At 43.3% G+C, this 219,652-nt stretch overlaps 4 protein-coding genes across 13 annotated transcripts; 2 read left to right on the top strand and 2 right to left on the bottom strand.

Moving 5' to 3' along the window:
* Window positions 1-2,952: 2,952 nt before the first annotated feature.
* On the bottom strand, window positions 2,953-61,949 carry FZD3 (frizzled class receptor 3). Of its 4 annotated transcripts, XM_072857707.1 has the most exons (8): window positions 61,833-61,949; window positions 56,210-56,730; window positions 31,991-32,187; window positions 30,245-30,401; window positions 29,384-29,458; window positions 6,595-6,743; window positions 4,450-4,683; window positions 2,953-3,750 (listed from the first exon to the last, which is right to left on the bottom strand). In XM_072857707.1, exons 2-8 carry the CDS (start codon window positions 56,396-56,398, stop codon window positions 3,537-3,539), a joined length of 1,215 nt encoding a protein of 404 aa, XP_072713808.1. In that variant the 5' UTR covers window positions 56,399-56,730; window positions 61,833-61,949; the 3' UTR covers window positions 2,953-3,536. The 4 variants fall into 4 exon arrangements, with proteins under 4 accessions (XP_072713808.1, XP_072713807.1, XP_072713809.1 ...); XM_072857706.1 differs by having other exon boundaries at window positions 29,384-30,401; XM_072857708.1 differs by lacking the exons at window positions 30,245-30,401; window positions 31,991-32,187 and having other exon boundaries at window positions 56,710-56,730; window positions 61,833-61,881.
* Window positions 61,950-62,165: 216 nt separating this feature from the next.
* FBXO16 (F-box protein 16) lies at window positions 62,166-101,666 on the top strand. 2 transcript variants are annotated; one of them, XM_072857703.1, is made up of 9 exons: window positions 62,166-62,220; window positions 68,601-68,743; window positions 74,485-74,520; window positions 82,178-82,384; window positions 83,726-83,890; window positions 84,790-84,995; window positions 91,547-91,652; window positions 96,784-97,009; window positions 99,251-101,666. In XM_072857703.1, the coding sequence occupies exons 2-9, from the start codon at window positions 68,648-68,650 to the stop codon at window positions 99,316-99,318; spliced, it is 1,110 nt and encodes a 369-aa protein (XP_072713804.1). In that variant the 5' UTR covers window positions 62,166-62,220; window positions 68,601-68,647; the 3' UTR covers window positions 99,319-101,666. The 2 variants fall into 2 exon arrangements, with proteins under 2 accessions (XP_072713804.1, XP_072713805.1); XM_072857704.1 differs by lacking the exon at window positions 62,166-62,220 and adding an exon at window positions 67,796-67,807.
* Window positions 101,667-105,151: 3,485 nt separating this feature from the next.
* On the top strand, window positions 105,152-198,322 carry ELP3 (elongator acetyltransferase complex subunit 3). Its single transcript, XM_072858219.1, has 15 exons — window positions 105,152-105,253; window positions 106,753-106,852; window positions 107,778-107,916; window positions 109,443-109,513; window positions 111,876-111,939; window positions 113,812-113,880; window positions 115,737-115,891; window positions 137,804-137,965; window positions 141,316-141,442; window positions 157,614-157,807; window positions 163,270-163,360; window positions 166,757-166,822; window positions 171,986-172,213; window positions 174,741-174,822; window positions 196,255-198,322. Exons 1-15 carry the CDS (start codon window positions 105,235-105,237, stop codon window positions 196,329-196,331), a joined length of 1,644 nt encoding a protein of 547 aa, XP_072714320.1. The 5' UTR covers window positions 105,152-105,234; the 3' UTR covers window positions 196,332-198,322.
* A 9,292-nt stretch (window positions 198,323-207,614) lies between these two features.
* Window positions 207,615-218,979, bottom strand: LOC140650203 (serine/threonine-protein kinase PDIK1L-like). 6 transcript variants are annotated; one of them, XM_072858212.1, is made up of 5 exons: window positions 218,933-218,979; window positions 216,145-216,770; window positions 214,853-215,069; window positions 212,629-212,881; window positions 207,615-209,773 (listed from the first exon to the last, which is right to left on the bottom strand). In XM_072858212.1, exons 2-4 carry the CDS (start codon window positions 216,688-216,690, stop codon window positions 212,646-212,648), a joined length of 999 nt encoding a protein of 332 aa, XP_072714313.1. In that variant the 5' UTR covers window positions 216,691-216,770; window positions 218,933-218,979; the 3' UTR covers window positions 207,615-209,773; window positions 212,629-212,645. The 6 variants fall into 6 exon arrangements, with proteins under 6 accessions (XP_072714313.1, XP_072714315.1, XP_072714319.1 ...); XM_072858214.1 differs by having other exon boundaries at window positions 218,848-218,960; XM_072858218.1 differs by having other exon boundaries at window positions 216,145-216,758; window positions 218,933-218,960.
* Between the last annotated feature and the right edge of the window lie 673 nt (window positions 218,980-219,652).

The raw sequence follows: 219,652 nt of genomic DNA, 5'->3' as shown, positions 1-219,652 counted from the left end.
CAAACTCGGGGGAATCTGTTGTCAGCGGCAATTGGGCCAACGTCTGTATTCGCCAGCTGCAGCCAAGCACTCGCCTGCCCCAGACATCTCCTGCTTTGCCTGGCCAGGACAGCAAAGGTCTCAGAGCAAAGCCCGCTGTGCCAGCCTGCAGGGATGACCAGGGGTGAACCACCGCCACCGCCACTTCTCAAGGACGTCCAGCTGCCAGGGGAGTGATGCGTTGGCAAATAAAATGGAGATTCAGTTCCCCGGGAATACTGGGAATAAGAAGCCGTGGATTTGACGGGAAGCTTTGATACCGCGATCTTGCAAAGCAGTATTTTGGGGCTTCAGTCATCGTATGCGTAGGATGGAGATACGTTAACCTGCCGTTGGGACGAGCTGGAGAAACTGGGCTACGTACAGCTTCTCTGCCTGCTTCAAAGGAGAGAGGGTCGGGCTTTTGCTATGAGAGCTGTGGCGCGCGTCTGCTAGAGAGGCACAAAGCGCTGCTGTTAAATCCCGAGGAACACGGGTTCAGCTACAGGTACGTTAGGTCAGCCAAGCCCAAAGCAGCCGGAGTGTTTCAGCAAGTGCAGAACTGCTGTCCCGGGCGGGGGTTTAAGCTCCAGGGGAATTTAAAGATTGGCACTGGTCCCAGAAACCAGGCGCAGGGGCTGGAGCTCTCGCCGGTTAGCAGGGGGTGCCAGATAGGAAAGGACCCCCAAAACCATGCCTAGGTACCCCTGCCAGAGATGGCGGCTGGGCTGCACTCAAACTCAGACATGCCTCAGAGCCCCCAGGTGCGATGATTTGGGAGCTGAAGCCCTGCGAGTGCCCCGGCCGGCCGGGGAATCTTACACGTGAAAGCTGAAACAGTCACCGGTGAAGGACTTTGAAATCCCAGGAAGGAATGCTTTACAGAAATAGAGAGTGGCATGCTAATTCAGGTGTTGAAGAGAAAAGGGAGGGTTTGGGATTACAGGGGTGAGGGGGGCATAAAACCCAGCCAGAGCTCGAGTTTTACATTTTAATCGCCTCTCTGGGGCGATAGGAGTCTGTCCCTCATGTACAGGCTACATGAGCAAGGAACAGCTTAGATATTCCCATCTGGAAACAATACGGGGACTAAACCTCACGAATTAACAACATTTCAAGCAGGATCTATTTCAAACCTCCATCGTCATACCTCTCCCTGACTCTAAACAAGTCAAAGCATTGCTACAATTAAAAAAACAAACAAAAAAAAGGACTGGAAATTGAGCCAAGAAGATCAACATAAACACTTGAGCTTATTTAGTTCAGTTACAGTGTTTAGGAAACTCAGCTACTGGCTCCTTTTGCAGATCCAAATTCCTAAAACTATCATCCCTTTGAAGCAGCAAGTTATTTAGTAGAAGCTGAATTTGGAAATAAAAAAAGGGTTCCACCTTTGTGGCTTACAGGGAATTGTCGTTTTGCCAGTTTAAGTCACTCAAAAGATTTTTCATACCCATCTGCTTTGAGAGAGGTGATCTAGCGTATCTGGATAGTCATCCCTGCAGATGTCCCCTGGGGCTGTTTGCTGAGCAAAGAGTCTGCTCTGCCCCGGGGCGGTCGGCGCAGCAACCTCCCTCCCTGGATTTACAGTCAAGAGGGCACGGAGTTGTTGCTAAGCTTTGTTATTCCGCGTTGGGTTTGGTTTGTGCTTCTCCTTTGGAGCAAAAGCCTGGTGGAAGCAAGAAAGACAATTTACGGTAAATATATTCCTAAAAGACACGGTGACTCCCAGGGCAACCTTTGATTTCGGAGCGCACGGTGATGTGCTTTGCTGTTGTGTCATCAGCTACAATTAAAATGAGTAACCGTAGCACAGCGCTGTTTCTGCTGTTCGCGCCAGCCTCTGAAGTACGCGCCACGGGTTGCTGCCCTGTTCCTGCCCTTGAGGTTGCACCGTCGAAGCGTGTACCAGGGCTTTTCAACACGCCTCAAACAGGTCAAAAAGGGAATTATGTAAGGACAATGAAAAAATAAGGATTCATTTCCCAGCAGTGATCTGGAGTAATGACTGAGGTAGGTTTAAATGCAATCCGTGTTTCCTCACGCCGAATGACTCTTACAGCAGATGCTTCGGAAGACCTACTGCACCATCCGAGACATGCCTTGACGTTTGCCTGCAGTGCCGATGAAGACTTGCTGTACCCCAACAGATTATTTACACACAAAAAAGCCCAAAATGAGAATTCTCTACCATGAATCTGTAGTAAGGAAAGAAAAGAAAATAACCTACAGTAGAGGTCGATCAGCAATGCAAGCTCCCCGGCTGGGAAGGAGCCAGCAATTTACAGTGGATACCTGTCTCCTCCTCCTCCGACAGCAATGCAGCGGGTTTCTGGCTGCTGCATCCCGCTCCTTCCCCACCTGCGGGCAGCTCCTGCCTCGATTTCTCCCACCCACGTCTAAATTCCTGCTCCCCGCTTGCTCAGCGCAAAGAGAACCCTCCTAAAAAATAGCTGGGGTGTCGCGAGGAAGGCGGGCCATCCCTGATTAAACTCCTCCCGTCTCTTTTGGCCTCAGCCTTCCTCACCCAAGCTATGGGGTTTGTAAACAGGATGTGTTCCGTTTGTAAGGAAAAGGCTGTACATTCCCGTTTGGGCGACAAATTCAGCTTTTCTGTTATTATTATTTTTTAAATAGATCAGGAACAGGCAATCTCAGCTTTTGTACGTTAATCTAAAAAATAAGTGGCTGAATATTATCTAGATAACTGGTTTTAAAATTGATCTCTTCCTACGTAAATTGTAAACAAGTAGAAAATTTAAATAGCATTTTGTAAAAAAGCAAGGACAATACAAGTCATACAAAAATCACTCTTCCCTGCCTCTCTCTTCCCCCCACCCTCCCGCCCCATCCCAGCAACTGAGCCTGAACAGCTCTGGTCAGAGCTGGTGATCATCAGCGGAGTTTCCTTTCCTTTCCTTCTCCAGACCGCTCATTCCTGTGTTGCGTTTCCAGTGTAATCATGAAAAATGCCTGCCGAGTCGCGCCGATGTCCTTTACACAGCATTAATATGCGCCCCCTCCCCCTGTGCTTGATGAAAACGAGTATCAGTTCGTTATCTCATCAGAGAGGTGCACGGAGGAATTCCTTCAATATTCAAGAGTTCCCTTACGCCTTACAAGCAAAAATCTCAGCGTGACCCTGACAGCGAGTTTTCAAGGGTAACACCTACCGCCACGCCGAGCCATCAGAGGGAGGGGGAGATTTTTTTCAACAAAGAATAAGGAATTCAGCAATGATGTCTGATGAGTAACAGTTATTGAATAAATAATTACCTACAGATAGGTTCAAATGAGGCAACCAGCTTTTTACTCAATAATTCAAGATTGCTGAACACTCTAGCTGTGACGCAAGTACAAGAACGCTGGCTTCAACACGAAGAAGCCAGTTTTGGCTTCCTGATGCACAAAATCAGCACCCGATGAGAGGCATGATAATACTGAGCATCATCACGTCACTGAGGAAGGGACCACGAGCTGTGCAACCACACCAACTACTCCTTTCCGATACAAGCGGCTCAAGCGCTGGTGCCATCCTCTTCGATAACGCGGTTCATGCTGGTCCCGTGCGTGATGTGTGTCATGGGGTTGCCGCTGAGATCCCTGATGCTGCTGTGACGTGACTGTTCGTTAAGCCGATGAGAACTGCTATGCCTGGAATGATCAGTCAGTCGTGACATGCTGCCGTGAGGTAGTCTTTCTTCTACGCCTCTGTAGCTGCAGGGAGTGTACCTAATTTATAAAAATAGAGGACAATTACTACGATTGTTACCACCGCAGTCACGAAAGAATGTAAATAAATCTCGGTGCCTGTGCACGTGCACACACACAAACCCTCTGCTTTTGTGAAGAAAGTAAAGTCGTTCTCTGTGTAGCTCAGTCATTTAGCTCACACAGCCCCCAGGCAAATTGTTTCAACTCCTTATGAAGCATGGTTCTTACTACAGCGCTATGTATAGTATTGATAATTAGGTGAGTAAAATACCTGATGATAAAGTAGGTTATAAACCTTAACTACACCTCAAGTTAGAGTGGGTAACTTTTGTTGTTGTTTACTTCAGCAGGGCTAGGACTATTTACAGAAACAAAATCAATTTACACACAGACAAAAGCAGCCACAAAAATACTAAGCTGCCTTTAGGACAGATCTGATTTCCCATGCACTTAGATGATGTAACACAGATCACCGCCTTGGCAGGAAAACCAGCGCTGAACACGTTCATGCCGTGTAATTCACGACGACTAGCGCAGACTCTAAAAAATACCGTGGTATTTTTTCCCTTCCCAATCCAGACACTAACAGGGAGAGGAGATGCAATCCGAGAAAGTAAATATTAGCAGAGCTTCCAGTTTTAGCAACACGATGGCTGAACATTCGGCTAGCAGAGGCTTGTCCAATTTTCTGCAAGATTTTAAGGAGAAGAAACCTACCGGCCGTCACGCGATCGGTGCAGGCTGCCGTGGTAGCTGCTCACTTTGCTGTGGACACTGCCTGCCTTGCTCCTTTGGTCGTCCATCATCGCCAGCTGGGTAGAGGAGGCGTGAGTCGAGGTGCCCTGGGTTGAAGTGCCTCTTGACTTTCGGATGATGGGGGTATTGGGATCTCTCAGAAGAGACTGAGCAAAGTCTGGCTCTTGCAGCACTTGCCGACTCTCATTTACAACTCTGAACAAGACATGCAATTTGAACAGTGAATGTTGATGACTGCAATATAAAAGTGATCGCAGTAACAGCGCTATAACTATTGTACAAATGGAACAGGAAAATATCACAGCTTGTCAAATAAGACCATTTACTTACACTATAATAGCTCTATTTGCCTAATTTTGAAGCACCTCTACATTTGGATATTTTAGCAAAGTTCATATTCTTGAATCCTTCCCACTCCCTGTGTCTGACCCTCTAGCCTAGACACATGGAATAATGGCAGTGTATTTGCTTATGGCCTTAGTTTATGAATATTGCCACAAGAAAGTCCTTGGGATAGCGCTGTGACTCGGCGAGCTCAGATTACCCAGGGAAATGCCTCTCAGGGAACATGGGAAGCCGCTTCCTCACTCAAATGAGCATTTAAAATCTGGATTAAAACTGGCAGCAGGAGGAGAACACCAGATGAAATACAACATCTCTAATAATGCATAAGCAACTGGCCTGTAGCCGTTAGATCAGTGGTTGCAGTCCCACAGCTTCTCTGTTTGCTGAAATCCCTTGCTGGGAAGGGCTGGCAGAGGGGCACACACTTGGCCGCTCTACCATAGCACGATGAAAGGAGGTGCTATCACATCCTTGACATTCCTTTTTTCTTTTGTTTTTACTCTCTTTTTTGTGGGGAGGCCTTTTCCTCCCCTCCCATTCTCTATAGTATTCTTTCATGTTCTGTGTCCTCTGCCTGGCTCGCTCCTCCTCTCAATTTTTGCACTCACAGAGGATCACGGGCGACCTAAGGAGGGAGGTTTGCATCGGCTCTGCCCCTCACTGCTCAATGAATGGGGCCGGCAAAGGAATCTGGCTCCAGCCAGACGCTGCTGTGCGTGGGAGCTGCTCTGCTGCCTGGCTGCACCAGGAGAGAGGATGGCACTTCCAGGAGCCACCCAGCTCTCCCTGAGATATCATGTCCAAGATAAGACAGCCCTGTAAAACAGCTTCCTCCGCCGTCATTAACTCTATTCCCATCCTCTACCCACCAAACTAGCATGTCACCTCTATGTAAATCCCATCTAAATGTATGTACATGTATTAAAATCGTATTAAGTTGTTGTTAACCCCGTGTGTATCTTAGTAGGTTCTCTGTCGAATAAAGAAAAATTTACTCCAACTCTGCAGAAGGTAATTTTACTTTAACCTCAGCAGAAGGCCAGTTCTGTTAAGGATGTACAAGTCAAAGTCACGGAGCAGTCACTTAAAGGCTTGCTATACTTGCGTATCTATTTTGAAACATCTACTTACAAGACAATATTTATGATTTTGAAAATAGCTATTCATAGCTATTACATGATCATATAGGTTGTCTCTAAATTTATGCCATACCTTAGTCTAAATTAATTTCAATCTCACAGAAGCTGTAAGACTGTCATTTTATCAAACTGTGCCTTGGCACTAATGCATCAGGGAAGATTAAAAGCAGAGACAATTGCCCTTAACTGCAATCATGGTGAAAAGAACTTACGTTTAATTTCAATTTAAAGGCCTGATTCAGTTGACCAGATAAGCACATTTATAAATAAAGACTTTCAATACCACCTCTCAGTCAATGGCAGAGAAGTAATATTCAGCTGAAACATAATTCTTGTTAAAAAATACTTTGGAAACAGACAGAGCAATGTAGATTTGATTCTGGGACCAAAGAATAATTATGGAAAAATAAGCAACAATTCTTCAGGGGTTTTTTGAGCTGTTACTCATCTTGTCCTTCCTTGCTCCATTTTGGATAGCGAGAGATTTCTAAGAAAGCTGCTCTTATCTGCTCCTCTCTTTGCCTCCATGAAAAACTAACCAAGTACTCTTCCAGGACTACAAGGGAAGAGGAAATGATCTGCCCATACTCAACCAGTTTATCTATGAGATATCAATACACACTCTTTTTTCCTGCGTCCGTGGAAAAAGCTAGCCCACTCAAAACAGGTCTTTTTGCTTCCAACCCAGAAGACAGAGGGTATCCCAACGACCAAAGCCATGAGATATTTCATGAGAAACAGAATCAAATCCGGACGACTCATCTGAGTGACCTAGAGAGAGAAAAAAAGAGAAAAGAAGATTATACAAACCAGCATAGTTCACTACTCCATTTATTAACTAATTTAAAATCACTCTCTCTGCCTTGAGCCAAAGTAAACATCAACAGGGTTCCTTTGTTTCGTGGCTCTAGAGAGCATGACCGAGTGTGTTGTACAGCCCACTGTCGAGTAAAACAAAAGATTCAGCTGCTGTGAGGTCTTGGCCTTTATTTGTATTTCTGGTCTTTTGTCTGTGCCCTGAATAATTGTGAAATATTTTCTAGTCTACAAATTATAAAGACTCGTTTCTTGGATGGAATTAACCTATATAAAACCAGGTGCTACATTTGCTGTTGGGAAAAATCCCAGTGAAATGCTTCATGGAATGTTCAACGCTGATCCTTTATTCCTTACTCTTCAGTGGAGGGTTATACCCGTAGTTTCCCTCCCTCAAGAACTCAAGGCATTGGCAAGGTACGACTGCTTGATTCTTACTGACCTGGCAAAACTCCTACCTCTCCACAATTATTCAACCAGATCAACTGAATTTGAAAAAGCTCAGCATGTCTATTTTTGCAAACATTTTGATATGCAAAGGGTTTGTATGGAAACGGTGCAGAGACGATGCAAAGATATTATTTCCAGGGAGGTCTGTAAGGTAGCTTTAAACCAAATAGGCATTCAAGGACTCTCTTGAATCGATAAGTCAACTACAACACTGAAGAACTCAAGGACAGAGAACTTCAAGTGCAAGCCTGAAAGATACCACCGTCCTCATACAAGAAGGCTGTAGAGGAAAGGAACTAACTTGGTGTAGTTAAGTTAGTGTAACTACCTCTGGTGTAATGAAGTCCCCAGTAAGCATTTGTGTGACACTGTCACTTACACCATGACCACGGAAGGCACTCTAGATCGCAAACGTCCACTGGCCATTAAATGACTTGGGGTATAGGCAGAGGTTCCCTGCTTTTCATCACAGCTGAGGGAGAGTTGGTCAGAAAACCTAAATGAGGGATCAGTCAAAAGACTCAACATAGTCAGCAACCAGGGAAGACAATAAAACTGCCCACAACAAGGCTGAGTCTGAAGGAATGGGTCTGCAAAACACCTTGAAAAATTTTATTGTAACAGGGGATGAGGACTATGAACAGACATGGCACAAAAAAGGAGAAGAACGGGTAGTCCTGTAAGCAGAGAAAGAAAATGAAGGCAGCCAGGGACCAAGAGAGAATGCGAATGATAAGCCGATGATGTGAAAGGACGGGAGACGTAAAGGCAAGAGCAGAAGGCAGACCAGAAGGGAGGGAAGGAGATCCCATAGCTGGGGACTCCTTGGTAAGGACTGACAGGCCTTGAACCAGAGGAGATGCAGAGCAGAAGGGTCTTCTGCCCGAGAAGAGCACAGCTACAAGCAGCAGACGTGAGGCAGAAAAGGAACTTGACAGGCGAGGGGAAGACATCACCGACTGTCTCATATAGTGACAGAAGACAGTACAAGGTTACCACTAGAATGCCTTTAGGATGTGTAATGCTAAGGCTGGGAAAGATGTTTAAACAAGTGGAAATTCGACTGATCTCCTGTTAAATTCTCCAGATCCCAACAGAAATAACATTATAATAGGATAACAAAGATCCACAGATGGCTCAAGGATGAGTACGGCAGGAAGCTTTGGGGCTGTTTAATCATGGGGAGATGCTCATGAAATTAGGTCTCTTTCCAACAAGGAGTACCTGCAGCAACAGCTTTGAGACTGATGGTGATGCAGCTGACAAAAACCGTTATTCTTAAGAAAGCAATCTGGATATCTACTGGCCTGTTTAAAACAGAAGAAAATATCAAACAAGCCGTTTCAAGCCAGGGGAACATTGCTCTGTAAGGTAAGAGTGAGACTGAAATACTTTGTACAGTTCTGGGAATTCAGTTTGAATCCACCTTCCTGGAAAGCAGAGGGATATAGAGAAGGGCTAGTAGGATAAGAGGGAACACACACCCTATCTTGCAAGAAGCTTGTCTGGCCTATAAAGACTCCAAGGTGAGAGAAAAATAATTGCTACAGAATATGAAATATCTAAACACCGAAATGGCAAAAAAACCCACCTAGCAGTATTTAAGCTAAGCAATAGGAAAAAAAATATGGCTGCATCAGCCACGAAGAAATGCCATCCTTACAAGAGCAAGATTTTGGAATAGCTTTCCAACAGGAATGGTGGGGACGAGCATCTTTTAAGGTTGAGCGTTATCTTTTAAGGTTATCAGTTTACGAAAGATGATGTTGTTGACAGTGATAGTCAGAGCTTCCCTCTGACCCTACCAGCCTATATTAATGTAGAAACACGTAGACAATCTCCTAAAACAACATGAAGAACCATTTTTTTCCCCAAACTGAAAATCTGAGTTCAGTGTAGTCACTGTGTCAAGATGATTTGCCAGAAGTAGGCTCACGCCCCATGACTTTCCAACCACATAATGCTGACGGGCAGCACAGCTTCTATACAGGCCAGTGAAAATACAGCAATCATTGTTTTAATACTTTGTACTATTACACATTTTTTAATAATATCACCGTTGTAGATGGAAAACAAGGAGAATTTAAGTGTCTCGCCCAAAATCAAGTCTCGCCAAAATCTCGCCCAAAATCTAGTCTGCACAACTGTGGCAGACTAGAACATGACCAGAATTCAGGACCATTGATTTTTGTCTTTGGTAACTACGTGCCCATCTTTCAATTACATGCAGAAACATAATGAGCATTATTATAAGATGTTTCTTAGAGTTCATCTTCACGTCATCTCCCCATGTCAGTTCTTTCCTCAGCGCTGCTTAGCACGCTTTCCATCCATCTATGCCCCAGGAAAAACACTGACGTTGAAGGTCTTTGACGACACTACGGACCTTCCTACGCTTGCATCCATTTAACCATGCGAAAGGAGTCTGAAGGCTTTCTAGGTGGTTTTGTAGTCAACCTGTGAGATTCCACTCAAGAAAAAAAAACGTTAACAATTACCCAATAAAAAATTATCCAACAAAATTAAGCTCTCAAAAATTAACCTTATTATCTCATTTCATAATGTGCAAATGTGGCATTAAGTGGAATAAATGGTGAAATTCATTGTTTCTTAATGAAGGTAATATTCAGGTAAATTTTTATGTTTACATATAATGCTTGTCCGCTGGGCCAAGTCTCCCCTGGCATAACTACCAGCCTGAAGGGAATTTAATTTTGATTCTTGCATTAAGAATAAAACAACAGTTCTAGCACTAAAGCTCTCAGTTGCTCACTGTACTACAGGACATCTTTATTTTATTGACTGACTCATACTGCTTTATGTCAGAGCCAACAGAAATCAGGTGCTGTGATGTGTACTATTGCCCATACTGAATATATTACAAATCCCTATTGCACTAAGTAAATTATATTACTTCCATGAAGATCTTCTAGTAAATCACTTGATATCAAAACCTCTGGCTCAACATATTCATGCTGGGTGCTATAAATAATTCCAAGCAAAAGTTAAAATAAATATATACAACAAATACTTTCAGGTGAAAAGAAGAACATCCTACTCTTCGGCAAAGCAAGTTATTAGAGATCATTGCATACATTTCTTGAAAATAAGCCTCTTCGCACAAAGCAAGCAATTCATGTAGTAACACATATTAGACTCACTGATCATTAATACTAAAGTGACTGCACCTGTTTTAAACAACATATATCCTCAGATTATGAGACATTTATAATCATTAACACAGGAAAAATAAAACTTGAAATTACTACTCCAGGCTTATAAAACTGAAAATACCAGGTGTTTAAACCCAAAGCCTCCGAGCCCATTTCCCAGAAGCATGGCACTTGTGTAACTTCAAGCCCGAAATGCTGCCATTTTCTTTCGTTAGGACAGAGAACAGGTTGCACAGTTTTTAAAAGCAGTAAAACTACGCAAAAGCTCACTCGTGTTCACCCTCAGAACTTAAATCCAGGAGATTTTCACTTTTGCTATAGTGCCCGGCTATTTAGGAAGAGTAAAAAATACAACTTAGAATAGCGAAGCATTGAAGACTTTAACGTGGTTAGATGTATTCACAATACAGGAAATTATAATTTGGCCTGGAATAGCCAAACTTCACACACGGCTTTACTGAAATGCAAAACATTTTCCAAAAGCATCTGCTAATGAGATCTGCTTTGCTATGCAACCACAACATTGATAGTTCTAGAAATAAGGGTCCTTATTTATAGTAAATCCCCACTGGCAGCGAGTAGAATGTTGAAACTGTTTCAGTAGCACTTCTATTTTAAAACCATTTTTTATATATTCTCAGCTTCCAAAGCTCAGCTCGCCTATTACTATTTATGCCTCCTGCTGAGAAAATCCAGGTAACTGGGACTACCGAGGCAAGTATGGATCGGCTGAAGCATCAATGCCAGCAATTCCAGCACTACAAAAACATTTGCTCTTCCTTTTCTCAACACATTCATTGTGCAGGACCCAAACGCTTCCAGAAGCATCCAACTCCAACACATGAAACCTCAACAATTTTCTGGGGGAGTACTTAGACAAAAAGCTGCTGCTGTAACACTTCTAAAATAATCAGCATCTTAATTTTTACAACTTGTCTCAGTTGAATGACTAAAAGAGGAGACAACGCTTCACTAAATTCCAAATTCTTTAAAACATGACATCTGCATGTGTAACCACCTTTGAAGATGACAGTGAAAACTGGACAAGATTCCCAGTTTCTAGTTATCTTCTTGGAGACAGAAGATGGTGCAGAGAATATATAATGCGGTCCTAGATGCTGTAGAAGACCATCCTCCCATGCCTGCAGAGATTATAATTTTCTCCTCTTCTCCAGCCCGTTAGCTCAGCTTTGTTCGATCCTTTGCAGGAGGCCTTTTGCAAATTTGAGGCAAGAGAGAAGTCACCCAAATTTTGGGTATAACAGAAATGAAGAAAAATGGGCAGACTGATTAATCAACAAATGAGACACTCGGGTCCCTGATGCCGTCCATGCTTATGTAATAAGGTCACTTGATGCACTTTCCATCTGTGTTTTTAAGAATTCAGAATATAAGCAAATATGTTTGAGCTTAAACAAATGCAAACTTCTTTAAGCACTAATTGAGTCTACATACCTCCTCAAAAGTGACGATGTAGGGAAACATCTAAAGAAACAGTATGTATTTATGGCTCTTTCTAACAGAAATATTTCAACTTTGAGTGAAAAATGGTTGCAATTTTAAAACTACTAAAATTGAAGTGTGGTAGAATATACAATTTGGAAATTGAGAGATGGCAAGAATGGGAATACAAGTTTTTCTTTTAAAATTGTATTCTCGGATAAAATCTCTCTCCAGTAAGAAGTTCTGAATGAAAATGTTGCAGTCCTTTTACGAGAACAACAAAATGGGTAAACTTACATCACTGAGACTGTTTGCTACAAATATCAAAAAGTTTATTTAAGGAACACCCCTGAAAGCTAAACTATTGATATAACTGAAAGGAGGAAAAGAAACGGAAATGCAGTTACTAAGAATTTTAAATTTATTTTCATCTCCTATTTTTCTACAAAACCCTTCACAGCTGCTGACTTATGCTGAGCTCCATACAACTACACATAACAAATGCTGTAATAACAAGGAGTAAAAATCACTAATGTGAACTCTCTATGCAGAATGTCCTCTTCTTTTATAGACTTACAGTGCAAGCAAAGCACTGCTAATAGTTATTATGTTGTAATTTACTCAGGAGATAGACTGTTAATTATCATAAAAAGCACACTCTCAGTGGCACATGAAAAAAAGAGCCTAAGAAATACAATCTGCTGTTGTTTGTGCTTTGATTTTAAGTGCATGGTATGTAGCTTCTCAAGATACAATTAAAGATTTAAGAGTATTTTAGCAAGGTATGTTGAAGGCATTCTTTGTTACATTTTTGTGTTACAACGCATTATTGATGTGCTGCAATAACTTTCATATAGTAACACGCTACATCCCTCTACCCTTCCAGTAGAGATGTGGACATCCTCATGCCACCCCCAATGGTTTAAACACTGATGGAGTTTTAGATATTCAGCTTTCAAAGTAGGGATCTAAAGCAGTACTTGATCACAAAATACCCTCTGCAACTGCAGCACCATCCAGCTCACCTTAGCTGTCTAGTTTAGGACTTCAGTATTAACCGCAGATTATATATTACAGTAATTTCCCTTGCAATTAGCTCTGTATGAGCATTAACTTCAACTTTCAGTTTTGTTCTGCAAGTAATCCAAGTTGTGAAATGCTAATAAAAAGTCCCAACGTGCATCTAAAAATAGAGGGTGAACACTGTTTCAGCTATAAAATAACAGCTCTCAAATACTATTACTTTTTTGGCACAGATGGAGAAGCATGAAACCCATTATAAAAGCAATCCCTTTAATATTAGAGATTGAATTCCACTGCAGATGCAGCCAATGAGGAAAAAAACCTCTTAAAACTAATACTACAGTTTAGGCCTGCTACACTTGCGTTATCAGCTGAAACAATAACTGTGAACATCTACTAAGTAATTTAATTCAGTCATTTCTTCTGTTTCCCACTAGGCACCGTTGCCAGACCCTTCTTTACGTCTGTTAACCTCAGCGCTCTCCTCATTATCATGTATCAAAGGCTTTCAAAATACCTCTTATATATTGGTGAGCCACTGACTCAGATCTAGATGCTGCAGATCTCCTCTGGGCCTTAAAAAACTGTGACAATACCTTTCTTTCTAGATAAAAGCCTGTCTTACAAGCACGCTGGTCTGCTCTGAACATCAGGAGCTGCCTTTCCATGAGGGCAGACAGTGTCAAGGAAACAGAGACCAGAAGGCGGCCAGTGGCAACATCCTTCAAGATGAGAACCTCTCCTAGAGGAAAGGTAATACTGGTGGTGATTCTCCATTGTCCTTCGTACCCGATCGCTTTCCCGGAGATGCAGGAGGGGCTCGTACACTCTAGCAACATGAGAACTTGGCAATTTAGCAAAGCCGGCACAAATCAGTTAGCATCGTTCTTGAGTGACAGCTTGTTCATTGCACATTGAGTTGGACCTGCTGCAAAGGCAGCCACATATGAAGATGTGATTGGAAAGCCTTGACGGGCTTCATGCCGACACCGATGTGAACGCTAGATTGTACGGATCTAAGCCCCTGAACTGAATTTGTCTTGCTGTGCAGCTCTAGGCCTTCAGAGGCATTCAGCTAACAAGAAAAAATAAGCAACAAGATGTAGACGCAGGGGTTTGGATCATGAGCTCTACACTCCGCTCTATTCTGTTCAGACACGTCTCGCAAGCAGCACAGGCACCGATGTTTCACCTAGTGAAGACCAACAAACAAGTTCTGTCAGATACCAAGATTGCATATGCGATAGCGAGATTTCTGTAACCCATTTTTTTCCTCCCATCTGCTGGGTTGGCGTAGCAGCTGGGTTGGTACAGACCATCAAAGAGAAATGTCCTTTCCTTAGTGAATACAAGAAGACATTCGTTTGAATGCATTGTTCCCCTACTGAAACACACAGTGGCAGGTGTTCAGAAAGGAGGTTAAAAACATCAATTTCAGCATTCCTCCAGGGAAAACCCAACGCTTCTTTGTAGGCACATTGTTAATTTAAGATGCTTATATAACTAATTTCTGAATCTTTTCCCCTTCTGCCCCTGAACGATCAATCACGGTTGCTTTTTAGTGACAGAGACCAGTGGCCTCTTCCCACTAAAATGTATGAAATCGCAAATTAATGAGCTTGCTGCATATGTGAAGTGAAAGCACAAACACAACACCTGTCCCCCTCCTTTGGGGCACGGTTCCACAATAACACTGATCATTTGATATTTCCCTAAGGATAAAAAGCAATGAAATTCAAATTAACCCATCCTTTTGTTGAAAATGGGAGAAGTGGGAGAAAGACCAAAGGGAATCTGATCCAACAGTCTCACTTTCATAACCATTTCCATCGCTGTCATTGCTTTGACACTTAGAATATTATACTCACACTGCTCATTTCCCAGTAAAATGTAGTAGCATTTGTTACTGTAAAATAAAATTATTTTTCCAGGTTATTAAATTCTTGCAACTTGCCTGTTTTACTCTTATCCAACAAGCAAATCCACGCCACCATTCTGGCTACTAGGCTGCACAAGCTGAAGACTTGAGGAACTAAAAGCACCTGAAAAAAAGGTAATGGCTAACCTGATTTAGCCCTCATTTAAGAGCTAGTGACAAAGCCAATACCTACTTCAGGAGCTTCAGAATAGCTCAAGTCTGTGTGAAACAGTCTCAACAGGATCAGGAGACTTCCCTGCATCCACAAGAAACAAAAGGAAACTCTTCTGGTTCTAAATACCAAAAGCCACATGGCTCATGAGATATCCAGACTATTCCAAGCAGAATAAATCCGATCATTCGGACTGCAGGATTTCTGAAGGCGCAGCACTGCACTATCACGTGAGAACACGGATGTTCTTTGTTTCTTGCTCTCAGTCGCGCTCTCCTCAGCCGCAGGAGCATGAAAGCACCATGCATTAACTTTAGCCATTGGCTCACATTAAAACAATTACATTGTTAGAACAATTATGAAAAAGCATTACTAACTGTTCTCCAGACTTACTTAATAACTACTGAGTTGCTATATACCCAGAGTGGAAATTAAAGCAAAGTGATGAGCCTATGCAAGACTTGGGCCAGTAACAGAGAGCTTTGAAACCTAACCCAAGCTAAAAATAAATAAATAAGACACTGTAATAAAAGCTTATAAAATTACCATCTTAATGGGATACAGGCTATTCTGGAGGAAACTTATTCACCACAGAAGTTAAGTGTTAGCCCAGGCACTGCAGATCCATCTCACCATGCCAAACTCATCTGCAATACATTTTTGTCAAGAATTTAATCCTGTGTAAGTGCCTAAAAAATACATCCTTAGGAAAACTGCCCCTACAGAACATTTAAAAGGCAATGAATTATATTTTAGAAGAATTTCTCTTGAGTTTCTCTGGCATGTTATGGGAAAGAAATATATGGGAAAGAAATCATTCAGTTCATAGAAGAACTGCACTGGTTTTCACCAGAAGTCATCCCTTGTCTGCGTTATGCCAGGGGAACATGCTGCAGTCTAATAATCTACTGGAAAAATAGCTTGAATAAAGAATAACACAGCAGAGAGAGTGGCCTCTCACAAGGTAATGCTGCAGGGTTTTCCTCATCTATCTCCTTCTTGAAAAGGGATCCCAGAGGACAACTAAAAAGGTCCTGACTCATGACTAGAGTCTAATAACTCGCCTCCAACGCTTCTGCCCTTCGGGCCCTGCAGTTAGTCACAATGTCAGGAACCAGAAATCATCAAGAAGTTTGATGCTGACTGCTCTTGCGTTCATGGGCTGGGAATGCAGAAGACTACAGCTTCAGTGATCATCTTACAGGTATCTCACAACAATCTTGGGACAGGTTGATTCTGCAGCTTCAGGAGACTACTTCTGGGGGAACGCCCTGTTTATCAAGGGAAAGCTGAATCTCAATGAAGCTGTCAGGATGTCTGGTAGTTTGTGGCTTTATCTTGAAACGGAAGACAGCATTCAATCACGGCAACTAATTTTTTAAGTGCTAGCCATGGGTTGTAATTAGAGAGATTGCCCAAGCACCTGCTTTCTGTTCTACCATTATGAGGAACTGGTATCACAAGTCTCTTCGCACTAACGCCGGGCGTTAAGCATGGGAAAAGCAAGTCTGCTTGAGCGTACTACCCATGAGAGACTTGGACGTCTCTTTCCTTTTCCTGCGGACATGTACAAGCTGAAGTGGGGTGTCCTCTGCAGAGAGAAAAAAGCAAACAAGTCCCCGCCCGCCACACAGTTGTTTTCCCCAGCATGGCTTATCTTCCCTCTCGTCGCTGGAATAAAAGAATCACGTCACAATTCTTGAACATATTCCTCACTTTGGACCATTTCAGCCCCACTCCTGAATAACCCCTTTTGGATGAGCTGTAGCTGGCTGACCTAACAGGTCCAAGGACCCATAAACTCTTTTTTCCCTCACAGACCTGTGACTAACGCACAGATTAAAATGACAAAGTATCACTTGAAGTCAAGGCATGACTCACCCAAAGGTGTTGAACACAAAGGATGAAACAAGCCTGATCTATTATGATTTCTCTTACTTAAATCCCAATGATCACCAAAAAACAAGTCAAGCAGTTGTCCTTACCCCTGCTGCGGAACCAGATGGCGTTACTGTAGTATTCTGTCTTTGTCCACACAGGGATTGTGGTTGGCATGGGCTAAAAAAGGGTCAGTAAACTTACAGCTGAAACCAAGTTTTATCAGCAAACACTTCTTGCTGATAAAACACCGCAACACACTGCTTGATACACCTATCTTTCACAGAGATTAAGACGAGATTAACGAGATGCCTACCTAAATTACTGGCAAATCTGTCAAATCAGGGATACTGAGGGGTCGCTGCAGTAGGTTGCATTTGGCAGATTCGTCCCATGGCCAGAGAGGTTGGAAGCTCCCTGTTGCCATTCAGAAAAAATAGCATTTTTTTTCTTCAGATATTAGCACTTCATTGGGAATTAAACATTAAGTCAGGAAAAAACCCCCCACTAACAAATCAGAAAATCTGATTTCTGTCAACCCTGCTGCTAAAAATATACTTGGACTAAAATCTTTGCAGCCTTAATATCTATTTTGGCAGTAGATATTCTTTCTTGAATTTATTAAATTCTTGCAAGACAAAATTTAGCAAGCTTACTACGACCCAGGCTTGGAATATATCCCCATTAATAAACTCCCACGACTTGAATGAAGACACTTGGCATTAAGAACACAGAACAAAAGGAACATCCTTGGTCAAGTCAAGTCTTCCACTGCTGCAGCCAGCAATGGCACACAAGCCTATTCAGTTATCCAGCTTTATCTCGAAATCATGAGCTCCCCCCTCAATTCATCACGTAATTCTCTAATTTTCAATTGAAGTTTATTCATGACCACGTTATCATTCTGCCAGCACTGCCATTTGACTTTAACAGCTCTTTTTAAGTGTCCCTTATGGATTTCTAAAACTGCTACTGCGTCCCTTCTTACTCTTCTTTGGCAAGGCTACGTACACCCTTACACCCTCCTCCAAGGACAAGCTCTGACAGAACCTTATTCCTGGCACCCTTTAATTACTTTTCATTTATTTTTGTTTTCTTCTTACAGTCTTTTTTGATCCAACACAATGCAGTCAGTCACATAATGCCATACAGAAAAAACTAGTTGCACATGAGATTATAGTTGTTCCAATAATGGCTCAGAATGAGTAATTGCCACACTGTGAAATTGCTGGAGATGAAGTCACAAGAAACAGATTAGTATAATTTTGTAAAGATGCAAATAATAGCCAAGCCATAGCTTAAAGCAAAAGTACAGAAGTCCAGAGGAGAAGCAGCAAATAGCTATTTTAGCAAACATGGTATTTATAAAATATTTCTTATGCTCCACAGACAGAAACACTATAGTCATTAGTCTAAAGGCCTTCTTTTTCAAGTTATAGCGTGAACAGAATAATGTTAATGATCATTTACATTATTTGATTTTAAAAATTCAGTTCAGCTGAATCTTTGAAAAATAATTTGCAGGCGGGGTTATTGCATCAATGGAGAAAATTTTACCATGTAATACTGAATACTGTAAGGGTGATTGAACAGTGGAACAGGTTGCCAAGAGGGGTTGTAGGGTCTACATCCATGGAGATATTCAAAATTCAGCTGGACACAGCTGTGAGCCATCTGCTCTAGGTGACCCCACTTTGAGCAGCAGCTTGACTAGACCATCTCCACAGGTCCCTTCCACCCTCAGCTATCCTCAAATAAATACATGCAAGACGAAGAGTTATCAATGCCATATTTCTACTTAAAACTCCTCTTAGTCCTCTCTCAAAATAACTGCTGCAGGACTAGAGATGAAAGTTTTTTCACATATTCCAATTCAGCTGTTAAACCTGTACAATAATGCATTTTTGGAAAGACAAGTCCCAAATTTCAAACGCGAGGAGTAACACAGTCTGGTCAAAGCCTAACTCTGATCTGTGAATGTTCTACATCCTGGAAGATGACACAGCTCATCAGTTTTGATATTGCTTATCAAATGAGTTTTGATACTCATCAGTTTATGATACTGCTTATCAGTTTTGTGTTCATACTTTGACTCTTTCACGGTGAAAATGAGAAATAGGCACTGGTCTTAGTTTTTTTGAGCATAACAGATATTTTAAAATAATTCAGCATGAAAGATTATATATAATGACTTCAGAAACTCTATTAATAAGAAAAAATATATAAACAAACCACAAGTAAATACACATCCATATTACTGAGAATATAAACTGTTAATGAAAAACATGTTAATAACCCAGCTCTTTAGATAACTCAAATATAGTATCTTTTGTATAAAAAGATTCTTATTTATTAAAAAAAAAAAGTATTTCATGTTTCTCAATTGAATTTTGAAGCTGCACCTGATTCTTGAGTGGGTGCAGCTCATGGGGAAAGCAAACCTTCATACATGTTGGGAAGAGATACTGTACTCTTTGTCTACATTTACTCTTCTAGGAAACCGAATAATTTTCTGTTAAGAAAAAATAACTGATAGAAGGATGACGCTGGGGAGCACTGTTTGTTCATACAAATAATGTAAAAGAAAAATCAAACTTGAAACGTGCAAGTATTTGTTACATTTTCATGCTATATAGCCCAGGCATGTCTAAGCTAAGCAGACGTTTACCAACATCAAGGCACATACAGAACACGTCCAAGAGATCTGCACCAGTCTTATAGATGAACTTAGTTCATATATCTCATTATATTCCATCACTAGAATAGATCTATTATTTTTAAGTATAGTCTTTACTTAATAATACTGATTTGAGGTCTGGAAACAAATTGTTTTAACGGAGAGTGTAAACATCTGTCTGTATTTGTGTATTTACAGACTGTATTCTGAACAGCTTTATGTTACACCACTAAGCAAACCTCTCAAAACACTCACCGCGGGAGTGGGTTGCCCACGGTATGCCCCATGGCATTATAGATACGGTGACTGCAATCACAATTTCCTGAAAAGCTGAAGCTTTCAGAAGAAAATCTATTGTCAGCAGTATAACTGTCAGAGCTGCTTAGTCCTGAGACCAATGATATTCAAATGTAAGTACCCTTCCAGGACTGAAGTTTTAAAAATTTGTTGAAAATAATAATAATAATACTCTGGAATTACTAGGAATAAATGCACAGAAGTGCAGTATCTCCAAAATTTATTGTACCTTGTGTTTCTGTGCTGATGGGACAAGTCATTCAATAGTCAAGGAACGCTAGAGAGCACAACAAAAGCCATCTCACTGAAATTCACTTGGATGCAGAGTATTTGGACTTAAAAACATCGAGGTTCAGCATCCGCTGAGATTTTGGCAGAGATCTACAGTTAACGCCCCATTACAGATTTTCTCTTTGCAAGCTGGTCCACAGCTGTTTTGACATGACTGTCCAACATCTCAAAGCAACTCTGAAACCCAGCGAAAGAGTAATAATCATTAATGAATGCATTGCCATTCAGAATTTTCAAATGCAAATTATAGGCAATTTCCTTTAATTTATTAAAAGTTAAATCTTTTTTTTAGGTGACTGATTTCCTAACACATGTACTGCAACATTCAATTCTGACAATTAAGAGTGACTGGTGCTTCAAAACCAGAGAAATCAGACCTCCTAACTTAGTTTTTGTTGCCATTTTAATAGCAATTAAGAGAGTCAGTGGAAAAAGAGAGCTTCCTTAATAATCAGAATTAAAGGCTGCTCTAAATATAAAGCATGCTTATTAAAAAGAGAATGGAATGAAACTGAGAACTCAGAAATACCAAGATCTGACCTCCTTTGGCAAGTCACCCTCAGCAAAACACTGAATAAAAAGAAAGAAAAAAAAGGAACAGATGACCTTGAGGAGTCATACTTGGGTACAAGTACAAATCAACCTGTCGGAAGATAATGGTTGAGAAATCAACATTTCCCTTTGTCTCTAGCTCAGTCAATCCAATTAAAAAAACAGCCAGAAATGATTGCTTTCACTCAGTATGTTAATTGAGTGGAAATTGCATACATGCCAAGGTGAGATAAGAGAATACATTGCATCCTACGCAGGATTTCTCAAAGTCCTGGATGTGCAAGGAGGAGACCGGACTGATATTACTAATGGTGAGAAGGAGAATTTGGAGAAAGTCATTTGGGTATATTCTTCTCCTTGAATATAGTCTTTTTCCTAAGCATCTAAACCAGGAGAAATTAACTGAATCACTGCTGGGGAACAGTGTAATACTGTGATTGATGTTGTTGTTCTGAGCTGACATTACTTTTGGTTTTGAAAGAAGCCTAACTCATAATTCAGATTTGCTCAGTCTCTTCTGAGTAAACAGCACTATGGAAAATACGGGTTTATCTCAACCTCTTTTTTTTTTTTTTAGGACAGAATAATTACATTTGACAAGAAGCAATTCCTTAGGGCAGATTTAAGCAAATCCATTACCTCTTCTAAGAGGAATTCTAAACAATAACGAATGAAAAAGAGGGGGGAGGTGAAATCTAGGTTTATAGACATCTCTAAATGTATTCTCTGTATGCCTGTGCCACACACAAACGGTACTAAGCCATTTCTTAACAAAGCCTCTTTTCTGTATCCAGCTTAGTGCACTCCCCCGCATGTTTCTGAAGACCCACTGTAACACAGATGGTAAAACAGCTGAGACATTTTGTGTTAAAAAAGATAGTGGCAACACCCCTGACTAGTGGAGAAAATGCCAAAAACTGGAAAATGCCATATACTGCAGCCAATAAAAATGGGGAAACTCCATCCCAACTTAATCAGCACCCCACAAACGCAGACTCTACATCTCAACAATTACTTCTTGCCACTGTTTTCAGCAAGATGTTTGCAAGCCCCATCTTTTCTTCTCTTTGGGCCGCGTGTGCAATTGTTCTAAAGCACTTGTGCATGAAAATAAAGCCTGTGTCAACAGGGCTTACACTTCACCCACAACGCAGCCATGGGAAAAGACAGTCTGCTACAAGAGCATTTCTTAAGTGCATGCGAGTCAACTTTGCCATCACAAAATTTAAAATCTCCACAGTAAATTCAAATGTCTATCAAGAATTTGGGGAGGGGGAAGTACAATAAAAATGGAATACAAATACAATTTATAAAGTAAGGTTTCTTTCTTTGTTTTTCTTCTCTTTTTGGGGGGATGAGGGAGAAATGAAGAGACGTAGCTGCAAAACCTGAGCTGGAACTTACAGCAGCTTGTCTCAGTGCTTCTTTTGCTTCTGCCCAATTTTATTTAAAAGCAGGCACGATGAGATATAATACTCAGCAGAGTGAAGTAACAGCAGAGCAGATGACTAAACACTCCCATACTTTTGGCTCTCAGCCTACCATTACTTTACCACCATAGTCTCTTTGCAGTTGGCACCTGTTCGTAAGAAAGCTTCCCTGTGTTGAAGCGGTTCTGCAGGACGGCTACGCGTAGTCTCCGCTTTCAGTAACGTTCCTGCGATGTTTGTTCAGGACACCAGGCATAAAGTAAGGGAATGACAAAGCCACGCCAAGTGGGAATGAAACACACTTGGAAATGCTACCCCTCCCCCTGTTACGTGGGCAACCTTTAAAAAGGATGCAAACCAAACAAAGCGATGTATAGCTGTTAGTGATCCAAACCTAACATGGTTTGGAAATGAAGAGATTTTTATCGCAACAGTGTTAATTTTGAGACATCTAAAATGACCTTGAAAACTTCAGAGTAAAAAAAATTAGCTGTGGTTAGATCAAAAAGTACGTTTGTGAAAATGGGAAACAAGAAAACTCACAAATTCTTGAGCCAAAATTATCAGCAGGTGACAGAGATTAATCCTAATATTAAAATCAATTTCTCCAATGTTAGTTGTCAAATAATGCATTAAAATAATCTGTAATGTGATATAATTTAAATATTAACAGAAATATATCAGCAAGCTTGTACTTTGTTTTTCTTTGTGCCTGTCCTAGATACGCATAACTGCCATTGACAGACAAGAGGTACTATTAACAAAACATTCTTTCCATTTACGCTTTTGGTATCTTAGGCAACCACAATTAATCCTCTCCTCTCTATCCGACACCAGCAATGAACAGAAGTGAGTGGGTGAGAACTCCCATCTTCAGTAAAAACCCATTTGACATTATTACACAGCAAGACTGGGGCCTCGCCTTGGAATGAAATAGGTAGAGCGGAGAGGAAAAAAATTTGGCTGGATTGACTGTCTATTTTTGTTGCTGATAGAAACAACATTTGGTATTACACCACCTTACAGCATCGCTCTTAATAGTTAAGTCTTTAAAAATACCAAGGTGGTTTTAATTTTTTAAAGTGAAGATCAGAAGGAAAATAGAAAAGATTTCAAGAGATAGGCAGAGTAACTGCTTCAAGAACCCCGTTAAAATGGCACTTGCAAAAATAGTTGTCGTGCTTATTGTTCTTGCAGAAAAACTCTTCTCCGTCAGTAGCTGAAGCATGCTTATACGATGCTTAGCAAAGCAACATTATCTGCCCATGGGATTCCCAAATGCAAGCCTATGTCCTTCCAGGTACTGCAGTCTTCGGTGCTTATTTATGTCCTTTCTTCGAAAATGAGCAAAAAACATGTTACCAAATTTTCTTTCTGGAACGACCGTTACTCACATCAAGACTGGTCAGGATATAGAAAGCATGCTTAAAGGGTCTTGAGGGATATCCTGATTTTGGAGGGAAGAGACTGCAAAAAAACCCCCAAACTCTTCTCCCTCTTCCCTTCCAAAAACTTCCCCAGAATTTTGCAGCAAAAATCCTAACATAAATATATCCAATAAGAGCAAATGTGACCCCTTCAAACAGACAATAAATTAAGTCAGGGTACAATTCATCTGAATGTCCAATGAATCACTATAAAAATGCTCATTTTTCTGCTTCAGCTAGAAAAGGAGGTTAGGATGCCTGGCGCAGATGGAGACATCCGAAATTAGATAAATGAATGCTGCTCTCAGTAGCTGTTCTTGATTTTCATATTGTTTTCATTCTAATATATGCCCATTATTTTATCTCTGAAATTCCACTGATTCATATGAGGTCAAGCCCCAAAGCTAAAGAAATAGATGATACAGAGGAGTAGACACTGCACAGGCCCAGTGCCATGCGTTGGTTAAGTGGGTTGTACACAGACTCCGTAGCTGGATCTATACATTTCAATGCCTTCCATGTCTAAATGTGCTCATTGCTATTTTTACTTCTGCTTCTGGGCCTAGGAATCTACCTGGAGTACATTACAACAATGACTGAGCCAGACTGGACGGATATTCAGCGTCCAGCACAAACCCAAGTTCCTAGTGAAAAAATAAAAGAGAAAGAGAGTTTCCAATACATAACCAGAGTTTGCAATTTGTTCTAAGCTCACCCCGCTGTCAAGTCTTCCCCATCAACAGGAAATCAAACATGCTGTCCACATCTGCTTCCATTCCTCTAAATAATATCGAAAAGACAAGCAGGCAGCACCACCTTCACTCTTAGCAAGTGAGCACTAAGGTTTTTTAATCTGGTGAAGCCACATGAGTGGGGAAATGATGAATATCAGATCACAAGCAAAGATAATTCATACTGCTAGGATCATTTCTCAAGGACTCCCACTAGGGTAGCAAATGTCTTTGAAATAGATTATTTTTCTTTTTTTCCTCTTTAATATCTAAATTACATGTCTCTCCCATCAGCACAGTGCCTAGCCTAGCCCTGAGGCATTTGTGAAAACTGCGGAGAGTCTATTTACGCTTGGATTTAAGAGAAATTAATCTTAACTCAGGGACCTTCTTTACTTCGCAAGAAAACTGACTTTGTGGTTCAGCCCAATAAACCTTTCCAGGCCTAAACTACCTTACACAGTTCAATTATGGGACTAAAAAAAGAGGTAAAAGCTTTTAACACCATACTCTGCCATCCCAAGAAAGCAGACACATTTCCTTATCTTGGGAAGACGACAATTACCACTTTCTTCCACCTTTGAATGCTTCTGGCTTGATGCAGCCCTTTCCTTTTCTCTGGGCCAGAAAAGCTGTATTGACCATTTGAACTCCTACTTTTCCTAAGAGAAACGTACATTACAACCAGCTTTGGAGACAGACTTTGCTGAGTATCTATTTCACTTTGTAGTCAAATTCATCCCAGTTTTGAGACATATTTTCATAGACTGGGGCAGGTCACTGTGTTCCAGTTTGATTGCCTTTGTAATTTCCAAGAGGAACAAAACTCTGGCACTCTCCTTGTAAAGAACAAAACACCATGGTGCCTCGAGGACAAGAATATGTAACAGCAGCTAAATGCACTTCAAACTTTTTTTTTCCCCTTTTACCCTACTTTTTACCTTCCTCAGATATATCTGAGGTTAGATGTGCGATAGAAAGGAATTTAGACCTTCTATGGCAATGGGAATTCAAAACCTGACTGGACACGGTCCTGGGCTGACCCTGCTTGAGCAGGGAGGTTAGACTAGATGATTTCCAGAGGTCTCTTCAACCTGAGCGATTCTGTGCTTCTGTAAAGTGACTGGCCAAAATTTTATCCCAGTCCACCACTTCATCTGAATTAGTTCCCATAGCATGACATGCTCCATCAACGTACGAGGTAGAAATTGCAAAGTAAGAGAGGAAAGAGACAAACTTTGAAAGCTAACCATTGGGTCAGGACTGCAGGCTAAAAAGCCAAGCCAGTACCAAGGACTTGTTAAGAATGGTAACATTATTAGAGAGATGATGATGATTATGATGATAGCCACGCTGAACAGCAATAGGAGCATGCAGAATCTTACTTCCCCAAATGCCTATCCTTGACCCCAACATTACAAAAATCCAACTCTCTTTTCCAAGGCTCTGCCCTCTGAATGACGATATGATATTGGCAGAACCACCACTGTTAGAAACAGAAGGAGAAGGAGGAGCAGCAAAGCATCTTATTTTCAACCGTAGCAAAAGATATGACTAGATGTGATGATTTTATGATTGGATTATGTCACGCTTCCCTGCTTTTTTCCCTTCATTTCTGCATTTTGCCTTGATGTAAAATCACGTTATACTCTTATAAAAAAGATTATATATGAGATAAAAGTCTGACCTGAAGAACATGTAACGCACATAGCCCAGTTAAAATGCTGTGTTTATGATGGGGGTACCATGTTCTATAGCTAGTGAAAATTAATTTCATTTTCTGCTGCATGAACTCCTCTTGTACAAAAACATTGATCCATTTTCTGAGGCCAAGCATGAATGCATTTTTTAAGGCAATGAGTGAAAAGTGGGATACCAACATAAAATTCAGCTCCTCATTTGAATATTACTGTGCTGAAAGTAGATTACAAAGACACTGTTCCCCCCTCCAGAAAGAGAAAAGTGTCCCGACCTCGGTGAAAATGGAGGTGGATGGGTTAAGACATTTTTAGGCCGCTGTGAGCAGATATTTCAGAGAAGTAATACTGACTGGAAAGATTACATCACTGCAATTACTGTGAATAGTCCTAGCATCAGAAACTTATAAGTAAAAATACTTATTTGTGGTAATGCCTTAGTCAATTTGCCGTTAATCATATTGAAAGAAAGATGCTCTAATATAGCACCCTTGATATTTTTAAGTAAATTAAGAGATTTGTCTAGATTGATACAAAACGCAACTCCCTGAGTTGCCTGTTTAAGCTGACATCCACAAAACCAAAGCATTTCCCCTATAGTGGGGAAAGCACAACTGAATTTCTTAATGATAGTATATACATTGTATATACTGTAAATAAACCTCACCTCTCAATGTAGTAGTTGTTTTCTCCTTACTAAAAGACACTCAAGGAAACAATATTCACTCCACTCAACTTCTGACGGCTCATCTCAGAGCTCATCTGAGCCCTCACAGCCATGGTATGAGAGGGGCGACTGCTGCCCGTTTTACCTGCTGTTGCTGCCTGGGCAACAGATTAAAGCTACTGCCTGAACGGCAGCAGCCCATGATGCTACAGAAAACCGAGGACCGGGATGTGCTCATGGGGAGAGAGCCACTGCCAGCTTTTACAAACCCTTCCCCTCCTTCCTAGTCTCTCCCAGAAACTCTGAGCGCCGAGGACACTGAGGGCAAGGTAAGGTAACACGAGCTCCTTTTTGCCATGCACTTACTCCTCAAAGAGAGGGAATACCAGGATATTGATTTCCTGTCTTTGTGGCAAAAAAGTTTTTATTTCACAAGGAAAGCAACAGATGCCTCCCAGATCTGACAAATAACCATAATAATACATAGCCAGGTCAACCCAGGAAACATCCAGGTAGCCAGAGATGAAGATTGAAGCATAAAGGTATCTTTGTTGCTTCCTCCATTTTAGGAGTATTTAGCCCTTTAGGTAGTCAAAGAAACATGATGTCTATTTTTCATTTGAATACCAGCTGCCAAAGCCTCTTCGGTTTAGCAGCAGCCAGGAGAATCTGCAGCAAATTATTAACCCTGCGGTATCTCCTGCATGAAGCAGTCACACAGGAGGGAGGCTGGGAGGCATGCCTGTAGCAGCTGCATACTCCATCTCCCCATTAGCAATTTTCCAGAATGAATTACTGTGGCACCATCCTCTGATGGCAAAGATGATGTCACGGTTGAACGGACTAATACATTTTTAACCTCAGATTTGCTGGTGTTGGAAAAAGTTTGTCTATGCAAGCAGCAAATTCCAACTCCCACAACCCTGTGTAAGTTTGGCACATAAAACCTACGTCCACTGTGGAATCAACTACAGCTTGCAATTTAGGACAGTCTAACCTCAGATGCTGATATTCCAATATTTGAAGTTAAGTTAAATAACATCAAGGCTTAGAAAAAATATGGTCTTATTTTGCAAGTGAGTGATATTCTCCACAAAGCTTTACATTTTCCCATAATTTAATAATAGATTTTACTAGCATGATCTAAGGATAAAATTATTTTTCCCCCCAGTTTTGGAAATCTGTTTCAGTTATAAGTCTGAATAGTTTAATTAGGGAAGCATGTTTAGTTTAAGAAAAAAAATTGGATGGGTTAGAAGAAAAACCCTTCTAATGCTCCCTAGGGTCTACGGGTCCTTCAACCCAATTTGATGTGAATGAAACCATTATTGTTCTTTTGACTCCTGCTGAGCCATTACGTTAACGGTTTTCTAGAGATTTGAGTAGCATTTTACTACATGTTTTCCTTATTCCACTAGCCAGGATTTTGGTCCTCAGACATCAGAAGTTTCAAACTTTAAAACAGTTTTTGTTCAACATTGTGAGAAAGCAATATCCTTTTAATTTTATAGATTATTATACACATTTTAGATCGGCATATGGTGGGTATTTGAAATTAACTGAGAGAAAACTGCATGTCCCTCTCTTTCTCTCTTTTTAAGCATCAATCAGTTTAATGTATTAAAACCTACAGCAATGAAGACTCAATCAAGCAAATGAAACTGAACACGCCCACTGACAGATATTTCCTGCCATAAAAATGCTCACACATTGGATGGGAGGGAAGAGTCACACCCTAATAAAATCTAACAGAGAAAACAATAAAAAGGGTTAAAAGGTAATAAAAGGATTATTATCAAGCTATATAGACAAAGCCAAACCTTTAAGTGATATTTTATTGCATTAAAATGTGAGCTTTGATGATCCAGCTGGTGTTTTAACTGCTTTAGAGCCAAAATACTAACTTTTTTTTATACCCCTGGGTGTGCAGCTATATAATAGATGCTTGCTGTATAACCTTCTTGAAATAAAGCTGCTTTCAAATCTGTTGCAGAAAATAGCTATGCAATATCATTCCAAAACCAATTTGCCACTTGGGCTCAAAAAGGCAAGTAGGCTCCAAGTAATTAATACTTACAATACTTTCTTTGCAACTGCACCAGTGTAATACTGAAGTAAACAGTGGACAGTTTGATATCTAGGGCTCTTAGAGGCTTCTCTTTCCGTGATAACTCAATTAAACAAATTGAGCAGGTAAGCGTAACTTCCTTGAAATAACAAAACCGATGAGCTGTAAGCTCTGTTTTTCTTCAGAAGACACTCCAAGTAAGATTTTATACAGACGTTTCTGACACATGCATAGACTGCTCTAAAATGAGCACAGAACCTCTACGCTAATCAAGGCAACAAAACTGTTACAGATGAACAACAAAAACTAGAAAAAGCAGTAATCAGGCTGATGACAACTCAGCTTAAATGCCAAAATTCCTTCAGAGCAAAACTTCTAACACATCTATAATGACCAAAAATAAACTCATTAAGTCCTGTTCTTGAAGTTGGTTTAAAAGAGCATCTTTATATCCTGTATGAGTCCCATACAACCCAGAAACTCCACAAAAAACCATCAAGCAGCTGATGCAAGCCTCCAATTTTCCAATAATACCTAGTCTTCCAGAAGGCCTAATGCATTCTCCAAATAATTTGAGTATGGCAAGAACCTTCCCTTTTAGGAACAGCAGCACTTTCAGTTTGGGATGACAAGTAAGTCTTAACATATTCCCTCATTATCCATTTTCTGCACTCCTGAATATGTCATATTGGTTTCCTCACCTGATAGGGACACGGGATGTGATATTCTCTGCAGCGTTCTTGGATCCACGTTGTCTCCCACACACCTCGATAAGCCTGCTCATAGAAATAGCAGCCAATTACAACCAACAGTGGCACGAGGTACAGAACACTGAACACGCCAATCCGGATCATGAACTTCACTAGTTTGTCCTGGTTCTCTTTTTCTAATGGGATTTCAATGCGAACCCGATTGAGAGAGATAATGCCAGCTAGCAGAAGGGAAACTCCGACAACAACATACAGGCAGAGAGGTGCAAGTACAAAGTATCTTAATGCATCCACATCATAGAGGCCAACAAAACATACGCCGCTAATATTGTCACCTTCAATTTTATTCATTGCTAAGAGGATGATGGTTAGAGTTCCTGGAATGCCCCAGGCACTGGCATGGAAGAGCAATGCTTTCTTCTCGATTGCTTCACTGCCCCATTTTGGCACAGCTGCTAAGAACCACGTGATGGTAAGAATGACCCACCAAACACTGCCAGCCATGGTAAAGAAATAGAGCACCATGAAAAGCATGGTGCAAGCTTTGTTGTGAGAGCCCTGTGTCACTGTGGAAGCCTTGTACTGGGCAGGGCTGGATGCGTTACACGCTACTCGGTCTTCAAGCAGAAAGCCAATGAAGAAAATCAATGACACCATCATGTAACAGACAGCATAAAATATTATCGGTCTTTCTGGATAGCGAAATCTTGTGACATCGATCAGAAAAGTTAAAAAAGTAAACAAGGTAGCAGAAAGGCAGACGATGGAGATCACTCCAATGAAGTAGCGAGCAAAGGAGAGCTCTTCACGCCGAAAATACATATTTGGGCAAGGAGGGGAACAGTCCCGTACACTCAGGAAAGAGTAACCCAGATCAGGGTCTATTTTCAACTCCCGAGGACACCAAAAACCATAATCCCTCTGTACTGCCATTGGGGCCTCTTCTGTGGGCTCCCCAGCTAAATTGAGGTCAACAAGACGAGGATATGGCTCATCACAATCTGGGAATCTAAAAAGTAAGAAAATAATTATTTACAAGAAATATACACATACTCTGCAAAGACTAGTAATCTTATTTATATGTCTGACTTTAGGCACACTAACCGGAGCAAAAACAAAGACAATCCAAATTATGGGTAATCCACGAAATACTACACTATATTTAAACAAACTCTAGAACTCATTGTCCCAGAATGTAGTGGATGTTGAAACTATAAAATACGTTTAAAACTAAACCAGAGAAATAAATGGAGAAGGGGCCCGTTGGGGCTTTAAGCATAAAGGTGAGGATACAAAATCCATCTCAGGAAGTCTATAAATTTAGGCTTATTGTAAACTGAGACTATGTGCCCCAGGAAGCATGACTTTATAGAACATTTAAAAACCTTTCCCTAAGCAACTGTACCAGCTGCTATCAGACAGGACGGTGAGCTAGTTAGACCAAAAATCCAACCTAGCACTGCTACTAGCATTAATAAATTGCAATTATGATGAAGATATTTCTGTAATTAAGTAAAGCTCTGACTGGAGGCTAAAGGCTGCTAGAGATGCAGTCTGAAGTTTTGAAGGAGAGACTGGAGGCATTCCATACATAGCTGTCCGGTTCTTCCCTCTGCTAGATGTTATCGCCTCAGCAAGCACAGCATAAGCTAAGTATGCGGGTTCCTCTGCCACAGTTCATGTTCTGGCACAATGGCACTAACACAGCACCAGCAACATTTGAGTAGTTTTAGCTCTGGTTTTGAAATGTCGCTACCTGGGCCTTACTGCGGAGATGGGAGGACCTAAAGGGCCAGGCATCTGTTTGGAGTATGGAGTTGGAGTGATCTTTGATCCAGATTATCAGGACCTAGAAGCATCCTCTGACTTATTCTTTTGCTAAAATAAGTTTTAATTGTTTTTCATTCTCTCCAGTCCAGCTGTAAGAGAGACTATTTCTTCCTGTTTGTGCTCCTGTATTTTATTAGCTGTTGGAGTCACTTATAAAAAAATAAAGCATAAAGATATTGTTTTAAATTTCATGTATATTCTGTTTCAAATAGATTGAAACATCATCGAATACTTTTCTGTAAAGTTATTTGTGTAATGTAAAGCTGAAAACATCTGTTTGCACACAAGCTCAACAAGAGGTAGATGCTCTGAAAACAGACCTTTGAGATTTTATACACTCATCAAAACCAGCCAGCTCCCCCTTCAGAAAAATACATTTTTTATTAATCTCTAGCATATGTAATTTTGCCTAACTCTCAGAGAAATTTATAGCAGTATCACCTGTTAAATTTCCGTACAGCGGACAAAACCAGGTCAGCATAAATGGCAAAGAAGAAGAAAAACAGACGGGTATATTCATTCATTTAAGAATATGCATGTGCAGTTTACAGTAATTGCCCACAGAAATTGTCAATTTATCTCTTGGGCAGATGATAGAAATATGAACTCAGTTTCCACCCCAGGAAACAGGCTGTTACACAAATGGAAGGGAAAATAAGGGCACTTGTAACGGAACACATTTAAAACGTCTGTTTCAGATCACAAAACATCCTAGATCATATTAAAATTTTATCCTGGGATTCTGAAAAAAAAAACAGATTTGCTCACCTGGTGCACTCCATATCCTCAGGCCAAGAGACCCCAAACATCTCCATGAGTTTGGAGCACTCGCTGTATGCTCTTTGACAGAGTCTGCGACAAGGGAGAGTGACACGGCCGTACTCCATGCACACAGGAGCGTAGAGGGCACACAGAAATGGTCGGAAATCTCTTGAGCATTCCAAATTCACCATTGGATGAAACGGCTAGAAAAAAAAAGGAGAATTCAATAGCTACAAACAGCAGTTTTGTAGAACACTTCAGCAGTAAGTTATAATTTGTCTCGTGAGATGTTAGGGCTTTCACAACCATAACCACGACCTTCTTTTTCTGAACTTTGTTGGAAGAAGTGATCATCATAATACAGCACTTATGTATTTTAGGAAGACAGGCAATCAAGAAGCCTGGGGACAATGACAAAGATTCACAAGGGACATTTATGTACTCGATTTGCATTAAAATCAATGGGAATTAGACAGCTAAACACCTTTGAGGATTCAGGCTTAGCTTCACACTCTCCAATAACAGCCATATAAACTTGATTCCTTTTAGTGCTTGTCTAACTGACAGACACATCATGAATTGCTAGCTGCTTATTTAGTAGGAGAATATGAAAAACTTGCATTTGGTTGATGAGATTACAATCTGAGGAATGGTAGTAATGCAAGATTCCTTGACAGTATAGAAATATAGCATACTGTGATCTTTCAAATATTATTTTCAGATCACAACATAATATTTGTAAATAATCTCTCTATTACTTGAATTTCTTCAGCAGGGCAGTGTTCTTCACATCTTTCTACAAAATGCAAACATAGGTCATTTTCCATGGCGTTCCTCCCACAGCATCTTGTCCAACTGAAGAGAATCCATCTGTTAAAAACCCAGTTCTATCATCAGAGTATATATGTGGACAGAAAACAGTCCCACCGTGCATGCCATCATTGTTATATACATTCTCATCCACACATAGAACTTTCTAGCCTCCAGAACAGGGCTGTAATCACAGTGAAGTCACATTAAGTATGTCATTTCTTGACTAACCATCAGAAAGCACTGTGCAATCAAAGCCTGAAAAAAATTAGTCAGAAAAAATAACTGGTGTACAGGTTTAAGGAACGGTGATAACAACACTCCTTGGAAGTGCCGAGAGAAAATCTATCACAATTAGCCTCTATATAGCTGTTCTCAAGTATTTCTGAAGATGAACAAGAAGGAAAAAAAAGCAGGACAGGGATTTATGTCTTAATAAAAACTGGTGCACATTGATAATCCATGTTATCTTCTTACTATCCACTGTGGGCTCATTTTGCTCTTGCTTGTACAGCTTGTCTTTAAAAGTCTCCAGGGATCAATCTATATCTTGTTTTGAGTTTGTGTGGCACCTACCACCATACAAAGCCTCACTGTATCTTCGGATATTAATATAAGATCAACTATATTCTCTTAGGACTGGAACTACAGAATATCGAAATACATTAGGACTTACAACTCTAGAATAAAACAAAACAGCATGTGAATGTTGAATTACTCTGCTACCTCCAGACTGGAGAAACAGCAGTGACATTTTAGTAAGCCACTCCTTTTCCTTGACTTATATTTCAAATCATAGCTTGATGGGAAAAGGTGACAGTTGCTTGATCAATGGCAATGCTAACGTGAGCTCTCTTCTGGATAGATTTTTATAAAAAGTCCATTATCTTGATACCAGAGTTTCCTCTTCTCCACAGCCTGGCAGGATTATAGAGCAAGAAGTCTAATCTTCAGAATTTGTGGTGCAATAGTAGAAGCACAAATGAACCTGCTATATATAGATATATATATATAAAACCTAAATCTTATTATAACTGAAGCCGAAGAGTAGGCTGCAGAAAGATTATATTTTCAAACAGCAATTTCCTGAGAAGTATTTTAAACCAGTTCAACATTTTCTTTTTCCAAACTATAGAACAGAACAGACCCAACAACAAAAAATAGGTCATCCTCTGTGGCAATACAAATTACTAGAAACGACAAGGAAAAGTTCCACATTTCAGTTCTTCCTTATCGCCTCCTTACTCTTCCAATTCTTCCTATACGCCTCCGCTCTGCAAAAGGTTAATTTTTGGAATACAGGACACAACTATGCTGTGATTTTACTGATATATATTTTTTTTAACATAATTATTATTTACCAAGCTGATTAAATTCTCTTCAGTGCTACCCATTTCTGAAAATGTTGTCATGTGACAACAGAGCCATGCAATTTGGCAACAGCTTGTATGAAGAGCAGTCTAAGCCATCAGAGCTATTGACAAGGAAAAAGGCAGCAGCAGTTGGAAAGTATTTACATTTACAAGCTCATTGTTACTCAAGGAACACTTTCCATTTGGCTGGACATTTACTTCAGATGCATATATGTTTTTATTTTTAACTAGTTATTGCCTATAACACAGTTAAAGTTCTTGTTTGACAACAAGGATCCAAGAAATAGATTCTAGGTAGTTATGACACCTGACATGACTGGAAAAGCTTAAGATAATAGTCTTCCTTTATTTGATGGAAAGGGAAAATAAAAGGAAAACTCCACTTTTATTTTGGGAAGTGTTTAACTTTCCTTCTTTTCAAAGAACCTTGAAAATAAGAAAATGAAGTTACATCTTTATGAAAAAGAGCTTAATGCCTGCCCCCCATAAAGTCTTGCCTCCTGCCACTGCAGTTTTGCATGTACCCATACCTAAATTTCAAGTTCTCCTGGCAAATGCTCTACTACTCTCCTCTGATACGCCTTCCATTAAGAAAAGATGTTTCAGGAATTTCTCTTTTCCTGCTACTTCACCTTCATTAAAAGACCTGTTTGGTTTTGGTTGATTTGCAGAAAGCTGTACCATTTAGGAAGATCCCAGACTATCTCAAGCTGCGCACGTTAAGAAAACTGTGCAAACAGAGCTCCATGGCTATTGCAAAGCGAAGGAAAAGTAGTAAAGCAAGTTCAAGGGAACAGAAAGGTACCAGTATTTTCTTGTATCCTGTTGATCCTACTACGGGCAGGTGGCAGTTGTAATGGCTTTCAGCCAACTCCAAAGGACACTGGGCAATGGTGTCCAAGGGAATATTGGAACGGAGACAGGAAACGTCCAAAAATGGGGATGCAGATGGTGCTCTTTGGCAATGGCTCCAGGGTCTGAAAGAGCACTCTCAGTAAGAGCAGAGCGTTCCCTGGCTGTCCCCTTCAGCAGCCCGAGGGCTGAGTTACAGGGTGCTCAAACACGCAGGCTGCCAGACAGCTGCCTAAACACCGGCTTCTCCTGCCATCTAAGATGCCGTTTATTTTCCAAGACATCCACATGGGCCTGGATGATCAGGCACAAGATCTGTCCTCTCTTGGGCCTGACAGATACGACGCAGGGTCTATGTAGAGACTCACTCCCTTCTGGCATGGCAGCTGGAGGCTGGGTTGAAGACACTGAAACATCTGAAGTAACACTAGTGTAACTGAATCTTCCCTGACAAAAGTCTCCCAGAGGGCACATTAGCTGCACTTTGGGTTCTTTACAGCTGCAGAAAACAAGTCTGGTTTTGAGCATGGCATCAGCATACTCTTCAAGACACAGTACAGATATACTCAACCCCAACAACACTGCAGGATACACTGAAGTAGGAGTAATTTAATAGGACTGTTCCCCTAGTGCTGGCTGTTCTGTTTCTCAGCAACTCCAGACCTCTCTCACATCATTCTGTCTCTCAAAATAGCAACTGCAGGCAGACAAAAACTCTCTTATGAATTACATGAAATCAGTTTATTTTAAAACCATGAAGAGGCTAAGCTAGACAACAGAAGAAGAAAAAACCCTACATCCACTCCTCATAATGCAGAAAAAGAGAGTTACTTGCTTTCAACCAGTAACAGCAGCATTTGTGCCTGTAAGCAGCTCAGTCTGTGAGCACCCTATCTCTAAAATTATCTCACCCTGTTGCAGCTCCTAAGATGAAAAGTCACTTCCACCTACTGATTATGTTGTTCACTATTAAAAATAAAGCCAGGGAGATTAAGAGACTTTTTGTATGCTCTTACCCAAGGACGCAGTAAAAGTTATGACATTTAGCCCTATTCCACTTCAGTGCCTAACAAAAGGCCCTCTGTTTAAATGGGACGTGCTTTTGAAGAATGCCTGTTGAACAACTCAACATACAGAGGAAAAAGGAAGAGGACAAAGACAAGAGAAGACGTGATAGCCAAACTGATATTTCAATAATTCAGGCCAAGTCCTGGGAAATCCAAGAAAGGGAAGAGATAAATGTTTAAGAAGAGATAAACACTTCTTCGCTCCTGAAGGTACTTAAGTATTTAAAATATGCCAGATCACGTAACTGTATAATATATCTACCGTTGTACACCCACTGGTCCTTCCACCTCTGAGAACAATCTTTATGACCATGCAAATTCCTTCAAACCCAGTGATAACAGCAGCGTTAGGAACTCAACCTTTTTCAGGCTGAGTCAGAACGCTCTCATCCCTCCTTTGCTTTGCCACACAGGTGTTGTGTATCAAATAACATGCCACAATCATCTATCACTGCTTTCCTCAGAGCAGTCCAACTTGCAGTACAACCTTACACAGCTCTTCTTCCGCTCTTCCCCAGAATTTTCTTTGCTGCAAATTTTCTTTGCAGCTTTGGTAGCAAAGTTGTTCTAAGAAATTTCCCGACTCCCAGCAGTGTGGCCCCAGCTCCTTCCCTCCCTACAATTCCTATCTGCTGAAAATGTTTTAATGGCCATGACCCAGCAGAGAGTAGAAATTTCCTGCTTGCTTTTGGTTTTCTTTTGTTTTGGGTTTGTTTGTTTGTTTGTTTTTTCAGGAGGGAATGAAAGACAGAGGAGAGCGGGAATGATATGCTCTCCCTCTGTAGATCCCCCCCACCCCAATAATTTTCTAAACAAATTCTCACCTTTCGTTACAAAGCAAGAGCAATAACTCTAACTATAAACACACTGTGGAACTGTGTTACAGTTTCAGACTCCTCATATTACTGAGAGATAATAAACCAAATTCGACCTTTTATCTTACACAGCGGTAGCCATTTAGCTGGCTGTTATTTGGGAAGTGACATTATTGCAAGATTTAAACAAAACAATTTGGGTAATCTTTCACTATTCTGTTTGTTTACATATTCCTCTCCTTTAACAGAAAACTGAAGAGGAAGCATTCTCAGAAACTCGTAGAGGGAAGGAGGGAAGTTTTCTTCCCTCAGGCTCATGGGAAAAGAGTGATGCTATGACTATCCATTACTGTTGCAATTCTCTGGTGGAAGCAACTGCCTCAGGGCATATCCTGTCTCAGGCCAGCCACATGATCTGCTCCTTCTGTCCTGTGTTGCCCTATCTTTGAATTTAGCTTGCTATTCATTAGGAAAAAATATTGAATCATATCTCAAAGTCCATGGGCAATAATGCTTTCCAGGCTACCTCCCACGGAGAATCACAGAAGCTGCAGCTAGATTTAAATCTTCAGACAACTGCTAGTTAGACTGAAAGTGTTACTGCCTCCTGCTTTTGATAACTACGTCTTCTCCGATTGAACTGCTCTCGCAGCTGTGACAGTTCATGTGAATGATCTCCACAGACCGTTACAAGCAGAACTGGTTTTCCTGAGACAGTGGAAATTTGTTTTCCAATGGCTCTGACCTGCATGCTTCTCTGAATTTTGCTAGGTTTGCTGGAGCCTATAGCCCACAGTCATGCTGGTACACAAACTTAACCTGAAAATATTTGCTGTAAGTTAATACCCTGAGCTGAACAACTGCTGTAGTACTTAAACTGCTGATGCTGACTTCAAATGAGGCTGTATTTGAGAGTCCTGCCTTAACCTAGCTGGTCTTTCCTAAAGAAGATTAGGGAGTGCGCCCACAGGCACAGCAGAGCTGGTGATTTGCAAAGAAAGAGCAGTGATCTGGGGCACTAACTTCTTCAAAAAAACACAGCCGGATCTAATAGAAAGCTCATTTTTTTCCACTCTGGCCTTGAGCTAGATAGTGCCACATGGCCACGTAAGTAATGGCCGCAGAAAGGGCCAGAAACACACAGTCAGGTGTGTAAGAGTAAGTCCCTTTCTTTTGGAACCAATCCACACTTGCTCAACTTAATGTGACTATGGAAGTGCAGCTTTATTGCACAGATACTTTATTCTGTTTTCAAAGGGCAATAGGCTAATTTGCCCAAGCCTGCTTTTAATGCACAGTGCCAAGACAAATTTAGTGCAGAATACTTAGCATAATGTACATTCAAAGCTTACCTCACCATTAACTTCCTTGTCTGGAGAAACTTAGGTATACTTTTTTTTTTGTAATTATTTTTAGCTTTGCACAGTGATGCATGTATGAAAAGCCAAATGGGGTCACATTCTGGCCGCCTGTTAAGCTTTCCTCTTCAGCATGGAAAAAAGCTATTCTCACATTATCTGTATGAACCCTTATGAACCACCTAACCCACTGCCTTCCGATATCCCACGTCTCATAATTTGATGTTATCTGGAAAAATTATGGTTGCAATGAAGATTAGATTGACACTGTACTACTTTAGGGACTGAGAAGTAAAAGATTTCAGATTGTTTTACCTTAGTACTAAAAATATATGTCCACATATTTAAAAATAGCTATTAAGTCATTCCAACAATAAAAATGTCAAGTAATTAGTGTGGTTTTAAATGATATTTTTCTCATGCTATAGGTTGAACCAGACAATCACCTTGTTATTCACTTTAAAAACTGAAACCAATTATTTTACCTGCCTCAGTTGTGAAAGGGCAGCAATCATGCAAACCATCCCAAGCTTTCTGGTCTGTAAACAGACAGCTGAGGTTAATTTCTCAACCGCAGGAAAAAAAAGTAGGATAAAGATGAAAGCAGTTAAAAGACAGCAAATGACATTAATCTCTGTCTATATGACTAAAAAGCAGAGCCATCTGCTCTTGTTCTTTAAAAGAGGTCTCCTGCTCCATTTTAAATTCTGAAGTTCTTTTGGAAGACACTGAAAAGATGGCATCCATCTGTCAATTTGCACTTTTCCTAAATGTGATCTTTATGTTTTAGGAACCGATGAATGCAGATGGGTGGTCCTGGTAACAATTTCCATTTGCAAGAAATGTTAGTTTTTATAAGACAGCTGAGACTGCTCGGACTTCCTCCTTCCTCTCCATATGCCTGCTGGGATGGGCTTGGGAGAATTCCAAAGTACCACAGAGAAATAAATATACAGCCCTCTGGACCATATTTTAGATACTATTAAGTTAAGAAACTATAAAGCACACTTGCCTGGACAAGCAAGAGACTATCGGACAGGAGCTGGAAGTCTTGACAAAATAGTATTTTTCATTTAAATGACACATTTCTACCTCCTGCAGTTGCAAAGACAACCTTCCAAGTACAAACTGCATGTGATCACTGCTTTGATGCCTGCCGAAAAAGTGCTCCAGTGCTGTTGTCACTGTGGGAAGGAGAAAAGATATCCATTACGAGAAGTGGAGTGTTAGCGATAACAGCCTTTTCTTTCCCTCAACTCTGCCACCGCAGACTGATCTGCATGTCAGGGACTCATGGACTATTTCTGCCAACTCAAGGGAGGTCTGTCTCCTTGAAGAATAACAGGAGTGAAGAGTATAAACAATTCACTGTTGGTGTGGTACTCCAAAATTTATCTTGCTGAGTGAAGGAGGAAAAGCATTTGGTATGAAGATTTGTTAGAAGGCTTGACACTAACTTGAGAGCACACAATGGAATCAGTAGCCAGATCAAGTTCTTCAGAGCTCATAAAAAGGGAATTTCTAAAAATCGGAAGCATGAGGGAAGATACAGATAAGGACACAGCCAAGCTTCAAAGTCACTAATCAGATTCGCTTCACCTTTTCATTTTTACTGCCATCAACATACAGAATGACTGTGTCTGCCACATAATGAACAACATTAATAACCTGCAGAATCAAATTAGACAAGTTGGATTTCTCAAATACAATGAAAGCAACACTGAATACTCCTGCTGAAGAGAATTTACTTTTATTTCTCAAAGGCTTGATGACTTCTACTATTTCATGTGTGATTTCACTAACTGTGTTTTTTTACACAGCTGACATAGCAGAATATCTAAGAGAGCTTAATATTACAAGCCAATGCAGACTACCTGAAGCTCCATGTTTTCCACTGGGATGATGGAAGAAGGCTTCTGTTTTCTGAATTCTGACATTCAAGCCAAAGTGCTTCTTGACAGACTAACCAAGGGATCTACAGTATGCCGACTCCCTTAAAAGTCAATGTGAACTGTACAGTTGTCATCATCATCCTCCTGTATGGCTGTGAAATGAGGACAAATTACCATTCTCATCTAACGCACTTCAGGGTGCAGTTTCACAATGGGCCTAAGTTTATCGACACCTGCCCTCTCCCCTGCCACCAGCCTCCTTCGCACTGACTTGGGTTTAAGATTGATTTAAACTGTTCATGAAACTGACCTCAAAGCCACACATGCTGTATTTGGACCATTAGTAGTGTAAAGTCAGGATAAGATCCTGAACACTGAGACCTCTAAGTGTTAGCATCTCAAGATCTTTCCTGTATGATACACCTGGGTTGATCAATTCCCCTTTTTCTAAGCTTAGTTTTTTACTGGTTTAGCTCCTTAATGACCTTACAATAGGTTTGGGCAAACTCTGGTGCCAGTGCAAGAGGTGCAAAAGGGACATGTTACTGGAGGACGAAGAACGGGGCACAGCTAAGTTGACCTTCCAGCTAGTTAACATTGAACCCTAAGCTGTGCTGCTCAGGACATCTGGTGTGTTCATAACCATCTAAAACAGAGTTCAACTGCCCTGGACCCAGCCAGACCCAGAAAACATTACGAGGATATATTTAAGGTAAACCCTCAAGTTTTATAGCATTAGCTCCACAAGACAAAGACTTCTTGCTATGGCAGAGAACAGGCGTTGATGCTGTTAAAACCCAGGAGCATAACCTTTTACAGACAGAAGGCTGCAAGAGAAAAAACGCACTGAATGAATTCAGGAAGCTCTATTTGCTACTCCCTTGGCAGCCAGTCTGCTGTCAAAATCCTCTCACAAAATTCTCTTACTAGCCAAAACACTTGGTTTCATAGATGAGAATTCAGTGGCATATTCAGTCATCATCATTAATAAATTCACTCTTTGAGCTTTGAACATCAGACAGTGTTCTCAAAGCAGGAGTTATCATTCAAAAATTCTCATTTCTTTCCTGGTTACATTAGGATCCACATCTCCTTGGGCACAAGTTAAATGACTTAATTTTGCTCCTGTGAAAGCCCATAAAGAATCTAACCTAAATACTTCAGGGCATGATCTTGCAATATCCACTAGGACTGTTTCTTTGTCAAAAAACCAAAACGGTTGTGCCAAATGAATTTACAGATGTGTTTGGCTACATATTGAAACTTTTCTTGACTCCACCCAATATTTATTGTCCGAATTGAACATCAAAAGGAACACTCGGGTAACACAGTAATGCGTCTCTAACAATGGAAAAGTCGGAGGGTTGGTATATACGCCTTGGAAAGAAATGGAGCATGACACTGATCCAATACAACTATGTACATAAACAATACGATGCAAACTGAAGAAAAAACATAATCTGTTAGATCCATACTGTAAAAATTATTCTGACTAGCAAACAAAACCTATCTGCAAAATGAATGCTAATATTTTAACAGCTGTGTCTTAGTCTAACATTACAAACCATCTGTTACATCTACATACCCGCAAAAACATATACACAGACAGAGACATACACACACACAGACATACACACACACGTGTCAACAGTTGGACAGGAGGGGAGATTTGCATCTTTGGGCCTCAAAATTACGGATATTTCACAGGACGATATTTAAAACATATTGTCTGCTGGCTTGACAACTGTTTATCTTCTTTCCCTCACGCTTAATTTCCAGGAAGGCTACACTACCAGTCTAGTATACCAAGCTGTTTTTTGGTATAGTTAATTCTAAAAATTAGCAGGTTGTTCCACATGCATAAATAATGCAGGATGGTTTTCCTGGATGCGTGGTCTACACTCTACAAAGTCTGCAGCCCTGCTGTCCCCTATATGCATTTACTAGAGTAGGATCCAATCCAAATCAAGCTGCACCGTCTCCAAATCTCAATTCAACAGCACCTTCCACTTCATTTTACAGAGTTACTCTACTACAGCTGTTACTGTTTCTCCTCTCGCTCATATATCAATTACAGTTTTCAGACTATATTGATTGTGAGGATTCTCAGCAGATTATATCTGGTTTTGCTATTATTTTAGCCAATTTCTAAGACAAGAAAAGTAAAGCTCCAGTACTTTGTACTCTTCACATGCATTAATTGGGTAGATGTACGCAAATGATTATATAATCCAGATTTTATTCACGAAAACTTGTATATTTAACTGGAAGTTTGAGTAAAAAACCAACAGTGTATCTCTCAGCGTTAGCAGGGGCTCCGTGCAGAATCATCCTGTACTGATGCTGTTACTGCGAGCAAGTACAATAAAGCCATTACAAAAATAAAAGGTGACCTGGCTAGTTGAATCTCAGGATCAGTTTTCTATATTTTGGTATTACGCATGAAATTCTTCCCACGTGCTATCTGTATGTACAGCTAGACACAAACAATGGGAAAATGAGGTGGCTTTGGGAAGTTTTCAGTCTTTGGAAAGAGATTTTTCTTTCATAATTCTAATTCTACAGTGAGTCTATACATTCTGACCAAATGTTGACTCCATCTACTAGGATGGCTTTTTTAACTTTTGAGATTCTCCATCCCAATATATATTATTTCTTTTACCTAGTTACAGAATTACAAGGGGGTCACTAACTGGGCCTCTCTACTTCATCAGACAGTAATAGAGAACAGAAAAGACTGAGAAAAATCTCAATTTACTCCAACATATTAAATGAAAATTAATTTCTGCTCAAAATAGAAACTTTAAGATAATTAGCTGGTGACTTCAATTTTAATAATTAACCATTTTTAAAAAACATGTCCAAACACAGCAGCTGTAGATTAAAATTGAAGGTTCATCAGGGGATACTATCCCTCCCATTCAGTGCTAAGTTAATGAGGTCACAGATGAACTCTACAGGGGAGGAAAGGGAAAGAGAATTTAAAAAATAATTGCAATTGTACAAGACTTTTCCACTGGACAGAAAGCTGTCAGCAGCCTCACAAGCGTCTGAATGACCAATTCTGAAAGCCTCACCAAAACTATCAAATTAAGAATAAAACCAAGCTCCTGAAGTTGATTTTTCTTCCCTACAGTTAATAATTTACCAGATAAATATTTGACAGGAATTCCCATAGTGCCTCTGCTTATTTGTTTCTGCGGCACCCTAAAGGCGTGCTTGCTTCTCTCAAAATAGATTAAATAATATTTTGCCCTCAAAGGTCCAGAAGTTTCACCCTGTTGAGGACAGAAGTTTCTGCCTAGCTCTCTTCTGTATCACTAACGTAGTTTTGGGAAAAACTGCTCCCACAGTGTATCCTGCATGTCTTTGAAACACTCTAGACAAGTAGGACAAGACCTAACACAGTAACGACATTAACAAGACAGTGGGAGGAGAGAGGGGACACGGATGGAAGGAAACAAGAGACGACAAAAAGATTATGCAACTACTCTGTGAGGCTGCTACACAGGATGATAGACCCAAATTCTTTTCCAGTTTAATAGAATAAAGAGAAGCAAGTATCTATGGGAGCTGTGGAAGAAGTACCTCTTCAAAACATATCTCAAACAGTAAGTGACACTCACAAGCACTGTAACCGTACTCCGTGTGTCAGGTTCTGTACGGAATACACTGCAGGGGTGTCTGCAATGGGGGAATCGACACAGAATGGAATCAGTGGGATCAAACTATAAAAGAGCAGGTCAGATAAATAGGAAAGACTGCATTAAATTGCTTGGAGATGTAAGCATTTGAGGGTGACGCGAGAGACAAGAGGGGGTACGTGTGTTTTCCCCTTGATTGCCCCTTTGAATAATTGCTCAATGCTGCAAAATCCCTTTTATATTTATCTGTGTCTAAAAGGATGGAAAATGCAATTGAGCAAAGACCAGGTGTGGGGCTATAAGGTAGGGAAGGCGAAAAGAGCTGCAAGCCTGCTGGGATAAGCCCCATTTGGTTAGCCACAGCAGGGCTCACCTGGCAGACCACAGAAGACCAGTCAGTGGGCATTTCTGCTTTGAAGAACCACAGGAAGTTCATACAGCAGCTTTCCAGCTCCCTTTGTCTCTTAAACCTCAAAAGCAGCAGGATGGTGATGGGACAGTGGATAGGAATGTACATACATGCACTTGTTAATGTTTCATGATGAGTTCTGCTCTGTAGCTCTTTGCTGATTTCACTCATACTTGCCTCCCACCGCCTCCCACCTCATGGATGAGGACTAACGTCCAGAGATCAAAACAGTGTCCTTTAATCTGTCACACTGGCTCCCCTCTGATGGGTACAACAGGTTATGTCAGAGGAATTGGCTACCACTGGAGGAGAACTGCAAGCTGTAGAACTTTTACAGTCCTGGCTTCAATTCAACGCCCCTTTCTTGAGTCCCCTCCGTGACCCTGGATACTAATAGCAACTAGTACAAAGTGGGAGGGGAACCAAAGCCTAAATTTTAAAAGCCTGGAAGCTTACTATTTCCAGACAAAAGCAACTGCCTCCCGTTGTGTCAGAAAAAAGTAACTGATGGATCTGAAGAATTATGTTGCCTTTTTGTGATGCCACTTAATTAAAGTTATTCTGAATAACAGGAATAATTTGCCCGTAGTTGCAAAGTAAGACTAAGGAAAATGTCTGTCTACTCCTCAGGGTCTGAGATTTTTCCAGTATTTTAGCCACAAGATTTTGTAAAAGTGCAGCTGGAGGACAAATTTTCAAATCAAACAATTTAAATGATATTTCTTCTACATAAGGTAAAGACTATTTTTCTGTAAGAACCAGACAGACCATTCGTCATTCAAAAAGCTGCTGTGGAAAATCTGAAGACAAAGTAACTTCATTGTTCTTCAAGACATTCATATCAAACTTTAATTATTTAACACATTTGTAAAATATGCAGATAAAGTGTCTGAAAGGCACTTGCAATCACGTGACACACATTTCTCTTTTCTTGAAATGTTTTCTTTATTATTGACAGTAAGCATCAAACCTGAAATCCAAGACCAAACTTTGTTACCACATTCTTCCCTGCAGTTACATTTTCATATTGCACCTGCCCAGATCAGGCGACAACGCTAAAAATGCACAACAAGAAACCAGAAGGAATACTCATGAGCAGGGATTCAGCTAACAGGTTTGCTGATTCTGAATGGCATATATTTGTCCACTCCTCCGCAAAAAAGGATGCACAGATGTTAGATAATTGACGGTATGACTGAATCATTACAAAGGGAAAAAATGTAACACATGCAAGTTCTCAGAGAAAAATATTAAAAACATGAATGATGCTTTTGGACCTGTGAGGGGAAAAAAGCTAAATGTGTGGCTGACCAGAATTCTCTCACTGAATTTAAAAAGAAAGATGTTTCTCCTTGCTCAGTGCCACAAACATGACAACTTTTGTTCTATAAATCAAGAAACAGGGAATATAAACAAGTTTACAAATTGAAAGCAACTTTTAAAAGATAAATTTCAGGTTTCTACAACACACAAAGATGAACTACAAGGAGCTTTCCTTCCTTGTTCAAATTCAAATTAACCAGCCCTTTGTGTTTCTGTTCTCTCCTCTTCTCTTTTCAAATTTCCTTCCTCGTTTCCATGGGAACCCCTCGCTGACAAGCCTCCGAGCAGAGCAAGAGGCCAAGCTTAGCAAGGGGTGTGAAAAGGGGAGAGAGTCAAAGGGCAGAATTTGGCTCGGGAGAATCAAGATGCCAACCTTTGTCACCCCACAAAGGGGGGGTAACCATAGGGACTAACTCTGCGGGACAGCGGCAGGGTGGAGGAGTATCGTGGCCAAATTCACAAGGTGGGAACCGAAACGGGAAAGGCGTCATTAAAAACGCAACAGTAGAACCTACAGTGGGGGAAAAAAAAAAAGTCTTACAAATGAAAAAATGAAAATATAACTTTAAGGACCAAGTATCCAACTTGGTGCTAGTTTTAAGTCCGCATAATAGCATCACATTAATTTATATGAGACCACAGAGAAACTGGGCAGATCTGATTCTCAAATTCTACACAAATACTTAAGGTTCTCCTGAAAAGATGCAGAGTACTCCCCTTTGACTTTGATGGTCTCTGAAGATGTTTTCTAAATGCCTCACAGATAACTGGAAACAACACAGCTTCAGGAAGATTGCTATTGAGCTATGGCTTCAGACATGCAGAGACAGCTTACACTAACAGTTCTGCAAAATATGGAAGATAGTCTACTCGTTATTGTTACTGCAAGAGCAATCTGACAGAGCAGATTTACATACGGTATATTAACATGGCATTGCATTCATATACTACAGAAAAATATTGATGTGGCATACTTTTATTCTTGTACCTTGTAAAAGAGACAGCAGGAGGATGAGCCATGAAACAGCTCTATAAAATCGCAAATGATACATAAAGGAAAAATATGGTCCAATTGTTCACTGTAGCTTCAGCACAAAAAGTAGGGAACATAAAAACAGCAGGTGGTTCGTTTGAAGAGAAAAAAACCCCAACAACAGCAAATTCTTCGCACAACACCTTTAACTCATGTAACTCTTTGCCACTGATTTGCGTGGATGCTAAAAGAATGTATGAGTTCAGGAAGAAAACTGATAAATTTGTAGAAAAATACGTCAAAGGTTACTAATGCAAGACATCATTTCCAAGCCACAAATGGCTGAACATGGAAGAACAGCCTGGGCAGATGTACGTTACGTCCCTGACCTGCTCTGTACAGCACCCACTGTGGGCCACCATCGGGTGACACAGTACCGGGCTAAACAGATCTCTGGTCTGACTTTGTATCGCTGTTCTAAGGCTCTTACGTTTATCCATCTCCTCCCCAATTTCATGTCTAGTAGCCTGTGCTCACACCAAATATATTCTTTAGAAGTGTATTTTATTAAAATGTTATTGTTTTGCAGGTCCCAGGTGTTGCAAGATTGAATAATGAAGTCAGGTCAAGAACACTGGGTTCCTCAACCATTTTTGCAGCCCACAGACTACTTACCTTCAGTATCAGTTTGGTGCTAGATGTAGGACAAACACTGGCTCAGTTTTCTTCAGAAAGTCACAAAACCCTCATGCATCTGCATCTCTTAATGACCAAGATACAAAACGGGGAGTAAGGCAGCAGTGCACAAATGAGTCACAGGTGAATTTAAGATTTGTCCTTTGAATGTTAAAAACATGCTTTGGTGAATTCTTCTTGTTTTCATACCACAGAACACAATAGCTTCACAGCCACACAGGAACATCCCATTGATACAAAAATGACTCAAATCCATAAAAGCCATCCTAACTTTCTTTAAAATCACCACAAATGCCTCCCAAAACAAAGAAGAAAACTGCAGCCATACCAGCAAGACAAATGCTAACATTTATGACAACTGCTCCTAGGGGCTTAAACTGTTATTTCATACTTATTCTCTCATCTTGTCAGTCTGTTGTGGCTTTCTTTTTGAATCCGACTACGCTATAATTGGAACCGTCATCACACACTAGAGAAAGCAAGGAAAAAACACCACTTCCAAGTGACCAGCAAAATTGAAAGTACATCCTAGCCAAGCCACACAACTTTTAAGTAGTCCACCGTTATTTACATCACTGCCAACTTTTTGTGCAAAAAACATGTTCTGAAAAATGGCAAGTCAAAACTAAAGAGCTTCCAACCTATTATGTCAGCTCACAAGTTATAACTGAGATAGCTAAATAATCTTCCTATCAGAAGAGTGTAAAGGGGGAAGAGAAAGGTCTTGCTAGTAACTTAGATTAAACAGAAGTGGTGACTTGATTCTATAGCAGACACACTGGATCTCTGCCTTATGAGGGACAGAATTTAATGTGTGTACGCGCAGAATACAAGGTAGCTATTTCAGTACTAATATAGCAGAACTATATCCTCTAAGTCACACATACTACTAGATATAAGGCTAAGTCTAGTCACATCAACAAATGCTAACCTGTACTACTACAGCATACAATATACAATATATAAACATGGTTTTTGTCCCACAGCAGCTGCATCTAAGAGAATCAACTGGTTGATTTTGATTAAGGTAGAGAAAAAACACACAAAGATAGGAACTAATGTCTGTACTCTTGTGGTAGGTAAGAGGAATGGTCAATGACCAAGAGAGAGACCAATATTCCCTTAATGCTCTGGCACAGCATTCTTTTGCTTCTGAGTTTATGCTTGCAGATATAAAGCTACAACTGACTATACAGTACATTGCCATTTAACTATTCAAAATAAATTCATGTGTGTTCCACCTTTCCTAATAATTCCTCTTTAAGCCTCCACCAGATGCTACAGAATTAGCCACAATGCAGAGCCATCTGCCTTCATGACCCTGAAAACAAGCCCACTGTGAATAGATGTTGATTAAGATGTAGATAATTCACTTTAAACTGAATCATTACATAAAACTAATGTTTTTTTCATATGCTTGCACTAAACTACTAAGGCTAAACTTCGTTTCCATATTTCCACTTGAATCGTCATTCAGAATTAATCTTTTATTCAAGAAAATATGAACATGGTGACAGAGTTCATCTTCAATGTGCAAGCAGTAGTTTATCGATTTAACAAAAAACCCCTCCAAATGCTACTTCTCTTCATTTTCTCTCTCACTACTAGTCTGCGTTTTGAAAATATTCACGTGGCATCTTGTTCTCATTAACAAACATAAATGACTAGAAAACAGTATTTCTGAAATTATTCTCTGAAGAACATCTGTTAGCCAGGCAAAAGAAAGTAAGGGTTTCTAACACCTGCTATCTGGCTCTGCTATTTGAGCACTGATGATCTACATGCAGAAGTTTTAACCCTTGCATTCTTTGTATTCGTTTTAGAAAGAAGCATCTCTTTCGTACTCTATTCTTTCATGCTGCTCCGTACAGCGTAGCACCAGAATACCTCTATCCAGGTTCTTGAAGTGCGATGATAAGGCTCTTTCCCTTTCTTCCTCATTTAAGCCTCTAACAACTTCAAAGTAGGTACATACACATAGCTCTATGCTTTATCTGAACACAAATGATTATTTCACATTGCTGGTCTTCCTGTCCGAAGAGTCTAAATGCTTCAGTATTCATTGAATATTGTTCATTCAGATCATCTTGGAGTTCACTGGACCTTAACGTGCAAGGGATGGGATTGATGGTCCTAATCCAAGACCACCTAAGGCTATGTTCAAGAAACAGCTTCCTCAGAAGCCTCATCTTACAAAATTGTCAGATCGTACTAATTTTTGTATGGATCTACCTGGGGATGTAACAGCTATAGTTCTTCCCAAATTGTTCTTACCCGCTTGGGATGTCACCTTGGCACAACACTCGTGGCCTTTACACGTCAAGATTGAAACCGCAAGCTGATGCGTTTCAAACGGACAAGCCTCAGGTATTCCTAAAGCAAGAATTTCTAAGCAATACATTACTAGAAACTCCTTTGCTCTGCCTGTACCCTGCAGAATCATCTCTGCAATTCTAGCTTTGCAACTTTCTGGTTTAACAATAAAACAATCTATATCTTTACATGGCTATTTCTAAGGTAAAAATTCAGAGTCAGAATAAGAGAATATAAAGTTAATGAAAGAGTAGGCTTTAATCAGCTGGTGCACAGCTTGCATTCTTGATCATGTGCAGTTCCATTGTTCTGCAGGCTTCATAATCCTACACACTAAAGAGAAAATTAATCCTTACTGCAAATTAGTGTCAAAGATTAGGGTGCTTACAAACCACCAGCTGATTAAAACCTACTTTTCCATTAGCTTTATATTCTTATACTTCTACAAGTTTTGGATGCAGAACTGAAGAATACAGAAAGCCAAGGAAACGTGCCGAGATTTAGGAGGGTATAGCACACGAGCAAGGCAAAAGAATATGGGGGAGGGAAAGGAATAAAGATGGAATTAAGGAGGGAAGAAGTTAAGGATCTTCCACTCTACATTCTCCCCATCCTTGCTGATCAGTGGGAAAGAAAGAAAGATGCTTCCCACTTGTATCCCCAAAAAATCACTCGGAAACAGGTGGAGGAATGGGGCAGCACTATCTCCCAGCTCCAGGGAAGGTAGGAATCACAATCACATAAACCAAGATCAGTGAATTTTGCACACTTCTCCCTGACCCTTATGCAAATCAAGAATTAAGAGACAATATTCCATGTTGAGTCCAAACCCTGATTATCTGAAATCAGTAGTAATATATGCCTGATAGAAAAGCTATTTGAGAAACACCATTAAAATGAGCCACTTAATACTTGACCTACCTATACTGGAAAAATACCTAACTCCTATCCCACATGCTAAGACCAGGATGGGAATAAATATAGCTATCTCTTCTGTTGATGTCATTTTTAAGCATACTCCAGTTCTTTTCCACTTAAAAAAGACAAACAAATGAACTAGACTGCAAAGATCACTGCTGGGAGGAGAAAAAGAAAAAAAAAATATTGCCACAAAAAAGAAACGGTGCTATACACACAGAAATATAGTTAGCAAGGATATGCAAATCTTGCAGCACACACTCTGCGGCAGGTCAATGGAATTATCTTCTGCAAGAATTAGTACAAGGAAGAAGCCATTAAATTTGAAATAGGGTATGAAAAATCAGGTGTCTTCACATCTGTAGTTGCATATTCTGTGACAAAGTCCATTAACTATTCACTAGCTCTGCTTCTAAATATTCAAAACTTCATGACTGGATAGTTAGTTTACATCAATCCAATGATTCCCAGCTGGTGAACTCTGCCATGCTGATGGAGTAGGAGCATAGGAGTCAACATTACTCCTCTCCCCTTCCAGCTACCTCCCTCACACTGCAAGAACCAAATCAACTGTGGGATAACATTATTTCTCTATTTCTCCCTTTGCATCTCCTACCTACACACTAGCCAACCTAGCTACGGTGCATCCTGAAGTCCCTACTGCTGCTCTTTTTTGATATGCAAAATGGGAATGGAAGTTGTGAGAGTGCAAAGGAAGAGCATGTTATCTCCTCTGCCCATATGGTGACTGTGTCATCTCATTTCTGGAGCATTTGACCTCTGGTATAATCCCAAAAGACAACGCTTCTGCATTCACCCAGAGGGACCCATTTAGCCCTCAACTATGTCTGGTTCCTGTCCTTTAAATCCTCTTTGACCCCTAGCATCATTTGCGAGGCCCCATAAAACCAGGGTAAGGAGAAGGAAGTGCTGGCAGTATATTTAACTGCAACGAGTCTGGCAATCATCATATTAAACCACTTCTCTTCATCAGTGACAAAAGCTTTAATAGCATGCTCCCAGGCTCCAACAGGCTACCAAGTTACATGTTCTCTGATAAAAACGTTTGTCTACAAAAATTGCATTAAGGCAGATAAAAAACACTGCTTGCTAGTCTTACACATAAGCAAATCCTTCAGGGCCAAAGGAATATTAAGTGAAAAAGGGACACAAGATAGTTCCTTGTAGCAATAATAATCCAAGAGATGGGTAAGCAAGGTCAGATCCCTCAGGGGGACAGGGGTAATTTAACTTCTCCATTGTCACTGCCTCATTCAGCACACGACCTAGGTAATGCAGCAGAATTGTGGCAGCAGCGCAGTGCAACATCATCTCACTGTCACACTATCATCGTGAACATATTGAGAGGGAAGTTTTAACAGCATAGCTGAGACAGACTATGCGATAAAACAACCCATTAGCAGATTATAGAAAATTGTAAAAATACCTTACAATACGTTTTACATGACAGCACAGAGCAGATGAAAGAATGACCCCACCGAGCCAGGAAAGGCGAGGCCCCCAATGTGCGCAGCGGCTGCCACGGTGCAGGACTGCAGGGAGGACAGCTCCCAGCCCCGTCTGCCTGGACAGCGCAGCCTGGCCACAGGGCCTGTGGAGCAGGCTCCAAAAATACGCGTCCTTTACACCTCTCATCTCCTATCTCCATACTCTATGGTGACTAGTGCCTTAGTCCACATTAACCGGTATTACCCCTTTGAGAAAGAAGCAGATGTAAAATGCCTCTCCTTTTAAGTCTCCGCTAGAGCCAAGCAGATGTTAACAGAGGTTGGACTAGTGCAACTGGTGTTTGTCCTCTATCAAATGGAGTAAGCCCCTTCAGAGAGACTTGGGGATAAAATAATGCTCCAGGCCCTTGAGTGCAGAAAGCCCTCCCTTCGATCAGCCCGGATTAAAGCAGGCTTTGCTGATGTAGCATAGCAGAAAGCTTAAGGCGTTATCTTTCCTAGGAGTAAATAAAGGCATAGGAACTGATTACAGTAGGGGCCAGTATACATGAAAAGGGACTCCTGATGTAATTTTTCTTTGTTTAATCAAGTTGGATATTATCAATATTGCTGCAACATAACAAGACAACACTGATGACATAGCTTATTAGCCTTTATTATAATTATGAAGGAATCATATTAGCGGAAAGTCTCAAAAAGGCAACTTACTGATTTTTTGAGTTTTCAAGAAATAACAATAAATAAGTTTTTAAACAGTTCCTTCAATGAAGCAATCAATGGTATGGGAAGAGAAGTATGCTGAATTTATTGATGGTAAGACAACAGCTGCAGTTGTTCTCTTTTTTGCTTCACATTTACTTTCTTGTATTGTACTCTTTCAGTACAAACAAGCTGAATTTTTCTTACGGGTTTTATGAAGAACTGTTGTGAAAAAGTGGTACTGAAAAACTATAAGAATTACAAGGCCGGCCCCCCCCAATAGACAAGACAAATCACACGGATTCTGCTGCTATGCTATTTTATGCTCACAGCAATTAGGGAGGGCCTGGAGATGAGAGATGTTTACCAGAAAAAGTCACAATGCAAGTTTTAACCAACTTCATTCAGTTCAACATTTGAGTGCTCCATCCATTTGACTGCAACATTAAATAATGTCTTAAAAGCCAAATAATAAAAACTTCCGTCTTGCTAAGTACCGATTTAAGGGACAATCTAGGCTAATACAAGGAGTGGAAATATACTTATGAAAACCTGCGGCTTTTCATTCTTTTTTTCCAGTTCAAACCCCTAAAAACCTCTGCAACGGAGGCGCAGGCCCCTGCATAGTGAATTTAAGCTTGATAATAGCCTTGTTTCCTTGCACAGCCTTCCCCATTTTTCATGAAGCATTCAGAAGTAGCCCATAGCCCATGCCCAGACTCAAACCACTGGCCTATATGCTAATTGTATTGGCAGGAGGGAGTACTATACACAGCCACAACACCAATGCACCCATGCTAAGTTTAAGAATGGCTTTGGCATCGAGCTAGTATATGAATTGCAGCGACACCGTGTTTCATGCAAGCTAATTTATGCTATTAAGTTGAGCTTTATACCACAGAGTGCAGAGGAGTAACATTTGCTTCTCGATTGTTTCTCTCTCTGTAGCAGAAAGCTATTTTATGAAGATAAGAACAATTAGACTAGTTTTTCTGGCTTAGGCTGAGGGTCCATATAATTACTGCTCTACTTCCAACAGTGGCCATAAATAGACTGTTAGTGAAAGTGATATTTTTGACAGTTCTCTGAAATCATTGGTTTAATGTGTAACAAAAGTCAGAAAAATGAACATAATGTTGGCCATTACTAGGAAGCCATTAGCAGCAAAAAGCGTGATTTTATATATAAATAAATCCCTAATGCGCCCACATCCAGAGTGGAGTGCCATTCTCATCTCCACACCTCGGAAAGGCCAAGGCTAGAAAAAGGGACAGAGAAAGATAACTAAAATTATTACAGGAATGAAGCAGCTGAATTGCAAGAAAGCCCAAACAGCTGGAACACTTCAATTTGGAGAGGAAAAGCCCGGGGGATAAAACTGAGGTTTCCAAAATCACAAGTGTAACAGAGGATTTAAGTGCAGCACAATATTGCACAATACTGGAACAAAAGGGTATTAAATGAAACTAGCAGGAAACAGGTTTAAAACAGGTTAGAGAATAAGTACTTCTTCACATGGTGGCTAATGAACTGGTTGACAGTATTGTATTCATAAAATAATTTAGAGGAATTCATTGATAATAGATCCATTAAATGATACTAAAGGGAACAGGCAGGGAGGTACCCTCTAACATCCATAATTCAGGGGCTGAGGATACTGGGGAAGCACCAGAGAAACAGCCCACAGACAAGAGGCGTGCATCCCTTCCCTAAATAGTAGGGGAAGGGATGCAGGCCTCTTGTCTGTGGGCTGTAGAACTACTACACCCCTCCTCTTGTCATTAGCAGACAGAACGCTTGGCAAAATGGACCATTAGCAGGACGTTTCTTACATTCCCTAAATGCTCTCCCAGCCTGTGACAATTTTCTGCCAAGGGAAAGAGCCTGAAGTGTTTTTTTCTCTACCTAGTCACCCTCACTGGCATTATCTTCCAAGTTCTGGTCCAGCCTCCTCAAACTTTTTGCAGTCACAGTACTGTCTAAGAGTTTCACAGCTCTACTGCCCACTATTTGAAGAACTACTTCTTCCTCTTTGTTCTGACTTGGCTTCTAGCAACTTCATCCAATGGAACCTAGTTCCTGTGCTGGAAGAGACAGTGTACAGTCAATGCTTATAACCCTTTGCATGCTACTTATGATGGTAGTTGTTGTTTTTGGTTGTTGTTTTTTTTTCTATTTTAAAAGTAGGCTGAAGCACCCTGCCATAGTCTAACACTCTTCATATGGGATATGTTCCATAAGCCTGTAGTCATACTTCCTGTTCTTCTCTGGACCTCTTTCAGTTCAAACACATTTTTTGAGATAGCTCAGAACTTCACACAACACTCCAGCTATTTGTGAGCCGCAGGATTATATAACACCACTTAATTTCAATGAGCCCTTGAAATGCAAGTCCATAGTTCTTTCAAACAAAGCAAATTTAAGGGTAAGAATCTCTGTTTTCTTCTTACAGTAAAACACTTGTCAAGTCTGGTTCACAACTCTTCCATAGAAAGACTATATAAAGCCTTGGCTTTACATTATTTAACAAAAAAAATTAAATTTAGTTTCTATATTGTCAGGAAGAGCATTCAGAGGTGAAAACATATGATTACTCTTTCTGTTCTCAGTATCCAGCACAGCATACCTACCAGCAAGGATTCCCAAGCACTTAAAAAATACAAATAAACCTAATCTGCACAAATCTCTCATGAAAATTTCAATAGGCTTACAGTGAGACTTGCCTAATATTCTGAATTTCCATCAATTTTAGTCATATCACGGAATACCAAGTAAGGAAACTCCTTAGGCAGGGTGGCAGGATAGAGAACAGACTAAAGTGAACTTAAAAGTCTTGTATGAACTAGACTATAGATAAAAAGAGACCAAGTGTGTGGTTGAAGCTCCATCAGGAAAGTTCTCCAAAGAAAGCTTAGACAAATATCAGTGGAAATGCGTTGGGTTTTTTTAAAGGGAGAAAATTATTATACGTAAAGTCCAAGGAAGGTTTTGGGGATAAGGGCAACAGTAATAAGGTACCATTATAACACAGAAAGTGCAAGTCTTTGTTGGATATAGAACAGGAGGAGGTTAACTAAATTGTCTGCAAGACAAGACTTTCTTGCAGCTGAGGAAAGCAGTAATAATAAATAAGCAAGTTCCATTATTTTCATAGTGTGTCTTATTCTTCTCATTTTCTTCACACCAAATTTTAGGTGAGTAAGAAAAGGCCAAATATTACAAAGCCACCAAAGAACATAGTCTGCAGAACTAAAAATCTTCTATTCATTGTTCAGTATGCTGTTTTTCTGGCATTTAGTTAAGTGACAGACCATTCAAAATATGCATTCTTGATCTGTCTAAATATTTCAAGTAACAGACTAACATACAAACACATCCAGAGTATTTCACACTCAGTTATACTAAATTAGGCAAATTTTGTAGTCATAGAATATCTTAGTATATATTACAATACATCTTATGCAAGTGGTATTTGTGTTTATTATTTAAATTACTAATTATCTTGATTTTTTCATTTTTATTTCTAATATAAATATCTTCCTGGATTCTGTTACCAATTATTTGTCAACTAAAGGCCAAAAACATACATATTGCTGAAAAAAAAATCGTCTTACCTCCATCGCTAATGCTGCTGTTTGCTGGTCATAATGATTCAGAAGATTAGGCATAAAGGTGGTATTGTAAGGCAGATCCTGGCACATCCGCAAGATGATGGGCTCACAAGAAAATAAACTATGCCCTCTTGTATGCCCCACCAAAACATCCAAAAGCCAAAGGTAACAGAACATCCAGCTAGTAGCCATCCTTCCACGCTGGGAATGGGGCCAGTTACTGAGCCCAGTCAGAAAGCTCTTTCAACTCCTCATGTACCCTCAGATGTCACTTCAGTGGCAATATTTTCAGTCCTTGTTTCAGGTTCTTCAAAACCAGAATACCCTTTGTATACAACATTCTTAGCTCAGTCCAGAAGACGATGTGTTTGAGACAGACACGTGAGAAATCTTGCCTTTTCTTTTCTCAGTATTATATAGCATGTATTAGGTTAAGGTATTAAAATGGTTAACCACATTCCCACACAATTGACCCCATCGTGACAGAACAGCAGTCGAGTTACCTTCTTCTTTTCTTAGGTAACCTAGAATAAAAAACACAACAAACAGAATACAGTAAAAAGCCTTGTAATTGATTAAAATATTCTCGCTCTAAATAGCCTGGCAGACAAATTGCTTGAAGTTCTCACGTGCAAGACTAGAGGTTCCCTTGCCAAGTTTTAATCCTGGTTTCAGACTATTTCTGATGGAAAAAAAGCTGCTATGCTGTAAAACTCTACCCCAAAAGGATGGTGAAAATTAGGAATGTATTTACTGTGAAGACAATATTTTTAGAAAACCCCACACTTTAAATTTAACCATGTGAGCATTACAGTTGTTGACCACACTGAAACCAAGCTATTCATGACTCAGCATCTCCACTGGTACATTCGCAGTGATAGCATCTCTTTAGTTGCATGGCCTCGTAACTTCTGCTGAATAATTATAAAACAAAAACAAAACAGTCACCACCACCAAGACACAAGCCCCAACTTGCAATACCTACGACGACTGTTCTGCCCAACAAGCTACAGTCATGGTTTGGCTACCTGTGTTCAAATATGTAATTTTAGTCCAGTTGTAAACAGCTTTTTTGTTGTCTCTAACCCATTTTACTTGCACACATCTCATATCTTGCTCTCCGGAAACCATCATAACAGCTAAGGATAAGCCAGAAGACAGCGTTCTTTGACCACCCCTTTCTCCACACGCTCTCAAAGATGGAAATGGCAAAGGTAGCTATGTATGGTTGTTCTGCCAGTTCCACTCTACCTACAGAGCCAATTTAAACAGCAGTCATTCCCCAGGGCTGGATCTGCATTTTCTCAGCACTAAGGGGCTGGAGTGGAACATGCAGAACAGGGACTCCGTGTATCGTGCTCATCGACTGGAGAAACAAACCATGAAATTGGAGGCTAAAGCATAGAAAAAGTTGACAGAGCTGTGAAAGTACAAACAGGCCCTTTTCTCATAACAATTTTGTCTTATAGCAATGAAATTTGCAAAATTCAGTCTCTAACCAACTGTTTTAAAAAAAATTATGGTTAAAAAAAGTCTGTTTGAACCAGAAAACCCCAAGTACTCCATCAGTATTCCCAAGAGTAGGTAATCACAAATTTGTAAACAGACTTCCAATCTTGAGAGAATGTTTTCTTTAGTTATTCAGGAAGGGAAATAAATTCTACGCGTCAGAGAGGGAAAAAGTTTTTCCTTTCTCCCTAATGCAAACTTAGTGGGAGATACGAAAGAGTTAATTACCAGACTTCTGCTGGTATCAGCCGATCAAAAAAGTTACGTATGCACACTTTTGTTTACATAGGCCCATCTTATGGTCAGAAAAATTAAATACCATATACCTCTTTAAACCCTCATATACTTTGCGGGTTGGACTAGATAATCTTGAGAGGTTCCTCCCAACCTAAACAATTCTGTGCTTCTCTTTAAGATCATGTGAGGCAATGCTTTTGGCTGTAGCCGTGAAGACAGGCTGGTAAAAACAAACATGCAAATAAGAAAAAGACCAACATGCTAAACATAACCATGTTAAATTAAGTGAAGTTCATTGCTTTCACAGGCTGCTTACTCTCTCACAGTTATCGACGGGGAATCCATGTTTGAAGCAACACTGAAGTACATAAAGAATATAAATAGTAAAACTGTTTCAAACCTAGGAAAAATAAAACGTGACCAAAAAGAAGCAGAAAAGAGAACTATCTACACCTTAAGTTAGGTGGTAGAACCAACCAACACAGCTCAAATCACAGCGTCTTGCTTATATTCTGAAGCAAGCATTGCTGTGAAGAGCAATCAACACACTGAATTTAAAAGATCAAAATTAGCCACAATATTTAAGACATGCTACATCTAACCACACCTGATTTTAGTCCAATTTCAAGTTCATGCGGCCTTGAAAAGCTATGTCCTTCCGAGCTAAGGAAGCCATTTCTCAGACTTATTTTTTAAGTATTTAGCGCCTCTCAAAAAAAAAAAAAAAAAAAAAGAAAAAAGACCTGAACTATCCCATCCTCCAGGCCAGCATTACTTAACCCAAAAGGTTTCTGCATATTCTCACATCCTGACCACAGGACTACAAGTTATAGACAGACAAAATCAATTCCTACTTAGTTTTGTACTAATCCCCTTTGAATCTACCCTTTTGATTCTGACATTTTAATAATAGTTCCCCAAACTCAGGAAAAGAAGCCTTTTCAGATTGTTGTCATCTCCAAAACACTGGCTTCAAGCATATTTTTTTTTTCCCCAAACACTTTGCCCACCAAGTCCAAAAGACTGTATTCAACAACTTCAGTGAAGTCAACCTGTAACATGGATTAGCAATTGATTTTTTAGCATGCTCCCTGTAATTCAAGTGCCATTCCAGCAGTGATCAGTAGGGAATGCTTCATACGAGCGGTTCAGAAGCAACATAAGATGAACTGTAGTCACACCAGGTATTGTGTGAAAGGTGGAAGTACAAACGTTGGGCAAATCCAGGTCAGGATCTAGAGACCTGGGAAAAACTCCAAGAACACTTCATACAAAGCATCACATTAATGACATTCAAAGTAGAGACTCCAAACAAATCCACCCATCTTCTGACTTCCCCACAACCTCAAACTGAAAAAAAAACATGCAAAAACCTAGACTCAATAAGCCACGAAAAATTTTAACTGTGCAAAAAGCAGAAAAAAATTCATCATGTCCTTTCAGGCCTCTTCCATTTTATGCTCAAGATCTTATTACTATATAGTATCATAAAGGAAATTAAAAATATATTTAGTAGAGCCAGAAAAGAACACCAAATTATACAGCCTAGTCATCCAGTGCCTTTTCATAAGGAAAAAAAAATATCTAGGTGAAATTAAGAAAAAAGACAACCATATCATTGCGAAAGGAGACGAAAGTTTTGCAAACGAGCATATAGATGACCTATTAATTGGTGTGGACAGATGAATGCTGTAATAAGCAATCTTTACTATCAAGATAGTTTCTTACCACAGATCCAGTTCTGTATACTCTTTGCTAAGCCTCTACATATGAAATGTTGTGGTTATTTTCATATGTATATACAAACAAAACAAAACACTTTCAATGACACTGGGGGTAAAAGAGGAGGAGGGGATACCCACCCATCTACCCCAAGGCACTGCAAAAAAAACTGCGGACAAAAGGGGTAGGAAACAGATAGTTTGTTAGTGTGGTTACGGATTTATACATTATTTATAATCATAAGAAGCCCATCCAATTCCTGCTGTAAAGGATAAATTAAGACATACATAGATGACTATTATAGAGAGTGAAAATCATGAAATGAAAAGGTTGACTCCCAAATTTTTTTTCAAATAAACTTCAAAGTTACTAGGGGGACAATATGAGGGGAGCAATGAGAAAAAAGTCATCAGACTTCAGAAAGAAAGTATGTAGGTGGATTAATTCATGGTTATCTGTCCCAGAGAAATGAGGTGATAAAACAAACTAGACTCCTCCTGTACAAGCGAGGAGACAAGATGAGAATGTCACCTTAGTCATTCCCCACCCAATTCTGATCACGGAGAAAGGAAAGGAACTCATTCATTGCACACAAGCACTGGCAGCGTTTCCCCAACCCATTCCCACCCACATGAAGGCACAAAAGGACAATACATTATTCTCCCAACTCTGTTTTAATTAGTCAGTGGGAAAGAAACTCCAGTGCTGTACTCTCCTGTTCCACTTCTGTTACGTATTAAGGGAGAACCACACTATAATCCCCCACATCCTCTATTTCAATTAGGAGACCATGGAGGAAAGAGGGCACACGCTATGCTTTCCCACTCTTCCATGCTCCTCCTCACTGTACTACAGGGCAGAATGAAGAAAGACGCAAAGTATCTCCTCTTCCCCTCTCCCTCTGCGCAGTAGACACCACGACAGTCCCTGCTGAACTCCCAGCAGGGACGATGGAAAGGCAGAAACCCTTTCTGGTTAGATTCTCCATGTATATGGAGGGACAGGTCTAGCATCTCTCTCCATTTGAGTTCATATTGCATGGCAAGCTAAAGGAACTGCGGAGGGAGCTAGCTACCATCCCCTAGATTGGAAAAGGAAGTAGGGTGCAGACTGAGCTAGCATCCCCTTCCCCTTGAATCTTCACTGTGCTTTAAAGGCAAAAGGAACAAGTGCACACACGGGACTAGCATCCTCTTGGATTCCTGCTGCATTGCAAAGGCAAAGGCACGATATATATGGACATAAGACTAGCACCCCTTGCCCCTGGGTCCCCACTGCATTGCAAAAGGAAAAGGAGAGCACGTGGATAGAGCTAGCATCCCCTTGGGTCCCTGCTGCACTGCAAAGGGAAAAGGGCGAGGGAAGTGCGCATGGGACTAGCATCCTTTTCCTCTCCTGGGTCACTGCTACCGCACTGCAAAGAGAAAGGAAGGAAGCATGGGACTAGCAACCTCCTGGGTCCCCAACGCACTGCAGAAGAAAAGGTGTGTGTATGTGGAGGGAGGAATGGCATCCCCTCCTCCTCGGGTCCCCAGTGCACTGCTGGGGGAAAGAGAGGCAGTGCGTCCCCTTTCCTTTGGATCCAACACTGCAAGGGGAAAAGGAGGGAGAGCGCACATGGACTAGCACCCCTCTCCTCCGGGCTCCCAGGGCACTGCGAGGGGAAGGGGGAAGAAAGAGTACCTGGGACTCGCATCCACCTCCCCTTGGGTCCCCGCTGCGCTGCTAAGGGAGAAGGAGGGGAAAAGCATGGGACGAGCATCCCCTTCTGCTGGCTCCCCAGCGCACTGGTAGGGACAGGGGGAGCGGGAATACACGGGACCAGCATCTCCCGGCCCCGAGGCGCTGCTGAGGGAGAGGGGGTGGATCCAGCACCTCCATGTCGTTCAGCGGAGGACAGGACTAGCATCCCCTGTCCTCTGGGCGCCCGCCGCATCGGAGCAGGGGACTTAACCTTCCGCTCCGCTCACTCCCCCGCCCAGAGGAGGCTTCATGGCCGCCCCCCACAGCGCTGTCTCCGGGAGCGGGCGTCTCTGCCCCTGGCGAGCAAGGCGGCCGCTCTGCGGGTGAAAGAACGACATCCCTGAGGGAAATCCCCTGCCCATCTTTACATCCCGCCGCCCTCCGCGCCGCCCGGGGCCCAGGTCCCCACCGTTACCTCAGCGCGGGGTCCCGCCGCTGTGGCCCCGCTTCTTCCCTCAGGTGGCGGTGGCGGCGGCGGCGGCGGAGGCAACGGCCGCGCCTCCTCGCGCCCGACCCCGCCGCAGCGCCCGCCCCGCCCCGCGCCTCCGCCCCGCCCCCTCGCGCCGTCACGCCCTGCCGCGCCCCGCCCCTCTCCCTGCCGAAGCGAAGGAGCCAATCAGAAGGGGCCGAGCAGGTTGCTAGGTAGATCGGAACCTCTGGCCGTTCTGCCTTCCCGCCCCCCGCTGGCAGGATTTGATTGGCTGGCGCCATCTTGGGGGGGCGCGGGAAGTGGTTGCCATAGCGACGGGAAGCGGCCTTGCGGGAGGAGGAGGCCGCGCCGCCCGCGGGCGGGGAGGAGGCAGGTGAGGGGCGGCCCGGCCCGGCCCGGCCCGGCGCTGCGGGCCGCGGGGGCCCCGAGCTCGGGGGTGACGGAGGCCTGAGGGGCCACGGGGTCGGCGGATCCTCTGGGAGAGCATGGGGCACACGGGGGTGGGCAGGGGGTGCGTGGGGATGGGGTAGAACTGCAGTGGGGCAGGAGGGGACAAATGCTGTGGGACACTGAGGGGACGAACGCAGCGTGGCATGGGGAGGGGGATACAAATGCAGTGGGACACAGAGGGGCAGTGGAAAGAGAGGGGAGTACAAACTCCATAGGGTATGTGGAGGGGGCAGCAGGTTCAATAGGATGCGGGGAGGCAGTCTGACGGGAAGATGGAGGACCCCGGTGTGCACCAAGCACGGCCCATGCTGTGAGGAAGGGGGTCTCCAGTGCACCCAATGGAGAAGGTCTAAACGCTACGGTGGGGGACACTGAGGCACAAAGGGCCTGGGGGCTGCCCATCTGCCAACACTGTCAGGCCTGGGGCCCGAGGGGATTGTTGTTGCCTTTGGGTCCTGGGAGAGATTCGAGTGTGTGAGTGGAAGGAGTACTTAGAAATATTAATGCTCAAAGGGACAGGGCATAAAGACATCATGCGAAGAGCATAAACTTGGTAAATGGGTGGAAAAAGCACTAGTATCTATGAAGACAAGTCCTGAGGAGCTAGGGTTTGCTACCAACTTTTAAAGTGGGGTGGGGAAAGCTGTCGGGGCATCACAGGGCATGGGGATGCTGGGCAGTGTAACCAAGTGCTGCAGGACTAGGGAAGTTCTGGTAGACTTTGAGGTAAGAACATGATGGATCATCCAACTCTCTAATAGAATATAAATCCAGCAAGGTTTGGGGTAGAAAGGGAAATGCTTTATTCTCTAGGGATAAATGGGACCTTGCTGTTGCCTTATTTAGGGGAGAAATGGTATTAGGGATCAATACTGATCAGTTCCCCTGATGTAATTGTCATTGGGACTATGCAGTGCTGTGACAGCTCCTGGGAGGACATTGGCCCTGCAGGACACAAGGAGACTGATGCAGAGCAGGAGTGGGCATCAGTGCTTCTAGGCTCTGAGCAGATCCTGGAGAACATCTGTAACAAGGACACAGAGGAGAGCAGTCAGGTATTGACACTGCCAGGGAGGGGAGATTGCTGGGTTTATTGGAGACCAAAGAGGATACCAGTCCTTTGGAGCTGAGTGACGCTGTGGGGTAAAAGGGATAGGATAGGATAGGATAGGGTAGGATAGGGTAGGATAGGATAGGATAGGATAGGATAGGATAGGATAGGATAGGATATTTCAGTTGGAAGGGACCTACAATGATCACCTTGTCCAACTGCCTGACTACTTCAGGGCTAACCAAAAGTTAAAGCATATTAAGTCCAAATGCCTCTTAAACACTGACAGGCTAGAGGCATCAACCACCTCTCTAGGAAGACTGTTCCAGGGTTTGACCACCCTCTCGGTAAATAAATGCTTCCTCATGTCCCGTCTAAACCTCCTCTGATGCAGCTTTGAGCCATGGTTATGAAGAGAACGGGTATGGAAGTTAAAGCAGCACAGCAAGGGCATTGGTAGGGGGCAATGGTATGGAGGAGCACAAGGGATTTTGCAGCTGTGGGTCAGTGGAGAGTATCGCCTCTGGGATGGAGGTACTGATGCCTTGGTGGGCATCATGCACCAGGAAGGAACACAGAATTAGTTATTCACTGCCTGGATTAAGGGGGTCGTAGGGGTACGCAAATCTCGGGTTCTTATGCACAGGGATATTTCTAGCACACCCTGGCAGGGGTAAGGCTGTTGGTCTCGTGCAGTACAGGGTGCACAGAGGTGATGGTGCTGGGGAGAGGCAGAAATAGCAGTGGCACGAGGTGCTGCAGGTGTTCAGGTTTATCAGTACTGTGGCGATGCCATGCTCTGGGGTTTATTGATGTTGTAGCATTGGTACCACAGAGATCCTCGAAGCTAGCTGGGCAAACATCAGTGCCTTGGTCACAGAGCCTTCCACGGAACTGGGGACAGCCATGAGAAGACTGCGGCGGTACTGGGGAATACTGGCAATATCATGCAGTCAGAGCGGACGTGTTAACTGAGGACAGGGCGTCACTGTGCAAAGTGCAGGTGACAAATGTAGAAGGCTGGATGATATCAGTGCTTTGCAGCTTGTGGGTTAAGGGCTAGCTAGAGGAAAAGGAGGAGCACAATATTGGCCTCCTTGTTGTAAATCATTGCAAATGTGCACTTAGTCTCTTGCCCTTCTCCTCTTGCCATCTTTCTAGGTGTCCCCTACATATGAGGATCTGTTTCACATTATCTTTTCCACCCAGAGCTATCCTCTTGAGTTTTTCCATTTTAAATGCCCTATAGTTTGGCCTACATTCTAGATTGCTTTTCTGTTACTACTGTTTAAAGCATTTCTTCCATAGCATCAATCATCGCACTGTTTATTGTCGATATAATAATGTACCATAAAAATTACTTTCCCGACTGAGCTTGAGATGGATTCAGTTAAATTCTGTTTATTCGCAACTGAACTCCTCGACCGTGCCATTGTCGTCACATGGATTAGGCTTATTCTCTGCAAAATGCATCCTTAAACCTCTGAGCGCACCAGGCTCTCTTGAACCACAAAGGCTTACTGCTATAGAGATGTGGTCAAAAACATTAATAAAGTGGGTCTGCTTCTGAAGGACTTGTTTTGAGTATGGTTTGCACAAACCTCTGGAATGCCATTCCAGAAGGTTAAGCAGAGATTAACCCAGCTAAAGGAAATTATTCCAATGCCCTTAGTTAATATGATAGGATCATTATGTATTGTTAATCTTTCTTAAATGCAATCACGTTTTTTTAAACCTAGGGCTTGACCCAACTTGTACTGAAATCAGTGAAAATATTTCCTTTGGCTTCAGAAGAGTTTTGATCAGTCTTGAAATTGTCTTGCTGTTAGACAATGCCGTTCGTCTTTCCTGCCCTGTGAAATTAATTTATTTTTTCTTCGTACATCTCAAAAAGCAAAAATCTCTTGGCTCCCCACTCAGTATATCCTGTCATTTGAACTGTCAACCATTCCTAGGTACTCTCTGGATGTAGTAACCCAGGCAGTTTTGCTCTTTTTTAACATTTGCGCTCTGCCAGGCTCACCTGCTCTCTGCAAACTGTGTAAGATAACTGCTTTGAAACAGCTGGAGGTCTCTGACCAACTCGGTGTGAAGTTAATCAAACACAACCAGCTTGAAAACACTGTATATATTCACAAAACTTGGTCTTTCCTCAGTCTTTCCGCCAAATCTCTTTGCACTGGTAGTTACTATGCCTGCCACCTGCTCCTACATTGCCTTTTTATTTTTCCTAGAAGAAGGATAATAGATAATATTTTTAGCATCATGTGTCAGTAGCTTTTCCTCTTTGGGTAGTGAACCAACATTTTCCTTATATATATATTTAAAGCTTGATTTCTTATTAACCTCATCTCACGTCTCTTGCTGGTTGAATGTTTGCAGATCAGCTGAGCTTGATGAATTTCATCCCGGGATACGTGAAGAAAAAGCTGGAGCAATCTCTGGAATGTTATTTTGGGCAACCAGTCCAAAGATAACGAGTATTGCAGAAGAAAAGTGAGGCCCTGGCTAAACAGCTTGAAAATCGCTGGTTTGCGCAGTACACCAGCTGCTTTTTAAAGTGTACTGAGCAAGCTGCTGCAGCCACCTCAGTATCATGTCATAGATAACTCTGATCAGAGTTACTCTAGGCTCTTGAAGAAGCCAGATTAGCTGTTAATCCTGCTAGGGATAGGGAGTTCAGGGTGAAGACAAGAAGCGCAGGTTTTCCTTTGGGGAACAGGCAGCTAAACTGTAGTTGGTAAACCAAGTCTCTTCTTAGAAGGCCTGTAAAGAACTTGCAGTCCAATTTTTAGGCTAGCTGCATATTCCAAGTAAGGTACTTCTAGATTTTCTAATGCTGCTGACTCCTCTGATGCATCCCATGAAATTCAAGGCCACCTAATAAGTAAGCGCACTGAGTCCCAGTGTGTACAGCATGCCTTTGAGGAACCCCAGTAAAACACGTGCTCTAAAGTGACACTGTACAGTCCTGACTTCACCAAAGAATTCATCCTGTAAACACATGCCGCTGAGGTTGGACTTGGGGTTGCCTCCCTCCCCTCATCACGATTTTGAGTGTAGCTGGAGAGATAAGGAGCAGAGCGGATGGTGGTTGTGTGACTGTGCTAGCAAAGCGGTAGCAAGAGAGGGATGGCAGGCTGGCACATCATGTACAAAGTTAAAATGTTTGGCTACGCTCACCTTTTTGCCTGATGGTACCTGCCTTTGCAGCCCTGTTTACATATCGTGCTCGAACATCAAGTGCAATTCAGGCAGTTTTATGGCATGTGCAGCTGGGAACATGACTTCTGCCAGGTGTGTTCCGAGCCATGTTTTTGGCACAGAAGGAGCACAAGAGGTGGTCCAGAGGCATGACTGTCTCTTTGGGCTACGAGCTGCTAACACACCAGTTTGCGGAGGTGCTTTGTGAACGCAGCTGCTCCAGCACCGAGAAAGCACGTCTGCGTAAGGAAACTGGAACGTGAATCCAGAGTTGGGAGTGTGCTGCAGTGACAACTGATGTTTTTGTGACTAATGTAGGAGATTGTCCCTGAAAAACAGGACATGGTTGCCTGAACCTGTTTTTTTGGCAGTGGAACTGTTTCTCTAGCTTGTAATGTTGTATTTCTGTGCATTGAAAAGGGCAGGGGCCTTGCAGAAAAACAAAACAAACCCAAACCAACCCAGTAAGTGATCCCATCGTAATGCGTATCCCAAATGCACCTACTCAGTTGCACAAGAAACCTCTAACATTGGCCAACTACAGAATGTGAGGCTTTGAAACCTTAGTAAGTCTTTTAGCTTTCAGTGGCTTCTCTGTGGGAAGTTAAAATTGCAGGGTGCAGACAATAAGTTATTTAAGGATCTCTAGCAAAAAAAAAAAAAAAAGAGAGAGAGAACTCAGATTCTTGTAATGAACTTATTTCCTAACCACGGACCATATTACATCACCAGATGCAGAGAGAAAGACAGAACAGATTTTTCATTTTTTTTCTTTATATTTCTTTGATTCCGTAATAACTTAGGGAAGAAAGGGAGGAAAAACTAATCAAGAAGGTGATGTGCCCAGACAGATCCTGCAGTGGGTTTTGAAGATTAATCTTCCATTGATATGGACAGGAATTTTGTCTGGGTAAGGAATGGGGGACTGGGCTTTCACGTAGATGTGTCTTGTGAGCCTCAGAGCTGTATTAGCTAGAAAGGCCCTTTTGCTGCGTGGGTTTTGAGGTGCTTGGATTCAGGGTAGGCTGGCAACACAATAAGAGAGTTACTTAGTGGATCTGCCTTTTCTTTTGTTCCCAAAGTCCTATTATTCACCTTGCCACCATGAAGCTTTAAAGCGATCTGAAGTGTTTACAAAAAAATTGCCTAATAACTAAATGCAGGGAACAGAGATATTTTTAAATGCGGTAAAGAAATGTCTTGGTTTTCAGGCTGCTGCAGCTCAAGCCTCCAGTCTGGAAATTGGATGCCTGAGGTGAGCAATGACATTATCCTGCTGAATCCAGCTGCAGGAGAGAAGATGAAGGAAAAAAAGCTTTTCCTATGTTTGGGCAAGAATTTATGAAGAAATTACTTTGTCTGAATGAAGTCCAGTTACTTGGTGTCACAAAAGGGAAGGGAAAATTTTGTTAAATGTCTGATTTACTTCACGTAGAAATTTTTGTTTAAAAGAGCAGCATAGTCAGCCCAAATTGTCAAAACCAATCTGCCTGAACACAGGACCCTGAGAGATTTCAGTCAATTCTGAACCATTCTGGATTTCATTCTTTCATTTAAGTGTTACAGAAACAAATTGGCCCTTTGAGACTTGGCATTTTATGCCCATCGAAATCAGTAAAAACCTAGCTACTGTCACTTAAGTAGCTGCACAAGTTATCTCCAATTTTCAGTGCCAACAACTGGAAAGAGAAATTTCGTGTACTTTCTAGCTCGCTCCAAATACCCTGTTTTATGATCATTCATGCAGCAAAATTCAAAGGTGTATTCAATAACATTTGTGATGGGGAAGACCTGCTTAATTATTAATTATTTGTATGACATTAGTGCACAGAGGTTCCATCAGGAAATCTGGCCTTTACTGTCATGGTTACTGTGGGTACATAAAATAAAAGGACTTACCCTAACTGACTTTCAAATAATTTTATTTGTATCGTTGCTATGCTGTGAAATAGTTGGATTCCTTCTTAAAATTATTTGCATTTCAGTAACATACTCTCATGGAGTAGCACAGAGATAATGTTGGTCTTTGTTCTGTTCAATTGTTGTAGCCATTGGTGCTGACAAGACGTCAGAGGACCCACCATCTCCTGTATCTATGGCATTTGCACCTCCTCGAAACGTGGATGGCCCCAAGCTACAGACCAAGATGAGCACATGGACTCCACTGAACCATCAACTCATGAATGACAAGGCAAGTTCTGTGCAAATGGGTGAAATTCATAGAATCACAGAATTGTTGAGGTTGGAAGGGACTTCTGGAGATCATCGAGTCCAACCCTTCAAGGCAGTCAGTTAGAGCATTTGTTCAGGACCTTGTCCAGTTGGTTTTGAATATTCTCAAATCCCAAGACAAATTCTCAGGTTCACTTCACAAATTGTCAAGTCCTAGAAAAATTTAACTTATGTTTTTGCCTGTGTAGGTCATGAGTAATGGAATAAGAACTTTAAAATTTTGTTTACTATTAGAAGTATGTATATATCAAGCAGACATACAGTCTTTATTATGTATACATATATATAAAAACTAGTAAGTTATGTAAAAAGGGAAAGTTATAATGTGCATTGTTTAAAGCATACAAGTATTTAGTTCAAGTATTGTTGTTTTGCCAAATCAGTTGTTTTTAAACAAAAAAAAAAGTGTATTCAATTGTTAGTGAAAGTTGCCAAATCATTCTTTTTTCTGCTCCAGAAGACTTTAGTTTAACTCTAGAGCAAACTGAGTGTCAGTGTAGGTTTCCAAGTGGCCGATGTCCTCCATCTCAGCTCATAGGAGAGACCTTAGTACCCGTGCTCTGGCTTCTCTGCTAAGCCTGGCAGTGATGAGGCTAGCTTGATATTTTGGAAACTGAAGTGATGCACTCGATTTATAAATAACGAGATGCATTTCCTAACCTCCCACTCTGTATACTATATCTGGGATCTGCTAACATAACTGAGGGGTTTTTGGCTCATGTATCACCAGGAGCATATTCCTCCTTCAGAATTCAGTTTAAATTTCTGTTGATGATTCATAGAATTTAATCCAGAGTGGGCCATTACATCATGCAGTCTGGCTTTCTGGATTTCTTGGGCCCTCTTGTTTCGCACAGTTCTCCCAGTCTTGGATCTCAGTAACTAGGATTTGGCTAAAATATATCTTCCATGAAGGTATCCAGGCTTCCTTTGGGGTTATCAAGAAATGAAATTTCATCACTTCCCTAATAATTTTCTTATGATTAATCCCCTATACCACGAAAAGATGAAACTTGTCTCCTGTCTGAATACCTCTAGCATTAGCTTCCATCATTTAAATCTTCCCCTGCTAGCTTATTAAACTCTTCTGTAACCAGTATTTTTTCCTTGTGGAAGGTCTTTTTACCCTGCTTCAAGCCAACACTTGAACTTTTTTTGATAAACTAAACAGATTGAGTGCTTTGAAGTCTTTTCAATCTGGCATATTCTCCAGCCTTTGAATCATTTTAATGTCTGTTTCCTACACCCTTTAAAACATATTTTTACAGACGCACATCACTGTGCAATAAAATATGATCTAACTAGAAATAAGTACGTGGGTAAAACCACCCTTTCCCACCTTCTTACTCTTCTGCTCCTTAGGCAGTCTAATGTTGCATTGGGCTGCAGCAAAACTTTTACGAGCTCATACTGGATTCTTGTATACTCCAATGCTTAATGATGTTCCAGGTAAGAAAGAACCTACCATAATCTCCCAGACCTGTGCTCAGTGATGAAGTTCATGATAAAAAGTGTTTGCTTGTTTATGATCCAGGTTTTAAAGCATTGACCTGCCTGAAACTCCTTTTAGTATATCACTGTACTGCTCTGCAGTGTTAGCAGAAAAAAAAATAGCTGCAACAAAAATATTGCTGACAGCTGAAATCAGGAGATAATCCAATTGATACATAGAGGGAGCTTGTGAGTGAGAAGGCACCATTTTCATACAATCATATCTCTGTTCATTCCTGCACTCTTGAGTTAAGAGAAAGCATGAAGAGAGAAAAGAATCTATAGATAGAAGGTGTGTGAAAAACAGTGAGAAGATGAAAGCATAGAGAGAAGAGATGTGTAGGAAATGTACTTGTTAGTAGAATAGGCAATGGGGGGCAGGAGTGGTGGGAATTCAGAGCTGATTCAAGGCAGAAGCATTTAAGGTCCATCTAAACCATTGTTAGGAGCAGACCCAAGAACAGTTGGTAGCATAGATTTGCTACCTGTCTAATTTTGGCTAATCCTGGGGGTAATCCATTAGTAGTTCCTGTAGATTTCCCTGGATTTTCAAACATGCTCAAGAGTACACTTGTCTGTATTGTTGGTAGGACCCAGCTCTCTCCTGCCTATTGTACATCCCAAGTCCTGCTGCCTCCATCTATGGTTTCCTGCCCTTACAGCAGCTGTTAGAACAGAAAAGACTATCCAGGGTGTTACTACTGGGACATGAGCAGTCATGATTATTTTAAAGCCAGGATCACCATCAGGGACAGACCAAAGTCAAGAAGCCAGAATTAGGAAACCTCGAATTATGCAGCATTCATGGTCAGAAAACCAGAGGTGGAGTCTTAGATATGCCAAGGTAGTGCTACAGGTAAGGGTGAAGTAAAGGTAGGAGACGGGGCAGCCTGCTCACCCACAGCAAAACTGGACAGACTTCAGCATCAGTCTGGACAGACAGTCAGCATGACTGCAGGGCTGTGCTGCCTTTAAGGAAGGACTGGAACTCAGGAGATGATTTGCCTTCTGCTGGGCAGTGATTCAGTCGTGGGGTAGAAGAGCCCCCAGCAGCATTTGCAGTAAGGGCTGGAGGGATTTGTCAGGCAGCCTAGAACTTGAGCTTATTTAAAACCACCGGAAGACATGGATGTGAGATGGCAGGTCTCAGGAGCAACCGAGGCCTCGGGGTGCATCCAAAGCCAGCCAGCTTAGGCACACTATAGGTATAACTCCAAGGCCTTGGAGGAGAGGACAGTAAACATGGGCTTGATTAAGGCAGTGGATGATTATACCAATTTTGGGCCATTCTGTTGCTAATTAATGCTTCCAAGTGCCTGGAGTAGGCAGAACTTTCTGACAAAGTTGGCTCAGATGTATCTCCAAGAATGCTGAAAGCAAATATGTGTCTGTCTTTGATCAAAGACCATTAACATTGCTTTCAGTTATATAAATAGCTCCCTGCTTCGCTTGAATTATCCAACCCAAAACTTAGATCTTTGACTACTCATCACTTGCTTGTGGCAAATCCTTTTCCAAGTTAATCTTGTTAATTTTTTTTTTTTTTTACTTTGCCAAGTGTCCCACATGCAAATAAAGCAAATAATAACTGTCAACATACAAATAAAAGAAATGTCATTTTCCACCCTTCACAAGAGACACTCCTGCTGAGAGAGACAGAGCTAACGCTGTCAACTGCTGTACCAGACACCAGCACTGATAATGTCTTTCTCTGCAGGAACCTTTTTTGCAGGCTGTCATAGCAATAACATGTTTGGAGTTTATAATGAGCAAGCATGTTTTCCTAGTTGTGGTTAATAGCTGGTTTTATGTGCAGTTATAAGCTGGGCTTTCTCCTCTTTGATCTGTCTTCTGGAAAAATCATCTACAGCATTTCCTTCCTTCCTAAGTCACAATCCTGTGTATAGAAGGCAGTTTTGTGGTAGTGGGAAGCCACGTGCTTGTGCTTTCAGGTGTAGCTCCCTATGGATAAAGGTCAACATCATAAATCCTCCGCTGTCTTTTGATACTGATCATCCTTCTTGTTAGTTGTCACTGTAAAGTGGCCAGGGAATAAAGACTGGTCTTACTATCTTACTCCTAACAGTCTTGCTGCGTTAAGATTGAAGCCATCGCCAGGGCTGTGTGATAGCTACCCATGTTGTATCCATTCTAGGAGATTTCAGGCACCCAATGTCTCCAACTCAGGAGAACTGAAATTTCTAAAATAAAGAGGTGGGAAGCCCAGCTTCTGGTCTCACCAAAGCACGTGAGATACCACACATCACTGTATGCCCAGGAGAGCAGAGCGCTGTGTTGGCACACCGTGTGTGCAGCAGCTGCCAAGAAGGGAGCTGGAGATGGGAGGCAGCACAGTGCAGCCAGTCTGCAGAGCTGTACTTCACAGTCGTGCACACATAGCCCTTGAACTTTAGGGAGGCTTCTTCAGTGAAAGGAACCTTCCACAGGAACCAGCCTGTAGAGCTGAAGAAGATCAGGAAGAAGTAGATGAGGCTGTCCTCAGACAACTGCAAGAAGCCTCATGTTCACAGGCCTTGGTCCTCATGGGGAACTTTAACCACCCTGATATCTGCTGGAGGGACAACACAGCAGGGCACATGCAATCCAGGAGGTTCCAGGAGTGCATCGTTGATAACTTCCTGACACAGGTCATCAAGGAACCAACAGGGGAAGTTGCTCTGCTGGACCTCATACTTACAAAGAAGAGAGGACTGGTTGGGGATGTGAAGGTCAGGGACAATGTTGGCGGCAATGACCAGGAGATGAGGGACTTCAGGATATCTAGAGGAAAGAGCAAGACAAATAGCAGGATCACAACCCTGGGCTTCAGGAGAGCAGACTTTGACCTCTTCAGGGATCTATGCGGAAGAATCACATGGGATGTGGTCCTGGAGAGAAGAGAGGTCCAGGAAAACTGATTTCTTGACTTTTCAGACTTTAGTAAGGCTTTCAATACTGTCTACCATAACATCCTCATAGGCAAGCTGATGAAGTATGAATGGAGAGTGAGGTGAACTGAAAACTGACTGACTTACTGGCCTCAAAGGATTGTGATCAGCAGCACGAAGTTCAGCTGGAGGCCAGTCAGTAGTGGAGTATGCCAGGGGTCGACACTGGGGCCAGGATCATTTAAAATCTTCATTAACAACTTGGATGATGGGGCAGAGTGCACCCTCAGCAAGTTTGTAGACGATACAGAATTGGGAGGAGTAGTTGATAGACCAGATGTTTGTGCTCTCGTAAATCACAGAATCATAGAACAGCCCAGGTTGGAAGGGACCTGAAAGGATCATCTGGTCCAACCTTTCGTGGGAAAGGGAGCCTAGATGAGATTATCTAGCCTCTTGTCCAGTTGTGTCTTGAAAACCTCCAGTGATGGGGACTGAGGTTGTTCCAGTGATTAAGAGGTACCTTGACAGGCTGGAGAAATGGACTGACTGTCTGGAAAGCAGCTTGGGAGAGAATGACCTGGGGGTCCTGGTGAATACCAAGTTGACCACGAGCCAGCAATGAAGGCCACCATCATCCTGGGCTACATTAGGAAGAGTGTAGGTGGCAGGTCAAGGGAGCTGATCCTTCCCCTCTACTCAGCACTGGTGAGGACAGATCTGGAATGCTGTGTCCATTTCTGGGCTCCCCAGAACAAGACAGGCATGGACTTACTGGAGCAAAGCCATTGTAGGGCTGCAAAAATGATTAAGGAATTGGGGAACCTGATGTATAGGGAAGGGTTGAGAGATCTGAGGTTGTTCAGCCTAGAGAAGAGAGGCTCATGGAGGACCTTATTGATGTGTGTAGATATCTGATGGGAAGGGGTAAAGAAGACAGAGCCAGATTCTTCTTGGTGGCATCCAGTGAAAAGACAAGAGGTGATAGCCACAAATTGAAATACAGAAAATTCCATTTAAACATAAGCAAAAATGTTCTTACTGTGAGAGTGGTCACACACTGTAACAAGTTGCCACAGAAGTTGTGGAGTCTCCATCCAAGAAGACAGTCAAAACCTATCTGGACGTGGCCCTGAGCAGCCCGCTTCAGTTGACCCTAGCAGGGAGTTTGGACTAAAGGATCTCCACAGGTTTCTTCCAAACTCTTCCGTTCAGTGATTCTGTTTATATTTTGTAGATTGCATTTCAAGCTGTATTTTTCTTAGGACATATTGTATCCCCTTTAAATATTCAATTTTATTTGTCTGTGTGTATTTTATAGGTATTCGAAGAAAGAAGAGCCCTACTTGGAAAATGGGTAAACTTTTCTCTTTAAATATATATTTAAATACAGCTAGATTTCTGAACTGATCAAGAGATTACGATAATAGGAATGTAAAACCTATCCTATTTTGAAAAAGGGGTTCATTTTCCTGATGTGAAAGTGAGGTGTAACTGCTCTACTTTTGAGGAAGGTAAAGGTGTAAATTCCCTCAGTGCCCACGGTCTGTAAGTTCTGAACTTGGGAAATCATATTCCATCATCAGAATGATCTGAAATGGGATAAGAAACCCTGGGAAAAGTCTGTGAAGTCTTCAAAAAAGATACTGGATGTTTAGGTATTGCCATTGCCTGCTAGCAGGTCTTTGAAACCTGTGGTAAATGACATGTTATCTACCAAGTGCACACATATGGCTCCTAATATGGTAATCATTGAGCACCTCACAATTTACTGTCGTTATCTTCACAGCTCCAACATGAGACAGGAAAGTGCTGTCACCCTGTTTTGCAGATGAAAAAATGAGGCACAGAAAGATATGAGAGAGGATTTGTCTGCCCCAAACACAAATGACTGCAAGTTAGGCATTCGGGATGGGGTGTTTCTCTGGCCGGGTGTGTATGTCTGAAACATAATATTTAAGCCTGGCTGGTCTGGTCATCACAGGCTCCTTGTAGAGTGAACAGAGAGAAAGTGGTACTTCCAGAGGGCGATTCATCTCACTTAATGTAGGATGAAAGATCAGCCCTCTAGAGATGCCTATGTTTTCCGTAGCCTATGAAGGGAGTCATAGCTGGCTGCTTGAAAGGAATACCACTCTAATTCACCTACCCCGGAAGCTGGTAGCAGAGCATGCAATGGCACGAGATTTGCCCTAGTCCTAAGCTCACTCCTTAAATATTGCATTGTGCTTTCTCTTTTATATGGCAAAATCCATTTACGGGCCATTATGGGAAAGCAGCCGTAATCTGCTCAGTCTCCTATGCAAACAGGAACACAGACTCAGGGACTTTATTGCAATAAATGAGTGAATTCAGCTGAATGTATTTATGTGGCTCGGTAGTAACTGTATGGTTGAGCCCTGTGCACATCTTTATAAATGGAATCAAAGAACCAGTTACGTGGTCACATATGATACACAAGCAATACAAAACAGAAATACAGAAATGAGGCTCCTTATCAGCACTCTTCAATAAAGCGTATGTGCACAGTAACTTTATTTGAACTGTGATGCTTATTCTTTATGCCTAATAGGTCACTTGTGGAAATTTTTTGCATATGAACTGGTCTTTACAGACAAGTATTTTGATTCTAAGCTCATAAGGATTATTCATCTTTATAGGAAATGTGCTTTCCATAACTTGTTGAGATGCATGCATTTTGATAATAAGGAATTTAATGGACACCAAGAAAACAAAATAATTGAATGATTATTGTTCAAAAAAACACCTTTTAGCATGATAGTCAGTAACTGACAGACCTAAAATCTGTCTCCTGAAAATTGCTGGATGTTTTAAAATGCCCATGGGATATACCGGCAAAAGGGCAAAAATGTTTTCATTAGAACCCCCACTGAAGGAGCCAAAATCTGGAAACAACCTTCCTCCAAACACACACAAGAGTGCTGAATCATATTCTGAAAGGTTAAATTTCTGACCCTTTATATGACACTAGATCAGTAGGTCTCATCGTGCCCCTTCAGAGCTAATTCTCCTTGCGCTTCTGTCATCCATCATACCAATGAAAAGGGTGCAGAAAGCACAAAAGCTGCTCTTAACTCCCTTCAAAGCCCGTGGCATTATAATACCTGGTATGCAAAGCCTAGAGTGCTCTGGGTTTGAGAGAAACTGTGTCAAAAAATCACAGTGCTCTGGGCAGGAGTTCTTACATTGATTCACAGGACCTTCTCAAAGTGCTCTCAGGAAGTATGGATTAGATGAAACTGCTGAAGGCGGGGTTTGTATGGCTGGGAACCCATATTCAGTGTAGTTGTAAATGCTTTATTGTGAAACTGGAAGGCTGAAGTCTGTCCTAAGTCCAGAACTGTTAAGCATTTTCAGTAATATCTGGATGATGGAATGGAAAGTACTCACCTGCAGATGATACCAGGCTTGGAGGGGCTTAATGAACTTTGGCGATTAGAAATCAGAATGAAATGATCTGCAGTTTGATAAGGACAAGTGAAAAGTGCTGCGTGTAAAAATGACATTTACAAAAACTGCAGATCTGAGAAAACTTAAGTATGCAGCAGTTCTGCATAAAAAATTGCTGGGAATTATGGTGGATCACAAACTGCATATAAGCTGACAGTGTCTTGTAATCGTAATAAAGGGAAATATCCCAAGGGGCTGTCTGAAGGGCAGAGCCATCCCCAGTTCTGGTCCCTGCATTTTGAGAAAGCTGAGGACCAACTGGAGATACTTCTGAGAACAAGTCATATCTGAGAACAGTCTCAGGTCCAGAAAATAGGAAAACAATCCCTTTACTGGAGGGAAGATGGAGAAAAGATGTAATAACATCTTTCCAATGACACACAAAAGATGTCCGAAAAAAGGAGAGGAATGATCCGATCTCTGTGTTCACATTGGATAGGAGAAGAAATCATGGGCTTGAATTGCAGCGATGGAGACACAATTTAGACACCAGCAAAATCCAATGCTACAGATAATTTGCTGCTGGAGTAGCTTGCCTAGGGGTTAGGGGTGGAATCTCCATCGCTGAAGTCTTTTGAGAACAGGTTAGACAAACACTTGTCAGGAATGGTTTAGGTAGAGTGGATCCTGCCTTGCGGCAGGAGATGAACTAGCTCAGTGTTCCTCGACCTTTTTACACTGAAGGACCATCCAACCTTCTGGGAAAGCAGAACAGGTTGCCTTCTGCGGGTTTGCCACAGTGGTTTTCCTTTACAGCCAAAAAAAGATTAGATTAAACTTTGGATGCTCATTGTTTATTTTATTCTTCCTGATTTTACTTGCATGCATTCAGGGACTACGTATGTGCATTTTCTTTTAGTTATTTTATTCCAATTGTGCCGCAGAACATCTTTGATGTCTCCCAGGCTGTTGTGGTCCATAAAACACAGGTTGAGAAACAATGAACTAGCTGTCCTGAAGGGATTTCATTTCTCTGTTTCTGCACTGCTGGGCAGCCCCAAAGGGCATGGCACTGGCTGTGCTGTCACCTGCAGTACCCAAAACGCACGATGGGACCCTCTACAATTTTTTGGCTGTCTCAGGTTGCGCTCAGCTCCACAAAGTATTATTGCTGCACAGAGTGGAAGCAGCGGTGGTGTGTAGTGGCAGCAGACTGCCTGTCTGACATGGCTGTTCCCGTGCATGAGTATTTGCAGGCTTTGATCCTGCTGGAGGCATTTGCGATGAATTTCCTTCACACCAACTCCTTTACCCAAATACTATCCAGATACATATAAAAGAGAAATTGTGCTGCTGTCTCTCAGTTGAAACCCTTTTGATGGTTGAACTGTGAAAGGGTTAACATCTCTCTGTTAATTTTTCTGTTTTATTCTAGTTGCTTTTATTCTGTATTGCACTCAGGGCAGATGCCTTGACGTGCTGCCTCTCAGCCTCCCTTTCTGCTGTGTTCTGCAAGCCAAAAATTCCTCCCATTAATTTAAAAAACATAAAAGCATTTTGCTCTACCTTAATGCTCAGTGCTATCGTGCTGACACCCAGGTTAATAAGTTGACAATGAAGCTGGGGTTGAACTTGAAGATTAAGACACCTAAGCTTCAGTGTGATCTGAGCGTCTCAGCTTCCATTATAGCCAAATAAGATGTAAACAAGTCAGGGGAGCGCAGACAGTGATTCAGCTCAACCTGTGGGCTACATCTTCTGCTAGTAATTTATACAGCACATCTGAGTGTTCCCAGGTACTGGAACTTGCTCATCCACATATGAAATTGTTAGCACGCTCCGTGGCACGATTTTGGCCTGGGCCAGTAGCGCTCTTCCAGGCATTGTTCAGACACAATTTGGACATTAGCCTGGGCCAGGAACCATGCCAAATACACGGTTTGGATCCAGCCACCTTGTTTTGAAGGGTAAGAGGATCATAGTGTGGACATATGCATTATCTCCCTCTTGGTCTCATTATCTACCTCTCGTATCACAGCAGATATGATGCAGGACTTGCAGACAACTGTCACCCTTGGAGTGGCAGCTCTAGGCTTTGCAGGATACCCCACAAGACAGGGCACTGGTGTTTGGGCGGCTGAACCCCATCCCTAGTCACTGCAGACCCCCACCTATAGACACCTCTTTACCCAGGAGCTGACCCCATGCTAGGTGCCAAGGTGCAGGAGCAATGGCTCCTGCTCAGGGATGCTTCTTGTCGCCAGGCTGCCGGCTTGCCTTCCTCAGCAGTCTGCCCAGGATTCTCCTCTTGCAAAATTTCAGGTTTAATTTTTTAACTACAGTGGTGAAAGCAAAAAGGAACAAATCCTAGGCGCTAGCTGCTAATTACTGACAAGGAGCAGCTTGGCAGCAGAGGTGTTTAGGATTTTGTGGGGTGGATTAGTATATCTTATGGATACCAGGGGCCTGTCTGCTTCATCCCTTCTCTTCTCACCCAAGTCCTGGGTCTCCAGCAAATCCCTTCATCAGGACCGGGAGAAGATGGCTGGGGAGGTAAGGAAAAATTGCTTCTCCCTAGGTGAATCATCTCCATCTACTTGAAAGCCGTGCTGCAAAAGAGCCTCGTTGACTAGCGAATTCGATCCTACATTTGCAGAGCACAGGGATGCCTGCGTGTGATTGTAACCCTGTGAACTCCTGTCGATATGCTGGTTTGGAGATGAGGATTATGTCCCATTTCAGTGGCTAGTTCGAGTCAGTAAAACAACCTGTCTCTTACAGCAGAGAGGGGCCTCTTTAGGTTAAGCAGCAGAGCCTCTGTACTTCGGCGCTGAGGTCCTGGGCTCTCCCCTTAGTGTCAGGCTGCGTTATTTGTGTGTGTGCACTCATGGATTAATTGTAAACTGATCGCAGAAGCAGAGACTGAGCACTCTGCATTGCTAGCATAGCCTTATGTCATACGGTCCCTGGGGAGACATTGTTTGCCAGGGCTCCGGGAAAGGCACAGAAAAGGGAAAAAATGTTCCTAGCTGCAGATAGAGAAGGTGCAGCACCTTGAAAAGGGGAATCTGGTCCAACTGGTTGGGTTGCTGTAATCAGATGCAAGGGGAGGAACTGTGGAGAAAGGCAGCCAAATGTAGGATGGGGACATGCTTGTTAATACTGGAAAAGAGACAAATTATGCCTACTTAACTACTTGGCTGCTGCTGAATGCAGTGGAGAAGAAGCTGTGTGTTCCCATGCTCTCGACCGTGTGGCGCTGATTTAAATGGAGTTTCCCTTGCAGAGTAAGCACAGGCCAAGGATGCTGGAAGGAATTAATTGCTTTGTTGCAAAACTCGTGGCAGAATGGGAAGAGTTAAATAGGAGCAAATATTCCATCTCTTCTAAAAAGCAGCTAGATTTCCTTTGAATAGTTCACTTAATCTCTTGGTGTGGAAGAGAGTAAGCCAGTTACCCCCTTGTCTCTGGAACTTATGTGGGAGAAATTTATCTTTGCAAATGGGTGATTGCGGATTGTTTTAATAAGAAGGGGATGCAGCTGTAATCATGAATGGGGAGCTGTGCAGCAGAAGCTTTCCCCCTTCCCTTTCATATTGAGCTGAGGGTGGGAAGGGGACAGGCAGAACCTCCTCTGTCCCCCTCTGGAACACCTTTGTCTGATTTTATTCTTGTTTCGAAGCCCCAAATCCAAAGGTCCTGCTTCAGTTTTTCCTTAGTACTCTGCTAAACATCATCAGAGGTGAAAGTTATATGCAAAACAGGGATGGGAGGGAAAGGGTGTATTCCTTAATTCACTGTCTGTGTCTGAAAAGGCATGGACATTTGGGAGCTTTCTTCTATTTGCCTTTTCATCTCTAGGGTCTCAGGAATGCCAATTCCACCCTTCTTGCTGACCTTCTTGAAGGTCTTGCAGAGGTGTTTGCAAGAAGGAGAAGAGCTATTTACTTCTTAGAGTTCATTCTCCAGTACTGGAATTAAATACAGCCAAGGAAAAATAAAGAAAGAAACAAAGAGTTCTTTAAAATTATCTGGAAATAAATTACTTCTCAATTACCTTTGATCTGCACAGTATATTTTAAACTATTATTCTGCCAGTCCTCCACTTGACCATAGATTTTGGGAGGGGAAGCAGAGAAAAAAAATAATCTGAATTTCTAGTCTGTTTTGTTCTGAAAGGGAAAGGAAGGGACATTGGACATTAAACCATTTACCCACAATAATAAAAAAATATGGGAAGAAATGCATGTTTTTTCTTATTATTTTTAATTTTTGGAGGTCACATTTAAATAAGGACTTCAAATGCCCCTGAGGTGAAATGCAAAAATGAATGTGCTGTGATTTGACCTGTGGAGAGCAAGTCGTCAGCTGTGGAAAGCTGGCTTCAGGAAACAGTCCTGTGAAAGCAGGGTGCATGTTTTGGGGAGGGCCAACGGGTGAGAAAGAAACAAACGGGAAGAGCAGCATTCCCCAAACAGGGGAATTCCCCAAACAGTTCAGTTTTTCCTTTGAAAAGAAGGTGAGTTTGGGTCGAGGCTGCTCTTGCTGTGCTAGGAAGGAGGATGAAGCGAGACTTCTCCAAAATCCGTATTTCACCTCCGGAAAGCCATCTTTAACTGCGCCGTTCTGCTGCCTGCAGTTCCCACCGGGGATTCCTGCCGATCCTACCTGCAGCCGCCGTGGTCCTCTGACATTTCCTCCCTCCTGGCACTCTGCGCTGCCCTCGCAGCCAGGACTGCTCTTGCAGGTTTTGAGACAGATTGCACAGATTGTGGCGATGAGGTCAGTCTCCTCCCAGGAGATTCCTGCTGACAGGGCCCTTTCCATCCTCTGCTATCAACACAAGTTAAACACCAGCTACCGCCACCGTTGCTCCCACCCTGTTTACACAGCTCTGCCCCACTCCGCTCAATGCAGCGTTGTTGTTGCCATCGTAGCAAAACGATACGTGCTCGCGTGGTTACCTAAGCGCTCATTTCTTCCCACAACTGTTTTAATGCTCTTTAGATACCTGTCATAAGCATAGAAATGCTGTGAAAAATCTTTGTTACTGTGCTGCCGGATCTGTGCCGCAGATTTTCCTTGTGAGACATGGGCAGCTGATTTAGTTTCTCTTTGCTCCACTTCTCTGTAGTGGGGATTTCTCTCCTATGCAGTGGGATTGTGACAATAAATACTTTATAAATTGTGAGGCACTCAAATACGGCAGTAGTGGGGGCCTTATAAGTGTCAGAATAGACAAGGAAGCAGCAGTGAACTCACTGTAGTTTGGGACCTGATCCTGTAAACACACATCTGAGTCTTCTCCTTTCCATGAGTGAAGCCAAGTCTCAGAACTGGTCCCGGGAGCAGAGAGTCTTGTGAGCATGAGTGTGTCCTGGACTAGGCCATCCTGGGTCCTTTGAGGATTATAAATCATATGTTACGTGGCTTCAGAGTTTCTTTTAATGTAGCCTCTCCACTTGTTCCCAGTTCCTACGTGCTTTGCTCTTGAATGAGTCACCAGAAGCTGCTGCTTATGCACTTTCCCTTGCCTTAAATGTGTGCTTTATTTTAAGAAGCTGAATCTCCGGTTTCTCAGAACCTGAAACTCCTTTTTTCAGTTTGACAAGTGGACAGATGGTCAGAGGCGGAGGATCCTGGTGGACCTGTTGGAACGCTGCTCCCCGTCACAGCAGAAATTCTGTGCCAAGCAGCTACAGGATCGAGTTCCCATCGAGGCTCTAGATTTTACCACAAGGCTTCCTAGAGTCCTGTCTTTATACATCTTTTCCTTCCTGGACCCACGGAGCCTCTGTCGATGTGCACAGGTAAAAAAGCCAACACTAAGGTTCAGAAAGTCAGGTCAAGCTAGTTAAAAAAAAGAAAACAGCACTAGTTTTCAGCAAAGACATCCCAGTGCTGTTCTTCATAATGCAAGGATGTCTTCTGACTTGGCAGCCTGGTTCCAAATGCTATGAGACCGAATGCAACACTTCCACGGATCCTAAATTAAGCCAGATTGGCCAAGATTTACAAAAGTGAAGAGTAATTTTAGATGCTCAGCTCTAAGGCATTTAAAATTTGGCACTTTACAAGACTGATTCTTCCCAAGAAGGAGGCCTGGTACTTTCTGAAAATCATGTTCTTTTAAAGTACCTTGCACTGTGTGCAGAATCATTAATTGCTTTGAAAAGCATTGGCTTGTGCTAGCTGCAAAGAGCTGCACACAATGCTTTAAGAAAACCAGATCCTTTAAAATGCTTGAGGGTAAAGTGTTGGATGTGGAGAAGCAGAGAAGTTACAGCTGTGCTTTTGAGCACAGTGGCTAGGGCTTCAGTCTTTTGAGCACAGTGGCTAAGACTCCAAATATATGTTTCCATGAGATAAAGTGCTGCGAGGTGATGCCCAAAGTAGTTCCGAATGAGTAAGTTCAGATATTGGTGACATTATTACTGCACTAACATAGTACTCCATATAATACTACGGATATATCAACATCTCAGCTTGTTTAAAGCTTGCTCTAGGATATTTCTCCAGCATTTCATGTTTTCTGTGGATGCAACTCACACTGCATTCACAGGCAGGGAGAAGACAGGTTAGGAAATTACTTACTTAGAAAGAAAGGCCTTTACAGTGCTACTTGTGTCATATCATGGATAGCTGCTATTATAAGCATGGCAGTGCCAATAGATGATGTTTGTCCTTAAGCTGGAAGAAGCATTGCCCGCAAGGTGACTGTGTGATGGAGTGTAACAGCAGAACATGAGTAGAAAGAAAATGTTCAGAACAGGTCTATCAGACTTGGGGAGTTTATTGATGCTGTTTTTCTCAGTGGAAACTAATAAAGGGTTTATTCCAACTACTGTATGATTATTAAGTAGAAGTGCAGGAAGTTGCCTCAAACAAGCTGAAATTTTTTCTCTTGGCCCATGAATTTTGGAGTATTTCACCATGTGCTGGAGATCAGCTAACACCTAGACACTGAGCATGTCATGAAGACCTTGAATGGTTTAAATGGTTTAATGAAAGGTTTAAATGGAGCATAAACAGTGCTGAAGAATTTTACTAGTTTAAGGACATAGGGGAATTACATCCACAGCACAGAAGTCTCTAGCTGCAATCTTGGATGCTTGAAACCCCAAGGTTTTCAACTTACTGGGCATTCACAGGTGAGCTGGTACTGGAAGTACCTGTCTGAACTGGATCAGCTCTGGATGCTGAAATGCCTACGATTTGGCTGGTACATCAACTTCTCTCCAACCCCCTTTGAGCAAGGAATCTGGAAGAAACATTACATTGAGATGGTGAAAGAGCTGCATGTCACGAGACCAAAGGTACATACCTACCACCTCTAGAGATGTTTGGGGCCAGTGGGAAAACTGGGCTGGCCGGGTGCCTAACCCCTTTGCCTCTTTATCTTTCTGTAATCTCCCACTACTAAAATGGAAGGTACATAATTTTAAATTAGAATCTAAACTTGTGTGTTGCTATGCGCTCTACTTTCCCATCATCCATCCCTGGTAGGGGAGGAAGTGAAAATCTCACTGGTTAGGAGAAGCAATCACCAAGGTCTCACTCTGCTATCCTTTCAGGGTGTTCTGGAGTAATCCTCTAAATCTCCCTCTCCAGCACTCAAAGCTGTTCTCCTCTCTTTTTGCCCAGTTTATAGAGCATATGATAGCTTGCCTCCATCTGATAAGCAGAGGTGGGGTACCCAGCATCACCCCTGCTGACATTTCAGAGTCAGTTTACCTGGTGGAAAGGAGAAAAGCACCCATTATGCCTGTTATAGCCCTTGGTTTTGTCTCTTTCTCTCCTCTTCAAAGGTGGCAGGGCCATTTTGGGGAGGTGGAGCATTACTCAGTAGCCATTGCTTTCTCCTCAGATTCATTGATGCCATGCCTGGTTTGTGGCGCTGTGACGGTGGGATTCTTCTACCCTGAATTCAAAACTCAGCCCTCTAATTTTAACCAAACTCCCCCATAGGCTCTCTCTGTAGTCAATGGAGAGAAGCCAAAGCATCTCAAAAGCAGTTCAGCTCAACTTAATAGAGATTTTGGGACGTGGGCAATGACACGCACTGTCAGGGTGCCTATTTCTGTCCACTGACCATAATGGAGCCTGGAGAGACTAATTTTAATACCCAATTCTCAGAAGTCTAAAGTTAGGCAAAATAAACCTCACTTCCATTATCAGCTAAAATTTATTTTCTTCTTTTCTTCTCTCTTACTAGACTCCTTCAAAGGATGAATTTGTAGTTATTGATGTGCAACCAGTAAAAAGCAACGTCCCAGAGGCAAAACTTTCTGTGCTAGGAAGGAGGACAAACAAGGAGAAAAAAGAGCTCCCACCATGGCGTTCATCAGACAGGCATCCTACAGACACCATCCGATTCAACTACCTCGACAACTACGATCCCATCGAGCAGGCTAGGCAGGCGTAAGAGCTTGATCTCTTCCCTTTTGCTTTTTCTGCGACGTAGGGTATGTCTGTGTCCTTTGTGAGCTCACTCTGCCTGTGCTCCAAGCTGCCTGGAAGCCTTAAAGTTCAGCAACCTGGTTGCAAACCCATTTTGCTGCTCTTTTGGCTTTTCTTGGATTGATCTTGGTCCTGTTGTAGTTGCAGCTGCACTACTTTGTGCCCTTTCAGTGCAGAGCATGGGCACAGCTTGTTAGTGTCTGCCTACAAAATAGGCTGTAGCTCCTGAGGATGTTACACAGCTGTAATGGGAAGAATCAGCACAAGAGTTTGTTCAAGAGTTTTTAAATAAAGCTGCAAGGTTGAGAGGAATCTGCGGTTTTTGCACAGAAGAGGAAGAATGAATTAATTGTGATGAAATAGAATTCTATCACTTCAAGGATCTTCTGGCTGAAAAGAGATTGAATGGAGGTGCAGGTGTAAGAGTATGTATGTACTATAGAATATTTAAGTAACGAATAGTATTTGTATCTACGCTGCCTGGGATAGAATGCCTAGATCCGTCCGTTTTTGGGCTCCCAGGATTATCTGGTCAGCAACTGGTGAAAGAAAGACATTTCCACCTTGAAGTATAGTTTTGCACATTGACTTGTGTTAGGACTGCCCCGTGTTTTCCTTTGACACATCCGTCATCAGATATTTTCAGAATCTTAGATCTGTGGTCACATTTCTGTGCATTAACAAGCATCAGTAGAAGCAATAGCAAGGAGGCTGCGGTAGTCACCTGTGTGCAGTGCTTGGCCCATTTCTCGTTTAAGTCTCTGTTAATACCACCTCTCATTTTTCGTGGGCTCACAGCAGTTCCCTCAATTCAGCTGATGTGCAGTAACTTGTGAAACTGGTAATACTATCATTAATCTGAGCCTGGCGAACAGGTAATGGATTAGCTTGACCGTTGCCTAGTTCCTGTGCGAGTCCCTGTGAAAAGGACGGCACAGACTCTCACCCAACCGAACGTGCAGAGAGGAGGAGATTCCTCTGCACTGTGCCAACAAAAACCTTGGGAACCGATTGAGCCACAGTGAAAGTATCCAGATTGTACTTTAAGTAAATAACTGATAAAGCTGAGATTAGCCCTGTGCACAGGAACAGTCAACCCATGAATTACCCCAGCCGAGTGATTCTTTGGCTAAGCAGTCGTGCACTCGCGTAGCCTCTTTCTCAATGTGATTAACTTTGCCGGACCCACCACTCCTCCGGGGTGTTCCACAAAGTTCCCAGTGTCTGAGCAAAAGCCTTTTATGAATCATTTTTTAATCCGCGTCCCCTAGTCCTAGGATTCTGCAGTACTTCAAAGAGCTTTCCAGTTTCCACCTCACCCTCTCTCTGTGGTATGTTACCAAACTCTAGCACCATTTTGGGTAGAGCTCTTTGAGCTTTTAATGAAATATTTTGACAAAATGCCTCTTGTTGCAAACGGTTGTCCTGATACTATTTTTCAGCTGTGCTAAATGTTTCTATGTAGCAGCTGCCGAAGGTTTCTGTGAGGTTTAGTGTTCCCTTGTGCTGGCCATGACCCAGTGTCAAAAGTGGGACAAGCCTTGTCTGAAGAGTTTAAAAGTCGCTTTTTCCAGCATTGAGCTGTAGATGCCCCTGACAACCAGATGCAAATGATTCTGAGTTGCTAATGATACAGTATGCGCACTGACTGTTTTCTTCTCCTAAGTGAGATTTGAGCCTGTATCCATTTGTGCAATGGAGAATATTTTAATGCCTAGTGTTCTAGCAAATCTGGCATTTATCCGTAATTATAGAGGATTATTGCAAGGAGAGAAATGAATTGTATGAGATTTGCTTGTTTACCAAGGATCTCCCTTTAATATCACTTAAGCTGAAAGTAATTGCGAGTGTGTAGTCTCCTCTGTAATGATTATTCAGCAATGCAGGTGTGCCGTTTCAGGTGCTGACCCAGCTTCCCACTCATATGATGATATTCTGGTGCTTCTTTTCTGTGGACATATTGCCAACAGAGTCCCCTCTGCAGCTCCTTCCCAGAAGTCCTCCTGCTAAGGGTCTATATGGAATAGAATAGAATAGAATAGAATAGAATAGAATAGAATAGAATAGAATAGAATAGAATAGAATAGAATAGAATAGAATAGACTATTTCAGTTGGAAGGGACCTACAACAATCATCTAGTCCAACTGCCTAACCAATTCAGGGCTGACCAAAAGTTAAAGCATGTTACTAAGGGCATTGTCCAAATGCCTCTTAAGCACTGACAGGCTTGGGGCACCGACCACCTCTCCAGGAAGCCTGTTCCAGGGTTTGACCACCCTCTCGGTAAAGAAATGCTTCCTCATGTCCCGTCTAAATGTTGCATCCTCCATCCTTTGCTTCTGGACAGCTCCCTGGGGATTGGGTCTTCAGCACTTCACCCAGCTCCCTGTCTGCAGTAGGAACAGCAGGACCACCTTTCATGCTTGAGTGTTCCTCAAGTGTAGGCTTTCGGTGGAGGTGGCAGCGGCAGCTAATGGGTGGCTTGGGCAGGCGTAGGGTGCCTATCAACAGTAGCACAATGGCAAAGTGGTCAGAGTGCCCCACTATGATGCCAAGCTTTGTTTTGGATGGCTGATGAAGGCCATGCTCAGCCAACTGTGAGTGTCTAGTTGGTTGAGCTAGGAGTCTCATGTGAATGCTATGCAAGCCGATCTACCTCACTGCAGCTTACAGGCTCAGGCAGACCCTGCCTGACCAGTGTACAGGGTTGTAAAGTAGAACAGAGAACCAAGATAAAAATCTCTGACCCCCCAGGCTGCGTTAGGTATAGTTATTATTCAGATTAGATGAATTCTCGGAGCTCAAGGGCATAACAACCGCTCTTCATGTAAAATGAATGTCAGAAGTAATGAAATCTATGTAAAATGAGATTCCTAAAACAATAGGAGTGATTTCCCAAAATACAGGCTTTTGCAAAGGTAGTCTGGGAAAGGAAATGAGTTTTGCTGCATTCTGAATGCATATAGAGAGGAACGAGTATTTTCTTGAGGTCACGAGCCTGTGTGAAAAGACACAGCAGAACCCGCAGAAAAGCAGCAGAAAGCCAAAGCGAAGGCTGAGAGAGAAGGACTAGAGAGAGCACTTGTAGGCCAGCAGGTTGACTGGAAAGCTGTGAGCCAACAAACCATTCTTTCCATTTGAGTCCTGCTGTGCTGAGAAAAACCGGACTTGAAGAAAATTCTCTGTGAATAAACAAGATGACATCAAAGGAATACCTGACGCCATCATCAAAGCAATGTGTGAGACTAGTCACTGGCTACTTGTTTGAATCAAAGTTAATCTGCCTAATGTCAGGTTAAATTTTGCAGAATTTAAGAGGTAATGAAAAAATAAAGTTTTTCCTAGCTCTTGGACCTGGTTAAGATCTCCTCTGAGCTGTACCTCACTCTACTCTTGCTTTCTGGTCCACAGAGAGGTGAGAACTATCCTGTTCATCATAACAAGATGTCCATGCTGCAGCTGAAATATTGTCATTTAAATGGCAGAGTTGTCATCTGTTTCTTTGTTGGCCTTTTGAGAGGAGTCATTAGCTACATGCTCCCTTCCACAGCAGTATCAAAACTACACTGCTGTGAATTCATAGCAGAGAACGTATCCTTGCTTAGCCAAAAAAAGTGAAACATGGGAAGCGTAACAAGCTACAGTCAATTCTCAATTACGCAGGGGAGCGGAGACGAAGGGAGTCCTAAAAGAGATGACACAAAACATATACTTTGGGCTATAAGACCTCAATTGGGTATTTACCTTTGAAAAACAAATAAATAGATTTTTCTAGAGCAATTGAGTGAGGGTTTGGCCTGGGCAGTGCTGGTGCTTCGTGTCACTGGGGAGAAGAACCATAACACTGTGCCACAGCTGGGTAGTGCCCCCAAAATGGCAGAACGGTGCTAATTTGCAATCTGGATGATAATTGAGACTTGACTGGGTTTTTTTTCTGATGGATTTTTTTGCTGCTTGCTCAGAAAGGCATGAGCTTGTACTATAAAAACTTAATGGCACCCAAAAGCCTCAGTGACAAACATCACTGCAGCATGAAGGAGATGGGACAGAGATCCCTGAGTGTGTTCACTGAGAGGTTATTTGGTTTAGATGGGATAGTGTGGGAAAAGCTTCATAGTCACTGAGCAGTGAAATTAAGAATAGCAATGATCAGATGCACAGTCGAGGGAGTGGTGAGGCGATATAGAAGAGAAGAGATACAGACAGGGGTTGAATTACAAATTGCCTGGAAGGGGTTATCAAAATCCCTCGGTAGAATTATAGCTGTGACTTTTGGTGTTGCTGCATGTATGTCTGCTATTTATCATAAGGATGATTTCTAGTAGGTCTGGTTTGTTTTCTGCCTGAATTGTCCAGGTAGCTTTTTGTTGATATACAAACAAAACAGAGACCAGCAAGGATGGATTTGTCTCTTTGGGTGCAAAGCAATATTGCAAAGGTGAAGTGAAACATTTTTATCTATCTACACTGTGGAACCAAGTTAGCAAATTTTCTCTGGGACTCTGCTCTGCCTAAAAAAGGACCAGGAGGGGCGTTTCTTTCAGTCCATGCATATACAGTTCTGCTGGAAGGCATCTGGTGTTTGTGCTGCTTGTTGCCAATAAATCAAAAGATTTGCCTCCCCCTTTATCATGAATAATGAATTCTGATTCTAGCCTAGCACTGGACCCCAGCCAAGATTGTCTGCTTGTGCCTCAAGAAAGAGCCCTGCTACTTCTCATGACAACAGCTCAGCCAAAATGCAAGCTCCTTCCCCGCCCCTAAGCAGCTCGGGCTTCTGGAAGCCAGCACTAATTCAGTTAGATAATTTATGGACATAGGCTGGCTCTAAAAACAGTTGCATATTGTACTGGATTGTTTACCCAACGAGAAAATAATTACTTTCAGTAATTGTCTGTCAGCAGCCTGCGCCCAGTTTCTGACAAAAAAGGGGCTCGCTTGCGTGAGAAGGGCATGGTGTTTCGCTGTCCTTCCGAATCCGAACGCTTGTCTCCTGCTTTTCATGTTTCTGAATAGCGAGCCCAGTACTCTCTGCCTGTTAGGCTTGTGGGAATTAAAAACATTCCTTAAGGGAGGAAAGCAGAGTGAGAAACACCGAGTTCAGCACTGGGAGTGAGAGACTTGCCATCCTCATCTTGGCTCTGATGCCCTTTTCCTTTGCAGCCTTGAGAAACTCATCCTCACTGCGTACATTTTCCTGACCTTGAAGTGAGATCACGGTGGTGACCTGCTGCAGGCGGTTGCTCTGACACCATGAGCATGGACACTAGAATACAGCAGTAGAGGTTAATATCTTAATTTACGACCACAAGGCCAGGTCTGTGTCCTATCTAAAGATCAGAGAATCATTTAGGTTGGAAAAGACCTTTAAGATCATCGAGTCCAACCATAAACCTAACACTGCCAAGTCCACCAAGATGACCAGTTCATTCCCCATAATAATATTTTGGATTGCATTTCTCTCTTGACTGTTAGTGAAGTGTTTATAAACAGATTACAGTTTTCCTCAATTTGCTATTTGAAATAATGTCAGATTTGTCTTTGCGGTTCTTGATCTGCAGCTGGTCTGGGATGAGTAAATACCAGATAGGTGTTGGTGTTGGCTGCTTTTGAGGATGTGTGTGTTATGTGGTGTGGCTCTGTTTCTTTATAGGATAAATGTTGCTTTTAGAGTCTGTTTCCACCCTTTATATTCATGATTTTGTATTCATACTGTGCTTTTTACGTGCCTTCCAGGAGCCCAGAGACGCGGGTGATAGAGCTGGGAGATACACTCAGAGAGCGCACAGAGCTGCTGCTTTAAATTCACTAATTCTGTATTGCAGAATTTGAATGTGGAAGGGGAATGAACACCTTCAGAGCAAATGTGTTTATGAACCTGCCCAAGTTCTTAAAAAAGCTTCCTCATAGTATGGATTTTACTCCTGATATTGGAAAAATGTGACCATTGGCCATATTCCAGTGTACTCCGCTTAATTTTTACACTCTGGAATATTCCTGTTCTGCCAGTTGATTGTATTGACTTTAATAATAGCTGCATATAAATTTATAAATTTATATACATATACATATACATGAAGAAGTATTTGGCTATAAAAACAATGAATAAATAACTTGTTGGAGGGGCAGTCCTCTAGTCTTATTTATGTTACAAGTTACATGGGCTTCACTGAAAACTCTCAAATTGATTTAGCTAAACTTGCCTTTCTGTGAATTCCCCTAAGCTGATGTAACATGTTATGTGGATTTAGCTTAAATCAGTAAGTCTCGAGCTAAGGGCACATGTTTGAGTGCTATAAAGTTATCATAACTTAAAAAATAGCAAATTACCACACTCCTCTGAGCCACGGTATCTGATTATGCGCTCTTGGTCTGCCCCAGGTGCAAGATAAAATGTGTTATCTTAAACCATGTCTGTTTGGGTGGCAATATCATAAGAGATTGTCTTTTTCTCAACCCCAGGGAACCAACTCCAGAGCACTTATTAATACTATTCTGTTCTGCTCTGCAGGAGAAAGAAAGGAGGAGGGGAGACCCCAGACCTTAGCCGGCAGGCAGCTGAGAAAAAAAAGAGAGCAGGTCGTGGATCTAATAAGCTCCAGAAGGCAAAATCACTGGCAAGTATCACCAGCTTGTAATTATATCACCTGGGGCCCAGTGTCCGGTACACCCAGGAACATTTTAGCTCGGAGCTTTTACTTAACTTGGGTAACTATGAAGCTTTGCTCCTGCTGTAGGTGGGCTGCCAGGCACGTTTGCTGCCTGTCCCTGAGGGAGATACCTGGGCAGAAGGAGGACACAAAGCACGCCGTGCCTGGCTGCTCTGGGGGCAACCTCTCATGGCAGCCTAGACAGAGTCCATCTGCCTTCGGTGGGAAAAGGACAGCAACTGTCTGTATGTAGACAGTGACCTTGTTATCTGCTCCTCACCGTGGCTCACCGTGCAGTTATCCCAACAGTCTGTTTCCATGCTTTACAAAGCACTGGATCAATTCCCCCATGACACTTGCATCTCTTCCCAAAGCTTCTCTTCTGTGCTCGCAACTTTTGATCATTGCAGTTTGATGTTAGTTTATTCTCTGTTCATTGCACTGAGCCTGAGCAAGAAGCCCCAAGGTCTTAACACTGAGGATTCATTGTGCTCATCGCTGGTAAAGTAGGGCATCCTCACATGAAAAGAATCTAGGGAAGTCAGGCTTCCAGAAAGCATCATGGGTCTAAGCTTTTGTAGATACGGCAACAAATAACTGCCAGAAGGACGTGCTCACAAGCGTATCGGGGGTTTTTGCAGACCTGGAAGCGTGTTTCCTAAGCGATGAAAGCCAGGGAACGCATGTGAGTTGAGCCAAAGAAGGTTTACATAAAAGAGGGGCATTGTCTCCGGAGATTGGGAGGCACTCTCCTGACCCAAATACAGCCTCTTTGCAAGGAAGTAGATTCAGTCACTGTTAAAGAACAGAAAATATAATTAAAGTTATTCAGTCTGTGTCTTAAAATTTCCATTCTCCAATGGCTTCCCCTGTAGCTCTTAGATCAGAGCGCCCTTACACGGTTCATTCCACCACGGCTTCCCGTTTCAAATGTAAAGCTGTTTTATTGTCAGTCCAGAAGTGAAAGAATCTTAGTTCTGGGTAAAAAGAGGTGAATTTGATTTTCTTTCCCCAGATTTTAGGAAAATTATGTGTTCTTCAAAGTTACTTAACCTGCAACCCACAATCAGCAAGGCACAAGCATCTAGTCTGCCTCCCACCCTGACGTCCAAACCCTCCTGCACAACGTCAGTGGGAGTTTTGGCTATAAATTGCAGCAGTACAGGGTTGAACAGTATGTATGTATGTCACCTTCTGTGGCTGCTCACAGTTTAAAAGGGACATTATTATTCCTGTAGCAAATAGTCACCAGAAAGCATTTAGCTGACACAAAATACTCATAGGCAGACATCTGGGGGAGCATGCCGAGTTAGTGGGTACTGAATTCTCACCCCACAAAAAGCCCTGGGAAGAGTCTTAAAGCCACTGCCTGCTGTCAAGGCCTGACAGGTCCACCATCCTCCCTTGGTCCCTCCTAGGCAGTTAGGACAGCCCTAACCCAAGGGTAAGTGTCCTAAAACCTAGGGGGTTACACCTTGGTGATAACAGCTCAGAACACAGCTCCATGCCTTTGTGCTGTGCAATCTTGGTAGCACTGGCTTCTATTTGTGTTAAAAATCTGGGGTAGCCTGTGTTGCTGTGTCACTCTTTCCTAGGCCTTTACGTTGAAAATAGGGTTGTATTTCTCTTGAGTTTAGAGTTGTCCAAATTTCAGTAGAAGAGCTGTGTTTGTTTCTTACCCTCTGATGTATAAGCCTGCTGTTACACTGGCCATTAATGACTACAACACTACACGACAATAAAGGTTAGGTTACGGTAGGCTGATGCATAGAAAAAGAATATATATAAAACTCACTAGGAATAATCCAAAATTAATTTCCATTTATTATTAAGGTAGCATTGAGAAACCTTGTTGAAATGAAGACCTGTGAAAAGACTCTTATTTAATCAAGTCCAAATAAAGAGGCTTAATGCTCAAATCTTTTAGTAAATCCTTAGAAGAATAATAGACCGTGATGAAAGAATAAGTGCCCCAAGAAAGCAAACATCAAGTCAAATTAAAATGAAGTTCTTAAATAGATCAATGATCCAAGTGCAGAAAGTAGGTGAGAATAAAGTATATTACAGCCAACAATGAAGATGTGAAAAGGGCTATTATATGGAGCTCCAAGCTCAGGAGGCTGAACAACAGCACACCAAAATAGAATAAACACATAATTAAGGTGATGACCTGAGTCCTGGAATTACATCCACTGGCTCTACGTTTGCATGCGGTGAATCAGTTCTCCTCCTAGTAAAGCTGTGAGGTTTTGGAGTTTATTACTAATCGTGGAAACATAGCATAAAATGTGACCAGGCTCACACTTAATTTAGAATAAATTAAAGTAAATTAGCTAAATTACAATAAATAGTAAATTACAATAAATGAAGTTAATTAGGTCTCTGAGTGAAGGGCCACATTCTTTCTTATGAAGGCACATGCAACCCCCATGTCTCTACAGTGGGGAGGGAATACCTGCTCTGTCTTTATCCAGGGAAATGCCTTACTTTAAGGATATGTATAGTTTCAGCATTAACCATCTCTTTAAGCACTTTGCTGGATTAAGGCTTTATGGCTTGTCTATACCACCTTGATGCTCACATTGCCTTCAGCAGCTAGTGTCCCAGTATTATATAAAGAAAAGTGAAGAATGCAACGGATTCGGTGACTTCTCCAAGCTTTTACCAGGCTGGGCATGGAAAACAGATCTCTGTTTTGGGCACTATATCATCCCTCCTCTTCACTCTGACCGCGAGCTGTGTTGCCCTGCTGTGACTTCTGAGCTCTGGCCCTACAAGTCCCTTTGCAGGCGTCACTGCTGCCACATCAGTGTCCCTCACACAAGTCCTTGAGGACTTCCGATGAGGAGTCTTCTGCAGCTTCTCAGCAAAGCACGCAGCCTCCTGCCCAAATGTCAAAATTCCTAGACACTTTATTAGGAAAGTAAAATTTGATTGATGCTTTTGACAGCTTTGCAAATGACTGCAATGTCAGCAATTAGGGGCTGGTTTTGCCTTTCAGGCTGTCTGCTTCTTTCTGTTCAAGAGACTGCTCCACCCTCCCAGCTGTTCCTGAATTACTGACTTATTTTTAGTACTTACTAAATAACATCTTTTTGACAGGATCAGTCATTCTTGCCTCACTGCCTATATCCTAAGGTAATACGATTGCAGCATTTGAAGTCAGGAATAAATTTTCCTATGACATATTGACAGGGAATGCGTGTTTTGAGTATGAATCGCATTTAGGTACTGTGTGGGCATAGCTCACATGAAGATCCAGGGCTCTCAGCACTGAGACACGGTCCTGTCCAGTGTATATATATTTATATTCTACAAACCTTATTTTGAATTGTATTTATTCAGGCAAGAAACCCTGTTGAACTTCATGGGACTCATGGGACTTCATGGGAACTTCATTCCTAAGAGTGAAAATAACTCAATAGAATGTTTGCAGATTCAAACTCAGCTTATATATGTCACCCTAATTTTAAAAGTATAGCCTGGCTTTAATAGTCTATGCCTATCTGTCCCCGTGAGCTCTAAAATTGAACCACCAACAACACAGGAGATGAAAAACAAGGAATAGTCAGATCTGTGCGGCAACGACTACTGCTTCTATGGTATTGTGCTTTTCTCGCTAGGACAAAAAAACTGCAGCTGCTTTTATCACACCATCTCTCTCACACGTCGAGTACTGCTCAGAACCTGGAGCACTTTGGGCAGTTGTATAATCACTGGCCTTTCTTTAGGTTGATATTCAGCAGTTGCTGGATTGCTTATTTATAACTAGACAATTAGGCATGAAGCACCATATATCTTCCGCTGCTGCCAATTCAAATAATGGAAAGGGCAAAGAGGCGGGCAGGACTGGCTTTTCTGCACAACCATTTCTTGTGGTTTAGCCCCAGTCGGCAACTAAGCACCACCCAGCCGCTCGCTCACCCCCCTCCCCGGTGGGATGGGGGAGAGAATATTCCGGAAGAGCAAAAGTAAGAAAACTCGTGGGCTGAGATAAGAACAGTTTAATCATTGAAATAAAATAATAAAAATAATAAATGGTAATTAAAAGGAAAACAAGAGAGAGAAAGAGGAACAAAATCCAAGGAAAAAAACCCAAGTGATGCAGCTGCTCACCACCCACCGACCGATGCCCAGCCCGTCCCTGAGCAGTGATCACTGCCCCCGGCCAACTCCCCCCAGTTTCTATACGGAGCATGATGTCGTGTGGTCTGGAATAGCCCTTAGGCCAGTCTGGGTCAGCTGTCCTGGCTGTGCCCCCTCCCAGCTTCTTGTGCGCCCGGCAGAGCATGGGGAGCTGAAAAGTCCTTGACTAGTGTAAGCACTGCTCAGCAACAGCCAAAACATCGGTGTGTTATCAACATTATTCTCATGCTAAATCCGAAACACAGCACTATACCAGCTACTAGGAAGAGAATTAACTCTATCCCAGCCGAAACCAGGACACCATTTTACTACGGACACCAGTTTCACATAAGACTATCTGCCCACATTGCTTTTTAATGCGTTGCTATGTAAATGTTTGGTTTTGTTAATGTTTGTTCACTATTCTTACTAAATAATTTGTATCAGTCAAAAAAAAGCCAAAGCTGTTGGTCTGCAGAACCTGTGCGTTTTGAATATTTGGGATCTTTCTCAAGCAATAAGCAATCACTGTGTTGCTAAGATTTTTTTTTGCTTAATTTTTATCCTGTTTAGTAAAATGTTCATTGAATGGTATGTTAAAATAAACTCCATCCTTTACACTGCGAGACTTCAAACAGCAAGCAAGACTGGGATCAGTCGCAGCCATATGCACGGGGGAGAATTTGTGCATTAACATATGAATTGATGTGGAGAATCAATTAATGTGGGTTTGGCTTTACTAGCATCAATTCCCAACTGGGTCCTTTTGTCCTTAAGGTAAACCTATACCAGAGCACAAGTCACTCCAAATAATGCAGATTATGCTTGTATCATTTAGGAATATAATTTATAGAATGTATATAGAATGCACATAGAATGTACAGAATTTATAGAAGTTCTCAATGGACTCCAACGTTTTCAGTCCCTCTGAAGCTGTTGGGATGATATGATACTTACTGCCTTCTCTTCCTAGCTATCACTTTCTGCAGATCTTGAGTCTGTTCCAAAAACACCAGTTCGTCCCAGCTGGGCCACTCACCAGCCAACTGGGAGCCTGCCCTCCAAAGCAGCAGCAAAGACCCTAGCCCAGAGCTCCCAGTGGAACGCCGGGATACGACCAGCACCTGTTCGAGCTCCAGTGCCAAAGCCACGTGAAAGAGGAAAGAAAGACTTCACAAGGACGAACACCAGGTCTCCATGTTAGTATGCTGCCTTGTCCCATGTGGAGGCTATTGTAGAGATTGCCAATATCCAAATTTATTGCGCAGAGGGAAGGAGATGGTGCTGGCAGTATATTTCTGTAGGCGAAGGAGAAGGCAGTCATTGTGGATGGTGGGAACCCAGATGACAGTGATTTGCTGCATCAAAAGAGAACATATGGCCAAAGACGTCACATCTAGCACTTGCTAGATCCGCCTGTCTGTCACGACTGTCATCTTGGTATTAAACACTGGCATAGGCTTCCCATGGATTTAACTCACTGATACTCAACGGCAGAGCAGGAGAGCTTAGATCAGAAGTGACAGCGGGCTCAGTCTAAAGACCATGGACTCTGCCAGGTCCTGGACACATGCCAGGAGGAGCTGGTATGGTTGGGTTGGAATCAGAGCATTCAGCAAATCACAGGAGAAAGCAATCAACTCCAGGGAGACAATGGCTGAGAAAGCAGCTGATCTGTGAACACCTTCCAAAAATAAGGAGGCAGAGCGACATGATCAAAAACAATTTTATGCCATTTCAGTCTAGGGTTGCCTCGGGCAGCTATTCACGAAGATCTCACCTCTTGATATACCCAGCACCTCCTGAAGGTCCTCAGTGTCTGCAGCTGGCTGGGAAAGTATTGGATATCTTTCAGAAGCACACGTTTGTGCAGACTTTGGTGAAAGTCCGATTAGTTCACAAGCGGGCTGTCCACATAAGGATTGCAATTTGTGACCCCTGATGATTTTTAATAGTCCAAGAAAGGTAGTGGGTAAAGAACCTGGAATGAACAAAGGAAAAGAGGCTTCTGCTGTGATACTGTTAGGATTTTCAAAGAGAACACAGGGGTAGAGTGAGGGGAGCTCCTACAGGGCAGTGATGATCCAGTAATTATTGATAATCCCATCTAGAAGGGAGATAATGGAGCACGTGGAGACCTCCAGCATCCCTTTGGATCTCCCTAGCATCTAGCATTTTTAGCAGGTGCATAGGCTAACCCCCATGAGGAGGACCCACAGTGCAAATGAGTGATCACAAATGCTTCTGTGGGAGATGAAAGAAAGAATCCAAACACAGATGAAGGATGATACATAGGGGAAAGCACTGGAATTAGTAAGGTGGAAAAGACATGAAGACTGCTTCATAAACGCATCCTGGTCATAAAAGCCCAGGGAGGAAAGCATTAAGATTAGGCTAGAGGGTTACAGTAACGCGTATTTCTAAAGCAATACAAGGTTTCTATGAAATAGGACCTTCATCCTGAAGTCACATTGCCTGGACAGAGCCTTAGGAAAGTTGTTCACTGGACTGGGGCCAAGTCATGAAGAGTTAAGCGTAGGCTCTGGGCCTTGGCTGCATTATTGGTTGTTCCAGTCAATCACGGCAATTCCGCTGGTCTGGCAGCAGCGTTGTGGCGTCCCAGGAATGTGGCACTCAGCTCCGACTGCTGCTGTCCGGGAGGCACCGGGAATGGGAAGAAGGTGTTTCTTAAGTCTCTTAACTTCTGTGAACCAATCCGCAACTGCTGTCGAGGTGCGGTTTAGTGTTGTCAAAGAGGATGTGGGAGGCAGAGTAAGGGGAGCTCCTGCAGGGAAGTGGCCACCCAGTGATTATTAATGTTTCTGTATGGGGGGAGGATAATGGTGCATGCAGGAACATGCAGCATCCTGTCTGAGCTCTGCTGCAGTCACTGTCTTCTACATGATAAGAAATTTAAAAACTGCACGAGGAAAGTGCTAGGGAGAGCCTGGAAGCAAGCTACCTACAAACACCGCTGCTGTAGTATAAAAACTACCAAGGTAAATTGTCCCTGAGGGATTGCATTTGGATTAGGGGCAATTTGCAAGGCAAAACTATATTTTTTTTTTGTAACAGAGAGAGACAAATCCTATCGTAATTCCTTCAGTGACCTCTCCTGGACCTTTGTGATCTCTGCCAGGCTTTTCTCAAGGTAAACTTACCAACTTCAGATAGTGCTGTAGCTGGGCTTTATCAGGGCACGTTTGCAGACTGTCGGAAAGGTGGGCAGGAAAAGTAAAGATGTTTTGACTGATGATTATTTGCTCTCTAATGAGATGATAAATGGAAACCATCTTTCCATTCAATCCAGATTTGTAAAGGTATTTGAGGTATTAAATGCCACCGAAATCCCCAGGATTGGCTGAGTACCTAAATATGTTTAGAATCTGAATTCTCTAAATTAATCTGTCTGATTCTTACATTATTTCTCTTTCATCTAGCATCTCCACTGTTTGAGGCTCAGCCCTGGCTCATTCCTCCATCTGACCAAGGATCTGACACAGAGTAAGGCAGGATCCAGAGTATCTTTTATCCCAGCAGAACAGAAACTTATCTGCCTGGCACTGGGAAACAACAGCAATGTTACCCGAGTCACAGGCTGTGCTCGGTGAAGAACAGCTGCTTTTGAGTCCTTCATAAGGACCCAGCTTAATTTTTTTTCAACTGTTGCTAGAAAAGACTTTCTTCATTGACCTCACCACACAATGCAAAGAAATGGGCATGGAGGTCCAGCGTCTATTCTCACTTAGGCTGTCCAAAAGAAATCTTAACTGCCTTGCAGCCAGTTTAGCGAGAAAGGTGTTGGAGCAATGGCTTGATACTTTTTTTTGGAAGTACCGTACTTGGTGCAATGACTCCTGCCGGCCTTTGGGATCTCCAGGTGGGATCTCCCATTTCCCAACCGGAGTACAGTCTAAGTCTGTTTTCCTGTTGTGCTTCTCAGCCTCGTTTCCTGTCGCTGCTGCTCTCAAGCTGGCGCTATATGCTCTTTTTCCTCTGGGTATGTCGTCTCTGCGGAGTTCACCTAGGCTTTTGACCATGGAGACACTTGCATAGATCCTTGCTAGAGCTGCTGGACCTCATGTGAGCTTGCCCGTATGTCAGTCGGACATCTTGGGGCATATCCCACAGCCTGAGCTGCTCTGTGATGCTTTGCCAGTGAATTACAGAAGTTGTCTGTCTCTGTGGGCACCGAGGGGATTGTGGAAGACAAGGGAGGACTACCAGCCACCTGAGTGATGGAAACTGTACCCTCCCTTACAAAGTGAGTGCTTTACCACCAATGTTAATGTGATCCCTCAGCTGTAACCTGCAGCCCCTGCCAAATCAGCTAGACTGTGAAGAAAGCACCGCAGCGTTCAAGGGAAAAGCCTTTAATATATGGGAGAGAGGAGGCTCAGGGAAAAAGCTTCAAGAAAAACCTAGTTAGGGCTGTACTGAAGACAGAATTTCTTTCTCATGTTAAGCAAGGCAACTCCATCTTTTCGATCATGTTAGTGAGAAGGAAATCAAATCCCACACTCTGGATTACGGCATTGCATGTGGCTCTGTGTGGGGAGCTGGGACTAGTCTAATTCTTTAAGAGAATGTAAATCATGTGCTCTTATTTGTCTTTTCTGCAATTAAGGAAAGATCCAGTAAATGTAACGAATAGCAGTTTTTAAGGATAAGGGGACTGAATGCACAGCAACTGTAACTCATTGCCTTATCATATCCCAGAGTGAGAGAGCTGGGATAAAACCGAACGTTTCCACATGTTAGGAAGAGTCACAGTACGCCCATGAATTCTCAACATTTATAGACTAGAAATCATGTTTCAGAGAAAATGCCAACTACTGATCGACAAGGATTAGGAGAAGATTTCTGCTCTGTGAGCAGATTATTCTGCACTGTGTCACTTGAGGGTTTCAAGTTTTTTGGCACGAGAGACATTGACCATTGTCAAGACCAGGCACCGGGCACGATGCACCATGGATCTTACCTGAAGGGAGAGCATCCAGCAGGAGGCTCTGCCCATTGGGGTACTTGGTCGAGTGCCACATGAATTCCAGCTCCAAACCAATGATTAGGTAACTCAGTGCATCTCCTGCTCCCAGACTTTGTTCTTTCATTTTTCTAGTTGCCCTGGATGCTTGGTACGGGGAGTTCATCTCAACGAACACGATGGCCTAAGAGCCAGTTAAGTCTAAGCTGGTCACCTCTCAAGCAATCAGCTGAAATAGGAACTTGCAGATGGCAACTATCTCATATATCTTAGGATCTGTTGATTACGCAAGAGACCAGACTGACTAATTTTGATTAAGAAAGCTAACTTTTAAGCATTTAAAGTGAGGTGGGGTAAATCCCATCCAAAACATTCATCGGCATCATTCCCTGGTATTGCAAATCTCTCCTCACAAGCCTTTTCCCCCTGGACACCAAGTTAAACTGATTGCTTCATGGGTGTTTCCTTGGCTTCTTAAGGCCAAACTGTTGTTCCGGCTTTTTTTTTGGTCTCTGTTAGGCAGCGTGTAGCTTCTCGTGGCAGCAGTTCAGCGCTAGGTCCGTGTTACAAACAGCAAATGGCTATGCAAGGAAATGCTGTAACCCTGCAGCAATGGTTTTACGTTTCTCATCAGTGAGCATACTCGCCAGAAACGTAAAGTTCCCAGGAGCTGACTGGTCTTGGAGCTGAGTTCTCAGGCGTTACGGCAGACACCGTGCCTTTGCTGCAGCAGATCATACGTCTTCAGCGCTCACTATACATTTTAAGGCTTAGGCCTTCTCTGATTTATGAAGTTTTTTGTATTTATAATGCTGTAAAATAACTAACAGTAATGTTCAGGAACGTACCAAGCCAAGTAGTCTACCCTTGAAGTAACAGCAGACCTACATAACGCCTTGATGTAACTCCTACCAATTACGTTATTAGAATAAAAATGTATGTACTTACAACATACTTTACAATCATTCCCGAGGTCACAAAATGGGTCAGAATCTGAAATGGAGAAAAAAGATACAGTCTCCATCACCTGCCTCTGTCACTGAGCTGCTGGCTGGCCTCCGGCAAGCCATACCACCGCCTGTGCCCCGGGCTGCTGATCTGCAGAGGCAGATGGTTATTTACCCACCTTTATAGCGCGCTTCCAGATATGCTGATAAGAAATTGCTAAACAAGTACGGAGGAAGGTTGTTATGCCTGTGCCCTTCCTTGTAGATGCACATTTCCCTGCACTGCTTGGCATTTCCAGATCCTGCACAACTCTGATTAGCCGCAGCCTTTGATTAAAGAACTGAAAGTACCTTTTAAACCCCAGAGGCCAATGAATCAGCATTGCTGCATCTGAATTCCACCAGTACAAGCAAGATCAGAATGTGAGCCCTAGGCTACAGCCCTGCTCAGATGTGGGGAACAAACCCAAACATGCCAGCCGCCCTCTAACCCAAGCTTTACTATCCGTTTCTGCCCAAAACTCCACCTGCATTTACCCGGTGTTCCTTGCCGGGAGCAATGGCAGAGTTTGGTACTATAGTTTGGCTTTGTAGCCAAAATGAAGTTTTCCTAATTATTGCTCTTCTGAGCTAAAGAAACAAAAACTTGGAAAAAGGAATATGTGTAACTGAAGTTGATGGGAGTTGCAGGTGGGAGCACAGCTGGATTAAAACTGAGGATTTTTGGAAACATCCAACATGTGTGGCGAGATGGAAGATGAGAGAACGTGAGCTGTTGCCAGGGAAGTAAAAGCATTCAGAGAGCAAAGCCTCAGCAGCGGCGTTAGGGTTATAACAGGTTAAAGGATGGTTACCGAAGAGCGTGGAGACCTTGCGGCAAAGGGAAAGCAGGTAATGATAGTAGCTAAGCGCAAGATAAAAAGTTGCTGAAATAGGTGGATGAAGCTGATAAAGACTGGAGAGCACAGCTCAGCTCACGTAACGAAGGGCTGAGGACATGAGGAGGCAGTGACATGGTGCGTAGGGCTGTGTTTAGGGGGTGCGGATTAAGGGGAGGGAGTGGGGTATGAGAATTGGTTTGAAACCAGTTGCCTTGTTCCTGCTGGCATACTCTTAGGCCTTACCGTCCGCCTAGCACGGGCATCCGACCTGTCCTGTGCTCTGTGCCATCCCCAACAACGTACAAAAACATCCTCCAGATGGATGCTGTGTAGCGGGCACAGCACCAAATAATTCTGGGGAAGGAATTGCTTTCATACCCCAGCCAGCCGAAAGCAGGACATGGCTAGACACGCAAACAACGCCTGACTGCATGGTCGCATCTGAAATGTCCCTTGCTGCACAGCAGCTGCTGCAGTAGGTTTGAGAAAGGTGATGGCAGGAGATGCATGCCCGGATAGATGCTTTGTTGCTGTTTGCGCAGCCCGTATCCTGATCACAGCCACTCTCCAAACCACTGATAAATTGCTGGTTGGCACAGGATGCTTGGGAGACCCCCGGGGAGGTAAAATCACGGGTATAGACAGGTCCAGACATTGCAGGACACTCCCAGAACATTGTGTAGGAAGGAAACTGCATTCAGCTCTCTAAAAAGCCCTGAAGGCAGGAGAGAGGTAGCAACGGGCATAGATCATCTAAACCGTGTTTTCAACCTGTTCTATCCTGGGATCTTGCTTTGTATAGGCAGGATGCTGCCAAACCCACCCAGCAAGGTGGGGAAGACAGGATGGTCTCACGACACGTGCACACAGACATACACCCTCGTACGAGCTGCCTGCCAGGCCGCGCGTGCTGACCTCAGGCACCAGAGCAGGCTCCGGTTGCTTTACAAACCAACCCACGCAGTAGGAACAGCCAACCTGCGGCTCCTTCCACGTGCCCTCTTCCCTTCCTGCAAACCCTGCTGACCCTTCAGTCCCCAGGTGCACACCCGTCGTGAGTGTGATGCCAAAATTTTCAGGTCCGTCCCCAGATCAGGAGGTTTTCCAAGAAAGGTTTTTACCAGCTCCCAAACCAAAAAAGCAGGTCACTTGGCCATAGCCAGCATGTCTCTTAATTTTTTTCTGTCATATGGTGGTTTTTTTTTTCCTTTTTGTGGCGTGGTTTTGCTTGCTGCCTGTTCTCTCCTCCTCTGCAGTCCGGTTTTCTCGTCCAGGCAGCGTCTCCCCTCTGCTCACTGCTAGGTTCATGTTACTCCCAAAGAGATCCACCAGAATCTAGCAGTTGACCAGGATGCCACCGGCAGAGAGAGGCAGGAGCTGGCAGCACCGGCGAGGCTCTTGCTAACAGTAACCAACAAACAAAAGCAGGTAGTTCCCCACGCAAGATATAATTCAGCTGTGGAACTCCCTGCCTGGAGAAGCTGTAGACGTTGAAGCTCATGTGGGCTCTAGAAGTCACTGGAGATTCACAGAAGGATCTTGAGCTCATTTCATAGGACTGTAGGAGAATTCGGGCTGGAAGGGACCCTGGGAGGTCTCTGGTCCAACCTTCTGCTCTAAGCAGAGTCAGCTCTGGGAGCAGCCCAGGTTGCTGAGGGCTTTACCCACTTGGGTCTTCAAATCCTCGGAAGAAGGAGATGACACAACCGCTATGGGCAACCCACTCCAACACTTGGCTGGCCTGCCGATAAAAAAGTTTCTCCTTACACCCAGTTTGGACCTCTCTCCTTAAAACTTACACCCGTTACCTCCCGTCCTCTCACCACGCAACCACTGTGAAGACTTTACCTCCTTGGAGGTACCAGGGGCTGCTGTCAGGGCCCCCCAAAGCCCGCCCTTTCCCTCAGCCTCTCCTCACAGGGTGAAGCCCCTGTTCCCCTTCCTGCTCCCTCCCACCACCCCGGCCCCCACCTCCCCTCCTTCTGCTCCCCAGGAGCCCGCAGCTCTCCAGCCGCCTCTCGGGGAAGGACTTTTAGCCTTTTGCCAGGAAAACCCAGCTGTTTTTCCCCTCCTTATGTCGATACTTTGCTACCATCTAGCGCTGAAGGGGTGCAGGGCCCGAAGGCGGCCGCCGGCGGGGGGCGAGGGGGACCCTCAAGGTGACTCGGGCCTCCCCGCAATACCGATAAATATGGGTAAACGCGGGGTATTTCAACGAGGGACACGATAAGGAGCGGCCGGCAGGGAGGCAGCCCCGCGGGGCCCCAGCACACGCGCATGGGCTCCCCCTCAGGCAGCGTTGCCGCTCCCGCTCCCGCTCCCGCCGCGGCCCCGCCCGCTCCGGCTCTCTCCACGGCGCCCCCCAGCGGCTGGCGGCGGCACTGCCCCGCCGCGTCCGCGGTGTGCGCATGCGCAGTACGGCGACACCACTCCACACACACACACACACACACACACACACTTTTCGCCCTCCCTGTCCTCCTGTCGCTTTCCGGCAGCGCGGCTGGGGGTGCGACGTTTTCACGACGGCGCGTGTCGAGGGGCGGTGTCGCTTCACGGCAGGAGGCGCTGGCCTGGCCTGTGAGAGGAGCGGCTGAGGGGGTGCCGCCAGCATGAAGCAGAAGAGGAAAGGTACTGGGGTGTGGGGGCATCGCAGTGCCCGGGGGCTGGCGGAAGGGTGGCCCCTGCCCCTCTCCCAGGAGCTGAGGGCAGTGGGGCAGGGCTTTGCCGCCTTCCCCCGCCGTGTGTGTGTGTAAGGGGGGGGACTGAGGAGCAACACTTTACCCTGTGTTTGAGCATGGCGGGGGGTCTGTGGGCGGGGCTCCTCATGCTTCCCCCGGCCCTGTGGGGGTGGGAGCTGTGGGGTGGCAGGGCTTTACCACCTCCCCTAACGCTGCGCGCGTGTGTGGAGTGGGAAAACGAGGCAAGACTTCTCGCTTCCCCTCTCCATGTTCTTTTGAGGGCGGGTGAAGGGGCAGCCCCCACCTTGCTTGAGGGTTGGAGGGACTTGGCACCCCTCTGTGAGCCACCCCCTTTCTCTCCCTACTGTTGAACTGGGAGCTGTCACTGGGAGGCAGAGTCATTTACATCCATGTGGTTGCTCAGGAGTTTGCTTTGCTCCTGACCGGTGCCCTGACTGGCAGATGCAGAATGGGGTGCTGGGGGTAGGGGAGCCCGGGTATCGACGGGTTTTTCCCTCATGGCAAAGAGGAAAAAAAAAACCAAACCAAAACAGGGGAAAAGATATGGGGCAGCAAAGATGATGCAGGCCAGCGTGGGACTAGCAGTGGTATGGTCTGTCCCACAAAACTGCCTGCAGAGAGAGACCGGATGGGAGCATTGCTGCGGTGCTTCTCCCGGGTGGGTGTAAATGCTGCCGGATTTCAGAACAGCTGGCACGAACAAAAATGTGTTGGAGCAGTTGTGCACCCAACTGTGTCCCTGCTGGTGGGTTTTCTGACAAGTTTGGTGTGTATATTTTACTGTCCCAACACCTGCTGGCATAGACGGAGCCCCACAAGGTGAAATAAATGCATGCTGTTGTTAGGAAGGGTGGGCAGATCTCTTAATAGCAATGCCCTTCTTCTCCCAAAGCTGGTATAGAAGAAATATAAGCAATGTATACAGTGCAGACCCTTGTTGCTGCATGGGGTGTGTCTGTGAGGCTCAGCAGGGAAGCTTTAAAGCACAGATAGCGCTGCCTGATGCAGCGTACCCTCTCTGTGGTGGAGGGGAGTTCACAGAGCTGGCCTCTGTGTTTGGCTTGCCCCACCATTCTTTTCAGAACACGTTCTGTCCCTTGCCACGTGTAGTGGTAGCATCAGACTAGTCTACTAATTGTCTTTAACTTCCAATGATGTTTTATTTCTAGCTGTTGTGCTGATTCCTCGGACATAGGAAGGTGGAGTTTGTCCTAGAAGTAAAAGAAAACCAGTGATATGAGGTGGTGACTGTTATTTGTTCAAGGAATACTGCAAATCAAGAGTGATACGCAGTGGCAAAATTCCCTCTGTAGGCACCAATTGTAGGAAATATTAAAAATAAACTACAGAGCAGAGGCACCTTGGTTGCCACAAGCAGTTAGAAAGCATTGGCTATACACATGGTTTGCTGTTTTGTTCTCGTTTCAGGAGACCTCAGCCATGCAGAGCTGATGGTGATGACGATAGCTGACATCATAAAACAATTAATTGAGGCTCACGAGCAGGGAAAAGATGTGAATCTGAACAAGTAAGTCACTCTGGAATGACACTGAAGAGCTGGTCCACCACTGATGAACGTGTCCTGTACAGTCTCTTATGTTCAGGCTTTATTTTAAAATGTTTTATTTTCACAGGCTACTGTAATTTCTCTTACTGTTATCGGATTAAAAAAAATACCACCAAGATTTGTGAATTCTGTGATGATCTGCTACTTCATTGGCAACGCTCAGAGTACAAAATGGGTTGTATTGGTGAAAAACCTTTAAGAAACTTGTCGTTGCCTTTTTGCATTTCCACCTGTGTTCATCCTTCAGTAGTCCCAAAGTCAGTTCCGTCAGGGAAAGGAGAGATTAATTTAGGTATAAAATTTAAATCATTTTCTTAGCAACGTCTTATAAACGAAGGTGTTGTTTACAGAAAGTTCTTCCTTCTTGGCATATGTGGAATAATAAACCCTGAATTTCTCCCACTCTTTCTATTTCACTTACATGATATAACTGCCAACTTTTTGCTGATGCTGGAAATAACTGACATGAATGTCTTAGAAGTTAAGCCAACTAGAGTCTGTGTACATAGGGGTTAATCGCATGGAAGTCTTATGAAAATAATTAAATCGCTAAAAACGGGTAAGCCGGAGTCTGTGGGCTTCACAATGTTTTGATAAAATGATACTCGGAAGTGAAATATGCAGAAACTCAGAACATTGGCAATTGTCGCATATCGACTTTATTTGGAGTTTATTTTCAGTATCTTAATACGCAATGCAGCTGTTGCAAGGAATTAGGAATTACTGTATGCTTTTTAAATAAGTTACTTGGAAAGGCAAATTGGGAGAACCTCCCTAGATCTCCGTGTAACTGAACAGTAATGCACAGTAATTCCACAGCACTGCTGTGGAATATGGGTATGCAAATCAGAATGGAGTTGTTAATTCGAGGTATTTCTGCTTTCAGGCTGAAAACCAAGACGTCGGCAAAGTATGGACTTTCAGCGCAGCCACGTTTGGTTGACATCATCGCTGCTGTTCCACCACAGTACCGCAAGGTGCTGGTACCAAAGCTGAAGGCCAAGCCTATAAGAACTGCTAGTGGCGTAAGCATGTACATCATTCTCTCCATCCACCACCATCCTCCCCAGCTCTCAGCGATAAATTGTATTTAATTGTTTTCAAAGACCTGGATATTGTCTGTCCAGAAGCTTTAATGAAGATGCACTGGCTGCATTGCCAGCTTCCAGGTTGCCTTTTCTGTGATGTTGTGCCCGCAGGGCTCTATTGCTTTCAAAGCACTTGGGAGAAGAGAAAGAGGAGGTCTGGAGATTTTGTTTCAGAGCAGCAGGTCTTGCTTTTTAGTTGCTGTAGAAACAGGGCGGCTTAATCTGCAGACCCTCTTGGTGAATAAAAGTAAAATGTTAGTATTTAACCTGTTTCTTTGAAAGGTAGTTCAGGCTTAAAGCAGGAATACAGGTATAGCTAACATTCAGCTGTGTGTTTTTAAGCTGCCCTACTGTATGTATAGCATGCCTAAATTCAAGTTAACAAAAAAAACCCCCAAGCCAGAAACCAAAATCCCAGGAACTGTTCCCTTTTTGTAACTTAAAAAAAACCAAACAAACCCCACCCAAACAAAACCACAAAAAAACCCCACCCCCAAAAAAACCCTTAATTTCTTTAATTTCTTCTTTCTGGCTATAGAATATTTCATTAAACTCTGACTCCAACCAGGATTTCTGAAAACTGGAAATGAGGCATTCCAAGTTGGGTGCCCCAAATTAGTGGACACTGGAAAATCTTAGTGTTCTGTCTCTTCTTCCCTCTGGTCCTTTTTAAAAAAGAAGATAGCATCTTACATTATGCTTGCATTTCACATGTGAAAAGCTGGCTGAGATCAGCCTGGGAAAAAAAGGCTTCGCTCAGTTAGGTGGAAGGAGGAAGCTACTTTTATTATCTTTGGTTTATATCTTTTTGTTTCTCTTCATCTCTTCCCCATTTTCATCTTCCAGGTGGTGTTTGGTGTGCTTGGTGGGAAGCTCTCACCCTTGCACTGTTTTAGATGCATGTTAGATGGTCCTAGTGAATACCTGAATGTCAGTCTGCATCTTTTCAGCAAGGTGGTTAATCAGATTTGGTATAAGACAGCTGGTCTTTATTCTGAATATTCACAATTCTGCCAGTTTATTCTGAATTGAGAAAATATTAAATAATAGGGTTCCTATTTCTTCATATATTTGTTGTCATAGAATCATAGAAGCACAGAATGGTTTGGGCTGGAAGGGACCTTTAAAGATCATCCAGTCCAACCCCCTGCCATGAGCAGGGACATCTTCAACTCGAGCAGGTTGCTCAGAGCCCCGTCCAACCTGACCTTGAACGTTTCCAGAGATGAGGCATCTACCACCTCTCTGGGCAACCTGGGCCAGCGTCCTTATCTGTTTATCCAGTGTTATCTCCTTTGAGAGTTAATGCACAGATATTCTAGGTGGCAGACTAAGCGGAAAACATCTTTAAATAGTCTCTCGCAGATGCACATTTATACATAGCCTTCCAAGATGCACTTTATTTTAGTAACTTCAGAAGCAATTACTATAATTTCTCTCCTCTGTAACTCTGCTTTTTACAGATTGCTGTCGTGGCTGTGATGTGTAAACCACACAGGTGTCCGCACATTAACTTTACAGGCAACATATGTGTGTAAGTATGACAGTTTAGATGACCTAAGAGGACTGTTTTCCAGTATTTCTGTGTAAATCTGGTATTGCAGTAGCATTGTATTGGGGACAGGCTTCCTTTCTGCACAAGTGCAAAGTTGCAGATTGCTGATACCTGCACATAACACTAAGAAGTCTACTTGTTTTCTGTTTTTCTTCAAGGAGGAAACTTTTTTTCTTTCATGGGCCAAACCCTACTTACCTTAGTAGATAGAGACTTTCAAGAATATAGTAACCAGGAGAATATATTAATGATCAAATGTAAGTTGTGTGACTGTGGCAGGGTGCGCAGGTGTGTTGTGCATATGAGTGGGTACGTAAGCAGATTGGAGAAGGCTATTACAGGAAAGAAAGAGGGTTCAATCATCTGAAAAGTTTGAAAACTGCTGAACTGAGACCCACCTGAGGAGCTGCAGGTGTTGTCTGCAAAGACTTGCTCGGTGCAACAGTCTGGCTCTGCCTGACGCTGGAATGAAACGAGAGCACAGATGGAAGGCCTCCGGCTGCCAAGAGCTTGTGGAGTTAGGGGAATAGCTTCTGAGTTTTATTCGAATTGAGAAACGCAAGCTGGGTTTACCTTGAACTATATTACCTCTGTTTGTCTTAAGAGTCTGTGGACCTGAAATCTCATCTAGTTTTTTTCTAACCGTATCGGTTCATCTATTTCAAAATGTTGCTTCTCTTTCCCTCCTTGTCACTCCCAAAACATCAGTGTATTTCACTAGCAGCTGCCTAACACGGAGTGAGCTGGCTCCATTCTTGTTTTTGCATGAGCAGCTATTCTGTTTGAGATGTTCCAGGTAATTACTTATATGAAATGTCTTCAATTGGATTGCGCAACTTTTGCCAGCAAATTAATTTGGCCATGGTAATTTGGTAATTAATTTTATAATGGTGACAGATGACTTGGGTTGAGTTTGCAGGGCAGGCGGTGAGGAAACTAATCAATTATACTGTGCACCGAATGTGTCTGATTTGATAGAGATGGCATTATCTTAGCCTGTGCATTTGAGATCTGCTCCCTGTAAGTAACAATACGCTGACCGCTCTGTTACCTTGTCGGTTGGAGGTGCTCAGCGCCTGCAGCTAACGGTGAAGGGGCTGTCAACCCTCCTGTCTCAGGTCATCTTTGAGCACAGAATGACTGTAGATTGATCATTAATCCCACAGCCCTCAAAAGAAAGCTAAGGACCCTTCAGAATAAACTTATATTCCTTTCAATTACTATCTGCCGTGTACTGTTCCTCTCCTGGCTAGCAGTCATGCTATGGTAGCCGCAAGTCTGTCTTGCTGTGTCACAGAATAAGAGTTTCAAACAAGCCTCTAGATGCAGGAACTGTAGTTTAATACCAAACTGCCATACAGTTATCCAGGGTAGATGGACTGTATTCTCTTGAAGTAGTCTTAGAATGCTGTATTCATTAAATAGCATGTTCCTAAGTTCGGAAAACAAATGTAAATGAGCTTTCTCACCATCAAGATATTTAAATTCTGTACATTTCTGGAAAAGAAATGCAGATTGTGTAACAGGATGATGCGTCTATCTTATGTCTTTCCATGCCAAACAAAAATCATATTTTACATCAAATGAGACTATGTTTTTGATAGAATGGTGGAAAATATTTGAATTGTTTATGATTGTAAAATTACTTTTTAAAATATAATAATCTGCGTGTAACTGTTACTCCAAAATTGTATGGCAGCTCCCTAAAATAATGCCATGTTCCAGAAATATGTTCACAGTACATTTTCCTTCTAGTAAGTCTTGTCAAGTTGTTTTATGTGGATGTAGTCATTTGACAGGTCTGAACTCTTTTTTTTGACATCCCATTCTCATGAAAATTAAATGAAACAACTGTTTTGCACTGTATACTTAGCATTTGTAAATGTACATAGGCTCAGTTCCTCTCAGTGTGACTGGATATCACAGAACTTCTGTCTTCAGCACGTGCGTTTGGGTCTGTACCTATATTTACATTGGGTGATGCAGAAACACAGGGATTCATTCATTCATCCTGTGCTCTCAGCTGACCAATCGTGAGCCAGCTTTAGTCTAGAAGCTGTATTGCAGCATTAAGGTGCCGTAGTGCTTGAGATAATAAGGCCTTCCTTTTGTGGATTTGGTTTTGCCTAGAGGAGAGCTCCCGAATGCCAGGAGAGAGGTTGGCATGTTGCTGTGGTCAGGCTGTCTCGAATTTGTGTTCCCCTGCGTTTCTGATGAGGGATGGTGTAGTTAGAGCAGTGTCTGCTCAGCCTGCGCCCTGTGTGTACCCATACCTCAGACAGATTAAGTCTTTACAATTGTATGAGTTTGATGCCTGTTTTCTGTCTTTTAATATTTGCAGATACTGCCCAGGTGGACCTGATTCTGATTTTGAATATTCAACACAGTCTTACACTGGATATGAGGTATTTGGTCTGCCGTAATGCATTGCCTACACTCTCTATGAACTTAGGTTAGGCTGCTCTTTATTTCTACATATTCACCCATGTTGCAAGAATAAAAAAACAAAAGCAAACTTCATAAACTTCAAGAGCTAAAGCAGCTCAACTACAAGCCTGGAAATTCTTCTCAAGTATTGTAGCAGTTGTTTCTTTCTCCTCACCTTGCTGCTCTTTATACTGTTACACATGTAATAAGCTGTAGAGCAGGAGCGAGCAGCCTGTGATTCTGAGCAGGGCAAGTGCAGCGTCGTGGCTGTATCCCGTGACTTGCTGGTGTGGGAACAGCTGTTAATCTGAATCTCCAGCTGTGGAAAGCGATGAGTGAGTAAGAGCAGTTGAAGGTGACATTGCTGTTTCCCATGGGACGCTGCTGCACGCGGTTTGTTGAAATGAACGCTAGCTGTGATTCCTACAGCAGTTATCAATCTGCGTCAAGATTTTCCTAATGGAACAGTCCCGCAGAAACATACAGTTTAACTTGTGGCTCAGTATGGGTTTAAGGGAACGGTACAGAAAAGGCAGAACCAGACTCCTCCTCAGAGCTGCCCCGCGGAAGGATGAGAAGCAACAAACATGAGTTGGAGTGTGGAAAATTGTGCCTTAATATAAGAAAAGAATGTTTTAACATGACAGTTGTCAAATACTTGGGTAGGGATCTAGAGAGGTTTTGGGAACTCCATTCTTAAAGATAGTCACTGACTGGACACAGCCGTGAGCATCCTGCCCTAACTGGACCTGCTTTCAGTCCTGTCCAACCTACAGGACCCTGTGGATTAATAAAGGTCAAGCTCTGGAAAAAAGCCCATTATTTAGCTGTTGGTGCCTCTGAAATTACATCTATGCCCTTATACGTCTGTATCTGCAGTGATATCTCGCTAAATAGCAAAATAGCACTTTCCTGTTGTATGCCAGAAGTTCAATAGCAAAAGATCTTGTTGTGACTAAATTATTGTGACTGGTTTTCACAAAACGACTCATTGCTATTGTACAGATACAAAGTAGTAAAATGAGGTAAAATACAAACTGGACTAATTTGGTAAACAGTGATGCAGTGTCCTCTAGTATGGATTTTGTCTGTTAGTCTTTTATCAGTGGCTTGAAACTTGTCCCATTAGTGCAAAGTAGGAAAATCCTGTGCATATTTATATTACTTTATAATTCACGTTGTTTTGGATATGCTGTGTTCGTTTGTTTAATACTAACAGCATGTGGGAGTTATGCATGATTTAAAGAGTCCTCATCCTTTAGAGCTTTTATTATAACAGATATGAAATACCAAACAAATCCAGGATACACAAGATACTTGAAAACCTTATCTTAGAGTGTTATTAATAGGCTTACATCAGCTAGTAATATAAGAAGTAAGTTATTAGGGATTCCAGTTGAAAGAATATGTTTAGATGAAAGAATATTTGAAGTTGAGACTGAGTCCTACAGGATACTCCTTGGATAACTGTTGTGCAAGTGAAGAAAAACTGAAACGAACAGGATGGAAAAACTCGTATTTTGAAAAACATTTTGTTTGTGATTTTTTTGCAATATTTTTTCAGACTCTCTACAGATAGTCTTTATCCATCCTGCCATAGTGCACTAAAAATTTGAAAAATTGTGTCATTCTGTGTCATATTACTATCCAAGGATAAAAAAAAGTGTTAAGGAGCCAAATTCCAATTTACAATTGGACGGATTCTCTGGTTGTGAGTCTGAAGACTATAGGGTCCATTAGGATTAGAAGACTTTAGCATTTCAGTGCTAAAAGTTGTCTTTTGTTCTTTTTCACTGTGTTTTGGGTTTTTTTTTTAAAGTTTGCAAAATCGATCTCCTTGTTTCTTTTAGCCAACGTCCATGAGGGCCATTCGGGCTAGATATGACCCCTATCTCCAGACAAGACACAGAGTGGAACAGGTACATTTTTACAGTGAAAGGGGAATGCGTTGTGATTGTGATGAAAATAATGATAATGCTTTTAATTGCCTGAACTGCTGGGCTGAAAGGGTTGTGGTCAGCAGCACTAAGTCTGGCCAGAGGCCAGTCTCTAGTGATACAACCCAGCTGTCAATATTGGGGGCCAATAGTGTTTAACTTCTCTGTTAATGACCTGGGTGTTGGGACAGAGCACACTGTCAGCGAGTTTGTAGATGATACAGAATTGGGAGGAGTGGATGATAGACCAGAGGATTGTGCTGCCATTCAGAGAGACCTGGACAAGGCTGGAGAAATGGGCTGGCAGGAACCTCTTGAAGTTCAACAAAGGGAAATGCCAAGTCCTGCCTCTGGGGAGGAACAACCCCAGGCACTAGTACATGCTGGGGGTTGACCAGCTGGAAAGCAGCTTGGCAGAAAAAGACCTGGGGGTCCTTGGTGGACACCAAGTTGACCACATGAGCAGCATTGTGGCCTTGAGGCAAAGAAGGCCAGCAGCTTCCTCGGCTGCATTAGGACGAGTGTTGCCAGCAGGTCAAGGGAGGGGATCCTTCCTCTGGCCTCAGCAGTGGTTGAGCACCCATCTGTAGAGCTGTGTCCAATTCTGTGCTCCCCAGAAGAAGACAGGCATGATCATACTGGAGCAAGTCTAGCAAAGGGCCACCAAGATGATGAAGGGACTGGAGCATCTGAGGAGATGCTGAGAGAGCCAAGACTATTTAGGCCAGGGAAGAGAAGGCTTGGGAGAATCTTACCAATGTGTATAAATAACTGGTAGGAGACACTAAGAGATGGAGCCAGGCTCTTCTCAGTGGTGCCCAGTGACAGAACGGCACAGGACACAACAGGCACAAATTGAAACATGAGAAGTTCCATTTGAACATCAGGAAACAGTTTTTAATTGTAAGGGTGACCAAGCACTGGACCAGGTTGCCCAGAGAGGTTGTGCAGTCTCCATCCTGTGAGATACTCAAAGCCTGTCTGGACACAGTGCCGAACAAACTGCGGTAGCTGATGCTGCTTTGAGAAGTGAGATTGGACTAGGAGATCTCCAGAGGTTCCTTCCAACCTCAACATTTCATGATTCTATAATTCTATGTTAGCCTGACTTGAACCCCATGGAAGAATTATTTTTAGACCTTTTAATTGTCTAAGTCATTTCCATTAGATGAATGACAAGTTTTGAACCTCTTATAAGATGTCATCTGTTCTGAACAATACCTGATTACTGATAGGAGACCATATTACAACAAAATTGTACTGAACTTTTGTGGCAGTTGCTAGTTCTTGATAATTACTTACATGGAAAATTTAGTACTGAGATAATGGCTTTCCTACCAAAATGATTTTTTGGGGTCTCCGCTGGAGAATTAGAAGATCTGAAGGGTTTCTCAATCCTGTTCTGCTTTGATGGGTTTCCTGTTTATCTCCAAATCCATTGGAAAATTCTCTATTCCAGGATTCAGCGTAGTCCTTTTCTCCCACAAGTTTTTAAGGAAAGTTAGTTCTACGTGGATTGAAGCAGATGTGAGGAAACTTTTCCTACTGGCCATATCTAAGCTAGCTTCAAACTGGAACCAGCGTAACTCCCATCAGCAAGATGCTAGGCTCAAATAATTCTGCTGTGTCAAGGAAACCTGTTATGCTGGGCTCAATATCTGCACTGTGTTCTTGCAGTAGAAAAATAATTTTTGAGTTTTTTTCAGGAAGTTTTGTCATTCATAAAAGATATAACAGCTAAAGAAGGAAATGCAGTGTATGAATGTCAGGGCTTTCAAAGAAGTCTTTTAGATAAGTCCCTGATCAGTAATTTTTCCCTGGTACTTTTAACTTTACAGCTGAAGCAGTTGGGCCACAGCGTGGATAAGGTAGAGTTCATTGTGATGGGTGGAACATTCATGGCCCTGCCTGAAGAGTACAGAGATTACTTCATCAGAAACCTTCACGATGCCTTATCAGGTCACACTTCCAATAATGTAGCAGAGGCCGTCAGGTAAACATCTTGGTTTTCTTTAATGTAATTATTTAAAAGTGTTCTTTAACTGATGTAAGAACAGAAAACACTGAAGACAAAAATTAAGGCCTTTTTTTTTTGAAAGGCAGTGTTTATCCAAATACGTGTTTAGGCACAGAATATTTATAGCTCAACTTGCAGCATTGCTCTGTGTACTGCATAGCACCAGCAGAAGATAGGGCCATGGTTTATCTATTTTCTCATGTAGGAAATGCTAAGCTGCTTCTAATTTCTTGGCATTCCATCTGGACTCCTACCTTTTATGCCTCATCACCTTGATTTGGAGTTGTGACGAATCACATTGCCATGGGATTTATTTCCTTTAGCTGGGAAGGGGAACTGATCCTGGCTTGGAGGGAGGCCAGACGTCAGCTCCTGTAAGGGATGACTCACCCCCAAGAGCGTCAGTGCTCAGGAGCTCCGAGCCCCTTGCAGTCTCAAACGCAGTTACCCTTGCAGTATTTCGGTGTGACAGGGAGATGCGGCTCTTCTCGTTTTACAGTCGATGAACAGAAAATCAGAGGCTGATTTATTTGTGTGTGCTTTGGGTCATTAAATACATAACTTTCCAGTGCATTTTGCAGTATAAAACTGAGAAGAAAAATGAGAAAAATTTGACGTTTTGGAGCTGTTGAAACTAGGTGAGCATCCCTACTGACAGCTCTAGTTTGCTACCTGGTCGTTGTTCAGTGTGGTGGATTTTCCTTGATATCATTGTCATCTACTAAAGAAAGCGGTTTTAAAACTGAGTAGGACTAGCCCTTGTCTAGCTTCATGTCTACCTTGGTATTTTAAAGCTGTAATTTCGTTTGGTTTTCCTCTGGAGGGCAGCAAACACTTCTGCTGGTTTTCTTTGTTTTTTTTTTCTTGTAATTCAAACACCAGACAAAAAGTGCTGTGCTGCTCTTTCCAAGTGGATTTTATCAAGATAAAATCACAAACAAGTTAGGAAAAGAATTGCTTTTCTTTTGCTCTAGTGCCCTGGTTGTGAGCACAGAAGGACACAGCTCATTATGGAAGAAGGGTGGAGTTTGCAGGTTGTCTATTCAAATTAGTGCTGTGCTTATACATACATCAGGTGGTTCAGGATGTGGTTATTCCATATTTTTTCTGCTGGAGGTGTCTAGCTAATTTTACTGGACCCAAAATTGCTTTTGGAGTAGCCTGTCCTTTGCTCTGCAGATTATTGAGGAAACTATTTATGACACAGACCGTGTGACCAAGTAATTTGAAGTGCATGCAAAAATGAAGTGACTCTGAAGTCAGTGTACTGCCTTGCAAGCACGCAGATCGAGCGCTGTGAGAAAACCTGCACTAACAATTTGTGGGTTTTTTCCCAGCAGATAAATAAAGGTTTATATTTTTAACATAAAATTCATGTTAAATGCTTAGTAAATGGAGGTATGTGGGAGTTACTCAAGTTGCACTTCCTAAATATTCTAGAGGCGAGAAAATTGGGTTCAAGATGAATCAGACCTTTTACATTTTGTGCTTCTTGTGTTTAGTTGTACTGTGTCACTGCAGTACTGTTTTGAGATGGTCAATGACACTTGGAATAAACAGTCAAGGTTGAATTTATTTCTCTTTGTATATGAGGATTCAGCCCTTCTCCCTCAATACTTCCATCAACAGAGGCAATACTACATGGGGAATACTGACAATATTTTACTTGTTTTATATTGTGGCCACTGTGTTAGGCAGTAAGTGGAGATCTGGTCTCCCTCACCCCTTACTTTGAATACAATTATGGTAGCCTTGAAATTTTTCCTCCTTGTGCAAATCATTAGTTAATTTTAGATTTTGTACAGTGATTCCCCAATGGGGAAAAAGACCTTCAGCTAGGATTCTTAAAAAGTCTTTCTGAGCATGACCTTTGATTAAACCAGTGCAGCATCTATCTATACAGGCTTCAGTCCACCTAACTGTGAACACGTTTTTTCCCCTTTAGTCCAGTAATTTCTTTATTTTGTCCTAAACTTGAGCTCTGCTTCTACATCCAATGCTGTTTTTCCAGTGTTAGTGATATGCTGACCTATACGGTCTGAATTGGGCAGCACTGAAGGGCTCATCAATCTGGCATCCTCCTCTTGATGTAATTTGGAATTTTCCTCATATAATACTTTGTCTTGATCAGCCCACTGCAGCTTCTGGTCCCAGTTAATCTGATAAAAAGGATGTGACTGTGCAGTTTCAACCAGTACAGCATGACCATAGCCTGCCATGGAGAGACATACTGTTCCTCACCAGGAACCAGCACTGCAAGTCTGACTAAAGAAATAAGCCCTCAAACTGTGTTGGCCCTTGGTCTCCAGCTGGTGTTCTGAGTTGGCTTCTGGCTTTCTTAGAGATTCAGAGTCTTATGGTGAATCCGGCCCTGTGGTAAATCACAAAGCTGCAAACCCAGCAGCGCCTATAATGACAGAAATTATGTGGGACTGGGAGTGATCTGTCTCGGGGAAGTGGGGCACTGCTCTAGCCAGCAGCTGCCAGATAAATCAGTCTGAAACTGTGGCTTTGTAGTCAGTGGAGAGAGCAGGATCTTCATGGGATGGCTGAGAGCATCTAAGCTAGGTTGCTGCTTTAAACTGTTTCCAGGTAAACTGGGCAGCTAACTTGGAGGGTGTGAAGAACTCCCTTTATACCTCTGTTCATAAAGCGGCAGGAGATCCTTTTTGCATGAGTGGACCTGAAGCAAGTTAAGATTTTGGTTTTTATGGATGCATGAAAAGAACATGAGCGTAGAAGTGACCGTATTCACATACGTGAACTTGCCAACCAAAAGTGTGATTTAAAAAAAATATAAACAGAGAAACTGCTAGGCTTTCGTAGCAACTCTGTTGCAAGTGGAGGAAGGAAATTAATTCCATAAGAAAGTGTTGCTGGTGTTTGATATTTCTGTAGCACCTCCCTATTGAGGTAATAAGCACTTTTTAGACTCTTCACACAGAAGTCTTTGCCTGAGGTGTTTTGGTATGCTTGAGAAATAAGTTGGCCAAGGAATGAGTAAAGAATTGCAGAGCCAGAGGGGATCTTTGTTTTGTAGAGAGTGTGCAACAAGACTGAGAAGTTTTAATTTTTATCTGCTGAGAACACCACTTAGGGAGACTTCAGTGCACTTTTGGATGCCTATCAAGCAAGGTTGTGGACTTGGCGATAAGCTTCCCTTCTTTAGGAGGAGATTTGTAACTACTGCTAAAGAATCACTATAAGACAGATTTTCCTTTTTGTACACCAGAGAAATAAATCTTCCTCTGGGAGTCGTTCCCATCGAGCTGAAGTGTTGACTTGATCGCTGATTGCGGCTGCCTTTGCTCTTTCGTGAGGACAGTGAACCAAGAAGGTGTGAAATACACATGCAAATGAGAATTGCTGCTCCCCATCATTTTGCTCCTCTCACCTCACCCATGAGTCATTAGAGGTGCTGGGCATATTTAACTGCCACTGTGACTCACCACTTAACTCCAAGGGCTGAGCACCTCTTCTCTGAGCCAGGATCTGACTTTTACTTAGTGAATGAGGCCAAAGGAGAACTTGCCTGTGTTGAGAAAGGTGGGTGTCAGAAAGGTCCCCCTAGGCTACGTGCCTGTGCAGCTCCTTGGACTGCAACATCAAGCCTGGCTTCTCTTAATGTATTTAAAAATGCACAGAAATTATTTTTTTAAATTTTATTTGAACAGCATCATGTGTTGTCTGATGTTCAATCTGGTTGTAAATCACGTTGTTAACGGCAAAATAAGAAGGCGAGAAAACTGCTGGAACTTCATGTTCTGCAATTCAAGCATCTTGTGTACCTGATATTTATGTGACAATATTCAGGTGCACAGCAGACATAATAACTATTTCCATAATAGGTCTGTAATCCAAGACTGGTTCGAGTTTACATCCACTCATCAGTCAGTAGTCTCTTAAAAGGCTCATTTTCCACTTGCATTATGCGTTGAAGCCCAGAACTTGCAGAAGTGAGTACTGACGGGTGCGTTTGATTCCTCGTGGAGAAAGTGCAGCTCCTAATACCGGACGACACCGTGAGACGGCCTTTTTCTTAGGCTTGTCATCAATTGCTTTTGCCAAGTGTCCTTTTGTGTTTCCACCATTAGCTGTGTCTTCCGCTGGGCCGGTGAGCAGGCAGCAATGCTTCCCGCTGCCACAAATGTTTTCATTATGCACAAGGAAATTTCCTTTAGGTATCCCAAAAGCCGTATTGAGCTTTTGGCAAGCGGTAAGCAGATAGATCCAGCTACGCTGAAAGAGAAGGCACAGGTTTTAAATAACCACTACTTAGGGCTGGATTATTGTGTGTCCAGTTTAAAACCTCTTAGTCCATCCGAGGAAGAAAAAAAAACCCCAAGCACTGGCAGTTTCAGCAGCAGCTGGTTTGATATGTGGAGCTCCTGATGCATTTTAATACCCAGCTGGAAATCACTGTTCTTGAACATGCCAGATCAGAGCAACCCATGAAAAATGTGTTTTGTGTGGTTATCAGATGATGTGTTTTCTGGAAAGATCGTTATATTCTTGTCTCAAATACCCACATTAGGTCTCGTGTATCAGTAATTCTTCTATTAGAAGCCGCAGTTTCTCCACAAGAAATATGGTGATCGTGAAGGTTGATGACTAAGCAACTCCTTATTTTGGTTGTCAATAGTGAGGAATAAACCTACTTTCAAAAGGTCGTTCTTTAATTTCCAAGTAAGTCTGTTTTAAATTTCCCAAGTAAGACTTTAGGAGTTTTGTTAGAAGATGAAGGTTTCTGCCCATAAATCTAGTCTTGCTGCTGCCGCTGCTGTAATTTTACCAAGATTTAACCCAGCTGCTTGACTTCAGGGCACAGATATGCAATGAAGTTACATGGGGTAACAAGTGGGCATATTATGGCTGTGCTGTTGCAGCTGGCTTTCTGTACGTATTTTGCTGGTCCCGCGTGTGAGAAATTCTAGTGTACTGTGAATCTCAAGGAAAGAGATTTAAGCAAACGTGTTTGCGGTGGGTTGACCCTGGCTGGACGCCAGGTGCCCACCAAAGCCGCTCTGTCACTCCCCTCCTCAGCTGGACAGGGGAGAGAAAATATGATGAAAGGCTTGTGGGTCAAGATAAGGACAGGGAGAGATCACTCACCAACTACTGTCATGGGCAAAACAGACTTGACTTGGGGAAATTAGTTTAATTTATTACCAAGCAAATCAGAGTAGGATAAAACAAAACCAAATCTTAAAACACCTTCCCCCCACCCTGCCCTTCTTCCCAGGCTCAACTTCACTCCCGATTTCTCTACCTCCTCCCCCTCAGCGGTGCAGGGGGACGGGGAATATGGGTTGCGGTCAGTTCATCACATGTTGTCTCTGCCGCTCCTTTCTCCTAAGGGGAGGACTCCTCACACTCCTCCCCTGCTCCAGCGTGGGGTCCCTCCCATGGAGACAGTCCTCCACGAACTTCTCCAACGTGAGTCCTTCCCACAGGCTGCAGTTCTTCATGAACTGCTCCAGCGTGGGTCCCTTCCACGGGGTGCAGTCCTTCAGGAGCAGACTGCTCCAGCGTGGGTCCCCCGCGGGGTCACAAGTCCTGCCAGCAAACCTGCTCCGGCGTGGGTTCCTCTCTCCACGGGTCCACAGGTCCTGCCAGGAGCCGGCTCCAGGGCAGGCTTCCCACGGGGTCACAGCCTCCTTCAGGCATCCACTTGCTCCAGCGTGGGGTCCTCCACGGGCTGCAGTGGGTATCTGCTCCACCGTGGACCTCCATGGGCTGCAGGGGCACAGCCTGCCTCACCATGGTCTTCATCACAGGCTGCAGGGGAATCTCTGCTCCGGCGCCTGGAGCACCTCCTCCCCCTCCTTCTTCACTGCCCTTGGTGTCTGCAGAGTTGTTCCTCTCACATATTCTCACTCCTCTCTCCAGCTGCAATTGCACAGGGGTTTCCCCCCCCCCCCCTTCTTAAATATGTTATCCTAGAGGCACTACCACCGTCACTGATGGGCTTGGCCTTGGCCAGCGGCAGGTCCGCTGGCATTGGGTCTGTTGGAAACAGGGGGAGCTTCTAGCAGCTTCTCACAGAAGCCACCCCTGTATCCCCCCTGCTACCAAAACCTTGCCATGCAAACCCAATACAATGCTTTACCTTGCATTTAGTATAGGCGAAGAAGTTACTGTCCTGTAATTCAGATGGCTCAATTGACATACGGCTGCTTGTTACACTAATGTATCTTAATTGTGCTTTCTGAGTACTAATTGTGACTCTAGCAAAAACAACCAAGAGCTTTGACTCACTAGCTCCAGTGATTCATGCTGGGGCGATTTAAGAGGTTACTGTTCTCTTTTTATCTCCTTTGACCCTCTGCTTGAGGTTGCCACTTCCAAAACAGGCAGCTAAATGTAGTCGTCCACCCTTCAGCTGCCAGAATTCACCCTGTGGCAAATTAACGTAATCTGGAACGGATGGCGATTCAAGAAGATATGCTACTGCTTTGGCTGTGGGGAGCCCAGCCTGTTAAATTGCCCCGCTACAAATTGCCAGAATTTGATAGTCAGATCTCACCTCTTGACCTGCTGTAATGAGTAGGTACTGTGACAGGTAGGCTCTTGAAGCTCTAGCAGCTCCAGCACAAACCGCTGTAATTGTCGGCTTAAGCTCCTATTCTAGCAGTAATTTGGGCAGCCGAGGTGTGTGGGTACTTACCCGGTTCTGCGTCTCCTCCTGTGCAGGCAGCAGCTTCTGGCAGAGAAGGAAGTGAATAGCAGGAGGCAGCAACATTGCAAATTGCTGTGGCTGTATCCATCAGAGCTTGTCTTGTCAAATCCCTCAGGACATCTGACTGGGCAGTGATTTTTCTGTGCCTCTGTGCCAGGCAGGAGATAACTGGCTATTGTTTTAGTGCCAGATCGTTTACAACACAGATTCTGCCTAAATTTCCTTTTATTCCCAGAGATCTGGGGACTAGTTCCTAACGTTCTGGAGAAGCAGGTGGATTTTCTTTGTTTTCTACCTTTGGATGTGACTCTTCCATGGCCACGTTTGCCATTAAAACCTGTTTGTTGCTGAGTGTTTACCCCTAAATGCCTTCAGTATGGATAATGTCTTTCCAGCTTGCAGAATTTGAGGAAATTTACCCCAAAGCTGGCTGGCCTTTGTTGGCATCCTGTTACTTATGCATTGCTTATTTTCTACTGCAAGACCCAACTTTTAGCTGCTGAACTGTGTGTTATTTGGAAGATATATAAGTGAAAGTCATTTTATCAGATCCTAATCTTATTATGGGTAGCTGTTCATCTTTTTCCCTCCTGCAGCTATGGAAAGTGATTACCTATCCAGTTATCTGTCCTGTTCAGTATTTCTGCAGCATTTTCTCCTGCATGTAAAATATTCAGGTTTGTGACTGAACATAGACAGCTAGGGAAGGTAGATATGAGGAAGCCGTACCCACATATTTCTGGGCGTGTGCAACAGCCCATCTGATATTATGCGACTTTAGGTTTTCTAAGGTGGATGCTGGAACCAAATATATCTTTGTCAAAAGTTTACCAGGTGGTAGTGTTTATTCATAACAGAAATTTGAGCTACACCAAATTTAGCAATATTTGTAAATGCTGTTGATCTGTATTTTTATCCTACGCTCGTGAAAGGGATGATGGCCCTAGCGGTCATGACATTGTCAAAGCTAAATAATGAATTTCAATGCCTTTTTTTTGTACATTTTCAGCAAATTACTGCTGAACACCTGCCAAAGGGAATACTTTTCTCATTTTTGCTGCTTCACTGCTGTGCGCGTGTAATTTGGCAAGCATAACAAGTTCTCCGGTGACCTGCACTAAAATGTTAATGCTAGGATGGGATCTGAGTACTCAGCTGGGATTGGGAACTGGAGATGGAGCTTTATTCATGGCTTGGTCACTTGTATGAATATGAACCTGGCTTGATTATTATTCGGTTCTAGCTCAAATGGTGCTGGTGATCCAAAGGTAATGTCATGCAGAGACGGTGTGGCATGTACTAAATAAGCTTTCTGGGTTAATTTCCTCCCTGACAAAAAGTATTACACCATCCTGTGTATTACAGAAGTACTGCCTTAATTGCTGTTGTATTCTGGTTTTCCAAGTGTGCAGAAGATCAAACATTAGCCATTGCTTTGAGCTCCATAAGGATGTAAGTGATCCTAGACTGATGCTCCCATGCCCTGGAGAGCTAACGTGGGACCTGCGCTACCTTTTTCCCTTCTTTCAGCAGAGATTGCTTTCCAGCCCAAATTAAAATGGGCTGGTAAAATAGTGAGATGCAGTTTCCAGTTCCCTCAGCTGTGCTGCCCTTGCCTCATTGATATTGTAAATTGAGATCCGCTGCCTTTCAACAGTGCTAAATTAATTTGAAAGAAAAGTCATTTTCTAGTAACAAGATGGGTGCAGTAGGCATGCCAAAAAAAAGGCAGGTTTAATTTTTGTACTTTTGCGGAAGGATGTCAAGAAGTGTTTTTCCTGTGACTGTTTTGTGAACACTGTACTAAGCAGAGCAGAGGCTGTTTGCTTTTGAGAGATGTCTTTCTGCAATGTGTTGCAGCTAATGCGCTCTGGGACTCTGTGCCTCCTCGTGGCCCATCAGTTTGCGAAGTCAAGTACTCAAAAGCTGGGAACTGGCAGAGCTGGGGGTGTTTGTGCAGCCTTAATTTGGTCACTCCCTGTCTGGGCCTTGGATTATATGATTACCTACTTTTTCCTCGTTCTGCAAGACCTTTGTCTGATTCGGTTCCAGAGATAGATTGTGTGCTGCTCTAAAAATTAAAAAATTAGTGGGAAGGCTCTTTGTTCCTTCAATATAAATAAGATTCACCTTTTCTCTAACAGCTCTGAGGCGAGATGTGGGTTAAGACAGCTCAATTCAGATGTTTCTGTGTGAACTGGGTGCCTGATCTCCCCTTACAGCCAGCAGAGATGTAGTCAGCGGAGCCCAGAGAGGGATTCAGCTCACGCTGAAGCAGGCGCTGAAGCTGGGTCTGCATCGCTCTTTGGGCTCTGTTGACCGGGCACTGCTGACTGCCACGGGAGATGAGAGCCCCAGCTCAGTGCAGGTGTTTGCATTCGTGAGCTGGATCCCGCAGCTCCAAAGCAGGCTCGGGCAGGAGGTGTTTTCTTCTTCATCTCTAACTTTCTGACTCCTTGAGCTTGTGCTGGTTTTCGATGCAGTGTTGCTTTTTGCAAGATACTCCTGTTTCTTCCTCTTCCAGCCGTGGTTCTTGGTCCCATTCTCCTTTCTAGGTCTTTGCTTTTCCCCACCTCTAGGAAAACACAAGTGGTCACTCACCTTTGTTGTGCTCTCTTCTTCTGTTCTGTCTCCTCTCTGGTGTATTTGTCTCATTGTAAGTCAGGTTGTGGCATTCGCAGCGGGTTGTAGCCATGATAGGAAATGTTTGACTTCACTCCTTAGCACGAACTTGCTCTTTGGGACCAACACATCTTCACTGGAGTTGCGAGGGATATCTGTGCCTAGGGAGGATGCAACTTTAAGCTACTGTAGCAGCTAAAAGCCGAAATACTTTTCCAAAGCAATGAGCTCAATCACCATTAAAAATTGAGTAGCTGTTGGCACCTTAGTTGGAGCTATGACGGATGGCAAATGGAGCCGGGGAAATGGCACCGTCAGTTCTTGTAGTCTACTGCAGCAAGCCTCTTCCCCTACGTGTGGTTTTACAAGCATGGAGAAAACAAGCGGGTGTATGTTTTTGTAGCACTTTTTTTGAGAGATCGTATTGCAGCTTTATAGGTGAGGGAGTTGCTTTGGCAAGAGAACAAGATGAGCTAAACCATAGCTTTTCGCTGGCAGTTTTGGCTGATGACTGCTTTTTATTAGCTCTGTTTATAATTTTATTGATACAATTTCTTTGTTTCCTCAAAGCAGCAATCAAGCTGTTTTCCTTCCTCAAGCTAAATGTTTATATCGGAGTGTCAGATGGGGGCGAGATGAATTTTCTTTAGTAGGTAGATGCAGCAACTACGAAGCAAGGTCTTTACTGGACACTGTCTTTATGTAACAATAGCTTTTAGGGCATTTAATTGTCGGAACTATAAGCAGCACCGCAGCGGCAGAAGTGGTTATTTTCCTCAATAACAGCTAGGAAGTGGTTGTTACTAAGAATATGCAACTTTCCCTAGGCCACAGTGAGTCAATATCAGAACTGAAATTGGAACTAGATTTTTTTCTAATACATGTAAGTCTCACCTAGTGCTGTCTGTCTCATCAACTGTAGCAAGAAAACCTTCAACTTCAGTTTAGATTTAATAAAAGAGACTGTCGTGTTGTTTCTTTCATAATTTTAGATATAAGGATTTTTTTTCTCCCAAATCCCTTTTTAGCCTGTGTCTATAACTATATATTGACTATTCTGTGGTAAACTGTCTATATAATTATGACCTAATCGTTGATCATATTGATTTGGCAACAGACATTTAAATTGTTGCTCTCTCAAGTTTCCCTGAACTAAATTGCACAGCAAAGATGTGAGAAATGAAGGGCAAATCTTGGGCATCTCCTCTTGCAAGTTTTATAACAGTCTCTGTCTCACTGTATGTAGCAGGCTGACGAGCTGCTTGCACTTCGCTGTCACTGTGGTGACACGGTTTGTTGTTCATGGGATGCGTTATCTGCTTCTGTACACTTGGATAAAAAGAGAAAGGGACGTAGAGTAAAACCTGTCCTGTGGGAACAGCTGATATCGATTGCCTGGTAGAGGTGGAATTTAACTAGAGGTCAAATAAAATTGTACTGGAATCCACATAAGGGACAGCTGAAATGGGAGTAAGAGCTACTTCTTTTTAGATTTTATATTGCTTGGTGAAGATACCAGGAAGGCAGAATTGACCAAAATGAAATATTAACCAAACGCAGCCTACAGCCTTCTGCTGTTCTCCCCTTGAAATACTGTGTGGGTTAAAGCCACTGCGCTGCACGGAACTGATGCTTAAAGTAGAGAGTGGGACTCTGTATTTAGTGTTTATCCTGGATTACTGGACAGAAATTCCCAAACTGTTACTGAGAAATGCATTTGATTCTTTCTAAAACTTCATAGCTTAAAGTGTCTCCAATTTTCTCTCATTGTGTTGAGCATATTTTTTTCCAAGCTTTTCTTCTGCATCATAAACTGACAAATGGTTTTGAAAATAATACTGTTTGGGGTTGATAACGCTCATGCGTGGGCTTTTTTCTCACTTCACAAGTGATTTTGGTGGTTTGGGTAGCCTGGGAGGGCATGTAATTACTTGTAAACTATTTTAGTTTCTTAAATAGGAGAGGAGCTGCTGTTTGGCAGAGGAGATCTTGTCCCCTTTTGTAGTGAGCCCTGAGCTTTATAGCGCCTTCAGGCTTCTGGTCATCTGAACCACTTCTTCCTTTTTGCAGTTTTATCAAGACTTTCAGGATGACATTCATGGCTTCTTTTCTTTAGTTGTCATTTTCAAATGCTATTAGTGGTAATCAGAGGAGATGAAAAGTCTGTACAAGCGTCCTGGGAGCAAGGACGGGAGTTTTGGAATGACTGGTTGAGCGCACGGGCAACCAACCTATCATTTCATCCACGTGTGGCTCATTGATCTGCTTGTCATGGCTGCTGAAAACCCAAGCTGGAATGATCAGCATGGTGTGTTGGACTAGCTGCATCTTCCACATATAAGATGGATGGTTGTTTTTTTTACTGGCATTCATATATTAGTCTGAAATGTAAAGTGTCTGGCTCGTGGGGAAGGCAAGTGTGTATACTCCTCATCTAATAGATTGAATATGGGCTTAGGAAGTGGACATTTTACAAGCACTTTATGTATTTTCTTCTTTCAGACATCTTGGAAAGGTGTTTTGCTGAGGTGTTGGACCTCAATTGTCTTTTTTAGGATAACAGTTTTTGTTTTCTTTAGCTGCTAAAAAACCAAGCCAGCTCCCTCTTTATGTAGAATGAGTATAGAGAGGTTCTTGTTTCCATAGTACACGTTTTCATCTGCTGGCAGATGAACTCTTTTCCTCTGGCTACTTGAAATGGGCATATTTCAATGAAACTTCTAGGTTATAGTTGTTGTCTTTGAAGCATTTGACAAATATGTGTAACTTTACCTGGATTTCCAAAAATGAGGTCCCTCACCAAAACCTATTTAAAGATTGTGGGAATAAGAGTGAAGGCCTCGCATGCATAAATAATTGAAAGATATTGGGAAAGGAAATAAATGCTCAATGTACACAACAGAGGAAGGTTATCAGTGGTGTCCCAGAGGAATCTGTGCTGGAATAGGTGGCCTTGACCATGCTGGGTGGGTGGTGAAGGGGCAGGTGAAAATTAATGTAGATATAGAGCGATGTGTATAAGAAAAAGATTTTTTCCTTATTTTACTAGAGTACAATGAGCTCCAAGTTGGCTAATGCCACGCAGGAACAAGATTTTAAATTTATAGTAGATAACTGTGAGAAACACAGGCTTGATGCTCGGTATTAGTTAAAAGACAAACTCAGTGTGAGGAATTATAATGAAGGGAATAGAGAGCAAACTGGGAAATATTGTTATGCTCCTGCATGCTTCAGCAATGCCTTCACAGCTTGAACCTATGTTCAATTCTTCCTTTTTAAAAATAAGGGAGGGGAGAAGGAAAATGGTACTGTGGAACTGGGGAAAAATACTTGAGAGCGATATGATGGAGATCTATGAAATCCTGAGTGGCATGGAGAAGACAAAAAAAGGATAAACGTTGATTATCTCCTACAGCACAAGAACTAGGGCTATCAGATGAAATGGAAATGAAATACGAAGGAAGCACTTCTTTGTGTAGTACGTAGTTAGGCTGAGGGGTGACCAAACACATTTACAGGAGAAATATCCATTGAGAGCTGCTAAACCCTGAAGACACCTACTGCTACTGAAGACATCACCTCTGGATCAGGGAGTCCCTGAAGAGGAAATAATTTGCAACTGTGAGAGTATTCAAGGAAAATACCACTGCAGCTTGCCCTGCTCCTACTGTAGAGCATCTAAGCATCTGCAACAGCCATGAGCGGGTGGGATATTGGGCTAAATAGACCTTTGGACTTGCCCCAGGCACTGTTTGTGTTTTTCTGGAGCATGCAGGTCCCTCGTTCCACCTCCAGACCAGGTCAGTTTGTTAGTAGCACCCCAGTTGCCATCTGGAGGCAGTTCAGAGACTCAGGTCTCTCTAAGCCTCGATGCGAGGAAGCTGGTAGCTCGTGTCACTGCTTCTGTTCGGGGAGAAATGTGAAGACTTGGGTCTCCAAGACTATATTTTGGCATTGCTCACTGGGACAGGTTTGAGCTAGCATAAGGGAGGAGGAGATAAGCACTCTCTTGCCCATATTAGCCTTGTTTCAGCTTTTTTCCCTTAAACCTTTCATTTTGACAGAGATAGGTAAAAAAGAGGCTGCTACTCGGCTCCTGTTAGACCCACGCATATGCGATTTTTCTTGTTTGAAATATTTCACTCTAGCATATGGTTATTCATCGTGGTGTTTTCAGTTACGGCTTGCTCATAATTTGTTGCTGAAAAAAAACATTATCTGTATTGCTCTTGCCTTGAACTTGATGGATGGGAGCTTAGAAAATAAGCCTGCGGTGTTAGAAGGTCCTGTCGGGGTTTTCTGTTCAGTGCCCTTTTTTTGCCTCCTGAGTGAAGACAGACCTTTTGGGGCCTGCTCAGATGTCCTCTGAGAACAGGCAGTGATTATGGCTTTCAAAATAATTGTGCATTTATTAGCCCAGCATGGTAAGAGCAGAGCAGCTCTGGTGCATGGCTGTCCTGGCTGTTGTGAACGGCAAGGTCCCTCCAGCAAAGCTGCAGCCTCTGTGCCCAGAGGTCCTCTACGTGACGTTGCTCTATGAAAGCTGTGAATGATATAAAAATAAACCAAACAACCTCCACCCCCTTCCCTCTATAGCCAACATCACTACCTCCTTGTCGTTACAGCCAGGCATTTAATTAGTCCATGCAAATAGCCCTACTTTGATTAGGCCTGAAGTGTGTTAACATAACTGTGCCGCTTCTGCTCATGCTGTGCTTTTTCTTCGGAGGATTTTCAGATGTCAGATCCATTCATTGTGGTTACAACTTGGTAAACAAATTAAGAAAGAGAGAAAACTGGTAAGTTCTAGGTTTTTTGCTTCAGAATGGATACTATTTTGAACACAGATCCTATCCTAGATTTCTAACACCAAGTGACACAGCAGGAGGGAGCATAATTACATATGACTTATCTGTTAGTCGCATTTCACGAAAAAAAGGATTTGTTCTCACTTATCTTTTAGCAGGTATAAATACTGTTACTTTATCAAAATTGGAAAATTATATTGTAGTCAATAAATGACTGTATTTTAAGTGACTGTAAGTTTTTCAGTATTTGAAAACTGAACCTTGGGAAACTGATGCTGCTAAGAAACCAAAGCAGTCTGTCGTACTCCTGGTAGTGATGATAAAACGCTGAAATGTTGTAATGAAAAGGGAGCAGTATAAAGCCAAATAACTGGCATTTGAGCTTTCAGAAATATCTTCTCTGGGCAATCATCGACCATGCAACTTTTGAAACATATCGGATGAGTAAGATGCTACCTGTTTAGTTTACTAGCAGGAAATTGTAGGTATTGAATTAATTGTTGCTAGCTGTGTTTCAGAGATTGGCAGTGTGATAAAGCAGAGCTATTGGAGATCAAGGAGAAGGAGTTCATTTAAGTAATAGGTAAGGATGTGGCACGTAAGATATTTGTGTATTATATCAGCAGTTTCCCCTTCAGAAACTCACGGTGTCACTTTTTGTCTTAATTCCATGTGTATAGACATCATTGTCTGTCTTGAACACCTGTAATTGTGTTACACCTAGGACCATGCTCCTTGTAGTCAAGGGCACAAGAAGGTTTTTTTTCAAGATCTTAGACTTGTTTGAGATGCTGGATGTTCACAGTCTTTGTTGTTCACAAAGTTAAGGGCAGGAACCTTCTGCCGAGGACTCCTTTGGTCGCTGGTTAAAATTCTTGATTTTCCCACCCAGCCCTCCAACGTTTCCCTCTTTCCACAAGACTCTAAGCACCTCTTCTAGGGCAGGTTTGCAACTGGTTTCTTTTTTTTTCTTGGGGATAGGCTAAGGGTAGATAAGCAGCAGTGCCTTCCCCTTCCCAGCTAAGCTGTGACTACTCATTGCGATGTGTATGAGTGCAGAGCACCACATTTTGGGGAAATTGCTGCTGTTGGATAATCCATTAGCAACAATGGTGATCAAGTAATATAAGCATCTTCATAATTTATTCCATCTTCACCTTCAAGAAGGTTTTCTTCGGCTTTTGAAGTAATGCTGGATTGTCCTACAGGCAAGGTTTTGGGAACTGTTGGGTTGTGATGAGTTGTTCTAGATCCTTCCCTTCTTTCCATATAGGTGGGTACACCTAAATACTTCTTGCTCTTGGTGATTGGTTCTGTTTGATGCTGCCTTTGAACTGTTTCTGCTGCTTCTTATGCCTTTTTCTGCTCTTTTGCCTCTCTGTTTACCTCCTCTTTATGCACTCTCCTACTCTGAAACGTGTAAAACAGATAAAGGTGTGTGATTAACATGCTGTATGCGCACTATGTTAACCCACCTGCTTTATTCTTACAGTTTATCTTTTCTGAGCTTGTTGGGATGAGGCAAAACTTTCTGTGTTGTCTGGCATCCTGCCACTCTGATCGCAAGCAGGGAGTTTGGAAGCTGCTGTGGTATGGATTGTAAATAATCGAGTCTTTGATGTTCAGGTCTCTTAGCTGATGAGACTTTTGTCTGCAGACCAAAGTTTAATTAAGAGCGAGTAGAGGCTTTGTTAAATGAGTTGTTTTATGCCAGAACTGTGCTGTCTGTTTTTCCTCTAAGTGAGAAAGTACCTGAGACCCTATGTCAAACTGCTGTGTCTGGTGGAGAGGTAGGTGCCTTTTTGACGTGCAAAAGCCAAGCTTATTTTAGAGGCAGATTCTGATGTGAAGGTCTGCTTAATGTACCAGTTTCTCTGAAAATTCAGTCAAATATTCTCTAATGATTAAAATTAATAATCTCTCCTTTACTTCTTCCTATTTCAGACAGTTCTGTAATCATGCTGAAAAGAACTGACTTTACAATAGCTATGTCTGTGCAAATCTTAAGGTTTCTCTGTATCTCATTTCCTTCATTTGTATGGCTTAGCATCTGTTTTTATTTGCATAATTCACCTCTGTGGTCAATTCATTATTAAAATTGCCCCACTGTCATCTTGTGCTATACACTTGTCTTGATTTCTGATTATCCTTTTGATTATGTGGGGTTCCTCAGCACTGCTGTATTACAAATAACAAATACGACTGTTCCAGGGAAGGAGGGGAAATCCTGTAAGATGTTTGTTGCTGCGTGAGAAGATAAAATCCATCTCCACTCTCAGGTTCCAGCAGAAATGCACATCATAAATATTAATGCCAGAATGAACCTGGATATCAGGTGGACTTGTATATACAAGACCATCACGGGTGGAGTTCTCAACTTGGGTTCATCTAATTTCTTGGGGCTTTCTCTATTTTGCTTATCTTGGTCTTCAGTCAGTAATAGTTTTGCTTGTCTTGCTCCTCATCAAGGTCATCTTAACCCCTTGTATCTGAGTATCTTGAAGTCACTCTCTTCAGAGCTCTAGCTATCTGCTTTTCAGGCTGTCTGCCCAGCTGGATAGAGTCTGTTCCCTCTTCATATCTGCCTTGGCTAGCATGCCATTCCTGCAGGATATGTGGCTAGATGTCTGTTGTTTTTAAAGATTAAGTGAAGGCAAATCCATCATGTCCATTAGCATGATAAGTCACTGTATCCCTTTAGGGAGCTTACAGGGTTTTTTGGAGAAATGAAGTGTAATATGCATAAACTTCTGCAAGAGAATTGACTTGGTACAGTGAGATATTTTGGCATTAAGAAAGAGACTAGAACAACATGTCACCCATTACATTGGTTTTCAAAACAGGCGTAGCAGAAAATTATTGTCATTGACCTGAATGGTTTCTAATAGGATTGTGTTGGTTTTTGCCTCTGGGCCTTGTGTTTAATACTTGTGTTAAAACAGTAATTTCTAAGGGTTGGCAGGAGCTATCAATATTGGAGATGGGCAAATAAGGGATAAATCTGTATTCCATAGTAAGTTGTATACGAGCAAGCTGTGTACTTTATTATGGGAAAATGTAAAGCTGTTTTTCTAGGAATGGTGCAGGATTCTATTCTGAGAAGCAGCGAAATATCTAGAAAATATTTAGGAGTTAAGTCGCATTATCATGAGCTTTCTGTATGATTCAGCAGCCAAATTACCCTTGATTGTATAAATAGTGGAAAATTGGATAGGAATAGGCAAATTATATTCCATCTGGATATAGTACTGGTGTGTCTGCAAAGTTCTGTGGCTGTTTTTGGTAGCAAAGGCAACAAGAAGAATGCTTAAAAACTGGAGATAGTGCTAAGAAAAGGTATGAAAATGATGATATTAGAATGATAGATTATATTAGATTAGAATGATAGATGATATTAGAATATATGCACTTAATGAACAATATACAAAACTCCTTGAATCTAGTCTGACGCCCTGATACCTGCTAGAATGGCAACGTGGTGGAACGCAACTAATTTAGGAGATTTCTGGAGTGCACTATGATAATATTTTGAAATACTTGGCTCATCCAGTGCCTAGGAGAGGTGCTTTCCTGCATTTGCTGCTCACAAAAGCTGGTTGAGGGAAGGATGTGGTCTTGGCTGCAATGACTCTGAGATGTTAGAGCTTAAGATCCTGAGGGATGTGAGTAGCAGAATAAAGACATCAGAATTCAGGACAACAGACTTGAACATTTCCAGGGAACCGAAAGGCAGGATCCCATGGAAGGATGCCCTGAAGGGTGAATAAGTCTAGGTGAGCTTAGCTGATCTTCCAGGACAACCTCCTCAGATTGCAAAGACACTGCATCCTGATATGCAGGAACCAAGCAGGCACGACAGGTCACCAGCTTTGCTTAACTGCTTAATGGGGAAGTCCTGATGGAGCTCAAACACAAAAAAAGGACTGTGTGCAGAAGGTGAAAGGAGGTATGGGATACCCAGGAGGGATACAGGCAGGCAGAGGGCACATTAGGAAGTATAGCTGGAGTTGAAACTCCAGGGGATTATAGGGCAACAAGAAGGACTTCCATAAGTACTTTTGTCAGCAGATGAAGACAAAGAAAAATGTGAGTCTGCTGCTGGATGAGGCAGGCAACTCTGTGATGAAGGACGCAGGAAAAGACTGAGGTATGCAGTGTTTCTTTGCCTCGGTCTTTATTGCAAGATCTGCTCTTGCTAGGTGGTGATTTGGGGTGAGAGGTAGTGCCCATGGCAGAGGATTGCATTGGACACCACCGGCAAATTGGACACATGCAAGTCTGTGGAAGGGGATGGGCGAGGCAGCTCCATCTCACCTTGGAGCGATCGTGACAACTGAGAGGTCTCCAGTGACTGGAAGTGTCAGGTCTGTCTTCAAGAAACTTAAGCCTCGCCTTGGTCCCCGAGAACATTATGGAGCATGTCTTTGTGGAAGCTGCTTCCATGGTCAGGAAAGTGGCCGCGAGGATTCAGTATGGATTTGCCAGGGCAAAAATGTGCCTATCCAACCTGCTAGAAATGTGAGAAAGCACCATGTTTGCAGCGGGCAGTTACGATGAAAGCTGGGCACGGAAAGTAGGAGATGAGCAAAGTCAGTCTTGAAATAGCCAATCTACTATAAATTGTTAGATAAAGCACTGATTAATAATAAAAAATCTGGCTTGAGACCTGCAAATCAGGATCAGATTTCAAAGATACACTTCTTAAAAAAATAAAAACCAAAAAAATCCAAAAGCTTTCTCCACTAAAAAAAAGTGTTACTCTTAAGTAGACATCAGTTTGTCTTTTCTTTTTCTCTGTTGGCTGGTAAGTATCTGTCTTGGATCCTGAGTGTGCTTTAAAATCAGAGATCTTGCCAATTTGATTTAAAAAAAAAAAATCAGTATCTGTCTTGATGTAAATCCAGTATTTAGCAGATAACCTTTTATATAGGATTTCCTGTCTTCTCAGGTCTCTGAGCTCTCTCCTATAGCTCACTGTTGACTCGGTGCAGGAGGAGGTGCAGCGAAGGAGGTGCTGATCATGCATAGGGAAATGATGAAACTAAATGTTAAACACTGACAGAATTATTTCTGAAAAATTAAAATTTAACTTAGTTGTATAATGCAACTTTGTGCTGCATAATGATGATTGGTACAGCCTTTATGGGTACTATTTGATAACTCCTTCCATAAAATGATAGGTTATGTAAATCTAGTAAAGCTTTTAATTCGTGTCCACTTCTAATACTCTGTGTTTGGCTTCTTAACTTATAATCTTACAATTTGTGCCTGTCCTTAGTTTTAGTTTTAGGTTTCAAATGAAATAGAGTTGCTCGTTTTGCAAATAGGAAAAATGTTGAGTAACCAAATGAGTGTTTAAAGATTGAAAGTTGAGAAAAGACAGAAGAAAAGTCAAATTTATCTTTCTTTATTCAGGAAATGATGGAGATGTGTTGCCAGAATCACCTTCTGCAGAAGGCTGGCTGTCACACACTTCTTTCTCTTTTTCAATTAGTTGGAAGGAATCTGTAGTCTTGATTAAATATGGACCACGTGATTCAAGCTTTTATTTTACATTAATAGAAGTATGAGTATGAGACTGCGCTCTGTTTACTCACAACAAGTCTTCGGGATGGCTGGGGAGAGCTGGAGGACTTTTGGCTCAGGTTGCAAATGTCTGTGTCTTACAGAAGATGGTGATTTGGTGAAGCTTGTGACTTTTCTCGGAAATGCCATATTTGTTACTTCATCTGTTTTGGGTTTGTCTTCGGTTTGCTTTTCCGGTTATCATTAAGACACGCTTCTCTTTTCAGCATAGAGTTGGGCAAGACAATTTTACCAACCATTACACCATACTGAAATCCCGTTGGTGCCCTAGCAGATGTTATAGTTTAGGGTCTGTTGGTGTTTGTTACATTCAGCATTTTAAATCTGGGCCATAAATTTGCTTGGGAGGCGGATACGATTCTTTTTTTCTCCCTTCAGTATTTCTAGCCCTGACTGCAGGTGCTTAATATGAGCACATACCCTCTGGCATGATGGGCGAGTTATCTGGTAACGTATTTCCCCCCCCTTAGCTAAAATTTCTTTCTTTAATTCTTGCAAATCACGTCTTTAAAAGTGAGCATTTTTCAGTCTGATGTTAATGAATCACACGTTGGCAATGTTTTCCCTGACGTGAGAAACAATTGTTCTGTTAGTCTGTCAGATTAGTGAGCCACAAACTCTGAAATGTTTTACGTGGGTTTTTTGTTGTTTTTTTTTTTTCAAGATGCTTATTTTGACAGCCATTACAGTCTATCCCAAAAATATCTTGGTCTTTATATATCTTAGGCTTTAACAGTTTGAAGGGAGTTAATATTTTTGCTTGTGAGTCTGAGCCCACTTGGGTTTTTTGCTGGATTTTTGGTGGGGGGTTGAGGGTGGGTTTTTTGTTGTTGTTGGGTTTTTTAGGTTTTTTTTGTCAAATTGGACCTCCATCATGCTCTAAGGTAGGCTCTGGAGCTTTATTTTGATTCAGAAGTTTCCAGCTATCTGGAGCTGGAAATTAGATGATGAATCTTTACAGAACACCTAACAAAGAGCTGAAGTTAGTCATCCTTGTGATTTTTGGCGTGCAGTATTCTTTCAGGTATCAGCATAACATCTCTCTCTTACTCAAGGTGTCCTCTTTGCAGCAACATTTAATATTAATACTGAAATCGTCATCATTTGGGAGCATTAAAGAGACCGATATTCCTCTCAAACAGTGGTTGTTAATCCTGCCCACATCCTGGTTTGGGAATTATCCAGATTCTATGCAGTTTCAAATGGTTTCAAAAGAAGAAGCCTTCTTCCCACTGTAAATCTTTTCTCCTGTGCTGCAGTCCTCTGTTATACAACCACCATATTCTGCGGGAAAGATGGTCAAGTGAAATGATTCCTACATGGAAAGGAATATTATCCTTGCTGGTGGGGTTGGAGATTATATTGATTGATGGTTTCCTTTTGTGAACTTTAATTCAAGACTGCTTTGGATTCCTTTTTTCTTTTGTTTTACTGTCTCGTAGGTCAGTAACTTACCATTTGTCATCAGTAGAGGATTTTTCTACTAGCTGGAATAATTAGTCTCTGTTAGACATCCAGTGATAAATGGGAGAGGAGGGAGAAAAAGGTTAACAATTAATTTTGTTTCTGCATTAGACTTCAATGAAGTTGAGAGCGTGCCACTTGTTCACAAAGGGAGGTGATTTGTGGAATTTTTTCATAGACAGTCTTGCACGTTTTCTTGTGAGAACGCAGCTGGATCTTGTCCCAGTCCCTGCAATTTATCTGTACGCCACGGGAAACAAATGAAAATGTACTTATACCAAACTCTCCCTAACATGAGGTCCTGTATTATTGTCAGTGTCTGAGCGGGAGCGAGTGCTCAGACAGCCTTTGGTTTGGCCCCAAAACTGAACACAGTTCTCATTGCCTACTCTGACTTTCCCTTTTGCTCAGGCTTAGTTTCCAGATGATGAGTACGGAAGGCCTAGTCTGGTCTGGGAGCATCTTCCTACAAGTACTGTTTAAAAAATCTGCCACAGTCCAGTTCTCTTTTATACAAAGCAAACTCCAGACTTGTATTAGTGTGCATATTTGTGTATCGTTTCATCCATGCATTGCAATAAGGTTGAGGATTCCCTTGCTGCTGGGATATTTGAGGTTTTTAACCTGGATTTTAATTCTGGTAGTGATGTAGAAACTCTCACCTAGAAGATGTTGCAAACTCTTCTGAAGTCACCTCACAATTTTAATAAAGGATGGGTTTTTTTGCAGGTATTCAGAACGAAGCCTGACAAAATGCATTGGGATAACAATAGAGACCAGACCAGATTACTGCCTGAAGCGGCATTTAAGCGACATGTTATCCTACGGCTGTACAAGGCTGGAGATCGGAGTGCAGAGCGTGTACGAGGACGTGGCCAGGGACACCAACAGGTGAGAAGAAAGCTTCAGTGCGACGCTGAGCGTGGCTGCTCACTGTGTGCTTTCTGGAATGCTCTCGAGTAGCATGTCTTGACCTGTTTGCTTGAACACCCATTTAACACTGAATGTTGAAACGTTTAGCTCATTTCCTTGCTTGTGTGGCCATATGTCTGTTAATAAAAACTAATAAAATGCAGTGGCTTCATGGATTTCTTTGTGATATTGTGTAGTCCATGGCTTGAGAAAATGGGGTTATTTGTGATGTTTTCTTTTAAAATCGTATTCTTTTCCTGTATTGTACATACCTCTCTCTTTTTTTTATTGCTTCATAAATAAATGCAGTTTTGTGAAGTAGAACATGTGCCCAGAGAGAGGTCATAGTTCTTATCCTACATAATTCATAATCTGTAGGCTTGAGTAGATACAATGCAGTATAATCTGTTGGAGGTACTTTACCAGCAAACAGCATGTTCTCTACACCAGACACCTTTTTCTGCTGAGTATTGGAGAGGAGAGGTGGCATTGGCAAGTACAGAGGGTGAGGCATAGCCAGAAACAACACCTGTTGATAGATTAACCACAGGCATTCTAGGCATACAGTATCTCTAGGGATTGCAAAATATAGTCGCAAGAGGCTTGTGATTTATTCTTCGTCATAGTGGACTTATGGCTAAAGGAACAGTTGTCCTACATAGGAGAGTGCACAATACATTGTTCATCTCATCCCTTACAGGCAAGTAAGCCACTCTCTTTCTTTTTTTTTGTTGCAAGTCTCATAATTCTGTTCAGATTTTGAAAGAAGTGATTTTTTTTCTTGTTTTTCACTTCTGACACTCATACAACTTGCCTTCATTCTTATTGCATATTCCAGTCACCTACCAAAGATGTTTAATAACCGTAATCATATGTAATGACAGAGAGATTATGGTTCAATAAGCAAAGCACATTTTTGTTAATACCTACCTTAAAGGCAGTAGCGCAAAACTGAAAATGTTGGACGTTTTCTTTTAGAGGCTTAAAGAATCTAAAATGAGTTTCCTCCTGGGGGTTTAGCTGTAGTATTGGTGGTGCATGGAAGTGCAGGATGTCACTGCTATGAAGTGGTCAGGCTCCAGGTCTCAGTAGACGAGAAGCCATTTATTGAGTAGTCCAAGAGTTAAGAGCTAATATTTATAGGTGGTACCTTCCTCCTCTAGATGTCAGAGCTTTCCAAAGGAAAAGATCCATACTAAGGAATGTAGCTAAGTCACTCTTAGAATAGATGCATTCATTAACGGTTAATTCTGATGCAGACTGTAAATTTAACAATTAATTTCTCTTCAGCTCTTAAAATCTTTTTTCACCTCAGATCTTTTAAAGGTGTCCCATCCTGAGGTGGAACTGTAAAACCCCACTTAGCTATCACTTCAGTCACCTTCAGTTTTCCTCCAGTTTTGTCTGTCACATCAGAACTGGTACCATAAATCATTCAAAGCTGTATGTCACTTTTGGCTTGTACGTTTGCTAATGAACCCTTGCTTTCCTGCTGATGAAGCAGAAGAAGAATGAAGTAGTATATTACTGACTTGATTTCACTCAGAAGTAATCCTGTATGGAATTATATTTTTAAAGGTTTTTGGCACTTTTCAAAGCTGCTTGCGGAATTCCTAAAAGGCTTTGCTGCAGGCTGTCTCAGAGCAGGGAAAACGCAGGCTGTTCACTCAAATATCTCCCTCCAACTTTTTAGAACAATGAATTGGAATATTCTTTTAGAGAAGGGTGATTCAAGTTTCTCTTTCTTTTGAAATGACCTCATTTTGCTTCTGTTCTTCTTCTGCTTTGTGGGGGATGTGTTTTGGCTTTAAACTTTTAATATTTTGCTTGTAGCAAAATGTCAGATTACAACCAATTAGGCTAACTGTTTGGAAATTACTTTCTATTATGTTCCATAAGTCATTAGTGAGGTTTTTGAGTGCTTTTGGTGGCTGTGAGGCAGAAAAATATTCAAGAACAGATCTAGGCATCAAATAATCAAGTTATTGATGCAGCTTAAATTCCACTTCTAATAAGAAAATAATTTTTATTTATGAAGCAAGTCTCCATTTACTCCCCTCAGGCTACTCAAGGTCTTGAGTAATACTGTCCTTGAACAGTCTCAGAAAAAAACACCGTAATACTTCTGAAAAAAATCATAAATAAAACTATGGCCATAAAACTACATGTAGGGGTTTAACAGAGGCAGAACCTTCCAGCAGAGAGGAAGGAAGAGATCCTTAAAACAAGGGAAGTACCGGTTTGGTTTGGTTTGGTTAACGTTAGGTCTTGGCAGAAGGCATGCATTTCTAGAGATGCCCAGGTGGTGTTAATTTTTCATCCAAAGGACTGTCGAGGAGAAGAAGAGTCACCTGCTGAGCTAATCTGTTGGCGAGGAATTCCAAAAGACAGGGTGAACTGGTGTGAAAGTGTGATGGGAAGAAAACGGGGATTGGAGAGGGAAGAAGGTAGCAGATGCTAAGGGGATAGAAATGTCAGCCAGTAGTGGAAGAGCCCTCCCAGTTGGGGAAGAGCAAAAGCAAGGACTTTGTGGGAAGACCGTTCACATGTGATGGAGACCTCCTAGTAGCTGTTTGTAGTGATAGTGATTGCTACTGTGGAGGCAAAAGGCAGCTCCTGAGCCATGGAGGTGGAAGGAGAGAGGAGTTTGCATGAGGCTAATGGGTTATGTGAGACTCAACCTTTGGTCCTGTGATCGTTCATGCTCCCACTCTCTCCGAGCTCCTGCAGAGCAAGCCTGAGTTAGTTTGGTTTGATGGCGGTGGAGAAGAACATGAAATCCTTCAAAAGTCACAATCCAGCCTATGTTTCGGAGGTTTGGCACCTCTCAGAAGTTGAGAAGAGTTTGTGTTTCTCTGAGGGGAGTACTTGAGAGTTCAGCAAGCATGTTGCAGAATGATTTTCTAGCTAGCTGGTTTTATGTAGCCCCCATCCTTCTTCTCCTTTTGCTCTTCTGTTGCTTTTGTTTCTAGTTATGCTTAATTTTGATTATACGCAGTCTTCAGTGCAGTGTGTCCCAGCTTGTGCTGCGGCATCAACTGGTGTCATTGCTTTACAAATTGAATTTCAGCAGCTCTCGAAAGTTTCTTGGGCTGTGATTTGAATAGCTGTAGCCTTGGTAGGGTTCACCTGCTATAGAAGTAGCAAACTGGGCTACTTTTAGCCCCTAGTGTAGTTTACTTTATTAGCAGCCATGTTCCAAGACTCAAGTGGTGATAAACTGATAATAAAACTCAACCTTCTCACTTCCTAAGAATAATCTCAATTATACGTATCAAAATACATCTTTTTTTTCTGTGTGATCTTGAATCTCTTTTCTCTCTTCCCAGAGGTCACACGGTGAAGGCTGTGTGCGAGTCCTTTCACTTGGCCAAGGATGCCGGGTTTAAAGTGGTGGCACACATGATGCCTGATCTACCAAACATGGGGCTTGAAAGGGACATGGACCAGTTTGTTGTGAGTATGGCTTAAAATAACCATGAGTTTCTAGTGTGTTCCAGCTTTGTCATCTAATGCTGCTTCTCTTTCTTAGCTCAGCTATTCGTTATGATCCAGGCCAGAATTGTTTCTTAAGGACAAATAATTGAAAATTCATTTTTGAAGGTGGAGGGTGAGAAAGATTTGTTGAACTACTTCATCCAGAAAATTATATCCTTGCCTCATGAAAGACTGAGTCACTCGGGTCTCTGTGGAGTATAGCTCTTCCGATATTAACTAGGGCTCTTACTTTTTTCCAAGGTGGTTTTCTTTCCTTGGATTTAGAATAGTGCATGATTCAAAGTTAAAAGCTTACTATCTTGAAGGTAATTAATTGCAAAGTAGAGTGTATAGGTGTATTATATAGCATCTCTGTTCTTGGCTCAGTGCTATTCAATGTCTTTATCAATGATGTGGAAGAAAATATAAAATTATTTCTATAGAAACTGAAATGAGAAAAGAGCAAATGGTAAATGTTGTAGGGAATTACCCACTTTATCTGGTAGCGTGGTAGATTTTTTTCATTATTTATTTTTTTTTACGTCAAAATTGGTCATCTTTTTAAAATAATGCAGAAATTGCAGTCATGATACAGGAATCACAGGTATATTTCTGTGCAAGGTCAGACTAGGTGCTTTCTGGCACTAAAAAGCTATCAATGCGACAGAATATATTGATTAGAAATACAGGCAGAAAGCAGTGGTTTATTTTGGTACTCTGCAAACAGGCACGTCTAGAAAGAAGCAATCCAAAACGCAGCCATACAGTACATGGAGGAAATTCTGAAAACTGTGGTAGGTACTTTTTGTAAGGGGTTTTGTACAGAATTCCTTGAGCTCTTCATAAACATCATAGTACTCAGCAAATATTATGTTTGTGTGACAAAGTGAGAGGCTGGGGCAAAGTGATGTGCATAAAACTAGAGGTGAAGGCAGTGACAGAGCTGAAAGTTAACTCAAAATTCCTGCCCCAGACTGTTGCTCCTGAATTATTTTCTTATATTGCTGAAGGAGATAGAGGGTGGACATCACATTAGCTGTGTTTTCATAGAATTACTTGTGATGCAGGGTACAGCAAAACCTGAGTCCTTTACTCAATATCTCATGAAATTGCAGCCGTAGTTCTGGGTTCTTTATGGGCCTGTCATTACTGAAGTAATAGTAGGCTGGAGAGAATTTGTAGTGGAAGAATAGCAATACTGACTAAAAGATTTAAAGAGCTAACCTTGGGTAAGACCCAGCAAAGAGGAGACAGTAATCTAAGGTATTTGCAAGACATAAAACTGAAGAGGGAGGAATTATTTAAGTCAGAATTACAGGCTTCCACAGAAAGTATTTAGTGATTATTATTCTTTGCTGCTTATTCATGATAAATGGCTAAGGCTTTTCCACTGTCGGATCTGGAGTTGCTCCTGTTTCATTGCAGGAGATTTAGGGAATCTGTTTAAAAGATACTAACGTCAAGTGATGCTGAACTGCCTCCAATTTCTGCAGGCCAGTGGGCTCCCTGTCTTGTTAGGGGAAGGATAATGCCATGCTGTATTTTGTCCATTTATTAATGACACTTTTTGCAGAAACAGAAGAGGCTGAAGGCAAAGTTTGCAGAAAGAGGAGACAAGAATGTGGTGAAAAGGCTGGAATTATGAGAAGGGGGGATTAAAAGAAAGCTGGGAAAATAGTTGAGCACAGAAAAGCAAGAGAAGGAGAAAACAGAGCAGAGAAGGTCAACTGGTTAGACTATTTGTGCCAGAGAAGTCTCTTGGCTTTAGGAGCTGGGAAAACCAGTGTTGGTGGTGACCCAGCTCTGGGACACGGCAGGAAGGAATTTGCACGTTGTGATGGGGAAGGATGAGAAAAGTGAGAGTAGATGAGAATGAGGCCCAAAGAGAATTAAGACACTTTTCCATTTAGAAAAGGAAGGGTTAAGTTCAGAATTTTTTGCTGAAGGGCTGGAATTGGCAAAATGGCTGGTTGGAGGGCCAGGTAAGAGAAATGGGGGAAAAAGAAAACCAGGTGATAGTTTAAGAGGGCGAATTCAAGAATACAGAGAGGGTGGTGGGGTGAAGACTAGCTCAAGTGATAGCCCTGTTAATGAGTTCAGAAATTTGAAGCGGGACTCACAGATCAAATTAAGATTTGATGCCGGTGAACATACAGATGAGGAGTTGGAGGATGAGTAATCAGTGTGGAGGATGAAGCCCTCAAGAAGTAATCTGAGTGCTGCAGAGTGAGGAAGAGAAATGGGAGAGGCAGGCTGGCGGGGAAGAGGTGATAGATCACATCAACACGGAGAAGAATTATACCTGTGTTGTTTTAAAGAGAAGGAAGTATGGGAAGGGAGAGAAGAAGGAATCAAAAATGCCCATGTTAGAGGCGCGCACAGGGTCCCCACCACGCTCAGACAGCGCATGAAGAAAGACCTGTGCAAAAGAGTCAGCTGCAGAGTTGATGCCCGGCTAAGTGCTCGCTGGGCGTTTCAGAAAATGGAGCTGCAGGGAATGAGAGTGGAGAGGTTGTGGATCACCGTGGCATGTTTTGAGAAGGAATGGTAAACAGCTATCCTCTTCCTTTTACCTTCTCCTCTGCCTTTCTCATGCTATCTTAAATGCTTTACGATTTATTTTTAAAAGATACTTTGTCTTAAATGGGAGAGAATAAAGGGTAAAAACAACCCTCTGGTTTTGTTTTTTTCCAGAGCCCTGCACTAGTGAACATAATAGAAGTATTCAGCAGACAATAATTCTGTCTTTCCCAGGGATTCAGCTAGATAGTACATTCTCTATTCCCTACCTTAAAATTTTATATCATTGGTTTGAGTTATTAAAACAACTTATTTATATGTTGTGCTGTATAAATGTTAGTCCATGCTGGTAAATATTTAGACACTTCTACTACATAAAAATAATGTGAGAGCAAAGAGAGGAACCGAGTGGAGAGCATCTGTTGTGTTCTTGCAACAGTACTAAGCTGTTCATGAGCAGCAGTAGTGCTCTTTTATGCAGTATTCTCCTAGTTCACAAAAACATATAATCTTCCTATGAGATACCTCTGACTTTTTGGGACAAAGACACCTACGCCTTATCAAGGATCCTTATAGATTTTTGCTTTTGCGGTAGTTCTAAATAAGCTTAGAGAAAGTAACTTTATTTGTTGTGATATTATCCTCCTTTCTAGCCACGTACTTTTCAGACCAGGGAAAGGTAGGACAAAAAGGAGCCAGAATGACTTTAGAAGGAGGTCTAAGCACCTTGCCTTCATTACCAGTTGATATATTAAATACAGGGGCTTCTCCTGGGAAGATAATAACTCGCTGATTGTGCTGACTGCGTACTAAAAATACTGGGTGCTTCTTCAAATTGAACAGGTAATTACAGTTTCAAGAGTAACATTGCTTCTGTCCCTTATGACCTATTGATTTGGAAGTGTATCCTGCTACTTCCATGCAGCAGCTAGGATGCCCATCAGTTACTCTTTTGCAAGCATATCTAGGTTTTCAAAGTTGTGTGTGTGTACAGCAACTGTTTTCCTGGAGAGTTTATTAATAATTATTCAAAACTTTTAATTTATTGGTAGGAGTGAGTATATTAGATAGATCTTTCGTTACACGTATATATTCTTTTTTACAGTAAGTGTCAGGTGACTGCCTTTTTGCCTGCCTTCGTCGTGAAGATCATTACAGTTACTTTTTTTAAGCAGAGTGTATGTACTAGTCCTGTGCCCCAGTTATGTTGTGCTTCTCCACTCCTTCCCCTGTCATGCCTCTCTTCTTCCCTTACTATTGATTCTTTTTATAGCCTCAGAGGATTTCCTTTCAACTTCAGGTCTTTTCACCTCATTCCACACACGGGAAAACGCAGCAGGGAGGGATTATGCTCTGCTTCCTCCCACCACCCATGTCGTTGTGCCGGGAGTGTCAGGTAGTGTACGTGTACACACACACACACACACACACTGCTACTTATTGTTGGCAAATGCAAGCATAGCAGATAAGACCGATTCACAGTGCCTCACGTAGCAGGTGGTCGGAGAAAATAATTAGAATAATAGCTAGAATAAATCAAGGACTCAGCGGGAATAATGGAATTGTTACCAGAGCAGACACCTCATTCTGTGGAACGTGATAAACACTCAGCTTTGCTGTTGTAGCACGAGAGAGATGAGGTGGCTCTAGGGGTAAATGGTTGGGAGGATTCATGAATCACACTTGCCAACAGGGCTACCAAGCAGAATTTAGGATTTAAGCAAAAACTTTAGGAGGCTAAAGAATTCCCAGGATGCTGTTACTGATTCCTCCTTCTGTTTCTGCAAAAACACTGAGTGGCAATAGTATAATCAACAAACTATATCTGCTCTAGTATAAATATTATGAAGCTAGTAACATTTATTAATGGAGAAGGTATTGCTATGTTTGCCTTTATTTTATTTTATTTTTATGGTCTTTGCCTAACCATGATTTACTGTTGCTGTTCCTCTTGGTCCTCTGGGAAGGATGGCTGTAAGCCCATCTCAAACAACTTTAAAGACCCTTCATAGATGAAATAAATCTGGGGAGCAGAAAAAAAGAAAGGAAACAGGGAGGAGAGCCAGAAGATTAGAAGTTTCAAGTGTGGGAAGTGTCAGGGGAAGTATCATAGCAAGTTGCTGGCAGAACCCTCCAGCTCTGAAGGAACGTGGGAGCTGGTGGATGCTGCCCAGAAACATTAGATAGGCCTTTGGTTGCTGAGAAGCTCTTTTTCCTTGAGGAGAGCCCTGAGGAGGTCCTGTGGCTTCACTTTGTCCATCTAAAGTCTCATATAAATAAAATGATGAGGGTAAAAGCATAGGCAGGACCATTCACCGGTCAGTGCTGGAGACTAGTGTCAGGCTGAAGAGGCTTTCGGTTCAATTCAGCAGAGCCATTTTTGTGTCCTTTAAATAAAATGCAATCATCGAATGATTTTAGTCTGGTGAAAATTCCTTTTCTTACAGTCATCTGTCAGGCTGTTTTTTTTCTGAAGGAATTGCAAAACAAGCGTTTCCCAGAAATAGACTGATTTTAGTGAAATGCCTGATGCAGCTATGATCCAAGCGTAAGTTATGCAGAGGGCTGCAGCCTCCTTGGGTGTGTTGAACACAAGAGAGAAAAAATAACGGTCAAGTAATGTAGTGGGTAATACGAGTGTCCTTTCTCTTTGCAATGTATTTGATGTTGTTGTAAAACTTTAAATACTATTGTATCGCCTTTAGCTGTAAATAAGGAGAGTTTTCCTGAGGGCTCTCATTTTTATCAAGGAGGTGAAATTCATAATGAAGCTAATATATTGCACCTCTATGAGGAGCTTTTAATAACTGTAATAAAAGACAGTTAAACTGCTGATCTACATTGATTTTTACTCTTTTGGGAAGACAATTACCTGTGTTTTTAAATATAGCTCTGAAATGTTCAGTGGGGTAAATGATTTTCCTTTCAATTCCTACTAAACATCTCATTGAAACACTATTATTGGCAGGTAGCCAGCATTACCTCTGAAAATTTGTCTTTTTTTTTTTTTTTCCACAGGCACATTTACAGAAAGAGATTAGGCAGTATTTAATGATCAGTCCTTCAGTTACTAGAGCTTCTCTCGGAGTCTTAGTAGATGTTAGACCTAAAAAGCTCTTCACTTTGGAAACAATTAGTTTCATGAACTATGGCCAATGCTGTGGTAATTTTTATGTTAATGAGAATCATGGTAGTAAGGAACAGGCTATTTTTAGAAACTATTTTCACAGATAATTGCGCTCATATTTCGGCGGATAAAATATCTAGATAAAGCCCCAGTGTGTGTCCACTTCTGCAGATGGGCGAATTGTGTGCACAAAGCTTCTCTCTCTCTCTCTCCAGCGTCTGCGTGGAAATAACTTTTATTTGCTCGCTGGGTGTGTTTGCAGCGGCTCTGGGTATGTTTCCTATACAGCAGGTCAGACTTCTCTCTGGATATGTGCAACATAGGAAATAAGTAGAAGTTAAAGCTGCAGCCCTTGGTGTGACAGTGTGCGGAAACAGCATAGCTGAATCAGTTGAATAGTACAGGTAAAACTGGTCCCTTCCGCGTCGTTTGGGGCTCCGTGCATAATGTGGATAGGGTGTCACAGTTTGAACCAGAAAATCCAAAGGGTGGGGGTTTCAGTAGCAGCATGCTCTTTGCTACGTTGCATTGTACTGCATAGAAACAGTACATATTGCTATACTATTAGCATGGATGTGATAAATTGCATGGCTGTGTGGAAAAACTGCATTTATTATGGCTCTTGGATTGCTTCCTTTGTATTCCTCAATTAGTATTTTGTCCGCACACACATTTTCCTCCAGCATGCCAGCCGTAAAAGTTACGATAAAAACAAACGCTACCTTTAAAATAGCTTCCCATTCAGAAAAAGCTTCTGTTAAATATAAAGTTGAGACCCTTTTTCTACCTGAGCTAAAAGGTCATTGCTGCAGTTAACAGTCCCCAGACAACTGTGGGTTGCATAGGCTCATACAGTCGCTCTGTCTATTCAAGTGGTGGTTTTTCACGCCAGCGTTCAGAAGTTGTTTTCTGGGGCTCTTTCACTAAGGCCCCTCGCTGCTCAAGTCAATAATGAGCATATGGCTGGGAACATACAGCCAAATGGAAAGGAGCGCAGGAATAAAGGGATGTGTCTTCGATAGAGTGCAAATTTGCCAGGCATTTAGGCAAACAGCATCGTTCAGTAAAAAATGTATTTTAGCACAAATCATCAGCAGAAACTGAATGCTTGTCATCAGAGTGATAAGCCATGATGTCCAAATTAAATTTTTGAGGACTTAGTTGTTGGGTTTGTGTGGGTTTTTGGGTTTTGGGTTTTTTGGGGTTTTTTTTCTTTAATAAAAAAAGCATACTGGAAAAGCATAATGGTTTTGCTGTGAACATAAATGAGAGAAGCTTTTGCAGGGCTGAGTGGAGTGGGAGAGAGCACATAGTGGTACTGATGCCCCTTACGGAAAGGAGAGGTCTGATGAAGGAGGATTAGATTATCAAAAACATTATAGAGTTGCTGGTCTCAATGTTTTTTAGGGTAGAAGACATGCTGTACGGCGATCTGTGTTGCAAAACTTGTGTACTTAAGACAATGAAAAATGCTATATTTCCTGTACTTAGCCTTAGGGGAAAGCTGACCCTTCCAGAAACATAAAGACCAGAGTTCTGTGCTTGGTAAAAGTGAAGGTGAAACTTCACAGCAAATTGATTGAGGTATTCTCATGGGTTCCTCCAAAACTGCGTAATAAATGGAGACTCACTTGGAGCACCTGCAAGACTAAGCAGATGGGACTGCTCGGTGCAGTGAGCACAATCTGGAGAGATTTGTCTTGGTGTTTGGATAGATACTGTGTTCAGGAGTCAAAACCACGCTCCAAGGTCATGCTGCTGATGCCTAAGGCCTCTTCCAAATGTTAAATGTCTCTTCTTATTATTGAGTTGTATCATAGCAGTGCCGGGGACTGTCACAGACTAGGAACTGTGGTAAGTTCTGTGCAAACTTGGAAAGAGCAACTATCCAGCGGAGTGTTAGATGGGAGGCAACCTGTAGATCCTGCCAGCCCAGGGGTAAAAAGAGACGTGGGAGGGATGGGATGGGAGATGGGAGGCAGGCATGTTCCCTCCTCATCTGGCAGCAGCACTTTCCTATACCATGCAGAGAATTAGGGTGTTTATGACGCTGAGGTGCATCATCTTGGTAAATAACTCGCTGAAGACAGCTTCACATCTGTGGACTAAATGCTCCTGTAAATTAGTTTGTCTCCACCATAACTGTTGCTTTGCACCCTGAGAGTAGTTTGTTCCTGGGTTTAATGTGATAATGTGTTCTTACTGAAGCTGAAGATTGTGAGGATTCACTTGTGATAGACGCTTCTGGAAAAGTTCCCTTTGGCATGTGGATTTGGGGTTTTGAGGCTGTTGGGGAAGGGAGGACGTATAACAGCTTTCTGCACCTTGAGGGGTGAATTACAAGGTCCTTTACACTGGTCACTCTGGATGCTAGCAGCCAGATCCACTCTTCTTATTTGACATTCAAAGTCTACACATGAGGCATTATAGAACATCCTAAAGTAAGCATATAGATGATTCCATTAAGTAACAACCAAAACCATATGTTTTTGTTAACGTGTGCAATTCTAAGAGTTCAGTAAGACACGTCAAGGCCTTCAGTGATGTGGTACTGATGAACTTCTTCAGTGTTTTGAGCCTCTTCCTTTAGGAATTTAAAGACTAGCAAAACGAATATGCAAAATTAATATGAAACAAACTTTTCTGTTTCACCTACCATGCATTACCGTGCTACAGTCTCTGATGTGCTGTTTTTCTATACACTAATATATGCTAGTGTTGAAGAAATTTGCAGGCAGACGGGCTTAAAAATAGATGCTGGTCATTGTCACAGAACTGAGCCTCTTATGGCAGAAATGTTGGAGTTTATGGCACTGTTTTCTTGGCTTAGTAGTTTCCATAATCATATTTATTTACTATGTGGTGAAAATTGACAGCTTAAATGCATCAGGAACTGAAAGGATCTTATTTCGTAGCTGTCTATAGTAAGGAAAGTTATAACAATTAACTGGAAAATGGTCTTTCCCCCCGTGATTGCAGAATGCTTTACGGGTGCTCTCAGGAGAGCTGGAAATTTGGATCATCTGCTTTGGAAACTTTTTGCCCCGTGGTCACGTCTATAGGAGATTTTGTCATGAGTACAGACATTAAGCAGAAGTGACTTGATTTATTTCTGCTTTAAGTCCACCATGGAATCAATTTTATAGATTCACGACAGCATATATAGAGTAACATAGGCATTTCAGAGGAGCCTAATTAAAAATGTTGCCGTGTTATACTGTGTTTGCATCAGCCATCACTGATTCAGCAAGAGGATTTACGAGTCGCACTGTAAACTCGCTCCCCCAAAGAACATTTGAATAGACAGAAAGCGTTGCTCTTTGAGGACAGATAACACCTGATGGACCTCAGAAACAGTGGTGTATTTGGCACAAGTAATTTCAACATAGTGTCTCTATATAAACCCAAGGCAACTTTGGAAATTCCCCAGGTTATATTAGAAAAATGTTTCAACTGTATTTTAATTCTATGTATTTTAACTAAGTGTCAGGTAAAGCTACCTTGAAGAATGGGTGTGCACGCAGTCGGCAGAACAACAAGCTCCAGCTTGCCGCAGGTGAAATGCTAGAGAGTTTGCTTCCCTTTCGTAGAGGGCTCATCTGCCTCATCATCACTGAACGGTCCGCATTTTATTCATGTTCACGTGTGCTCTGCTGGTTTTGCACACAGCGTGTATACGATTGCACTGTGTAACATATATACACTCATAACGTGCATCACAGTAAATATTATTTTTCACCATTCTCTCACTGAGTGGTAAACTTGATCTAAACCCGTCTCATTTATCATGAGGCAGAGTCTGCAAACAGATGGTGTTCAGAGCAGCTAACAAGTAGTATCTTGCTATCTTCTGGTAACTGAATAGGAAATATAAGGTCACATAACTGCAAGATATTGATGTTAAGTGACTTTAAAATGACCACCTCTCAGCTTGCTGTTGGCACCGCATTTCCCTGCTTTCCAGGTGACAACTGGTGCTTGATGATGTGTGTGTTCTCAGGCTGCTCCAAAAGGCAAGTAAAAAGGCACAATTTAGTCTATACTTCTCGGTCAGTAGGCCATTGTCAGCATCAGTGAATGCAGATCCTATTGTTACATTTTAATTAGACTAGCATTTACAAGAAAGAGGGGAAAATGCAAATTTCGAGTTAAAACGGAGCCACATTTTTGAGCCACAAGCTTCTATTAATGCATATAATTAAACTACTAAGTGATTGTTCGTTCCCTGTAGAGTTGGAAGTGTCATTCAACACAGTAGCTTTCAAGTACTACCACTATTCATAGTTATAAATAATACAGCTGATGGAGATAAGGAATGCTGTAATATGGAGAGTTAAGATAATGTTCATCTTAATGTAGTCGGACATGAATTTAATAATCTGTTTAATGCAGGGACTATAATAAAGGAACCAATTCAAGAATCAGGTTGAGTGGCACCTGATTGCTAGTGGACGGTCATTAAAAAATAGATTTTGGTGACCTTTATTTGTAACAAATGCTGACATTTTAGTAAATCGCTTTTAAAAATTGCTGCGCTTATCCTATAACTGATATCTCCTCAAACAGTTGAACATCTTGAGAGCAAGAAGATTAAAGATGGCAACTGAATCTTTGATCTGTAAAAAGATGAAGTGGAATCCCATAGAATATATTTTTTTTCTTTTTGGAGTGAGGGGGAGAACTGCAGCTTTTGAGTGTCTTCAAAACATGTTTCTAATTTGTTCTGTACTTAAAGTGGTCAGTAAAATCAGATTAAAACTGCAAGGTACAATCTTTTAATATTGGCTGAGTTGTGGTGTTACTGAACTTGAAAATGGGACCAAACCGCTGTGTGGTCTCATTATGATCCCAAATCATTTGACCTTTCTGTTGCAACTCTGAACAGATACATGGGTGACTAATGGGTTTTCTCTTTAAAAAGGTTACTGCAAACGCACAGGAAAGTGAAATATTTGAGTTCAGGACTTCATCTCCCGATTCCGTCTCCTCTTATATTCTGATCTTTTTTTGATTCACATGGTGTTATGTTGACTTTTGGTTTTCAATTAATGTCTCTCTTCTTGGACGGTAATTACAATGTTGTGCGATTTTTAAGACTCACAGCAATTGACGGGAGTTGGACAAAAGGATTCCATCATGCACGGTGATACGTCTGCCTTGATGGAAAAATCAGTGGCTTCTTGGCATCTAAACGACTGATTTTACACCCATTGGACCCTGAGTATTCATAGTGGCAGTGAGTTTATGAGGTGGTAGATGAATGGATCCTATAGATGCCATTAGCTTTAGTAACAGGGAACTTCTACAACAAAGGCATATGCTAGTAAAATCAATTACTGTTCTCATAAAACATGTTAGCAGCTAACTTGTATAACCTTGTAGACTGAATGTGTGTTGATGGGATCTTATTAAGATTCATTGTTTGTAATTCACAGAGCAGCTGTTCCTACAAGCAAAGTATGTTTAATGGGGCTCAGGTGAAGCAAAAAAATTTGTGAATTCCAGGATTCTCTGGTTACTCATTATATTATTTATGTGAAAAAGTAGAATCATAGAATCATTTAGCTTGGAAAAGACCCTTAAGATCATCGAGTCCAACCATTAACCTAACACTGCCAAGCCCACCACTAAACCATGTCCCTAAGCACCTCATCCAAACATCTTTTAAATACCCCCAGGGATGGTGACTCCACCACTTCCCTGGGCAGCCTGTTCCAGTGCTTGACAACCCTTTCAGTGAAGAAATTTTTCCTAATATCCAATCTAAACCTCCCCTGGCGCAACTTGAGACCATTTCCTCTTGTCCTATGGCTTGTTAGTTGGGAGAAGAGACTGATGCCCACCTGGCTACACCCTCCTTTCAGGCAGTTGTAGAGAGCGATGAGGTCTCCCCTCAGCCTCCTTTTCTCCAGGCTCAACACCCCCAGGTCCCTCAGCCGCTCCCCATCAGCCTTGTGCTCCAGACCCTTCCCCACCTTCGTTGCCCTTCTCTGGACACGCTCCAGCCCCTCAATGTCAATAGAGAAAAGTACTCAACTTTTCTCTAATACCACATAAATTGGGCAAGGTTATGAGAAACGTTATTTTAAGGTATGAAAAGGTCCATGTTTATGACCCTCCAGATCATTTAAGTTTCACCTGATCTGAATTGACTTTTTTTAAATTACAATTAAACCACTACAATAATTTCTCACGTCCTGTCCATCCTCCACACACACAAATTTTAAATTTTACTCTAGCATCCATCTTTGTTATATGAGACGTGTTAAATGCTAGTTGGCTTACAGTCTTTAGCTAGAGGGGAGAAAACTTCAAGTTCAAAGAAAATTTGTTTAGTAGCTTTGAAGTTGTATGTGCTTCCATTTGGAATATTCATGCATGCGAGAGCACTACGCCGCATCCTCAAGTGATTCAAAAAGACTGGAAATACGTAAGGAGCCTTTCTCTCTAGGTCATCTTTAACCTCTAACTTCACAGTGCATTAGCAGATGTGGATTTAAGCCCTCACTGAGTGCTTGCTTGAGCTGATGGAAAGCCTCCTGTTGACTCCCGTGATGCTTTGGATGGTGGTCTCTGGAACAAACGTTGTTTTAGGGATTGAATTTGTTTTGGCAGTAAACTGTTCCGAATGTTTTTATCAGTCGAAGACACCTTTTAAGGTGTCTAATTAAAAAAAGAAAAGGCTACAATTCCTACTAAGGCTTGGCATGTGTTGGCATTTTATAGTTCCTTTGTTTCCTGAGAGACTTAATCAAAACTGTTTGTAAATGGGAAAAGGTTAAGCCTTTAAATCTTTAATATTGGGATTTACAGAAACTATTTAAAGTTTACTGCTGGAAAAAGGGGTTCAGGACAAAAAGGAGACGCTGCTTAGTTGTATTGTTTGAAATTAATTACTTTTGAAATAAATTTGAGGAATATTTTGAGAAACATGTTAAGAAATAAATATGAAAATCTGTTGCTTTTTTTAATGCCAGCATGACTGAAATACAAAGTAGCATTATCAGCCAACTTAATATATTGATGTAAAATATGCTGTGTGTATGGAGTGGCAAAATTCACAATGTGATTAGAAACCTTAACTTTTGACCTCTCTTTTGACCGCTGGATGGCTTTAACCTTAGTCCTGTGTTGATGCCTTTGCCTTTAATCTGCAATGTAAATCAGTGAATGTTTAAATATTCTGACTGGTGAATCACACATGCTTTTGCATTCAGTTTGGTATCATTGTGAATATTAATACATAACCTTACTGGAAGCCTTTTTTCCTTGCTGGAGTGGTTTATTTACCTTCCTATATCTCCTTGTGGAAGCATCATTGCTTTCTTAGCTTAATGTCTTTTTCTTCTTCAGTGCCGCTTGGCCATAGAGCTCCTCTCGTTACAACAATCACCTCTTACACAATTTTCTTATTCCTTCTTTCACAGTTGCTTTGTTTTACGTTAGAGCACCTCTAACCACCCACAAAAGATGGAAGTCTGTCCTTTTGGGTTGTTCCAGGACAACAGGATTCTGAATTATTTTTCTGACCCTACACTACCTCATATGCTATATGACTTTGCATTACACACCTGCTTCAGCTGGCTGCTTTGAAAATGAGTCCAGTGATTTGATTTTTTTTTCCCCCTCTTTGCATCTAAAGCATCAGATGCACGCTAGGGCCAGCACAGAAGAAGTGGTAAGAGTGGTCAGCCAAGGGCAGAGCATGTCTGCCTTCTCTGACAGCCGCCAGTGACCGTACTGACCTGTAAAGTCAAGCTGAACCCTTGGGGCAGAGGGGAGGACACATGCTTCCAAGAGATGCATTAAGCAGACATAATGGTTCCCTGCTGTCACATGGGGGCAGATTCTGTTTCTGATCTTTCTCACTTACTGGGAGTTGGACTCGATGATCCTTATGGGTCCTTTCCAACTTGAGATATTCTATGATTCATCAGTGGTGCTCAATAGACCACTCCAGAACCCAGCCCAACACCGAAACAAAAGAAAAGCGCTCTCCTCAAAATGCATGTTGGGTTCTCCTGCATCAGTGAGGTGAGTCATCCTGGTCAAGGGTCCATCAGGAATCAGAGCTCTGGCACGAGGTTGGGAGCAGGACGGCGTGGCTGGAAGTGTGGGCAGGGCAGGGAGCCATCACATCTGCTGCCTGTGGAGCCGCAGCACAAACCAGCCCAAAGTGTCTCCGAATAAGTCATTTATGACCTATCCTCAGAGGTGGTGATGATGATTTTATTATTGCACAGAGCTGGCAAGATAAGTATGGTTTTTTTCATCTCGTAGTGGCCATGTGAGATTCGTGATGAACAGGAGTGTTTGTAGAGTGCATAAACAGAGCTGAGGAAAGGAGGAGACCAACCTTATATCTACACACACTTCAGAGTGAGCACCTTGACACCACAGTTCAGAGTCATCTGTCTTTATTTGCCTTTGGCTGATTCCTTGTAAACCATTTACTTTACAGATAGCGCAGCTTAATGTGGTACAAGGAGTGTTACCTGTCTGAGATGGTTGGTCTTGTGTCTTGGATACTCTTTGAGGAGAAATGAGTTAGATATCCGTCCTGGAGGCTGAGGGTGGAGAACGTGGCTCTCACTTTCTGCATGAACCAAATTGTTTAGCAATCCTGTGACGAGGTGAGCACAACGAGGCTGGGCCTGGATGGGGTTCTCTCAGCAGCAGCAGCTTTTGGCACAACCATTTTGCAAAGCTGCAGGTAACTCAAGTCAGTGAGTTGATCCAAGTTAAAACAACCTGCAAAATTTAAAACCAGTACCTCCCCCTTGTGTTGTTTTTTGTCTTTATGGGGCCATCTGGGACTTACTGCTCCTTAAGCCAGCAGTGCTGCTGGGATTATGATGGCCGAAGCTTCATCAGACCATGAATGCAGGATTCATGCATTCATCAGACCATGAATGCATGAATGTGGACAGTTAATTTTGCAGCAGCAGCAGCAATGTGGACTTCATCCATAGTCCAGATCTTGTTTTGTCTCTTAAACTGACTCAGTCATCCCTGTCTCTCAGTTTGTGAGGATGTGTATAAATGGTTGAGGAGGCTGGTCTGCCTGGAAAAAATATTTTTTAACCAGTTTCTTTTTTCAGCTGAATTAGCCCTCTGGTCTGTTTTTCTCTGTAGCTGCACAGCAGGCAGGGTTGCACAGGAGCGCGGGCGTGCAGGACAGAGGCTGCTGGAGCTGGCCCCAGGCTTAGGCAGGGAGTCTGCCAGAAACGGCCTGGGCTGACGTGGTCCTGCCGTTCCTCTGACCTTGCTCCTCGCCTCCTCCCATCCTTGTGCTGGCTCTAGCATGCATTCAAGTCTGTGCAGATCCATTTTGGTGTGCTTAAGCTAGCAACAAACCATTTGCTGCTTTTTTATCACGTTGAAGTACGGTTTCGTGAAGCACAGGGAGCCAGCAGAGCCGCTTAGTGCTGCCCAGGTGGGGAGGTCCTGCTCCCAGCAGGCTGCTAATGGCACTTTATTCCAATGTCGGGGCTTGCTGGAGCACTCCAGGAGCTGGTTTAACACGCAGCAGCAGTAGGAAACATAGCAAAACGTCTGAGTGGGTCTGGGCCACGTGAATGTGTTGAAGCACTTCAGCAAAGTGCTGGTGAGTACCAAAGCTAGCGCAGCAACTGGTGGGTCCTCAGAAGCCTGCCGTTAACTCAGCTTAACAAACTTGTATTTTTTTTTATTACTATGAGAATACCGTGCTGGAGACGGATCAAGCGGTGGATTTCAAGTGTGCAACAGTCTAATCCAGTATTAGATCGGGCCCGTAGATGCTATTATAACGAGGGCCATGTCATCACTTAAATCAGTTTAATGGTTGCTTGGTTCAGGGTGCCTTGCCTGGTTTTTGATTTTTTTTTTTTGTAAGGGATTTTATTTTAATTGTCATTACTGAAATTTAATCCGCAAAAAACCAATGCGATTGTTGTGTAGTGCGAGCTAGTGCTGTTCAATTTGCAGTTCTATACTGGGATTTAGTCATAGAAGTTAGCAGGAGATACAGTTTGTCCTCCCGTTCTCCAGGATTGTTCAGAACATCATTGTGGAATAAATCTGTTTTTCTTCATTGCTATTCAAATGATGTGTCCCAGACACATTGATTAATCGCTAAATGTGGTCTGCTGAGATTGAAGATAAGTATGCTCATTTCTATTGTTCTAATTCTGAGCAGAGTCTGTTACAATAAATGGTGCAATATCTGTTGAATTCATGCTGAAAGGTAGAAGTAATGTACAGATTTGACTCGTAGTATTGTCACATGGATTTTTTTTCTTTAGTGGCCTTCTCTTTAAATCTAGAACATGCTCTTTTATTTCTAAAAATGTTGTAAACTCATAAATACTGGAAACTCAATGTAAGCCAGTAATTCTTAAACCGTACTTACAATTGTCTTTTACAAAATCTGTCTTGAAAGTAGTTTTGTTGGGGCACTAAAGCCCCGGGAAACGTAGTTTGTTTTGCCCTGACTTGCATTTTTTTGTTCTACTTTTGCAGGAGTTTTTCGAGAATCCTGCTTTTCGCCCAGACGGCATGAAGCTCTATCCAACACTAGTGATCCGTGGCACTGGTCTGTACGAGCTCTGGAAGACTGGAAGATACAAGAGCTACCCCCCCAGCACTCTTGTGGATCTGGTGGCCAGAATCCTGGCCCTTGTCCCACCATGGACACGCGTGTACCGTGTTCAGAGGTAATTTTCCGTGGTGGGCCTTGTATCATGATTTATTGCACTTGGAAGGATTCTTATTTTAATTACAGCAAGATCTGACTGAGCCTTTTATTATTTTCAGCCTTAATCATTAATGCACTAAAGGTTTTTAAAACGGCTTCCTATCTATTCAGGATGGGAAAGGCCAAGTAGAATGAGAAGCTATTTAAATTGAACTGCCTCTCTAATGCACCCAGAAACTTCAAGATTTCTGGAGTCCCCGCTTTCGTTGCCAGTCAGACAAGAGCATAGGATGTGGCACACAAAGTACGTTAATGATATTGATGGATAATTGCCTCTTGACTGTGGGTGAAGTTTCCTATATTTATTGCAAGAGCTGCAAGGTGTGTCATTGTTTTTGGCCGTAGAGACTTCTTTTCTTTCCCCTTGGGTATTGCAGGCTTTTCATAAATGTATTATGGTAGTGCCATTATTTCCAGCACTCACCTCCCAGGACGATAGATAATACTTCCATTTAGCACTGTATTTTCAGTGTGGGGTCTTCCTTGGATTATTTTTCTTCTGTTATCTCCTACATCTGTCTGATACTAGGAAGGGAGGCGATAGCATACTTGCCTATTTTTGCATGTGCAGACAATACTCAGTTGGCTTCCAGCTACATGAGCTGGAAACAGTGCCAATGCTTAGCTCTCCAAGAGCGTGCAGAATGAAAAAGCCTTGTGCATTAGACCTCACCTGCCTGGACTTCTCCAAGGCGTTTGATTTTGTGCCCTAGCAGAAATATGACAGAACGGGGAAAAGCAGAGAAACGTGGTAGAGAAGACAGTGGCTGAAGGCAAGAAACACTGGGTGGCTTTGACAAAGAAAGTATGGACTCAGGGTTATTAGTGGAATTTCTCAAACATCCATTTAAAAACTAATCTTGCTCAAAATTGTATTTATTTACAACGACACAAAAAGTAGTAGGGCATTGAGGAAACCTTGCAGGGCTGGAAAGCATCACTGAAAGAGAGAGCATGTGCAAGCAGGATCTGGTGGTGGTGAAGCTGGAGTGATAGAGGTGGGATGAGATGCAGTTCAGGGAAGTTTGACCTCAAACTCGGAGGGGGTTTTGCTGCAAACCGTGAGATCACCATGTGAAAACAGCAGAAGAGGAAAAGTTCTTAATGTCTTGGTCTGTAACATGAATAAGCCACTGGTGAATGCAGCTGTGAAAACGATTTTTTTTTTCAGGATAACTCTTCTTAGAGATGAAAGTAGTAATGCAGCAGCCAGACAAGGCTTTGGTAAGACCTTGTCTGGAATAATCCCCATCTTCAAGAAAATAAACCGCGGAAGTATGTGCAGAGGAGCATCAGTCTTTTGTTTGAAGGATAGATGTGGACCTAAATGCCCTCTGCAAATCTATGAGAGAAGGAAAGTAACCTTTTAAGAAATAGGAACATTGATGTGGGCAGAGAACAAGAAAATAAAAAGTAGGCTTGCATAAAACGAGGCAGGAAGCTGGGAATTTTTGGTCAGGACTGAGATTCTGGAGTAGCTTTCCAAAGTTACCAAAGAAGAAGAGAAGCTAAACGTGAACATGGTGAAGCTTGATTAGGTTTATGAATATGATCGTGATCCAGCAGTCTGTAGTAACTGAGACGCAGATTCAGCCACCAAGAGATCCTTTCTTCAGATCTTTGTTACTGTGAGAAACTGGTGGCTGTAGCTGAACTCTGAGGAGGGGGATGATGTGATACTGAGAAGACGTATCTACTCAATATTCCCCCAGGCTTTTCACATCACTAACAGGAGCATTATTAAAGGCAAAACTCCTGTCTTTTCTCCCTGTACATCTCCTTCTTCCTCATCGATTCTACTATTATAGACGCAATGGCCCATTTGTTCATGATGCTATCACCGTAGCATCGTATCTAAAACAAACAGGTTTATTCTTAGGGGATGACATGAGTTTGCAGCCTAGCAGGTCTTCTCCTAAGGAACACAGGCCTGGAGAAGTCTTTGCTTGGTGTGCTGATTTGCCTGAGCTTGACTACGGTTTCTGCTGTCAACAGCAGCAGCCTCCATCCAGCTGTCATCCGGTTGTCAGTTATTATGTTCCCGTGGAATAGCTGTTTTCTTACTGACTGGCTCATGTTATCTGAAACTTGTTCGTGGTGATTACAGATTTTTACACCTCCAGTGCAAAGTCCAAAAGCTATTACTTTGATCTAAATTGCTTTCAGGGCCATTGCGTGACTCTGTAACAGAATAATGAACAAAGCCAGATTTCTAAAAACATTTGTGGCCTGTTCCCAACACTGCTTCACTGAAGATAGCGACTTTTTCCCCGTTCTCCATTGCTGCCCCAGGCCCCTTCCATCTCCCTCCAGCCTGCTGCCACAAGTCCTCCATCCTTCACATTTTATGTTTCAGGCTCTATTTCCGCAATTCTTTCTGATTCAGCTTGTGCCCCCGATGGCAGTTTGTCCCGAGCAATCTGCATATTGACTGGCCGTTGGTACGTGCATTCGGGTTTTCTAGCAAAAGACTGAGCTATCTATGCCCTTCCTTATTAGGACCACTCTTTGGGATCTTTGTTCTTTAGGACCCTAGTACCAGGTTTTGAGGAAACATAAGCGACTCAATGTTTTTGTAGTCCCTCACATGCTCAAAATAATCAGTTTAAGGAGTCGGGCGAGTATGGGAGAGGTGTCACTGACAAAATACTGTAGAAGTCTTTCTGCTTCCGGAAACCAGGTTAAATGTGTTTCAAAAAAAAAGAAAATGAGATGCTGTTGCTAATGACTGGTTAGAGGAGAATATATCTTCCAGGGTGTTTTGTAACTGTCAGGGATGCTTAATACTGTATTTATCCTGAATGTTTGTGAACCTCATTATCACCGAAGTGCTTTGGTGTGTGAGAAGGTGTGAAATGACAGGAGTAGTGCCGCGCACCTTGAGACTTTTCCTTTCGTGTATCTCGGTGTTTTATATGATTGTTATTTTCACTGTACTGATGGGGAGATGTAGGTATGAAGAAATAAAATACCTTACTCAACAGAGATCATATAATAAGTCAGAGCTGAGAGCAGACTCGAGGTCTTTAGACTTTCACTGTGTGCTTCAATCAGCTGCTTCACAAGTGTCCTAAGTAATGCAAAATGTTTGAAAAATAGAAGATTAAACAGGCCTTGTTGAAGCTTCTGGCAAATTGCACATTAACTTTAATAAGGCCAGGATTTAATCCCCCGTATCCCTGAATTTGTTTAGCATTTTAACAAGTCCTAAAATCACTGGTACAATGCTGTCTTGTGGCTATTCAAAACAGGCAGTTAGTGTGTACGCTCATGAGGCACACAGGGTACTTATTTAAATAGTCTGCCCTAATCTGAAGTGGGGATGGAAAAACTATTTCTTGCTTTCTCTTTCTTAAAAAGCTTATTTTTCACATTCATATTTTAATTTACTTTGCTCCCTAGTAGGCAGATGAGAGAGGCGCAAGTTACTGTGTGTTGTAATCTATCTTTTATTTGCAGTACTTTATTTACTATTTCATAGCTGACTCTGGATTTAGCTAAAGACCGGGTACTGGAAGATGTCAGGATGTTTTATCTGTGTCCCTGTAGGGAAAATACATACAGCCTGACTTTTTGGAGTTGTTCCATAATTAGAAGAAAGGCGTTTAGTTAGATTATCACTGTAGATCTAACATACCCTGATGAAAATGCCGTTCTCTAGTGTGTCCTTTAGTCACAATGTGAAGTGCTCATTTCCTCTAATTGAAGCTCTTTGAAGTATGTTGTGTTGGCTCTGCGGTCTCTTATTTACTCAAAGAAATCCACTGAATAAATGAACTGGTTAGCTAATTGTATTTTGCCTCAACTTCTTGGCATGCGAATGTAAGAGGCGAGGAATTTTTCATAGATGCTTTGGCTTTATAGAGAAAAGAGCAGGGAAAACAGGGGAGGAAAGTAAAACACGGGGCCCCCATTATGCTGGAGAAAGTTGTACCGAAATTGGAGTGCGATGCTGAAACGGGAGGAGAATCCTGGAGTCTGAAGCCCTTGTTTTCGTTCTTAACAGGAAAGGAAAACTCCTTTTCCTGCCCCCCTCGCCAGTGTCTCAGACTTCTACAAGGCTGAAGCAGCACAGGAATCAGGTCTTTAGGACCCTTGAAGACCTTTATCTTTTATACAGCTACTGCCAAAAATAGTAATTGTTAATGGGGGCCATGATGTGAATGCAAGTCCTTAAGGAGCTGAATAGATCAATTAATACATTTTACGGAGGTCATCAGACAGCTGCTAGATGGTGATGACTTTCAATCACTACTGAACCAAGATGGATTAAGCTAATTACGTTACCAGCTCCCTGAACCATCCCATTCTCTGTATGTTTTTTTGTGATACTCTGTTCTTTACTCTGCTGAATGCTTGCATAGGTAAAGAAAAAGGAGGAATACTTACCAAGGGATGTTTGAGCCCCATTTTGAGACCAACCTGTTGTACAATTTACTGAGTGTCTTTCATACTTGTATAGTCCTTATTCCCCTGTAGAAGATCTGAGGGGGTTTGGATTACACAGTAGTACACTTGGGTGGTGTGTTATCAGAGCTGCCAGGGTGGAGTTGGGGCAGGGGGAGGGAGAAGCATTTGAGATCACTGTATAGTACAGCATTCGATAGAAGGTGAGCGTGGAGTGGGATGTGCCAATAATCCACGTTTCTTTTTCAGCTTGATCTGGATGCATAAATCCTCCTTTCCCTAAGGGACGATATCCTGCCTTCCTAACGTCTAGTGGGAAAAACTGCCCTGGAAGGCAACGGAGAGGCCAAACCTGGTCTTGCTTTCGAATTTCATTTTAGTACCTCACTTAGAGAACTGAAGGAAGGGGTTCTGCCATTTGCAGACTCATGATTTACATTCCCATAGGAAGGCCCTAGACTTTCTGGCTGGGCTTTGCTGCAAATCATTTGCTAAACAGAACTTTTTCACTTTTAAGGGGCTAGCGTCCCAATATAAAAATGTTGTAATTCTGATGAATTTTCCCTGATGGACATTCAACTTGGAGACTGCAGAAAGATGTGGTCTGGTTCCCAATTGCTGGTCTCCAGCAACACATACCTTGAAGAACATCTGACCTGGGGTCCTAGGCGAGGCACAGGCTCAGCTGGATGATCCTTTTTTTTCCAGACTTCCAAGTGAAGAACTGAGAGCAAAATTATGACCTATTTCTCAGGATTGTAAAAGCCTACTTTTGTCTTCAGTCTTTTTACTAAAATAAAATCTGTAGCTTTTTCCCTTCATTTTTCTCCTGCTTTTAGTTGTGTTTTGCCTGGGTTAGTTCTTGTTCAACCAAAGACTTGAAACAAAGTTAATTCAGATAAGTTCTGTGGTCTGCTATTTGGGATCTTGGCTTAGGTGACCGTAATGGTGCTTTATGGTGTATTGTCTGCTAATGCAGTTGTTTGAGGTTTTTGTTTTTCCTCTTACATGCAGAGATATCCCAATGCCACTAGTCAGCTCTGGAGTGGAGCACGGGAACCTGAGAGAACTTGCCTTGGCCAGGATGAAAGATCTTGGGACACAGGTAAAATATTTGTCAATCGGTATTGAGGGCAAGCTGCTTGATGACTTCACACAAAGTAGCAGAGAGGAAAGTAACGACCAGAAGACATGATGGGAGCCAGGTTTACTGCTGAGCTAAAACGATGTGCAAAGGTCTTTCAAAAAAATGTTAATGACTAAAAAGCACCTTGATGATACTTCTGAAAAGCTGGTTTTGTTTGGTTTGAGTTTGTTTAGCACTTTCACCTCCTTCCTGAAGGTACTTGGTAACTGCTTTGTGATATTCCATTTGTTAGCAGAATGAAACCCTTAAATCAGAGAGAAGGGAGGAAGGTTTCTTTTTAATTTATGCTATTAGAAATTCTCCTTCCTTTCTTTCTCCCATGCATGCACTTACTTGACTGAAAAATTGGAAGGAAAGCTCTTAGTCTGAGGCCAGAGAAATCTTGCAAGGGAGATTTGAGCACAAATGAGACTTGATATGCTTGATACTTCTAAGGTCACATAAAAATATGAGCGGGGGTGGAGAGAAGGAGGGGGAGGGAGGAATTGTGTTTATATTTGAAGTCGCAAGGAGGTACGTATACCAAGTCTTGATTTTTCTCGGAAGGTTGCTGTGGCAGTCGGCATTCACAGTGCCCCTCCTGGTCTGCTCACTGTTTGAACCTCCCTCCGAAACCCGGTTATCAGCCACAGTTTGCAGATCCTCCAGTAAAGTTATGCCCAAGTTCTGCCTTTCTTGGGATGTCCGACTTCCTAGACAAAACATCACACAAACCTCGTGCTCCTTGAGACTATTCCAAAGGGCTTTAGTTGCTTTGGTGTCCTGGTGTTCAGGCAGGGGCAGATCCTCACCACAACTGTTCCATGCGTCTGTATTGTGATTTAGCGCTCCCTCTTTCTAGCTCACCTTTTCTTAAAGAGGTTTTAAGGCATTCCTGCATCCAGCAATAGTAAATCTTCAGCTACTGCGTGCGTGCCTGTAGCCCCACATCCACTTGTGCTGCTGACCTATATTGTTGGTATTTAACATGGATAGTTCTCTGGGCTACATCTGGCTTCATACTGCCTTTGCCATTTCACTTGGATCTTGCGGTTGCAGTGCAAAAGATCAGAAAATAAACTCCAGACTGCCTGCCTTCCAGCTGGGCTTTCCATACCACTTAATCTCTCCTAAGCTGATTCTCCTAAATCTCCCTGGACTTTCTCCTTAAATCATTCCTCCCAGTCTCTCTCCAGTAGCAAGCCAGGATTTGGCAGACAGCTTTGCCAGCCACAGAAGCTTCCATCCCTCCTGCTGACTTTTCCCTTCAAAACCAGCTAGGGGAGACAACCTCTGTGGTGCAGCTAAGCCTTTTCAATTGAGCTCTTTAGGGCTACCAGTGAACTCTTCCCTGGGTTTAATACTAAAACCACATTGTTTGATCTGAACCTGATCAAGACCAGCTGGAGGAGCAGGGATAGCTGATCCATGGGAGCCAGGGCTGAGCTGAACCATTAAAGGGCGTGTCAGGCTGGCAGTCATCGCGTTTAGAAGAACTAAATCTGTAAATATCTCTGCTGTGCAGATGATTATAGATTTTAATTTAGTGAAGCAGAAACACTGCAGCTAGTGGAATGAGGAACCAAACAGTCTGCTGCAGTATAGCTGGAAATGTAAGGTACTGTTGTGTTTTTCTTGTGTCATAGGAGAAAACTATAAATATGCTTTTGTCCTCTTGTCTCTTAGCTTGGAAAAGGAGAAGAAAAGGCCAAGGCAAGGAAGGGACTTGTAGGAATCGTATGTATTTGCAGGCTTAATAGTAAAGATCAGCCAGCTCACCAGCTCTGGCAGTTCTGGCATCTGTCTTTGGGGAATGGCTTGGTGAGGAGTGCGTTTGAGGAATGGGGATCAGTCATGCCAACACTGCAACTTGTGTCTGTGGTTGTTGCAAGGAAATTATTCTTGAGGAGCCTTGTTGGAGGGACCAGATGCCGGCCTTCATGATTGCCAGCCACGGAGTGCAAGTGGAGATATGCGGTTGGGACACAGAATTTTAAAGCAGCATCCCAGAATACGTTGTCCTTCCTCAGTTCTGGGGTTTTTAAAGAGGAGTGGATATTCCTCTGCCTTTTGCTGTGCTGTTTGAGTAGCTGGGAAATTGTAAAGCAGAGAAGAGTTTGTCTACTCTAGAATCCTGGTATGACACTGAATCTCAGTTTTACCATAGCCCACTCCAAAAAACAAACACAAACCCCCACTTTTTTCTGCTATTTGGGAGCTTGTTGCTTTATATCAATAATGGAATTTAAAAGCATTCGGCAGAGGACAGGGCATGAGATAGACCTGTGCTTGTTCTAGGTACTCTGAGTTTCTGTGTGAATTGGATTTTCACACATTCTTTCCCTGTCTACATATCTGGCTTTTGGAAATACATGGGCAGGTAGGTGGTGTTGCTGTTAGAGCAATTTTAGCCCGTTGGTGGAGGTCGTCTTCCTTCCCTCCAAGTACAGCAGCGCTAGTGGAATGAAGCCAGCATTTGCAACTCAGCTGCTTTGGGCAAAAGTATTATGGCTGCACTTCGCTGACAAAAATTGGGTTAAGCTTAGCATTGGACTTTCCAATAAACCCGCTAAGACATGAATGCACGTAGTCTTGCGCAGCAGGAGTGCTTGTACTATCACAACTCTTTGCTTACGTGAATGGGTGCCAAATGACTCAACTTGCATTGACTTTGCTGAGAAGCACAAAAGTTGATGCAAGCTATAACCCGTCTCTCAAGCTCGGAGCTTGGAGCCTCATCTCCTCCTCTGTCTGACTTCTAAGGGAGGGAAGATTTCTTTTGGCTGTCTTGTTTTCTCCGTCATTGGTCCCAAGCCTCAGCGATGCTCTGTGGATGCCAGATCAGCGTTAGCTTTACTTTCTGATATTTGGGTAGGACTTCTGCAACAGTTTTCATGTGATCATTTAAAAGCAAGAAAAGGGTTGCTGAGATTCAAAAACTGGCTATTTAAGGACTCTCTGGTGCCTTAGCGTAGATTTTGCCAATGTTAAACCTTCCCAACGTAGAGTAAAAATGGATTATGCCGAAGTCTTTTTTTCCCTCTGCTATTCTTTCATGTCTGTTGACTTTGCCTACAGACCCTGCTGTTTGTGAATCAAAGGGTACGTTTCCTCATGAGCCATAATGGTTGCTTAGTGAATTGACTTTTGCCAGCATGTCTTTCCATTTAGCACTAAGACTTCTTTCTGAGGTATATGAGGGGTGGATCGGTGAGCATTTTTATTTTGAAGTCTACCCATTTGAAATTCATCCTTGCAACTTCATGCTATTTCAGCTTAGTTTTGAACCCAATAGGTGGCTGGAAATGGGTATGTTTCAGAGCTTAATGTTTTTCTCCCATGTAATGTTTTTTTTTTCCTCCCTTTCTTTTCTAGTGTCGTGATGTAAGGACGAGAGAGGTTGGAATTCAAGAAATTCACCATAAAGTGAGACCATATCAGGTAAAATTTGTCTTTTTTCTAGGAGCTTGTTTCAGACACAATTTATTGTATGTGTTTGGTGTGGAGGCGTTGGGACCCATTTGTTGCACGTCCAGTCCTGTGGTTTGCCTTTGTAGCTGGATCCAATTTTCCATTTATTTTCACAGCAGCTTTGGATGTCTCTTGTTTGAGCACAGTCACATGTTGAAATGTATGGATCACCATGTTCAATAAACTGACTAGAGCCAGCAGTTATTTTGGTATTTGCACTGTTATAACAAGATAAGCAGCTCTCTCTTACTGCTTCTCAGCCTTCCCTTTTCTCCCTCCTCATTACAAATTTGGATTTAGAAAATACCAAAAACACAGTGTGTGCATGCCGAACAGGAATGAATGTTTAGCAGGATGAATTTACAGCCTTTTTTGTGAATGTGCATGTTTATGTAGGCAAACAGTATATGTATAAATACACTTCTGCACATGTATGTATATATTTATATGTAAGTAGATCCAGTCAGCATATGACACATATGTTGTTTTATACCTTTGTAAAATAGTCCACAGAAAGGACTTATTTTATAGAAGGGACAATGTTCACTGCTGAACTTCAAGCATCCAATTTAGGACACTAATCCTCCAGTTCACTGTAGCTACAAGGAGGGATCAATCCTTCCAGAAAGTTGTCAGGAGGTCCGTGGCCATGTATGGCACCCGAAGAGATGAGCTTTCTAAGATCACACAGGGTCAGATCCATCTTAGTATACATGGATGCTGTGGCTAATAAATCATACCCTGGAAGTATTCTCTTCCTCTTCCTTTGTGGACATTATGGAAGGACTTGAAATGACTGTAGAGTTTGTCCATCATATATTTCCTTTACTTTCAAACAAGAATTCTTTGTGCCAGGCAGAAGATACTGCCTCCCCCAGGCAGAAAGCTGAATCAGAATGACACTTACATACCTCCTCTTCTGTGCAATGGGCACGTACCCACTTTCTAAATGTGAGCCACTAAAGTGGGGTTAGGCTTTTTATGTGTCAGCACAGAAAGAGATTCCTAACAGAGGTCCTCTCAGTTGCGCTCTGGAAGCTCCGCTGATTATTTAGGCTTCAAAGAGGCTCTGAGTTTGGTGCCAGAAGTTAAGTAGCATGAATATTCTCCAAGTTTAGCATCTGAAAGATGTTCTCACTTTGCAAATCAGAGATTACTGGGAGCCATATTCTGTTTTTCTCCTGCCGTTATGTGAATTCAGATGGAGGGCAGTACTTCCCATCTTGTGTAACAGAAATCCAGTATGGAAATCTATAATGATCCCAAAAAAATTATCTTGTTCTTACCAGATTTCTGCAGGAACTGCGGCTGTACGGCCTTGTTTGTACATAGGCCATGCAGCCTTTGTGCTCTGCTCCCATTATCTAATCTGTGGTCATTTCACCAAATATCTTCCAAAGACGTCTATTGTCGGCGGTGCTAATCTAATTTAAATTGTAAATTTCTTGAGTAGTTAGCAAATAGCTTATCACAGGGTTTTCAAAGCAATGTTATGTTGAAAATTCCCTTTGTTAAACTCATCTGTCTGAGTGGCAGGAGGATGTCATTATGTAGCCTTAGCAAAATTTATCATGACAGCAAGCAAGAGAAATATTCTGAAGATGGTATAATTTTTCATGCGCTTTAGACTAATGACAAGGTATGATGTTTTTCTTGGCTTCATAAGTAAACAATGCATCCTCTTGATAAGGGAGGCTATCATGTCAGATCTAAAATAAATTAATCGCTTGCTGTAATTAGTTACACTTTATGCAACTACTTTCTGTTAAGCATCAGTAGACTGTATGTATTTTTATAATGGCGATGGTGGGTCTGCTTTTAAAAGTTTTTTTGTTGTTGTTTTTTTTTTTAAAATCAATTTGAAGTAGATTACTTGCCTGTAGCTGGTTATTTACAGAGCTGTCTCTAAGCTGCCTTTTCAATTAGTGGCGTTTCTCCATAGCAGCGGAAGGTATTTGCTTGCTCTCAGAATGGTTAAGGCTGCACAATGCTACGTAATAGCCGTAAAAATGCTCTAGTGAATTGTTGCTGTAAAGAGACATTGGATTGACAGTTTTTGAAAGGCGAGGGGCAATGACAGCTCTGTTACAGATATGAACCTACATTAGTGTTAAAGCAGAAAGTGTAAGACGTGGAAGCTGCTGTTCCTGCAAAGCCGGGGGTTTTGTATCCAGGTAATGATCTCAATATAGAGCCTTAGTAGAAATAAGAGAGATTTTTAAGCCGGGAGTAGCTGCTTTAGGTCAAGAATGTAGTCTGCAACTGGTTTTTCCCTTTGTTTGTCAAAGTATGTTTAAAACGGGCTGTGCCAGACATTTAATAGGATTGCATACTGAAATGGTGATCCACCCTGATGAGGGTTATTCTTACGCAGCGCACAGGATGGTTTCCGGACAAGGGACTGACACTGGGAACTGCAGCGTGCTGCCACATATCGCTCTGTGATTCAGGCTGGCTTTGGCCCTGTTTATACCAGTATCCCAGAAGGAAAAGGCTCTGTACATCTCATGAGTCCCTGAAAACCCTTTGAGGGGATTTATGTATCCTAGGACCCTCTGTAGGGAAGTGGGGAGAACAAAAGACTCGATCCAGTAAGGACTTCTCTGAGCAGATCAGCTTATCTGGTACATGCTTACGATGCTATAAAATGCACACGATATAAAGCCTCCTGGTGAAGGTTCCTGTAGTCTTACTTCGTTTCCATCTACAAGTGGCTTTCAGGCTGGATGTGGGCATAACAGGGCATCTAGTCCCTACCGGAGGACAAGCAATAGAGCCGTGTTTTCTACTTGTTTTGTTTTGTCCTCGGGAGAAACCAGGAGTTCTCCAGTCTTGCCATTTCAAACTCTTAGTATAGCAGTGTTTAATAATATTTTCTGCTTTTTCTATAAATTAGCAGTAAGCTTTAACCTAACTGCTTTTGCACGTATGAAACTAACTGCAGAATCTGGGTATTTTAAAAATCTCATGCTCTTTTATTTCCCTGTACATTTCCATTTTACTAGTGGTGTTATGTACCTAACGGTAGATCTGTCAGCCGTTCTGACACACAAGCTGGAGTGGAGTTGTGCTCTTGGAGAATTTGGCACATCGGCAGACATCTGCTTGGGCGCTTAACCCGTGAGCTGTACGTCAGCATTGAAATGAGCCTTGCTTCTGTAGTCAGTAAGGGATTTAATTGTGAGCTGTGTTCACCCAGGCTTCGTCATGGAGTAGAGCAGGCGGGCGACAGAATCCCTCATGGCTTTTCTGTAAACAAATCTTTAATTCATGGATTTCTGGGTGTTAGAGGATTTGCAGAAAAAATACTGAAGTCCTTTGCTTTAGTCTTTATAGTAGTACTGGGAAGAGCATGGCAAGGTATACTCAGGGATCAATCCTATACTGTACTGTCAGGGTGTAAATGTTAGACACACCAGTGCAGCGCTGGACCACTGACGCTCGCCATTCACGTTTGAATTCCTATCGTTAAAGGAGTCTCTAAAAATGATGGCAGGTGTATCTATGTGATGGTTTTAGTTCAGATCAGGGGTGTGCTTGTGAAGCAAATCCTCCGAGCTTTGAAAGCATCAGGAAGCACCGAAACCTGGTTTCTTTCAGATTAATTTAGAAAGTGCCTTCCAGGAGCACACCTGAGGTACGCCAGCTGGTAATGGGTGCCTAGGTCATGGGATGAGACCAGGACTAGTCTCTACTGAAAACCTCCCAATGTATATTGTGTCGTCATTAGGCTATCAATACTGCAAACTATTGCTGCCACTCCTCTGTTGAGCCAGGCAATTTGGGAAATAATTTTCATCTGCTTAGCAGGGGGTCGTTACAGGTGGGCAAGGGAGTCCCTACAGCAAGGATGGGCAGCTATTTCAGCTATACCACATCAACTCAAAACGCAAATAGAGTGACTCAAGACGTCACCAAAGATGTGATGTTATCATCATCGGCTACAGGTTACATCAAATAAACTCAGTGCTGCCTCTGCTACGTATAAACACATTATGTGAGATTTGATCAGATCTTATGTCATAAGGGAGTCTCACCTTGGGTCCTGGGGCTGCTCCTTGATGATGGGAGGTCAGGACTGTCTGAAAAAGAAGCTTTTTCTTCTTTCTGCTCTCTTATCCACCAGTTACTCTGTATAGTTTCTGGGTGCTCTGCAGAAGTAATTTCTTCTACCCAAGCATGGTCTTTATTGTATTCTCCACAGTCAGCCAACTCTCACTTCACTTTTCCCTTCCACTTGTTGTGATCTTCAGATCTGCCTTTGTCTAGATTGTTATCAAAAATTGGATTTGAGGCAAGTAGTATGTTGTTACTGGTCAGTTCTCAGGGTACTTGTCTGGATGGTTTTGGTGTCTTCAGTACTATCTGAATGAGTAAGAAAACACTTCCTGCTGATTCTGTAAAGCACACGTAATGCAGTACTCACTCAACACCAACTCTTTCGGATCCACTCCTGTTGCACTACACAGTTTGCTCATGTAGGTAGATCCTGTGCGGTGCTGGAAAGAACTAATTGGTAATCAGTAAAGAAGTTGACTGCTTAGAAGACCATGTTCTGTAGACATCTCAAGCCATTTCTTTTGCAAAGCAGTAGAGACATGGACCTAAATGCAGATTTAGTGAAGGCAGATGCAAAACTACTCATTCTACATTAGCAAGTTTGTAACTGGAGCTGAATTTCAATTAGAGCAAGTCCCTTGGTTAGTGGCAAGAGTTGCTGCCCCCATTGATTTTGCAGTGATTATGAAACTCGAGTAACTCAAGAAACATAGGTTTTAGGTGTCTGACTTACAAACAGGTACCCACGTGGGTTACCAGCCCTTCTTGAAAGCTTGCAAATAGGGATAGAAGACTAGTTTTGTCCCATTGGCAAATACATTTCTATTAAAGTAGTCGCATGTTTTATCTTTAATATGACTGCAGTAACAGCAGTTCTTATCCGGTACTGCTAAAATCCATCTAGAATTAAATTGGCCTTTAAGAAAGCACTTCATGTTTTCTGTGAATCATAATAGTTTATGGATCCATGAAATTGGTTTTGGTCTGTTCAACGTGTTGCTTAAATATTTTTAAAGAAGTTTTCCTTTTTTCTTTTCCTCTTTGTATTCATCATCGCTTCTTCTCTTTGACCAGATTGAATTAATTAGAAGAGATTATGTGGCTAATGGTGGCTGGGAGACCTTCCTGTCCTATGAAGATCCGGAGCAGGATATTCTTGTTGGCCTTCTACGACTGCGGAAGTGTTCAGAGGAGTCATTCAGACCTGAGCTGAAAGGAGGAGTTTCCATTGTCCGGGAACTGCATGTGTATGGGAGCGTGGTCCCCGTGAGCAGTCGGGATCCTTCAAAATTTCAGCACCAGGTACTCCAAGCCATCTTTATTTTCTCATCTGTGCCTCTTTCTTGCACCCTCCTCCCCTCTCCCCAATATAAATGGAGAAGAATTTTATTTAATATCTGAGATTCATTCAGTTGCTTTGAATTACAGTCCGCTGCAATAGAAACAGGATTGAATTTGAGCCCCTTCTTGCATTTCACCTGCTGAAATCATGCTGCTTCTGAGTTTTCGCTAGTGTGGTCATATTAAGGCAATCGTAGCTGCTCTGAGACAAAAAAAGCATACCTGAATGCTATCAGCATTGCTTCATGCCCGTACAATACGATGCTGGTGCTAATTTGGCTTTTGAGTACTGAGCATCTTTGGTTCTGAAGCATCTTTCCTTTGATATCTTGTACGGTACATCTGACTTCACTGCAAACCAACTAAAAATGAAAGAAAGGAGATAGATACATGCATTGTGTCTTTTTATTTCCTTCTGAAATTGATGTTGTTCGATAGATGAATTTCACTTCTGAAATCTGAAATAATGACGTATGGGAAGGTGAGATTTCCTTTGGTACTACCCAGTTTTCTTTCAAAGGAACATTTATTGAACACAGTCTTCCTACCAAAACAAGAAATCCAACTTTGGTTCTGAGTTGTGTATCAGTTTAAGTGATTTGGTGAGACTCCCGAGTAAAGTCTCTTAGTTGGGTCTGACAGTTTTTTGCTTCAGACACACTTGTGAGGCCATTTCATATAGATCTTAAAGCATGTGAAGAACGGAATGGAAAGCTGTGTTTGTAATTCCTTGCAGTGACTCCTATGAAAATGGCACATTATCCTTCTGCTGCATGTAACATGCTGTGGCTTGCGATGAGCAAAAATGTGAATTAAATTTTGCCCCGGTAGGTTTTGAACCTTTCGACTGAGCTTTTAAAAAAGCAATCAGTTTGTCCACTTTGCCAGAAGTGCTCAAGGCTGATGTTTTAAATTAACTTCCTTGTATTTATTAATCTGTCCCTGAGTATATGCATTAAGATGCAGTTTTGCTAGACGCTGATGATGTGTGACCATAAGGCAGTGGCTGGGGGAAAAAAAAAAAAAAGAGAGAAGTGGATGTTTCCACTATAAAATAGTTAACACTTAAAAATTTAGAAAGGAAAAAGTGGTCCTCCTAAGCATTTTGAAAAAAAATAAAGAACAAAAAAGAGAGAGGGAGAGAGAAAATCAATTGAAAGTGGCCAACTACAAACATTAAAATAGGCTGCAAATTGAAATTTCATGGCATATGACGCACTCATGTTCGTTCGGAATAGTCAGTGTTCAAGAGGTTAATCAGAAAGTGTTCTTCACGGTTGTGGGGGCAATTTCTGATTAGAAGGACGTTTTAGAATGAAGATTTCTGTGTGTTATTTGAAAATGCCTGTAAGTGTTAAATGTTTTTTAGAATTAAATCACATCTGCCAGAGCGTCGCCACAGCCCAGTTCTGTACGTCTTGTCAGGAAAACAGATGAACAAAGAGCTGAGTATAATTCCTGCATCCTAATGTTAGGAGTGAATTAATCCAATCAATTATTCCCAGTTATACAGGACAACGAAGTTGTTAAATAGAGTGCAAAGGCTATTCCCTTATTTTGAAGCCTGATTGTGATTCCAGTAGCGCTCCTGCCGTGCAAGATTTCCAAACGTAAATAGAGGCATGGATCTGGTCCAGAATATTAACATGTTCTTCTGCAATTCTTTTTGATTTGGCATCTCCTGTGTCACAAGCTGAGCCTAGGAGAGCGGTACAGAGCTTGAGCCTAGCCTAGGTCTGCAAGGGTCATGCAGCGGTTTGGTGCAGCCTTTACGGGTAGTGCCGACAAGCCCTGGGGTCACTGCGTGCCTCGATTCTTCATCTTGAAATGAGCACGGTAACAGCTCCTGACTCCTGGAGGGACTGTGGAAATAAAGATTGCGAGGGGCTAAGGCAACATGTACATCAGAAAAGTGAACAGCAGCAGGGGTCTCTGGAGCTGTAGTCTCTGGCCACGTCTGTTTCGACTGATGTCCCTGGTCAGAATGGCACTGGGATCCTTCTGCAATTCAACAGCGTAGGCAATTGCAGCTGGCGTTTGTGCTCTGGCTTTGTTGAATTCACGAGCACAAACCCAGGTCTAGTAAGGTAGACGTTAAGATGGGTGATTGTCGTTCAGGATTGGTTATCTCAGCAGGATAGGCTTGTTCAGTGCCAGGAATTACGGGCTGTGTACCAAGTTGACTTACCAGCAATGGATTTAATTTCGTTTGGTTCCTACCATTGAGAAGCAGTCACACTAGAACTGCCTATGAATAATTTCACGATCAGAAAAAAAACCCTGAGAAAGCTCCCCTGTAAAGCTTAGTGTTGGTACACCTCTCCTGGGGTACTCTTCTCAAGCCCTCTCCTGCAGTAAGGCGTTGATCATTCCTGTGCCAAAAATGTGAGTCTTTTGGAACTGTACTAATGCCTACATTCTGACCTTGCTTATGCTTTCTATTTTTACAGAACTTAACTTTTTCTTCCTGTTATTTCTCCCATTATAGGGATTTGGTATGTTACTAATGGAGGAGGCAGAAAGAATAGCCAAGGAGGAGCATGGGTCATGGAAAATTGCTGTAATTTCAGGTACCTTTGCTTTATCCCTTTTTTTATATATATCTCTCTCTCTCTCTCTCTTAATCTGAAAATAAACCCACTGCAGCCAACACCACTGCTGTGAACATTCATCGTATTAGGTAGAAAATGAGCGTCAGCAGATGCTTCTTTGTAATGGAGTCAAATTCCATCGTAGCTTTGTCCAGACAATACTATTATTGTAAGCAGCATACCAGAGGACACGCTGCGGGGAACCATCCTGCTCTTAGTGCCCAAGGAGACAGACTGCGTGACTACGGGTGTCTTCCTCCTCCAAACGCTGCTATTTCCAACCTCGCTGATTGGGCCCCGTCGCAGGTTGTTATTGTCGAGGGCTGCTTTCCAGAGCTTATGAGGATAGAAAATTGCTGGCCTCCATTTTAGAGTCTTTCTGCAAGTACTGTCATTAGGGTAGACAGATGTGCTTTTAGGATACATTAAGCATTATCATGAAGAAGGGAGCTATATAAGAAAGAGCTGCAGCCCTTTCTCCTATTTCATTTTCAAGGCATTGTGACTAAGAAGAGTAGCATCAGTTCACCGCGTGTGTGTGAAGTCAAGGTCGGGACTACCTTTGTGCCTTAATTTATCTTATATTAGCAGTTATGGTAGCCGTAGAAAGCTTTTACAGGCATATAGGTTGTATAACTGGGGAAGCTGGTGAATCGTGTGGGGAGAGAAACTCTTGTTCGCATAAGATTCACGTGTGCTGGGGGACTTAAACAGACCAGCTGTAATATAGAGCTTTTAAAAAATAATAATAATCTGCTGCTGCCCCACTGAAAACCCCCGAAAAGCAGAAAACCACAACTTTGATCCAAGCTGCTGAGTGCTGAAGTGAAGAGCTTCTCTGTGTGTTTCCAGGTGTCTAATGACCCTGGATGTTGAAAAGCCAAAGTGCGCCGTCTCAACAAGTACTTGTGACAAGGGCCAGAGCATGAGTGAGGACAGCGTGCAGGCAGTAGCCAGATGCTTAAAGATAATTCTGTATTCTCTGGATTTGCTATTTCTTCTTCGCTTAAGACATATGCCAATCCTGTTTCTCTATTGCTCCTGCGTGGGTGTCAGTTTGAACTGGGAATTTCATACGGTTAAGGAATGTCCGTATTGCGTCGCTCCTCAGTAAGAAGAGAGGCAAAAGTGAAAATGGTTCCTTTCAGTTTTGCTAGTAGCATCTTGGCTTGGGGCGCAGGGAGAGAGGAAATTGCGATTCCTTTGTGCTAAAGAGCACTTCTTTTGACAAGAACAGAAAACGTACAGCAATTACTAAAAAATGGTTTGTGCAAGCCTTCATGTAGCTAATTTTAGCTGTATTTTAGCAAACTGATGTGAAGAATATATTCTTTGCATTGAGATCCAGTGCAAGAAGTCTGTTTTGCTGCATGCCCAGTTCGTGGCATCCTACTAAGACCTTGTCTGTGATTTTTATTTTCCTCCCCCTCCTGGAGTGCAAAGTACAATATATTACAATTTGTCTTTGAATACAGAATACTACAGCATCTGCAAAGACCACAAGTTTTCCAGCTGTTTCCTTGGAGATGTTACCACTTGAATTTCAGTTCTCCTGTTGGTTTTATCTGAAATAAAAATGCAGCCAGAAGTTTTTTCTCCCTTGGAGGATGAACTTGGTTTTGCTAATTTTGGTTTCAAAATAGATTTTTAATCTGGGAACCCATTGCAAGGTTACATCTCCAACATATTGCAAAATGTTGACTACTTTCTAGAGAGAAGCGTGTAAGGGAGATCTGCTTTGAAGATGTCTCTCACAGGATTCTATCTCATTAGTACTGCCTGTTTTTATTAATGCTTTGTTGCAGTGTTTTGTTTCACAGTGTCCTTTCTTCAACAGTATTTTCCAGTCTTGCACTTAATGGCTACATCAGTACTAGTCAACTAAATAGTGCCAGAAGATGCAAACTGCCTCCTCAGGGAATGGTCCCTGGTCCATGTTGATGCATGCACTCTGCTGGAGAACTGCATGGGGCAGCGCTAGTCCATCAGGGCTGAAACCTTCTCAGGGCTCCTGCTAGCAAAGTAACAGAGCGGATGGTTGAATTTCTGTACTCTAACAATTTTTAGGAAAGTTATGTCTAAGTAGCAAACTCTCTCTTTGATTTCTTCAAAAAGAAATACATGTATTTCTAAGATAGGACAGCATGAAGGGTTTTCATTATTGGCTAAAGGTTAGGGCTCATCTCTAAGATCAGTTCAAGTTCAGCTCTGGTTAGAAATTAGCAGCTCTGGTTAGAAATTAGGAGCAGTCATCGTGGCAGGGGGGTTGGACTAGGTGATCTTTAAAGGTCTCTTCCAACCTAAACCATTCAATGATTCTGTGATCATCTGTGACCGGCTTTGAGTAGGGGCATCTCATGCTGATTGTTTTAGGACAGCCCATTGCCTAGGGACCCCAAATGACTGGGTGCCCCCCGGTATCCCGCTGTATGCCAGAGCCTTGTTTTGCACTACTGATCACTGAAGATATTCCTGTCTCTCCAGATGTGTGAGGCCAGACGCCCGTCTCTAGCTCATGCAGCTGGTGGGGGGCCCACTCACCCTTTAGGGAATGAATTTGGGGAGCTAGATAAGTCTGGAGGGGTCCAGGAGTCTTTGGCTGATTATTTGCCACAGCCTTGGATTGAAGCATGGCTTGAAGTTAGTTCGGAAATGCATTTAACTCAAGCCAGATTAAGGTAAATTCAGATGAAAGTATGTATGTACAACATCCAAAATGGGCAATACAGTTACAAGTGGTTGTGAAAAACAGGAAAGAAAGAAAAAAACCTACCATATGACTAATCTGCTTTTAGTGAGGTTACATTAGAAACGCCTCTCTCCTGTCCAGCTGATTTGCTGCCCATCCTGATCAAGGTAGTATTCAACATTTCCTGACATCTCAGGCTGTGTCCATTAGAGCCTCACTCATTAGAAACCTCTTTCCTCCATGGCAGAGCATGTTAGCTGCCAGAGCCAATTTTCCTTTTGTCCAGACTCCCTGGAGGACTTCAGGCACAATCTTTTCCCCTCTGCTTGCTTCCTTCCCACGTATAACCTAGTCAATACTCTTAATTAAACATTATTTCACTGCCTTGGAAATGCAGATGTCCCCTTCGTTAGGTCAGGTGTTGTGTCTTGTACTTGCCCGTTTCTTGCTTGAAGGAGGGCTAAAACTCCTTCCCCCTCAGCAGTGAGTCAGTGGCATATTTCAGTGTGAAGTGTTCGCATTTTTATATTCTCTATCAGGCAGTACTGTAAAATCACTTGATACAAGCATGTAAATGGGAAACAAGTGAGTAATTCATGATTGCCTCCTGATTAAGATCAGTAGGACCATAATAATCAGTTTGGGGTGACTGATCCCAACATCTTTCTCCTAAGCATACTGCAGCAGCCAGGAATCCACAATCGCAAGGCTGTGAACAGAAATTAAACTAATACCACCTGTGTTCTGTAGTCTCCACGAGAGATAAAATCGTTCATTATAGCCGGTGACTCATCTCCCAGTCTGTTGGTGCTGCTTGAGCACACTGTCTCATATGTTTAAGGAAACTGTGCTACCCCTGCCTTCGCCTTTTGCAGTTAGGGAGAAAACGGAGGTTCAGAACTTTCTAAAAGTAAATCCGACGCATCATACCAGTTTTAACACATACCAGTGTTAAATTCACCTGCGATGAAGAACGTTAAGGGGAGAGAAACTGAGCTGGCATATAAATCAGAGGTAAACTCTCAGGGCACATTTGACGCTGCTCTAAAATATCCTAATTTCCTTGTGTAAACAGCCTTTTGGTCACCCTACAAGTAGTAAATTACTTGAGTAATCAGCGTCTCGTAGTTCATATTGGATGTTGATTCATGGGCTGCCTCGGAGATTGCCAACTGCCAAGGTGTGCTCGGGAGACCTTAGGACGAGACTCCGAAGTATTGCTGGGAGGATTGATGGGGTTTGGGAAGGCTCCCTGGAGTTTTGCTTCCAGTGCTGGTTGGTTATTTTTAGAAATGCCAATCTCACTAGCTATTAATAAGAGAAGAAGTGGCCCAAGATAAGTGGAAATATGGCAGTGTTAATGAATTGACTCTCTGATGTTTGTCTGCTTCAGATTGATGGCCTTTGAAGAAAAATTAATTACGGGGATTTGGAAGAAGCCAAGGATAAACCCGTACTAGGGGATTGGTGCTATGGAATAGCTACTGGGTACGATCCTCTAGTTCTTAATGAACTTCAATTTTGAAGATTTAATAATGTAACACCTTTGAAAACAGGCATGATACTGTATTAATGGGGATTTCGGTGCAGATGTGAACAGTAATATTGCTGTCCTTAAGCAAGGACACTTCTGCAAAAGTCAGCATTCTGCAAGGGTGTTCTGGTAGGAAGCTTTTTATATATATATACCATACCATACCATACCATCTTACAAACAAAGATTCATAATGTGGACTAACTTCTGCATAATACACACCGGAGACTTCTACCTATCTCACATCTGTTCCAGCTGAGCATGTTTTGGAAAGTGGGAACCTGTCTCGATTTGTTAAGGCTTTTGTGTGGTCTCTGTCTGCAGGAGCTTTCCTTAGAGTGGGCAGAGGAAGAACCGGTAAGACAAACCCTACACAAAATCTAGTGAGCAGGAGTTGAATCTATGGGGATACCTCCTTTGTGCTTCTTCCTTTTTCAACAACCCATTCCCCAATCTCAGCCCAAACTATCCCCAAGTTTATAAAACCCAAACAACTAAAAAACCCATGAATTCTGAAATCAGATTGGGTGGGAAGTATTTAGAAATCAGATTAATAATGAAATGAAGGTGATTTCCATCCTAGTGACTTGTAATACACAGCAGTATAAATAGCATTGAGTCAGAACTGTGAGCAATAGCAGTTTTCAGGGATTTAAAAATAAATATCATTTTTTTTCATGGGAATCTTCCTCTGTGACTGGCACTGTTCTTACACTGCCTGCAAGTGGTAATCCTCCTTTTCAAGGCTGCACCAGGGGTTAAGGGCTTAAAGCGTGTTCTTAGTCAAAGCTTTGAGTATAGAGTTCCTTGAGTTGTGGGTTTCATCTTTGTTGTGTTTATAACCCAAATTTGATGCACACTTGCAGTCCAGCTTTTCGACTGCTGCTTTAGCCGAGAATTACTTCTGGCTTAAGGCAGGCTTATCTCCAGTGTGCTTTGTTCGTCTCTAAAGGCTGTTATAGAAAGACTAACACTCCTCCCTGGTTTACCAGTCTCATCCTGCGATCTGGGTAGCATTCTGCACCTCCTCAGCTGTGATCGCCCTACCCAGAGCAGGGTGAGGACCTCTCCCTACGTCACAAGCGGAGGTATTCATGAGACAGTGAGCCCATTTTCCTTTAAAAGCACATCCAAACCAGGACTGCACAAATGAATGCCATCAGTTCCTGCGCTTCTTCAGAGCACATTAGTTTACACTCCTAGGAAAAAAACAAAAATTTGGAGTTTCCCAGCGGACTCTTTCCAAAGCATTTTATTCTTCCTGCTGTTCTTGGAGTAAACAGGTTCAGCCGAACCTGTCTTCTTATCATAAGTCTCTTTGCTCTTAGGGTTGTTGAATTTACGGACAGAAAAGGAAAAAGATGCAGCAGGATATAACAGGATTGTCGTTGCTTATAACAACAGTACTTAAAACCATGCAAGGTTACTTACAAACAAAGGAAAATCTGAGGTCCCCTACATCAGGCACCCAGGAGTCATCACAGGCAATGAACCGGGGAATGATGCACAAAGCAAGGCAGGCTGTACAGCAGCTGCCTCGTGGTGTGTCTAGTTAAATATCACTTCATTTGAAGAGGACCGGTGGGAGAACTGCATTTAATCGACTATGGAGTCAATGACAAATGCACTAGGAGTGCATTTGTAAGGGAAGATGAGCATTTGCAAGCCAGGTTAGGAAAGGGGTTTTGGATTCTGGCAGCACATGGGGAAATTAGGGTACCGATGGGATGGGAAATGACATCAGCCATAGATACTCTGGTTTCATATTGTGCGTGACGCTGTATTTATACCTCTGGTATTGCCACTGTGCGGATTCTCTGCTCTATTTAAAGCTTGGATGCTAGTGATCCTGGATGCTTTGGACCCTGGATGTTAGTGATTGCAAGGTATGTCCTTCCCCCCAAAGATGCAATCTCATATCTTGATGTTTGACCAAACCAACCAGAATTAAATATTCACAATAACGAGGTGGTTGCGTGGCCTGCTTGCAAGGTTTCTGTACGGAGCCAGAAGTGTGCTGTGTCTGCTCCTTAGCAATAGGGAGGAGGTGCCCCCCACCACCTAAATCAAACAGCAAAGTAAAAAAGCGAGTGGCTTGTTTATCATGAAGTCGTTGCTCATTTAAGGTAATTTTCTGCATGAGTGGTGCCTTTCTACTCTTCTAATGTGAGTAGTATATTAGTATGCAGGCTTGGGTAGCTGAATGGTAGACCCTGGAGGCATCACTCCATTATTCAGAGCTCTGGGGAGGTCTGATCTGAAATGTCTGTTTTTCCATTTTCCAGCATTTGTAATTGCATGTGTGTTTTCTTTGCCTTTTGTTGGTTTTGTGGTGGGCTGGGGGTTTTTTTTGCTTTTATTTGTACCTGATTTGAATTTGCATCTTTTTCTCCCCTTAAAAAAAGCCCCCCAAACCTAAATTACACTAAAACAATTTTAAACATGGTACTCCTCTGACGTCCACAAGTTCTTAGGCAGTGAAAATGTAAAAAACCTTGGTGTCTGAGGCTAGTGGATGGGCTCGTAAGCTTGCTGAATTTATAATCGCTTCTTCCTTTTTGGCAATAGCCAATGCTTGAATTCTGTATTCAGGGTTTTCTCTCCTTTTGGTATGATGATGCTACTCCAATCCCTAACGAAGCTTTCCCTTCCTGTCCTCTTTTACCATTCAATTTGCGGAACCTGTATCTGTTTCTGTTTGGGGTGGGATTTTTGTGAGCTCTGTTTTGAGGCTGTATCTCCCATTTTGCGGTCCGTAGGTGTCGGCACTTGCCAGGGTCCCCTTTGGGAGTCAGTGGCGAGCAGTTGCATGCAGTGACTCGAGCACTACAGGTTTTTTGTCAGAAACTGCACAGCATCCAGAGGATGATTTAGGAAAAACACATGCTTGCTCCCCGCATTCCTCCCACGGCATAAGTACAACGCAACCCCTTGTACCTGTTGTCTCTTAGTGCAACTTGCAGCATATTTGCTTCAGACTCTGCCTCTGCCCGAAGAATATGAGTAGGCTGCAGCGGTTCGGATCAATATGTCATTTGTGACGCTGCCGATGCTGGGTGTCTGGGGAAGGGAGTAAATATCGAGTAAGCATGCAAACATCTTCTCGGCCTCCAGCCATTTGTTGCCCAAGGACTTCTAGAGTCAGAGAGGGTGCCTTTGTATCTGATAGCCCTCGAGGGATTTTTCTGCCTTGCCGGTCTGTCTGTCTGCAACGACTGAGAAACTTGTCTCCTCATCCCTTTCCATGAGCTTTTTAGGGTCGGTTGCACTGCCTCGCCCTTGTACCTTGAGCTTGGGAGGAGTAATCATTTGGTCTAGGTGAAGGTGGATAAAGGACAGTCCTCTGTTAAAACCTTTCCTCTTGTCTCCTTGAGGGTTCCTATTGCCATGGGTTTGACTTTGCTGCTTGACATCCCATAATTAGCCCCTTCTGACCCTAATCCTGTAGCAAGTACTTCAAACTGTTTCTTTAAAACAGCACCAGTGATGAGTATGTGAAATGTAACGTACAACAAATTCTGAAATATTAGAAGTCCTGGGTCCTCCCCCTCCTAAATGACAGAAGCATAAAGCTCCTGACTGGATGTGCTGAAACAGAATTCATACGTTCTGAGTCCTTTGTGTTTCCTCTAAGCAGCAACTTAATTGTTCTGATGTCATCCTCTGGTTTGGTGGTTACCTTTGGCAATAATGATGACCGGAGAGATTTGAGTCAGTGCTTTACAATTACTTGAAGCACCTGAGCAATAAAATTACAAGACTGATACCTTTCTCTTTTAAAGTACTGTAGTTACACATGCTACTGAAAAACATGTGGCAGAAATGCTTCCCTACCTCCTTTTAAAATAATCTGTGTGAACTTAAATAATGTGTATGCAGGTGCAGTTTTGGGAAAGTTCCCGTCCCAGATATTTCTGTTCTTTTAATGCATGCGTCATCTATTATAGCAATCCAGGAAATCTGGAGAGAGGCTGTAATCAGCAGGTCTACAGAGACAGAAGGGTGCGCGTGAGTGAACGTAGCAGCACAGAGTGACAGCAGCACACACACGCTCAAGGTCGCTCATGAGGACTTTGTGCCCCTGGAAGTGCCCAGCACCACTGGCCAAAGCCCGGCTGCTCATCCAAGGAGGGAGAAAGCAACATAGCCCAGAGCTGAGCCATCTACTCAGTGCTGCTGTCGTTCTGGCTGGGCTTCATGGCCTTCATGCCTCTACCTTGAAGACTTGGAGCACAACTGGCCAGTACCTGAGCAGCTCTGACCAGCCCGTGCCGACACACGGCTTAGCAATAACCGACTGCGAGACATCCATGCGTCAGAGCTTGCCTGTGCCCGGGCAGCCTGGCTTTACGCTGCGTTCCTCCTGGCTCCGAGGGCGCTCTGGGCTGTTATGCTTTGCTAGTTCCTTGCCAAGTCCTTGATCTCCTGCTCGTCTTTGTGAGAAGTGTTGGGTTTGTGCCAAACTGACATCCTGTCCTGGCACCAAAATACCTTGCTTTGACTCCGTGTGTAACATTGCTGTTCTTGTTGGGTTTGTTTGTTTGTTTTTTAAAAGGCTATGTCCCCTCCTATCTCAGGGATAGCTGCTGGCTTTACATGTGGATTTTTAATGTTACCATCTCCAAACCCAAGTTGTACTGTCCACCACTGCCTCTGTGTGCCCTTCACACGTCTTCAGCGTGTGAAAGCCACTTTCCTCTAAACTTTACACCCCTGGCACGTGCAGAGCACAGGTAGCTGCCTCCAACGTCACTTTCTATGGACACAGCAGTGGTTGGTGGTTTCAGTACCAGTGGCATTTAACAGTGACAGTACATGGCTTATTTGTTTTACCTCTGTAACCTGAGTTTCTTGTATGAAGTTAAGATGGGGCTACTACTGATTGTTCCCTTTATTCACAGCAGGGGAATTGAAGGTATCCAGCTATTGAGCAGCTGTCTCTATCCTTGTCTGCCTAGCCTAAATCAGCTGCCAAAAGGAGAGGGACAGCACCTTCATACTGCCATGTCGTCCTTAAAGGGTTGGTGTCTTACTGATTGTCCTTGATGAGCGTGCTGGTTGCAGCAGGTGAGCTGCCTCCTTGGTGTAGTGAATCTGAAAGCTGAGATGCTGTGGGTGAGGCTGCTGGCTCCTCCAAGGGCAAGGACCGGGAATGCACAGACCAAATATTTATGCGCTGTAAGACTGCAAATTACTTTGCAAACACTAAAAGCTAGCTCTATAAATACAGTGCTTTTTGCACGGAAGAGCTTTTTCAGCTGCAGTATCTGCTGTGACGTCTGTCAGCGTTATCTGTTTATGCTGGCATCAGAAAAGCAGACTAGCTTGGCTTGTACCAACAGGATTGTCTCCTTATCTCTGCACAGAAGATGCTTGTTCCGGGGAGGTGGGGGATGAGATTGAATGCTTAGGGACATGGTTTAGTGGTGGACTTGGCAGTGCTAGGTTAACGGTTGGACTTGATGATCTTAAAGGTCTTTTCCAACCCCAATGATTCTGTGATTCTATGAATTCCCCTATCGCAAGTGCTTGCCCTGTTCAAACCGAATGCACCGAGGTCCATTAATAAGCACACTTTCCTTTCTCCTTTAAAGTGCAGGCATTTTGTCACCTGTGCCTATGCCGTCTCCAGTAGCCTTTAAACGAGCCTCATTGGTAATTTATTCCCGAGACTGGGGAGGTGTCTGGAACCACAGCCAAATCCGCACCAGCACGCTTCATCTTCTGAAGCAGTAGTTTAATGTCTCCCTGCAGCGAAATTTCACTGTAGCCTCGCTCCATCCCGGTGACGTAGCAGCCTTATCACGGCGGCGTGGAGGTCTGGCACCGCTGCCGTTCCCTGCTATAAGCTAATTACTATGCGGCAAGATGATCAGTTTTCCCCCAGACCAGGTTTCTATTTGCATTCTGTCAAGTAGAAAATTAACATGGACACAGGCCAGGGATGTTTCACGCCTGAGTGCGCTGAGGCTGAAGGTGGCGATGGGAAGGCAGGATGGATTTCTGAATGGTAGGCGTGGAGGATCAGGTGATGTCAAGCGTCGCCGGCCCGCTTCATTAGCTGGATCATCAGAGAAGTCTAGTAGCTGGGGAAGAGCTGGAGAAAAATCGCCCGTAGCATGCACAGTCCTCATTAACCACCCATCTTGGTGTGCTTTGCTCAGAACTAGGCTGAACAGTATTTGTGCAGAGCAGGTAAGGGGTGTTGTCTGCAAAACTTGGAAGCGACAGGCTAGCTAGTATTAACTTATATTAACTGTATTAATTCATTATTTGCCACACCGGAGCCTTTTCAGGGCCTTCTTGCACTGCAGAGATGCAAACGTAATTGATGTTCGAGTGGCCCTCTCCACTTGCATTGCTGCTGGGTCCAGACAAACACACGAACTTGTAGGAGCCTTATCAGCAACTTGCAAGAGGGACAATAAAGCAAACACATGCAAAAACGAGAAGAGATCGTAAAAGATTTTTCCCCGCCTGGTCATTCTCACTTCTTTTTAATCAGTAGCATTATTTTTTCGAGTGTTTTGATGCTTTTTATTAAGAATACGTGCGGTAATAACCTTCAGGTGGACCCACCTAAACTGCTGAGTGTGCCTGTTGTTTACAGGAACACTTCACAGGGATTCCTGCTAGGCATTTGTGGTCTTTCTGCTCTTTTCTCACACTACTTTTACTCACCAGAAGTCACTAACATCTGATGTAGCAATCTGCACTATTAAACTGTAGATCTACAGGAACCTTTTAAGTTGTTCTTCAGTACAGAGGCATCATATTTATAACTCTAATGATCTCTTTCTTGTCCTGATGAGTAAGAGGGGAAGTTCAGAAGAAAAGGCTGGTTTCTGACCCCTACCTTCCTGCACTGGACAGGTACTGAAATAAATTCCTGAAGCCATGTGCTATGTTTTTACGCTGAGGTGGTGAGACACTGGCCCAGGTTGCCCAGAGAGGTGGTCGATGCCCCATCCCTGGAAACATTCAAGGTCAGGTTGGACTGGGCTCTGAGCAACCTGCTCAAGTTGAAGATGTCCCTGCTCATGGCAGGGGGGTTGGACTAGATGGCCTTTGAAGGTCCTTTCCAACTCAAATCATTCTGTCCTTCTGTGATCCTCTGAGGAAGCAGATGCATGGGGATGCTGCTGATTTAATGACTGGTAGGCTCACTCTCAAGATTGCTGAGTGTTTCTTCATTGGCGTTTAAAGTCTCGTAGCCCATAGGAAAGAAAATCAATCGTGAATGCCTCACACGCTTGGTGAGTCATCCTAAATCCCCAGTCTCTCAGTAATACCTTACCAGCTGGGTTGGATATTTCAGCAACCATCTCTGGAAGAAGCCTCAAGACATTACACAGCCTGTAGATCTAAGATCTCACAAACATTTAACTTAACAAATTTGGGGTTGAGTAGCAGACACATTTCACTGTCCCTGTCTCTCTCAATGCCCAGTGGCAGCACTTTGTTAAAGTGTAAGAAAAGTTACGGTCCTGGCTCTTAAATATTTAATTTTGCTTGGTTTCGAGTCAGAAGATCTATCATCTCTGGCTTCATCTGTCGCAGTTAAAGGCGGTGTTGGCGTGGTGGCTTTCTCTCTCCTGACGGTGGATGCTTTCAGTGCAGCTGGGTTTGGGCAGGCCTGTGTAGTCATTAATGAAATATTGCTTCTATAATAAAGAGATCAATGAGATGTAATCTCACCATCTGGAAGCTCTAGGATGGGTCTTAGCTGCAGACTTGCCATTTAAAAATCACTTCGAGCCAGGGCACCTCCTGTGTGCAAAGAGGCACCCCAAAAGTTGAATGCTGTAAAATTAGTTGTTTGATTCTACCATTCATTTAAATTTTTTTATTTAAAAAAAAGTTATTGGTGACAGTCTTGGCTTTGGCCTTAAGACCAAATCAGAAAATCCCCGAGCAATCTATTTGTTAATATGATAAAGCTTTTGCTCTGGTTTTCCTTGTTAGCTCTGCACCTTCACCAACACACAAATTCTGCAGTGTGACAGGATAGGAGGAAATATGGTATATTGCTTTGTTTCAATAAAACTTCATAAGCAGTACACTAAATTATTCTATAAGCAGTACACTAAATTATTCTATCGAGGTACTATAATCCTTACAACCAAAATACCTTTCCAGAGCGGGGCTGGTGTGTCTGTACCCCACAAAGCACTCGGGCACGCCAGGCTCCCACCCTGTAGTGTCACTCCAGAAACTGGCCTCGCTAAATTGTATTTGGTGCTTTGGCAGACCTACCTCGGCAAATTAGGAGAACTGGCCTCTGAAGCTGGTGTCCCCAGACATCCCTCTTTCACCTTGAAATTGCTGGTAAGTCAGTGTTGCTGCTCTGTGACAGAAGGATTCGTCGCAGCTTGTGTTAACCTTTGAAGTTGAGGTGGTTCTTCTAAAGTAATTGCTGAGGCTCCCTCTGCAGCTGGGGACAGAGGGAGGACAGGCTGAACTGGGAGTGAGTATGGGGACCTTGATTAAAGATCTCCGTTTGAAAGGACTGACAGTAAATGAGGGCATGCTGCCTTTCTTGTGAGACATGCAAGAGAGGAAGAAAAGAGTTTTTCAAATTGCCCAGGTCCTAGACCATGCCAAGCCATTCTAGATTTAAATTGGGTTAAATTAAATTAAATCTGTAGTGTATAAAGAGTAAGTTGCAAAGGGGAGGGTAACGGTCTCCTGTGCTGTTTACGTAGTGTGGTTTCTTCCTTCATTTTTATTTATCAAGCCCAAGAGCTGACCACGAGTTGGAGGAGGGATCAGCTCTGTCAGAAAGAGACTGCATCTCTTTGTGTTTGCATCAAATCCAGAGTGGATTTAAATGGAGCAGGGATTGGATTTGCGTGGGAGGCTGGGGAGGGATGCTAGGGATATTCAGGGCTTTCTGCTTGTGGGTCACGGCGTCAGAAATAATCCAATCTCGAATCTGAAAGGCCATCAGTGTTTTGCAGTAGTGAGGTGAGTTGTTGAGCTGATGAAGGGAGGCCCAGGCTTCAGAACTCTTTTTTATCGCAGACTTGCTTTGTGATTTCAGACAAATTACCCAGCTGCCTGGGATCTTGGCTCTTCTTCTGGGATGTGGCGATGACAGTACCTCCCTGCTAGACAGAAGTGTTGTGAAAATAGTAATTTAAAATCTCTGCAAAGCAATCCGGGGAGGAAGAAAGCACTGCTTGCACTTGACAGAAAAAAACAGAGGCTTTCAGGTGCAGATTTCTCTTCCAGGTCCAACAAACAGCAACACACAGACTAAATACAGGTTAGGCACGGTTGCTGTTACTGGGTTTGATTCTGCTAATCATTTAGCCCTCACTAGAGAAAGGATTATGAAATGCTTCACATGCGGTGATATTAACAATCATCTAAGTATATAAAGATATGTCTAAATCACAACCCCAACTGCAACGCTAATTAGCTCTTTGTGGTTGCTGTGGCAGGAGGAGGTCGTGAAATACTGAACTCTCCCATGCCTGGATTTAGTCCCTCCAGAGACTGTTGAAACACGTGGGGAGAGTCGCTCTGCGGGGAGAATGCTTCAGACCCCAGTGCTGCGATGTGCTTATGGGTGCAAAAAAATATCAAAAAGTGTTTCCAGTGCTCTGTTTTTAAAGCGGATTTATTGAAATAAAAATATTTTCAATTATCTTTTTTTAAAAAAAAATAATCGTATTCCTATTTTCCATTCACATTGCCTGGGTTATGTTTTCTGATGAGTGCCAAAGTATTAGTAGTTCTCAGTAACTCTCAAGAGAATCTGTTGTTTTAAAAGAAAAATGAGCATGTTTGTGTTTCCTCTCTATACTAACCTGAAAATTGAGAGTATTGTGTTTGCAAGAGACTGGGTAACATTTCCAAAAGCCCCTACTTCTAATTTTCATAGGATTTTTATCTCCCAGTATCTTTAGGAACTTTTGGGAAATGAGTTGCCCATTATCTAATCTTAAAAAAAAAACTTTGCTGCAGGGATTGATGTAAGGGTTGTTCCTTGCTTTCTTAAATTAATAACTTTTTTCTGATTGCTCTGACATGCCCAGGTTTTCTCAGCGGTGTTAAGAATGTTGTTTTTTTTCTCTTTCCTTGGTGCTGATAAGGCGTTTTGGTTATCTCAAATCCTTTGCCTTTTCCCCATTGTTACAGTCCTCTGCGGTTGGTTGGTAGTGATTCACATGAAACAGCCTCTTGTTTTCCCTGAAGATAAAATCCAGCATTGTGAAAAGTGTAAATGCCAAAACAAACTAATCAGAGGTCATGGATGGATCTGCTGTGCATTCTTAACTCATGCATCAGTTCAGAAATGTGGTGTGCGGTTTTTCGGTCAGCGTCCAGTATACAATAGACAAGAAAACGTTCTCTCATCTTATTTTCCTACCACTTTTGTGTATTTGAAACCCTAGTTTTGACCGTTCCTCATATAAACAGGTCCTGCCAACTTGAAGAGCAAGGGCTTGCTCCGAAGCAAGCTCTGGACGCTTGCCCAAGTGGCTGCCAAGTGCCAGTAAGTGTCAGCTTTGCTTTGAAGTCCTATGCAGAGTGTAGCTTTTGGATAGCAGTGGATTTCGCAACAAGGCATTTGTTTGACAGCTAGCAAAGTGTCTTCTCAGATTCGGTGGACGTCGAAGCAAGGAGTATAAAGAAAAACCTAAAACTTCTCTTTTAGTAGCCTGAGTCTCCACCAAGACCCCTGGTAAAAAGAGGGTTGTGTTTGCTCGCTCCCCACTGACGTCAGGCTCCAAGTCACCCGACCCCAAGTCGAGAGATTCTAAAATGTGAGCTTTGTGATCTCTGAATGACGGCCTTTGAATCCTCCTGATGCTTTGGCAGGCTCGGTCTGATCATGGGAGACACGCTTGGAGGCCAAGGAGATTCTCTCAGAGCTGTTGGTTTCTTTCTTTGCTTTTCTAGCTGTGTTGAAAAGGCAGATGTTTGTGTTCCGTCCTGTGGCAGCAGTGGCTTCCAAGCCTCCTGCCCGGCTCTGTGCCGTTGCTGTGTTTTACCGATGTCCATGGAAGTACTGTAGGTGACTGCAAAAGCATTTATTGCTTCCTTCTCTGTGCCTTTTCAAAACCACAAAAAATATATTCCAACCATGGCAGAGCGTTCCCCTCGTGGAGCATCACTGTGCTGGCAGCAGCACTGGCGGTCACGGGGGACATCCTTTCTGATACCAAGAGAAGAAGCCTCAGCCGTCCCAAATCCCCATGGCTGGCTTGAGACTCACTGCTGATTCTGGGTGAAATTCATAGCGCTTCGGCGAATGTAGCATCACCCTTTCCTGTCCTGTTGCCTGCACTAACCATGAATCCTTTTCTCAGCATCCCTGAAGGACAATCCTACTTGCCAGAGGTCCTACAGACGATCCGGGTGTCCACACAGTGAGCCCGGGGCCCTCCCTTCCTCAGGCAAAGCGCAGAGCCAGGTAGTTACTCCCCAAAAAAACTGGAAGAGGCTTTGCTATCACCAGAAACGCAGCTGGCACATTAATGGATTGAGGCAATTCGGAAAGTTCAGCTGACTCAGGTTCGCTGCCTTGCACACAGGGCCCCGCTAACTGCTTCTAAGAAATATTTTGAGGGGGAAGGAAGCTGGGAGACACAATATGCCTTGACTGTGCATCTTCGGAAAAGATTTTAGTTGTTGCCAGAAGATGTGGGGGCCTGTGTAGAGATAAGTCTCTCGTGTGCCTTGGTAAGTCTCTGCTATGGAAATTTTATGAACTATTAGTAGCTCTTTAATGATCCTGAAAACAATCTCATTTTCACTTAGTTCTGTGACTAGTGAGCTGTGGTGAAGGAATCTTTGAGGATACTCAGCCTCGGATGCTGCATCGCAATATTTCTGTGTGGCAGGGCTGAGTCAGAAGGGTGTATTTATGGGCTCTGCACAGAAAAGGTCATGGGCAGGGGTTGCTGCGCATGGGCAATGAAATCTGATTTCTGCTGTGCTCTGGGTAGCAGTCCCATGCTGACTGCTCGTCCTTCTGGGCCAGAAGAATGTTTAACCCTGACGCTGTGGTCACTTTTCTCTGTCCCCTGCTACAGGCAGACTTTTAAAATGTATTTAATTAATTTTGAGGTTTAAATGCTACGGTGAAAAGCCAGGTTTGGGGTTTTATCAGTAGGCTTCACCATTATTCAGATGCTTCCAAAAGAGGAGAACAAAAGGTGATTAAATTAACCAGCAGCTGTTGCCAGAGGATGTGTCATTTGAAGATTGTGGTGAAGGATGCTTACAAAAAGCCTCAGCTGGCCCCTGGCCATGGGTTTCCGTCCAGGCAGGCATGATTGGAGCCCCTGCCCTTCAACCAAATCACTGGTGGTGAATCTGGAAGTGGTTGGTTGAAATCTGCTCTGCTGAGTTCAAGCTAAGCTCTCCTGCACAGTTTGGTATGGAATATTTAAAATTTAAGACCCTGTTTTAAAGACCTAGAATGAGAAAAGCAGCCAATTCTGGCTTGGAAAGTCAAAAAGCTTCTCAGGCCAGCTTTTGGTCTTACTCTTCCACTCCTGCGTGACATTTCTTTTGTGATATTTCTTGGATTATGTTTCTTTTCACTGGAAAGCTTGGCTGCGACTTGGAGCAGTGGGAAGAGTGCTGCCTGAACAGGCCCACCAGCTCTGTGGTATGTTTGCTGTAAATTAGAGCAGCAAAGATTTGGGAGGAGAACTTGTGCCTTCAAGACCTTGCTTTCAGGTATGCTTGATGGACAAGTATTGAGTGCATGCTGGGCATTACAAGTTGCTTCTCCAGCACTTACCCCTAGAACGACTTGTGAGCAGACGAAATGGCACGTTGTTTTAATAGCTGTAGCTCTGATTTTCTTAGGACTGCATGTTGATACTGTCTTTGTGATCAGAAGCCAGCAGCATAATCCTGCAACTTGGGTTTTTTGGACTTTGCATTCATACAAAGTTGTGATAATTTCACAATGGAGAGGTCTGTGAAGATGGATTCCTTCTGCATGACTTTTAGGCCGTTATTAGTGTCTCACAGATCCTTTATTCCATTTAGCAGTGCCTACTGTGTTGCACTTCTCTCATGAGGAAAGCTGTGGATGGTTTCTGGCTGTCAGATGAGGAAGGCTGTGGATGGTTTCTGGCTGTCAGCCTACTTTTAATTCCATGCTTCAACACCCCGTTTCTCTTCCAGTTGTGCCATGCTGATCTCAAAACACCCATCCTCTGTGCTGGTTGTGATTTCCCTGATACACTTTGACTACAAGGAGATACCTTTGTATTAATGGCGTCCTAGTGAATATTGTAGGCTGGGTTTGTTAGCCTTTGGGTTCAGAGCAGCTGAGTGAATCCCATCCTCATCCTCTCTTGCTGTGCATCAGTTTGGCTCATGGGGAGATTTTTGTGCATTTCAGCACAGTTCATTTCAGAGGAATCTAAACTGCAAGCTTTGCTCCAGGTGCAGATCAAACGCAGTCCGCCCTCTGAAGGGGGCAGAGGGGTCTGAATGAATGGCTTTTTGGCCACCTTCAAACCAAGTGTGTGGCGGGGACATGCAGTCCAGGATACCAAAAATCCAGTCTGAAGCCACCCCCTCCAGTCACATACAGTGTAGAGGCGTGGGCTTGAGCATCAAGTGCTTCCATCTACGGACCCACTCCTGTTACGCCAGATGAGACCGTAAGAAGTCCTTGTCCCGTTGACTTGTACCTCCATACCTGCCTGCTTTCCCCTGCTTCCAGATGTAGACGCTGCCCCTGGGCCTGGGCAGCCTGCCACCGTCCCGCCGCGCTGCAACATGATGTTACGGGCTGATGGTCCAGGAGACGTAATCCTGGACACTTCGCTTCCAAGCTTCTGGACACAAACCCAATGGCTGCTTTTTCGGGGTGTTGTGGGGGGTTGACCCTGGCTGGACGCCAGGTGCCCACCAAGGCTGCTCTGTCACTCCCCTCCTCAGCTGGACAGGGGAGAGAAAATACAACGAAAGGCTCGTGGGTTGAGATAAGGACAGGGAGGTCACTTGGCAATTACCGTCATAGGCAAAACAGACTCGACTCAGGGAAACTAATTTAATTTATTGCCACTCAAAAGTCAGAGTAGGGTAATAAGAAAGAAAACCAAATCTTACAACACCTTCTCCCAATCCCTCCCTTCTTCCCAGGCTCAACTTCACTCCTGATTTCTCTACCTCCCCCCCTCGGCAGCGCAAGGGAACGGGGAATGGGGGTTGCAGTCAGCTCATCACACGTTGTCTCTGCCGCTCCTTTCTCCTAAGGGGAGGACTCCTCACACTCCTCCCCTGCTCCAGCGTGGGGTCCCTCCCATGGAGACAGTCCTCCACGAACTTCTCCAACGTGAGTCCTTCCCACAGGCTGCAGTTCTTCACGAACTGCTCCAGCGTGGGTCCCTTCCACGGGGTGCAGACCTTCAGGAGCAGACTGCTCCAGCGTGGGTCCCCTGCGGGGTCACAAGTCCTGCCAGCAAACCTGCTCCGGCGTGGGCTCCTCTCTCCACGGGTCCACAGGTCCTGCCAGGAGCCGGCTCCAGGGCAGGCTTCCCACGGGGTCACAGCCTCCTTCAGGCATCCACTTGCTCCAGCGTGGGGTCCTCCACGGGCTGCAGTGGGTATCTGCTCCACCGTGGACCTCCATGGGCTGCAGGGGCACAGCCTGCCTCACCATGGTCTTCATCACAGGCTGCAGGGGAATCTCTGCTCCGGCGCCTGGAGCACCTCCTCCCCCTCCTTCTTCACTGCCCTTGGTGTCTGCAGGGTTGTTCCTCTCACATATTCTCACTCCTCTCTCTGGCTGCAATTGTGCAGGGTGTTTTTTCTGCTTCTTAAATACATTATCCCAGATGTGCTACCACCGTCACTGATGGGCTTGGCCTTGGCCAGCGGTGGGTCTGTCTTGGAGCCAGCTGGCATTGGCTCTATCGGACTTAAGGGAAGCTTCTAGCAGCTTCTCACAGAAGCCACCCCTGTATCCCCCCTGCTACCAAAACGTTGCCATGCAAACCCAATACAGGTGTCTTGGTGAGAGCTTTTCCCCTCAAAAGCCTCTTGCCTTGAAAACATTCCTGCAGCGCTGGAGCGAGCAAGCCATCCCAAGTTAGAGCTGGGCAGCAGGGAAACCACGCTGTATCTTCACATGGAGCCCTCAGCTTGAGGCATCTCCTGCCTCCTCTCCAAGCAAGACTTTCCTATTGAAAGACAGTAATTTTGTGCAAGAAGTTACTGCTACAGGCAGGGCTGGGATGACGACTGAGATGCTTCGCGAAGCGGCACAGCGTGGGACCCCTGGGGCACAGGGCCAGCCAACTGCATCATCATTCTTGTTAATGGCTTGAACCCATTGCCCTCAAACGAGGAAGAGTTGGCGCTTAACTAGCACCACTTAATAGCTCCGAGATTAATGGAGGCAGCACGCGACGCTCCGACGCAACCTAAACTGCCTTCTTTAAAATCCACACATTTTCCAAGGGCTTTAGAAAAAAAAGGGGAAGTGTTAAATAACTCTGATCAAGGTGTTTTTAAAACCATCAGCTGAATTACTCAGTTGTCCTTTAGCTTCAAGAGGGTTGTTCTTCAGCTTTAGATTTCGGTAATCCTTTTAACCAAGTTGTTCTGGACCACGGGTGGGGTGGCTGTGCTGTTTTACTGACAAAATCTGTATGTCATACCCCAGCACCCCTGCAAATGAACCCAGAGGGCATTTTTTAGGCAAGATATTGATAAAGGTGATAGTTTACTCCAGGGCAGAGATTGCGACCCTTCTGTGCAGAGATCAGGAAGAGGGGACTGGACATGGGTGCAGTGGACTTGGGTTTTTCGTTGGCTTCAGGTTCATGCTGAAGCTGAGTGAATTTGGGTCCCTTCAGGATGTTCTTAGCTGAGGATTGTGCTCTCCTGCCATGTCACAGGGGCTTTGCCACTGCTTAGAAGTAAATTTGCTCAGGTGTTCCCCAGTTTGGGGTTGTTTGTGGTTTTTCAAGCTCTTCCCAGCTTCAGCTGGAATGAGGGGCATGAGGACTTCTCAGGTTTCAGCTGTCTTTTCCATACCTTAAATTAATATAATGCTTCTCTAGGATGTTGGCTGGGGGTTGTCTGGAGCTGCGGTGCTTAAGCCATTTGGTGCTTAAGCCATGTGCACTCAGGAAATACATTACCATGATTTTAAACAAATCTGTCAAAGCAGCAATGGGTGAAATTGCTGCAGTGATGTGTGGGCAGGAAGGGGTTACCAGCTGCACCGGGTCACTCCCTGCATCGGAGATGCAGCCGATTCCTGGAGAGCCATTTGCAAGGATTCCTGGAGAGCCATTTGCAAGCACGGCAGTTTCCAGGAACTGGCTGGAGGGATGAGATTAGAGGAAAGAGGGGCTGCTTTTCTTGATGGAGAGCCGTGTCCTATCTGTCCTTCTGTCCCTACCCACCAGCTGCGCTGACAATGATGCCATGATGCTGAATTCCTCCTCCCTCCCCTGATGACTAATGTCTGCATCTGTGAGTAATTAGATAAGGTGAGGGGGAAGGCTGCTGTGCTGGACCTGCCTTGCCGCAGGATGCTGCGTGAAAGGCAGCCTCGGTCGGTGGGGCTGGGCTCACCCCGGGCGCGGACGCTGTGGGCTCTCATTGAGAGGAAGGAGAGGGAAGAGGCTGTTTGAGAACTGAGGCGTTTGGAGCTGTCCTTTTCAACGAGGAAATTGGATTGCGGCTGCGGAGCCCACTTGTCTATCTGAAGTGGAGCTGAGCTCATTTCTAGGAGCCATTGGACAGAGTTTGTCGAGTTTTAGAGCCCTTCAGTTCCTGGTAATGACGCCTGCAGCTGGGCCGCCTCCTCTCAAGAGCCTGTCTTTGGGTTTTGTTATACCTGGGGTACTCCGAACTCTTGACTCATGTTTCACTGTTGTTCCCGTGTCGCTTCCTCTCTCTGTCACAGCTCACAGCCTTTCTCAGGACAAAGGACGAGGCGCATGATTCAGGGCACATAGAACAGATATGTTCCTGCGTTTCCCCCCTTAAAAACAGTTATCAGTCCAGATGCTAACGAGTAAACACCCCCGCTCCAGCATGGCAGCCGGGGAGGCCCAGTGCCAACTGTTCGGAGAGGCCGAGCTCCTTTTGGCACCATCCCTCCATGGAAATTACTTTCCTGCCCGGCCCTGGCTTCTCCAACTCGTTTGTCATCATGCTGAATTAAACCTTTTTGTCGTTCTTCTCACAGGTGTTGGCACAAGGAACTACTACAGGAAGATCGGCTACGAGCTGGAAGGGCCTTACATGGTGAAAAGGCTGGACTGATGCCGCAGGAGGTCCTCACCCCGACCAGCTGCAGGGAGGAGGGGAGAGGAGACAAGACTCGTCCTGGAAAGAAAGCTCAAGGTGACAGACATAAGCTAAAAACCAAAGCCTGCCAACTGCGAAGGACTTGCTTATGCCAGAGCCCACAGCAGCAAATAGTTCATCTCTGGGGAGAGCAGTTCTGAGATCTGCCCGTTGCCCCAGGAGAGGCTGGGGTCGTTTCACGTGTCTCATTACCTGCGTTAAGCCTGCCGTGTCTCCGGGACGGGCTCTGATGCATTGCAATAGAGGACCGAAGCGTAGGTGAACTGAAAGCTCTGAATTTGGGGACCCTATTGAACAGCCTAGTGGGAAAAACATCTGTTATTTCTATGACGCTGTCAGCGGGCTTTTAATGTTTCAGCATTGAAATTGTGTGGGTTATTCTGCAACGTGAATTAATTCTTTCTCTGTGCGTATTTATTTATGCTGGCCTTCTGTCCATCCCAAGCGATGCTGTTTGATCCTTTTACAGTAGGAGACCATGAGGATTGGAAGCCATTACCTTGCTAGCGGTAGGAATTGAGATTCAAACATAAACTGAGTCTCTACAGGGACACACAGCCATGGAGTAACTGAGGTTAGAAGGGACCTCTGAGGTCTCTAGTCCAACCCCGCTGAAAGCAGGTCCAATTAGATCAGGATGGCGATGCTTGAATATCTCCAAGGGTGGAGATACTCAATGGATGTGGATGGAGAGTCCCTGTTCCAATATTTGACCACCCATATGTTGAAAACGTTTTTCCTAATATTGGATTGGAGTTTACGGTGTTTCAACTTGTGTCCGTTGCCTCTTGGCCCGTCGCTGTGCACCTCTAGGAGAAGCCTGCTTCTGGTCTCCAAGCTTCTCCTTGCACATCACGTACTCCAATGCCGTAACCGTCCTCATGGCCTCTGCTCCAGCTTGTTAGGCTGTATTTCCAGTACCAGATCTGCCACTTCTCCAGCCCATAAGCCATCGATTTGGGCATGAGTCTGCCATGTTGGTGGCAGTGTCAGAGGCCTTGGCAAAGTCACGGTATACAACATCCACGGTCCTCCCTTATCCACGCTGCCGTCATCTCATCACAGGAGGCAGTCGGGTTGCTCAGGCATGATCTGCCATGGGGGATCCCTCCTGGCTGTTCCCGACTCTCTCTTCCCCTCTCCATCCCATGGCTGGAAAGGGCTTTGGGGAGGGTTTGGTCCCTGTCTCTCCCAGCACGGAGGTGGGGCTGACTTCCCCGTAGCTCCTCAGATCCTCCTCCTGGTCCTCCTTGGAGATGGGTGTGATGGATGCCTTTTCCAGGCATGGGGAATTCTATCAGGAATGATAGAATTAAGGCTTCTTTTTGCAAATGGAGTGAGATGGGATGTGAGAGCGAGCTGTGACCTTGGGTGAAGAGCTCAGCACCTTCCTCGCCTCTCCCCAGCCCTTTGGTGGGGGCGACACGGGGCAGGTAGATGTCCTTTGACGTCAGTGATTCAAAAGCAGTGTGCCTGGTGCTGCCCGCTTGACTTAACAAAATCAGAAGGGAGCGGCCAGAGCTCTGACCTCCTCTGATCTTTTTTTATAGTATTTCAATCAAAAATAGCGTTGAAATCCAGAGTAGCGGCTTGTAGAGAAGTTGACATTTTGGGTATTACTCTAATAAATGACTCTGTCAGGAGCCTTCTGGAAACTTCGCCAATAACGAGCGTTCGGACACACGTGATTAACTCGGAGGAGGAGCGGCTCCGGAGGAAAGCTCTCACGGCGGCGATGCCATGCCGCACAGTAAATGCGATTGTGCCACCGTGATCTATTGCTGCTCCCGAACGGCGACTTGCAGGGTCAGCAGCCAGAACCGCGCTGACGTCTGCTGACGCACGAGCGGCAAAGGCAGTGGCTGCCCGGGCAGCGTGGAACAAGTGCGTCCTTGCTGGAGAGAACCGAAATACCTGGCAATAAAGTTTTTATTATTGAAGGTAAACGCTGGTGTCCTGTGTTTTAAGGGCTGGGGAGTGAAAAACCACAGACCAGCTTGTTGGTACCTAAACCGTGAGCGTGTTGGAGCCTCCTGCCCTCTACAGAGGGTTTGATTTAAAGAAGGGAGATGGAGGCTGTTGCTTCTTGATTTGTTGAACTGTTTTTTTTTCATCCTCCAAGACACTGGTAAATGGGGCACGTTAAGCTTCTGACACCGTAAAAGCAGAGGAGAGGGAAAGGGATGCATTGAGAGGGGATGCAATTTCTGTGTGGAATCCTTAAAATTTTCCACAAAATTTGTTGTTCTGGTACCGCTGACATAATTATGAATCACTGACGCTTTCAGCTCTGACAGCCCTGGGTTTTTTTTCAGGTACTGGCCAGAAAAGCTCACCAATTCCATGCGTCTGAAAGCATGGCCCTCCGGCAAATCTAGGAAATAGTGGATATGTTTTGTTTTTGGTTGGTTTTTTTTTAAAGCCAATGCACTTTGAGTTTACTAGCAGCTTTATCAAGAAATAAAGCAATTTTTTGGGGGTCTTATTTTTAGCTTCCCATTTATGTGTTCTTTCTGGGGTGATTTCATGCTGTACTGGCTCAGTGTCTGCGAAACTCTCCAGGCTTGTCTGCACAGGCTGGGGTTTGTTTTGAAGTGTGATGTATCGATTTGTCTGTTTGATATAAATGCAGCCAAATGAATAGCTGGTTTGTACTTCTCTCCGAGCCATTGCTTCTGCCGGGGACAGGGAGTTCCTCCAACGCATGTTCCTGGCGCATGTCCTGCCTGCTGCACAGCTAGGGTTTGGGATGGGGTCAGAGGGTCTCAGGGGGTGGCTCTGCAGCTGGGTCCTCTGCCAGGGCACGAGCAAGCCTCGCTGGGGCAGCCCAGGATGGCCCAGGAGACACGATGGTTTGAGGAAAGGTCCCAGGATGGCAGCCCAAGCTGCGGCTTCTCACCCTTTGTGCATCTGCCCGAGTTTAAAAATATATTGGTATGTGTCAGTCGCCTACAGAGAGCTGGGGAAGGGACGTGTTAGCAGGTGTGTGTGAATTTTCCATGGGTTGTAGTGTGGCTCGTGGGGTCTGTGGTTGCTTGGTCATAAGTTCAGGCAAGATCGGTTCCTGCGGTGCACTCTGCTGCCTGTGGCGTGGCTGCCAGGAGGGAAAAGCAAAACCACGCTTCCCTCTAAAGCTGTTCTGAAGAGTTTCAAGCTTTCTTGTGTTTGAAGTACACTGGGCACGAACGGTAACAATGCCACAAAGTCTGGGAAGATTTCAGCCCTCTTCAGCTGCACAAAAGGGGAGGCACAAAGGAAACATGAGACGGTACTGGGCAGAAAGGGGCTGGGCAGATCCTTCCCCGGGTGATGCTTGAAGCTTTGTGGTCACCTCTTGAGCAAGACTTCATTAATACAGGGTGACAGCATATCCAAATAACAAATTGGGGAGCCCGGAGGGATCCTGATGCGGTTAGAGACACACAGCAAGTTTCCTACCGGTAGCCCTGCTGACGGGGGATGTACAGACAGCAGCTCTTTGCAGAGGATTGTACACGATGGACACGGTCATGGTCTTTGCCAGGCTGGTGCCCGTGCCCCATGTCATTAATGCTGGCTTGCAACGAGTGTCTCACATTTAGGCGAAGTGCAGTCCTGGTGCTGGCAGTCTTCATGGCTAACCTCTTCTGCAATCCCTGCCAGGAAATAAATCAAACAAATCTTTGGTCTTTTTTTTGTGTGTTCCCCACACACACACGCACTCAAAAGTTCACACTTCTGGCTGAAGATGAGCAGTGGGCCTTGCCCTGGGCGTGCAGGGAGGAAGAAGCCATGCTGAGCACTGAAAACTTTATGTAAGAGAAATTGTCAGCTACGATTTAGTTTGGCTGAGGTGTGTTGGCTTTTTTCCTGGCCAGGCTGCTCATTCGCAGGGTCCTGGTAGCCACTCGACCACGCCAAGGAATGTTCCAGTTGGCTATGATCTGGTTGTTGCAGTATTCTCAAAGTCTGGGTTTTTTTTACCATGAGAACAGCATCCATTTCAGTACAGGTACATCATTCTTACAGAGCTATCGTGTAGGAAATCAGCTAATAGCATCCTGTAATTAATTGCAAAAGGGAGAGTGGCTTTGAAATCCAGGAGCAGTTGCGCTTCGCTGCAGCCCATGAAATGTGTCTGTCTTGTGCAGCCGTGAATCGGCCTGCACTTTGAGGTCAGCTAAATGCAGACGGTGTTGCCTTCAGTGGCCAAGCCTGGCATCTTTTACACAGGGCTCGGTGGAAGCGTGTATCGAAGCCTCCTGGATGGAAAACAAAAAAAGAAAAAACCCCCAAAACCGCCCCCACACCAGGGTGGTTTGTACTGACAAGCTGCAGCTCCTCCTTCTTCTCCCTTCATGATGGGAATGAGGTCGATTAAGCAGACAAGGGCTTATGCAACTGTTCAAAAGGTGAACAAAGTCAAGGGAACACAATTTGCCTGTAAAACCCAACAGACCAAGGGCTGTGGCCAATCCCATGCCTGTGGAAATGAAACCTGGGGCTGGCGAGGCCCCCCATTTCCTTGCTCCAGGTTGAAATGGTGCCAAGGGAAGATTCGGGCCACCGCTGCAGAGCAGGAGCTTGTGCTGTGTCTTCCCCGCTCAGTAACCCGTCGCAGCCTCGGTCAGGTGAAGGATTTTTGAGGCCGACGCTTTCAAGCAAGAGAGCACCAGTGACGGCTGTGCTCCCCGCCTGTGCCCAGCTCCTTCGCAGCCAATGAGGAAAATAAGCAAGCATGAAGAAAGCAAGTCATTAATGGAAGCCGCTGTCTCCTTTCATGGGCAAACAGTGGTGACCAGCTTAAAATACTTTGAAAAAGAAGAAGAAGGTGAGTCATGCTCATTTCTGCATTAATTTTAGCCCATTGCGTTTCTCGTGCTCTAACGTTTTGGGACGCTGATGCTCTCTGCCTGCCCGCAGTCGGACACGGCAAAGATGTGGCACATGGTGCCCGGTGGTGGGGAGCTCAGGTGCAGCTCGAGCAGTAATAACCTGCTCGGGACAGGAGCACCAGGCCTCGCGCCGTGTTTTCATTGCTGTAGTCTTGGGCTTTCTGATGTGAAAAGAAGTTCTGCCAGCTTCAATATTTCTCTTGCTTCTATTTATATGCCTTTTCCTCATTGCTTTAAAATTGTCTTCTGCCCCTGCTTTGGTAGTGCTGGAGCGATCAGTAAAGTGCCTGCTAAGCGCACCTCTCTCGCTGTAAGCACAAGGGCTGCAGAGCAGGTTTTTCCTTCCCTCGGCCACGGAAAGAAGCCCATCTTTGCCCAGGAGAGCTGCTGGCAGAAGAACCCTGCCGAGGATGTGGGACTGCCTCCATCTGCTGCTTCTTGGCCCCTGGGGAGCCGTTACCTCCTGCTTTCCAGGGGAGTGCAGCGTCAGACCGGCGGTTGGTAGCTGCAGGAGGGATCAACGCTGCTGCCCTGGGTCACGCAGGCATCCAGGTGGGTCCACCCAGCACAGGCTCCACCTGTGAAGAAAGCAAAGCCCAGGTAAAGAGCACCATGAGCCCGTTGCCGAGGCGTGCTTTTGCCCTGGCTGCAAGCGATCTCTAAGGGACATGAGGAAGCAGCCTCAAGTTGCGCCAGGGGAGGTTTAGATTGGATATTAGGAAAAATTTCTTCAGCGAAAGGGTTATCAAGCATTGGACAGGCTGCCCAGGGCAGTGGTGGAGTCACCATCCCTGGGGGTATTTAAAAGCCATGTAGATGTGGTGCTTAGGGACATGGTGTAGTGGTGGACTTGGCAGTGCTAGGTTAATGGTTTGACTCGATGATCTTAAAGGTCTTTTCCAACCCCAATGATTCTATGCCTCCATTTTTCAGGTACATCTGGGCCCCTCTGTCCTCTCTGCTTTGGTGCTCAGCCTGAGCTTGGAGGACCTGATGGGCATCACTCTACTTCTATAGCTCTGCAGAAAAAACAACAACAACCCAACAGATCTGCCACAGCACCTGCACAAACCCCTGTCCCATATCCCCAACAGAAACACACCCATGGATACCTCCAGCTGGTTGCCTTGCCGGCCACAGCTGCCTGTTGGTCATCCCAGTGCAAGACCTGTCCTTGCTGCCCGTAGCTTTGGAGGCAGAAGTGGTTCCTGCCCCTTGAAGCTACGTGAGTGAATGAGCAACCCAGATCAGGCACGATGAACTAGGTGAACACGGCAATTCAACAGCCTCTTCAGGCAAAAAAAAAGCTGTTGCTGGGAGCCACGGGATCGGACGTGCCCATGGCTTTTGGCAGAGCGCGGTGCTGAACAACTCTGGACAGTAACTCCTACCAGGTAGAAGAGCTGGCTCCAGGAGAAGGATGTCTGGCCGCAGCCTAACAGCAGCAGGAAGCTGGAAATTTAAGAACAGCAGGAAGATACCTCAAAAACTTGATGTGTTCAAGCCTAAGACAGCCAAGGTGAAGCATCACCATTACAGGATCTGAGCCATAAAACGAGAGGATACCAACACCGAGATAAACGTGGTAAGGTAGAGTACGAGCGGCTCAGCTGCTCTGCTGTTATTAATGTTAAAGGCAATTTTAACATCCAGTAGGCCCTTCTACATCTGAAAGGGATGATGAATTTAGCAGAATAGCTTGGAGAAAATAAAATAATATCTGTTTCCAGATTCTAGTTTGGCTCATCCTGCATCTGGCTGCAAACTCTAAGCCATGGTTAGCTCCGTTGCTTGCCGAGACCCCAGCAGCTCTGTTCATTATAAAAAAGTGAACTGGGAAAAAAACCAAAGAGAAAGGTAGGCAAAAAAAGAAGCAAGTAACCCAGAAATACCTAACGATGCTGGGCAGCCTCTCTGGTGAGACCAGGTATTACCAGCGGCACAGGGTGGTGGGGATCTGACCTGCTCTCAAGGATCGATCCCCTTCTGCCAGCTCGGATTTTGTTTTTCTTTCTTCTTCGCTCGCATCCTTCGTGCGGCAGCAGCAGGGGCTGCCTCCTGCCTTCAGTGCAATAAGCAGTCACGCCAGGGGCTCGGGGAATCTGCGGCGAATCTGTAAGAAAGGGAGAAAATTAAATCAAGAGAAGCAGGAGACAGAAAGGAGCCTGATTTTAAAAAATACAGCAGTCACGATCTGGCTGTGCTCATCAGCTTTGTTTAATAAGAATAAGGAGTCAGTGGTTTGGAAAAATAAAGTCGAGGTAAAACAGCACTGCTCAGACCTCGGGTAGCAGCACGAAATCTTCGGGCTCATCTCAAGTCCTTTTCCAAATGGGAAAGAAGTGGTTTGGCATCGATCTATCCACATCGCTGCCTCTTTCCTTTTGTCCCTTCCCCGTCTCAGCTGGCTGCCAGAGGGGCGCGGATGGCTCTGCGGGATTTCATGCCCAAAGTCCCCCTCCAAAGGCCACCAGCCCCTGCACTGAATCACAAACCCACTTTGGTGGTTTTAAACTCTTGCAGCAACACACTTGGCTTTACTTTTTTTTTTCTTCCCTCTTTTATAATTGTGGGAAAAAGCCAAATGTGGTGATTTTAGATTCAATCTTTCCTGTAAGCAAAAGGCTGAGACTACTTAGTCAGAAACTGACAGCTAATTCATTCAGTACACGTCTTCAGCAGAAGTTGGTGCTGGTTTAACAGAAAAGGTTAAAAAAAATAAAACTCTTAAGTCAATGGGTACAAATTCCTCAGTAGAGATGCCTGTTTTCATTGATGCTTCCTCCCAGAATCTGTGCAGATCTAGTTTTTGTCCAAATCCAGCTGATATCATGATGAAAATTAAATATAAAAGCTTTGTTCTGGCCATGTCTACCAGCAGCTGTCATAGGTACCCACTGAGGGTTCTTGGGCACTAGATCTAGGGCCAAACCTTACCTAGACACCATATAAGCCTTACATATATATATTTTCATCCCTGTAGGGACTTGATAACATCCCACAGCCCTTTCAGATCACTTCCCGGGAAGCCAGTGGTGAAATGCGAGCTCAGTACACTGCTCCTGGGACACACATCCTCACGCAGGAGCATCCTCAGGAGACCCTTCCCTCGCCCCTACCGCTGGGATTTCAAACTCCTGCATCACTGCATGTATCAGGGTGGTTCTAGAAATGTATTTCCTATTAGTATAGTTTCTTTAAGTAAACCCGGATGCCTCTATTTTGCTTGAGAGCCAACTCTCCCAGAAGGTTTGCTGCGATTAGGGAAGCCAGAGGTAGCAGGGCAATGACACCAGGGTCTTGATCCTGGCACAGAGCGCACGGCTGTCCGTGTCACTTGCTATGGGGCTGGGACCCACATCATGGCTCAGCACAGCTTGCAAGACATCTACAAAGCCACTTTAAAAACTGCTTTCTCAAAAACTTAAACCCCAAACTTTTTGGGGAAGCTGCAAGAGGGCAAATGTTGATGGCTTTCGGGGTTTACGTCTCTGCGTGTACATCAGGACGTGGCGGGACGGCGGCTTCCAACTTCCTTCTTGCCCGTCTTCCTGGGAAACCTGGCCACTTGCACTCCAGGCTATTCTGCAAACAGCCCTTTGAATAGGGAGCAAGCAGAAGGCTGTGCCGAGCAGGAGCACTGCGAGGAGGTGTGAATAATGCCAGTAGACTGCACATTGTTTCCATTTAAAAACAATTTAATCTAAATTCTCTGATCCTGCAGCTCTTCGAGAATAAAGGAAAGCTAAGTAAGCTTAAAAGGGAGCAAACCACCGCTTCCAACTTCAAAAAGCCTCAGCAAAATCAATTAAGAGTGTACAAAGAATCTTGAAAGAACAACAGGGACTGACAGATTGAACCGCACGAGCTCATTACCTTTTCAAATCCTCTCTCTCTATGATGTTCCTGCGCAACGTCAGCCGTGGCACGTAGGTGTCTTTACATTTCGCCTGCGAGAGTACCTGGATCATGCTTTGCAAACAGAATGCAAATACAGCGTTAGTGTTTTACGTGCTACCGAAACAGCCTCCTTTGATGGGGGAAGGCAGCAGCTATTTAATGGAACAAAGGAGCAACACGTTCGAAGTTTAGGATGAGAGAGGAGGAACGACGAACGTGAACTGAGCGCTCCAGTGCTAAAGGCTTTAATTAGGAAATAGCCTGTATCCATCTCCGATGGATTAAACTGCAGGTTTCCCCCTTTTCCTTATTTTGCAAAAATATTTCTCTAGATTCAGTCCGTCCACGAGTGACGCCAGTTCACTTCTGCACCCACGCAAGTCAATAACTTCGTTCTTACCTCTCCAGCCGTGAAGAAATTAAATTCCTCCTCTGAACCCTTCGCAAAGGGAACGTTTCTAGCTGATGAATCAGGATCACAGGAGCACCGACACCGCGGCCTGGAGCTTTCCCTGAAACCAACCGCCGCACCTCCTGTTCCTCCTCCTTCCCGAGCCTCGAGAACGGGTCGGCAAATCTGCTTTCCTTATCTCGTCCTGAGCCCCTGCTGAGATGAGACACTTAATCCAACCAGCTCCTGTGTCCCCCCTTGGAATGATCTATACCTCCAGCCGCCCCATCTGCATGTTGGTTGCCTGCAGATAACTGCTCAGTGACAGGCGTCCGGAGCGCCTTCATTAGTCTTTGTGATTAACAGACCCGTGAATTTATTTAGTCCCAAAAAACGCTTCCCAGCAGCTGTAAGACTACCAGCTACGATGATGTATTGAACAGACATAGGAAAAAAAGACCTTCTGCTTCTGCTGTCTGGTGAGATGTGCTGGGATTTATGATTAATGGAGGATTCTGCTAATGAATGATTTGGAGGCAATGCTTAATTTTAGAGAAAAATAGAATACTATTGACTGACTTGATCCCGACTGGGGACGGTAGCGAGTATTTAATTCTTCCCCAGATAAATTCAGCCCCTAGCTATCTTGCATCTCTGTGAGTGATGTTACTTGTCCCATTGAAAAAAATTAACTAGTCTGAAGCATCCTTAATCCAAAGCAATCAATTTAACTGCCTGCCTCGATGGACAACTCCAGCATTTAGAGAGGCTAGTCTAACAAACCGCCCCGATGCACATGGGGCTCATTGCAGGGGAGAGAAGAAAAATGGAGAACTGACACATTTTTCCCCACCAAAGCAGGAGAAAGCTTCACCTTCGCTATCTGTTCACTTGAAATACAAAGCTGACTCACAGGTCCACGTTCCTCTCCGTTCTTTTCTCCAAGAGAGATTATGACCGTAGATAAAAAAAATAAAGGGAGTGGTACATCCTTAGTGGCGGCCGCCTGGGCTCTGACCTAGGGAAAAATCAACGGCGTCAAAGCCCTGCGAGCCGGGCGCCGAGCCGAGGCACCCGCTTGCAGCCGTGTTGCCCCGTGATGCACTCGACAGCACCATTCTCTTCCTAAAATGCAAAGTCACATAAGCAGCTCTCACTGGCACGTGCCTTCCTCCAGTCACCAAAGCAGCGGTTGTCACCAAGACCCAGCTACTTTACCGTGACAGGAGCGATGGGCAGCAATATTTGGGGTTCAGCGCTTTACGGTGAGAAAGGAGTGGAAGAAAAACTGTCGGTGGAAGAAAAACTAACTACAAACAGGGCACCACGGAGAGCGCAGCTCTGTCAGCAGCTAAACAACAGTTTAGGAACTCCCTGAACCAAAGGGTGTACTAAACCACTGCTCAGTAACCGCCCATAGATTTATCTTCCACAAGTAGGTATGCTTTAAGCCCTCTGACGCTTCTGCTGTCACCAGGGAGTTCAGCAATTCAGCGGTGTGCTGTGTGAAACCTGTGCATCCCCCAGGCACCCCCTTAGTTCTCATAGCACGAGGGGGGCGCGTCTATTCAAGAAAGAGGAGTTCGTTTTCTCCTTAACATACATAATTTAACAAACTTCCCACCCCCCCTTCCCAAATTGTAGGTCTTTGACAAACTTCTGTGTATTTTTCTTTTTTTGCTCACCTATATTATTATTAATGAGCTGCATACAGCTTTTGAAACAGGAAAATACCATGGATTCATGCACTCTTCCATTTTATTCTGTTCCTTTCCCGGCTACAGACATTTACATTTACCCTTTAGATCACTTTTGAGTGTTGAGCTTGTTTTCAGAGCGCTACAGGCAGCAGCTCCAGGATTCTCCCCGCCGCCCCTTTCTCTAAGAAGTAGTCACTTAAATTAGAGGCTGTCATTGCATATCTTCATTTACCAATTCACTAGGTATTAGAGTAAGACTTACTAAATTGTGCTACCTAAAAAAAAAAAAGTCACATGATTCTAAAGAGATGCCACACTTTTAAATGCATTAGTAAAAAAACCACAGCATTTTATTAATTTATAAAATACAGAGTTTCAAGCGATTAAAGCATATGTACAGACTAGCTAAAAATATCTAGCCAGCTGTGAGGATACTCGCCTAACATTGCAAAACAAGGAAGAAAATGAGTAAACAGCCATTCTCGTGCCCCGCAATTTTCTCACGTGGTGCGAGGGTGTGCAAAGCTATCTGTATGCCAGAAAAATGGACCTGGTCTCAACTAAAAACAGCCCTGGAAGACCACCAGCATGCTCCGAGGAGAGAAAGCAGACAATAGAGTAGCAGTGGCTATAGGATTAGGAAGAGAAGGATGAAGAAACCTTACTTCAGAATAGCAGCTCTGCCAAGCAGAAGAGTATTTATAACCGAAAGCTGCAGAAAGGAAAACCCAGCATACAGTCCCGATTCCCCAGAACTCCAAGATTAGTTAGAAATCACGGCACCAGCTAGGATTAGGTAAAGCTGGGCTGCACTGCAGGTGTAGAGCCGCAATCAGAGCCAGACCTGTCTCCTACCGAAGACAGGAGTGCTCTCCAGAACAGGGCTCTTAGTAACAAAAGATCCAGACCCCCATTTTCAGCTTGTTTCCAGTCACCGTAAGCTCTGTCTGCACAGAGGTATCAAGAGCTGAATGAGCTTCAAAGCAACCGTGTCTATCTTGCTGCACACACTTCGTATGCACTAGCACTGTTGGCCTAGGGATTCTCTAAATTCAAAAGTCAAGTTTAATTTACCGATTTGAATTAACTTATTTTTTATATGGTCGCACAACAGCTCTTTTCAGGGACCACTCCTAGTGGGTAATCTGTTTGTTATCTGTTCCAGGGACAGAGGTCAATTAATGTTTGTTTGTGCAGGATAAACATATTTTACAGCCTGGAGGAGCAGGTGAGAAAATGTTACGCTTCCCCATGGAAGGCCAGCAGAGCCTCTGGATAAAGTCATGGCCAGAGGAAAGATCCTCTCCATGAATTTAGCTTATGACATGCTGCTTATAATACAGAGTCTTCTATATTGCAGCCACAATCTTAGTAGAGTAAGACGGAGAAGAAATATTTAATCTATTTCTAACAGAAATACACCTATTTCTGTCCTCTGTGTGGCAGAGGGGCTCACCACGTTATCTTACTTTTGGCAGTTTGTTCCTTTCCTACAAAAGGCAGCTGTCCCCGAAGGACACTATTTCACCTCTGCACAACAGAAGAGCGCAGGAGGAACCTTCTCCAGGAGCTCCCAGCTCCTTAAGAAAAGCGAAGATCAGCAGTATTTTACAGATACATGAAAATATTTTTCAAACAGGGTGCAAATTAGACTCCCCATTTACCTGCCAAGATTCCAGTTCAGTCCTTTTCATTTCCCTTGTAAGAACAGCTGGCACAAGCAGCTAACACAGCAGGAAGCATGATTCCTTAAACTACTTTAAGTGTTAGTGACGCATACGTTCTAATCAAGAGTTGGCATCTTTAACATTCTTTGTATTTATTTTAAGAAAGCGTTTTTAGTTAATCTAAGCAAGAATATTCAAAAGCTACTGTGAAGAAAATACATTTTTGTTTCTGCTCAAACTTTTCAGAATAGACACTGAGCGCTTTGCCAGCTCATTCAGCAGACATCACTCAGTTACGTGGCCAAGCAACATGGAGCGAAGAATTACACACACAAAAAAGCTCCAATTAAACCTCCTAAAGACAACTTCCGCGCCAAGGACAAGCGACATGGCATTACCAGTGAGGAGCCAGGGCTGGAAAGGCAGTCAACACGCAATGGGGCAGAGAAGCCCGTCTCCAGATGGTTTCTGCATGTTTCTTTGCCGTCCTTCGAAAGGGCAGTCGCAGGACGGCAACAAAAGGATGCACAAAGGTTGCTTTAAAAAGAGCAAGTTCAGAAAATCCCCTAGGACCGTGCCAAGTATGGCCAGGAGTCAAGGTCACCTCAGCCAAGTTTTCACCTCCGCTACTCGCTGCATAAAAGAACGCAAATATAAAAACACCGAAGGTTTCATAAAAATAGATTTTTTTGTAGTTCTCCTCTTAAAATTACTGTACAAATAAATAAAGTTATTGTCCATTTAAATATAACCGTTCGGGAAAACTGGAAGCTGGCAATGGTCTTCTGATCGACCCACTCACTCCAAAGGAAGGCAGAGTCGTTCGCCATCTCTGAGGCCTCCAGATCACGGCGGGGCACGATACCTGCAAAGGAAACGCGCCAAAGTTGCAAAATGAAACACTTCTTGGCGAGAGCACTGGCCCATACCAAAGGTCCCCTGGCCCACTGTTCTGCCTCGGGGACATCAATACCATACGTACGCTTAGGGAAGAGCACAGGGCAGGTACACAAGCAGGCTTTCCTCGCTAAAAATCCAGTTCTGAGCAATGTTTAACTTAAGGACTTCCTGAATCACAGGTTATATCCATATCCTTGTCTTTAAATTCATGAAAGAAAACTCATTTAGATGTTTTTCACACTGTTGTGAGGAGGTTTAGCGTTTGGCTGCCCTGCACTCTAGGGTTCATTGCCCTGTGATAACAAAGCATTTTGGAAAAAAGGCATCTCCTGTTTGATTCGAACTTGCTATTGGAGAATTTCTTCTGAAGCACCTAGATTTAGCATTGCGAGAAATCCTTTTCAGCTCCTGTGCTGCTCCTGATTTTAGATTAGGAAAGTCGGATATGAAATGGGTCTGTTTTCTGGACTGAAGCATCCATGAACTGGTGTTTAAGACAACCCCATTTTAGAAAGGCGAGTCGGTTTTCATTTCAGTCCGCACTGACACAGCAGCTGACAGCATTTTCAACAGCGTGAGACTAGCGCCTCGTGGCGTGGAGCGCTGCGCCACAAGTCATTGCTGCATCAACTCTGATTACATGCCAAAAGCAAGTATAGTAGGTATTCAGCTAGCTTCCTGCCGAACAGGAAAATAAAATAAATGAAGAGGATTGAGACAGACGGGGTTTTCAGGGATATGTCCTGGCTGTGCTGGCGTTTTTCTTCTGAACCGAGTCTGCAAACCTATTTACCGTTATGGTTTCATAATGGAAAAGGAAAGTCAACAGTAGTAAGCCTGACACTGTGCTGCTAGAGCCTTTTTTTTCCTCTTTATCCTTGCAAATTCCTTTATAGCAGGCTAACCACTTCAGGGCTGGCCTGCCAACTAGCGGCACTGTTGCTATTACAGTATGCCAGGCCTCCTGTTTCAGGTGGGAGTCCCCCAAACTGCAGATCCTACCAGACTAAGCGAGTAGTTTTCAGCGATAAAACTGATTTTTCTAGATAAAAAGAAGCGTTGGTCTCGTCCACTGAGATTTCAAAGTATTTGATGTAGTACCACACAGGAAAGTATTGGATAGACAGGAGAAGACTGAGATTAGTAAAAAGGAAGATGTAAGGCAGTTAACCTGTCCCAAGGGAAAACTGAAATGGATAATTTGGAAATGAAGAGGCTAGAGTAGAGTTTTATCAAGATTGGCACTGGCAACGGACTTGTTTAATTAATGTTTTCACTAACAGCCTTGGCACAATTAGAAGTGTGCCGATGCCACAAAGCTGGAGGTATTACGGTTATAAAAAAGGATGAGGAAATATTCAGGGTCATTCACTGTTTCTTCTAACTGACGGGGATGAAACTGGGTAATAGAAGACATAAGGTCATGCATCTGTGAACTGCTGTAACCCAGAATGTTAGTGACTTGAAGCAACTCAAGTCAAAAAGGGCTTTAGGATACAAAGTAATTACGAGAGGATTAAGTGATATAGATATGAAAGGAGAGAGATGCGATCCTGGAATACATCAGCAGGAATATTTCCAGACGAGACAGTAAATGCTAGTGCTTTACAAGGACCTGAAGAAACTCGTCTAGCTTCCTCTAGAAATTATTTGTATATGGAGGAGCCAACCTTGACGGAACCAACCAATCAACAGGAAGAAATGCTGCTAAGGTTACAATTGCTCTCTGTAAAATAGTTCAGAATGGGCAAACACCCAGGAAGGAGAAGAATATTTTAAGCTAAAGGGCAAGTCTGTCACAAGATCAAGAGTATTAAACTGATCAGAAATGCATTTGTGTTGCAAAGGACAATGTCCTTAGCTATAAGGACAGCCAGATGCTCAGTCTCAGTGACAGCATCAGACAGACAAAAACCTTTATTTCTATGATGCATATATCAAATAAATTCTAGGATATGAAGCCCATGATAGCAGAAGACAGGACTTGAAAATCCTGGAAACTCCCTTCTGTATTTTCATGGCTCTGCTGAAAGACACAGAATCTGACAGACCATCTTCAATTTTATGTTGGATGTTCAAACTTCCCTCAAGGCAGATACTAAAGAGGCCATCAAGAACTCACAAGAATTAGGATCAAATTCTTTTTTTCCAAAGTGGGCACATAAAAACAACAGTCTCGCTGCAGGACTCGGCAAGACCACCAGACTTCCAGTCCAGCCTTTTCCAAGACATTCTTCAAGGCCTTTCCATGTTAAACAGTTCAGGACAGGAAGCTCCTCTATCACCCGGTGCACCCAGCTCTGATATGCTCTGAGCATTAACACTGCTTTAATTAAAAAAAAAAAAAAAAGAGATATCTGTCTTTAATCTGATGGTTACTATCATACCATATTTAAGATGCACACCTACAAATATACAGTAACTTTGCCCACTTCAGCTTTTATTTAGTTAGCAAATATATTGTAAAAGCAACAAACAAGTATGGGTAAATGCTGGAGTGATAGCAGAAACCTGCCGTCATTTATGGAAATAAATAAGGTTTAGGGTAAAGGACAGGCTGGCCCAAATACAGACAGCACAGGCAATCCCCTCAACAAGCACCATTAAGGAGGCAAAAGTTTCTCTGTTAGATGTACTTCAACCAAATTCCTTTTCCCAAACGTTTATTGGGAAAAAATGTTCCTTTTCCCAAAACGTTAAAATTTTCAGAACTGCTACAGGTCTATACATTTGATTTAGAGGGCTTTGGCCTGGAGGTCAATAACAAAACAACCCTGTAAGCTCAGGCTAAATAGGGAGTAGCCTGGCAGACACACTAACCTGAATGTCCTTCGTCTCTATGAGACAGAGCGTTGACGCTTTTTGCCGTAGGAGATTTGCCTGATTCGGACTTCTAGTTGGAAGGCATCCAATCTTTCCTTTGGGTTAAAAGCCAGCATATCATGCAGGAGCTTGCAGAGATCATCTGGCATGGACTTCTTGTTCTTCAGGGGAATTTGTAATTTCATGTTGGGATTCTCCAGCAACGCTTCTCCGAGGGGAATAAGCTCCTTGCCTTGGCAGATGTAAGTTCCTGAACACAGATTAGAAGGAATTAGGTTATACAGGTAGAGGAAAGTCTACGCAAAATGTCTGTCACGTGCAGTACAGACAATCTGGAAAACAAAAGCTCTGAAAGATTACTGGAAAAATCACTTATTAAGAGGTGACCGCCAAGTCAAATATTGGGAGAGGTTGTTATCAGCAGAGGCTTTTACTTTCAAATAGTAATCAAGATGTTGCACAAGGCTGTGTGCGTAGCCATGTGCGGAACAGAGGGAGCAAGTTTAAGCACGGCGTGCTCGTCAAGGAGTTATACGGACCATCTGCTGAAATGAACTTCCTCCACTTTACGCCCTTTCACCCTACTAGCAGACTCAGAAGCTCTAGAAGAGGGAGGGAGACTGTGCTTGGCTGAGGTGACTTGAAAGAGTTAAACACAAAACTTATTTGCTCAGTTAGTAAAACAATTTTCAATTAAAATGACAGCATATGCCATTTACCGTTAGCCAACTTCTCCTCAGCAAGATTAAGGAAAGGAAATGTAAATTTGCTCCTGGTAATCTAAATAATTTCACCGGTTGTTGCAAATGATTAACCAGCTTCCAAAAGAGACAGTAAAAACAGCTTTGCTCACTCAAGCTGTTCTGCCCCTGCACCAAGCAAAGAATAAATGTTTCAAAGGCAGTGACCTGTCTGTGTAGAGAAAAGGTTGGCCTTGCAAACTCCTTATCTCAAGTTGGCGGGTAGCTATTTTAATGAAATCTGTTCATGCTTTGGTCTCAGCTGCAGCCATTTGCTTGTTTCTGTAGGCAGGAACTAAAACATTTATCAATGTTTGACATTTTAAAAAGAAATAAATAAGAGAATTAGAACTGAGCCTACTTGAAGATGAAAAAAAAAAATTAAAGGGGTAGCACAATAGCTTCTCAAAGTTCCTCCGCAGAAATTCCTTTTAAGAATTTAAACATTTAAAAGAAAGACAGACAGGTATACTATGATCTCAGAGCCTGGGTAGATGTCTTCAATTATTATGCTAATGTGCACAACTGGCACTCTCTCCTCTCAAGATGGATTTTCCACTGCAGTATACTTTTCTGAAATCATTTAGTACAAAGCATTTCAAGCGTGCGTATATGTGGAGGATTTGGAGGAAGGAAGGAGGAGGCGGGGAGAGAGGGAGAGAGCAGGCCATCGGAGGAGAGTCATCCCTGTGAGATCTTGCATCTCTAAACTGTGAGGAAACTCAGCCAGATGGCAGCGAAGCTTATCTAAACATCCTTTCCCAGTTTATTATTTGGCTCCTTGGAACATCTTTTCAGTGCTCCAAGTGATCCCGTCCCTTGGTTATGCCAAGACAAGGATACAAGCGAACCCATAAGCCCAATTCCAGAAAGATTTTGGGTTTAAGAGCATTAAAAGCATTTCTGAGCAAGCGGAAGTATACAGATGCTAAATCCTCTATGAAGAGAATAGCGACAAATGCCTCACCAACAGCTACAAGTTTTTTCTCTTACAATTCTTTAGTGACAATAAGGGCCAAATCCATTTTGGAAGAGCATTCCTTAGGGTAAGGAAGGCCTGACAGCAGAGAAGCCAGAAGCGATCTTTCCCTTAACCTTTAAATCCCACAGAGGATTTCTAGCAGAAGGAATGATCTTCCAAACAAAATGATTTGTAAATATAAAAAGCATTCCCTCTGTCTTAGTGATATCTCTTCAAGACCTGGAAACCCTGCCTGAGAAGCAACCATTAGGAGCAATGCATGCTGAAGAAAAAGAGATTTCTTTGCAGTTCTCTTAAAAACAAAAACTCAAAACACCCAAAAACACCCAACTGTGGGTTTCTTTGGGTTGCAAAGTGCTTGCAAATTCCTGGAAAAAGCCACATCCAAAGCATATATGCCACAGCATTTGTAACTGTGCCTGGGAGAAACACCTCTCAGAGGATCCCTACGGATCCAGAACGTCCACTGACAACAGGACAGCACTGATCTGATCCTCACCGAGCAATTCCTTCTCAGTATCCCCATCTCGGAAGGTGATCCTCTCGACCATAGCCCAGAAAATGATCCCAAGGGCAAATATGTCGGCCTTCGCAGTGTAATGACCTTCCCATACTTCTGGAGCCATGTAGAAGTTCGACCCACACGCAGAGGAGAAGCGATGCTGGTTCACATTCCCTTTCCCCTGACACACCTTGCTGAGGCCAAAATCTGCTACCTGCCACGCATAAGAAGAAAAGCAAAATAACTTATTCACAAGCATCAAGTTTACAAGCACGTTTACAAACAGCGGCTCAGTGAATTCCACTCTGAAATCCACCACAGCATGGCACTGGCACTTGTCGGGTAGCAACCCTAGTGAAACAAAGAGCTGATTATTTCCTGTTAGCTGTCCATTCCCCAACTCCTTTCCTCTTGTTTGTTCCCCTTCCTAAGACGGGCAAAACAGATATCTGTTCATTATCTTTCCGTGAAGTTCATTCTGATTACATCTAATCGGGCATAAACATACCTTGAACGACATCTACGGTAGAAGTGGCTCTTACTGTTCCACAGTGAGTGCACTGACTCTCTTGCATTACCATTATTATCCACGGTGATTAAGATGACATTGATTTAAATGTCCCTTGACAGCTCTACAGGTCCAAGTACAAATACCATTATTGATCCAAATGGTCAAGAAATGAATTATCTGCAAGGCACCGACCTGTTATTTTATGCCTAACTACAGGAACGCTCAGGATTGAAAGTTCAGGAGCAAGATGGCTCCCAGCTTTTCCAGCTCTCTGAAAAGCAGGTGTACAGATTTCAGTCTGGTGCTACAAGAAAGGCAGCTAGCCAGTCTTCATCTCAATCAGGGCATCAACCCGCATGAAGCACAAAGACATTCCCCACCTCCCCTGAACATCAACACGTGCTTGAGGCAGCAATATTGGAAGTGCTAGCTGTTGTAACAGGGCAGTATGTTCTTAAAGTTTAAGGGCACAGAAAATATTGCTTCATTTTTGACAGATCATGATCTCCCTGATTATCTAGCGTGCAGAAGTTAGACAGCCCTGAACGGCTCCTCTCAACAAGATAAGCAGTGGATGAAGGACATTACAGAAACACACCATCGTGACCTCTACTTCCTTCCAAGACTCCTTAAAAAAAAAAAAGCCCTGAACTGATATCAGATATTCTGAGTACGCTTACTACAAGTATCACAAGACTTACCAAAAGGCCATTCAAAAGCACGTGATGAGTAAGCATGTAGATCACATACTTGTTACAGCAAAATTTTATTCCCTTACCTTTACTATGGGACTTCCACGTCTATGAGAAATCAAAATATTGTCAGATTTCAGGTCTCTGTGCACAATCTGGTTTCTGTGCAGGAAAGCCACAGCGCTACTGAGCTGCCGCATGAAGCTGTTATTCAGCTGAGCATCCGGGCTGCGAGACAGTAGGTATTCATTCATGTTGCCACCGTCACAAAACTCCATCACAAACCACAGAAAGCAGGCTGATTTGGGATCCATGCACCTCCGCCCTTTCAGGCAGGTCTCAATTAGCAGCAAATGGCTGTCTGATTTCCTGTAACGATGACTAATTGGCTGAAAGACTTGGCCATTCTGCAGGATACACTCCTCCAACTGGATGACGTTTTCATGTTGCCTCTGGATGCTCTGCAAGGCCCAGAACTCTTGCAGAGCCAGTTCTACATTTTCAGGCACATTACAGTGCATCCTTTTAACAGCTACTTTGCTTCTAGTTTGATTAACAATGGCCTCGTAAACCACGCCATAGCTCCCTCGGCCCACTTCTCGAACGATGCTATACTTGGCTTCCGTAGCCATCCCTCACTTTGGCCCAGTGAACAGCAAATCAGAGGAAAATATTTGAACTCATGGCAGTCAGTCGTCACCTGCAGTAAAACCTTGGAAGAGAGGGGGATGAAAAGCTTAAAACTCTCCCAAACAAAGCCGCTTACCGACGATCAACTGCAAATATTTCCAACTGGTATCAATTTTAGCAGTATATCCATTGGTATATGATGCAGTTGCACAAGGACAGACAGCTAAAGCGGGGTTTTAAGAGAAAACCTATATCCATGGTAACTTTGAGACATTATCAAGTACAATCCTGACTGCACAGTGGGATACAACCACCTGGGAAGTGACATCGATTTGTCCACAGCAGACGAAGTTTAGTGAGAAAGAAAAAGAACTATGTAGACACGTTTCCTAAGCAGGGCAGGAAAGGGAAGACAAGACCTCCTGGGTAAGAGCTGAACTTACTGTTACCAGAATTGACTTTAAAAAAAATAAACTTAGCCAGAAGTGACAGTTTGGCACTAGATCCTTCACCCTCACTTCCCCCCCTCGTGACTGTACTTATCCATCAATGGCTACATCATGTCCCTGCACTTCCACCACCAATTTTCTACCAGTCCATGACACTCTGGATTTCTCACCCCCTTTCTCCAGCTCACCCTCTTCCAACCCCTTCACAAGCCTTACACTGCACTTCCCCTCCACCTCAAGCTCCCTGTCCCACTCCCAGGCCACCTACCCCAGGTTGTTCTTCATTTCACTCTCTAGCACAGGCTCCCCCTGCGATTCTCACAGTCCCTCATTCAATTCTCACCCCCCCCAGCCCTATCCCCTAATAACCCAGCTCCCATCTTAGCTCCTCATCTCACTTCTTCCTGCTCCAGTGCTCTTCAACACCAGCCCAAGTTTTGCTCCTTAATCAACACATTACTTCTTCTCTCCCCACTCAATATTTCTCTGCTTTCATGCCCCAAATGTTCCTTTCCCAATCACCTTAACCTTTCCCCCTTCAAACCTCTCCCCTACTCCCTACCCCACCTGCTGTTGCCCTCAAAGCCCCCACTTCCCCCCAAATTCTCCTCCCTTCCCAATCCCTCAGTCCAGCTCCCCCAACCTAAGCCCCCCTCTTCCCAGCCCACCCCAGCTTCCTTCTCAATCCCCCTCCCTCCTCCAGCTCCACCCCCAGCCGTGCTCGTTTCCCAAATCTTTCACCTTTTCACCCAGCCCTCCCAACCCTCTGCCACCCTATTCGCCACTCTCCAGCCCTCAGCCCCCTACTCCTCCCCAAAGCAGCCCCCACCACAGTCCAAACCTCCGCCCAAATCCAGTCCCACCGTAGCCCAGCCCCCCCCATGGCATAGCCACACCCCTCCCGGGCCCAGCCCTGCCCCTTCCCCATCTCCACTCACCCCTGCCCCCTTCCCCACCTCCACCAGCCCCTCAGGCCCAGCTCTTCCCAGCATCTCACCTAAGCACTCTGCCCTTCCCTTCCCTTCCCCTCCCCTCCCAAGCCCCTGCCTCCTTCCCCACCCCAGCCCCTTTCCCCTTCCCCACCTCCGCCATCCCCTCAGGCCCAGCTCTTCCCAGCATCTCAACTAAGACCCCTTGGCCACCTCAGGTCCCTGCCCCACCTCAGCCCACTTCCCCACCCCTCCCCCGCCCCAATTCCTTCCCCACCTCAGTCCCTTTCCCCACCCCCAGCCCCCTTCCACCATCTCCTCAGGCCCACCTCCTCCCCTTCCCCACCGCCAGCCCCTTCCCCACCCCCAGCCCCTTCCCCACCTCCGCCAGCCCCTCAGGCCCAGCTCTTCCCAGCATCTCAGCTAAGACGCCTGGGCCACCTCAGGCCCCGCCCCACCTCAGCCCACTTCCCCACACGCCCAGCCCCAGTTCCTTTCCCACCTCAGCCCCTTTTTCCCCACCCCCAGCCCCCTTCCACCATCCCCTCAGGCCCAGCTCCTCTCCGCCTCTTGCCTGAGTCTCCTTCCCTTCCCCACCTCAGACCCCTGTCCCACCCCAGGCCCCTTCCCCACCTCCCCACCCCCAGCCCCTTCCCCACTTCCACCAGCCTCTCAGGCCCAGCTCTTCCCCACATCTCGCCTAAGACCCCTTGCCCACCTCAGGCACCTTCCCCACCTCCACCATCCCCTCAGGCCCAACTCTTCCCAGCACCTGCCCTACCTCAGGCCCCTGCCCGCTTCCCCGCCAGCCCCTCAGACCCGGCTCCTTCCCGCTTCCACTCGCCTCAGCCCCGGCCCCCCCTCACCACCGGCGCCCGCTTGCGCCCGGCCCCGCCGCCGCCGCAATTCCCGCCACCGCCCGGCGGCCCCGCCCACTGGCCGCAGCCGGCCAACCAGAAGGCAGGAGGCGCGGCCGAACCAATCACAAGTCAGCGAGAGGGGGGGTGAGGCCGCCGCTGGACCAATCGTCGAACGCTTCGCCTTCCCCGGCTCAAGCAGCCCGGGCGGGTAAGTTCTGCGCCTGCGTGGTAGTGGCGGAGCGGGGGAAACTACAAATCCCAGCAGGCTCTGCGGCGGAGGACAGGTGCCCGCTCGGGACAAACCTCCGCAAAACGCGGCGTGTGCTGGCGCCGGGGGCCGGCGTGGCGGGGGGCGCTGGGCGCGACAGCAGAGGCTGTGTCCTCCCCATCCGTCTGTCCGTCTGTCCCCTTGTCCGGGCGGTGGTTAGCGAGGCTATCGTGCGACGCAAAGAAACGCAGCCGCTTCCCACCTCTGATTTGGCCCCGGTGGTTAAAAAAAAATTAAATCATTACAATTTATTGGAAACTTTTGGCAGGTACCAGCACGCCCCTGCCCCGCTTCCCCCCAGATCAGGGTCCTGGTGCAGCCCCCCCAGGACACGGTGGCATCAAACGCCTCGAAAAGAGTGGCGGAGGGATGTGTCCCCATCCCAGAGCATCGCTTGGGGGTTCACCCCGAACTGTGGGGTCACCCCCTTGTTCTCAGCCCTGGCCTGGGGCTCGGCC

Source organism: Ciconia boyciana, chromosome 3 (genome assembly GCF_034638445.1).
Source record: "Ciconia boyciana chromosome 3, ASM3463844v1, whole genome shotgun sequence".
Classification (NCBI taxonomy): domain Eukaryota; kingdom Metazoa; phylum Chordata; class Aves; order Ciconiiformes; family Ciconiidae; genus Ciconia; species Ciconia boyciana.
The sequence above is the reverse complement of the archived record's forward strand: the minus strand, read 5'-3'. Positions and strand labels throughout refer to the sequence as shown.

Bases quoted from the DNA above. Each gene is read 5' to 3' on its own strand.
- FZD3 (XM_072857706.1), bottom strand. From the start codon at position 56,398: ATGGCTACTAGCTGGATGTTCTGTTACCTTTGGCTTTTGGATGTTTTG. The intron at 32,188-56,209 runs GTAAGACGATTT...TTTTTTTTCTAG, and splicing joins CAGCAGCATTAGCGATGGAG to CCGTTTCATCCAATGGTGAA. The intron at 3,751-4,449 runs GTAGGTTTCTTC...TTTATAAATTAG, and splicing joins CACCGATCGCGTGACGGCCG to GTACACTCCCTGCAGCTACA.
- ELP3 (XM_072858219.1), top strand. The intron at 115,892-137,803 runs GTAAACATCTTG...GTTTTTTTGCAG, and splicing joins AATGTAGCAGAGGCCGTCAG to GTATTCAGAACGAAGCCTGA. The intron at 174,823-196,254 runs GTACCTTTGCTT...TTCTTCTCACAG, and splicing joins GAAAATTGCTGTAATTTCAG to GTGTTGGCACAAGGAACTAC.
- FBXO16 (XM_072857703.1), top strand. From the start codon at position 68,648: ATGGCATTTGCACCTCCTCGAAACGTGGATGGCCCCAAGCTACAGACC. The intron at 82,385-83,725 runs GTAAAAAAGCCA...GGGCATTCACAG, and splicing joins GCCTCTGTCGATGTGCACAG to GTGAGCTGGTACTGGAAGTA. The intron at 97,010-99,250 runs GTTAGTATGCTG...TCTTTCATCTAG, and splicing joins GACGAACACCAGGTCTCCAT to CATCTCCACTGTTTGAGGCT.
- LOC140650203 (XM_072858212.1), bottom strand. From the start codon at position 216,690: ATGGCTACGGAAGCCAAGTATAGCATCGTTCGAGAAGTGGGCCGAGGG. The intron at 215,070-216,144 runs GTAAGGGAATAA...TATGCGTGGCAG, and splicing joins GTGGAAGTCCCATAGTAAAG to GTAGCAGATTTTGGCCTCAG. The intron at 212,882-214,852 runs GTGAGGATCAGA...ATCTGTGTTCAG, and splicing joins TACTGAGAAGGAATTGCTCG to GAACTTACATCTGCCAAGGC.